At 47.6% G+C, this 234,464-nt stretch overlaps 5 protein-coding genes, 2 long non-coding RNA genes, 3 other non-coding genes and 1 pseudogene across 13 annotated transcripts; 4 read left to right on the forward strand and 7 right to left on the reverse strand.

Annotated features, from left to right (window-relative positions):
- Positions 1 to 9,158: 9,158 nt before the first annotated feature.
- Matn2 (matrilin 2) lies at positions 9,159 to 133,405 on the forward strand. Of its 3 annotated transcripts, none has more exons than XM_005072655.4 (19): positions 9,160 to 9,390; positions 24,588 to 24,749; positions 59,297 to 59,866; positions 70,598 to 70,720; positions 90,000 to 90,122; positions 98,688 to 98,810; positions 105,261 to 105,383; positions 109,133 to 109,255; positions 112,891 to 113,013; positions 113,267 to 113,389; positions 120,938 to 121,060; positions 122,480 to 122,602; positions 125,041 to 125,163; positions 127,096 to 127,509; positions 128,371 to 128,523; positions 129,523 to 129,594; positions 129,892 to 130,026; positions 130,346 to 130,444; positions 131,783 to 133,405. In XM_005072655.4, exons 2-19 carry the CDS (start codon positions 24,611 to 24,613, stop codon positions 131,836 to 131,838), a joined length of 2,868 nt encoding a protein of 955 aa, XP_005072712.1. In that variant the 5' UTR covers positions 9,160 to 9,390; positions 24,588 to 24,610; the 3' UTR covers positions 131,839 to 133,405. The 3 variants fall into 3 exon arrangements, with proteins under 3 accessions (XP_012970784.1, XP_005072712.1, XP_012970783.1); XM_013115329.3 differs by having other exon boundaries at positions 129,949 to 130,026; XM_013115330.3 differs by lacking the exon at positions 125,041 to 125,163 and having other exon boundaries at positions 9,159 to 9,390.
- On the reverse strand, positions 54,165 to 57,830 carry LOC121133608. Its single transcript, XR_005870496.1, has 2 exons — positions 57,746 to 57,830; positions 54,165 to 54,453 (listed from the first exon to the last, which is right to left on the reverse strand). It is a non-coding gene; the product is annotated as an uncharacterized LOC121133608 (long non-coding RNA).
- Positions 60,833 to 83,990, reverse strand: LOC121133607. The gene is made up of 5 exons (XR_005870495.1): positions 83,385 to 83,990; positions 82,203 to 82,414; positions 81,520 to 81,619; positions 62,399 to 62,595; positions 60,833 to 61,539 (listed from the first exon to the last, which is right to left on the reverse strand). It is a non-coding gene; the product is annotated as an uncharacterized LOC121133607 (long non-coding RNA).
- Trnan-guu lies at positions 86,447 to 86,519 on the reverse strand. Its single transcript has one exon. It is a non-coding gene; the product is annotated as a tRNA-Asn (tRNA).
- Positions 87,539 to 87,688, forward strand: LOC121133758 (annotated as a pseudogene).
- Position 133,406: 1 nt separating the features above from the next.
- On the reverse strand, positions 133,407 to 133,532 carry LOC121133755. Its single transcript, XR_005870732.1, has one exon. It is a non-coding gene; the product is annotated as a small nucleolar RNA SNORA28 (small nucleolar RNA).
- A 1,141-nt stretch (positions 133,533 to 134,673) lies between these two features.
- Positions 134,674 to 137,880, reverse strand: Rpl30 (ribosomal protein L30). The gene is made up of 5 exons (XM_005072654.4): positions 137,775 to 137,880; positions 137,601 to 137,656; positions 137,221 to 137,366; positions 135,467 to 135,597; positions 134,674 to 134,784 (listed from the first exon to the last, which is right to left on the reverse strand). The coding sequence occupies exons 2-5, from the start codon at positions 137,619 to 137,621 to the stop codon at positions 134,735 to 134,737; spliced, it is 348 nt and encodes a 115-aa protein (XP_005072711.1). The 5' UTR covers positions 137,622 to 137,656; positions 137,775 to 137,880; the 3' UTR covers positions 134,674 to 134,734.
- LOC121133754 lies at positions 134,984 to 135,115 on the reverse strand. The gene has a single exon (XR_005870731.1). It is a non-coding gene; the product is annotated as a small nucleolar RNA SNORA72 (small nucleolar RNA).
- Positions 137,881 to 144,005: 6,125 nt separating the features above from the next.
- Erich5 (glutamate rich 5) lies at positions 144,006 to 164,329 on the forward strand. Its single transcript, XM_040730505.1, has 3 exons — positions 144,006 to 144,759; positions 160,130 to 161,407; positions 162,510 to 164,329. The coding sequence occupies exons 1-3, from the start codon at positions 144,699 to 144,701 to the stop codon at positions 162,647 to 162,649; spliced, it is 1,479 nt and encodes a 492-aa protein (XP_040586439.1). The 5' UTR covers positions 144,006 to 144,698; the 3' UTR covers positions 162,650 to 164,329.
- Positions 164,330 to 164,912: 583 nt separating this feature from the next.
- On the reverse strand, positions 164,913 to 178,687 carry Rida (reactive intermediate imine deaminase A homolog). Of its 2 annotated transcripts, XM_040730371.1 has the most exons (6): positions 178,492 to 178,678; positions 170,749 to 170,854; positions 168,173 to 168,227; positions 167,577 to 167,645; positions 166,636 to 166,691; positions 164,913 to 165,437 (listed from the first exon to the last, which is right to left on the reverse strand). In XM_040730371.1, the coding sequence occupies exons 1-6, from the start codon at positions 178,554 to 178,556 to the stop codon at positions 165,375 to 165,377; spliced, it is 414 nt and encodes a 137-aa protein (XP_040586305.1). In that variant the 5' UTR covers positions 178,557 to 178,678; the 3' UTR covers positions 164,913 to 165,374. The 2 variants fall into 2 exon arrangements, with proteins under 2 accessions (XP_040586305.1, XP_040586306.1); XM_040730372.1 differs by lacking the exons at positions 164,913 to 165,437; positions 166,636 to 166,691 and adding an exon at positions 166,727 to 166,839 and having other exon boundaries at positions 167,579 to 167,645; positions 178,492 to 178,687.
- Positions 178,688 to 178,742: 55 nt separating this feature from the next.
- Positions 178,743 to 204,039, forward strand: Pop1 (POP1 homolog, ribonuclease P/MRP subunit). Its single transcript, XM_005072653.4, has 16 exons — positions 178,743 to 178,872; positions 181,925 to 182,068; positions 184,419 to 184,586; positions 185,988 to 186,163; positions 187,943 to 188,191; positions 189,162 to 189,249; positions 190,201 to 190,388; positions 191,759 to 192,015; positions 192,694 to 192,787; positions 193,762 to 193,873; positions 194,630 to 194,749; positions 198,177 to 198,292; positions 198,820 to 199,011; positions 200,099 to 200,253; positions 202,195 to 202,524; positions 203,191 to 204,039. Exons 2-16 carry the CDS (start codon positions 181,927 to 181,929, stop codon positions 203,822 to 203,824), a joined length of 3,021 nt encoding a protein of 1,006 aa, XP_005072710.1. The 5' UTR covers positions 178,743 to 178,872; positions 181,925 to 181,926; the 3' UTR covers positions 203,825 to 204,039.
- Positions 204,040 to 234,464: the final 30,425 nt, after the last annotated feature.

The raw sequence follows: 234,464 nt of genomic DNA on the forward strand, positions 1-234,464 counted from the left end.
AGCCCTTGAGTTTAGTTTATCCCTTTCAGCCATACCTAGATGCTCCCTGTCCTGTGATCGCTGCATGGGAATCCTTCAGGTTTCTCATCTTTAATTAAGGTTGCAACTTCAAACCCAGCCTCTCAAAGTTCACAAATGGGGCTGAGCTTGAGGCAGTCCATGCAGGAGGGAACCTTAAGCCCTGTGCTAGGCTAACAGGGAAGGAGTAATTTAACCCGTTTTTGCTGAGTGGTGGTTTGCCCACAGATTTCATTAGAACCAGCTGCTCAGACTGCTGGAGGGAGGATGGGCAGTCAGGGAGAGAGGCCGATGGATCCCCCACCTCCTGCTCTTTCTCCCTCCTTAAAAGCTGCAGCCCCTTCCCAGGGTCTGCCCATGCCCTTCCCTTGCCCATAGTCCCCAAGAAGACAAACATTAACTCTCACTTTAAAGAAAATGCTCTCATCTCCAGCACTGGTTTAGTTTCTCTTAGCAAAACCTCATCCTGTGACATGTTTCTCCACCCTTAATAACAATAGTCCTTAATAATCCTCTCAGTAGAGAGTCTTCAAGGCTGCTGCCATTAAAGTAGCTTTCTTCATAGAGAGATACTGCATTTGAAATACTCACCATTGGGGCTGGGTGGCGGGGTGGGGAGGGATCCTGCTGTGCAGACCGAGCTTCACGATAGAGGAAAGCTAATGAGACTGAAAACATTTCCTTTTTTAATTTATTTTTTTAAAAGATGTGTTACTTGTTTGCAGCCAGTGTAAAAGCTGACTTAAGTACTGCATTGTCATGCTGCAGGCCCATAAGCTAGGCCCTGGTTCTGGAGGGGAGAAGGCAGATGTCTTTGCCAAGGCCTTGGAAGAGCCGTTCTTGCAGGAGAACTTGACAGCCTAGGCAAAGTCATTTCAGGGCTCCCTGCCTCCAGCCCTAACAACAACCGAAAATAGTGCCGGCGGCAGCGGCTGTGTGCGACGGGTCTTGGCAGCTCCTACACATGTGTTCTACAAGGGAAGGAAAAGGCAGACTGCAGGGATGTCTCCACACCCATGGAATTCGCTTCAAGTGTTTCTGCACAGTGGCCAAGTTCTCTGCTAAACGGCTCACAGTGTATGGACGCCGGCCAGATCGACACCGGCCACCTCCCCCAGCAGCCCATGCCTGCTCCCTGCACCAAGACAATGCCTTAGCCGCCTAGAACGTGGGTGCTACCTCAAAGTGAAGCTTTGAGCCCTCTAGGCCCAGTAGAGGACCCGGATTAGCAAAAACAGCTGCTGCCTTGGGGCAAAGGGTTTGGCTTAGAACAGCACAGTGGACTCACTTGTTTTATCCTATCCAATACGTCCTTGTGGTTTACAGGAGAGTCATTAGCGGTATAGTTCTTGCCTTAGCACAGGAATCTCTCAGCATAACAGACTGAGATCATCAACTGCCGAAAGGTTTGCTTTGGCTCTTTGTTTTGGGGTTTTCCCGTACATTATCATTTGGGCCTGTGGCAAAGCAACACAATCTTACCTTATCGTGAGGAGAAAGAGGCTGGGGTCCCACCATCCCTTTTCAAGGGCACGAGGCGACCCAACACCCTCCAGCTAGAGTTAGTTTTCTTCAGCATTACTTTTTAAGACTCAAGTATCAAGGGCATCAGGGAACATAGCATACTTGTGGATTCTGTTGCATTTGAAATTTTCCGTTTTGTTTATCCGGGACAGGGTTTCTCTGTGTAGCCTGCATTTGAAAATTTTATTGTGTATGTAGCTGGAGAGATGGTTCAGAGCTTAAGAGCAGATACTGATCTTGCAGAGGGTGTGAGTTCAAATCCCAGCACCCACGTCAGGCCACTCAGGAGTGCCTGTAACTCCAGCTCCGGGAAATCCTCCACCCATGAACTCCTCATGTATCCAAAATAATGTGCATATACAGGACCATAGTTAAAAATTAAATCTTTAAAACACACGCTCGCTGCAATGCATGGGCGGAGGTCAGAGGGTAACTTTTGTGAATCACTTCTTTCGCCATATGGGTCTAGGGGTTGGACTTGGGTGATGATGGCAATGACCTATACCTACTGAGCCATCTTGTTGGCCCTGGAATTTCGTAAAATTAAATAGAAAAGCCAATAACTCATTTGTTGGGTCTCACCCTGAAAGTGGTTTCCTTTTTGAAGTCTCAGGAAGCAGTAACCCACGATGCATTTGTTCTGTGGTGCCCGTAACACACCCAGCAACATTCCCCCCCCCCCCCCCCCCCGAAAGCACATGGTACATTCTGGTCATCGCTGATTTTCTTGTCTGTGAGTCCCCCAGTTGGGTATGTGTTGCTCCTTTTTTTTTTTTCTCTCAGTGCCCGGCACACATCTGGCAAATAGAAGCCCCTCAAAAAGTATTTACTAGAATGAAAATAAACACATGAGAAAAAAATTAAAGCCAGCTGTAATCCCCCCCTGGTAATCACAGATTCTTAATTCAGCAGAGCTTGAATGCCACAGAGAAAAGTTATCACAGAGGAGCCCATGGGGGTGGGGCGGGGTGGGGCGGGGTGGGGTGGGGCGGGGTGGGGTGAGGATGCATTCTGCTCTTAACCTCTGAGCCATCTTTCCAGCCCGCCTATGGAGCACACTAAGGCAGACCCACTGAAGTCACAACTGGAGGAATGTTTACTATGTGTGCATGCGTGTGCGCGCGTACATGTGTGCGCATGGGCACGAAGACGTGTGTGTGTGTGTGTGCGAGTGTGCATGTGTGCTTGCATGCATGAGGGTGCGTGTGTGTGCACATGCGTGTGCATGGGCGTGCATTGTGCATGTGTGTGTATAGGAGAGTGTGTGTATGTGTGTGTTGACTTTTAGAAGAGAATCAAAGGTCATAGGAAAAGGACATCAACCCACTAATTAAAGGATTGATCGCTGAAGAAAGGTCAAAGGTCAAAGGTGAGAGCCTTGCTAATACTCTGCTTAAATTTGAGATTAAAAAAAAAAACCAACTCAGCTCTTACTATTCTTGCGATGTGTCCCTTTCATGTGAACTTAATTTGTGTGGATTTAACTTGTGAATCCCTGAATGGGGAACTTGTAGATGAGTCTTCGTTGTCTCCGGGATTTTCTCCCTTTCCCTGTCGCTGTATCAATAAAGCAGTGGGTGACAAAATCTGAACCCTGAGACCTTAGGTGTCTAGAGGGAATCTGAAAGAGAGTGTGCAGCTCAAATGCAGTTTTTACACACTTACTGAAGTCCCCGAGCGACTGGGCTAAATAGTCTCTGTCCTTCATACTTTGAGATCACCTCCACGGAATTCCAGAAGGCAGGCCATGGGAATTTCTCCATGTCAGGCCCCTGTGTTCTTGTACAGAAATCTCCACCAGCAGATAATCTGGGGTAGAGCATTTGTCTAGTTCACAAGGCTCCAAGTTCGATACCTAGGCACTGCTTGAGTCATTGATTTTTGTATCCCGAAGACTCCCCCAACTCTCATGTTCATCCTTATGGTTCTGTAGACTGTGCCTTGGCGTGTTTCTATGTAGCAGGCTCTCAGCAAATGGGTCTGACTTTGCTTTTGTCATTCCACCTGGATGCCTTTTGTTTTCTGATAGAATAGTGAATGATAATGATGAGTTAGGGAACTTCCTCCCTTCCTTCCTTCCTTCCTTCCTTCCTTCCTTCCTTCCTTCCTTCCTTCCTCTCCTTTTTAAAGATGTATTTATTATGTATACACTGTTCTGCCTGCACACCAGAAGAGGGCGCCAGATCTCATTACAGATGGTTGTGAGCCACCATGTGGTTGCTGGGAATTGAACTCAGGACCTCTGGAAGAGCAGCCAGTGCTCTTAACCTCTGAGCTATCTTTCCAGCCCCCAGGAAGTTCCTCTGTATTTCTCCTTTGTGGGGTATCTTTTCTTGGGGTTTTATAATTTGTTAGATATGTTTTCTGCTTCTGTGGAGAAGATTGTGTGGGGCTTTGTCCTTTAGCCTGTCGGTATGTTACATTATATTTAAACATTGTCCTGACAATCTTTCTACCCCTATGAAGCAGTATTGCTTCACTAAGCCTGATTGGGAAGGCTGAGCTCTTGTAGCAGGTTTGCTCTAAGAAAAACCAAACAACCAACCAAACACAAAAACTCATCTGGGGCTGGAGAGAGAGTTCAGCAGTTAAGAGCACTGGCTGCTCTTGCAGGAGACTAGAATTCCATTGAATCCACATGATGGCTCATAACCATATAACTCCAGTTCCAGGAGAGCCAACACACCCTCTTCTGGTCTCAAAAGGCATCAGGCATGCATGCAGATATGTATATAGGGGTGTGTGTGTGTGTGTAGGCAAAACACTCATGCACATGAAATAAATGAATCTTTTTTTTTTAGAAGTCATTGTATTTTTTTTTAGTATTTTATTTATTTATTTATTTATTATGTATACAGTCCTCTGCCTGCAGAGGGCACCAGATCTTATTACAGATGGTTGTGAGCCACCATGTGGTTGCTGGGAATTGAACTCAGGACCTCTGGAAGAACAGTCAGTGCTCTTAACCGCTGAGCCATCTCCCCAGCCCGAAATAAATGAATCTTAAAAAAAAAAAACACCCTTTCAACTCTTCCAGAATTTGATTTTATTGCATCTTCTTCCACTGTTTTTTTTGGAGACTTCACCATCAATGAAATGGTCCACTTTATTGCACGGCAGATGTTTTTTCCATCTGGTGATGTACGTGAGGTTCTTGGCAGGTAATCACATTATTCTTTCCATTAACTATTTGTATTGTTTCTCCTTCTGTTGGACTCTGGTACTAGCCGTGTCACTGTTGGCTTTCATGGGCAAGGGAGGATGTGGGAAAGTCTTCGCAGCTGCTATTTTGTTATTCTCCGGCCTCTCCTTGCTAAGCTCTGCCAGGGCTGGGTGGTGTGTGTGTGTGTGTGTGTGTGTGTGTGTGATAGGACAGATGGATATAGTCACTGCCCAAGTATCTCACAAGCTGATTTTAACAGCAGGCAGCCAGTGCATAGACTCAGTAATGTCTTTGAGGGAAGATAGATATAGACCACTTGGTGCCCGTTCTTTGGAGGTTTTGGATGGGAAGACCGTAATGTGTTTCCAGGTGATGGTTCTACACAGGTCAAGGTCCAATTGCTTACAGACTCCCCTGCACTCTCTTGTCTCATTCTACTCTTCGTTTCCACGGATACCACAAGCTCTGAACTCCCGGGTTAAAGCTGAGAAGTCCCCGCCAAGCGTGGCGTAGGGCAAGTTTTGTAAAGAAGTGAAAAGCTTGCCTTCATCCTCAGGACCTGGGTTCGCTCAGGACTCCACAAAAGCATCTGAATCTGCGGAAGCTAGAGAGATGACTCAGAGCTTAAGGTTCCATACTGCTCTTGCAGAGCACCGGAGTTTGGTTTCCCAGTACCCACGCTGTAGAGCTCACAGCTGTCTGTAACTTCAGCTCCAAGAATTCAATTCCCTCTTCTGGCCTCCTGATGCTGCACTTGTGCAAAAACCCATACCGCACTCACATATATAATATATATAATTAAAAATTAAAATTAGCCGGGCATTGGTGGCACACGCCTTTAATCCCAGCACTCAGGAGGCAGAGGCAGGGGGAATCTCTGTGAGTTCGAGACCAGCCTGGTCTACCAAGTGAGTTCCAGGACAGCCTCCAAAACAATACAGAGAAATCGTGTCTCAAAAAACATAACAAAAAATAAAATAAAATTCAATCCTTAAAAAAAATCCCCAAACCAAAACATTGGAATCCATAGGTTGGGGACACGGCTCAGTTGGCCAAGTGCCTGCCTTGCAAGCATGCATGAGGAACTGAGTCAGATCCTCAAAACTCAGATCAACAACAACAAAAAACCCAGGCATGGTGATAAGTGCTTGTATTCCCAAGCCCCGGGGAAGCAGGAGACAGCGGATCCCTGGAACTAGCAGGCTGGCCAGGCTAGCCTGAGCAATGTGAGACCCTATCTAAGTGAGTTCTCAGTCATCAAGAGACCCTGTGTGGGAAACCAAGGCAATCAACTTCTGAGCAATGCAATCCCCGTAAATGTGAGACCCTGTCTAAGTGAGTTCCCAGTCATCAAGAGACCCTGTCTAAGTGAGTTCCCAGTCATCAAGAGACCCTGTCTAAGTGAGTTCCCAGTCATCAAGAGACCCTGTCTAAGTGAGCTCCCAGTCATCAAGAGACCCTGTCTAAGTGAGTTCCCAGTCATCAAGAGACCCTGTCTAAGTGAGCTCCCAGTCATCAAGAGACCCTGTCTGGGAAACCAACGCAATCAACCTCTGAGCAATGACAGTCAGGGTTGTCCTCTGGCTCTCCACAGGCATAACCATGCATTAAACACGCCCCACCACACACACACACACACACACACACACACACACACACACACACACACCTTGAGGAACAATCTACATTTGAGCCCTTCATAAGTTTGAGGCCTATCTGAGATGACACACTCCCTCCAACTCCAAATAGACCCTGTGCTAGTTTGCTTTCTATTTCTGGGATTAAAAAAACAAACAAAAAAAAAACAAAAAAACCACTGATCAAAAGTAACTTCAGGAAGAAAGAGTCTATTTGGCGTATATAACCTTGGTTCCAGTCCATTGAGGGAAGTCAAGATGGAAACCTGGAGACAGGAACTGAAGCAGAGAGCATGCAGGAGTGCCAATTACTAGATTTCTCCATGGCTTGTTTCTTTTATTTACTTGTTTTCATTTTTTTTCTTCAGGATAGGGTCTCTCTGTGTATCCCTGACTGTCCTGGAACCTGCTCTCTGTAGACGAGGCTGTCCTCAAACTCAAGAGACCCGCCTGTCTCTGCCTCCCAAGTGCTAGAACTAAAGATGGGTACCAGTAAGCCCCAGTCAGCTTGCTTTTAAAAATAAAACCCAGGACTCGCTGCCCAGGAGTAGTACCACCCACAGTAGGCTGAACTCTCCCATATCAATCATTAAACAAGAAAAACAAAATCCCCCCACGAGTTTGCCTACAAGCCAGTCTCATGGAGGCATCTTCTCAGTTCCTTCTTCCCAGACGAATCTCGCTTCTATCAAGTTGACAAAACAACTAATGAGCTCTCCAGACCCTCGTCAGAGACTGATCTAACAAGTCATCTCTCAAGCCCCCAGATCCTACTGCCTTCAAGTCTTGTTTCTCGTGTGGGGCCCCATGTAAGTTAGAAATCTTAGCCCAGGCTTCTTCTGAATGCGGCTTCCGGTGCATCCGCAGTGGAGCCTCATGCAGGAAGGGCGGGTTTGGGCTTTTCCTCCAACAGCCTTTCTCATCAACTTGCCCTGCATCCCTGCACTGGAGGTACCAGAGAGGTAAACCATTGCTCTGAGTATGTATTTCAGGACACTGAACTTGCATTCCAGTCACCACTTTTATTTATTGATTGATAGACCTGAATTGCGTCCCTCGAGGTGGAGAACCATTCGTCTGACCCCTTTGCCTTGTTTGCCCTCAGCCCTACTCCACCCAGAGGTTTCCGATTCCGAAGAATTCCCATGGAACTCCCCAGAGGGTGGGAAACACCCATTCTTGCTGGCACAAACCAGATAATGGGGATCGTTATTAAGCCAGAGCTTCCTTAAAAATCGGAAGGGTTTCCAGATAGCTATTGTTTCCCTGGTAAATCCCTCAATCCTACGGGTGTCTTGGAGCAGAGACACACATTTTTAAAACACAAGTTTCCACAATTTGTCACTTTCCCAGCCCCTCAGTGGTTTCCACTGGCTTTAACTCAGGGTGAACTTTCCTCAGTGGGATCCGAGACCAAACATTTCCTGAAGACTTTGCTCCGTTTTCTGATCTCAGTCTTCTTCCTCCCAAAGACGGAAAGGAAAACATTTTTTAACTGGTGCAGACTGCGAGCAGCATCCTGTGGGCCAAACGTTCAGGTGAGGAACACAGAAGGGTTACTCCCTGCTTGTTTCTTGGCCGGAAGGCCAGAGTGTGTTAACCCTTTGTTTGTTTCTGTTGCTTTGCTTTTGACTGCCTCACCGTGGCACCCTAGCAGGCCTGGAATCACCATGGAGACCACACTGCCCTCATACTCACAGAGATCCACTTGCCTTTATCTCCTGGGCTCTGGGACTGAAGGTGTGCACCGCCACCAGGGACTGTGGATGGTATTTTTAACTACCCACCCCTGGAACTTTGGGAAGGAATAGGCCTTGTGCGTGACACTTAACTTGTATTCTAGGGACCCCCTCTCATCGAATAGCAATTGATGGGTACTAAGAAAACACAGGCAAAAGCAGACACACACACACACACACACACACACACACACACACACACACACACACACACACCCGGAGGACTTCAAAGTAGTTAGCTGGTGATTCTCCCTGGTGTTTTGCTAAAAACCGGGATGGGGTTTAGCAGTTGGGTGATAAAATTCGGGGGTTTTATTGGGAGATGTCCGGGCCTACTGTAGAGTCCTGTCCTCCCAGATGTAGTAGAGAGGGTGTGTGTGTGGGGGGGGGGTCAGCTTGGTTCCCTGCTACTGATCAGGCCCGCTTTCTGTGTCCCTCCAAGGAGGGCCGCTCTATCAGGTGAGGTTTCCCTCCCTTAACAAAGTTACAGAAATCTTGCCCATAATTTCGTTAAGTCTTGCCTGAACTAGACTTTGCTCCTTCAGGGGAGGAATCTCGATTCTTCATCTTGGCATCCTCTTCTCCTTCCCCACCCCAGGGGCTGGTCCAAGGCCAGTGGATACTGTTAATATGGATTGGCGCTGGTGGGGCGGTCCTAAACTGCCCAGACAAGCTCCTGGCGCTTGTCACAAGTCGTCTTCAGTTCTCACCATTTCCCATCATCGTGGTCGATGGATGCCCCCTGCAGAAAATAGCCCCCCGATTCAGGTTATAGGACTCCCGCTATGCCTCCTGTTACCAGGAACCCCCGCCACCCCCGACCAACGAACGAGCTCCTAAAGCCTCCGGTTACTCCTATCTCTGGGGACTCATCCATCCCACTCTGGCTGGGGACGCATAGGGAGAGTGAGGTTGGCAGTAGGCAGGGAGCTCAGCCACGGTTCCGGGCTGGGGGCTGTCTGCAGGGTTGGGCAGCTCTGGCCGCCGCCTCTCCCCGCCTTCCCCATCCCCAAAGAGGACACCCCCTCCTTCCGCCCGCCCGCTCCCCACCCCCGCGCGGTACCGCCTCCCCGCGCCGCCCTCGCCCAGAGCCTCGCAGGCAGCCAGCAAGCGCGGGGAGCGCTCTGGGATGGGACTTGAAGGCGGCGGCTCAGGACACGGCGTTGGCGCGGGCTTCTTCGTCGCGTCTCGGGAGCGGTGCTCCAGGGGCGCTGCGGTCCTCGGCGGGGCGAGGCGGCGAACGACCGAGACAGACCCGTGCGACTGCGCCCCTGCCTCGCTTTCCCGGTGCCGGCGGCGGTGGCTGCAGGTGAGCGCGGCGCGCCGCCCCGGGCGCGGACAGACCGACCCACCGACCGACAGACGCGCACGGCGCAATCGGGGAGCCGCTGTCCACTGGGGAGAGTGGGAGAGGGAGGTGACGCTGCCGGGTCCCCCTTCGGCAGGGAGAAGTCCCGCCACGCCGGGCCAGGCGCGGGCGCACGGCGCCGCAGCGGCCCCTGAGTGCCCCGCGAGGGCGCTGTGCCCCGCCACAGGGACACCCAGACACGCTCGCTCCACACCCACTAGGGAATGGGGACTTGTTGAACGGTATTGTGGTCCTATCCATCAGGTAGAAAATGACTCGGTTTCCCCTGTAGACTGGAGTCCCCAGGCCAGGGTCGTCTGGATTTCCTTTGCGTTCTCTGTAACTGCTCCGACTTCCTTGCAATGCGGGAAGAGGGCATTTTGTGGTAGTTGCTGGAAACCCGGAGCGCAGTTTGGGGAGAGGGCAGAAAAACATGGAAACAACCCCAGGTTAGATCTCCAGGAGTAGGTGTATTGGAAGATCCTCAGCTCTGGGACATGCTTCCACCACCCTGAACAAACCCAATTACTAGTCAACAGTGATAACGATGGCACTCCCACAATGCGTGTGCAGAATACACATCTCCTTGGCCTTTGAGGGATGGACAAGGAAGAGGCTGCTGAGCCCCGATGAAGAACAGATACTTGGGAGCCAGTCCGCCGCGTTCAAACCCCAGCTGCCAGGTTTAAAGGCTGGAGTACTTGGGGAGAACCAACAACGGTTTACCTCCGTTTCCTCATCCATCTGGAGGGGATTAAACGAGATTTGACAGAAGTCCAGGGAGTAGTTCTAGAAGTCTCCTTCGGTTAGTGATCTCCACCACCCACCCACCTTTCTGGAAAAATGTAAAGAGTCCACATGGACACTGAATTCACCCCCTCCCCGCCCCCATTCTAGGGGAAAGCCTCTTGAGGGATGCATGAATATGACAGGTAGTTTGTACGTGTAAATGGTGTTTTTGTGCCCAAGTCTATTTCAGGACCATTCCCTTTGTCTGCTTTCAAAGGGATAGTTTCACAAAGCCAGTCAAGACCCCGAGGTGGGTTTGTGTCCTGGGAGGCTTCCCCTATGCCTCTGAAGTTCATTCTCTTAGAAACCTCGCTGAAGGCTAATGCCTGCAGATTTTCATCTTCTGTTTCTCCCTGTTCCTATTTTTATTCCAGTTGATAGAATTTAGCCTCAAGCCTCCAAACCACCAGCCAGCTCTTTTTCTATAAATCAGGGTTCTGGAGATCCTGGCTCCTGAGTACAGACCCAGGCAATCAGAAGCCAACAGGCCAGAGGTACCATAGCATAATTGAAGTCTGAAATACCTTTGGGCAACTGGCAGGCTCTAAACTCCTACTAGCTGAGACTATCCATCCATCTCTGACAGCAGAAGGCTAGGTGAAAACTGGGCATGGTGATGTATGCTATAATCCCAGAACTTGAAATGTAGAGAGGCCAGGGGATCAGAAGTTCAAGGTCATCTTGGTTAAATAATGAGTCCAAAGCCAACCTGGACTACAATGAGACCCTTTCTCAAAAAAGAGGAGGTGGAGGAGGAAGAGGAAGAAGAAAGACAGACAGACAGACAGAGAGAAAGAAAAGAAAGAAAGAATTGAAATGAGGCTTAAGATTTTAGGACAGGCAATGAGATGTTGCTCCTTGAAAGACAGGGAAGGGACATCAACTACTGTAGAGTCTGGGGGGGGGGAAATCAGTTTGCCTAGAAGCAATTTTCATCGGCAACTAAGAGAAGGCACAGGGAGATATGGGGGTGGCGAAGGAGAGACGGAGAGAGGGCATCTCTCAGGGAAAGCTGGCCCAGTGAGCTGTGACTAAGGAGAGCTGGGATTGGTAGAGCTCTGTGGAGAAGCAGGAACAGCCAGGGCAGCAAACACCTCTCTAGGAATCCCCCCAGGATTTGCTTTCCTGGTTCTGTACCATGCACAGCCTCCTTTCCTGGGAGCCCCAGTTCTCTGGGGGGAAAGCTCAGCGGGACTCCCCTCCCTGTTTAATGTGAACATGGGGTGATGCCCAAGACTATGGGGATGGCTGGTCCCCCAGAGAGTTGTGCACTGTGGTGTTGCTAGGAAACAGTGCTGGATGCTCTTGCAAGAGTCCGGTGAGCCCCTTGGAGCTCCAGCCTATGAGGTCACCTTTGAATTCTGCAGTACAGTTCAGCAGCCAGACAGTCACCACAGCCTGAAGGTGGCTTAGTGGCGGGGCTGGGCTAAGCCCTCTGCCATGCATGTTCAGTAGTGAAAATGACAGTGGCCTGGACAGATGAGGGGAACTACTGTTCTTGACATCTGAAGGGGTTGGGTTCCATTGCCAGAGCCTCACACGGGAAAGGACTTTTAAAGGTGACGCGGGCCCTGTGCCTCAGTTCCCTCGTCTGTAAATCAAAGAGTAGCATTGTTGGGAAAAGCTAGTGCACAGGGAATGCTTAACACTGAGGCTAACCCTGAGCGGAAATGCCTGGTACTCACTGTCTATATTTGTCAACACCTTGTCCTCGGTTAGACCACTCATCAAACAGGAGATATACTTCCGTGGGTTATGTCGTAGGTTCCGAGGGTCAAACGTAGTTAATGTGAGTTTGTCCGGTACCCTAGGTTGCTGAGTGAGTTGGTTGAAACTGAAAATTTCACAAAACAGCTGTGTGTGTGTGTGTGTGTGTGTGTGTGTGTGTAGTCAGTGACTAAGCAGGTTTGAAGTTCTAAGACCGCTGGCAGAGGGAGTCACTGTCTACCTGTGGATGTGCCTACCAGACTCACTGATTGCCACTTAAGGTTGTTGGAGTTCCTCCCAAGGCTGCTATAGCACAGTCACCGCAGATGTAACGGCTTCATGCTAATTCATTATCTTGCGGCCCCGGAGCTCAGAAGTGGAAATGGATCTCAAAGGGGCTACATGGAAATGCCAGCCGGGCACCTTCTTCATGTTGGTTCCAGGGGAACATGGCCCCTCCTGTAGTTTGGCTTCTAGGACTGACTGCATGTTTTGGCTCCTGGTCTCTCCTCCATTTTCAAAGGCAGGAGTAACATCTTCCAGTCTCTCTGTCCTGTTTCCCTCTCTGTCTCTCTCACCTCCCCAGTTGGTCTAACCCCTACCTGCCCTCCCTTCCTGCTGCCCTTCTCCCATAACTGTCTCTCAGATTCTTGTAATTACATTTGAGCCCAAGAGAAAACTGAAGGAGATGAGCTCACTTCGCCATCTCAAGACCTTGAATCATCCATTCCAGCTAAGTGAGCCCTGGGCTTCTTAAACTCAGACTAGAAATAGCTTTTGTATGTTCTCTATTCTTTGACTAACCACAATTTTTGTTATTTATTTGTTTGTTTTTTGAGACAGGGTTGCCCTGTGTAGACTTGACTATTCTGGAACTCACTCTGTAGACCAGGCTGGCCTTGAACTCACAGAGATCCACCTGCCTCTGCCTCTCCAGTGCTGGGATCAAAGGCGCGCACCACCACCGCCTGGCTCAAATATTAGTTTCTGGAAGTAAACCTTTTATGATGTGTACATGTATAAAGTGCTCAAATCCAGGGTGCTCCTGCATGAGGACATGTGTATAAAACAACAATCTAATTTATCCACAGAATAACCGCAGCACCCAGACCCCCTCATACCCACGTTTGTGTGCCAATCGTTCTGTGTAACCACCATACTGATGTCTAGGACTATAGATTAGCTTTATATTTTTTCGTTTGTTTGTTTGCTTTTTGTTTTTCAAGACAGGGTTTATCTGTGGCTTTGGAGGCAGGCCTGGAACTAGCTCTTGTAGACCAGGATGGTCTCAAACTCAGAGATCCGCCTGCCTCTGCCTCCTGAGTGCTTGGATTAAAGGCGTGTGCCACCACCACCCAGATAGCTTTGTGTTTTATCTTGTTCATTATTAGTAACTTACCATGCTTGCTGTATATTATGTTATACACTAAGTAGTGAGTCCTTCCTACTACTACAGACTATTCCACCATGTTACATTTTATCTGCTCAGCTGTTAAGGGCTGTGTAAGTTATCCCCACTGACATTTTATTTTCAAAGGGTGATAACCTACCCGGTACCTCAGCTGTCCTAAACTCCATTCAAGCGAGAATGAAGACACCGAGTGGAGTTACGGGTCTGCCGTGGAAGGTTAATGCTGAAGTACGCACACATGCTGGTAGTGTCCGTGGGGAGTTGCAACGCAGGGCCAGGTTATAGGGTTTTAAATGCAGAGCAGAGAAGTCTAGATTTGCTTCTTTGGGATGTGAGAGCCGCTTTTGTCGCGCAGGGGTGTGGTAAGGCTGATACTATATCGGCAAGATGGAAGCTAGCACTCCTGCCAGAGGGGGATTGATTTGCAAACAATCCATTCATTAGGATTAGGTTCAGCTGCAAAATGCAGAAAGGGCCAAAATAGCAGGTGTTTGGTGATTTTTTTTGTTTTGTTTTTTCCCTGTTGTTGTTTTGAGGTCTTTCAAGACAGGGTTTCTCTGTGTCTTGGCTGTCCTGGAACTCACTCAATGGACCAGGCTGGTCTCAAGCTCATGGAGTTATATCTGTCCCTGCTTCCTGAGTCCTGGGATTAAAGGCTTGTTCTACCATGCCTGGCTAAAATAGCAGGCATTTAAAAGAGGAAGATTACTTGTGTCTTGGGTGTCTGGGGGCCGGGAGTCCCAAGCGGTTGTGGGGTCAGGGACCTACCTTCCTTGTTTCTTTTGCTGGGTATGACTTCCAGTCCTGTGGAGCCTTAGAGCTCAAGATAATTGTTCAGTCCCCAAAGGGGATGCTCTCACTAGGAGTTGAGAAAGCACGCACAGGAAGCACGCCATGCTCAGATCCCAGGTGTCAGGTGTGCCTCTGACCCTCTGAAGTGCGCTTAGGGACCAGGCAGAGCAAAGGCAGAATCAGGGTCACCACTCTGGCACCTCATGTGGCTACTTGGAAAGTGGGGGTTCTGCAAGCAGGGAGGTGGGGTGCAAAAGGAACTGGGATTGACTGGCAATGTCTGCCGAGGCCTTTACAGTTTCATTGTGACTGCGTGTCAGACCTGTGTCTGTTGGGGACAGACAGGAAGACATAGGCATAGAGACAAACTCCGGGCAGAAACCCAGACTCTGCCTGAGACTGAAGAAGGGAGAGACAGTGGACACATTAGTTACCATGTGTATCCAAATGCCATGATGGTTTACCCCAAATGTGATTGCTTGCAAGAGAAGGAGTAGACTTACACGTGAGTCCTTGAAGGGAGTTTTGTCAACTATTTTGAGCCAAGTATTGTTCAGGGAAGGTGTGTTCAGGTTAAACCCAATTGTGGTCGTTTTGGGTGCATATAGAAATCAACTGTGAGAAAAAAAAATCAACTGTAAAAATGCCAAAAATTTCCACTTAGAATTCAGTAATTAGTCTTGAGTATGTAACACCATGATGACTGGAGCTGAATAACGCCAATGGGCAATCCTGCCAGCATAAGTTCTGGGCACTAAACTTGGGTCCTCTGGAACATCAATCAGCAAGTGCGCTTAACTCCTGAGCTATCACTCGGTCCCTTAAGGGTGATTTTAAAAGAGCGACACACAATGTGTAGCTTCCTTGTCTAGAGTATGAATTCAGAACATACTGAGAATGTGATGGCCTTTATGGTCTATAAATTAGAGCTGTTGGCCTGGGATAACATTTCTAGTGACGTATAATGTACGCATTCAAAACTGGCTGTGTCCCAAACAGCCCAGAAATGGAGATGGAGAGAGCTTCAGAAGGCGTCTTTAGTGAACATGTCATCTGTGTGAAAGAGTCACGTAGCAATCGGAAACATCGTTTCATGAAACAGAGAACTTTGTTTCAAAGAATATTTTTTTGTCAGCTGGGCGGTGGTGGCAGATGCCTTTAATCCCAGCGCTCAGGAGGCAGAAGCAGGAGGATCTCTGAGTTTGAGGTTAGTCTGGTCTACAGAGTGAGTTCTAGGTCAGCCAGGACTACAAACAAACAAACAAACAAACAAGCAAACAAAGAATATTTTTCATCAAAAAGGACTATTTTACAACTTTAAAATGTTTCTAATATGGCTCTGTGACAACTGACATGTTACTCTAGGAATTTTGCTAGTTCATCTTTCGTCTTTAAAAAGTGTATGTTTAGGCTGGTCAGGAAATTGCACCCAAGTAAAGATAAATGGCCTGAAGTGTAGACTGTGCGACTCCATGGACCGCAGCTTCCACCACAAGATTCTCCTTTTGTTGTTGTCCCTTTTTGTTTCTGTTCTGTTTGGTTTGGTTTGGTATTTTTTGGTTTTTCTTTTAATTCGGGAGGGTTGCAAAGGCAGATTTGAAGGGAGAGGGAGCTAAGTGGGGGTTGGAATGCATGATGTGGAATCCACAAAGACTCAATAAAAGTAAAAATATTTTTAATAAAAAAAGAAATTACATACTAGGGGCTGGAGAGACGGCTCAGTGGTTAAGAGAGCTTGTTCCTGCAGAAGAGTGCAGTTCCCAGGACCCACGTGGCAGCACACAGCCACTTGTGACTCTAGTTCCATAGGATCCGACGCCCTCTACTGACTCCCGAGGGCTCGATGGGAGCAAAACATTCATAAACATAAAATACAATAAATAAATCTGAGTTTTAAAACTTCATTTCAAAATGAAATTTCATGTGGGGTTCCCTGCCATTAGGAAAATGAGAACCTTCTAGTAGAGCTGCCCACATTTGGGCAAACACAATGAGTAAAAGACACGGGCTGGAGCAACCAGTGTGCTTTGACACTTATTGATCTTTTATCGGCTAGGCACTTATCCGACACGTTGATTATCTAAAGACTTATTTACAGAACTTGCAGCCCAGCATTTGGGGGGCAACGGGTGACAGGGTGTCATCCCCGAAAGACAGCTCGTGTCTAGGAAGGAAGAGATTCATCGTAGCAAGAAGAACGAATGAAGTGCTTTAGACCCCAGTTGGGAGCTCGGGGTAAATGTGAAGACGTCCGTATTGGAGAGACGGCCCAGTGGCCAGTCATGGAGGGGTATGAATGTCACATATGTTCAGCGAGGCCATCGACAGACCTCAAATGAACGCAGGAGCCGCACGGAGGACATCACAGCAGCGTCTGTGAGGGTCCAGGCGCCTAAGGTCTGGGCTGCAAAAAAATGGCTGCAGCCACGGAAGCAGCGAGGAGACGGGAAGGAGGCAGAGAACGGAAAAGGGAGCTTGTGCGTTCTCGAACGCAGTCAGGATGCCGAGGGCAGGTGGCAACTGGTTTGCAGTTACTGGTCTCGGTGTGGACAGCTAGGCCAAGGGGTGGCCTTGGCTTTGAAAGGCTCAAGGGGGAAATGAGCTCGTGTCTGGACAAGCGGAGTCGGATGGAAGTCACAGACAGTCATATCAGGTCATAAGAGCCAGGCTCTAAAATTCCGAGTTGCCCTTGTATCCCAAGCAGGGCATGGCAGTTCTGAAAATGTGTGGGAGGAAGAGAGGAGAGGCCTGACTATGACATTGATTCTCAGCCTGGTCTGGTTATCTGTGAAGGCAGAGTCACGCGTCCATGTGTGCGCTGACAGACATCTGTGAGGCATGCACCTGCTGACGTGACGTCTCTCTCTGACTGCCTGAGAGGTGGCAGGGGCAGAGTGTTCATGGTGTTACCAGCTAATTAGTTCTGAGTCCGAGGAGGGTGTGTGGTGCTCCATCCACAGAGGTGACGTCTTACCCGCTTTGCAGGGTGATGGCGGGGAGCAAATGAAATGATAGTTTGCAAAATGCCTGGTTTCCCCGTCTGGCCTGTCGTAGGCATGACATAAACTCTAGTGTCCTTCCCACTTTTTCCCTTAGTTACCTTAGAAAATTTCTTTTTTTTTTTTTTTTGGTTTTACGAGACAGGGTTTCTCTGTATTGTTTTGGAGGCTGTCGGTCCAGCCCAGCCTCGAATTCACAGAGATCCGCCTGCCTCTGCCTCCCGAGTGCTGGAATTAAAGGCGTGCGCCACCACCGCCTGGCTGTTACCTTAGAAAATTTATTGTTTGTGTTTGTGTGAGTGTGTGTATGTATTTGTGTTTTATGTACATGTATATGTATGTATTTGTGTGTATGTGTCTATGTATGTGTATTTGTGTATATATGTATATATATATGTATTTGTGTGTTATGTAGTTGTGTGTATGTATTTGTGTGTCTGCATGTATTTGTATATGTATGTATTTGTGTGTTATGTAGTTGTGCATTTGTATGTATGTATGCATGTATGTATTTGTGTGTCTGCATGTATTTGTGTATATGTATGTGTATTTGTGTATGTCTGATTGTGTGTATGTATGTGTGTGTATGTATTTGTGTGCATGTATGTGTGTGTGCATCTGATTGTATGTGTGTATGTATGTGTGTGTATTTGTGTGTGCGTCTGATTGTATGTGTGTATGCGTGTATACATGTATGTGTGTATGTATGTGTGTGTATTTGTGTGTGCGTCTGATTGTATGTGTGTATGCATGTATACATGCATGTATGTATGTGTGTGTATGTGTGTGTAATGTGTGTATACATGCATGTATGTATGTGTGTGTATGTGTATATGTAATGTGTGTATGTGTGTATACATGCATGTATGTATGTGTGTATGTGTGCATGTAATGTGTGTATGTGTGTATACATGCATGTGTGTATGTGTGTATGTAGGTGTGTGTATGCGTGTATACATGCATGTATGTATGTGTGTGTATGTGTGTATGTATGTGTGTATGTGTGTAGGTGTGTGTATGCGTGTATACATGCATGTATGCATGTGTGTGTATGCATGTATACATGCATGTATGTATGTGTGTGTAGGTATGTGTGTAGGTGTGTGTATGCGTGTATACATGCATGTATGTATGTGTGTGTATGTGTGTATGTATGTGTGTATGTGTGTATGTAGGTGTGTGTATGCGTGTATACATGCATGTATGCATGTGTGTGTATGTGTATGTATGTGTGTATGCATGTATACATGCATGTATGTATGTGTGTGTAGGTATGTGTGTAGGTGTGTGTATGCGTGTATACATGCATGTATGTATGTGTGTATGTGTGTATGTGTGTGTATGCGTGTATACATGCATGTATGTATGTGTGTGTAGGTGTGTGTATGCGTGTATACATGCATGTATGTATGTGTGTGTAGGTGTGTGTATGCGTGTATACATGCATGCATGTATATGTGTGTATGTAGGTGTGTATGTACGTAAGCACATATGTTGGGGGTGAGAGAACAACTTGTGGGAAATGGTTCCCTTCTACCACATGGCCTTGGGGGTAGAACTTAGATTGTAAGGTTGGCAGCAAGTGGCCTTTACCCACTGAGCCAGCCCCCAGCCCCCCACTTTCTTATGTGAATGGGGATGAGCATTGCCTGTAGATGTCTTCAGTGTAGCAGGATTCTCGTGCAGGGGGGGGTTGGGGGGGCTTCTTTAGGTAGAGACACGACTTTCACGTCATGCCTCTTACTGACCGCTAGTTAAAGCCCAGGGGATTATGACCCACTCCCGACTCCGGAGGGATCCTGCTTTCCCAGCCAGTCAGAACAGTGATGTTCCCAAGAACCAGGGCAGCCTCCTCTCTCTGCCCCAGCCTCCAAACTGCATGAAAGAACCCATTGTCTCGCAGAAAGAAGGAAAAATGGCTAAAACAAAAGTCAAAGCGCTTGTCTCATTTAAAACACTCTTTCTGTGCTCCCCGGGGGTGTCACTGCCCACCCCAGACCCCACGGACCTCTGTTTCCCACACAAGCGTCTCCTCATTTGCTCAGAGTTGAAAGGACTGTCCTCAAGAGCCGTTTCATTTTCCATCCAGAGATGACGCGTGGTCTCCAGATGCCAGCAGCTGTAAATGCCAAACCCAGAAGCCACCACTGACCCGAGGACACGCATCAGCTTATTATGTAAAAAATCTGTATTGTCTGATACTAATGATGCCATTATTATGTATTTATACGAATCCTTTATGGTTTTATTAGCATATGTAAATGATATGTAGCAATGGGTTCACTGGGACTTTTTATTCACGTATCCAATGCACTTGGACTACATTTGCTCCCGTGACGACTTTCTCTCCCCTCCCACTAGTCCTTTTCTTCCTAGCTAATACCTTTTCTACTCGAGTGTCTGAAATCTTTAGTGGGGCTCACTTGGAGATGGAGGGTAACCTTGTAGAGTTGGTTCTTCCCAACCAGCCAACTATCTCCAGGCTTCAGAAGCAAGCACTTGCGTTTCCTGAGCCATCTCACTGGCCTTTGTGTCTTTGTGTGTGCCTGTCTGTCTGTCTGTCTGTCTGTCTGTCTGTCTGTCTGTCTGTCTGTCTGTGTGTCTGTCTGTCCCTCTCCCCCCCCCTGTTGTGTTGTGTGTCTGATATTTACAGGAACATGTGTTAGGATAAATCTCGAGGGTGGACCTTGAGTGGGGAACCTTGGCGGATTCCACGTTGGGTGAAGTTGACCAAGGAGGAGGGACAAAGGCGCCAGGCAGGCAGAGCTTAAGTGAGAAGTTTTGTTAGAAGGGGCGGAGGGAGGTAAAGAGACACAGAGCCAGAGAGAGGACAGAAGACAAGAGGGAGACAGGGAAAGTCCTGTCTGCCCCAGGGGAACATGGGGGAAGAGAGAGGGAAAGAGAGGAGCAGGGAAAAGAGAGAGCAAAAAGAAAGCCTAAGTGGTTGGGGGTCTGACTTTTAAAGGGGTCCTTTGCACCTGCGTGCAGACTACACAGTCATGGAACCCTGGGCTGACCAGGGTACTGCCCGAGCGCACTCTGCCGGGTGACAGGGGCAAGCCAGCATAATGCCTGAGTCCTTACACAACATGGGAAGCTTACAATGACTGCACCACCGGAGGCAACCATTAGCTGCCTAGACATCCTCAGGGAGAGACAGGACCTGGGAGCTTGTCTCCCCTCCATGGGGGGATATTGACAGGCCCACCCAAACCTGTGCAGGTCTTGTGTTAAGTAACTGCAGGTGCTGAGAGTTCACGCCTGCCACAGCCTCACCATGCCCGGAAGACAGCGTTCCACGACGTTCCGCCCCTTCCTCCAGCTCTTTGATGCCGTCCCTTTATTTTTTTTTAATGGATTTTTGAAGTTTAACTTACAATGCAATTCGTTAATCTTAAAGGGTAAAATTTGATAAATGTCAACAAGTACATCGCTCCACCATAAGCATAATGTAAACACATCCAGAACCTCCTCGGTTTTCCTTTGGCCCCTCCACAGCTGGTTTCCTTTCCTTGCCACAAGCCCCTGGAATAAACTGATCTGCTTCCTGCCATGTAGTATTTTTTTTGCCTTTTGTTGAATTTCGTATAATCAGAAGAATTCAGAACACAGTGGTTTTGTGTCTGGTTGCTTCCATTTGGTGTGAGATCACTCCTCTAATAGCTCTCTGGAAGTCCATTGTGTGGATGTGTGGTAATTTGTTTCTCATTCATCAGCTGATAGTCATAGGGGTGTTTCGGGTGTTCAGCTTGTAGAAATACAGTCTCTGTAAGCATCCGAGACACAGTTACTGTGTGGTTGCATGATCTTGTGTGACAAGGATCCGGGCTGATAGAGGACAATGCGTTTGATTTTCCTGCCGTTGAGGGGTTTCCCAGGGTGTGGGGGTCCCCTCAAGTCGTGGGTGAATAGAGACCTTGTGATGTATTTTTGCGAGGGGTAACTTTGCAAGAAACTGTCAAACTGTATCCCAAAGTGACACATTGTTGCATTTTTTTTTTTTAACAACAAAGCATGAGGGTTCCATCGTGGAAGGGAGAGGCTCTTTCCTGTGGAAGAACATTTCTCGAACTCTCAGCATTTCCATTCTTGGTCTTAATTTCCCAGTTGCCTATTGTTCTTTGTCTAGGGTTTAGGCCCCATGAGCATTTCCCATTCCGTGTTAGCATGTCCACTGGGGGTGGGTGGCATTAAGGTTTTGTTTAGGCAGCCTTGAGATTTCATGGGTGTTACCTCTCTAACATTTCTAGGAGTCACAACCTCACCGTAAATTTCTTGTCTTTCTGGCCTTTACTGTCTTTTCACCCCATCTTCCACAGTGACTCCTGAGCCTGCTGTGCAAAAAAAAAAAATGTGTTATACATGAGCCAGCTGGGATCGGACACCACACATCTCTTGATCTCTTAGTTGTGGTTTTTTTCTCTAATGACCTCTGTTGCAAAGAGATGTTTCTTTGATAAGGAGTGAGAACTATACTTATCTGTGGATATAAAGATAAAAATTTAGAATGTAATTGGGAATTGTGCCGGTTTAGGAAAATTGTGTTTAAACCATTTTTAATCTTAGAGCAGCACCCAGCATGGAGGTGCATGCCTTTAATCCAAGCATTTGAGAGGCAGAGGTAGGAGGATATCTTTGTGAGTTGGAGGCCGGTCAGAGTTATATAGGAGACCCTGTCTCAATAAATTCTAGCTAGGCATTGGTGGCGCACACCTTTAATCCTAGCACTCAGAAGGCAGAGGCAGGAGGATCTCTGTGAGTTCGAGGCCAGCCTGGTCTAGAGAGTGAGTACTAGGACAGGCTCCAAAGCTACAGAGAAACCCTGTCTAGAAAGAAATAATCTAAAAATCATGGTGCAACATGTGTATATAATTGGCTCAAATGCTCAATGATAAGAATAGCAACAGCGCATGCCTTTAATCCCAGCACTCGGGAGGCAGAGGCAGGCTGATCTCTGTGAGTTCAAGACCGGGCTGGACCGACAGCCTCCAAGACAATACAGCGAATCCCTGTCTCATAAAACCAAAAAAAAAAAAAAAGCAACAGAACAGCTGCTGGGGGTGGCTCAGTGGGTAAAGGGGCTTGCCCTGAGCCTGATAACCTGAATTCAGCTCATATATTCATTTGTGGAACAAAACAGATTGAACCGGAGGACATCCTACTACTTGAAACAAGTCAGACACATAAAGATAAAATAATAGCCAGTCGCTTATAGATAGCACCACACATTTAAAGTGTTGTATCAAATTGTGTGATGATTATCAAGAAGTTATGGAAGCAGGCAATAGATTTTAAGGTTAAGTAAAGAGGAAAGGGCTGGAGAGATGGCTCTGCAGTTAAGAGCTCTGGCGGAGGACCAGGGTTCAGTTCCCAGCACCCACATGGAGACTTACAGCTCAGTGCCACAGGATCTGCTGCCCTCTTCTGAACTCTAAAGGTATTGCAGTCATGTGGTGCACAGACATACATGCAGGCAAAACACCCGTGCACACAAAGTAATTCTTAAAAAAGAAAAAAGTAAGAGGAGCGAGATAGTTTAAGTTTTCTTATTTTTCCTTTTCAGAAGGGATCTCAGGGTTAAACTATTTAAATGGGGGAGACAGACAAGTGACCGGTCATAAATGAAGCCTGATGAGTCACAAGATTTAGGCAGATTACTTTTTTTAATTACTAAGCGAGAATCCAATCACTTAGTATTTTCCAGGTCTTTAGCCCAGTGCCTGGCACATAGTAAACACTGAATAGACAGTGTCTATTTTTTAAAAAGATTTACTTAGCCGGGCGTTGGTGGCCCACGCCTTTAATCCCAGCACTTGGGAGGCAGAAGCAGGCGGATCACTGTGAGTTCGAGACCAGCCTGGTCTACCGAGCAAGTTCCAGGACAGCCTCCAAAGCCACAGGGAAACCCTGTCTCGAAAAAAAAAAAACCAAAAAAATAAAAAATTAAAAGATTTACTTATTCATTATGTATACAGTGTTCTGCCTGCATATATGCCTGCAAGCCAGCAGAGGGCGCCAGATCTCATTATAGATGGTTGTGAGACACCATGTGGTTGCTGGGAATTCAACTCAAGTCCTCTAGAAGAGCAGACAGGGCTCTTAACCACTGAGCCAGTCTCTGGTTTTTTTTTTTTTAAGTATGGTTCTGATGCTAAGTAACAAGTGGGCTGGCCTTAGCGGTTGGCAGGCCTGAGTTCGTCAGCAGGTCAGTTCCTAAAAGCAATTTGAGGAACCATGTCTCAGTTACTCTGGGTTGTGGGAGTTCTTTGTCCTAATTCTTGGAACTGCTCTTTTTTGGGGGACAGTTTGGATTTCTGCTAACTGATGCTATACGTGACCTTGGGGCAAGCTGGTTAACCTCACTGAGCCTTTGGGAATGTAGGGGGAATGTTAGCTAATGAAACAATTATATGTGACTGGTATGGGGACCCAGTCTAGCAGAGTCCCAGCCTTAGTCACTGTGCCATGCTCCTCCTTAATAAGTGTATACAGGTTGGGTGTGGTGGAACGCAAGAAACTGAGGCAGGGGGATGACAAGTTCAAGGCCAACCTGGGCTACTTAGCAATGCTCTGCCAAAATAAAAAAGGATGCAGGAGGCTGGGGATGAGGGTATAATTGCCCCTGTTATAATACCCATGTCAGCGCCACACTGATTTCTACGGTCACTTTGCCTGTTAACTTGTATAATCTGCTATTGATGGGCAGAAAGACCATTATTATTATTATTATTATTATTATTATTATTATTATTATTATTATTGTTATCTTGGTTTTTTGAGACAGGGTTTCTCTGTATTGTCTTGGAGGCTGTCCTGGAACTCACTCTGTAGACCAGGCTGGCCTCGAACTCACAGAGACCCGCCTGCCTCTGCCTCCCGAGTGCTGGGGTTAAAGGCGTGCACCACCAATGCCCGGCTCAGAAAGACCATTATTACCTGGAATCATCAGACGTCCCCTCCTCCTTTTCAAATCTACCCATGACTACTTGATAATAAATTAAGTTGATAAAAGCCTTCAAAGATAGGTTGGTGACCCAAGGCAATGACGGTTTCTGTCAGTTCAAGAGTACTTAGATGCCAGGTGGCGGTGGCGCATGCTTGCAATTCTAGCACTTAGGAGGCAGAGACAGGCAGATCTCTGTGAATTCTAGGCTAGCCTGATCTACAGAGCTAGTGCCAGGACATCCAGGGCTATACAAAGAAATCCTGTCTCAAAAAAAGAAAAAAAAGAAAGAAAAGAAGAAGAAGAAAAGAAAAACCCAAAAAAAACCCACACAAACAAACAAAAAGCAAGCCCCCCCCCCAGTATCCCAGAGGACCTGGGCATCCTCAAGTTTGGAAGGGTTAAACAGACAAGTGGCGTTTGTTTGGGATCTGAAAAATCTGGGCAATGGGGCTGCAGCACCCTGACATGAGGGACATGCAGAGATCTCATGTTTCTTTCTTGTGTTGTATTACAGCCACACCCCTGCTCCCCTTGAATATGGAGAAGATGCTGGTGGCGTGCTTGCTAATGCTTGGGCAGTTCCTTGTTCTGCCGGCTGGAGCCAGGGATCGTCCCCAAACCAGGTTCCCCTCCAGAGGCCGCCATGTCCGGACGCACCCCCAGACTGCACTGCTGGGTGAGCGAGGGGGCACCTGCAGCAGCTCGCAGTGGTGTGGACCCTGGAGCATCCTGGACTAGAGCACCCTGACTGGGGGGACTCTTGCCTCTGGGTCCTCTACTGGCTGTGCTGGGGATGGGGGTGGGGGGGGCTGGGATGGGGGCTGGTGTGGGGTGGGGAGGAGTGCCTCTGGACTGAGGATGGGAAGTATCCAGTTTTTCAGGTTACAGTTAAGCTTCTTCTATTTTAAAGCCTTGGGTTTAATGTGAGCTCATGACTTTGCTCCATTACACAGGGGCAAAGAGTTTTCTTCTGGCCCGGGGTGGTGGCACACGCCTTTCATCCCAGCACCCAGCACTCGGGAGGCAGAGGCAGAGGCAGGCAGATCTCTGTGAGTTCGAGACCAGCCTGGTCTACAAGAGCTAGTTCTGGGACAGCCTCCAAAACTACACAGAGAAGTCCTGTCTCCAAAAACAAAACAAACAAAACAAAACAAAAAACCCAAGAAACAAACAACAACAATAAAAAAAGAGTTTTTCTCTGAAAATGTCCCTGATGGACTTACCTGGACAGGGATGCTATGAGAAAAAAAAAGTGTATTAAACTTGTCTGGATAAGTCCGTCCATATTCCAGCATAGGCGGTATGGGGGAAAAGCAGGCGTGACAGAACGGAAGGAAAGTGGAAGGTCCCGGTTATTTCCATCTAGTGAACATGCTTTCTCCAGAAAGAAAATGTCACAAAACATAGCGGAATACCCACAAACTGTCTGGTTTGACAAGCAGGCTGGCCAACTGTGGTGATATCTTGTTTGTGCTGTAACAAATAAAGCTTGAATGAAGATCAGAGGGCGGAGCCAGGCACTGGTTAACCATAGAGGTCTGGAGGTCTGTGCAGACAGACAGGAAGTGACGTGGCTGGGTGGAGAGAGGAAGTACAAGGTGAGAGGAGACCAGGGCTCGCCCCTTCTTCAGCTGATAAGTTGGCGAGGTAAGAGTTGGTTGTGGCTTACTCCTTTGTCTCTCTGGTCTTTCAGCATTTACCCTGATATCTGGCTCCGGGTTCTTATTATTTTTGATGAATTAGAACCCGTGCAACAGCCAGTGTAGCGAGAACATATTTTGGCGTGGACCTGGATTAAGTCCAGCTGCTAATTTTTGCTGGGTGACTTCTCTGAGGGCTCGGTTTCCTTGTCTGTAAAATGGGCACAGAAACGTTGACCTTGGAGCATTTTCCAGGGAGTCAATGAGGCTGTTTCTGTAAATTCTACATGTACAGTAAACATTGGCTTTAGCATACGTCTGCATGACAGTCTGTGAAGACACTTTATGTTTATGGCTTGTGGGCAGCTGGTAGAGCCTGGGCCCTTTGGACACATACTGTGGTGACCACGAGTTGCAGTCCAGGGACCAAAGGACTGAAAAGCCCTGTTCTGATGGGGTCTTTAGTCTCCCGAGAGACCCGGTGCATACATTGAAAAGAACTGGGAAATGTTTAGCATTGATTCCAGGGTCAAAACAAAAAGCCATTTCAAGATATTTATATGATTAACATGATATGTGTCTAAGTATACATAAATAACTGAATGTATCCTGATGCTTCTTATGTCGCCATCTGTGACTGCACGGTTGGGCTTATTTTACTTTTTTATGATGTTAGGGACGGAACCCTGAGCCTTTCACATACTAGGGACGCATGGCATCATGGGGCAGTGTCAGAAGCCCCACAAAGAGTTTTCATTAAGGCTAGTTTGGGGGATGAACCATCCCCAGCTTGACTGGGAAAGCATAAACCTTCTCTTTTCTTCTCTTGGCTCCAAGTCTGTCTGTCTCTCTGTCTCTCTCTCTCACACTCATCAGTCTCTGAACTGGTAATGCTAAAACTTCTGAGCCAAGAGGTAGACACCTATTTTGCTAAAGGCATTGGTCCCTGTGTGACAGTTTGAATGAGAATGGCCCCATGGGCTCACACGTTTGCTGGTTTGGTTCCCAGTTGGTGAATTGTTTGAGAAGGATCAGAAAGAGTAGGAGGTGTGTCCTTGTTGGAGGGGGTGTGTCCTTGTTGGAGGGGGTGTGTCCTTGTTGGAGGGGGTGTGTCCTTGTTGGAGGAGGTGTGTCCTTGTCGGAGAGATGTGTCCTTGTTGGAGGGGTTGTGGCCTTGTTGGGGAGGTGTGTCCTTAGTGGAGGATGCGTGTCCTTGTTGGAGGGGGTGTGTCCTTGTTGGAGGAGCTGTGGCCTTGCTGGAGAGAATGCGTCCTTGTTGGAGGGGTTGTGGCCTTGTTGGGAGTGTGTGTCTTTATTGGAGGGGGTGTGTTCTTGTTGGAGGGGGTGTGTCCTTTTTGGAGAGAATGTATCCTTGCTGGAGGGGTTGTGGCCTTGTGGAGGGGTGTCCTTATTGGAGGAGGCGTGTCCTGTTGGAGGGGGTGTGTCACTGGGGGGTGGGCTCTGAGGTTTCAAAAGCCCACTCAATTCCCAGTCAACTCTTTCTCTGCCTCTCACTGTGGAATCGCATGTACGCTCTCAGCTACTGCTCCAGTGCCGTCTTGTCTATTATGCTCCCTACCATGATGACCATGGACTAATCCTCTGAAACTGTGAGCCCCAGTTAAATGCTTTCTTTTATAAGAGTTGCCCTGAAGCTGGGCGGGGGTGGTGCACGCCTTTAATCCCAGCACTCGGGAGGCAGAGGCAGGCGGATCTCTGTGAGTTCGAGGCCAGGCTGGACCGACAGCCTCCAAAACAATACAGAGAAACCCTGTCTCGTAAAAAACAAAAAAACAAAACAAAAAAAGAGTTGCCCTGGTCGTAGTGTCTCTTCACAGCAACGGAACAATGACCAAGACATCCCCCAACCAGTGCCACGCTCATTTTCCTGGGGACAGAGCACACCTCCAACTTGGGCCTGGAAGTCAGTCGCACGCTGTGTGTAGTTGCTTTTCTGAGCCTTGCACACTGATGTTCCCAGAGATGCAGAAAGGCAGCTGCTCACACAGGAGGTTAGCCACGAGACTGCAAAGCAAACTCTGCCGCTCTATCCGGTGTTCCGGATCACAGTCTGCTTTGGGTAGCACTTTGAAGGGAGCCAGGGTGGAGAGGCCACACTTGTTGGCTGGCCTTAGCCCGGTTGTGTGACCTTTCCTTCATCCTCACAGTAGGGTATCTTGTTTTGTATGTGTGTTTGTTATTCTTTCCATGTTCAGAGCTCTGTTCAGGCCACAGTGCCTTCCTGAAACAAGTTACTTTGGCCACATTTGTGGTGTCTCTCAGCATGATGTATTCCCTGGTTGTTTGCTTACAAGAGTTTCTCTGTAAGAAACAAAATTGTCTCTTAGGTTATTTTATTTGTTTATTTATAGGTAGCTCTCTCTGGTCTGGAACTCTCTATGTAGATCAGGCTGGCCTCAAACTTTAGAGACCTTGTCTGTGTCTACTTCCTGAAGACTGGGACTGAAGGCATGTGCCACCATGCCCAGCCTACTTAGGTTAAGCTTCCCCCCCCGAACTGTTTAGGCTTATTATTATTATTTGTTTTTTCAAAACAGGGTTTCTCCGTGTGACCCTATCTGTTTCTGGAACTTACTCTGGTAGACAAGGCTGACCTTGGACTCACAGAGATCTGCCTGTGCTGAGATTAAAGGCACATGCCATCATGCCCTGCCCCCCCCCCAAATATAGGAATCCTCCTCGACTCCTAGTCCCACCTATCTTGCTTCCCTATTGGCCAACAGTGTTTTATTTATCAACCAATAAATAGGACAACATATACACAGAAGGATTTCTCCCATCAACTGTCCTGTTGGGGGTGGTGTGTGTGTGTGTGTGTGTGTGTGTGTGTGTGTGTGTGTGTGTGTGTGTTGTGGGGAGGGTACTATTTCCAGGGCAACCAGCACAGCATGGCAGCCTTTGTAGAAACCCTCAGTGTTGTGGCTTAACTGCTCACATATTCTCCATGTCTTCGTTCCTGAGGGGGCGTGCAAAGCAGTCTCTTCACGGTCTTTTCCTGTGGATATGCAGTGGCCAGCTTGCTTCCCTAGTTCTGTCTCTCTCAGGGTGTTGTGGAAGGAAGGGTTCACTCCTTCCTACATGTTCCAGCCTCGCCCACTTTGCTTCTACTAACTGACCTTGACATCTTTCCCTTTCCCAGCATTCCACGCAGAATTCATGGGTTTGTCTCGCAAAGGGCGACTTGAGGCAGTGTGGCAATAGACTCAAGAAATGAGTGGACCGGGCATTGTGGGAGCAGAACCCACTAATCTTCCCACGCAGTGTCAGGGAAAGTTTCAGAGGCGTTCAAGGGTAAAAGGCAACAGAATTTAGGAACGCTTCTTTATAAATGTTGTTTTGCTACTTGAAATAAAGCTAGTGAATGTAGGAAATCTGTATTAGTCAGTGTTCTCTAGAGTAGCGTAGCTTATAGAAGGACTCTCTCTATAGAGAGAGAGTCTATAAAGAGTATTTATTAGGATGACTTGCAGGCTGTGGTCCAGCTAATCCAGAAAGCGCTGACTGTGAACAAAAAGTCAAAGAATCTAGTAGTTGTGCAGTCCACAGGCCAGATGTCTTAGCTGGTCTTCCGTATACACCGGAACCCTGAAGGAGTGGGCTGTAATGCCAGTGATGGAATGGATTTGCCAGCAAGGTGAGAGTAGGCTGGCAAAAAGCCAAGACTTCCTTCTTCTATGTCCTTATATGGCTTCCAGCAGAAGGTGTGGCAGATTAAAAGTGTGTTTTCCCTCCTCAAGACCCAGATTAAAGACATGTTTTTTTTCCCAGCCCAAAAGATCTGGATTGGGGCTGGAGAGATGGCTCAGTGGTTAAGAGCACTGGCTGCTCTTCCAGAGGACACAGGTTCAATTCCCAGCACCCACATGGCAGCTCACAACTGTCTACAACTCGAGTTCCAGGGGATCCGACAACCCTCACATAGACACACATGCAGGCAAAATACCAATGCACATGAAAATAAATCATTTTTAAAAGTTGTATTATAAATATAAAGAAAAAGCCAGGCAGTGGCATCACACACTTTTAGTCCCAGGAGAGACAGGCATATCTCTGTTAGTTTGAGGCCAGCCCGGTCTGCAAAGCAAGTTCCAGGACAGTCAGAGCTGTTACACAGAGAAACACTGTCTTGAAAAATCAAAAACAAAAAACAAAACAAAACACAGGTGTGCACGAACACACGGACACACACACACACACAATGAACAAACAGAGAAACCTCAATCAACTGACCGACCAACCAAACAAACAAACAAAAAGATCTGGATTAAAGCTGTGTCTTCCTACCTCAAAGATCTGGGTTTAGAAGTAGATCCTCCCATTTCAAATTAAGCAAAAACCCCTCACAGGTGTGCCCTCCAATTTTGAATTCTAGTTAGTTCCAGATGTAGTCAAATTGTCAAGCAAGAATAGCTATCACAGGGACTAAGATTCCATCTCTAAACTTTGCTCTTTGGAAATCACAATGTATCACGAAAATGTATTTACTGCGCTTTGCACACACCTTTCATGCTGCCTGACGTTAAAACCGAGGTAGAATTGGTAGCCGAGGAGGTGGCTGAATGAGTACGGGTGCTTGCTCCTCGAGCATCGAGGAGTTAGAATCCCCAGCACCCATTGCAAAACACTGTGTGTGGCCATGCATTTACCTGCAACGTCAGTGTTGTGGGGGCAGAGACTGGAGGATGGGTGGGGTTCGCTGGCTGCCATCCTAGCTCCAGGCTCAGAGAGACCCTCAAAGGCGTAAGGAGGAGAGTGACTGAGCAGGGCCGCCAGCACTCCAGGCCCCGAGTGTGCGTCGCCCGCGTAAAATTGCCATGCCTTTCATTCGGAGACCAGACCCTTGTTGAACTATCTGTGTGATGGGGGGAGGTAGCTGACCTGAGGGAGATGAGAATCCCTCCTCTGTTACCCATGAAGGCTTCACAGTGCTTGGTAATTCCTGACATTTTTAACCACTGGCTTCCGATAAGGAAGTAGGATATCCACAGTCTGGGGGTAGTACCCCCGACTGACATTTGTCGGTGTCCCTGGTGAGGAAAGGAGGCAGGTACCAGCAGTCCTTGACTTCGTTAAAGCTCCCTGTCCTTCGTCCCTTGAAACTACTTCTGGAGGCTACACCTTTTATTTTCACGCTTCGCCAAGACTTCTGTTTTTCATTTTCTTCTACCTGGAATATCTTTCTTCAGCCAAGACCTATTGTGCTGGGTAGCTTTAGGTCACCTTGACACATACTAAAGTCATCAGAGAGGAGGGAATCTCAATTTAAGAAAATGCTTTCGTAAGATCAGGCTGTAGGCAAACCTGTAGGATATTTTCTCAATTAGCGGTCGATGGGGGAGGGCCCAGCCCTTGTGGGTGGTACCATCTTCGGATTTGTGGTCCTGGGTTCTGAAATAAAGTAGGCCAAGCAGGCCACGTGGAGCAAGCCAGTAAGCAGCACCCCTCCGTGGCCTCTGCATCAGCTCCTGCCTCCAGGTTCCTGCCCTGTTCGGGTTTCTGTCCTGACTTCCTTTGACGACGAACAACAAATCAATCTGTAAGTGTTGTGCCCAAATTCTGAACCCCCAAACCACCAAGAGGCCCATTTCGATGCAGAAGCAAAGAGTTTTTTATTGTAGATGTTTAACGAGCTAACCCCATTAGCTCGGGCCCTTCACCCCACCACCACGGCGGATGGCTGGAGAAAAGACCCCAAGCAACCTCGAGGCAGGGACCTTAAAGGGCAGCATAAGGGGAGTGTCTAGGGGATGAAACAGTCTCAGGATTGGTGCACTTCCAGGTTTGGGTGACCCGCCCTGTGTTGATTGGTCAACTGGTTGCTATGGCCCATAGGCTCTCCCAGGGTGGTTGCTATGCTCTGCTAGTCACTGTTGTGCACTGTCCGTAAAGCACGCCCAGAGCCGTAAAGCACAGCCCCGCCAGCTAACTTCTGATTGGTTCCTCACCACGAGGAGGGCATCTGACCTTAGTGACCAGGACAGGAGCGGCAATGTCATGCAAGCCCATGTTAGCCTGTCATGGGTGCTAAAATGGGGGGCTGGTCACTACATAAGCACACCAAATAAAGCCTCCCCCCCCACCCTGCTTACCTGCTTTTGGTCATGGTGTTTCATCGAAGTAATGGAAATCCTAACCTGTTACCAGCTACAGTCAAGTGAAACGCCAATTCCCACCCCTCCCAACCAGGCAAGACCCACCTTCAGTAGGCCACACAGGTTGTGGGTTGCCTGCCAATGCATTCACCCTGACTGTCTCATGTTCTAAGGCCTAGCATTGATTCATAACTCCACCCCACCCCCCCCATAGGCATTCCGGTTATTTTTGTACTTGCTTAATGTTTACCACCAGGCTGTGACTCACCTGGAAAGAGGGCTGAGGGTCGTGCGTGGGTCGCAGCACGTGGAGGGGGGGCTCATTTTCAAACCCCTGAAACGGGGGCGGGGAGACCACTGCTTGTTATGCCAGTCTCGTTGTGTGCCTCTTATCGACGAGGAGGCAGAGTCTCCGCGAGGTTAAGCAATTTATCAAGTTGTCAAAACTTTGCAAAACCACACGGAAACCATGCCCAACCTCGTGAGAGGCGCCCATGGCTTTGTAGCTCGTGTACCCGGAGCAGAGAGAGGCGTCTGACCTATGCTAGGACATGTTGACTTCGGCCTGGGCTGATTCTTCCGTGGGGACTCTTTTTTTTTTTTTTTTTTTTTTTTATGAGACAGGGATTCTCTGTATTGTTTTGGAGGCTGTCGGTCCAGCCCCGCCTCGAACTCACAGAGATCCGCCTGCCTCTGCCTCCTGAGTGCTGGGATTAAAGGCGTGCGCCACCACCGCCCGGCCTGTGGGGACTCTTATGGAGGCCGTGAGGCGTCTATGCACCTGTCTCTGCAGCCACCACGGTCATGCTGAGGTTCCCACTCACCTCTAGCCTTGGTATACAGGTCCTGTACCAAAAAGCAGAGTGTTAATGTCTGATGGCTGACTTTGGCATTTGGATCCATATTTTAACTTGCTTATTTGTTAATTTATTCACTCTTTTTTTTCTATCGGTGGTGCTGATCAGACCCTTGACTTTACACATCCAAGGTTGGTGTTCTGTGTAGACACTGAGTCACATCTCTACTACCGGATGATTCCAGTTTGGTTTTTTTCTTCATTGTCTTGTCTATTCTCTCTCTCCCAACCTTCCTGTCTCTGCCCCTCACTTCCACCCTCTATTCCCCGTGTTGGTGCTGGGGTTACAGATGTGCACACACCACCCCCAGGTTTTTCCATGGGCGCTGAGAATCTTCATTCAAGTTCTCACGCTTGGGCAACAAACGCTCTTAACTGCTGAGCCATCTCCCTGCCCTGATTCCCGTCTTGATTTGACTACTACTTTTTTTTTTAGGTAAATTGTTTTCTTCTCTGAGACTCGGGTTTATTCCTCTCTAGAAGAGAAGGTCTGTAGGTCCCTCAGTTTTTTCCCCCCCTAGGGAATGTGATATCATTAATTCTTTATTTCTACACTCATCTATGGTGTGTGGGGTTTTCTGCTGCCTTTCATTCCCTCCAGGTAAGAGGGAAAAGAAACTACCACAGTCTGGAAGAAGAGGGAGGAGTTTAAGGAAGATAACTTCAGGGATAGGGAGGATGGGCAATAGGACCAGGCATATCGGGATCCCCCTGCCAAGGCTTGTGGGAAAACAGGTTATTTACTCCCACACTCAGAAGGTCCCCTTTAGCTGGTTTTGCAAGCTTAAACCACAGTATTTCTTTTCTTTTTCAAAAAAATTATTCATTTATTTGCATTGATGTTTTGCCTGAATGTGTGAGGTCATCGTATCTCCCAGAACAGGAATTATAGGCAGCCGTGAGCTGCCATGTGGTGCTGGGAATTGAACCCAGGTCCTCTGGAAGAGAAGCCAGTGCTCTCAACCACTGAGCCATCTCTCCAGCCCCCAACTGCTTTGTTTCTGAAGACTCTAGTATAAGAGCCATTACAGAAGCGTAATCTTTGAGGTGGGGGTGGAAATGGGCAAGAAGAAGGCGGCCTTGGGAGAGACTGGGGAGTGTGATTCAGGAAGAGGATTCGAGATGAATGTCAATCCACAGGAAAAACTGCAGCTGGAAAATTAACTAACCTCAGGCCGGGTCCACGCTAGCATTTTCCTACCCAGGGAGAAGCTGGCAGAGGTAGGGCCCATGCCTGTGTGGAGAGCCAGTCTCTTCCGGTGCCAACACAGTGGAGAATATCTCTCCAGGATATGCCTTGGCTGGAATGTGTCTTCATCATTAGAACTGATCATAAAAATGAAGGTTAAAGTACAGTGCTTACGAGATTGTTTTAAACATAGAAAAGATTTTTGAAGTAAAATCCTCCCCCGTTGTTCAAATGCATACCCAGCAGAATCAGTGGAATTGTGAAGCCAAGAGAGGAAATCACAGCTTCTCTGTACAGGAATGCTGTTCTTTATCAAACACCCTTTTCATGCCTGACTAACACGTCAACCAACCTCTGCTATCATTCGTTTTTAATAAACTGCATACTATGAATGCCTCTCTCCTATCTTGTGATTAACGCTTGGGGAGCCCCAGGAGAGTGCAGTATCTGGTTTCTGATCAGCCGCAGATGTAAAAGCTCTCCTAGCCAACAGATGCGTCGATGTCCCCCTCCTATGCAGTCTGCCTCTTTCCTTCTGTTCCCCATTAAGGTTTTTTTATCTCCCCTCATCTCTCCTCCTCTTTCTGCCTTCTTCAATTCCCAAAAGCTGTATATCCCCACTTTGCCCGTTTTGCGGCCGCGGTGCTTAGGTGTGGTGTGGAGTAGAGTCAGGGTGGGGTCTCTCCGTGGGTGACAAAGCCACTCATCTTTGTTCCTTTCAAGGGCCCATCATGGGCCGGTCACGTCTCTGGCCTCCGTGATGACAACGATGACAGTGATGGCCATGATGGCTGCAGAGGGGCCGTTTGCTTTTTTTATTTCTCCTTCGCTGCCTGCCTGGAATTGTGCTGGGACAGGTCACACCGCTCTTATTTCCGCTTTGCAGGCGAAGGGGCTGAGAGCCCTTGGGAGGTAGAGCATTTCATTCAGACTCCTATAACAACTGCCCGGCGAGGCTGGCATACAGCAGGCTGTACATCCCTAGGAAGGAGTAAATGAAGTCCCCAGGTGGGCAGAGGAGAATCTTGGGAGAGGCCAGCGGGCTTAGGGAGGTTTCCAAAGGCAAGCTGAAAGAACCAAAGGCCTGGGTCTTAGAAACGTGATGGGGGTGGGGTGGGTGTGTGTGTGTGTGACAGAGAGAGAGAATGTGTGCTTAGGTATGTGAGTGTGTGTGCACTTGTGTGTAAGTATGCTTAAGTGCCTATATGCACTCCAGGATATGTGTGGGAGAGAGCGTATGTGTTCTTGAGTGTGCATGTATGAGAGAGCAAGTGTGTGATTGTGAGTGTGCGCGTGAGTGTATGTGTGTGTGTGTGTGTGTGTAAGTGGAGGCCAGAATTCAATACTGGGTAGCTTTCTCAATCACTATGGATCCACCTCACTTTTTTGGAGACAGGGTCTGACTTGGTCAGTGATGAAAACACCACAACCAAAGAGCAACTTGTGGGGAGGAAAGGATCTATTTCAGCTCACATTTCCACGTTACAGTTCATTGTCAAAGGCAGTCAGGGCAGGAACCAAAAGCACCCTGGGACCACCTGCCCAGGACTGGCGCCACCCACAACAGGCTGGACCCTCCCACAAGAATCACCAATTAAGAACAGGGTTGCCTACAGCCTACTCTCACGGAGTTGAACTCTAGCTTGCATCAAGTTGACAAAAAACTACCAGCGCAGGGTCTCTCGCTGAGACACAGCTCGCCCTGCGCAGGGTCTCTCGCTGAGACACAGCTCGCCCACTTGGCTGTCCTGACTTATTAGTAACTGTGCTGTCTGCCCACAGCCCTGGGTCTCAGAAACGCATGCAGCTATACTTGTCTTTTTACGGAGCATCTGGGGACCAGACTCAGGCCCTCATGAGCGCACAGAGAAAGCTCTTACCCACTGAGCACCTTCCACAGTCCCTTGGCTCCTGTCACGTTTTGATACAGGGTTTCACTGTTGAGCCTCTCTGAGGCTGACACTACAGGAGTGTCCAACCATGCTCAGATCTAGTTGCTTTTTTCTTTGCTCGGGCTCATTATTTTTCCTTCCCTTTCCTCTCTCTCTCCCTCCCTCCCTTTTAGCTCTTTCATTCCTTGGTATAACAAGTTAGGATCGTTTGCAAATTGGCGAGATGCTTCTGGTATCTTTCTTCAAGTGGCCATTGGAAATACTAAAAGAATATTTGTTGAAATTGGTGCTGTTTTATGTGCATTGTTGCACACCTGTAATCTGTATCATTTCATTTGTTTCTCATTCACCCCCTGTGGCTCTCAAATCCACGCTGCTCCCCATTACACAAACAATTGGTCTATAAACATCTACTATGTTCTTGACAAGAAATAGTATAGAGACTTGAGTGGTGTGTCAAGTTTGTTGGAGCTTCCAGAAGAAGAGTAGACCACAGACTGGGGGTTTAAAACATCCCAAATGCATTGTCTCATAATTCGGAAGCCTGGAGGTCTGAGGTTAAGTTGTTGGTAGTCTGGTTTCTTCTGAGCTCTCTGACCTGGGCTTGTGGAGAGTTATCTCACTCCTGTGTCTTTACATGGCCTCTTTTCATGTACCTTTCTATAGTTAAATTTCTTCCTTTAAAAACATTAGCAGTCGCATTCAAGACCCCATTTTAAGTTAATAACTGTATCTGTCTGTCTATTATCTATCATCTCTCTATCATCTATCAATTATCTACCTACTTATCATCTATCAATTATCTGTTTATCATCTATCTAACATTATCTAACATAATCTATCTGTTATCTATCACCTCTCTATTATCTATCAATTATCTATCTATCTATCATCCATCTGTCTATCCATCTATCCATCTATCTATCTATCTATCTATCTATCTATCTATCTATCTATCGTGTTTTAAAGAAGTCTCACTTTTTATCCCAGGCTGACCTGGAACTCACTACATTGTCTAGACTGACTTCAAATTTGCGATGGTCCTCTTGCCTCAGCTTCCAGGGTACCAGGGGTGCAAGGATGAACCATCACATCCAGCTATTAATAACTTTTTTTGTTGTTGTTTTCTGAGATAAGACTTCATGCAGCCCAGGCTGGCCTCAAACACTATGTAGCTGAGGATGACCCTGAACTATAATCCCTCTCCTTCTATTCTAGTTCTGGGATTATAGTTGTGAGCTACCACACCTACCTCTTAGTGACCTCTTGAGGCCAATGGCGATGGGACCAAGATCTAACTGTAATGCCTAAACTGACTTTGAGGAGCCCATTCTCTGTGGAGAGACACCTTGTTTAGCCTAAACATGGGGAGGGGGCGCACCTTGGTCCTGCCTCAATGAGGTGAGGGGGCAGACTTGGTTGACATAATAGGGGAGGCCTTACCCTCTCTGAGGAGCGGATGGGAGGTGGGTTGGTGGGAAGAAGGGGAGAGTGAAGAGAGGAGGAAGGGGGAACTAGGATTGGAATGTTTAAAAAGAAAGTAAGTAAATATATACATAGAGGTCTTATTTTCAAATATGGTTAGCTTCTGAAGTATCAGGGGTTAGAATTTCAACATAAACATTCTTTTTGTTTTTTTTTTTTTTTTTTTTTTGGTTTTTGGAGACAGGGTTTCTCTGTGGCTTTGGAGGCTCTCCTGGAACTCGCTCTGTAGACCAGGCTGGCCTCGAACTCAGAGATCCGCCTGCCTCTGCCTCCCGAGTGCTGGGATTAAAGGCGTGCGCCACCAACGCCCGGCTCAACATAAACATTCTTACAGCCTTCAGTGTATCTCCTGGGAAGACACCGTGCTTTCCCACTGTCCTGGTTTGTGTGAAGAAATACAAGTCAGGGAGTCTTCTGACTTCCTGAAGAACTTGCTTTTTCTTTCCGACTCATCCGAGGTGATGGACGGCTTGTGACATCCCTCAACAGTTCAGACTTTAGCAGAGTGGTACCTACCAATGTCCACTTGCAGCTTTGAATCATGAAAGCAGGTCCAACCGCCCATCCCATTGCCCAGCCAACATTCTGGGGCTGCAGATGGGAAGCCAGTATAATGTAACCAGGGGATGAAATCGATTTGAGTTAGTTTTTTTTTCTTCAAAATCCAAAAATGAGAACCTCAAGTTGAGAAAATTCTTCTTTCCATACATCCAAGGGGGCAAGGGAAGATGAAAGGCAGGGCACTGTGTGTATGTTGGCTGCTCACAGTTTGGCTTGGGGGGGAAGGAGGGAGGAGGGAGAAGGTCTCTTAAGCCCAATAGCCAGCAAATGAGTCCAAACTTCAAAGGAGGATCTGGGTGACCAAATACACCAGGAGCTAAAGCTTGAAAAGGGCTGAGGGAAACAAGACAAATGTTGGCTTTGGATAGTTTGGGCCAGTTTGGGTTCAGAGCGAGTAAGAGCCTATGGAAAGGCATGATTTGTGTGGCCCTGGGCCATGAGATGCCAGGGGAAACCCTCCAAATCAGGTTGAACCACAGGGGCTCCATCTAAAAGGGACTGGACCCGGAAAAGGCAGTGGGAACCTGCTATCTGTCTCCAGGTCTTCATTCCCCAGCACCGACTCCAGAGCCGGTACCTTTCTGCTTGAACCACTCAATAAAGAACTACACATTCCAGGACCCCTTAGTCCCAGGGCTGAGCTTGGACCAGTGAAGGATAAAGCATCCTTACATCTTAGAGATGGGGAAGGGTTGGTACTGTTCACCTGTGTGCACCTACAATCAGGTGCACCTAACCTCTTGTCGCTGTACATGATGCTGTCATCTCTAGAGTTCAAGCATGAGAACCCCACAATTCACACACACACACACACACACACACACACACACACACGCACACACACAGGCACACAGATGTATATATGTGTAAACCTCGTGTTTTTGCTATTTTTTTGTTGAGCTACACTCTTAGTTATTCTTGCCTGGCATGGCGTGTGAGCCCTGTGTTGGATATGTCTGATAGATGCTGGTGTTCTGGTGGCTGTCCTATGTGATTGTCCCAGCCTCTTGAAGCAGACTTTTTGTCTTCAAAATGAGGATACCCATCAATTTTATATAGCTTGTTAAGCTATATCAAAAAATCACCTAGTTCTCATATGCTATTATTTTTTGTTGTTTCATTAATTTGCCTGGTTTTTCTTTCATCCACCAAACATATTGAGACCCCATAGTGTTGCAAGCATCATGCTGGATGTAAAGAATGCTTCAGGGTCCTGCCAGAGTCACACCCAGATCACTAACTGTCCTGCTTTACAGTCTGGTAATTCCTCAGCCTCGGGTGCCAAGACTTGAATAGTTTTTTGGGAAAATTTTTCACAGGATCAATAAAAGACATTCTTAACAAGTGATAAATTTACTTATAAAATCGCCTGGGGCTGATGACTTTCTGCTAAGGGATTCACTTGACGACTTACTTAATTTCTTTAAAAACTGTTCATTAATTTGACTTTTGTACTTATTTTGGGGTCTCTTCTGGTAATTGGTGTCTTCCTTAAAAACTACCCCTTCCTTAAAAACTGCCCTGTATTGTCAAGTTTATTGGCATAGACTGCACTTCCCAACACCAAGCCACGTTTTAATAAGTGACTTGGTATCCTTTAATAAAACGTGCCCAGGGTTTTGTTTTCAAAGATCATAGAACTTTTAGCCGACCATTCCGAAGAAACACTGAGATCTTGGGATAGGCTTGTGTCTTAAATACAGGATGTGAGCTCTTGGCTTTCCCTGGGATACTTGACCTTGATGGTGGAGACTTTAAAAAAAAAACAATTTCTTACCTTGCCTCTCTTGTCTCTTTGGCTCATATAATGACCCCAAGTTCTCAGAAGTGCCAGAACTGGGTCACTTATTGAGCCCACAATATGTACCTGCGTTCCAGTGAGGGGGATCATCTGCCTTTCATAGCAAAATTGGGACAGTAGACTTTTCATTGGTGGAGGGTCCAGTCTACTTGGGGACCAGATATGGGGGCGGGGAGGGGCAGCTGCCTGAAGGGTTGTCTGCAATCCCTCACTCCAAGGGATCCTGAGCTTCCTGGGATGCTATCATCCTGTGTGGTAGCGGGGAGTCCCTGGCCCATTTGCCATTATCTTAGTTTCTACACTCTGTCTTACTAAATGTTTTTCCTTCATCTGTTGGCATCTATATTGGTTTGATAATGTGATGGGAATGCATGTCATTAGGTTTCCTGATACCGAACCGATCTTTGTGTTATTGGGGTCAATCTTAGTTGGTCATGATGTGCTTTTTAATAATTGACAACAATTCTTTTTGGAGTTTTAAGCAATCTACATGAGGTAGATCATTTTACAAGTGCATGTTTGTACTTTGACTCATACATGAGATTGGCTAGTTAGGTCATGTAATTTTCTCTCTTTTGTACTATCTGGTTTTGATATCAGATTAGTTAGTTTCATGAAAATACATGTTTTTTTTTAATAGAACATGGATTATTTGTCCCTTTAAAAGTTTGCAAACGTGCACTGGAATTGATGTGTTTTGTACAAAGGATGCCTTTGGAACTAACCCAATTTTATTAAAAACTGTCAGTCTGTGTTTAGTTTTGCAGTTTAGTTTGGAAACTGGTGTATTCCTTAGGAATTGTCACGTTTGTCTACATTCTCAAATGTGTTGCTGCCACTCACACACAGTTCATGGTTCTAAGTTATGTCTTAATAGTCGACACAGAATGCTTCTTTTTTTTTTTTAAGGATCCAGTGTTTTCTTTTCATGGATCATAAGATTTTTTTTCATAAAAATCTAGAGCAACATTGAGACCTGGGGTATGTGTGTGTTGGAAGAGAAGTCACTACCGACTCTCGCATTCCTCTGACTACGCCTGCCGCTTACGAAAGAGCTTTCCAGTTCAAAAGCCCTGCTTGTCTTTTCTTTTTCTTTTTATTTATTTACTTTTTTTGGTTTTTATGAGACAGGGTTTCTCTGTATTGTTTCAGAGGCTGTCGGTCCAGCCCGGCCTCGAACTCACAGAGATCCGCCTGCCTCTGCCTCCGGAGTGCTGGGATTAAAAGTGTGCACCACCAACACCCGGCAGCCCTGCTTGTCTTATCTCTCTTGTCCTCACCGAGTCCTTGAGAGTTAGATTTCACAATGATGCCTAATTTATTGGTAAGAAAATTATGATCTCAGATGTCATCTTAGTTGCTTTCCTATTGCTGTGACAAGACACCGTTGCCAACACTTTTAGACAGGAAACCGTTTAACTTGGCTTGTGGTTTCAAAGGGCTGGAGTTTATGATGGTGGAGCCAGGGCGTGGGGGCGGGAACAGCTGGGAGCTCACTCATCCACACGTAGGAGGGTGGAGACAGCCAACTAGGAATGGTGCAAGTCTTTTGAAACTCCAAAGCCCAACCCCAGTGACACGCCTTCTAAAACTTCCCAAACAGTTCTGCCAGCCGGGGACCAAGTATTTAAATATATGATGTTGTAAGGGTCGTTCACGGCACCCCAGATGTTTAATCACCCATCCTGGACAGATGAAACTGGAAACTACTTCCCGATCATGCCAATTTTAGTTAGAAGAGACCATATTCTAGGCAAAGATTCTTCACCCAAGCCCCTCCTGTGGAGTGGGCCTCAACTCCGATCTGGAAGCAATTGGTTGCAATCTAATAGCTGAATCGTTATTTCACCCACAGGCATGTGTTGCCTGACATGACGATACTGTAGCACGCAGCCAAGCAGGACTTATGAATCCCTCCCCTCCTCGGCCTCCAGGCACTACAAGAGATGTCCAACAGTGGAGGATTTCAAGCTCAGTCCTGATTTATTTCTTTATGTCCCACAACCACAAAGCAACAGGGTCTTAACCATCTGGTCTTAGGTTACAAGCTACAGCAGCAGCAACAGCATTTGTGGTTTGTGGGGAACCTTGGTCCTCTCTGGCCAACACCCCACAGAGAGCTAACTTACGCTGGCACTGGGATAGGCAATAGCATTATAGCTCCCGAGCGTCCTGTTGAATGCCGCTGTTCCCACATCTGTAAAACACTCAAGGGCTAACATTTATATAATCAAACCTTTATGCAACCGTGGGTGGGGTTTCTGGGAGCCCATCACTATGCACTCCAAGTTAAGTGCCAGTTAGCTTGGGCATTTCATGGCTGGGGGATATAAAAACAAAACAAACAAAACTGTTAAGAAGGTCTAACACTGCATGAAAAGACCACACACTCATCTCAGCTGCTTCCTCAAAAGAGAAATGCTGGGTGCCGTGTGGCAGACCCAGCGCACTGTTCCTTAGCTCTCTGTAACACTCAGCCGTTCTCCATGAACTGCTTATGTCCTCATGTTGGGACATGGCTGAGGAGCCACGCATCACCCCAATCTGGCTGAGCAGACAGGGCTGGCTGGTGCTGTTTGGTTCTCCTTAGGGGCATGGGAGTAGGGTTGCGCTCTTGCCTGCTGTACCTATTGCTTGAACTGGCGTCTCAGATCTGACAGGCTCCAGGCTAGCACATCCGGATGCTGAAAGGGCCCAGAGCTGAACAGTCTCCACCCCAATACACTTTCCTACAGGGAAGAAATGTATACAGTTTCCTTTTGGGGGATACCACCTGGGACAGGCTTAGTCTTTTCCTTTTGAATTGTTTTATCACGTAGACTTCTGTTGAATTTCTCCTTGGGCTCTAAACCCTTCCAGAGGCTCAGAGGCATTGAATCTCAGCTCCTGGTCCCTCAGTGAGGACTTCTGCTTCTGTATAGATCTCGCCACATTTGCGTTTGAGCAAAACCTGCTTTGCCCTACTCTTATCTCCTCTGGGTGGCTTTAGCACTCTAAGAAGATTTACATGGAGACGTTTGAATCTGCCTGAGCTCTTCTGTCTCCTAAACATGGTGTTTTCATATTTCAGTAAAGTCACCAAAGCCCAGTTAACTCCTTTCCGAATTCTCCCTTGAATACAGTTCTACCAGGCTCAGTGAACTGGGCATCACATATATCCAGGCCCCAAGTCATACCTGTCCTCCCTCTGTCCCAATCTCTGATAGCCATGGGGCCCCCAGTCCGTGAGGACCAAGTGTTCCTAATAAGGTAAGCCGGTCCATGGGGGATTTATTTCCCATGTATTGATTCACGTTCTGGAGCCTCTGTCACAAGAAGGCCTGGGTCATTCAAAGGTAGTTCAAAGGAAGGATGATTTCACTTGGCTTTTAAAGAATCATGCTAGCTGTGGGATCAAGGTTAGGATGTAGAGAACACAGGGGAGCTCTGGTGAGGAGGTAAGTAGCAGTTGCAGAAAATTAGGGAATCAGTCTGCCTCAAGGTCAAGCAATATAATTTTGGGGCATATACCCAGAGGATGCACACTCACACCACACATGCTCAACTATGTTCATAGCAGCATTATTCATAGTTTCCAGGATCTGGAATCAACCTAGACGACCCTCAGCCGAAGAATAGATTAGGAAAATGTGGTACATTTACATAAAGGAGTGCTACTCAGTGGTTAAAAAAAAAAAGACATTTGAAATTTGCAGGCAAATGGACGGAAGTAGAAAAAGCCATCTACAGTGAGGTAACCCAGACCCAGAAAGACAAATATAATATGTACTCGCTCGTAAGTGGGTATTAGGCATAAGGCAAAGGACAACCAGTCTGCATCTTGTTGCAAATCCTGATGGAGAGGTGTGGTTTGGGGACAGGGGACACGCTAGGAGTCAGGAGGCTGCCCCATCCCGACACGGCATGGCTTCCAGTGGAAGATTAGAAACACTGAAAATCCCCCCTTTTAGCTTTATAATGTACAAGTCCTAAGGGCTTGGTGACTCTGAGTCTTGAAGAAAAAAGACCATTTCAGCTCATTAAACTTGCTGTCTTTTTTATTCACCAGTCCTCGTGTTAATGATCAGCTACAAGAAAGGCTCTTTGAAAAGCAACCCAGAAACCAAAGGCACCAAATCTGTGTGGTGCGGATTCCCAGCGTGTTATTGCTGGCTTCCATGGCAACCCTAACGTTGGGGTTGGGCGGCAGTCTTGGTGGAGTTACCGACAGCAGCTGGAGACAGAGCGTTTTGCTAAAGCGGCATAAGCAATTGCTTGCCTAACAGTTTTCCTTTTGAGTAATTACTGTCCCAGTGTGTTTAGGCAGTTTAAACTGAAGCCAAGTTAAGTAGACTTGGAGGAAACAAAGCAAGATACCGAAGCGGAAAGAAGACAATTTTCAAACAAGTTAGAGAGTGAATACAGAGAGTTAGGGGGCTCACTGTAGAGCGGCGTGGGGGATTGCTGTGCAGATGTGTTAGGTGGCCAGAAGAAGGTTACTTTGTTTCCACGAGGCCTGGGGAGGTTGAGTTCCAACAGTAGTGAGCATGCTCAGTTGTATTTTATTCCACCCCAGCAAACTGGAGCCCTCATCTGTGTGGATGGACAAGCAGAGAAGTAGCTATTGAGAAACCATGAGGGCCATGTCAGGGAAACAGACTGCAAAACAGGTACCAAGCAGAAAGAGATTTCAGCACAGGAAGTTAACTGCTTGCATGGTTGTTAGATAAGAGGGGTGTGGAGTTCACATCACGCGCACACACACACACACACACACACACATCCCTGGACCCTGGATACTACTGTCACCGTCATCTACCGGGATGCTGGTGATCTGACCCTGGATCACGGTGCCCGCCGCTGTGTCTTCTACAGCCTTGAAGGGTGGCAGAGACAACCTCTATCTCGCATCATCCTTCGTGACTGTGTCTAACAGGGGTTTAGCTCGTTCTTATCCACAACTCTGGCTGCAATGGAGTCTGGGAATTGTAGTTTTTCCCCCTTTGGACTTCTGCCATACTTGTGACTGGGGAACGGGCGCGTTGCGCGGGTTGCCGGCATTAAATCAGCATTGCGTTTCAATCTGGAGCCAGGAAGAGGATTGGTTGAACAGGCCTCACAGTCAAAGGAGTTTAAAAGAGTTTCTCTGGGCTTTTTTTTTTCCTGTTAGCTTAGTCATAGAGAGCTGAGAACTTATACCTGGGACACGGCTGAGGACTTAAAAGAAGGAATACATAGGTAGTGGCAGGTTGGGGACAGGCTGGTGAGACCGGGTTGGATGAGACTAAGTATGTGCCTGGAAGGAAGAAAGACAACAAAAACTTTCTATGGCTCTACTTTGGGTCCTTAGTGATGACTGTGTGAGACCCTCCCCACACAGCCCTGTCAGCCCTGCCTCTTCAGAGTCCACATCTCTGTGCTTGGGTACCTCACTCTTGTCTGGCTCTAAGCCTATGCTCATACTGCATGCCCTAAAATGTCCATTCAATCCTCCCGACCTGGCCCACTCACCAGACCATAAAACTGTAATGCAATATCACGTTGTTCAAGAATCCCCCTGCCCCCAACTCTGTATGGTGCTCTCCTCCAGCTGTAGTTGCTCATGGCTTTTGTAAACCTCCCAAAGGCACGCCCTCTCTGTGAGACGTCTTGGTGAGACTGTTATGTGGGGGTCTTTGGAACAAACTGGTTGCTATTGCTGTTTCAGAGTCGCTGTCATAGAACTCAGCCGTACTCCAGGGAAAAGATGCCAAGACCCCATGACGTGAGGCTGGCATCCGGGACCTCCCCCTCCTGGCTCTAAGGGTGTACGTAGCTGCCCTGCCTTCCTGTCCACAGGTCTCTCTGCCCTGCTCCTGGCTTCCATTTGCTGAACCCTCAGAAAGATGAAGCAGCTGCTCGAGTCCTTAAGCCCGAAGCCCCTGTGGGTCGACGCCAGTTTGCTTTGGACGGCTGCCTGTGCTGTTTCATGCTTTACAGGGAGCAGAAGCCACATAGCTGTTTCCCAGAGAGTGCCTCGCATACAGTCTCAGATAGTGTGTGTGCGAGTATGTGCGTGCGTGCATGTGTGCATGTGTGTATTATGTGTGCGAGTACATGTGTGCACGAGTGTGTGCACATGTGTGTGTGCATGTGTTTGTGTGTGGGAGCACATGTGGTGTGTGTGTGCATGTATGTGTGCATGTGTATATGTGCACGTGTGTTTGTGTGCACGTGCGTGTGCATGTGTGTGTGCATGGGTGTATGTGTGTGCATGCATGTTTGCATGAATGTATGTTTGTGTGCATGCATGTGTGTGTTTGTGCATATATGTGTGTGAGTGCATGTGTGCATGCATGCATGTGTATTCATGTGTGTGTGCGTGTATGTATGTGTATGTGCATGTATGTGTACATGTGCTCGTGTACATATGTGTGAATGTGCATATGTGCGTGTGTGAATGTGCATGTGTGTGTGTGTGTGTGTACTGTAAGTGAAGACAGTGCTATTTCTCAATTGGAGGAAGCAAGAAAAATGGCCAGAGTGTCTGATAATAATACTGTTTTTATCTGTTTTTTTAAATTCTGTCAGCTCATATTTTTTAAAGGATCTCAACCCATTGACTATGTAAGGATTTGTTTATACTCTCTTTATCAATTGCGGGAGACTTTGTTTGTGCAGCAAACTCAGAGAGGGTGTGTCCGGCATTTCTTAGTGAGGTTGGAGCAAACTGCTTTACCTTGCAAGGAAATTTCAATTCCCTGGAAACTGTTTTCTCCAGGGCTAAACCAGGACAGCCTTTTCTTTGGCTCTCTTGTAAAGAAACTCATCCAGGGTTCTGGAAACTACAGTTTTTAAACTTCATGTGATGACTCCTTGTAGCTCCTGTAATAGCTACCAGAGGAGACTGGTATGATGTGGCGTTTTTTTTCCCATTTTCTGGCTCCTTGCTGCATATTCCCTGAGGGCCTTAGAGAATTGTGCTCCTGGAGGAATTGATGATGGCAACACTGACATTTGAGCTGGTGTTGACTGGGATCCCTCAGGGGGCCCCTGGCCTTTGACTCTACTTTATTGAGCAGTATTGCTGGCTACCCAAAGATGCCCACTCATTAGATTATTTTTGTTTTGTTTTGTTTTGCTTTTTAAATTTTTTTTTTTTTTGGTTTTTCAAGACAGGGTTTCTCTGTATTGTTTTGGAGGCTGTCCTGGAACTTGCTCTGTAGACCAGGCTGGCCTCGAACTCACAGAGATCCGCCTGCCTCTGCCTCCCGAGTGCTGGGATTAAAGGCATGCGCCCACTCATTAGAGTCCTTGTGAAATAACAGAAAAAGAAACAAGTGTGCTCTGCGGGGAATACTTCTGTGTGTGCCTCCAGGTTGGGGAGAACCCACCCAGAGGGGGGGGTCTCTCTCAGCACATCCGTCTCTCTGTACACACCTTTCTGGGTTAAAGAGAAAACAGAGCAAACCTGGCAGTCGCAAAGCCTCAACTTCCGCCTTTGACTTTCGGTTCCTCTTACAGGTGTTAGACAAAGAGAGCCGGGCGTTGGTGGCGCACGCCTTCAAGCCCAGCACTCAGGAGGCAGAGGCAGGAGGATCTCTGTGAGTTCGAGGCCAGCCTGGTCTACAGAGCGAGTTCCAGGACAGCCTCCAAAGCCACAGAAAAACCCTATCTCCAACCCCACCCGCCCCCCCCCAAAAAAAAGAAAAGAAAAAGACATTTAGGCAGTGTCGGGGTGTTCCTGAAGGAAGCCTTGGTCCACAGTAAGTTCACCGGTGTCCCCTGCTTTTTACCCAGCAAGATACCCTGAGCAGAGACAAGGAAGCTGGAATGTCTGGCAGAAGAGGGAGCCTAGCCACTGAATTTTCCTCCCCTCCAGTCATCTTCCTCTTTTCATTTCTACAGAGCAGTCCACTTAGGCTGTGCAGGAACCAACGGCCCTGAGCACGGTGTCCGTCTTGACTCACGCCATGACTTTTATTCTCAGCGGTGGGCCAGGAGAGATTGCTGTGTGCTTGTGTTGGGCTCGTGAAATACTCCCTGGGTCAGCCAGATGTCAGCTCCGTAGGGACCGCTGTTTGTGATTAGGATGAGGGTCTTGCGGCAAGGCACACACTGTGTGACTTGAGTGGTCCACCCTGGCTTGGTCCGCAGTCTCCGGCCTGCTGGCTTGCCTGTGAGCCTCCTGAGGCCAGGGGCTGTGCCTTAGAATGCCAAGGTCCCCACTGTGTGTAGCCTGGTCCCACAGCCGATTCGCCCCAAATAAGCACACAGAGACATATATTAACTTATAAACTGTTGGTGGACCGCTGGGGCTTCTTATTGCCTAGCTCTCTCATCATTATCAACCCATAGCTACCCATCTATGCATTTCTACATGGCCTTATCTTACCAGAGAACACCCTTTGCGTCCTATCCTCCAGATCTCCTCCTGGAGGCCTCTCTGCCTTCCCCCACCCCCCATTCTCCTAGCCCCGCCTATCTTCCTGCCTCTACTGGCCAATCAGTGTTTTATATTCATCAGCCAATAAGGGAAACATATACACGGAAGGTTGGTCCCCCATCAGCCGTGCCTGATACTTTTTTTTGCCCGCGATGCCTTCGGTTCACTACTCTCTGTGTGTGCATCTGAGCTAGGCCCTCATGAAATGAAGATGAATTCAGTCCAGCTGTGACGTCAAGGTGCTGTCTGTCTGGTTCGTTGGGCTCCTGGGCCAGCAACCATCGTGTCTATGGGGCAACACTGCACCATTAAGTGTCACCCCTTAACTGCCATCACCACCCAGTAGCGAGAGCACTTTGTTTGTTTGTTTGTTTTCTTGCACTGTGTGAAGTTGGGACATTTGAAAGGCGAGTGGCGTCTCGAGTGGCACTTTATCTTCCTGCTCTCCTCCCAGTCTAAGGTCAGTGTGTTATCTGGGGACTGGGAGGGCAAGGTGCCTTGCCCGTGGGACGCTTATCTGTTGAAGGGAAACTACGTGGTAGGCCCCCTACTATTGGAAATGCAGGTAGCGGAGTCAGGCTGGTGGGGTTTGATTCCCTTTCTACCATCTCCCACCGGCCACATTGTGACGAGAGCTTTTCTGTCCTAGCTGTTCCCACGGCCCTTGAGCCCCAAATAAACACGTGCTATATTAGTTATAGAACTGCTGGCCAGTGTCCTGGGCTTCCTATTGGCCAGCTCTGTCTTAATTATTAACCAACCCATCTCTAAAAATCTAAGTATTCCCACTTGGTCTCGGCTTACCGGAGAATGCCCGGACCTGTTACCCCTTCCTGCGCTCCGTGGCGACTCTGACTCCTTGTTTCATAGACCCGCCTATCTTCCTGCCTCATTGGCCGAGCAGTGTTTTATTCATTAGCCAATAATGGGACTTGCTATAGAACATCTAAGTCTTGTCTTCCCCCTTCTCCGTCCCCCACTCCTTCCTCTGTGATAATGGGTCTACCTTCTCTATAGTCTGATTCTATTTTTTTCTTTTTTAATTTAAGTTAGAAACAAGCTTGCTTCACATGTCAATCCCAGCTCCCTCTCCCTCCCCTCCTCCCCCGGCCCCCCCCGCCAGACTCCCCAGCCCCCCACCCAATCCCCACTCCGATCCCCAGGGAGGATGAGGTCCTCCATGGAGGATCTCCAGAGTCTGTCATTTCATCCAGGGCAGGGCCTAGGCCCTCCCCCAAGAGTCCAGGATGAGAGTGCATCTCTCATTGTGGGGTGAGCTGCCAAAGTCCATTTGTACGCCAGGGATAAATACTACCCAAGGCCCCATAGATTGATTATATAGGCTTCCTCACTGACACCCACATTCAGGGAGTCTGGATCAGTCCCATGCTGTCCACCCATCATACATGATTGGAACAATATTTGCACCAGGAGACAAGAGGGAGTCCAGGATACGGGTCGCCATGTTTCCAAGACCACGCCTGGTGGGGAGAGGTTCCTGGGACACAAGCATGGAGTACTTTGCCAACAGCCTTCTTCTAGGCCCTTGGCGGCCAGCCTCTCACACCCACACGTCCCTAGGCCCAAGTACCACCTAGAACAAGTGCATATTCCTCATCTGGAAGAAATCTGACTCATTAAGCTTAGGACTCAGCATTTTGAACACATTTGCCAAAGTGCTTCCTGATGTCATCAGACCACTGCAGGTTCCTGCTATGGCCGTCTCTTGTCATGTCTCTAGATGGGCTTCTCTATTCGTCCAAGCTCGTGGAGGGCTGCATAAACGCCCCTTTCTGCTCCTTACACCTCCGTGGACGCACCAAAGGGAATAAACAAAGATTTAGCTGAGCTGAGAGCCTCCAGGTACCTGGCACTTTGCTGAGTCTCCGGATTCGTAGAACACAGTGCATGTGACTATATAGCTTCATGCATGAAATACGGGGGAGAGGGTGTTCAGCTGGAGGGAAAGGTGTTCAAAATAAGAGACCCCAGGGCTGAGGGCATGTGTATCAGAGGGAGTAGTGTGCAGAGAACCGCAGACAGGCAGCCAGACATCGTGATGTAGAAGACTGAGGACAGGGAGTGATGGGGTAGTTGGGGATACTAACATTCCTGTGCTCAGCCTCTTACAAGTATCAGTGACCTTGGGATGGTGCAAACATCAGTGACCTTGTCATTGACCTTGGGATGGTGGTACAAGCATTAGTGACCTTGTTGCCAGTGACCTTGGGATGATGGTGCAGACATCAGTGACCTTGTTGTCAGTGACCTTGGAATGATGGTGCAGACATTAGTGACCTTAGGACAGTGGCTTTGGTAAACCTCACAGCTGCCAGACCAACTGTTGTGACTGAGATCAATGACAAGTCACAGATGCTCGTCCATGGGAAGTTCTGACATAAAGAGAAGACTGAGGTCCCTTGTGTTAGGAGGGCCATTGATGAGGTGGTTAAGGTACTAAGGTTGGGAGGAGTCTAATTGGTGTTTGATGGTGGATGCCTTCTGTATATATGTTTCTGTTATTGATTGATGAATAAAAACACTGTCTGGTCAATGGGGCAGGAAGACAGGCGGGCCTAAGACGAGGAGAATTCTGGGAAAGGTAGGCAGAGAGAGCCCACCAAAGGCAGTCACCATGTAGTCGTCAAAGGAATAAGAGGTCTCTATTCTCTGATGAGCCAAGACCACATGGAAATAAATAGATTAATAGAAATGGGTTAATTAAGATAGAGCTAGACAATAAGAAGCCCTAGTCATCGGCCAACAGGTTTTATAGTTAATATAGTGTCTCTGTGTGTTCATTTGGGGCTGAAGCGGTAGGACCTGGGTGGGACAAGAAACCTCCAGCAACGGGTGTTGATGGGATTCCTATAGATAAAATTTAGAATTAAAGCCCAGGAGCTGAAGCTCTGAATAGAGGCCATGGTGCACAGGCTTAGATTTTCCTGCCATTCTGTTCCCGATTTTAACCTGTGACCAGCAGTGATCCAGGAGTCTCTCTAGACCCTGGGATTCGAGAGTTGAATTTTGAACCCTTATGCAACGTGTGCAGCACTGACTTCAGTGAGGTTTCATTGGGCTAGTTGTGACTCATTATTCTAGAAATACCTCATGATCTCGCCTCTGTTACTTCATTTACTCATGGTTCCTCCCCATGCTGTGCCTAGAGAGAACCACAGGGCCTGTTTCTCCCCCCTGAATCTGGAGACGTATTTGGAAAGTATTACTGAGGAGGGAAGGGTTTGCCGGTGAGTCCAAGAGGCGTCTTGGAACCAACAGCTGAGAGTGTTGTCCTAAGACATCATAGTCAGTGGTCCGGGCTATTCCCAAGGGTGCGTTTGGAAGATGTGAATGGAAGCCCTGGAAAGCCATCGCTCATTGTCTTCGTACAGTGTCTAATGTGAGGTAATGCAGCAGCTGGCCTCTGACTAACAAGGGAGTTGGAGAAACAAGAGTCTATTAGAGGTCTTCCAGGCCTGGCCATAGTCCAAGGCACTCGAACAAAGTGCCTAAAAAATGTGGAAGGCACTGGGGGCAAGAGCCAGAGATGATCGAAATGGTTTCTGAAAGGATCCTTGTGACCATCTGTAAGGCCTGCGAGTCAGTCACGGTCTCAGGCACATGGGGACAGAACCTCACATGGCACGCAGCATGGGTGGGGAGCATGGCAAGCATTGCTTGCACGGTGGTCTTCACTCTAACCCCCGCCCATTCTCATCTCTTCTGTGTTCTACAGAGAGTCTTGTGAGCTCGTTTTTTCCCCTATGTTTCTCTATAATGTTCTAGCCACATTTTAAATTGTGTCTGGTATTTTTTTTCATTACCCCGAGGTCATTCAGTGCCCCTCTGGTTAACTCTAGTACCAGAGCAGTCGTAGCTGATAGGCTCACCGTCCCCGGCTCCGGCGTGACTCTGGCCATGACACCCATGGGTGAGCTCAGTACTCATGCGCGTGACCCTCCGATGGCTCAGCTATCCTGAGCTCAATCTCCACCCATGCCTCTAGTAACTGCATTCCTGGCCTCAGCTCACACCTACACTTCAGCTCAACAACCCCAAGGTCTTATCTGGACTTTCCATCGGTTGATCTCGCCGTTTCTCTGCCCTTCACCACTTTCCCCATTGGCTGCTTTCCCAGATTTAATACCAGAGGAAACCACTAACTAACTTACTTGTCAGCCTTTGTCCTCTCCTGATCCACACAGTAACACCCCCCCCCCATGCTACATTCAGCTTCTGCCTGACTTCCCCATGTCGGCGGCGGGCGGCGGAGTAGTAGCTGGCTGTTTAAAATCACCCTCTGGTTTCTAACTCGGTCAGAGCCCCCAGAAACTATTACAGTCTTTTCGCTCCTGTCACTAAGACCTTCGGTTCTCTTAGTGCCCGCAAAACCATCCGCTTGTGTGGCGCTTTTCTGGGACCTGATATGGAGCCTCAGGTCTCTTGAGATCTATTCTGTTGACCAAGCTACATCCCACCCATCCCCCTTAGTCCCCACAGTCACCGTAAGACTTCACTGGTCTTATCCTTTAGTCTCCTCTAAGATTTGACACATCGATGAACCCTCCGTAAGCCTCGTCAAGTTACTGCAGATATGAATGAGTATCAGCTTAAAGCCCTGGGCTCCTGCTGTTCTGTTAGGCAAGCATTTGTTTCCATCATTTTGTTAATCTCTCTCTATCTCCCTCCCTCTCTCTCTCTCTCTCTCTCTTTCTCTCCCCCTCCCTTCCTCCCTCCCTCCCCCTCTGTCTGACTCACACACACACAGACACACACACACACACACACACACACACACACACGAGATAGGCAGTTAAGGAGAAAGGACTGGACAGGTTGCAGGTGAGTTTGGGCCTTGGTGCTCAGGCCCTCCTTCCAGGAAAGGAAGGAACTGAGCCCATAGAGCAGGTGCGGTCCTGGTGTACCTTAAGGATTCTGGGGCTGGGAGGTGAAAAGGACGGGCTGAGCTCAGCTTAGCGGTCAGAGTATAAGTCCTCACACTAGCTGAGTCAGACAGAGTCCAGACTTGACTTTGTTGCTTCCTAGGCCGGAAGGAGACTATGAGCAGCTTTCGGACTCTCTGGAGTCATGTCCTCATCTGCAAAGGGGAAAGAGAAACGACGCAGTCCCTAAGGAGACTAGGGAATAAATAGGCCAGCACATGTAAAACATTGCAAACAAGGCCGGACAGCTCAGTATGATCTACAGCTTACTGTGATATTCTCTTTCAATCTCACAATTTTTTTTAAGGTTTTCTTATCCCGTTTTATAGAAGAAAAGACTTAGGGTTAGGCTAGGGAGATGACTCAGCTGGTAAAGAGCTTGTCGTGCAAGCATGAAGACCCAAGTTTATCCCCAAAGGTAGACGTGGTGCCACGCACTTTTAATCCAGTGCTAGGATGGCAGGGACAGGTAGATCTCTGGGCTCACTGGCCAACAAGTCTAGCGCTGGGGTGCAGAGACAGGTAGGTTGCTGGGCTCACTGACCAGCAAGTCCAGCTCTGGGGTGCAGGGACACGTAGATCTCTGGGCTCACTGGCCAACAAGTCTAGAGCTGGGATGGGCGGCAGGGGCAAATAGATTTCTAGGCTCCCTGGCTTACTTGGAGAGAGAGAGAGACCCTGTCTCAAAACATCACAGCACAGACAAACACAAAGGTAGATGGTACTAAGATATGACAGGCAAAGTCTGGCTCCCACACACGCATGCACGCACATGCACAAACGCTCGCACATATTCATACGAGACTGTGGGTCAAAGAACTTACGGAGATGCTCAGAACTATTTGGGCAGAAAATGCCTGAGCTTGGGCTCGTACTGCTGTTTCCCTGAGAATCTGAGTCTCCTCCAGATGAAATTACTCTTATATGGAGACTCACAGCCGCCCTCCCCATTGCAGGCAGACGGCACCAAATGTTTACCATGCTGCAAACTGACCTTAGCCAGAGTCAGACTAGCCACAAAGCTGCAGCCCAAGAAGAGAAGGTAGTTGTGAGATTGTACACTGTCATCCCGCAGGGTAGAAACGTTCTGAAAGTTCTCCTGGCTCAGATTCCCCCCTGGAAGGGCAAGAGACTGTTTCCTCAGTGCCAGGACTCTGAGTCAAGATGACAAGATTGGAAGTGCCGTTGACAGAGTCCAGACCGTTGCTTTATGGCTGGAGGGGATGACATTTTATTATGTGCTCACGAAACCTCATCCAAGTGCGGCTGGATGTCCCGTCATGAGGGGCCAAAGAGGAAGATCACTGTGTGTCTTTCTCCCCGGGCCAAGGAGAAGGGTGTCCTTCCTCAGGACCAGTAGTCAACGCGAGAGGATCCCTCTCGGCCAGCTGCTGTGGAGAAGCGACGGCTTTTACACAGAAAGTGTCTCCGTGTTCTCGGGCCTTTGCAAAGCTCATATTGTCATGTCGGCTGGGTTGAGGATGTTTTAAGGGAACCTTGAAATGGTAGGAAAGGCACCACTGTTATTCCAGCCTGACTAAAGAGTGAGCTGAAAGCCCTCAGAGGGAGGACTGTTTCCATAAGCCTCAGTTTCCCTTCAGTAAGATGGTTCCACTTGGGATTCCTTGGCTTGCGTTTTCTTAGTCTGAAAGCCCGTGAACCACTGAGGGCTCAACCGTGGTGATGCTGCGTATAATGGCAAAGATGTAGGAACCAAAAATTATGTCTCACAAACAGGATCCGCACCTGTTCTAGAAACCCTCTGGTTTTGAGGCTGTCATTGCTTCCTTGCCCTGACTGCCTTGAATCAATCCCTGCCCCCGAAGCCAGCCGCCCTTTCCTCCTGAGAGTCCTCTTAGTTCTACAGATGTTGATGGATTTACACGCTATATTTCCAACCACGGGACTTCCGAGTCCCACCTTGTGGAACTCAGAATGAGGCAGTGAAGTCAGGACTATTCCCAGAGATTCCTTTCCTAGACTGGTCATTCCCAGACCATGATCTCTGGACCAGGAGCATCAAAATCACCATCCAACTTGTTAGAAAGTTTCTCGTATGCCTCTCCAAACTCACTGAGTTGGCAGGACTAGGTCTGCGTGCTCACCAACCTGGGCTTTTAATAAGACATCCTGCAGGGAATTGGGGTGCTTGCTCAAGCCTGAGAACCCCTGAACTAGCCCTCTAGGTACACACTGAACTGGTCTGAGACCTTCAGGGTAGGCTGCTAAGAAGATGATTTCAGCCAGGCGTTGGTGGCGCATGCCTTTAATCCCAGCACTCGGGAGGCAGAGGCAGGCGGATCTCTGTGAGTTCGAGGCCAGCCTGGTCTACAAAGTAAGTTCCAGGACAGCCTCCAAAGCTACAGAGAAACCCTGTCTCGAAAAACCAAAAAAAAAAAAAAAAAAAAAAGAATGATTTCAGCCCAGAGCTACAACTCCCTTGGAACCACAGCTTGGACCACTGTGGATATTTTTTTGTCAAATGTCCCAAGCATTGTGGGAACCACCCGTTTGTTTAGATAGGAACTGATCCAGTTTAGCACACAATTCTGCATGGACCTTCCAGGATTTTCTTCAAACCGTGATGCTTGGTGGGATGTTGATGTCGTGAGTAAGACTCAACAATGAAAATCTCAGTCTGAGCAAAAGCCCTTACTACCAGATGTTTCCAGGAGAAGAGAGCTTTCAGAGATTTAGTCCTCTGTGGAATCTCCTCCCCATGACTCTCTATGGTGAGGTCAAAAGCCAGATTCCCCGATCTCCCCGGCAGGTAGAGACCATGGGACTGTGATCCCAGAAATAAGTTCAGACTTACTTGGAGTGGGAAGGGAGGTGTGGCTTTTGGAGCGGGGTGGGTGGGGTGGGGGTGGGGACTGTCCTGGGCCATCCTGACAGTGTCTGGCTCCAGCCTAATGCTACATCCTGGGCTCGTTCAGGAAGATAAGGAACAAAGGTTGCTCTCATGCAGACTCAGCCTTTGGGTCTCAGAACTTCCTGGGTGTTAGGTCCCCTGCCCTCTTTGGGTGTGTGTGTGTAGATGCCTATGTCTAGTGCCAACTGAACTGCTTATAATCTCTAGCCCACTCTTGCCCAGCCTAGAGCTGTGTGTGAGGGCTGAGGAAGTCAGATGGGCAGGGGAGCACTTACGATGCTTGCACACTCAGTGTGAGGGCTGAGGAGGGAGGGTGGGCAGGGGAGCACCTCCGATGCTTGCACACGCAGCTATTACCTGTTGGCTCCTTGATCACAGCTGCCCTGAGAGGTGGGCATTAGTGTTATTTCTGCGTTTTCTCTTTTTTCTGACTCATGCAAGGCTCACAAACTCTTCAGCACCTCCACTCTCTCATCTCTGCAATGGGTGCAATCCTAGCACTCTCGGCAGCTTGTTCTGAGAGTGAAATTGGGTCGATGATGAAATCACTCCGGAAAAAGAGTCCAGGACATCTTGTGAATGTCAGGTTTCTGTAGCTCTCCTTTCTAGGTCTAAAGGCTGTTTGTGGGACCTCTGTTCGGAGAAGCTCACCTTCTAGGGACCTGGGCTCCCAGTATTTGGCTCAGATGTTATATGGGAATATGTTATATGTGGCTTCCTGCCAGGCTACTGGCATTGGGGGTAACCCTTCTTCTCAGACCGTTGGGACTTGTATGGCTGCAATGAGGGGGTGTGCTTGCCAGCTCTGGGTGACAAGTCACCACCTGGCGAGCTGGCCTGGACAGGATGACTTCACGGGCCTTCCCGCTCCCCGGTTTCACGACTGGCTTCGCCATCTCATTTTTTGGCCTTCTCTCTCAATCTTGCAGCTGTGGTGGTCGGGATTTAGGGCAAGAACTTGGGATCTCTTTTCTAATCCCTTTTGAATCCTGCTTGAGCTGCAAAGTCCAGGAAGGGTAATGGGGAAGGGGGGAGGAAAGGGGAAGGATTACCCGGCCTCAAGGCAGCGTTCTCAGCAGTATATTTTCTTCTGAGCTAAGGAAACAGCTGTAGCTCGTGACTTTGTGAAGAAAGCCTGTGGCTGGGGAGATGGCTCTGTTGGTTGAAAGGCTTGCTGCGGATGCGTGCAAACCTGTTTGGGTTTCCAGCACCCACATAAAAGGCTGGGCATGGCTTCGCATGCCTCCAGCCCTGTGGCAAGGGAGACGGGCGGATCTCTGGCCAGCCAGTCTAGCCAGCTGACGAACAGTCTGTCCAGTTGGTTCAGTGAGAGACCAGCCTCAAAAGTAATGTGGAGAGCAACAGAGAGGGACCGGCCTCTGACCCCCACACTCTCACCCCAAATAGGCAAACCCAAACACATGCACTCTCTCGTAAAATAAAAAATACAGTGATTTGTCTTGACTCAGTGTTTCTGTGGGTCAACGATGCCCTCTTTTGCTGTGAGACACCCAAAGAAGCACAAGGCATTTGTGGTAAAGAGATGTGTGTGTAGGTTGTGTCTCTCTTGTGGCCCCTGACTCTTTGTTCTTTGTTGCTGTTACGTTTTGTTTTATTTTGGTTTTTTGAGACAGGGTTTCTCTGTGTAACAGCTCTGGCTGTCCTAGAACTAACTCTTAAAGACCAGGCTGGTCTCGAACTCACAGAGATCCACCTGCCTCTGCCTCCCGAGTGCTGGGATTAAAGGCGTGCAGAGCTCAGTCACTGCTCCAAGAGCATCGTCCATCTTAATTCCTAGCAAAGGTCTGACCTCCGGACACCGTAGCTGCACCAAGCTTCTATTCCTCTCCTGCTTCACAACAGGGCTTAAATCTAGACACAAATCACATCTTAAACAATAACAGGCTGTCACTCACCTCTCTCAGAAATTCCAACAGTGCATTGGGTCATGTACCGGGAACCTCTGCCAGACTCAAACTCGACTGACCTTCTTTTCCAGGCTGAGGATTTAACGCAGGGTCTCGTGCATGCTAGGCACACGGCCTACCACTCAAGCTATATCCCCAAATTCTGAATCAGTCAATAGCAATCATGCAATTTCTCTACAAGAGATGTTACTTAATATGCTAAGATGCCATGCCATCTCTGACCTGTGTCCAGATTTCTGAGTCTGGATCCAAAGGTCTTTTAGAGTTGGCTTCATTATGTTCCCCACTAATCCCGACCAGCAATGCCCAGTATTCGGATGTGTTGTTACCCGCCACATTCATCCTGGCTAGGGCTTTGTTTGTGAGCCCCTCTCCATGTATCTTTCAAGCCAAACATTCTGTATTCACAAGGCAGCTCGGGTCTCATCTGTCCTCAATCCTTGATACCCTCAGTACATACACACACGTACTCTCTCTCTCTGGTTCTCTTTGGGAGAAAAGGTTGTGTTTATTTTTATTTTATGTGTGTTTTGACTGCATGTAAGCCTGTGTGTGTGTGTGTGTGTGTGTGTGTGTGTGTGTGTGTGTGTGTGTGTGTGTGCATACATTGGCCCTCAGAGGCCAGAAGAGTGTGTCAGGTCTCCTTGGAATTAGAATGACAAACAGTTGTTAGCCACTGTGTGAGTGCTGGGAGTTAAACCCAGCTCTTGTGCAAGAACAGCCAGTATTCCTCACGGCTGAGCCATCTCTCCAGACTCTCGTTAGAAACTCAGTTTAACACGTCTTCATCTTTTGCTGCCCTCCTAGCTCCGTCTTCCAGAACAGATTGCAAGTCGTTTGATATTGGGCCTTTTCAAGCATTTTCCAGTCTTCGCAATGTCCTGTCAAACTTAGGAATCATACTACATATAGTAAAAAAATAAAAATAAATTGACTCTTATAAAGGGTTTGACTGAAACTGCATTGGGTGACTGTAGATTTATCTTGCAAAAAGAAATTCCGTGTGTAGTTAAGGGTCATGATCGTCTAGTGTGCACAGATATACCTGAGAACCTCCCTGGTAAGAATAAAGCTGAATTTTGGAAGTTCTAAAGGTGACCCCGAGCCCCATGATTTTACACAAGGGCCAATCTGCATGGGGTCCTTACCTCTTGTCACTGTTTTCGGTCAGCTTGGCACAAACAAATACATACCTGCGAAAAGAGAAACTCAACTGAGGAATTGTCTCCATCAGATTGGCCTGTGCGGCATGTCTATGGGGACATTTTCTTGAAAGCCGATGAAGTAGGAGGGACCAACCCCCTGTGGGCAGTCCCGGGGATAAGAGAATTAACTGAGGAAACCAGGGGATGCAAGCCAATAGGCAGCATTTCCCCTACAATCTCTGCCTTGGCTTTCCTTGATGCTGAGCTGTAACCTGTAAGCCAAATATCCCCCCACGTTACTTTTGGGCCAGTGTCTTATTACAGCAACAGAAAAGAGAACCTGAACACCTCCCCCTCTGATACTTGTGACCCTCTGCTCTCCCTCCACCCCCAGAGAGCTCCTGTGAGAACAAGCGGGCGGATATGGTGTTCATCATCGACAGCTCCCGAAGCGTCAACACCCACGACTACGCAAAGGTCAAGGAGTTCATCCTGGATATCCTGCAGTTCTTGGACATTGGTCCCGATGTCACCCGGGTAGGCCTGCTCCAGTACGGCAGTACGGTCAAGAACGAGTTCTCCCTGAAGACTTTCAAGAGGAAGTCTGAGGTGGAGAGAGCTGTCAAGAGGATGAGGCATCTGTCCACGGGCACCATGACGGGGCTGGCCATCCAGTACGCCTTCAACATCGCCTTCTCGGAAGGGGAGGGAGCCCGGCCCTTGCAGGAAAATGTCCCGCGGGTCATAATGATTGTGACCGACGGGAGACCTCAGGACTCGGTGGCAGAGGTCGCTGCGAAGGCCCGGGACACGGGCATCCTGATCTTTGCCATCGGCGTGGGTCAGGTGGACCTGAACACGCTAAAGGCCATCGGGAGTGAGCCCCACAAGGACCACGTCTTCCTGGTGGCCAACTTCAGCCAGATTGAGTCTCTGACCTCTGTGTTCCAGAACAAGCTGTGCAGTAAGTCCTGTGCCTCTGCGCCACGTTTTTTTCTTTTTCTTTAAGGCCTCATTCTGTGTTCACGGTCGTGGGCTAAGGGAAATGCACCATTCTTCGGCGGGTACGCTGTGGCCGAAGGGACAGATGTTGAGCACGTAACTACACAAGTACAAAAGTAGCCTCAATTGTGAAGAGTGTAGTGGAGGAAGAATTCAGTGCATGGTGGGATAGAAAAACCCCAGGCCCTAGTCTAGGTCATGGTGTCACAAAGACTTACCTAGAAGAAAGGACATGTGTGCATGTGTGGGCGTGCACGCATGCGTGTATGTGTGTGTATGCACTTGTGTGTGCCTATGTGTGTGGGTGCATGCACATGTGTGTGTACGTGTGTGAGTACGTGCGTGCATGTGTGGGTATGCACACGTGTGTGTATGTGTGGGGGTGTATGCACATATGTGTACTGTGTGCATGTGTATGCATATGTGTGTGGGTGCATGAACATGTATGTGCATGTGTATCTGTGTGTTTGTGTGGGTGCATGCACATGTGTGTGCATGTGTGTGGAGGGTACATGCACATGTGTGTGCATGAACATGTGTGTGCATATGTGTGTGGGGTGTGTGTGTTTGTGCATGAACATGTGTGTGTGTCTGTGTGTTTGTGTGGGTACATGCACATGTGTTGAAGTTGGAGGACTATTTACAGGAGTTGACTCTCTCTCTCTCTACCTTGTGGGTCCCGGGATTTTAAACTCAGATCGTCAGGCTTGGTGACAGGTTCCTTTACTTGACAACCCCAAAGGACATTTAAACACAAAAGGCAGAAAGAGCAAGGCTAGGGTGAAGGATTCTCCCGCACGTTTAGCTGACTCGTGGGCATTCCCGAAATTGGAACGTGTGAGCTGTAGCAGGGATAGGAACAGAAGGCAGAAATCGTAAGAGCTTCCCCGTGGATTGTGCGGTAGACCAAGGAATCTTTGCTGCGCGATGGTGTGAGCGGCAGGTGCTTTATTAGCCAACGGGGAGACAAATGCATTGGAAGAACTGAGAAATTCAAGCTTTGGAATAGGACGAACAGCAAAGCCTTGTGATACAGTGCTTAGAAAAAAGGAAGCAAAACATACTTAAAAACAATGTTAAAACTGTTTCGACATGAAGTCTCAGTAACCCAGACTGGTTTCAAACTCTCTGTGTAGTGGAGATTGGCCTTGAATTTTTTTTTTCTTCTTGCTTATACCTCCCACACACCAGGATTACTGGTATGTGCCAGCAGGATGCCTGGTTTATGTGGGGCCTGGGGATGAAGCCCAGAGCATTGTACACGCTGGACAGGCACTCTCCTGACTGAGCTACATCCCCAGCCCCAGGGTGTATGTTTGATGTGTCTTTAGAAAAAAAAAAGTTCCCCTTGCAAGAACTAACTTCAAAAAGCAAAGACTCCATTTTCTCTTGACTCCAGAGTCAAATGATTTACTTAAGAAATCAATGCTATGAAGGAAAAATAACCTTCTCCTGAGCAATGTCAGTTGGAAACCATTCAGAAGTACCATTTCCCTGGCGCCACAGAGAGTCCGCATTGTTGTGGTGCACTGTGGCCTGCATTGACTGGAAAACTTTAATCAGGAGAACACGCTGCAAACGTTGCAAAGGTTTATGACTTTCAGTGACTTCAGCAGGATTTATGTTCCCCCTTTCCTGGTAATATAAGAAAGAAAGAAAAAAAGAAATTGGTTCTGTAAAGCTTTTGGCAGCTCCTTCTTGTGGACTGGATGGTTTTAATGGGCCAGTGCTTTTACAAGCGCTCTGCCTTCGTCAGCAAATGGAGAGATGGTAGGATAAGACAGAGGAGCCGCTCGGCAGCACCGACGACCCCCGAGCGGCCGAATGTGGACCTGGGCTGGGAGAACCTTTCTCTGTGGGCTTTAAGGCCATTCAGCAAAATTAAAAGGCAGTTTGGACGCGCCCCCTCCCCCCATCATCTTTGTCTAATCTGAAACCCTGAAGAAAACACTGGGTTATCTTGTTCCTTTGCATGGCCTGAGAAATGAGCCCCCTGGGACTCCTCGCATCCGCTTTGTTGAAATACAGCAGCTGAGCTCCGGGCCCTGTACTCCCAGGCTCTGCCGAGAGCGGCTCCATCAGCTATCTTGAAAGGTTGAGGAGACCCCAGAGCCTCTTTATCAACCCTGCTACAGACCACAGTAACGAACGTTCCTTAAGCGCACTTCTCCCTCGTGCCTTCTCATTTGATGCTCATGAAAACCAGGGAGGCAGGAGGGACCGCACCCGCCCTCCCTTCTTAACAGGTTAGCAAGCAGTTAGCTGGCTCAAAGTCCCTGCTCCTTTCGCCCCTTCACAGCCCAGGAATTGTAAATTCCTCTCTTAGGGCGAACCACTTTCTGAGGACAGCTCCCCCCCCCGGCAGGGAAAGAGGCTCAGCTGTCGGTATTCGCCTGATGAGGGTAAAATTGGGAAGGGACACCTGTGTAGGGCCAGGGCAGGAATGGCCGTGTGATGCCAGGTTAGCCCTTTGGGTTCCTTCTGCCTCAGTTACCTCATCTGCAAGACGGGGATTTCACAGGCAGTCGGATGTGGGGCCCCAGTCAACAAGCATGCACTGTTACAATCCCATACACTCTGGATCCACACGTGAGGTGACAGGCTTTCACTGCTGTTCTCAGTCAGACAACGGCTGTGAGCATCTTCAGAACTGCAGACGACATCTCCAGGTCCTGGAAGTCTCCTTTGCTCCTGTAGCATTGAAGGACACCATGATGACCGTAGCTGCTCACGCCCTGTTCCCTACGCTGTTCCGTTTAAACTCTGCCATCAGACAAGTATTCTTGTTATGCCCACTCGCAAAAGGGGAAACCAAGACTGAGAAAAAAAAACAAAAAAAACAGGCGATTCAAATAGCTCCCGAGATTCAGCGCCCAAGTGTTCGCTATCAGTGCAGGAACCCCAGGATGGGTGGGAAAATGCTCTCATATCTACAGTCCCCTGTAGAGCAATGGGGTGGAGAACACGCAGGTTCTTCATACCTAGGAGAGCCATCTGGACCAATGAGCTCATTCCAAAGAGCGCCCGGGTCTCCAGGAAAGCCTTTGAAATGAAGCAATAAGATGAATTGCTAACATTCATCGTTATCAATACTGCTAGAAACGGCGACACGCCCCTGTAGTCCATGCACTCAAGGCTGAGGGAGCAAGGGAACGGCTCAGAGGGTAGACACCTTGACATGGAAGCCCGATACCGTGGGTTCCATCCCCACAACTCCCACCCACAACAGCTGGAGGCAGCGGTGAGATGAGGGGCGGAGACTGGAGAATGGGCAGAAAGTCCCAGGGCCAGCAAGTCGACATAGCAGCACAGCAGGGATAAGCCCGAAGGTGAGAGCCCACGAGTAAAATGTGTCCCTCCACCTGTGTGTGTGTGTTATGTGTGCATGCTGTGTGTGTGTGTGTGTGTGTGTGAGAGAGAGAGAGGGTGAGGGAGACAAAAGAGTGATTGAACAGAGATACACAGAGAGAGAGAGAGAGAGACAGTGACTGAGACAGAGAGAGAGAGAGAGAGAGAAAGAGAGAGAATGAGTGAGCACTCACACGCAGGGAAAATAAAAAGGTAGATAGATAATGTTTTTAAAGGCACTGAAATAGGAGGATCTAGAGTTTGATGTTAGCCCGAGGCTGCATAGCAAGCCCCAGGCCAACCTGAGCTACACACAGCTTCCTCTCAAAGGCGTGTGCCTGAGTGTGGCTATTTGCTTAAAAAAAAAAAAAGCTCTTAGCATATGCAAACTCATTTTATTCGCACACCAAATGCGAGAAGTTAAGTGCTCTTATGGAATCAAAGACAGCTGCCTTGCCCAGAGTCACTCAGCTCTAGGTGGAGCAGTGAAGGGGAACCCGGTTTTATTAAAAAAAAAAAAAATACAAAAGCCAGCCCTGGTTCTTTAGCTGAATTCCCACTAAGGGGCCACGACTCGCAGTCGAAAAGTGGAAATGAACGGCCAGGCTTGGGGAATGGCCGCCACTGTGTGTGCACTGTGAAGGGACTGCTAAGGGTACCCTCTGGCAGGCAGGACTAGACAGAGAGGGGGTCCGAAGGCAGAGGCAGGCTGTGCCCAGGTGTACCCCGGGGTGGGAGCTAACTGTCACACAGTGACATCGCGTAGGCCCTCCTTGAGCCAGACTGTCCCAAGTAAGAACACTGGCCAGCTGTATGGCTATGAACCCGGGCACAGCAGCAGCATTATACCTGTGGGCAGTGACTTCCCACAGTGGCCACAGCGTGGGGGAACTGTGAGATCCTATTCCCAGGCCACCCTGGAGCCCGCCAAAAAGACTGAGAGACGAGAGTCCTGTGAATCAAGGTCCTTTGTACAAGCTGGCCAGACCCCACACGTCCTGGCGTCCGTTTGTGTTGCCCAGGAGCAGAAAACACTGACCAGCTCTCAAGGCTGAAACCCTCAAGTCTGCCTTCTGCAGTTGGGTGACTCGGTGCAACCTGGGCATGGCTTTTAAGGGGATCTCTTGGTTGTTGCTGGAGATTCTTTGTCCCGCCAGGTCCTATCATCCTTCTCAGACCCAAATAAACACATGGATACTATATTAATTATAAAACTGTTGGTCAATGGCTAGGACTCCTTTTTGGCTAGCTCTGTCTTAATTCCTATTAATCTATATATTTCCATGTGCTCTTCGCTTACCGGATAATGCCCAGACCTGTAACTCCTTCGGCGGCTACATGGCGACCATTCTGGCCGACTCCTTCTGCATTCCTTTCCCAAAATTCTCCTCATCTCCTAGTCTGGTAGCCCCGCCTATCTTCCTACCTCTATTGGCCAAATAGTGTTTTATTCATCTACCAATAAGACACATATATACAGAAGGACATCCCCCATTGTAAAGAGAAGCCTTCCTGCCAGCCTGGTTCCAGAGCCGCATCAGTCCCAAATAAACACACAGGAGGCTATATTAATTATGAAGCTGTTGACCGTTTGATTGATTTCTTACTGGCTATGTCTGACTTAAGTATTTACTCCATAATTGTTAATCTAAGTATTTCTCTTACCGGAGAAAAGGGTCTGGACTTCTTACCCCTATGGCAGCTACATGATGACTCCCTGTGTTTCTCCTTCCCAGAATCCTGCTCAACTCCTAGTCCCACCTATCTTACTTCCCTATTGGCCAACAGTGCTTTATTCAACAACCAATAAGAGACAGATTTATAGAAGGGCATCCCCCATCACTTGGTGTCTGTTTTATCAGCCTAGCTGGCGTTTTTGGAACCCAGGGCAAGGCTGTTCCTACCCTAACAACCCCTTCCCACTCAGGCACAACCTAAGGCGCTAATAGTGTTCTGAAGGCAGGTCTGCCCAAAGGCTACACTGCTTTCATCCTGTTGTGAAGGGGGACACAGGCCTGCGTAGTTGCTGACTTACATGCTGGGTAATTGTTCCTGTTGAGACCCCCCCCCCAGTCAGCTATACTGAGCAGAACACTCCCCTAATCATTCACACAGTTAAAAAAATACTTTTCTGAACAAGCTGGGTATGTTGTGTGGTGGTTCAAATCTATCGCCCCAGCACTCAGGTGCCTGAGGCAGAATAGTGACTTCTGGGTCTGTCTGAACTACGTAAACTCTTCTTTTTTTTTTTTTTTTTTTCTTTTTCTTCCTATTTTTCTTTTTTTTTTTTTTTTTTTTTTTTTTTTTCGAGACAGGGTTTCTCTGTGGCTGTGGAGGCTGTCCTGGAACTAGCTCTTGTAGACCAGGCTGGCTTCGAACTCACAGAGATCCGCCTGCCTCTGCCTCCCAAGCACTGGGATTAAAGGCATGTGCAACTCTTTTGATAAGCTGAAATAAACAATCCCTGCCTCAAAATTTTAGCTGTTCATATTTCCTTTCTTTTTTTCCCTTTTCTCTTCTGTTTCTTTGTCTTCTGTCTTTCAGACAGGACCTCACTATAGTAAGTCACATGTCTGCCTGCCTCTGCCTTCCGAATGCTGGGGTTAAAGGCGTGACGCACTATGCCTGACTGGGTTCATATTTTATTATATATATTTTTCCCATGGTCTAGGGATGTGACTCAGGTGATAGAGTAATTTCTTGGTCGTGGGTTACAGCTGCACTATTGCATAAAAACCAGGCCTGGTGGTAGACCCAGGCCTGGCGGTAGACCCTGCAACCCCAGCTCTCCGTAGACAGAGGAGGAAGGATCAGGACGTTCAGTTCAGCTTTGACTATAATTCAGTTTTATACACCACAAAGCAAATAAATAAACACATAAATTTATAAATCTAAGCCAGGTGGTGGTGGTTCACGCCTTCAATCCCAGCACTTGGTAGGTAGAGGCAGGAAGACCTCTGGTCTGTAGAGCAAGTTCCAGGAGAGCCAGGACTGCTACACAGAGAAATCCTGCCTTGAAAAGTCAAAGTAAATAAATAAAAATAAAATAAGAACCCAGTTCTGATACTGATTTAGACTAATGACTTATTCTTTCCTTGGAATAAAAAAAAAACTTGGTCAGGCTTAAACCTGGTACTTTATGAGGAATGACGCTAACTGGCTCATACAGCTCTGAGGCTCAGGGGAGGAGGCAGGGTACCACTTCCCTTTCAACAGCCCAGCACAGGCCTGTCTTAGAGATGAGGATGCACAAGGCCCAGATGCCACTCATCACCCGGCCGTAGGATTCCACAGATGTACAATTTTTACTCTGTCCGGTAAAAATGTTTGGGATTCTTTTGGTTGAGAGTGACGGAAATTCAGCTTGAGTTGGGTCTAGTGGCTAATTTAAGTAAGGAGCCAACCCTGGAGAACAGTTGGGTCTAGTGGCTAATTTAAGTAAGGAGCCAACCCTGGAGAACAGTTGGGTCTAGTGGCTAATTTAAGTAAGGAGCCAACCCTGGAGAACAGTTGCATGCCTTCTAGGGGACATGTTTGAGCGTCCTCAGCACAGCATTGTAAAAAGTGAAAGATTAGAAACTGCCCCCATGTTGACCAACAGGTAAATGTCTTAAGTAAAGTGAGAAATGACCATTGGGCCAATGGATAAAGCAAGCAGAGTTCAGCTACAGCCAGATGATTTGATTGCAATCAAAAAGGTTAAGCTGGAGCTCACACGTAAGATCCGATCTAGGAGAGAGTTGGTTTTCATTGTTCAAGGTGATTTTGCTCTGTGAAGTTACTGTGAACACTGAATTTATGGATATGGAATTATTTCTCTTACACAAAGTACAGTCAGGATCCATTTCAGTCTGCGTCTCCTGGTCAATTGACATTTTTGTCAGCTGGTCAATATATAATCTATTTGGAGACAACAAATTTAATATTATAGTTGACTCACTAACCTTGAGCACATGGCCCACAATGACCCTAACGCATTCTTATTACAGGATATGTGATTGCACTCTGAAGCCTGAGATTGTGTTATTTACATGAAAAACCTGTTTCTAGTTGTGGTGTGGCCCAGCCCTAGCACACACCTTTAGTCCAAGAGTTTTCTGCTTGGATATTGTAAACGGGATTAAATAAAGTCAGCCATACATCAAGAGAAGCAAGCAACCAGTTGACAGGAAGTGAACATAGGATTATTAAGGAAAAAAACCATAGAGAGTAAGGGGGAGTCGGGAGTACGGATAGAGAGACACACAGGAAGTAGAAGGGAGGGACAAACTGAGTTTGAAGAGACTTGTTTTGAGACAGTAGGAGAGAGGAGAAGGTCAGCTGGGTGCTTCCTCTGCCCCTCTGAGCTAGTAGGCTTTCACCCAGCATCTGTCTTCCTGAGTCTTCATCGGTAAAATCGAACTATTGAGATTTTACTAAAAACAACACGTTCTAGATTGAAGCTTATTTTAATATACCCATTTCCCCAAAAGGACGTATCATAGCTTTTTAGTACTCAGTTGGTCATTTCATACAGGAAAATTACCTACAAAACCCACAAAAAATGCAAAAAAGTACAGTGCTTCCTGGACTATGAAAACAATTTGCTATGAAGCGATGCTACCTTCTCCAACCCAGCTGGGGATATCCAGATCGGGGGACACCCCGCTGATGCCTCTCAACAACTCAGTGGATGCCTGCGAAAGTGCTGCGTTAAACTGGGGTTACAAGTACACTCCGGTGGCAGCCGAATTCACAGATAGGGAATCTGTGAATAATGGGGATCTGGTGTGTAAGACCTCTCATTTTAATATCTTTGGGGAAAAAAGAGCACATGTTGGAATCTGTGAAATACAGTGCTCGAGTCAATATAGATAGAATTTGTGATTAATGTTGAGTGAAAACCCAAGTCAGTAGATAGATAAACAGGTATACATGATGTTCCCAAATGTGTCAAATTAAACATCGTGACACCGTGAAGGACAGATCTCTTGGCAGTTAGGGGTACTGCCTGCTCTTTTCCAGAGGACCTTGGTTGAATTCCCAGCACTCCAGGGCATTTCCCAACCATCTGTAACACCAGTTCTAGAGGATGGATACCCTCTTCTGGCCTTCTCAGACATCAGGCCCGCATATAGTGCACAGGCATCCATGCAGGCAAAACACTCCTACACACAGAATAAAAGACAGCAACAAAAATCACCCCGATACTTTTACTTTGCTATGAAATGGGTGGTAGGTATTAAGTATTCGCCAGGCATTGAACACTGTGCTGGCCACTTTGTCAAGTTACTTCAGTTAAAGCCGGGCGTTGGTGGCACATGCCTTTAATCCCAGCACTCGGGAGGCAGAGACTGGTGGATCTCTGTGAGTTGGAGGCCAGGCTGGTCTACAAGAGCTAGTTCCAGGACAGCCTCCAAAACAATACAGAGAAACCCTATCTTGAAAAACAAAAAGACAAAAAAAGTTCAGTTAACCCTCACCAGGCCCTTATAAGGTCGGTGCAGTGTTTATCATCATTTAATATAAAGAGATTAAAATGTTCTCAAGGTTACAAAAAGGTCACCCATTTCACCCTGTAGTAAAAATGGTTGGACTCAGCCTACAACTTCCCTTATGAGGTTGGAACAGTTATGAGGTTGGGACAATATGTTCTAAAGTGTGCTGTTGTAAGAGTCTCGTTCCCCTAGCTCATATATCGTTGTCTTAGGGTTTCTATTAGCTGTGATAAAACACCATGATCAAAAGCAGGTTACAACTCTCAGGTCAAGATTCAACGCTGAGGGAAGTCGGGTCAGGAATCTGGGGACAGGAGCTGAAGCAGGGGTCATGGAGGATGCTGTTTCCTGGCTTGGTCCTCAGGGCTGGCTCTCCTTCCTTCCTTCCTTCCTTCCTTCCTTCCTTCCTTCCTTCCTTCCTTCCTTCCTTCCCTTCTTTCTTTCTTGTTGTTTCAAGACAGGGTTTCTCTGTGTAGCCCTGGCTGTCCTGGAACTCACTCTGTAGGCTGTTCTTGAACTCACAGAAATTAGCCTTCCTCTGCCTCCCAAGTGTTGGGATTAAAGATGTGCACCACCACACCTGACCCAGCTTGTTTTCTTATACCACGACCCACAAAGATGGGCTCTCAGATCACCCACCATAAGAAAATACTCCTCAGGCCAGTCTAGTGGGCACATTTTCTCAGCCACGGTTCCCTCTTCCCAAGTGACTCTAGCTCGTGTCCAGGTAACATGGAACTAGCCAGCATGCTTGACCATGGCATTCCTTACTTAGATGTGAAGAGGAGTGGTCATCAGTAGCTGTGAGGAACTACTACCTACCGGATACACAGACAGGGTCGCTCTTGAATGTCCCCTTTATTGTATTAGCTTCAGGAAGCTATTTTCTCATTTGGACATCTTTTGTTTATGAGAACACTTACATAATGCGTTCTGTTAACACCAATGCTTGTTCATTTTAAATGTGCTCAAGTTGTGCTGAACTGATTAAAGTTATAAACCAAGATGTTTAAAAAAAAAAAGTAGAAATCAAGAATTGCATGAGCTCCAGACAGCTTATGTAAGAATCGGTCTGCCTGAAGCTTAGGTGTTTTCAGAAAACAGATGCAGGAATATTCAATGTTGAGGGGTTTCATAATTTCGGCATTATGAAGCATTTAAATGCATTTTTATCCCAAAATTTTTCACACTTAATGTAGATTTAAAAGTACATCGCTCTTAGGATTTGTCATCTTGGGGGACTGTGGATTCTTTGGCATATCCTTATTGAATCAGTAGCTTTTTCCCCCCAGATCCACTACTGCCTACTCAAGATTCCGCATTGCATTCTGGAGTTAGAATCATTTCTGGTGTTTCTGCCTGTCAAATGGTGTCATTAAGATGAACCTGAAATTTCTGGATTTGCAGGTCCAAAATCAAACAGATATCAGCCATTTCATACGGTCCAGCCTGACGCTGGTCCCCTTTCACCTTGCATGATCCTTTTTGTTTGTTTGTTTTGTTTTGTTTTTCGAGACAGGCTTTTTCTGTGTAGCCCTGGCTGTCCAGCAACTCACACTGTAGCCCAGGCCGGCCTTGAACTCACACAGAGATCCAGCCGCCTCTGCCTCCCGGGTGCTGAGATTAAAAGGCGTGCGCCCCCACCGCCGCCACCGCTGGCCATGGTCCTTTATTTTCTCGTTGACGCTGACGTGGTTAATCTGTCTGGTCAACTTAGGGGGCGGCCCTCCCTGCTGACCGGGAAGGGCAGTTAGCTTCTCCTTGGGTTCAGCCCTCTTCCCCAGAGGCTCCCGCTGCGCGTTTGCTGGATAGAAGGAAGAAGCCAAGGGAAGGGTGTCACCGTTGACTTTCTTTGTCGTCCTTTGCAGCGGTCCACGTGTGCAGTGTCTTGGACCACGGCTGCGCCCACTTCTGCATCAACACACCTGGCTCATACACCTGCAGGTGCAGGCAAGGGTACATCCTCAACGCGGACCAGAAGACTTGCAGAAGTAAGGCCGCTTGGCGGGTGTGTCACTGTTGCTTGTACTTTAGCTGGGTGCCTCTTGCTCACCCACGGTTCCTCTCCCAACCTGCTTGCCACCTCCCGAAAACAGCTTTCGTATTTCCTGGTAGCTCCCCCAACCCTGCCATCACAGGGCCTACGCCTGGTGCATAGCAGGCCACGCCGGGCAGTGTGTGTGTGGAATGTTTGATGGGCATGGTGTCTCAACTCTGTGCTGCTTCTTGGTGGGAGCTACCCATGCGTCTTTCCATCCCAGCTCCATTAGCTGGGTCCCACAGAGCTGTTTTTCCGGCTTTATCCTCTTCCCAAAGCATGGACCTAGCTAGAGTGTGATTAACGTCAGCTTGGAGTGGTTATGCACAATCCATTTTAGAGGGGTGCAGGTTCTGGCTGCTTCCGTGATAGACATTTCCTTGTTATAATTTTTAAAGGGACAAACAAATACAAAGAATTTATATTGGAGCCTGGCGTTGGTGGCGCACGCCTTTAATCCCAGCACTCGGGAGATAGAGGCAGACGGATCTCTGTGAGTTCGAGGCCAGCCTGGTCTACAGAGCGAGTTCCAGGACAGCCCCCAAAGCCACAAAGAGAAACCCTATCTCGAAAAACAAAACAAAACAAAAATTATATTGTTCTTTTTGGCCTGGCTCCCAATACTAGACAATATACTGATATTTAAGCCATCAGGAGGTACTCCAGGTCTTCAAGGACACAACTACACAGCAAGTGTATGCCCATTTATTATTATTATTATTATTGTTGTTGTTGTTGTTGTTCTCCTTATGTTATAAGTGTAGTCATTGCTTTGACCACAAAAACTGGACTAGGCGCGCAAGGCCTGAGAAGACCGTCTGCGGGGAGGCAAACAGCTCCTCTCAGTCTGACGCGTAGTTCATGCGATGCGAAATTGTTGTCATACCACATGGCATGCAAGCCAGCACTAATGGAAAGCAGTCTGCACAAATGGCTGTAATTAGCGCTGCATTTGGAGAGCCAAACCGCAGTTTCCACTTTTCAGTTTCAGCACTGAGTGGTTGACGGAAGGACCTCCCGGTTCCCCGATACTAGGTCCTATCTGCCTGGCTCTCTGTTCTGGGCCCCCAGAGGCAAGAGAGCTTTGTGCCCACAAGCTCCTCTGCGACCCCAGAACTCAGCCGGAGTCGTCTCCGTCTTTGGCTGGAACCTTGGACACTCTCTCAGGTTCCAAAGCTAAACTCAGTCAACAGCAAATGCATTTCCTGACGAGCCAGGGGCGCCTGGGGTCATCTAGAATCATTATGCACCTTGCAGCAAACGACTTGAACATCTCTGGGTCACCCTGTCCTCTTCAGGTTCACTCAACCATCTTGACCACTCTCTTCCTACCCTCCCCTCTTTGAGGAGAGCAAAATATTCTGTGTCCCGTGGCCCACTCTTGGCTGGGATCTGGGAAGCTACGAATGCCCATTTTTCCATGGTGTGGCTTAACCATGCCATAGAAGTCTGACACCAATCGTGGTGGTTTGAAAGAAAAATGGCCCCCAAGGGGAGTGGCACTATTAGGAGGTGTGGCCTTGTTGGAGGAAGTGTGTCACTGTGGGGGCGGACTCTGAGGTCTCTTCTGCTCAAGCTTCCCTCAGTGTGACTTCCTGCTATCTGCAAGATGTAGCACTCTCAGCTCCAGCACCACATCTGTCTGCATGCTGTGTTGTTCCCCGTTGTGAGGATAATGGACTCAGTCTCTGAAACTGTTGAGTGAGCCACCCCAATTAAATGCCTTCTTTATGAGGCATTTATGTGGTCCTGGTGTCTCTTCACAGCAATAAAAACCTTAACTAAGACACCAATAAATAAACAAACAAATAAGTAGAAGTAAAGCTGAAGAGTTCTCCTTCGCCTGGGCCCATTGTAGGTCCTGAGGTCCTCGCCTGAGGGAAGTGTCTAGCCTTAGGGAAACAGGAAGTAGCTGAAGCAGAGCTCTGCGTACGGCTGCAGCACCCAAGAGCTTGAAGCAGGTACTACCTGGGTTTTAAACAGAGGGTTGGTGAGGGAGTGTGGACATCCCAGGTAAAGAAGGGACAGAAACTTCAGGGGTGACTCAGAAATCCAACTCCCAGAGTCCTCAGAGACCCTGCAAGTCCATGGTTTCTCTTTGCTCTGGTTATTTGTTTGGCTTTTCGAGACAGGGTTTTTCTGTTTAACTCTGGCTGCCCTGGAACTCTGTAGTCCAGACTGGCCTTGAACTCAGAGATTCACCTGCCTCTGCCTCCCAAGTGGTGGGATTAAAGGCGTGCACCACCACAGCCTGGCTCTCTTTGGTTTTTTTTGTTTTGTTTTTACAAAATGCTTTATCTACTTTATTTTATGTGTATAGGTGTTTTACCTACATAAACATCAGTGCGCCGTATGCATGACAGTGTCTGTGGAGGCCAGAAGAGGGAGTCAGATCCTGGAGAACTGAAGTTACAGATGGCTTGTGAGCTGCCATGTGGGTTCTGAGGACCAAGCTTGGCTCCTCTGCAAGAGCAACAAGTGCTCTTAATGTCCAGCCATCTCTTCAGCCTCCCCTTCCTCCTCCTCTCCCCAAAAGCTTATTGTTGTTTGTAACTGTAGGCACATCTGTGCCATAGAGGCCAGAGGTATTATTTCCCCTATGAGCCGTAGTTGCAGATGGTTGTGAGCCTCCTGACGAGGGTGCTGGGAACTGGACTCGGATCTCCGGTAACACCAGTACGTGTTCGTAACCTCTAAGTGAGCTCCCCAGCTTCCTTTTTTTTTTTAAACCTGGTTTCACTATGTGAGTGAAGCTAGAGTCCTCCATCCTCCTGCCTGGGTAACGGTCTTGCTCCCATCCCCCTGAATACTGGAATCACAGGTTCGCATCGCTGTATCTGGCTTCAGGTCTACAGCTTCAGAGAGCTTCTTGCTCTACCGCTGTTGCCACCAAGGTCCTAAAACCATGGGCAGGGAGGGCCTGGGGAAAGTGGGGGAACTGGAGAGTGAACTCAGTCTTGTCCTCTGCCCGGGCCGTAGTTGCCCTAAGGCTGTTACCGTCCATCCTTTCTGGCACCAGCGGTAAATGCGCCCACTTGGTCTTGTCTGAAGCACATCCTGCTAGCTCAACTGCCTTTCTGAAATGGGACTTGCGAAACGCAGACCTCAGGTTTCAGCTTGGACCCGGACACTGTCATCTTCTGGCTGTGACTGCCTCAACCGCACCTGCTTGTTTAAACTCCCTGACCCTCAGTTTCCTCACTTACTGAGTGGGACCGATGGTCACAGAGTTAGAACTTAACCTCTTAGATAGGCTGGTGTTAGCCTCTGTGCTTGGTCGGTCTCTGGGATGATGGATGCTGTACCAGGTTAAACCTGAGCACCCAGTGACCCCCTGCTTTTATGCTGCCTCCCTGCGGACCCCAGCACAACTTGCCTGAGGTGAAATGAGACACAGCTGGGTTCCGTTTTTGTTATCCTGCTCTGAATGCAGCTGGATAATCTACCAGTTAAAAAGGAATGTGGATTATGCCTTTTTTCTGATGCACCTCATGTTCTCTAAGAAGTGCTTTCCCCTCACTCTTTCCTGTGCTCACTGGCAGGTCCGACTGTCTGTCTGTCTGTTCACAAGTGTTTGGACATAGAAACATACTAGGTTGCATGCAAAACACTAGACATCAGACAATGATGAAACAAGCAATGCTACTCCTGTTTGGAGCTCTCCCACCCCCTTCTCTAAGTTTTTTGAGACAGAGTTTCTCTGTGTAGCTGACTGTCCTGGAACTCACTCTTGTAGATCAGGCTGGTCTCAAACTCACAGAGATCTGCCTGCCTCTGCCTCCTAAGTGCTGGGCTTAAAGGTGTGTGCCATCAAACACCCAGCTCTTGCCTGTGTTTCTATTTAAGGAAACCTTATTGAGTATATATTGTTGGTTCACCAACATTGAAATTACAGCTGATCACACCATTAGCTATGCCTGATGAGGCTTATCTAGCTAGCGCACTCATTTTTTTCTCCCACGGTGCACGTTGTAACCTCCTTGCACTTAGGAACGCTAGACAGTACTACTTTGGAGAACTGTTTCAAACAGCAAAGTCACCAGGAAAATGCACAAAAAAAAAAATGTGGCACTAGATAGACCGAAAACAAGTTGTGTGTTTACAAGATAAGGGCTGAAATGAGAAGGCAAACAGAGCAGAAGTTCCCTCAGCTGGGAGCAAATGTGTTGGGGGACTTGGTGCTTCCTTATCTTACAATGTGTCTATGAATGGCAGAAAATGACAAATTATTGATTGGGAGATATAAGTCAATTTTTAGCAAGTAAGCAAATTCACAAATATGCAATCTGTGAACAAAGTACAATTGATTAAAACTTTGGAAAAAATAAACAGAATTGTAGGTTTTAGGCTATCTGATTTCAAGACTATTTACAAAGCAGAATATAATCGAAATAATATAATGCAATCAAGATTGCAGGCTACTATTTTTTAAGTTTCACCATGCAACAAAATCTTTGTTTTAAGATAATGTAGTCTTGATATAAATATATACATTTTGGCAATTGGAACAGAATTTACAGTACATAAATAACTCTTGATGCCATATGAAACGAAATGACTTTTTTGAGCAGGGCATGAAAGCAATCCAATGAGGAAAGTATATGCTTTTTAAAAGTTACAGCAAAAATTGGATATATACATGCATGTACTTCTATAATATTTTGCCATTAACACATACCATGTAGACAAGCAATTCAAAGTGGATTTCAAGATAAACATTAGAATAAATACCTTTTTTTTTTTGGCTTTTCAAGACAGGGTTTCTCTGTGGCTTTGGAGGCTGTCCTGGAACTAGCTCTTATAGACCAGGCTGGTCTCGAACTCACAGAGATCCGCCTGCCTCTGCCTCCCGAGTGCTGTAGAATAAATACTTTTAAATATCCAGGTGAAGATACAAGAAAATCTTGGTGATCCCCAGTTTAGAAAGAATTTCTTAAGACATCAAAAGAAAAAGAAATCAATGAGCTATCAAAATTAAAACATCCGATCTTTGAGTTACACTGCTACTAAAAAGAAAAGGCCAACAAGACTAGGAGAAAATATTTTCCAAATGTGTCCACCAAAGGACTTCAGAAATACATAAAGAAGACAAAACAACCCAATAAAAGTAGACAAAAGATCTGATTAGACACCACACCAAAGATGGGTTAGAGCTGGGGGTGTAGCTCAGTGGTAGGATGTTTGTATGATGCGTGTAAGACCCTGGGCCCAATTCCAACACAGAACATAAAATGAAGAAGGCATGGATGGTGAAGAAGCCCATGAAAGAATGTTCATTGCTGGCCTGTAGGAAAATGCAAACTCAGACCGCAGTGAGGTACCACTACATATTCGCTAGGCTGGACACATTTTTTAAAAAAGATCTGATTTTTATATTTATTTGGCGTATGCATGCACCTGGAGACCATAAAAGGGTGTTGGATCCCCTAAAACTGGAGTTATGGACAATTGCAAGCCACCCGACGTGGGTACTGGGAACTGAGCTCAGGTCCCCTTGAAGAACAGCAAACACTCTTAACTGCTGAGCCATCTCTCCAGGCCTAGAATTTGAAGAGTGGCTGACACAGTCAAAACCGGGAGCTATCATACACTGTGTCTTAGTTACTTTCCTATTGCTTTGATAAAACACCACAACCGAGGCAACTTTTATAGAAGAGTTTACTGGGGGATTACAGTTTCAGAGGATAAGTTAGAGTCCATGTGTTGTAACTTAAGAAAAGCAGCTCGTGAAAGATGCCATGATACAGGGTTCGAGCAGAGGTTTTTGTTTTGTTTTGTTTTTAATTAGGGAAAGGGATCATAAAAATGGGAAAGGAGAGAGTGAAGACTGGCCTCTAGAGACAGGAGAAGCAGGCGAGAGGAAAGAGGAGGAGAGAGAGAAGAGTGGGAGGTGGGCAGGGCCTTTTTAAAAGGGAACACAGTGAATGTGCACAGGTGGTGCTCTTAGTGGCTGCAGCTGAGGGCGTGTCCTGTCAGGACCCCTCGGACAGGCCAGTGCAGATGTCTGAATGCTTACACCATGGCCATCGTGTCAGAGCACATGAGAGCAGACAGGCAGGCACGGCAACGGATCATTGGCAGAGACCTTATGCCTTGATCCACAAGCAAGAGTCAGAGAGAGGTAACTGGAGATGGCATGGGTTTTTGAAATCTCAAAGCCAGCTCCCAGTGACATACTTTCTCCAACAAGGCCACACCTCCTAATCCTTCCCAAACAGTTCCACTTCCTGGGGACCTGGGGACCAAGCATTCATATGTGTGTGAATCTACTGGGCGTGGGGGGGAGGCGTTATCCCTCAGACCACCACATACCGCTAGTAAGAGTGTGAAGCCTGGATGTGTACCTAATAGGACCCTACCATTCCACTTTGGTAGTTAACCCAAAGAAGTGAGTCACGTCTAAAGATTTGGACACAAGTGTTCACACCCACTCACACGTCCTCCGTTGAGTGAATGTGCGACACACTGTGCTCAGGCACACGTGGCCATACAGCACAGCGATGAGGAATGAATTCCGCAGCCAGTGTATCTCAGTGTAACCCAGCCACACGAAAGGAACTAGATGTTAAATGGAACACTTGCTGTGTAATTCCATTTCTGTAGAACCTTACTTTTTTTTGGTTGCGAGCCTAGCCTTTAACGGCTGAGCCACCTCTCCAGCCCCATTTCTATAGAATCTTAGAAAATGTCATCCAATCCATACTGACAGAGGGCCACATCAGTAATTGCCCTGAGACCAAGAGGAGGGGGTTACAGGATGAATAAAGAATTGATGATAGGCTGGAGAGATGACTCGACAGTTAAGAGCACTGACTACTCTACCAGAGGACCCAGGTTCAATTCCCAACACCCATGGCTGCTCACAACTGTCTGTAACTCCAGTTCCAGGGGGCCCAACACCCTCACCCAGACACACATGCAAGCAAAACCAATGCATATAAAATTAAAAACAGAAAAAAGAACTGATGATTATGTTTGCCATCCTGATTGTACTGATGACATGTTGGTAGGCCCAGCTTCTCAATGTACACTCCTTATTCTTGTCTTTTTATTGGGATGCGTTCTTCACGTGTAGCCCAGTCTTGTGTCATAGGCACAATTCTTCTGCCTCAGCCCCGCCCCCCAGCTTGAGACTGTGCTGTATGTAATTTGTCAACACCGAATTGCAACACAACAAAGCTAGGTTATAATCACAGCGAGCGTTAAGAAGGTAAGCGGCACTCAGGCAAAAAGCTACGAGAAAATGAGATTATGCAGAGAGTCTCGGACTAGACTGGGTGGCTCACGGGGAAAGGCTTGGTTGAGGTGCCGAGGGATCAGAAGAGGAACATGTGAGCTGGAACACGGAAACTCAAGCAGGGCTCCAGCTGTGTCTCTGATGACTGGAGGAGCGGTACATGCCCGTCAAGGGCAAACTTGCAATTAGTCCTGCATAGTAAAGTCACAGTTGGGTGCGACATTAATGTGTGCTCTGCACTACAAGGCAGGTAATGACGCAAAGATGCCGCTCATTTCCTCTTCCCCCTTTGTGCTCCTTCCTGTGGGCGGGTACTTTCACTGGGCCTTCTCGTGTATACGCGAGGCTTAAGAAACTTATCATTTGTAGCTCTCCTTAATGCCCCCCATGCGGTGCAGGATATGGTTTGATTCCGTGAGCACCACTTAATGCCTGCAGAATGAGCTGGACTGCAGCAACAATTTGTCCCAAGGATGTCTTTATGCCGTAAAGTAGGGTTGGTGGGTGGGTAGTAGTATGGAGGCTGACGGATTTCTCCACAGAGAAACATGGTTTTGAGAACCAAACTGTGGGGTCCGGGAGCTAGGCCACACAAGTGCCTAGAGAAGGAAGATTATCGCTCAAGGGAAAGGCTGGGCCCGGGCATATTTGTTGGTGGTTATTGACCTTAAATATTGAGATAATCCTAGAGGAAGGAGAGGGTGCGTGGAAGGTGAGGGTTGGGGAGGGAATGTTGAAGCAGTTCACGGGCAGGAGAAGGGACAAGGGGTGGGAGAGTGAGCAAGACAGACGATTGTACAGACAGACAACACACACACACAGCAGGGAGGGCAAGCGACCCGGGCATCAACTGCAGAAGCCGAACAGTGACCCAGCTTCCGCTTACAGCTCCCATATGAATACTCAGAACAAGGGCTGGGAAGGGCAAATCCTGCTGCCCAGTTTCCTAACCCTGTCTGCCGAGCCTAGCATTGAGAGACCATGCGTGTGCATCGCCGTCTGCAACTCTGGCTGTCTTGGGCACAGAGCTGAAAACAGAAGAAATCTGGGGCAAAGAAGAAAAAAAGTCCCATGGGAGAACCGAACTGACTAAACACGAAACAACGCTAGTTTTGAAAAGATTCCGGGGGGGGGACGAGCCTGAACCCTGTGCTGCTGCTCTGTGTCACAGTCTCCCACAGGCACCAGACTTGGGCTTCCACAAGTGTGGTTCCCCAGGAGGGCAGCATGGCTGTCTAGGCAGCAGATTGTAGGAAATGCAGGTTCCCTGCCCTGCCTAGACCTGGTAAGTCAGGACCTCCCAGCAGGGCCCACAAACCACCTGTGGATTCTGTGTGTGTGTGTGTGTGTGTGTCTGTGTGTGTGTGTGTGTGTGTGTGAAAACCATGATGATGTGATAACTTTGGAATATTGAAAAGCGCTACTTTCACCAGGCGTTGGTGGCTCAGGCCTTTAATCCCAGCACTCGGGAGGCAGAGGCAGGCGGACCTCTGTGAGTTCGAGGCCAGCCTGGTCTGCAGAGCGAGTTCCAGGACAGCCTCCAAAACAATACAGGGAAACCCTGCCTCAAAAAACCAAAAAAGAAAAGAAAAGCGCTACTGTCACACGATGGAGTATGATTTCATTGATTACTTCATTCACTCCAGGGTCTTTTCTTTAATGTGTACATTTGTGGCCTAAAGCTATGTCTGTGCATGACTTTGTGTCCTTGGTGCCCGTGGAGGCCAGAAGGGAGCTCCAGGTCTCCTGGAACTAGAATTAAAGCTGTTTGTGAGCCACCGTGGGGATGCTGGGTCCTATTCTTAATCGCCGAGCCACCTTTCTAGCCCCTTGGGTTTTAGTATTTCGTTCTGGAGACTTCCCCTTCTCGCTTTCCTTATCCCCAAAGGAACCCAAAATCTTGCAAGTGAATAGGAGACTTGATTCAAAGACTTCTGGGGGAGAAAGAATCAGACCCAGCTGGGGCTTGCTGGAGAGGGCAGCTTTGTTTGCTCTGGGACTTTGGGTTCATTTTGTTTCTTTGAGCAGAGACTGCACAAGGCTGATGACTCACATTTACTGTTGAGTCTTAAAATCCAAACTGCAGCTGTCAAAATAAGATTAGTGCCTTCAGGCACGCCGAAAGAAAGGGGACAGTCCCCAAATTGTGGGCTTGGGTTTGACTTGCCTTTGTAGATCTCTAACCCAGTTGTAAGCTTTTAGGTTAGGCAGGCAGAGACACAACCGCGCCCCCACCCCCCAACCCCCCCACCCCCCGCCATGTTGCCAGAGGATCGAAATCACAGCTATGTTAGCTCTCTCCTCTATCTTGCTGTGGTAAACAGTTTCTGACTTCTTCGTCTTGGGTTAAACACAAGGAGGAACTATTAAAAAAAACAACAACCAGCATGCCTAGTGTAGATGTTCATTCGCTTCAACTCCAAAGGAGAAATTGAGCTGTCACCGGTCACTAGCATGCGCTGTGGCTTGCCTAACGTTCTGAAATGCCCACAAGAGCCGTCTGATTAAGCCCTGGGTGGGGTGAGCCAGGCAACCACAGCCTCAGGCTCCCCTCCTCCAAGGTAAGGAGAGGCACATCCCGAGTTCTCCGGGCTGAGACCCAGAACAAGATCTGGATATGAATGAAGGGAAACGAATCCAGGGTGCATGTGACCCTCCAGGGAGACCGTATGGGTGGATTGCTAGCTCACCCTAGCTAATTGATTTCACCTGTGCTTGCAGCCAGCCACTCCAGTAAAATTCTCCGGGACCGATGAGAGACAAGCAAGTTATGCTGACCGAGGCTGTGTGCTAATAGCTGCCCACTCCCCCACCCCCTACTAACATCCCCCCCCCACCCCACAGAGAGATGAAGCTTGAATCTGGCCTGGTCGTTTATTACAAGCTCAAAAAATGCCAGTGTGGCTGTATCTGACCAATTTAGCAGACCGAACTTAGCCAAAGAGACTTTTAAAATATCTCGTAGATGTAATATCCCTGTCTGAAGTGTCCCCTAAGTACCCAATAAAATGAAACAGTCTTTATGGAATTGCGACTTGGGCAAATCCTGTCTTTAAGGTCATGCCTGTGTCAAGCAGACCTTTCTCCATCCCGCCTCAAGACAGGAAATGAGGACACTGGCGTTCGTTACCACCCACTCCGGGCCACACGCTTCTCCCACACAGTGTCGTTGGGCCCCTCGTCTGTGATATGCTGGTCAGTGTTTAACTGTCTTTCTAGACAGAAAGGCTCTGGCTTGCCATGTCCACCAATGCCCCTAGTGTAAACACTCCCACTGTGGCCATTTCATGCTGCCAGCGTAGCTTCACGGGGATGCTGAGTTGGGAAGAAATGCCCATCACCTGTTCTGGGTGTCCTGACTCCAGCACACCAACGGATTCCGGAGTAGACTCTCAGCTTGTGATGGTTAGGGATTTTTTTTCTTAGTCTGTTGGATTCACTATTGCTTTCCTTAATGCAGTAAAAAAAAATTCCTGAATGAACGAGTAGACCAATTCTGCCATTCACAAACATACCTGGTACCATGCTAGACGGCTGAGCTGTAGTGCGGAGTCAAACGAACAGTCATGAGGACGCGTCTTGCCCTGTGTGACAGGCAGGGTAGGTTCGTGTCACCTACAAATTAAGCATGATATCATTAGCGTGTCGAAAACTGCAGAGGGGAAACTGCCAGGAGGGACTTAGCAAGTGACAGGTGAAGTCGCCTCAGAAAACATTACTTTAAGATGTGTCCCAAAGGAATACATAAGAATTGGGTAGGCAAAAGGCAGGCAAGGAGGGGGTGAGAGCATTTGAGGTTAAAAAAAAGAATGGGGTGTGCAGAAGTCCTGGGGCGGGAGAAAGCTTGATTTGGAAGATAAGGAGGACAGTACAGATAAAGCAGGAACAGTCGAGCAGTTTGAGCTAAGACAGGAGAGGGGCCGGGTAATTGTCTGGTACTCTGTCCCATGTAGGTTTTGGATGTCATGATGGAGAAGCGGGAAGCCATTACGTATGCCGGGCAGACTGTTCTAGGCTAGACTAGACGCCAGCCGGCCAGGTAACGGATTACCTTGGTTGTTGAGTTGATCCTGGCTCCTCTTGGCAGGGGAGGTTAAAGAATAGCAGCAAAGAACACTGTCTTAGGGTTCCGTGGCCGTGAAGAGACACCATGACCACAACTGTTATCAAGGGAAACACGTCATTAGGGCTGGCTTACGGTTTCAGAGGCTTGGTCCATTATCTTCATGGTGGGAAACGTGACAGCATGCATGCAGGCAGAAGGCACTGAGAGTTGGTTTACACCTCCATCCTCGGGCAACAGCAGGCGTCTGTCACTCTCGAGTGTAGCTTGAGCAGAGGAGACCTCAAAGCCCGCCCCCACGGTGACACGCTTCCCCCAACAAGGCCATGCCTCCAAATAGTGCCACTCTGTAAAGAGAAGCATTTTCCTTGTCAGATGCTTTGGTTTTTCCCCACCAGTCGCCTGGGCTCTGCCGCGTTGTAGTCCCCAAATAACACACAGGACGCTGTATTAATTATGAAGCTGTTGGCCATTTGCTTGTTTCTTACTGGCTAGCTCTGACTTAAGTATTTATGCCATAATTGTTAATCTAAGTATTTCTCTTACCGGAGAAAAGGGTCCGGACTTCTTACCCCTATGACAGCTACATGGTGACTCCCTGTGTTTCTCCTTCCCAGAGTCCTCCTGGACTCCTAGTCCCACCCATCTTGCTTTCCTATTGGCCAACAGTGCTTTATTGACATATACACAGGACTTCCCCATCAGCACTCCCTATGGGAACCATTTTCTTTCAAACCACAAGTACCAAAGTGTTGCTTGGATCTGAAGGGCACATAAGAGGCGGGGGGGGCAGGGCACCCACGAATTCCAAGTTTCTGGGACCACCCTCTGCTAATCTGAAAGGGAAATTAAAGATGGCACTCATGGTTTGATCCAAACACCACAAGAACACCCACACTTCTGGGTGTTGGCTCAGCCCCTCTCTGAGTCTACAGCCCAGGTTAAAATAAATTAGGAACACCCAAGAAGCCTGTGTTGTTTGTGTGACACAGATGTAGGATTTGTGTACTTATTTATCCGACAAGTACTTGTTGAGCAACTCCAATGTGTCAGGCACTGTAATGGGTGCAGACAGCTAGACACAGATTCCCTGTGTATCATGACAGTGTTCCTGGTACCCCAAACTAGAAACTGGTACCCACACATCCTGGACCCGAGTGCGTTGTGCTGAGGATGAAGAGAGACACGGAGATGTGGAGAATCTCATTTCCATCTCCCTCACCTTCCCAGGATCTCATTTCTGTTGGATGAAAGGGTTTCGGGGAATTGGGGACATCTTCGTTGGCAGGCGGGGCACATGGAGCTTGGTCTACGTACCTTCGGCCACGAGCGTTTATGAAACACGAGCACGGGGACAATGCAGGAGGCTCTGGGGAATCAGATGGAAGAAACAAGTTCATGCTCCACCGGGTCAGGCAGATGTGTGGCCAGGCTTCCAGCACCGGGAGGAATCGGTGATGGCCGCAGGACCCGGAGGAGGAAGTCTTGGATGAGATGACGCCCGACTGAAATCACAAGCCGTAGCTGGGGCAGACGGACAGGGGAGGCGGAAGGCCGTGCCAGGATAACACGGCCTCTCCCATGCCCCTGAGTCGTTACCTCACCCTCCAGTGAAGTCCATGGGGGTGGGGGGGGATAAAAATTGTTTTTCAAAAGTGTGAGGAATTGTCCAAAAACATCTGTACTCTTTTTCAGATGGAAGGGGTCGCTGCCAGGAAACAAGAAGTCATTCTTCTAGAACCAAGTTTCCATCTATCCCTTTGTCTTTGTTTAATTAGATTAATCCCTCAATGGTCTCCCTTGGGTCAGTACAAATCACCCGTGGCCATAAATCCCGACGTTCTAAAAACAGTATGAAAGAAAAAGTCACACAGAGCCAACTGGCAGCAGGCTCGCTTTCTCGGGACAATTCTTCTTCAAGAATGAAAGCTGTAACCCTTCCTGGTCCTACCACGTCTCTGCAGTCTCGTGTGTCTGGAGAGGAGGCAAGGGTGGCAGCCGTCACTTCTCAGACTCGCTGCAGAGAGAAAGCTGAGCCGTGGGGTCCCAGGTCCTACGAGGAGTCTGAGCAGTGCCTTCCCTCTGAGGACCACGAGGACATTTGTTTTTTGTCCCTGGGGTTCAGTGATTCTCGCCTGCTGCATGCCGGGGTCTTTGAGGATGTTTAGCAAACACTGCTGCCAAAATCCTACCCCTGGCAAATCTAGTTTAATGGAAGGGGTGTATCTTGGCATCCGGAGAGGATATGGGGGCCATATGTGTGCCAGAGGCTAAGGTGGTGTTCCACCAAACAGTCCACCTTCTTTTCCTTTCCTCTCCTTCCCTTTCCTTCCCTTTCCTTCCCTCCCCTCTCCTCCTCCTCCCCTTTCCCTTAACTTCCTTTCCTTTTTCCTTCTCTTCCTTTCCTCTTCCCCCGCCCCCCCAGTCTCACTGGGACCTGGAACTTAACAGTAAGGCTCCCCAGTGCTGGGATCACAAGCACCATGTGCCTGGTTTTTTACATTCCTTGGCATTGAATTCTGGTCCTCCAGCTTGCCCAGCAGGCACGCTACCCTCTGAGCATCCTAGAGGTCCAACATCAGTGTGTTTATGGAAGGGCTCCAGAAAGTTCTAGTAGGCAGCTGTGTTAAGACTCTTCTGCTTCGGTAGACAGGGCCACACAGTAATTCCTTGGACTTTGCAGAGTCCTGGCCTGACCAGGAAGAAATCGGCATTACCTCTCCGTCTGCGCGGTCTGTCCTACAGGGGGAAGGTCTTCTGGTGGAAAAGCAAACCTTACACAGTGCCTCCAGGACTTGCTGCTCCATTGCTGTCTGTGAACCAGGCTGACCTGTGCTGGGATTTGGCTTCGAAATGCTACTTTTCAAAAGCTTCTTTTGTGTCAGGAGGTGATGGCAGCACACCTTTAATCCCAGCACTCGGGAGGCAGAGGCAGGCGGATCTCTGTGAGTTCAAGGCCAGCACGGTCTACAGAGTGAGTTCCAGGACAGCCGGAGCTGTTACGTAGAGAAACCCTGTCTTGGGTGTAGTGAGGGGAGGTGTTCTTTAGTAAGAGACTAATTTTCCTCCTGTTATAATAAAAGCTCTTCTTAAGAGTTTTGAAGACATGCAACTGTACGTAAATGAATATGAATATGAAAGCCCTCAATCCCACCCCTTCTAGCTCTTCAGGGTTTCTAATGGCCCACAGGGGGCCAGGCGACACTTGGAGTAGAGGGAGGGGCTACAGATACTCTTGCTGCCCTGCAGAGATGGCTTAGGAACAGTCGTAGCCAGTGAGCTGGGACCCCAGCAGCTGCAGGACTTGGTGCACAGTGCTGGCCACCTACAAAAAGGGACTTAGGGTCTAGTAAGGAAGCCCATGACTGCCTCACTGCATGAACACGTATGACCGCTGATATCATGATACATGCCAGGAAGGAAGAGAACAGGTGTGTACTGACTGACAGCCAGCGAGCAAGGCCAAAGGCTCTGAGCACGTCAGTCAATCTCCTCACAGCAAGAGGCAAATTTCCCATGGGTCCACAGGCCCGTCAAAGCCCGGCCACATCACGGTTCTCAGTCAAAGCAACAGTTTTCGTTGAGCAGTGCTGGAAGTCGGGTGAGGTCCCCAGAGCTGGGAATATCTGTGACAGATGCCGCCAGACATATCACTTGCAAAAGCACAAAGCACGGTTTGGATGGAGTCATGGGTCTCTCCCTTGAGGGTGGCCCTGCCGTCTGTTGAACGGAGTTCGACTCCTCAGGCTAGTGGAGGGCCCTCAGCCATCTGGTGTCTGCCATCTTTCCCGCCCCGTCTGCCACTTTCCAGGGAATTCCCAGAGCAGAACCCGACTGCCGAGTCCGTCTTCCGTATCGGCATGTCCCCTCAGCCTCCGTTCTCCTTAGACCTGAGCATTTTAATATGTGACAGTCTGGGTTTTCCGTTTATTTACTTTATTTAGTTTGGTTTTCACAAGATAGGGTTCCTCAGTGTCACAGTCCTGGCTGTTGTGGAACTTTCTTTGTAGACCAGGCTGGCCTCGAACTCAACAGAGATCCACCTGCCTCTGCTTCCCCAGTGCTGGGACCAAAGGTGTGCGCCCTTGCTGCCACCACCCAGCTCTGTAGTGGCATCTTGCCTTGCCAGTGACCTTGTAGTAGTGGCCACACCCTTTGGGCGTGGTTTTAGGTACAGATGTGACCCCTTAAGGGGAGGAGCTGGTGTGAGCTGCTTTAAGTTGTGGGGAGCATTGGAAGGGCAGAGACTGCATCTTCTGGAGCAGGAAGACCATGGGCGGTTATTTACTCTTATCTGTGTAAGTCCCTCCCTTAAAAAACACCTACTTATCATTTATCTCGGGTCTGGCGAACTCATTTAAACCCCTGCCTGCAATTGGCACCCAGCGTGGGGCTCGAACCCACGACCCTGAGATTAACAGTCTCCTGCTCTACCGACCGAGCTAGCCTGGTCACTGGCAGGGCAAGATGCCACTACACAGCTCTAATTTATATTTTTTAAGCTCAGGCTGGAGAGATGGCTCCCTGGTAAAGAATACTGGCTGCTCTTCCAGAGTGTCTGGGTTTAGCTTCGTGACAGCTCACAAGGGTTGTAACCCCAGTTCCTGAGGATGCCTTCTTCTGTCCTCCTGGGGCACTCCATTGTCATGGATACGGTGCGCAGACACACAAGCAGGCAAGCATCCATACCCATAAAAGTAAAAAGTAAAAGAAAGTGCTCTATTTACTTAATAGAGATGCTGAGTCAGGTCAGGTTTTATCTCTTCATCAATGTATTGTGTTTATCTAAAAGGACAATACAAAATTCAAAGACCAAGTAGGTGATGTTACTTGTGTGTGTGTGTGCCTGCAGATGTGTGTACATGTCTGCAGAGGTCAGAGGACCCCTCCCTTGTTATTCTTCAGGCACCGTGCACCTTTTGCTCAAGGCACTGTCTATTTAGTAATATATACATGGGTTTTTTTTTTTTTTTTTACGAGACACCGCCTACCTCTGCCTCCCGGGTTCTGGGATTAAAGGCATGCGCCACCACCGCCCGGCTATACATGGGTTTTTGTGGGTGGTTTTTTTTTTTTTTCAGACAGAGTTTCTTTGTGTAACAGCTCTGGCTGTCCCAGGAACTCACAAGAGATCTTTCCTGCCTCTGCCTCCCAAGTGCTGGGACTGATAGGATTAAAGGCACGTGCAATCACCACCGGGCAATGAAAGCCATTTTAGCAAGAGATAATGATGAGGCTGGGGAGGCAGCCGAGCCACTAACAGTGTCCCGCAGAGGACCCGAGTCCAGTTCCCAGCACCATGTCGGGCGCCTCACAATGTGATGTCAACTCCGGAGGATTGAAACCCCCGACTCTCTGTGGGCAGCTGTGCTTGTGGGCACATAGAAACAGGCACTCATGGTGAAAAATAAAATCAAGCTTTGTTTAAGCGATGCAGACATTTTATTTTTTTCTCCTAATTATGAATGAGAATACTTACCTGGCAGGAGAGATACCGTGATGATGAAGGTGGTTTTCCCACGGTAAGGCTTATCCATTGCACTCTGGATGAGCCAGACCCCTACAGTTTCCCCTCAATTGCATAATTTGTGGCAGTGGGGGACTGCATTTGTGGTCCCCTCTTTAAAAAAAAAAAGTATAGCCAGGCATTGGTGGCTCATGACTTTAATCCTAGCACTCGGGAAGCAGAGGCAGGTGGATCTCTGTGAGTTCAAGGTCAGCCTGGTCTACAGAGTGAGTTCCAGGACAGCCTCCAAAACAATACAGAGAAACCCTGTCTCAAAAAAAAAAAAAAAGAGTATAAATGAGAGTCAGGGACTGACAGAGCTTTCTGGATAACTGAGCTTTATCACACTTTTTAACCAAAGGAACTTCTCTTTAGTGTATGCAGTCCCCTTTAATGCTTTCTGGCTTTCTCTGTTTTGTTTTGTTTTGTTTTTTTAATGGCGGGACTGTGGGTAGAGGTAGTCATTTCACGGCAGTGGCTGAGCACTCTCCTTGCCAGGAAACAGCACCATCATGTCTGCCCCTTAGTGCCAAGGAGAGGCTGAGTCAGTGGTGGGCTGAAGGTGCCTTTAACCTTTCCATCCTCTCCATACTCCTATGCCCAGGGCAGGAGACACGCCCATGCACTGTGGTGTGTCAGTGATTAGCTAGCTCAGCACTTTGTGGATGTGTGGTGGTGACTAGTTGACTCAAACGAGACCGTGAATAGTCAGTCACTCCTCCGTCACTCCCTGAAATCTCCCTTAGCTCCTCTCGTGGTTGCTTTTGCTTGACTTCCCCGTTTTCCTCTCCTGTTACGGGGATCAATGTGTAGAGTCAGTGCATGGAGAACTTTCCAGACCTCTCCTGTAGTCAGAACAAGTAGAGGAAAGGTTGATGGGACCTGGGGATGGAGGTTGTGCTTGGAACTTGCCATGAGGACTTAGTCAGTGACCTAGTGCTGTGAAGTGACATCATGACCACGGCAAATCTTTTCTTCTTCTTCTTCTTCTTCTTCTTCTTCTTCTTCTTCTTCTTCTTCTTCTTCTTCTTCTTCTTCTTCTTCTTCTTCTTCTTCTTCTTCTTCTTCTTCTCCTTCTCCTTCTCCTTCTCCTTCTCCTTCTCCTTCTCCTTCTGCTTCTCCTTGTTCTTCTTCTTGTTCTTCTTCTTCCTCTTCCTCTTCTTCTTCTTCCTCGTTCCTCCTACCTCCTCCTTCTTCTTCTTTGTTTATCTGTGTAGCTTCTCAACCTCACAGAGATCTGTCTTCCGAGCGCTGGGATGAAAGGGGTGTGCAACTCTTACAAAAGACATCATTCAACTGGAGCTGGCTTGCAGGTTATAGGTTTAGCCCATTATCACCATGGTCGGCAGCATGTCAGCATGCTGCTGGAGGAACTGAGATTTCTACATCTTGATTGGCACACAGCAGGAAGAGAAAGAGAGCGCACTGGGCCTGTCTTGAGCATTTGAAACCCCAAAGCTTACCCCCTGTGACACATGTCCTCCAGCAAGGCCACACCTCCTAATAGTGCCATCCCCTGTGACCAAGCATTCGAATCCGTGGGCCTATGAGGGCCATTCTTTTTATTTTATCTTTTTTTTTGGCTATCGAGACAGGGTTTCTCTGTGGCTTTGGAGGCTGTCCTAGTTCTCACTCTGTAGACCAGGCTGGTCTCAAATTCACAGAGATCCACCTGCCTCTGCCTCCCGAGTGCCAGTATTAAAGGCGTGCACCACCACCGCTTGGCTTTGAGGGCCGTTCTTATCCAAACCACCACCACTCCCTGTTTCCAGCAGAGTGGTGACTCTGTAGCTCCCTTGGCTGCCTTAATCAGCATGATGTTAAAGGCTACACAAAGCAAAGTCATCTCCTGTAACTGATGATGCTGCGTTTGCCCTAAGGCTGGGAATGATGCTTATGGGAGCTTGTAGACGCTCTTGCTCACAACTCGGCTCTCATGAGCCCTCAAAATACGCTCAAAGCGGAAAATACGACGTTGATATTAACTAAAATTATTTACAGAATTTCTATATAATTCCAACTTTGAAGATAATCTCATCAGCAGGGCTGCAGTGGCGCACGCCTTTAATCCCAGCACTCGGGAGGCAGATCTCTGTGAGTTCGAGCCCAGCCTGGTCTACAGAGTGAGTTCCAGGACAGCCAGGGCTACACAGAGAAACCCTGTCTTGAAAAACCAAAAGCAAGGAATGTTTTTGTGTACACTAAAATGTATACGGTGTCAGCAGTGGCCGCTCAGTGTGGTAAGACTGCAGGTGGATTTTCCTCTTAGGTGATTTGCCCCACGGTTCTCTACGATGAGGATATATTAAAACGTGCGGCGTTATTCAAGGTGACCGCAGTGAGCGCTATAGAGTTGATTTGCTGTGGGCCCGGCCAAACACTTCTCTTTCAATGCTTGTGTGCTAATGGTGCGATTTTTGCCTCAGTCCAGGACCTGTGTGCCACAGAGGACCACGGCTGTGAGCAGCTATGTGTGAACGTCCCGGGTTCCTTCGTCTGCCAGTGCTACGGTGGCTACACCCTCGCCAAGGATGGGAAGCAATGTGCAGGTGGGTGTCTCTTCAGCCCTGCGTGCCGAGGAAGGGCGCATACGTCTATAGGAAGGAGAGCAGCAGAGCGCAACAACATGTACAAAACCCGGAACAGTCCCTTTGGGTTCTGACGAAGTAGTCGCTTCTTCCGTCTAGCTTTTAGGTAGAATTCGAGCATTAGAGACTTCGTTTTTGCTTGAGGTCAGTATTTGCTCATTCTAGATCCTCTGCACGAAGCTTGTGCTTATGCTGCTCTGTGTAAATATATAATTGCCTGTTTACCTCACGGCTTGGAACGGACTGGGCTGTGGGAGACTCCCTTTGTACACTCGTAAAAATTCGTCACTCGAATTGGTTTGGTGAAACACTGACTGGCTGATAGGCAGGCAAAAAGAATAGGCTAGACAGATAAACTGAGGATGCTGGGAGGAGGAAGGTTGGCGTCGGAGGAGACACCAGAAGATGCAGATGAAGCAAAGATGTGTGGAAAACGAGGTAACAAGCCACAAGCCACTTGGCAAAGCGTAGATAAGAAATATGGGTTAATTTAAATGTTAAAGAGTTAGGCGGCAACAAGCCTGAGCTGTTGTCCCGAGCATTTATAATTAATGGTAAGCCTCTGTATTGGTTATTTAGAGACTGGTGGCTAGGACAGGAACTTCCACCAACAGGGCAGGGTGGATTTGGAGCATAGTCTGGGGACCTAACTATACAGCTCATGTGTTGCATATGAGATTTACTTGGTGATGGGTAGAGGTGTTGTGTAGTACCTCAAAGACGCCGGTGGCCTTATCCTTCATTTTGGACCTGCAATTCAGTGAAAGGCCCAACTGTATGCATTGACATCATAGTCAGAGGAAACAAAAAGCCTCAAACACAAGAGTCAGAAAAGGGATTCCTACAAGGTGCTTAAAACTGCAAGCACAGATTCACAGTTAAACACTCTCCGGACTCGGCCACTCCACACTGAGTGATCTGCTGAGAGACGGGTGTAGTTTTCCTTAGCCCTAGCAGAGCAGGCCAGTAAACCCCAACATGTGTGCAGCACTGAAGGCTGGGTTTAAGTGAGTCCACCAGACCCAAGATAAATGACAATTAGGTATTTATTAAGGAAGCCCTTACACAGATAAGAGTAAATAACCCAATGCGGTCTTCCTGCTCCAGAAGATGCGGTCTCTGTCCGTAGGACCCTCTCTGTAGCCCAAGAGAGCCCCTCCTCTCCCCTCCTCTACCTTATAATGGGTCAAATCTGCACCTGAAACCACGCCCAAAGGGTGTGGCCACCAACACAAGATGGGTGGGAAGGCAAGAGGCCAGTACACAGCACCTTCCTGATTAGCTGTAATTCCCTTGCCTGACCTCGCTCATCGTTAGATTTGAAAAAAAATACCCTCATCAGAGATCAGCAAACAGAATCGGTTTATTGAGCCTTAGGGCTATTTATTTGGCATGGGGGGTTGTTAATTTACTGGTGGTGGCCATTGACAGAGTGGCGGGGTATTCTGTAGGCCCCTCATCAGAAAGGAAGCCATTTCACCACCAATTCTTATTATTTGCTTTATTAGTTTTTATTGGACGACTCATATTTAAAGGAAGAGAAAGCCACTGCTAATGATTCGTTACATTTCTACCATACTCTCCCTAAAAATGTCCACTACGAAACATTTGTCCACGTTGATCGAGAATAAGTTATGCTGTTTAGTTTTGTCACTGTTTTTTTTATCCCTTCCTGTTGTTAAATAAGTAGGAACTTTGTGAATTGAAAAATTAAAGATAGAAAAAAAGGAGGAGGGTCTAGGCCCTGCCCTGGATGAAATGACAGACTATGGACTATGGGGAGGGGGTGTTGGGGGCATGGTGGGAGGGCGTGGGAGGAGGGGAGGGAAAGGGAGAGGGACCTGGGATTGACATGTGAAGCAACCTTGTTTCTAATTTAAATTTTAAAAATAATAAGGAAAAAGGTAGAAAAGGTGGGGATCGGAGCCCTTGTGAGGGAGGACAGGGAACAAGTGTCGAGGAGTCTGGAACACGGTTCTGACTGACTGAGTCGAGGAGGAAATGGAAGAAACTACGAGCTTATGGAGTCGCAGGGCATAGACGAGCAGGAGGCCAGCTCATGGGAGGTTGGGAAACTCGAGGGTAGTGGGGGACCCAGTCCTCTCTGTATTACCAAATGATTGCCTAATTGTCCCAGTGTGGCAGAGAATCTTTGTGTCTCTGGGGATTCTGCTGTGAGATTGAAATTCCACGTTTGCTGAAGAGCAGAAAGAGTGAGCGAGAGAGAACTTGTTGCGGTTGCCGGCAGAAGTGCTGGGCCGTATTCATCCGGACGGGTGTCTTCCCTGCTGACGCTTACAAGCGTGTACGAAAACGTCTTGGGCTGGAGAGATGGCCCAGCCGTTAAAGGGCTAGGCTCACAACCGAAATGCCAAGAATGTCTTGGCTGTTATTAGGCGGTCAAGCAGGGGAATGGTAAGCCAAGAGGAACTGTGTATCCTGATGTGACCCAGCATTGCCATCTTCACAGCTCTCCTGGACAGCCACCGACCGAGCCTCTGTGGGAAGCGGATGTGAGATGAGCCCCCGGTAGAGCTCTGTGGCCAGTAGCCTCAGTTAGGGAGTCAAATCTCTCAACCGTCACGACGTGCCACGGTCTGTGTTGAGAGAGCAGTGAATCGTAGGGCCCCTGGGGGAGGACAGAGGGAGAGAAGAGAGACACCCGAGGAGCTAGGCTAGAAGATCTGTACATAGAAGGAAGAGTAGCCGTTGGACAGATGAGCAACCAAGAGCCCACGTGACGGGCAGTGGGGGTTTGGAGGTGGAACCGTGTTTTCAGTATCGAAGCTACACAAGCAGCCTAACAAAGGCACTAGTCTCAAAGACGAAGACTCCAGGGGCTACAGAATATCCCAAAAACAGAACAAAGAAGTCGCCTCGTGATGTCTTAAGTAAGATCATAATTTCGTGTTGGGCTGCTTCATGGCTATCCTGGGTTGGACACAACTGAAATCTCATGACGTTGAGCTTCTTTTATTTTTTGGAGGGGTGGGTGGGGGTTCCGAGACAGGGTTTCTCTGTGGCTTTGGAGGCCGTCCTGGAGCTCTTGTAGACCAGACTGGTCTCGAACTCAGAGATCCGCCTGCCTCTGCCTCCCGAGTGCCGGGATTAAAGGCGTGCACCACCAACGCCGGCTATCAGGGATCATTTCTGTAGGAAGCTGAGCTTCTGAGACTGAGGAGAATGTTACAGTGTTGGAAGAGAGATGAGAATGGATTCAAGGAAAGACAGCCTGGAGTTTTAAGCAATGCAAGGTTGGAATTATGAGACAAGGCAAGGACATGTCAGAGAGAGAGAACAGGAAACAGCCCAGGGCAGGAGAGAAACTTCAAAAGCCAACAATGCAGGCAGGAAGCGACATGTTTTCCCCTCATTCCTTTTAATGTCCATTTAGGGTTTTTTTTGTTGTTGTTGTTCTATGTGTCTTCACTTGTTTTGAAGACATCCGGACCTTCAAGCCTGACATCCCAACTCCCGGTGAAACACGTCTTTATTTCATGTAAAGCTCTGAGCTTTGGTTTCCTCGTCCACAGTGAGGAGTCATAACACCTACCGCATAGGTTTGAGAGGATTAATTAAGTACCGTTCCCGGCATGCACTAGTCACGATGGCCATCATTTCCTGCCCGTTGATGAGGAGTTGAGTGAGCCGTGGATGGAGGACTGAGCCTTTAATCTCAGCCACATACAGGACGCAGGAAGAACCAAGGGCAAGAAAAATTATCTACCAACGATAGGCTAAGGCTGTGGGGGCGGGGGAGAGAATGTGCTCGTGAGGAACTGTAGACCGTGACGGAGAGGGAATCTTCAGTCGTGTCCTGTTGTTATGACAAAGCATCATGGCGAATGCCCATCTTACTTAGTCTTTGTCTCTGGGGACGGCTGGGTGTTTTTTTCACACGCCGGGCAGAGCCCGGATATGGCAAGGTTCACTCGTGACTCTGGACTTTAGCCCTCTGCCTGGACGAGACATGATAGCCAGGAGTGGCTGTGATCGTTCCGTCTGTGGAGGAGCACATCGAGACTCCGGGCAGAGAGGACGGAAGGGATTTTGTGGCCGTAGGTGAGGATCTAGAACAGTGGAGAGGTGTTGGGGGAAGTCCTGTGCATTTGTCAATAAAGTACTGTTGAGCCTATAGGGAACCAAGATAGGAGGGACTAGGAGTCCAGGAGAACTCTGGGAAGGAGAAACACAGGGAGTTCGAGATGTAACGCCATGAGGTAGGAGCCCGGAACTATTCTCCGGTAAGAGACATACTTAGATTAACAATTATGAGGTAATTACTTAAGTCAGAGCTAGCCAGTAAGAAACAAGCAAGGCCAACAGCTTCATAATTAATACAGCCTCCTGTGTGTTTATTTGGGACTGATGGGGCTCTAGAACCAGGCTGGTGGGAAGGCTACTCTCAAAGAAAAAGCTTCTCTTAACAGAGAGGCTGCCGGCTTGGAGAGGAGCTGCATGCATCTGCCCCCAGCCTTGGTCTTCCTTTACACAAATACAGTTTTGCAACTAAGGAAGTTATGTAACAGATCTAACATATTTAGCGACGGATGCCAGAGCTGAGTGGACTAGATAGACCTCCCAGGACCTTAAAACTCTTTGAGGGTCACATGACTGAAAATGGGTTTCTTCACATCCAACTGCTGAGTGGTGGCCTGAGCTGCCATCCCTAAGTGGCTTGGCAGTGAGTGAATGGATAGCATTGAAACCTTGAGGTTTTTATAGACTGGGGTCTTAGGAACCTACAGTCACTGAGTCCTGTCTTAGTGCATACACAGAATAAAGCAGCATGAGAATCAAGGCCTGGGAGAAGCTCATCTGTGAAAGTGTCCTGTGGTTGGCTAAGGGATGGAAAATACACACTGAGCTGGGATATCCTCCACTACACACTGAGCTGGGATATCCCACACTGCACATTGAGCCGGGATATCCTACACTACATACTGAGCTGGGATATCCTTTGCTACACATTGAGCTGCGATATCCCACACTACACATTGAGCTGGGATATCCTACACTACACACTGAGCTGGGATATCCTACACTACATACTGAGCTGGGATATCCTCCACTACACATTGAGCCAGGATATCCTACACTACATACTGAGCTGGGATATCCTCCACTACACATTGAACTGGGATTTCCCACACTACACTTTGAGCCAGGATATCCTACACTATACACTGAGTGGGGATATCCTATGCTACACATTGAGCTGGGTAGGCATGGTGGCACACTCTTGTAATCTAAGCACTCAAGAAGCATTGCTATGGGTTCCAGGCCAGGCGAGTCTACGTTCTGAGACTCTATTCCTGCCTTAAACCCTAGCCTAGTCTATGTTCTGAGACTCTATCCCTGCCATAAAACCCCAAAACAACAACTCCATCTCAAACATCTACATATATACAAATGTATCTAAATTGTTTTTGTTTAAAAACAAGTGTGCGTTTAATGATAGCTATATTTACTAATACTTTCAAAATGTTAAGTAGGCTTATTTGGAAAAAATATGATATTTAAAATCTTGGTTGTATAATTAATTCCCGTGACATATTGTCTGATTTTTCAGTTTGGAATTCTTTAAGTTGGCACAGGATTTGAAAAATTCTGAAAAATCATCTGGGGTCAGAATCCTTGTTGATGTTACAGGGAAAAAAATGTTCCTATCTTTTATATTTATAACAGCGTAAAATTGCTGTTCTCATAGCAATTTTGATCGGCTCATAACCTCAAGACTCTCTAAAGCTGTTGGCTTAATTTTTATGGCATGTGCAGTATGTTCTTGCTTTTTAACAGAGGCTTTTAAAATTTAGCATGCATCAGAATCCCCTAGGGGCTTGTTAACACAGATTCGAGGTTCCCATACCCAGAGTTTCTGATTCCACTTGTCTAGGGCAGGTCCTGAGAACTACTATTAAGGGCAAGTTTGCAAATGATTGTTGATGTAAGCAGTTCACAGACCACACCCTGACAACCACGCATGCCTTATAGACATGCCACATGGTCTGTAGAAGAACAAAGGTGTTCAAGAGCACAAGCGTTCCAGTGCAGTTACTTTATAAGCATACATCAGGGTAAGATATATACAGATAGTCTAATATGCAGCGGCTCCAACTGCCTCTGCCAAATGAAATCCCAGAAGTCTTAGCAGAAAGGAAAGCATTGATTTGTCAAGAATTGGTTATGAACACTCAGGGAAAGGAGTTTATCTGTCTATCTATCTATCTATCTATCTATCTATCATCTATATACATATATCATCTATCTATCATCTATCTATGTATATATCATCTATCTATCTATCCATCATCTATCTATATATCATCTAGTCCTATCACTTGAATGCAGAAAGAATTTTCATTTCTCGTTTTGGAACTCTGCTTTAGCAAAAAGGCTACAATCACTAGACATATACAGTTTGGAGTGTATGCAGTGTGTGTGTGTGTGTGTGTGTGTGTGTGTGTGTGTGCGATGAGTATATGAAGTTTATGTATATGCAGTGAGTGTGTGTATGCAGTGTATATGCAGTGTGTGTGTATGCAGTGAGTGTGTGTAGGCAGTGTGTATGTGGTGTGTGTGCAGTGTGTGTATGTAGTGAGTGTGTGTTTGCAGTGAGTGTGTGTATACAGTGTGTATGTATGCAGTATGTGTGTGTTTGTAGTGTGTATGCAGTGAGTGTGTATATGCAGTATGTGTGTATACAGTGTGTGTGTATGTGTATGTATGCAATATGTGTGTGCGTACAGTGTGTATGTGTGTGTATGCAGTGTGTATGTGTGTGTATGCAGTGTGTGATTGTATGCATTATGTGTGTGTGCAGTGTGTGTGCATGCAGTGTATGTGTGCATGCAGTATGTATGTGTGTGTATGCAATGTGTATATGTGTATGCAGTGTGTGTGTGTATGCAGTGTGTATGTGTGTGTATGCAGTGTGTGTGTGTGCTGCAGCAGTCCTGTGCAGCACTCCCATCTTCCCTTCTGTGAGGCAAGCTCTCTGCACACTCCAGCTAGCTGACCTCTGAGCCTCCTGCCATAGCAGCGCTGGGGTTGCAGATGTGATCCACCGTGTCCACCTTTCTTTCCATGTAGGCTCCAGGGGGTGACCCAGAGCTCTATGCCTGGCTGTATCTTTGCCTCCTGAGCCACGTTCCTGCCGTGTTCATCAGCCACACTGCTTACGGCTGACCGTAGTGTCTTCATCTTAGCTTCCTTACCTCTGTAAGCCACGGACTCCAATTCTGAGGTCGAGAGTGCTTTATGTCCTTGAAACCCACATGTCTCTTTGGACCACACCACTCTCGTCTCTACCTCCCTCCCTGCTCTGCACTGGCCCAGGGCATCTTCTCACCTCCTGGTCCTATATTTACCCTCTTCCCCTGGGATGCTCACTCCTGAGTGCCCTTGGGGCGGGTACCTCACTCAGGAATGCCAGCCACCTATGTGGAGAATCCTTTTGTGACCACCTCTGCCACCCAGTGTCCTTCCCTAATGGGTCCTATTCACTCTTGTTTCCTCCAGAACATTCTCCATTTCCTAATGGGTTGTGTTATTCGATGCCTTCTGTCTGTTACCACCTCCACCACCACCGAGGCTAACGCCTACAGACTGGGTGGGGTCTCATTTGCCATTTACTCCGTCTCTAGCATCTAAAACGGGGCCTGATACGTAGTAAATGCTCAGTGGATTTTTATGGGACTGATGAGGACTTATGCTGACATGTTGTTTGTGCTGTCTTACTGCGTTGGGTCTTCATCTGTTTGTTGTTTGTTCTTATGGTGTTGGTCTTAAAAGCCTCTTGAATACAAGACAAGTGTGCTGTCATTGAGCGACACCCACACCTGCCATTAGGTTTGACCTCATCTCTGTTTCCCCTAGTTCAGGAGGTATATATGTGCCTTGCTGTTACTGGAGTTTTCTTTCCCGCCAGGTCCTGCTGCCACTTTAGCCCCAAATAAACACGCAAAGACTTATGTTAATTATAAAATTGTTGGCCAATGGCTAGTGGTTCTTATTGACTAGCTCTGTCTTAATTATTAATCCATTTCTATAAATCTATGTATTTTTATGTGGTCTTGGTTTATCAGAGAATGCCTGGACCTGTTACTCCTTTGTCGGTTACATGGCATCCTTTCATGGGCTCTCTCTACCTACCTTTCCCAGAATTCTCCTCATCTCCTAGTCACGCCTATCTTCCTGCCTCTATTGGCCAAACTGTTTTATTCATCAACCAATAAGAGAAACATATACAGAAGGACATCCCCCATCACCTTGTGATAATTTTTATTTGCATTTCTCTGACTTTTAAATGTAATTGCCCATATAGTTTTTATCTTCTGGAATGAAAACCTAATATAAAAAAATCTTGATTTTTTTTGGAGGGGGATCTTGGGGAATGTTTGTTAATCCATGCCCTTTGCTGGGGAAGACAATATTAATTCTAATTATATTTGTTATAGGTATTCTGACATTCCGCTGTCCACTTCTCTGCACTTCTAATATGTAAATGTATGTTGTTCTCTGCAGCCGTGGACTTCTGCGCCTCAGAAAATCATGGATGTGAGCACGAGTGTGTAAACGCTGAAGGTTCCTACCTGTGCCAGTGCCGTGAGGGATTTGCTCTTAACCCAGATAAGAAAACATGCACAAGTAAGTTATACACACACACACACACACACACACACACAGAGTACAACTGCTGTGGGCACTGTGGACATAGAACTCTCCCTAGTATAGACTACCACATGCTAAGTCATGGGGTTCCGCCCTTATTCTTCCTCCATTAAGCCTTTCTAAATCGTCCTAAGACTGTGGCTTACTTGGTTTCAATGTCTCCCCAGTCAAAATATCTGAAGGCGTCTTTTGTTGGAGGCTCCGTGCAGGCGTGCTCTTCCTGCGTGTGCTTAGCGGGCTAACAATCAAATCCCGCATCCGTCCCCCATGCTACCTCAGCTTGGCTGTGCCTCTCGTTATAACAGGGCCTGGAGCGTATGTTCACCGAAGCTTTGTGGCTTGTGGGCTCCAGCTCTGACTCCACATGACGACCAGAGAGAATCACTGAGCCAGAAGGAACAGAATGTGGTTTCTTGGGGTGGTGGGGTGGGGAAGAGGTGAACTGCCCAAGTTTTCTTTAGTCTGTTTAGTTCTATTTGATTTTTAGCTATGTGCGTAAGTGTTGAAATCAATTTAAATTCCTAAATTGCAACACAATGCCTACAAACTAAAGATGAGCACCAGTTTTATAAAAAAGATGCCAGAATTATTCCTCTAAATATAAAGGGGCAAGAGGACACTCTGGGGCTTCTGTGGGGAGTTTATTATCCTTCAATACAGTAGACATGTCACTTAAGAGATGCCTGCCTCTGAAGTATTAGGGCCCAGTGATATTTTAATGATCAGAATAAAATAAGGGCTGGGCATTGGTGATACACGCCTTCAATCCCAGCACTGCGGAGGCAGAGGCAGGAGGATCTCTGTGAATTTGAAGCCAGCCTGGTTTACAAAACAAGTTCCAGGACAGCCAGAGCTGTTATACAGAGAAACCCTGTCTGGAAAAAACAAAAACAAAACAAAAAATAGAATAAGGCATCGAAGCAATGTGTATCAAAAAATAGGATTTTAATTGATAAAAACTTTGTGTACCTTCCACCTTCCAAAGGTCCATCCAGTGTGTACTCCTGTGGATGTTTTCAAAAGCCTCCCTCTGATTTCCTTTTCTTTAATCTTTTAACACCAGTAGCTTAAAACCCCAGAGGCAGGGACATGCTACCTCCAAACTACTGGAGCCCCAACCATGAGCCATTAGAGATGAAGGAGGCAAAGTCTTGAATGCAGACAGACCTTGGCAGGATTTTAAAGTGAGCAGTCATTCACCACACGCAGCAGGGGAGCCGGGGAATACTAAAAGAAGGAAACAGTGTTACAACAAGACCAAAAGGGCACTTAGAGCTCCATGCCCACTACATAGCTAAATGCACAGTTCTTTATTGATGCTAAAAGAAGGAAACAGTGTTACAATAAGACCAGAAGGGCGTTTAGACCTCCGTGCCCACTACATGTACAGTTCTTTATTTCCTTCTGGGGGGAATGTGAGGTTGAGTAGGAGCAGTTCTCAGCGAGATGCTGTCCATCTATTCCCACCCAAGAGACCACACATTCTGAACAAAGGTCAGGCTGTCACTGTGGCCGGGAGCTGTGGCTGCTGGGCCAATGGTGAGTCACCACCCCCCATCAAAGCCCGACCCTGTGCTCCTGCTTCCCATCACAGCATTTCTGCCTTTTCTCTGGGTGATCTTGGGCAAACCTCAACTGCAGCAGGGGGTGATTGATAGTCACCGGATGGTAATTCACACCGTTGCCTTGAAGACTAAATGAGATGGTTTGTAGAAATGATTGGTCAAATTGCCAGGTTCTAATTAAGGTTTTGTTTGTTTTTCCAGATAGGGTTTCTCTGTGTAGCCCTGGCTGCCCTGGAACTCACTCTGTAGACCAGGCTCGCCTCGAACTCACAGAGATCCTCCTGCCTCTGCCTCCTGAGTGCTGGGATTAAAGACATGCGCTGCCGATGCTGCCACCCCCAGCTAATGAAAGATGATACTGGGGCCTGGGGAGGTGACTCAATTGCTAAAGGTGTGACTGCCGTGCCAGCAATGAGGCTCGACTCTCTGGTACCCCTGTGGAAAAGGGCACACATTGAGCAGGTGGAAGCAGGAGCCTCCCTGAGGCTCGCCTTCCAACCATTCTAGATAAATGGGTGAACTCCAGGTTCAGAGAGAGAGAGAGAGAGAGAGAGAGAGAGAGAGAGAGAGAGAGACCCTGACTCAAAAGAATCGGATGGACAGCAAGTGAAGAAGACACACGGTGTTGACCTCTGACCTCCACACACTCGAGTACACGCACATTCATATACACCCGTACGCCTGCGCACACATGAACACATACACACAAACACAAAGATAATACCGGCCTCAAAGAATTTCAGCATTAATGGGCATGTCTTGACTAAACGTAGAGGTACATACAAACTCAAGACGACTATTGGAATTGGAAGGGACACAAGTAATGCCACACTGAGCAGCTGAGTCACACACAGCCCAGGATGAACGTAACCCAGGGCCTACAGTGGGACTAGGGTGGAGGAAAGCACTGCCCGATGGTCAAGGGAACGGGGAAAATGCATCTGTCTACTCTCAGAGCTTCCTCCCTGGAAGAGTCCTGACTCTCACTCCCACGCTGATCTCCAGAACGGCACCATCTCCCCCAAAACCGCCTCAGCGTGTCCCCTTATGACTAGATCCTATCCCAAAGCCGAGAGTGGTGCAGACGAGGGGGTCCAAGCTTTGCCCATCAGATCCTGAGGTAGGAACTGGGAGAGGTCTGGCTGGGAGTCAGGGCTTCTTACAGCTGGGAGGTCTCACCAGCCAGGCTGGGAGCCAGCAGCCCAGCTATCTTCAGGCCATGTTGGAGGCAAGAGCGTGAGGCCGGCCAGCCCAGTGCGTGGGCAGAGAGGAATGCTGGGAAAGTTGTGAGGTCCAGGCCAGCAGCATTAGGGTGGATGCCCCCCTAGAAAGGCCACCCTTCCCACCATCCCAGGGTGCTAACAGGAGCCAGATGGAAAAGCCTGGTAATACTTAGAAAGTGACGAGGGAAGTAAGGAGAAAACCCGCTTGTACACCCGAGTGTCCTGTCTACAGCAGGACAGGCACGGGTTGAGAAGCAGCCAGTGGCAAGGACAGAGACGTGGGGGACAAACCCAGCAGCAGCCAGGCAGCCAGCCACCTTGTTGGTGACTCTTGAGGTGTCACAGCCCCAGCCACCTGGCCAAGAACTCTCATGCTGGAAGAAAAAAAAATCCAGTTCTTAAGCACTTTCAAAAGATTAGTAAAATAATAATAATAATAATAAAATCAGTTCTTTACCTTTCAATCCCTATATTTTATTTTTTAAGATATTTGTTGGGGGATATTCTATACACAAGTGAGCGCAAATGCCCACAGAGTCCAATAGGTGGTGCTGGAGTCCATGGAACTGGGATTATAGGGGTTTGTGAACCACTACGTGTAGGTGCTGGGAACCAAACTTGGGTCCTCTGCAAGAGCTATATGCACTCTTTTTTTAATTTTTACTCATTTATTTTGCATTGTTGTTTTGCCTGTGTAGAAGTGTCAGGTCCCCTGGAACTAATTACAGATAGTTAATGAGCTGCTATGTGGGTGCTGGGAATTGAACCCATGTACTCTGGAAGAGCAATCGGTGCTTTCAACCACTGAGCCATCTCTCCAGCCCTGCTATATGCACTCTTAAGTGCTGAGTCAGCTCTCTAAATAAAGCATACTTAAAAATCAGAGCCAACGAGTGACTGTACCTGTGTTGTCTGTAGAAAGTACTCTAGTCAAGGTAATACACCAGGCATGACTAATGTGTGATTGGGTCAAAATGTGCCATGTCCTGAACAAGTAATGTAGTTCAACAGAGATTAGTGGCATCCAGAAGCCACAGCGGAGTGTGGCCATACACACCTGTAACCCCACCCCTGGGGAGGCACTGCAGGTATAAGGCCAACCTGGTCTATGAGGCAAATTTCAAGCCATCCAGGCTCTATAGCAAGACGTGGTCTCTGGTGTCGCATGCCTTTAATCCCAGTACACAGGAGGCAGAGGCATAGGGATCTCTGAATTCAAACCCAGCCTAGCTTACAGAGCAAATTCCAGGACAGCCAGGGATACACAGGGAAACCCTGTCTTGAAAAATAAAAAACAAAAAACAATCACTTCTGGCTAAGATCAAGTATAAAGAACAAAATCATAGACGCACCCCCTTTTAAGAACAATCCTTTCCTAAATCAGCTGAACACATCCCAGTGGGGAGAAACCCCCATTTGCAAACACATTGGCTGGGATTTATTTTTATTATTATTATTATTATTATTATTATTATTATTATTATTGCTGTAACTACATATATATATACATACATACACACACAATCAAATTTGTCAGTGTGGGGCTGGAGAGGTGACTCAGGAATTAGGAGCATTGGCCAGAGGACACCCGTTTGATTCCCAGCACCCACATGGTGACTCACAACCATCTGTAGCTGCAATTCGAGGGCATCCAACACCACCTTCTAGACTCCTAGGGCACCAGGCTTGCACATGGCGCGCAGACACGCATACACGCAAAATACCCATGAGTTATTACTCTACTGGGAGCAGAAGCCATAATCATTTATGCATCCAGCCAGATTTACTCAGTACCTGTCATATGCTAGGTACAGTTGTACACAGGGCTTATATCTCAGTCCTTACAGGACTTACTTTGTGTTGGCGCATGGTAAGAGAAAAAGAGAAGAAAAAAAAAGCCCAGCTCTGGCTATGTATGGTATTCTTAGCCATGTTCACCCATTATTTCCTTTTCAGATCTCTGAATACCTCCTACACTGTTCTCTCTTCTATGTCGTTTGTTATTTTCCATGGCAACTGGTTTTGTAATCGTGAATGGATATAATTATTTTTATAACAAAAGTAAGAGATGAGTTTACTGTAGGCAACCCATTCTTACAGAAATGAAGTTGCATAAAATAAAATCATCTGTACTCCATTGGGCCAGAGACAAGTATGGCTAATCCCAGTTCATTTCATTTCCTTCCCAGACTTTAAATTTTAAAAAGTATTATGACATACATTTATTTATTTATTATGTATGCAGTGTTCAGTCTGCATGTACACCGGCAGGCCAGAAGAGGGCGCCGGATCTCATTACAGATGGTTGTGAGCCACCGTGAGGTTGCTGGGGATTGAACTCAGGACCTCTGGAAGAACAGCCGGTGCTCTTAACCGATGAGTCATCTCTCCAGGCCATGTTTAGGGTTTTTTGGTTTTGTTTTGTTTTGTTTTTAAGTGTGTGTGTGTGTGTGTGTGTGTGTGTGTGTGTGTGTGTGTGTAGATATTTGCGTGCCATGGTAAATATGTGGAGATCCAGGACAACTTTAGAGTGTCTAGCTGTTCTGGAGCTCACTTTGTAGATTAGAAGTTTTCTCCTTCTACTATGTGGGTTCCAAGGACCCAACTTAGGTCATCAGGCGTGTCCAGCCATCTTGCTGGTCTTGGTTATCAGGCGTGTCCAGCCATCTTGCTGATCTTGGCACATGTGTGGAGGTCAGGGGACAACTTTATTAGGTTTGTTTCTCTTTCCACCTTTTCTTGGTGTCTTAGTTACCGTTCTGTAGCTGTGAAGAGACACCACGAGACCGAGGCAGCTGTCATAAAATAAAGTATTTAGCTGGGGGTTTGCTTACAGTTTCAGAGGATTAGTTCATTAGCATTAGTTCATTAGTTCATATGACAGGGAGCATAGTGGTTGCTGGAGAAGGCGCTGAGAGCATTTTTACATCATGATCCTAGGGCAGCGGGCAAAGACAGGCAAAGACGCTGGGCCTGCCGTGGGCTTTTGAAACCTCAAAGAGCATGTCCCAGTGACACATTCCCTCCAACAAGGCCACACCTCCTCCAAAAAGGCCACACCCCTACCAACATGGCCACACCTCAACAAGGTCACACCTCCTCCAACAAGGACATACCTCTTCCAACAAGGACACACCTCCTCCAACAAGGACACACCTCCTCCAACAAGGACACACCTCCTCCAACAAGGACACACCCCTCCAACAAAAACATACCTCTTCCAACAAGGACATACCTCTTCCAACAAGGACACACCCCTCCAACAATGCTACACCTCCTCCAACAAGGCCACACCTCCTTCAGGTAGTGGTGGTGGTGGTGGCAGCAGCGCAAGCCTTTAATCCCAGCACTCAGGAGGCAGAGGCAGGCGGATCTCTGTGAGTTCGAGGTCAGCCTGGTCTACAGAGGGAGTTCCAGGACAGCTAGAGCTACACAGAGAAACCCTATCTCGAGAAAACAATAGCAAACAATAAAAGACCTCTAGACATGGAAATGCTTTTTTGAAGAGCGCTCCACAGGGCCTAGATCTCGAGGCATGTGTTTTACACACTTGGGAGAAATGGGAACTGAGAAGCCTGGTTTCCATGGCTAGCCGTGTTGACTTATTCATGATTCCTAGGACTGTGTTTCCCTTCCAGAGATAGACCACTGCGCCTTATCTAATCATGGGTGTCAGCATGAGTGTGTTAATGGCCTGACGTCCGCTTTCTGCCGCTGCCTGAAAGGCTTCATGCTGAACCCAGACGGGAAAACCTGCCGAAGTAAGTGGCCCCAGCCCACTCCGCCGGTGTTCCTTTCCGCCGAAATGCTGTGTTTGCGATGGGCACTTGTTTTTACTAACATCCTTCTGCTCTCGTGTTCCTGTGGTCCCTAGAATCTATTGTGGGATGTTTTCCTAGAGACTGAATAGACCGGCTCTGGTCCTGTGATTTGTTTAGCGACTCAGCCCCTTCTGAAGCATCTCCTTGAAGTGTGCACCCCAGTTCCATGTCCCCACGGAGTATTTATGGAACCTTGAGGGAGAAGAAAAGGCCGGGCACAGAGATGGGACATTAGAGGAGCTGGTTTCTTCAAGCCTTACCAGATGGGACACTTGATGGCTGCTAAGAGTGGGGACATTAAGATTCTGTCCTTCTTGATGGGAAGGAAGAAGGAGAGCAATGCCCTAGGCACTGCAGCAGCACTCAGGGGGGCAGAGCATCAGCAGGACGGGATGAGGAAGTACGGGTGACTCGTGTCTGTCACCTGAAATACGGAGGGGACAGCCAGCAACTAGAGCGCCTACTCCAAAGCAGACCTCTAGGCCAGATCACCAGTATCTGCACACACACACACACACACACACACACACACACACACACACACACACACACATATGTACATACATTCCTACATACTAACATACACACACATGCATACATGCATACTTACATACACACATATATACATACATTCCTACATACTCACATACACATACATACATGCATACATACATGCATACACACATACATACATGCATACATACATACATGCATACTCACATATACACACATACATACATGCATACATACATACATTTTACATACTCACATACACACATACATACATACATTCCTACATACTCACATACACATACATACATGCATACATACATACATGCATACACACATACATACATGCATACATACATACATGCATACTCACATATACACACATACACACATGCATACACACATACATACATTTTTACATACTCACATACACACATACATACATACATTCCTACATACTCACATACACACAGATATATACATGCATACTCACATATACACATACATATATACATTCTTACATACATACATATATACATTCTTACATTCATACATATCTGCACACATACATACAACATACATACATACATTCCTACATACTCACATACACATACATACATGCATACATACATACATGCATACTCACATACACACATACATACAGACATTGTTACATACTCACACACATACATATATACGTTCTTACATTCATACATATCTGCACACACATACATACAATATACATACATTCTTACATTCATACATACCCGCACACACACATGCATACATACACTTATATACATACATACACACAAATATCACATATATACATTCTTACAAACCTACACACACATACATACCTACACACATACATGCCCATATAAACACACACACATACATACATGCATTCTTACACACACACTTGCACACACACACAGACAAACCAGACTGTCCCCGAAGGATACCAGACTGGAAGAAGGGCTACCAGCTGCTCGCCTTTGGCTCAGGGTGGGCTGAGTGCAGGCTTGGCGGCACGGATCCTGTGCGAACGAGCGAGCGAGTGGGAGAGTTGCTCTGAGACACATCACCCTGGAGAAGTCACAGTGTAACTGGATCTGCTTGGTCTCCCTCCACACCCCGCTGGGGACACGCTTGAAGGAGAGAGGCCTCTACAGCAGACGCTGCACACATCCCCCGAGGGATGGGAGGGGGTGGAGTCTGTTGAGTGGACAGGGATTGAGAGGGCAGCTCCAGGACCCCAAACTGGCCCAAAGACGGACGGCTTGGTCGGCCGCGGCTCCTGCCAGCATCCCTCACACTCGCCCGCGCGTGTCTGATGGTGACACAGCTCCATTTCCTCTGCACCCAGGGGCCCTGCTTTTTTTTTTTTTTTTAATCCAGGAAAACCAGAACTTTTCCTAAGAACTGGTGTCCTCGTCTCTCAATCGTCCCTCCTCGTCATTACGTTTTCCGTTGTCTTTGCTGTGAGCCCAGGCCGGGACCTCTGAGGTCAGCCTGTCGGAGCTGCCCTGGCTTAATGCTTGCACTCAGTCCTGCCTTGTGTCAGGCAGCTGGGAGTGGAAGGCAACGCCGCGTTCTCTAGAGAATTACACGGCAGAGAGAGAAGCAGAGCAATTGGCTTAAAATAAAAAATCTGAGGTCTGTAATTAGGAATCTAAGATCTCTTGAGTGCTCTGAGTCTTACGGACACTGGGCCATTTGCATGTGACGGGAGGCTACTTTCAAATCTAATTAAAAACAATCTGTTTCCAAAGAATTCGGTATCATCCGATTAAACAGGGAAAAGTAGTTCAGGGCAGCGTCATACTGAAGGAAAGTCCTCAGCCAGGACTCCTTCCTCCTCCTGGACGGTGAGTGGCCCTCATTGATTTCAGACACTAATCACTAGTCAGGTGATGCAAAGCCTGGACCCTCAGCAGAAGCTGAGGTTGAATGGATTGCAGATGTGACCCAGGGCTTGGAGTCTGAGATTCCAGACTCTGGTACTCAGGCTAGGGCTCATTGTAACTGAAACAGCATCCTTAAAAGCCGGTGTGAACTTCTGTTACCATAGCTAATCACTAAGAGTTACATGTCATAAGAGATCAAGGGAAATTATTGTTTTTGGACAAACATAACACAGTCTACAAACACCGGCACAGGACTTTGTCCTCCAGAATGTTTGATGAATGTTTCTCAATTATCTTTTCAAAAATTAATAATGTCAACAGATCAGTGTGTCCTATGAGGCTGATGGACCAGGTATAGGAAATGGAAAAGTATAACAGGCAGTATTCTGTGATCAGGAAGGACTTCGGTAAGAATTTATCTGTCATATATGTATATATTTATACATTCGTATGTGATATATGTATGTACATATATATATTATATAACTAAATGTGTATATACATATAATTAAAGAATGATTTAAAAACCTTCAAAAAAAAAAGCCAGCGTGAATTCTCTAATTGGTCTGAGCTATGAGTCACAAGGTCTTTTCTAAGCATTGCCATTCACATCAGCTGTGTCACTTTGGACTAGATACTTTCACCGCCCTGGACCCCGATTTCCTAAATGAAGAGTTTGGACTCTCTCTGCATCAACATTTTTAACCTTTCCCGTTTTTCTGGAGTTTCTTCTCTGGGCCACTCATATCATAACTTGATATGTGGGGTTGCTCATCATTGGTGTTTTCAGCCTGGACCTTCTCAGACTGAAATTCTCTCCAACTCTTGTATGAGTTGACATGCATAAAGGACATTTATTATCTCGTGGTTCTGACGTCTGACTTTGGCATTGCCAGGCCCTACCAGATGAAGTCACATCCGTACCTGGCCCGTTCACGCCGCTCATGGGTTTATGGCATAACCCGGCAGTGAAGAGCGTAGAAGGCATCAATAATAACCTCACTTCATTCCTTGGCACTCAGTCACATCCTTGCTGTCTAATGTTCCCGATCCCTCCCTGTCGTGTCTCCAAAGCACAAACCCCTGAAGGAGGGTGGGGTGCTCAAATTTGCATCCACACATCTAACTTAGGGCCTGGCCCGTGGTTGGTAAATGAATGGATGAATCGTAATTCCTGCCAGCTCTCTCCGTGGGGGGCTGGGAGAACCCTGGAGTCGTCCCTAACGGCCTCCCGGAGTCTGAAGGAAGATCTTCACTTTCTCCCCTCAGGGATCAACTACTGTGCCCTGAACAAACCAGGCTGTGAGCATGAGTGTGTCAACACGGAAGAGAGCCACTATTGCCGCTGCCGTCGGGGCTACGCTCTGGACCCCAATGGCAAGACCTGCAGCCGTGAGTGTGCTCCGGGGGTTGGGTGCTGAGGGGACACGGTCCGTGCGCAGTTCTTTGGACCCATCGGCAGCCATGCCTTTCTATAGCTTCGGGGTTTCCTGCGTTTCATAGGTCATCCAATGGTACTGTTAGTACTACCCACTGCAAAGACTGAGATGTAATAATTAAGAGACTGCATATGGGCGGGAATTCAAACCCAAGCTCTGGTGCACTCTACATGTGTGACCTCGGACAGGTTATTCTCCAAGCTTTGATTGACTGGCTGTTTTGTTTTTTAAAGTGAGGATGTTAATGGCATTGATTCCCCAGGTGGTTATGGGGAATAAATGAGGCCGTGTCAGTCTCTTGGCCCAGTGCCTGGTTTGCGGTAAACATACAACTAGAGATAAAAGACAGTAGTGCCCATAACCAAGCCTGTGAGGTTGGGACAAGAGGCCAGAAGGGGTGGACCTTGGGAAACTTTGGGTTATTCAGGCTGATGTGAGGCAGAAGTAAACACCATGGGACTTTTGCAAAGCCTTTACTTTGGCCGGGTAGTGGTGGCGCATGCCTTTAGTTCCAGCACTCAGGAGGCATAGACAGGTGGGTCTCTGTGAGTTTGAGGCCAGCCTGGTCTACAGAGCAAGTTCCAGGACAGCCTCCAAAGCTACAGAGGAACCCTGTCTCGAACTTTAAAAGAAAAAAAAAGGCTTTATTTTCTTGTATCCGAATCACAACAAAGCTTGGTGACATAAACTCATGGAAACTTCTAGGATGGGCCCATAACTATTTTTATTTTTTTTGAGGCATATCCTCCACAGGCCCAAGGCAGCAGGATAGGACTATGTGGGGGCTGTGGTGGATCCTAGGGCCCTGGCACACTAAGTGCTGGGGTTAGTGACGCTGCCCTACACAGAAGGGTCCCTTTGTGTGGCCTTGTACCTAGTAGGCTGCTGCATCTGCTTTGGCTCTGCAGACAGAAGTAGCTTGTGGGGTGGGAACAGTGTGGCTGTTGGACAACACCTGGGCCCTTGACTGCCAGAAGGGCAAGCTTCACAGCGTAAATATGAGATACAGAGCCCACTTGGGGACCCTCATCCCCCTCCGTCTTCCGGGGGAAACGAAATGCCTTGATTTGTCTTTCTACGCGTGACCCTGACTCTCCCTGGTGGTGGTTTTCTGTCGGCTTAGGAGCTGCACCAGAATCTACTGATATCTTTGCACGCTGCAGCCCGAAGTCAGCGTCCCACCACTCAGACCGTGTCTTGGTGGGATTTCCAGTCCCGCTGGCACTGGTGGGCTGTGGTGGTGGCCACCATATGTAGGTTTTTTTTTTTAACTAAGTCTCTATCGTTCTATTTACCAATAAAGACTCGGGAGTCAGATGTTGGGGTGAAAGCCTGCTAGATCAGAGAAGCCAAGAGAAGCTTCTCTTCACTTGTCCCAAACCGAGAGAGAGAGAGAGAGAGAGAGAGAGAGAGAGAGAGAGAGAGAGAGAGAGAGAGAGAAGAGAGAGACCACGAATCTCTAAGTCCCTCCCTACTCCTCCCTGTGCATCTCTCTATCTAAATTTCTGGGTTCTCCATACTCTCTATGGCTAATTCTTGTCAACTAGCCACTGGCTCTGCCCTCCCCACCCAAAGTTAATTTTACTCACACAGTCTTGGAGTTTCACAGTGCAATCAAATATCTCGCAACACCTCGGGCTGTCTAGAAGAGCTCAGACATGAGTCTGGAAGAGATGGGGGCAGGCGGGGTACTTCCTCTGGAAGATTTGCCAACTTTTAGAAAGTCTAAACCAATCTTTTTCTGTCCAGAAGTCCCCAGGGAAATCTGTGGGGTTCTTAGCCACAGGCGCTATGACAGCCAGCCCTCCTGAGGTGCTGACTCTGTGTGGGCACAGTTGTGAGCACCTTCAACATCCTAACACCCTAGCTCTCACGCGCCTCCCGACAGTTCTGCCTGGTAAGTGGCAGAATCGGGATGCGAACGTGGGCCTTGTGCCCCCTGAGATGCTGCAGCTGTTTCTGTAGGTGTGTCTGCCTGCCAGTGGATTGTTCCAGAAGCTGCTGGTCTTCAGACACGCAGGAGCAAAAGGGGCTTACTTCAGAGGGCCATCATTGAAGCCTTCCGTGTCTGACGGAGGGTGCACTTTCTCCATTCAGTGAATCTGGGCGGCAGCCCAGGGGGCTCTCTGTGGGAGCTGTCCACCACAGCTGTGCGTTTCCTAGCCCTCAGCATTCCCTGCCCAAGGACCAGCTGTGTGTGGTGTTTGGGTGCCAGAAGGGACCACACAGGCAGCCAGGCTTTTGTTTCTTGTGTTTTGTTTTGTTTCCTGAGTCTGGACATCCTGATTAAGAGAATAGTTTTTAAAAAGTAACTTTTTAAAATTTTTCAAATAAAAACAAATTACGCAATAATTCTGAGCACTGCTCAGTAATAGGAAGAACCATTCCTTAAGCAGTCACTGTGTGCCAGCCACTGTTTGGAGAGCTTTAGATCTGTTTCCTCTAACTTTCGCTACATTACCACCAGGAAGGGACCACCAGGTGTCTTGGGGAGAGAAACCCCATTGGTTAAGTGTTTGCTTTGCAAGCCCTGAGTCTTCAGTTCTACATCCAGAACCCAGGTAGAACACCAGGCATGGCAGTGTGCGCTGGTATGTAATCTCAGCATCCCGCAGGGGGACATAGAATGGCCCCTGTTAGCCAGCCAAGCCTAACTGCTGTGCTCCAAGCCAGTGAGAGAGATCCTGTCTGAAGGAGGTGGACTACGCCTCCTGAGAATGACCAAGTGGTCCTCTGGCCTCCACAAACGCGCTCACAAACATGCACGTGTATCCCATGAGTGCATGGAAGAGGGGAGCATAAACAGGAAGAAGAAAGGGGACCGCCATCGTCCCCAGATCGGGAGGTGACAGCACAGAGAGTTCAAGTCCCTCCAGCGCCCACAGCAAGGACGTGGGAATCGCTGCTGTCCGAGTTTGCTTCCTGTTGCTCTGATCAACGCCACAACCAAAAGCAACCTGGGGAGAAAAGGGTTATTTCAGCCTATGCTTCCGTGTCACCGTTTATGACTGAGGGAAGTCAGGGCGGGGACTGTGGCAGAGACCACGGAGGAACGGTGTTTACTGGCTTGCATCCAGGTTTCTTGTTTCATGCTTGTTTCCTTTTTTTTTTTTTTTTTTTTTTTTTTTGGTTTTTCGAGACACGGTTTCTCTGTATTGTTTTGGAGGCTGTCCTGGAACTCGCTCTGTAGACCAGGCTGGCCTCGAACTCACAGAGATCTGCCTGCCTCTGCCTCCCAAGTGCTGGGATTAAAGGCGTGTGCCACCAATTCCAGGCTCATGCTTGTTTTCTTATCCCAATCGGATTCCACCTTCCCTGGATGAACGCTATTCACCATGGGCTGTTACCAGTCAACAACCAAGGGCCAGTTTGATGGGGGCGGTTCCTCCCCTGAGGTCTCCTCCTCCTCTAAGTTTTGTATCAAGTCCCCTGAAGCTGGCTATGACAAGGAGCAAGCCCCGTAGCTCAAGGCAGAGTGGAACCTACCCTGTGGCTGCTGTTGCTGTTGCTGCCGCAGGGAAGGCTTTTGTGAGCAGTCTGTCTGGTGGTCAGTCCCTTTATGTTTTCCTGCGTTTGTGACCGATGCAGGGGTGGACCACTGTGCCCAGCAGGACCATGGCTGCGAGCAGCTGTGCCTGAACACGGACGAATCCTTCGTCTGCCAGTGCTCGGAGGGCTTCCTCATCAACGATGACCTCAAGACCTGTTCTAGTGAGTCTCCCTCCCATCTCTCTACTGGGGAAGGGTTTGCAACAGGAGTGAAGTAAGTGTACAGACAATGCAGAGATCAGCATATCCCCCTCTGCCCTCCTGGGAGATTTTGGGGAAGCCTGCCTGGGACCCAGGCTTTCAATGGCAATAAGCATGAACCATTACTTAATTTCCATTGAAGCCCAGAAGCCTTGTGGACAGAGTCCGCCTCCCCCTTCCCTGGGGGGAATCTCACTTGGCTTTGGTTTTACAGGGGTGGATTACTGCTTGCTGAGCGACCACGGTTGTGAATACTCCTGTGTCAACACAGACAGATCCTTTGCCTGTCGGTGTCCTGAGGGTCACGTGCTCCGCGGCGACGGGAAGACCTGTGCAAGTGAGTCTCGTCACATTTGAGATCCTGGGACTGACGGGACTCAGCACCGGCCCTTGTAGGTGCTAGTGTGCATCCTGAGTGTCCTCTCTGGGCCTTGATTGGGTCCCCTGGTGATACGTGTGCCCACATCTCAAAGCCATTGGAGCCTCTGCCCCAAACTTCGATCCTGTGCTCCTGCAAATGGCTTTGCTGTCTGCACACCCTGCCTCGCCACCATAATGATACAGAGGCCCTTGTTCTTGGCGTGCTGGGTTGTGGTCTGTCCGTACTGAAATTTATGTTCAAAATCGGTTGCCACTGTGAAACCTGTGAGACATGAAACTTTTCCAAGGCAAGTATGTTGGTGGGGAGGGTCAATGCCCTTCTTGGAGAGGTGGACTGTAGAGAATGGGTTGTGGGTACGTCCCTGCATCTCCAACTCTTTTGTATATAATTCCTCACCTTTGGGCTTCCCCACCATAAGCAAAATGAAGGCCCAACTGCTTAAGTTTCTATTCCTGCTGATCTTTCTATCCAGGTATTGTGACGTGACGACAGAGTGCAGACTAATATAAGCAGGTAGTAATAAATTAGCTAGACCCGGTGGAATAGTAGATGGTGTTTATTTGGGGAAAGAACTTACACAAAAAACAAATGACTGACTGTCGCGGCGTTCCTGCTCCAAGGATGCAGGACCCTTCCTCCCAGATGTTCTCTGAGCCTCAAAGGGGCCTTCTGAGCCTTTCCCTTTAACTGGTCACATCCACACCTGTAACCACACCCAAAAGGCGTGGTCACTGCTACAGGTACAAAGGCGAATATATATCTATACAGACTGAGACACGATCTCAGCTCTACCCACTGGCCAGTCAGGCCTATGACCAGCCCTGTGGTTGCGTGCCAGGCGCCGAACACTGTGCTAAACACATGCTGTCACACCCCAGGGACAGTTGGGATAACTGCAGCTCAGACTCACACAAAAGAGTACGAGGGGGCCCTCTACTGAGTAGGGACTGGCTCTCTGTGAGTCTCCAGTTAGTTCTGAAAGGGAGACATCTGAGAAATCCTTAGTTTCTTTGTCTTTCCTGTCACCTCTCAGCACAAGGCCAGGTCAGCAGTGATATTGTCTAGGCATCTGTTTCCTTGTAGCTATTCAAAAACAACAACAATAACCAAAAGAAAAGATTCCAGGCTCCCTTGTCTCTCCCATTCAAGAAAGCCATGGTGCTTTCTGCCCTGGGTTCCCGTTTCCAAGTGGACCAAGAACACAGTTTGAGACAAAGTGTCAAAATGGCACTGCTGTCTTTCTGGTTATAGGACCAAGTTCCTCGGCCGCCGATACAACCAACCCTAGGTACACAGCCCTGACGAATCCGTCCTTTTCTGTTTCGTCAGTTCTCACGGGCAGATGAGCTGCCCGCCCAGCTGTGCAGCAATTTAGCCGTGCTTCTTGTGAGAAAATATTTCCCCAGTTTGGGATGGATTCTTGGATCTTGGCAAGTAGGCTGTCCATGCTGCAGCTTGCTCGTGGATCCCTGCCCAGCTGCTCGCAGAGCGACACTGCATGCAGCCAGCTCTAGTAGGGCCTGGGCATGGGGAGGGGGAGCGGGGTGGGAGGGTGTGGAAAAGGGTGGGTAAATTAAATACCATCTTATAGTTGCCTGCCTGCCTGCCAAAGCCAGATTCGAGGGGATTATGGGTGTAATTCTCCGTCGCCTTAGATTACTCACAACGCCCCCTCTTTGTTCTCTTCACTCCGGTAATCAAAAGCTGAGTGGGAGATGACTGTGGGACCTCTAAAAACCTTCTCACAGACTCCGAACTGCTTGCAGACCCTTCTCTCATTCTCCTGCCCCACCCTCTTTGCCTCCATCGACGTTAAACGTCGCCTGTTTTCTCATTGAAAGTGTCTTTGTAACTAAAGGCATGGCGTCATCTATACATGAGTGAAAGTCCAGCAACCGCAAGTGAGCTTTATGTCTGGTTGGGTGGTTATGAGGACGCGTGAGGTAATCACATGGGTTAGCACTGAACAATACAGGACAGACACAGGGTACCCGCCAGAGCCGTTCCCCTAACTGAAGACTTTCTGTCTGCTCTCCAGTGATTCAGTCCAGCTGCTGCATCCTGTAATCGCAGCCTGGGTTTTCTCTGTGGTCACAACTAACAGCAGTTGGGATGAGTGTGTTCCCCTGCCTCGTGCCAGATGACGCACCGCCAGATAAAATGACTGTACCTTTTCAGTAAAGCCTGGTGACAGGGATGGGGTTAAGCTGGGGTCTGCCAGACCTTCATCAAAAGATGAGGGCTTCCTTGGCTTGTGCAATGCAAGATCAACACAGGACCAGACAAGACTCCCACTATACATGGAGTACACGGCCCACTGCCTGCAAGTCCTTGGGAGTCAAAGGTCAGAGGAGGCCAGATCTTACCTGGAGTCAGAACTCGAAGGGCCCAGCCTGGTGAAGTAAAATGGATGGGTTAGCGAATGAACTGAGGCCAGCTAGCTATCCTTTGGCTCCATGACCCCTAGTGCAGGCCCCACCCCACTCCCAGAAAAGAATTTTCCAATGACAATCCTTGGTGTGGCAGTGTGGGAGAGCCTTCCCCGTGTCTTCCTCACAGCCTCCTGTGCTTCAGCTAAAGTAGTCCCTGAGCAAATGCTACTCTGAAAATGGAGGCTTCTGTTCTGCTGGGTCCCACCACCTTCAGCCCCAAATAAGCACACAGAGACTTATTAATTATAAAATTATTGGTCCATGGCTATGGCTTCTTATTGGCTAGCTCTGTCTTAATTACTAACCCATAACTAAACATCGTTGGTGGTACATGCCTTTAATCCCAGCCCTTGGGAGGCAGAGGCAGGAGGATCTCTGTGAGTTCAAGGCCAGCCTAGTCTACAGAGTGAGTTCCAGGACAGCTGGAGATACAGAGAAACCCTGCCTTGAAAAACAAAAAACAAAAAAACGAAGAGTGATTATTAATAACCACACGGCACAGTTAATATTAGGCTCTCTTGAAATCTCCTCTGCCAACACCATTAACAAAACTCTTCAATTTAGCCCCAGGCAGATTTTTTTAAGACAAACACTAAAAGCAGCCACAATATCACAAGAATAGTTTCTAGGCCACTTACTAAAATTCTTCCCTGTGAATCCTCATGAACCAGGCCGTCATAATTTACATTGCTGTCAGCACCACTGTCTTCTAGGCTCCCACTAATATGCCCCACTAGCCCTGCTTAAAGCATTCGACTGCTTTCCTGATCCAGAGTCCCAAAGTTCACATTCTGTCACCAAGCAGCATGGACAAGCCTGTCACAGCAATACCCCGCTCCTGGTTACTGTCTAAGTCACTGTCCTATTGCTGTGAAGAGACACCATGACTAAGGCAGCTCTTATAAAAGAAAGCATTTAACCAGGGGCTTGCTTACAGTGTCTGAGATTTAGTCCATTGTTGTCATCACGGCAGAGAGCACGGCAGCATGAGAGCTACATAGCAACCCAGAGCTACATGCCAACTCTGGGCCTGCCAGTGGCTTTGGAAGCCTCAGAGCCCGCCACCAATAACACACATCCTCCAACAAGGCCACACTTCCTAATCCTTTCAAATAGCGCCACCCCGTGGTGACTAGGCATTCAAACGTGTGAGCCTATGAGGGCCGTTCTTACTCAAACCTCCACATTTACATAGGGAAGTTCTTTGTTCTTTTTACAGCTGTGTAACGTTCCATTGCATTTTGCCTGTCCTCTGTTTCAAAATACTTCGATTGACTCCTGCTTTTCACCCTTACAAGCAGTGACAGTCAATAACTTGGAAGTACATTCCTTTACACCGCTTGAGGGCACCCGCGGAAGGGAGTCCCAAAGTGAAGCCACTGGGTGAAAGGTGTTGTGTTCTGTAGCGTTGTAGACACTGCCAGACACTCTTCCGTAGGCAAGCATGCCCTTTAGTACCATTGGCTTTGGAGGCCTGTCTGAAATGCCTTGAGCAGTCCTATGAGAAGTCACCCACTCTTCTGTGGATCAGATGCCCCGAAGGCATGAGCGGAGGGAAAGATGAGCCTGAAAACTCTTCCCTTACTTTAAAGCATCCGCAGTTCCAGGAGAACTGAGGAGCTGGCCTGGAGGCGCTGGCGCGGCACAAAGCCAAGGCTGAGCACATAACCCTGTGGGCATGGGCTTCTCCATGACTGCGCTCTGATAAAGAGCACCTGGCAATGCCGGACGTGGGTGACACACGGCTTTAATCCCAGCACTCGGGAGGCAGAGGCAGGCGGATCTCTGTGAGTTCGAGGCCAGCCTGGTCTACAGAGCGAGTTCCAGGACAGCCTCCAAAACAATACAGAGAAAATCTGTCTCAAAAAAAAAAAAAAAAAAAAAGCACCTGACAGATGCAAGCTTGGGCCACTGGGGCTTGGGAAGCTGGGGCTCAGTAGTCTGTGTCTCCATTGAGGACGCCCCTGTGGCCTTCAAGAGGACCAGCCTGAGCTGTGGCTAGTGAATCAGGGCTGGGTGGGGAGTCACCGTCTAAAAGAGTGTGCTTGGACAGTTCGCTCTGGATCAGGGCTTGGAGTGAGAGAGCTTTTGCTGTTTTACTACCTTGGAAAATGGGGTGGGGTGCTCTTCTAAATGCGTGATGGAGGGGGACAGAAGTTGCCCTCCGTGCCAGCCAGCTGTCGGCACTATGCATCACTTCGTGGTACCTTTCACTGTCAGAGGAGCAACTCCAGCCACAGGGAAATGCTCTGCATTCGTAATGAGCCCAGAATGTGCCCAGAGAAGTAAGTCACACTTAAGAGAAAACCGGAGTACCCAACCCTACTTAGGGTCTCCGTTACAGTTAAAATTCCAGTTAACATCATTTTCCCATCCTTCGAAGCTTCTGGCAGTGTTCCTGCCCAAAGAAATGCAAAACTCCCCCCTCTTGTCTGAAAGCTTAGCAGATGGTGATGCCGTGTGTAGTTGGGGGGGGGGGAGTCACGAGCTTCATTATAAAAAAGATAAAACTTTTTTCATCCGGTTCTTCCACCACTTATTGGCAAGTGGCCTTGGTAAGCTGTAATTAATTGGTCTTCCTCAGCCTTAATTTCTCCTGGTGGTAAATGAGAGTTTCACTGGTGTCGTTGCTCGATGCAGCTGCGGGGTGATGAAACTTGATCTGCCAAACTCAGCAAACCCATGTGGAGTTTATTAGGAAAGGGAGAGAAGGGACGGGTAGGTGTTGGCCAACTGGGAACAGAGATGGAAGGGGGAAGGAAAGAGAAAAGAGGTAAAGAGACACACACAGAGAGAGAGAGAGGACAGGAGAGACGAGGGAGACAGGAAAAGCCCTGTCTGCTCCAGGGGAAGAGCAGGAAAGAGAAGAGAGCAGGAAGAGATGAGCAGGCAAAAAGACCGTTAAGCGGGCGGAGTTCTGTCTTTTAAAGAGGTCCTTTGCACCTGAGTGCAGACTCCATGGAACCCTGGGCTGACCAGGCTACTGCCTGAGTGCCATTCTGCCAGGTGACAGCATAACACCTGAATCCTTACAACTGGCTCCCTTAAGTAGCCTACAGGGTAGTTCTTAGGATCCCCCCACTTCATTGAGAAATGCTGCAATAATACTTAACAAAAACAAAATAAAGGTAGATGTTTCTTCCTGAGTATAATCTCTGCCATGTGCCTTTAACCACTTCCATATACAGCCTTTGCTGAAATCCTGTTCATTTTCTAAAGGGCTGGACTAGCCTTCAGTTAACTGTATGGTTGTCATAAAATGTCACTCACTGCCTGCCCCCTCCACACCCCCCCCCCACGGTCCTCGATTTCAAGCTTTGAATCATCAGCCTGGTTTTCACAAGCACACAAACCTTCTAGTCCCCAGAAAGCCACCCAGCCCTAACAATGCCTTCCTTCGGTAGCTCAGTCCAGTGACTTTCCAGTCATGCTTGACTCTTCCGCCCTAGTCACGTGAAGGTGGACTCTTTGCTTCATTGTTGGAAAGAACCGGAGTTGACACAAAGTTACCCATTAGATGAGCTTTATCAGGAGAGAGAACCTCATGGCCACTGCAGCTGTAGGAGGAGAGCCTTAGTGGGTGGGGAAGCCAATGAGAACCAAGGGCGGCCGGGCGTTGGTGGCGCACGCCTTTAATCCCAGCACTCGGGAGGTAGAGGCAGGCGGATCTCTGTGAGTTCGAGACCAGCCTGGACTACCAAGAGAATTCCAGGACAGCCTCCAAAGCCACAGAGAAACCCTGTCTCGAAAAACCAAAAAAAAAAAAAAAAAAAAAAAAAAAAAGAAAGAAAGAAACAAGGGCACTCTGATTCTTAGAGGTGGCCATGGCGTACCTCCCTGCCAAGCGACTGGGTGTGGCTCTGACAAAAGAAGTTACTGTTCAAGGATTGTCTGTGGTCTAGGAACCAGGGTGGCTGGGCTTGCTCATAGCTGTGAGAAAAGGGGAGAAGCACTGGGGAGGCAGGCTTCGGGGAGGGGTGGCCTGTTTCTGGAATGGGGGAAAAAGGCAGCTAGAAGGTCTGTGACCTAACATCGGTCCACCAGCAAATCGTACAGGCTCTACCTTCAAAACATAGCCAATCCAACCACATTGTCAGCAGTGTTCTGGGCCGGCAGGATGGTGGCAGTAGGCTGTATCCATCCCCCGTATCTCTTCTCTACGCTCACTCCGTTCTGTACTTTCAAACTGCAGCTAGACTGGGGGATTCTTCCGGTCAAAGCATCCTGTGACTGACCTTCTCCCTCAGACATGCCCCTGCCCGTGTGCTCCTATGCCTACCGTGCCCTGCCTCCTCCTACCACGATGGGCTCCATGTGCCTTTCCTGCAACGTGATGAACATGTTCTCCAGTCTTTCTTGCCCAGACACCAGCACAAGCTTCCTCTCCATCTCCAGGGTCCTGCTCCTCCTTATCAGACACCAACCCAGCAGCCACTCTCTGTCATCTCTTGTCCTCTATTTCTCCAAGGCACTTCCTTCCCCACTGAGAAGGCATGCTTGCCTATTGCTTGTCTTCCGTACCCTCATGTGCTCCTGACACCCGTTGCTGAATGCAAAGTTCCATGGAAGGAAACAAAAACTTTTTTTTTCCTGATTGTTCTGTCCTTCGTGGCTAAAACAATGCCTCGCCTACAGCAAGAACTCAAAGCAAATTTGCTGACCAGCTAGGTGTGTTCACATTTACCTTAGCCCCCAGAAAGCTAAAGCAGCTTGGGCTACATAGAGATATCCTGCCTCAAAACAACAAAGTTTTGCTGCCTTTGAGTAAATGGAGGAATCAGTTAAGTGTCCTATATGCATATGCAGAGCCATAGAAAAGTTGGTATTAGACTTATTTTCCCATAGTCATAGATATTTATATCTCCTTTTCCCTTTTTTCCTGTGGAGCTGCCTGTTTGATGTATGTGCTTTGCATAAAGAATTTTTGCTCGTAGAAAACTTTCCATCATCCCGAAATGAACTGTGTGGGGAAAGACACAATTTCAACTTAGGATGTCTGCAATGTCTCCCATGAATGAACAAGTCACTAATCCGTTAATCATTTTTCTTCTGTTTCTGTAATTTTCATCAGAACTGGACTCTTGTGCTTTGGGGGACCACGGTTGCGAACACTCATGTGTAAGCAGTGAAGACTCATTCGTGTGTCAGTGTTTTGAGGGATACATCCTCCGTGACGATGGGAAGACTTGCAGAAGTGAGTTTGCTACAGAGCTAGCTCATAAGGCCATGCCTGAGAGCTGCCTTGTCAATTTTGGTGTGAGACAATTATTCTCAACAGTCAACAGCACACAATCATATGTCATGTGGTGTCCGGGTGGGATCCTGGGACAGAAAAGGGGATGCTGTGTGAAAATGAAGTCACTATATACAACAATACACTTCAGTAAATAATATCCTGTCAGGCCAGGTGTGGTGTTCCATGTTGTGGTTTCCATTACTTGGAAGGCAGAGAGAGGTAGATGATCTCTGTGGATTTAAACCCAGTCTGGTCGGTATAGCAAGTTCTAGGCCAGCCCTACATAGTGAGACCTTCTAACCATGACAAAAATACACTACACTTGGCCTACTGGTATACCCCTACAATCCTGGCTACTTAGAAGGCTGAGGCAGGAGCATGGCAAATTCACAGATTTCCTTGGCTGTAGGCCATACTGACACTGCCTCACGGTAAAATGAAGAAATAGAATGGAGGGCTAGAGAGATGGCTCAGTGATTAACAACACATACTGCTCTTCCAGAAGACAGGAGTTCAGTTCCCAGCACCCATGTCGAGCGGCTCACAGGCTCCTGTAACTCCAGCTCCAGGGGATCTGACACCCTCTCCTGGCCTCTGCTGGCAACTATACTCATGTGCATACACCCATACATACATGGGCGCATAAATAAAAATTAAAAATAAATAAATAAATGAGCTGGGGACGTAGCTTAGTGGTCGAGCACCTGCCAAGCACGTGCAAGGTTCTGGGTTCAGTTCCCAGCACCCCAATAATAACAATAGCAGCAGTCAGAGAGGACTGGGCAAGTCTGGGTGAATGGCCCTCAACTATCAGTCAGTCCTCTTTTTCTCAGACTTCTCAAAGCCTTTCCCAAAAAAGCTATGAATAAAAGATGAGGGTCTGAAATCATTACTCTTGTTTTCAGATAGGAAAGATTCCAAGAGGCTTACCCAGTTTTCCTGAATCATAGATGATGCCAGGGACAAAGGCAAGATTAGATTCCAGCATTGCTGCTGGTCTAAAAAGATTAGACGCCAGCGCTGCTCATGCTGCTGCTGGTCTAAACCGCAGCCTTCTACTCTATAACCACACCAGTAGCATCTCCACTTGTCAGCAGAGGCCACGTCTGCGGACGGCTGAGGCTGGACTGCATCCCTGACAGTGAAGTCATGCTGGCGAGGGGTGGTGGCAGTGTCGGTGAGAAAGTCTGAGGGTCTAGCCCAACCCTAGAGCCACCGAACGTCACAACATCACTCTCCCCTCCCCCACCCCGGTTTCATCTCCCTACTCTGGTACCACTCGAGTCCCGAAAGCCAAGATGGATGGATCTTCCAGGGGGGAATCCATGTTGATTTCCCGTCGACGCGGCCGTTTTAACCTCTGTACTCTCTCCTCAGGGAAAGACGTCTGCCAGGCTGTAGACCACGGCTGTGAGCACCTTTGCATCAACAGTGGCGAGTCGTACATCTGCAAGTGTCCGGAGGGATTCAGGCTGGCTGAGGATGGGAAGCGCTGTAGAAGTAAGTTAGCCCACAGTCTCCCTTTGTAGGGTTTCCTAACCGGGTTGCAAACTCAGATTCCAACTTTCAGTGCTCTGAGAGAAGCCTTTTCTTTGCCAGCAGCTTGGTTCTCCCCACCCCCCCACCAGTCGCCTGGGCTCTGCCACGTTGTAGTCCCCAAATAACACACAAGACGCTGTATTAATTATGAAGCTGTTGGCCTTGCTTGTTTCTTACTGGCTATCTCTGACTTAAGTATTTACTCCATAATTGTTAATCTAAGTATTGCTCTTACCGGAGAACGGATCCAGACTTCTTACCCTTATGGCGGTTACATCGTGACTCTCTGTGTTTCTCCTACCCAGAGTCCTCCTGGATTCCTAGTCCCACCTTTCTTGCTTCCCTATTGGCCAACAGTGCTTTATTGACATATACACAGGACTTTCCCAACAGACAGTGTCTCCAAAGGGGTCCAGTCAGTTGACCGTGGGTTCTTCAGGACTGTCTCAGTGGCGGTCCTAGGTCGTCAAGCTCTTCACTTCTGTTGTCTCTCAGCCCTCGACCTTCTGTATGGTGGTTGGGTACCCGGCAAGTTGGTGCGCAGAACTAGAATAGTTGGTAGCAATGGACTACCAGAACCAAAAAGATAATTTCCGTGCTTTTGCTTCTTGGTGGAGCATATGTGTAAGGTGAAGGGTAGGAGAGGGGCTGGAGGGCGGCTCTGTGGGGTTCTCAGTGTTAGGGGGGACCTCAGAGATGGCATGGTTGGTCAAGTGCTTGCTGTGTAAGCTTGAGGGCTTGAGTTCGATCCCCAGTGTAAAAGCAAGCATGGTGGAGCACACCTGTAATCTTAGCGCCGGGAGGGAGACACAGGAGGGTCCCAGAGACTTGTTGGATTGGTCAGCTTCAGGTTCAGTAAGAGACCTTGTCTCAAAAAATAAAGTGGATAGTGACTGAGGAAGACACTCAACATTGACCTTTGGCCTCTACAAGCAAGAAAGCATGTGCACACACACATGCATGGATGCATACACACACACACACACAGATGCATGTTAGGATTCTCCAGAAAAATAGATAATAGCGTCTATGTGCTGGAGATACATGTTAGGGTTAAAGGAAGAAAGAGAGAGAGAAAGAAAGAGAAATTGACTTTAAGGGGTTGTGGGGGCTGGTGAGGAGGATGTCTGTTAGGAAGACCAGCAACCCAGTAGAACTGGTGTTGTAAGTGAAGAGCATCTTCCCTTCCTCTGGGAATCTTCGCCTTTTACTCTTAAAGTCTTCAAATGACTGGACAAGGCCCACACACACTACAGAGGGTAGTCTGCTTTACCCAGATTCTACTGATTTAAATGTTTACATAAAAGTAGCCATCACACCACCCAAGAGCAAGTCAGTGAGGTGGGATCAGAATACAGGCATAGACTTTCTCCCCATTCTAGATGGTAGTCCTCTTTAGGGCTTGGGGGTTGCTAATATCTACTTGGTTTTGACACTGCTGTAGTGTGCTTTCTTGGTTAAGCAAAGTAGATTAATTTGCTTTTGAGGTTTCCTTTGTGGGCAGTCTTGTCACAGACTCCCTTGAGATCGGGGGCATCCCACATGTAGACCAAGTTGAGTAGGAGTAACTCATCAGGCATTCTTCTCCAGGGGGCACAGCTTGTACCTCGTGAGAGGCTCTGTGACATGAGCATATGTTGTAGGCGGGGCCTGACTCCCAGCCTCACTGGGCTGTCTGGACTTCTAGCTGCACACTGCTATCTATGCATCTTTCACGGAGACCACGTGTCTGCCTGGGCCATAATTTTCTATTCAGCCAGCATGTGTTTTGGTCGATACATTGAATGGTTGTGTAAAAGGCATACTTCTAGCTTTGCAATTTGATTCCCAAATTAAACCTCACAATTTCCCACTTCCTGAGAGATCCATAGTTACAGATTCCAATCTCTGTAAGGTTTCTCCTTTTAAAGGGAAGACTGGGGGGGAAGTATGCCTCAACTGGGCTATCCTCTGGCTGGCCAGCCTTGTACAATTCAGTCAGACTCACGGCATCCACCACTTTGTATACTACCTGTGTATACCCACCCCGTGCCCCCAGGGTGTTGTGAGGACTAAAGGGTCATAACCACTTCAAGGAGTTCAAATTACGTCACCTGTGAGAAATGCTCTTTAGACAACCAACGTGGGGTATTTGGGACCTCTACTGAAAAATCGGAAGCTAAAGACTATCTAGTCATTCAAAATCTGAATGATGATCCACCGGAGCCAGTAAGAGCAAGAGTTCTGAGAGGAGTTGCTCCTTGATCCTGGCCTGTCCTGGCAGGGACTGCAAAGATGGTCATTTTAGCAAAGCTGGGTTCTTTAACGTGGATCACTCCCTCAGCCTCCCCTGGCACGACTGTTCACACTGGCTTATTTCCACGACGATGGGTTGTTCACCTCCCCGCATTTTCCCCCAGGGAAGGATGCCTGCAAGTCCACCCACCACGGCTGTGAACACATATGCGTGAACAACGGCGATTTTTATACGTGCCGGTGCTCAGAGGGGTTTGTCCTGGCTGAGGATGGGAGGCGTTGCAAGAGTGAGTGACTGAACCGGCTCTCTGCTTCCGCTCGCTTGCCTTAGGAGCGATTCCTTTGGGACCGTTTTTCAGGCAGGAGGCCCCCTCAGCCCTGCTTCTCCCATAAACACAGATGTGTAGACCGACAGAAAACAGGGCTAAGCTCAGCAACAGCAGCCAGCAGAACAACTTTGCTTTCGTGGACAGCAAATGACAATGGCTGGCTCTGTTCTGTAAGCAAAGGGGGATACAGAAGGGGGAGCGGCTGGTACATTACTCCGGCAGCCCTGACATCTGCTGGAGAGTCACATGCATGACACCTGGGCCTTCTTAATTCCTTTCCACGAATCAATAGATTGAATAATGAGGACAAGCGCTTAATGAAAAGACAAGAAGCCGGCTCCCAATGACCACACACGTGTGCACACTCACATTAGCGTTTTCTACTAGCCAGGCACAGGAGTATTTTTGCATATGTATGTCTTTACTTGCCTTATTGTTGTACTTCACTTTAAAAGATTAGACAGCTGCTTGATGTATAAAAGAGAATATTATAATAACATACTGTAGACTGTTTGAAATGAGATCATTCATTTGGGATTGTTACAGTTCCCTTATGCAGCCGTACATAACAATGTCTCTTGGCATTCAAATTGCCTGTGGATTTGCGTAATTTTGTTCTCTTTATACTGTCAACCGTCTAAGTTGCCCAAAAAGCTTTGGTATGGGTAAAGAATTCAGTGATCATACTTTTTTTTTAAGTCTTAATAGGTCAGGAGGGTACTTATCAGTGTGCTGTCTAATGGATACCACAGTGCTTTAATTCTGTCAGTAACAATGTATTGAATACCTTTTGTGTGCCAAACATTATGGGCACAAACATAAATGACACACAGTATCTACTGAAGGACAATCCAGACTAGGGGAGAAAGACTCAGTGTTAAATAATTGTCCCCCCATGGATACAGCATAGAGAGCATGGAACTTAGCAACTTGGTGTCAGACATTTTATGCCAGTTATTACCACAGTCCTGCCGTGTCCACTGCCTTGCACAAGGCAGATATGCAGTGAACGGATTTTGATTGAATAAGTCAACGTGTTGGGGGCATTTATTCAGAGAGTAGCTGGCGCAAGCTGGGCTACCCTGGAAGTTTCTTGGGAGAAGAAATGGCTGAGGAGAAATTAAGCATCTCCTCTACTGCCCGTCGAGATACTGCATATCATCTACCTGCCTCCCACAACAAAGCAAAAAGAACTAACTGCCTTGGTAGATAGTCTAACCCAGTGGTTCTCAACCTGCGGGTAGGGAGCCCTTTAGGGGGTCAACCCATCTTTTCACATGGTTTGCCTAAGACCATCGGAAAACACAGGCATTCATTTACAATTCCTAAGTTATGAAATAGCAACAAAAACAGTTTTACGGTTGGGGGTCACCACAGCGGGAGGAACTGTATTAAAGGGCCGCATCGTTAGGAAGGATGGGGAACCACTGCTCTAACTAATCCTTTGCCATACTGTCTGCACAGTTCCCCCAAGGCCTGGCCTCCAGCAATTGGCATGTGGTTGCCTTTACAATGTGTGGACACTGTGTAGCTTACATAGTAGGGAAATTACCAGTGTTGTTAACAGACGGCTCAGACATAAACTTGTTACCTGGAAATAATCGTTACGTGTGGTATTCCACACTTGTCTGTCCTGTGTGCTAGCTGAAGCTTTTTTTTTTATGTACTCTTGTATGTACGTGATCACTAACTTTTTTTTTTTTTTTTTTTTTGGTTTTTCGAGACAGGGTTTCTCTGTGGCTTTGGAGGCTGTCCTTGAACTCGCTCTGTAGACCAGGCTGGCCTCGAACTCACAGAGATCCGCCTGCCTCTGCCTCCCAAGTGCTGGGATTAAAGGCGTGCGCCACCAACGCCTGGCGATCGCTAACTTTTTAACCGTGTCTCCCGTAGGGTGCACTGAAGGCCCAATCGACCTAGTCTTTGTGATTGACGGATCCAAGAGCCTCGGGGAAGACAATTTCGAGATCGTGAAGCATTTCGTCGCTGGGATCATCGATTCCTTGGTGGTTTCCCCGAAAGCTGCTCGGGTGGGGCTGCTGCAGTATTCCACACAGGTCCACACCGAGTTTTCCCTGAGGGACTTCAGCTCAGCCAAGGACATGAAGAAAGCCGTGGCCCACATGAAGTACATGGGCAAAGGCTCTATGACTGGGCTGGCCCTGAAACACATGTTTGAGAGAAGTTTCACCCAAGTAGAAGGGGCCAGGCCCCTCTCCACACGGGTGCCCAGAGTAGCCATCGTGTTCACCGACGGGCGGGCTCAGGATGATGTCTCCGAGTGGGCCAGCAAAGCCAAGGCCACTGGTAATAGGGGGAGGGGTCGCGGTTTACATTATTCAGAATTCCGGTCTTTAAATTCATAGCTGACCTTAGGCGGCAGGGTGTTTGGTTCCAGAAAGACGTTCTGACAACTGCGTTTAAAAATTCACCTTGGCTACACTGCCACCTAGAGGCCATAGCGGAGCCCTGGGGATGCTAAATAAAATGCCCCTCACAGGCTGAGTAATCGGATTTACTGCTCAGTGTGTGGCCTCCAGGAGAATCAACTCGGCTCCTGCTGTTTAACTACAACATACAGCTGGCCCAACGCCATGGCATCTTCCCTCCAGAGTCACCTGAAGATTTTTTTTTAATGGATTTACTGACACGAATACACTTAAAACAAAAAACAATGTTAAATTGCTTGTTTAACTTTCAAATGAGGAAATTTGATTTAAGTTCTCCTTTCCTTTTGAGAAGAAACCATCCAAGCACTCAGAAGGCTGAGGCAGGGGATTTACAAGTTCCAGCCCAGCCTTGGCTATATGGAAAAATCCTGTCTTTTATAAGGTCGTAATTTGACCTGCTTAGAATTTTCCCAGAAAACCTCTCATTTTAGTAAGCTGTGAGAAGACACGTTTTCCTACTATCCAGAAGATAATTCAGGAGAAAGCTGCACATTGCTCGGTTACCTGACCTCTCTAGGGCTTATCAATAGTCTTTTACTCTCTTACAGATGCCACATGTCTTAGGATCTTTTGTTCATAGGTCTGAAATAGAAATGCTGATAAATATAAATGTTGATACTTCAAATCCCATCACTTAATATCTGACTTTGGTTGGGCATAGCACCATGCCCGGACCCTGGGAATGCAACTGCATCTCACCCTAACCTCTGTTGCCTAGGTATCACTATGTATGCTGTTGGTGTCGGGAAAGCCATTGAGGAGGAGCTCCAGGAGATCGCGTCTGAGCCCGCTGACAAGCATCTCTTCTATGCAGAAGACTTCAGCACGATGGACAAGATAAGCGGAAAGCTGAAACAAGGCATCTGTGAAGGTATTGCAGAATGTGTCTGGGGGCAGACCTTAGCCATGGGGCAGCATGAACCAGGAAACCCTCAAACCGTTTCTTTGGTGCTCAGAAAATGTCTCCCAGCCAACAAGACAAGCGGCACCTGGAGACACGTCAGACAGAATGGGAGAGGTGGAGACAAATGTCATCAGTGCTGTGTCTTGAGCACTTGCGCTGTGCCAAAAAGCATGCCAAGTGTTTTAATATGCTTCTTTCTTTCTTTTGGTCTACAAGAACTAGGTCTTATAGATCAGGCTGATCTTGAACTCAGAGATCCACCTGCCTCTGACTTCCGAGTGCTGGGATTAAAGGCATGCACCACCACCGCCCAGCTTTAATATGCCATTTTAAAAAATTTTTTATCATGTATGCCATGTTCTGCCTCCATGTATACCTGCAGGCCAGAAGAGAGCACCAGATCTCATTATGGATAGTTGTAACCATGTGGTTGCTGGGGATTGAAGTCAGGACCTGTGGAAGAGCTGCCCACATTCTTAACCACTGAGCCATCTCTCCAGTCCCTAATTCTTAATCCTCACCAAACCTAGAGATGTGATCGCTCTTAAGCCATCACTAGAGGAACCAGAAGTAGTACAGGAAATTTGTGGAAGGGTATCATCTACCCTTGCACGCTCACTGGACACCCACAGAATGCCCTTCAAGAGGGGGAGGGGGACCCTTCCAGATTCCCAAGAGGGGAGCATGCTTTGCTTTTGGCTCTGTCTTTCCCAGTGAAATGACACAGGCAGTGAGTGCTCCAGGGATTGCACTGGATCTCTCAACAACTTTTTCCCTGCCTTACCTTCTTGACATGACACTGGGGAGCACCCCTTAGGTGTAATTTAAGTTCTCTTCAGGGACAGAAGTGCTCTACCATGGTCATAAATCATCACATAATCACTGTCGTTACCAAAGGATGCTGGGTTCCAACAGTGTCCTAAGGAGCACATGGGAACCTCCTTTTGGTCATTTCTTCCCACTCAGCTCTAGAAGACTCTGATGGAAGACAGGATTCCCCTGCAGAGGAACCGTCAAAGCAGACCCACCACCCAACAGGTGAGCTTCCAAAGGCAGCGTGCTCAGCCTTCACTGGAGCCTTCTGCCTCAACCTCCCTGAGGATGCAAGTTGTAAAATGGCCATAGATTTAGATGTCAGCCAAGGCCCTTTTCCTGACAGACAGTAAGGATTTATTCTGTCTGCCAATATGGTAGCTGCCACTTTTCCTGATGGCTTATGTCTCAAAGCAAAACTCTGCACACAAAGGGAATTCCAAATGCCTTTGCCTCAGCTGGCGGCTGCTTTAGACCGCAGTAGTGTGAGGCACATTTGAATTGGGTTTTCTCTCTTTACAGAATCTGAGCCAGTCACCATAAATATCCGAGACCTACTTTCCTGTTCTAATTTTGCAGTGCAACACAGATACCTGTTTGAAGAAGACAAACTTGCACGATCTACACAAAAGCTTTTCCACTCAACAAAATCCTCAGGTAATTCCAAGTGAAGTATCACCACTGGATAAGCTCCAGGTTGCCAACATAGTTGGCTTACAGTAGGAAAGAGGTGTAAATATCTAAAAACTAAGGAAGCAGTAGTAGTCCTGACCCCGTTTCCACAATGAAAGCCCCTTCCAGTGTTTGCAGCCAACACAGCCCTTTCCCAGCATTTACGTCCCTGGATCTGGATGCATGGGAAGGCTCAACATTTCTTTCATTGTGGTTTCCTGTGCACTGACTCAGTCCTGTCCTGTTACTATGTGTCTGGGAAGTGTGGAAGGCAGAGGTGAACTCTCTCCATCTGCTTTCTCAGGAAGCCCTTTGGAAGAAAGCCAGGACCAATGCAAATGTGAAAACCTAATCATGTTCCAGAACCTTGCAAACGAGGAAGTAAGAAAACTGACCCAGCGCCATATCCTTTTTCTGTGGGATGCTCTGTGTGCAATGCAAGCAGTGGCAACCTTACAGGTCACCGTGGGTTTCAACAGCACAGCCAGCAACAGTGAACCAGGGAAGGGCTTTTTATTAAAGGCAGCCTGGTAGCTGTTTGAGAGTTGGGAGTCCAAGCTTAGCGGCCATGGTCTCACACTTGGCTGACATCTGCTGGCTAACATCGGAAGTAGCATTGCGGCCAATCAAGCAGTATATACACACCAGGAATGAAGTGCCTCAGAGAAGCACGTCTTGGCAAAGTGCCTTGTAGAATGGAGAGGTCTAGCCTGATCTCTAACCCTCAACCCTAACCACACAGAAGCTGCATGTGCGCAGACTTTGAAGGACTGGGTGTCTCTCTTTCCTTTTTGGCAGCCGAGATCCCTTGTATCAGCACTTTAAGAGATGAAAAATCTACCAAAGGGACAGGGTCCGGTGGCTCACTTAAATGGGATGACAGTGACGGGCGCTGTTACACGCTGCTGGCTGCCCTGAACTGAAGCCTACAGCAAGCTTATTAAAGCTGGCTGATACAGACCAGTGAGCAACTAGTCCCGAGACACTCCTGTGCCACAGGCTAAGAGCAGCATATGGCAATTCTCCCTGTAAGGGGCAGGGGATTATTTCTTCCTGACAGGAGTCAAAACTGAGAAGACCGGGTTGTCATCCTGCCATGCGGGCAGGTAGCAGGAATTAAGGAACTTACAGAAGATACTTTACAGCTTCTTCCTGTCCCGAAACTGCATGTGAAGGAGCATTAAGTGAAAATTCAAGGCCACGCGCTCCTTAGCTTTTGAACCCCACTCCCGTGCCTCTTCTGACTTCCCTTCACTCTGTAAGGCACAATCCTTTCACTGTCTTTACATCTCCCAGATTACCAGCTATGCCTCCCAGAGAAGCACTATGCTGTAGTTGGAAAAGCCAAACTCAAACTGAAATAATCTGGCTTTGGCAATGAGTTTCACATGAAAAAATATACACATGTGTATATATTTATATAGTCGTTATTTTATTTTTTTGGTTTTACGAGACAGGGTTTTCTGTATTGTTTTGGAGGTTGTCGGTCCAGCCCGGCCTCAAACTCACAGAGATCCACCTGCCTCTGCCTTCCAAGTGCCGGGATTAAAGGTGTGGCCACCACCGCCCGGTTTATATATAGTCTTAATGGCATGTTAAACAAATTGCTATAAATGTACAAGGCTTTTTCAAAATATGGGACAATTCGCTTTTAATCCCATAGCCTTTTTAATAAGTTTTAGTAATCAAGTTGTAAGCTAAAACAGACATCCAGACTACTTTTCCTTAATTTGAGATTTACTAGAAGAAATGACGCAAAGAATGGAAGCCTTGGAAAACCGCCTACGGTACAGATGAAGACTAGAAATGCTTTTGTGTTTGTACACCATTATGAAAAGGATTTTAAAGAGTGGAGTCGCAACACTCACACCAGAGGTAAATCTGTAAAGTGAAACCCAACCAGCTACAGAAGACACTGGATTGCTGTACAAGAAATGCAGACACTAGTAGACGCTAAGGTGTCTAGATTTCTCATTGGGGGTGGGGGATCCTCCTGAATCCTAGTCAACCACGAGAATGAGCTGTGCAGTGAAATCTCATTTGACAAGTCTCAATTCTGCACAAAACTGACTCAGCAAATTGCTATTTTTTTGTATTGGAATTTACTTTGATGCATATGGACATGGGTAAATTATGGGACCTATGCTCTGTTCAATTTTTATACATTAAAATCCACCTCTCCAGAAAACATTGAATAAAACTCCTAGTTTAAATGTATACATGGGAGCTGGAGACGGCTCAGTGGTTGAGAGCATTGGCTGCTCTTCCAGAGGTCCCGAGTTCAATTCCCAGCAACCACGCGGTGGCTCCCAACCATCTGTAATGAGATCTGGTGCCCTCTTCCAGTGTGCAAGCATACATGCAGAGCATTGTATACATAATAGATCTTCAATAAATAAATGCATACATGATAAAGAGCTAATATTAACCAGAAAGGGAAAAAAACAGGTTAACATACTTGCCAGCTTGGTACAACCAGTCTGACTAGCGATGGTTACCAAAGTTTTACAGATGGTCTGGGTTCAGTTATCCAGCAACCACATGGTAGCTCATGACTATCTAGTAAGTGGTTGCTGGGAACGCTACGCCCTCTACTGGTTACACTGAGTAAAGAATGAAATCTGTCTTCACACTCTGGGAGACAGCAAATGCTAAATGTACAACACGGAAGTTACTATTTGGACAAAATGTAAAAGTTTTAGCCTAGATATTCACAAACACAATGGGGAACTGTCTTAGCACCAGGAAATACTCAAAAATTTTTAATGTTGCATAAAATGCTGAGTCCTTGGTTCTCTAGGACCATGGTGAGAGGCAGATGTGACTAATGCCATTTTTTTTTTTTTGTTTTTCGAGACAGGGTTTCTCTGTGGCTTTGGAGGCTGTCCTCGCTTGGTAGTCGAGGCTGGTCTCGAACTCACGGAGATCCGCCTGCCTCTGCCTCCCGAGTGCTGGGATTAAAGGCGTGCCTCACCAACGCCCGGCCTAATGCCATTTTTTAAAAAGGCTCCACCTTGTCCTCATCAAATACAGGCAAGCCCAGAATGGGGGCAGGAACCTTCTGCCACAATGGGCCAAAGCACAGGCAAGTCCCAACGATGAACCAGAGCGCCTTTCCATGAAGCAGGACTATCTGCCACATTATACAACTAACTCCATTCACGACTAGCCTAAAGTTTGTTTCTTAGTTCTGTAATTGCAATTCTGTTTCTGTGTGGCTTTAGAGGCTGTCCTGAGCTCTGCAGACCAGGCTGGTCTCGAACTCAAGAGATCCATCTGCTTCTGCCTTCCGGAGTGCTGGGGTTAATAAAGGTGTGCGCCACCACCTACGCCCGGCTGTAATTGCAAATCTTTATCTCTTAAATATTGTTTGAGTCTATATAACGGCTTGTCTCATGGGAAGAGAACACCGGAATAGGTTAGACTCTCTTGCTATAGCAAGCTCAAATTGTGTCAGGTAAGTTTGGTTCACCTGCCACAGAGTGTTGCTTGCAATTTTTTACACACTCAACGCCCCACTTCTTTGGCACGGGTCTCCACACCTAGCAGAAGTCTACTTGGCTAGAATTCCCTGCCACCCCTCATGAGAGCAACTCAACTGAAACCTTGCTTTCATTATAATTAGAAAAGAACATCTTAGAATGCCAACTTTTACCATCCCTGATTTGGGTCCTTTTCCTCCCCATAGCAAAACAATGGCACTTCATCATAGCCACCCCACAGAAACACACCCTAGAAGGTATGTTTTCTATCACCTAGCTTTAAATTGTCTTCATTCAAACCCTTCTTGCAGACACGATGACTAGAGAAATGTATAAATTAAAAGCCAAGTTATCATGTACCATACTATCACTCACTACCTACAAAGCCCTACAAACCACACACAAAATAGTTCTAAATGCCTGTAGCAAAGTCACTGCATACAGACCTCAGAGACAGTACGTCAGTATTTGTGTTTTGAAATTCAGTTCACCATACATTAAGGAATTAAATAGGAATGAGTTTAGAGGAAAAATCATTCAAAATTACTCAAAAAGCATAAGTCCTCGGCAGGTTACACACACACAAGCTTTAACTCAAACACACAGTGCAAATACCAAGTCTGGAATCACAAGCCTGTCCTTACATGGGCTGGGAATAGCACTTTCTCCAACATCCATGTGAGACCATGGATATGCAGGGTAGCCAGCCTGCAATTCTATCACTCAGGAGACACCCATGAGATCTGGAGAGGAAGCTGGCTACACTAGCTGGAATTGCCAAATTCTAGGCTTAAATGAGAGACCATGCTTCAGCATGTAAAGCTGTGAAGGAAAACACCCATCACCCTCTAGTCTAAACACACCCACCCACAGAAAATACCAAGTAACACGGCCTTCTGAATAGGTGTGTATTATAAGAACACAAATGTGCATTTCAACACTGGGATCCCAAACGCTAAAGCACCTCTGGTCCCATACACTTTGCAGTGATATGGTGTACTACCTTTAACAAAGCAAAGCCCCACAAAAAACAAGTGACTGTAACTTCACCTAAATCTGACCGCCAGAAATTGTGGTTTCAATGGCTCTAATCTCACTTTCAAGTATAAATGAACCAAGATCTAGGAAGAAAACCCAAATGGACACAATGTTTGTTTTTTTTTTAAAAGAGAGCTTGGGTGGTTTTATTAAAGGCAGGCTTTTCTGGTTTACTACTTCTCACCAGTCTGTTCTGGCATGCTTCTAATAATATCAGAGTCACCTGGAAAATAAAAACCACAGTTTTACAATTCATGCAATGGCAGCTGGTAGTCACACAACTTCCCTAGAGTGGCTACACACACGTTCTTTAGCCAATTATTACAGTGGATGCTATCACTCCTAAGACCAATTAAAAACCACCAAAGAACCTCAGCCATCCTACGAACACACAGAACAATATAACAAACAAGTCAGACCGGGCTTGTCACCAGCATTTAGAAAGCCAGACCTAGGTAAAGAACCAGGCCTGGGGACACATGCATGGTCTTACTATAGCGAATGTCTAGCCTGCCCTGATTATCACAGAATCAGAACAGCGAGAATATTCGCAGTGTTCTACAAGGCGACTAAAGCTCTCAACCCAAGAATGTGCATTTATAGGCACTCATCCCAAGTTGTTTATTCCCAAGCAACAAAGATTACTTATTTCACCTATTCCCACCCACTAACAAACAATATTAAGTGCCTTATTAAATGAAATTCGTATACTTAAGTTGAACTTTTCTTATTTACAGCAAAGCCAATTTACAATATACTGGCATGCACCCTCAATTCTCTACACAATAAAAGTATGGCATCTCTTTCACTATTAAAATTCTAATGGTCTAAACTCAGACACCAATGCCACTGCCTGGTGGGAGGCACCGACGTTAGGAAGACACTGCGCGGTTTAAAAGGCATACCTGGGTCAATGATAGCCAGTGTGCACACTCTGTAGTATTTCCCACACGCTGTGCCCAGCTCGATGTTATTGCCACTGTAGTGATGGACACCAGTCTTAGCCAACATGGCATAGTACTCGATTTCAGATTTCCTTTGGGAACAACAAGAAACCAAATAAAATCAAGATACTGACAGACTTTTACCACAAACTGATTAAGTCTTTCAACAATAGCCAAACGTCCAAGAGTAGCCTGCAAATTACCTACTGAACACCCACTTTGTTCAGGTGGCATTCAGTTCTAAGTGTATTGTATTCAGGCTTCAGATTACTAAATGAGTTTAAAATGGGTAAGGGTGCTTAAAGCCTAAAGAGTTAATCTGATTTAGTAGAAAAGGGTGTGACAGACATGAGGAAGTCAACCTTGGATAGCAACCTGGATAACAAAAGCTAGGTACTGCTTACAAGTCCCAAGTTCAGCTCCCAGGGCTCACAGCTCATGACCACCTCACAACTCCAGTTCTGACACCCACTCCTGGATTCCCAAGGTCACAAGCACTCAGTCTTTGTCTCTCACACACACACAGAGAGAGAGGGAGAGAAACGATGGCTAAGAGTGAAGGGTAGGAAACCTTAAAAAAAACAATTTAAGCTATCTTGACTATCCACTAACACCCTGAAGACTACACAAGGACATTGGCACTACCACTTAAAGAGTAAACAGAGTAAACACTTCAGTGCCAACTCAACGGACACGAATGGATTTGAAGTCCCACACACCAACAGTGCCACAAGGACCTTATGAGAAACGGGGCCTGAACCACATCCTGGACCCACTGAGCCTGAGCTTGCATTTCACAAAGGATGCCTGTCCTGTTACTATAAAGGGCAGGTTAGAAAAAAATAAACAAGAAACCCCCCCCACCCACACAAACTTTGAAAGGATTAAAGTGAGGACCAAACACTGCGAATCCGGCCACTAAGAACAGGCACCCGACACTAGGTCAACTGCCACAGGAAAAGCAAGGGGCTTACACTATCTAAAGTTCTAGTTTACTCAAGTTAAAGCAGTCAATCAAGAATAAACATAGGGCCGGGCATTGGCAGCACACGCCTTTAATCCCAGCACTAGGGAGGGAGGCAGAGGCAGGCGGATCTCTGTGAGAGTTCGAGGCCAGCCTGGTCTAAAGAGCTAGCTCCAGGACAGCCAGAGCTACACAGAGGAAAAGAACCCGTCTCCGGAAAAAAACAAAAACAAGAATAAACACGTGTTCAGGAAGCAGGACGCACGACACTGCCACCTCCATAAACCAGGCGTGACTTTTCTAGACTACAACAGGCACGTGCGATAGAGCTTAATGCTCCAAACTTAGAATGAAGATGGGTCCAAAAAAAAAAAAAACAAAAAACAGGGAGGGGAAGAGAGCGCAGGAAAGACACATGATATCTTCCCCCACCCGTGGCTTCCCTGAGCGTGCGTCGTTTGAGTCCCTCCTGTCACCATGCGGCAGTGCCCCACAGGGACGCTCCAAGAAGAACACGAGAGAGAGGTCTAGAGAGGTCTCCTCTGAACCAGAATTTACCCCCTTCCCCTCAGTGGAGACAGCTCTTCTGGTGTCCCCTGCAGGGTGTAGACTGATTCAGATGTATACACTGGTTCTCTGTGTGTGTGTCTCTCTCTCACACACACACACCAAGGTGCAAACACCAGCGAGCACCCACCCTCACCTCACGGTCCTCCGCCCACACTCGGGTTCCCTCGCCTCCCTCCCTCACCTCAAGGCCGGGCAGTTGTTGGCGAGGATGACCAGCTTGGCTTTGCCCTGCCGGATCATCTTGAGCGTCTGCTTGTAGCCCAGCACGTACTTGCCGCTCTTCATCACCAGCTGGAGCCTCGAGTTGATGGACTCCAGGGACTTCTTCTACAAACGCCGAGCCAACGGGAGAGAGGGGGCCTGAGAACCGTGGTGCAGAACCCAATCCCGGCACCCCGGGGCGTCTGCAACTTGAGTCCCAGCACGGGTGGTGGTGACTCTGCAACCCCGGGACCCCGCATGGGGCTCCCATCTACCCAACCCCGGGCCCACGTCCGCCCCGTCCGTCCATCCATCCGTCCACGCGAAGCTGCTTCCGGGCCCCGGCCGGCTCTCACTCACCGTCTTCTTTGCGGCCACCATCTTTCCTGCCTCCGGTGCGGCGCGGGCCCCCAAACCTAGCACACGGGAGAGGGCAGACAGAGGGTGAGCATCCGGAACCACCGAGTCGAAGGCCAGCGGGGCGCCCCGAGCCCGATCCTCCCCCACCCCACGCCCCGGCCCGAGCTCCCTCACCAAGCGCAGCCGCCAAGATGGCCGGGCAGCGAGAAAGGAAGGAGCGCGCAGCACGCCAGGCTCTTCTACCACACCCGGAGCACGCTGGGACCGGAAGCGGAAGTGGGCGCCGGTCGCCCGGCGGAAGGGAACCTGGTTAGGAGCGGACCGCTTAGCTCGGTGGCTGCAAGCGGGTCGCCGCCACCGGAAAGGAACCTGGTCGGAAGCGGACCGCCGCCACCTGTTGTTGCTATGGGGACCGCTGAACTCGGCGGCTGGAAGCGGATCGCCACCGGAAGGGAACCTGGTTAGCAGCGGACCGGTTAGCTCGGTGGCTGGAAGCGGATCGCCGCCACCGGAAGGGACCTGGTTAGGAACGGACCGCCGCCCCCGGCTGTTGTTGCTATGGGGACCGGTGAGCTCCCTGGGGAAAGCCGATCGCCACCGGAAGGGACCTGGTTAGGAGCGGACCGCCGCCGTGTGTTGCTACTGGGACTGTTTGGTTCCGTGGCCCGGACCGCGGAAGAACGGAAGTCGGGCGAGCCCCGGGAGGATTCCACCCGGACGCCGCTCTCCCTGCCTCCGCCACCCGCCGCCGCCGATGGACCGTAGGAGACTTCCTCCTAGAGCCTCTGCTGCCCAGGGACCGCAAGCGACAAACCCCAAGCCCGGCGAGGGGTCTCGGCGGGTCACTGCGCTTTCCCGCCGAGCGGATGCGCGCAGCACGGAGACCCACGTGGCGGGAGGGGAGGGAGAGCCTCCTGCTGCCGCCGCGCGAGCTCCGATCTGCACCCCTGGCGCGCGCTTCTGTGTTCGAAAGTAGAGAAGTAGCCGTACTTTAAAGTTTTTAATATAAAATATATATTTATATGCTTTTTGAAAATATATAAATCATAAATTTAAATATATATACTTTTTAATCCTTTAGCTGTGAAGCGTGGACAGTCGTATAAATGAGATATTCAAGGGAGGGGGGGAAAGAAGACAGAAAACCCTTTCGCTACTCTACTAGAACCAACAAACCCGGGGCTTTTGAGAGCGTTCATCCGGGAAAGGTGTGAGGACCCTAGTTCTACGCCTCAGCCTCCCCCGTTCCCATCCCTTCCAAGAAGTGTGGCATACGTGTGCAGGCTGGTAATTCCATTGCCGGAGCATAGACAGATCCCCGAGGCCAGGTGGCCAGCCAACCGAGCCTCGCCTGTAAGCCCCAGTAAGAAAGAGACCCTGTGAGAAAATAAGGTGGACAACCACCAAGGAAGCCCACCAGAAATCGGCCCAACAGCGCAAGCTTCCGCACTAGCAAAAAAAGCACACACTCCCAGCACCTGGGAGGCATAGGCAGGCGGATCTCTGAGTTCGAGGCCAGCCTGGTCTACAGAGCGAGTTCCAGGACAGCCTCCAAAACAATACAGAGATACCCTGTCTCGAAAAAAACAAACGAGCAAACAAAAAAGCACACACACAAATTACCAAAGCCATAGAGAAACCCTGTATGTATGTTGTATTACTTTGCCCTGGAGGTTGGGAGACGGAAGAACATTCACTCCCCACCCCTGTAATAATTTGTTTCTTTGTTTTTTGACACAGGGTTTCTCGGTGTAACAGCCCTGGCTGTCTTGGAACTTTGTAGGCCAGGCTGAAATCTAATGTACAGAGATCCTCCTGCCTCTGTCTGGGATTAAAGGCTTGCATCACCCTGACATAAAAATAATTTCAAGGGCTGGAGAGATGGCTCAGAGGTTAAGTGCACTGGCTGCTCTTCCAGAGGTCCCGAGTTCAATTCCCAGCAACTGCATGGTGGCTGACAATCATCTGCAATGAGATCTGGTGCCCTCTTTTGGCCTGCAGGGATACATGCAGGCAGAATGCTGTACACATAATAAATAAATTAAAAAAATAATAATAGTAATTTCAAACATTTCTACAAGGCCATACAGTCATAGTGGCCTATGCCTTTAATCCCAGGAGAGGCAGACAATCTCTGTAAATTGATCTTAAATTTAAAAAAAAAGCTGGAAATTATAAGTTACCTAACCACCATCTCTCTCTCTATATATATATGTATATATATATATATATATATATATATCACACACACACTATGAGATAGTAACCTTGTTATTCTAAAGTTTTTACAGCTAATGTACTGCAGAAATAGGAACAGAACCAGGCCTTTAAATTAGCTAATTCTACAATTAAAACTTATTCAACTCTTGTGGCCCATTTTAACATGGATTTGAACAAACAGTAGTGTTAGATTACCATACTATTTGCTTTAACATTTAGGCATAAATTACTTAAGGTTATGCAAATCCAGATACCTGCCTTCCATTATTCTAGTTCTGTAAACATACCAATCTTGAAATGAACCTGAAAACTAACCAATAGCTCCTCTGAAAATTCAATGAAATAAGCCTAGATTAGAGTTGTGCCGTTACGGGTTAAAAGTACCCCACCCCTTTTTTAATCCCCCTCTTTTCTTTGATGACCTGTTTGGCTTGTGGTTGTCTTGGTATTATGGAAAGGCGTGGCGGCTCAGGAACACCTTGCACTGCCGTTCTCAGGTACGGTGTGGGACTGTTGAGGTCCTCCCGTTCACATTAGACATTCAGTTGTGCATGTGCCTCCCACCTTTCCCCGTTCTGAAATAAATATTCTTAGGAGAGACTTGATGACAATGAGCCATACTCAAAACTGATGTGCCAAGACACGGTATGAGTCTAACCTGCTGTATGGAGAAAATGTTAAGGACGCTGTGTCCTCATCCCAAATGATACCCTGTACCAGTTACGTACTCATCCCAAACGACACCATGTATCAATCATGCACTGGTCCTAAATGATGTAGTACACGGGGGTCCTTTGTATTACATACCTTTAAGGCACTTTCAAGAATTGCTGAGGTTGGGGGCAGGAGAGACGGCTCAGAGGTTAAGAGCACTGGCTGCTCTTCCAGAGGTCCTGAGTTCAACTCTCAGTAACCACATGGAGGCTCACAGCCATCTGTAATGAGATCTGGTACCCTCCTCTGGCCTTCAGGCATATATGCAGACAGGGTTTCTCAGCTACGGAGCAGCAGGTCATGGAACTCACTGTGTAGTCCAGGCTGACCTTGAACTACCAGATCCCTCTGCCTGCTGGGATTAAAGGTGTGCACTACCACCTCCCAGCCATATTAATCTTTTTTATAGAGGATAAAACTTGAAAGAAAGTGGTTAAATAATTTTTCAAGTGCTAAGTAAGACCAAATGTGGTCTCCCATGCCTGTGATCCCAGCAATCAGGATGTGAAGATAGGAGAATTAGGAGTTCAAGGCTATCCTTGTGTGCATAGAAAATTCAGGACCAGCCTGGGCTACCTAAAACCATGTGTCAAAAAAAGTCAGGATTGAAATATTAACTGAAATTTGAGGGCAGGGACAAATAAAGCCTTTAAAAGGAGAGTGAAAGCAAAACCAAAAGAATGGATAATGACAAGTGTAGTTTGCTTCAAAACAGTTTTCATGAGAGAAGACTAGGCTGGCTTTGAACTCACAGAGATCCACCTGCCTCTGCCTCTGAGTGTTGGGATTAAACCACACCAGCTCTGTTTTTTTTTTTAAGGACATTTGTTTTTACTGTGTAAACCTCATTGCCACTGGACTATTTTATAGCATGCATGCATTAATAATTATCACATGAAACGTTCCTTTTAAGTAATAAACCATTCTTGTTTAGTATTGTATTTTCAAACTGTTATCTTGTAAGATGTCAGTTGTGTAACAAGGACCCAGACTTAGCAGGCTCCTAGACCTTAGCAGGACTGACTCCATGATTGAAGTGCCATTCAGGCGGTAAAACTAAGAAGACTAAAGGCGGAGCAGGTGATTGTTGAGGTCGGCCGGGAAGAGGCAGGCTTTGTGCAGTGCAGACTCGTGTTAAGACAAGAGGAAGAAGCTCAGTGAAGGAGAAAAGCAGTCAATTTTTCAGCTCCACAAATGGACAGGCTAGTCAAGATACCCTATGTAAGACTAGTCCTGGGAGAAACAGCACGTGTAAAGCAAACTGCAAAGCATAGGGCAGGACCTCAGTCTTACCTTGGGCAGGTATCTTTTTTTGTTTGTTTGTTTGCTTTGTTTTTCTGAGACAGGGTTTCTCTGTATTGTTTTGTAACAGTTGCTGTGGCTGTGGTGTCTCTTCGCAGCATTAGAAACCCTAAGAAAGACACCTGACCACTGAGTGCCTTCTCTGAAGATAAATAGGAGATGCGAAGGTCAGTTAACAAATTATCCCTAGCCGGGCAGTGGTGGCGCACGCCTTTAGTCCCAGCACTCGGGAGGCAGAGGCAGGCGGATCTCTGTGAGTTCCAGGACAGGCTGGAGCGACAGCCTCCAAAACAATACAGAGAAACCCTGTCTCATAAAAACAAACAAACAAACAAACAAACAAAAAAACCAAATTATCCCTGAGGGTGCTTCAGGTAATTCCTAAAACTGGTTGATGAGGAAAATGGAGAAGTTCACTAAATCCTAGTTTAGCATAAAATGTAGAGTCTAGGGAGTTTATTTTTTATTTTCTTGGTTTTTCAAGACAGGGTTTCTCCTTATTGTTTTAGAAGTCAATCAGTAGACCAGGCTGGTCTCGAACTCACTGAAATCCACCTGCCTCTGCCTCCCAAGTACTGGGATTAAAGGCGTGCACCACCAAAGCCTGGCTGAGTTAGGGAGTTTAAAGTCACATATTTGCTTTTAGTTAATATGTAAATTAAATCTTACTGAGAAAAAGGCTTTTTTTTAAAGCCTTCACTAGGAAAATTTAAAGTGGCATTTATTTATTCATTTATTTATCATTTGGTTTTTTTGGGCAGAGTTTCTCTGTGTAGCTCTGACTATCCTGGAACCGGTTCTGTAGACCAGGCTGGACTCAAACTCAGAGATTAGCCTGTCTCTCCCTCCCTAGTACTGGGATTCAAGGTATGTACCACCACCTCCTGGCTCATGACTTTTATTTTTAAAAGCTTGAGAATGAAAAAGGCTTCTATGCCACGAACCATGTCCCTGCATCCAAATTGATATGAAGAAGATGGCCCTCCTAATGAGACTGTTTCTACAGACAGGATTTTTAGATGTTATTTAATGTCAAGTGAAGTCAGAATGACAGGTCCCCAAACCAACCGTTCTGCAGTCTCATAAAAGGGAGTATTGAGACATAGACATGTAGAAGATATGTGGAAAGGAAAGCCATCTACTACTCAAGGAGAGGGCCTGAGAAGAAGCCAGCCTGTGGCTGGCATCTTGATCTAAAGTCTAGAACTGTGAGCAAATAAGTTTCTGTTGCTCAAGGAACTCAGTCTATCAAGTTTTGTTATAGCAGCCCCAGCAAACCAACACAGATGCTAATGAGACACATTGAGTAATGTAAGAGTTTGTGGGTACCTACTTGTGTAAACCACTAAGCGGGGGTAAAGATGAATGCCATTAACAAAGGTAGAAGGAATAGTATAAGTAGAAGTTCACTGTTCAATAATAGTAATAATTGGTCCATATAAGAGATAATAGGTTAAAAGTAGTTACAATAGTTTAATGGGAAACAGGGTATTACTTAACCTAAAGAATAAAATAGTGACACTACAGGGGAGAAACCCAGTGAATACTACTTTAATTTCACAATATCAGGACACTCTGGTATGGGTGACTCCTTAAGAATGAATGGGCATCACAGCTGACAAAACTACATCACGTGGAAACAATCTTGAACAAATCGAACAAAACCAAATCAAGAAATGTTGACTAAAACTAATAGCCTGTTTTTGTTTTTGAAACAGGTGTTCTCTGTGTAGTCCTGGATGTCCTAGAATTAGCTCTGTAGATCAGGCTGGGCTCGAACTCAGAGATCCACCTGCCTGCCTCTGCCTCCCGATTGCTGGTATTGAAGGAGTGCACCACCACCACCCGGCTAACTAGCCTGTTCTTAATATTAAGGCCCTCGAACAACCCAGGTTAGGCTCCCAGCTCCCACGTAGAGGCTCATAATCATCTCTTAACTCCAATTCCAGAGGATCCGACACCCTCTTCTGGTCTTTGTGGGCTCAAGTCACCCAGGTGGTGCACAGGCCACAGAGACACATAAAATGCAAATTAATGAATGGCCCACACCTTTAATTTCAGCACTCAGGAAGCAGAGGCAGACGGATCTCTGTGAGTTCGAGGTCAGCCTGGTCTACAGAGTGAGTTCCAGCACAGCCAGGACTATGTAGGGAGCCTGTCTCAAATAAGAAACAAATTAAAAATAATTATTTCTTAATTAATTAAAAAAGACAATGTAAGATTAGGGGAACCGCCCCAGATCGAAGCAAACCACAAAGAGACGCAGGGCACCAAAGCGATGGGTTTAAATGAGTTGCGAATGGGTCAAGAGACTGAAACTGAGGTCAGGTCTAACAGTCTGGTGTCCGTTGTTGAACTTCCTTGCGGTAACTATGTTGGAGTTATGTAAGAGGATAAGACTGTCATCACACATCTAGTCTACCAATCAATAGCCTCTGGCTGCCCCCGCCGCCACCCCTCCCCGGCTATTTAGGACGATTATTCACATCATCCCCTCTCTTCTCTCATCTCCGGCCCGAGCCTTTTCCCCATTTCCCTTCCCTGCACCCTCCGCCTCCCGTCCAGCTGGTTCCTTGGTTTGAGTTGTCCCTGCGCTCTCTTGCCAGCTGGTCGTCCAGTCGTCTGGCACTCTGCCCTCTCTGGTGCTCTCCACCTGTGCGTTTCTCGCTCGCTGCCTCTCCAGGTGAGCACGGTGTACCCTGCAGGACCCCCCGCTGCGCGTGTGCGCTTTGAACTCTTGCAAGATCGCACAACAGTTGGGAGAAACTTCAGCTGCTTGGGTCCGCGACGAGCATCGCATCCTAGCCCCGCGACCGACCGACACTCGCGTGAGGCTGGGCCAGGTGACCGCACTTTTGCGCGATGGGCTGCTCCAGCAGCGCCCTCAACAAGGCGGGCGACAACGGCAGGTTCCGCAGCGGAGGTGAGCCAGGGTCCCCACACTGCATCCACTCCGGCGGCGGGGAGGGGCGGGTGGAGGACGCTGAGTGCTGTCTGCCCCCGAGATCCAGAGGGTGCAGCCCTGGGGGCAAGGTCCTTTCCGGAGGGAGGAGAGCACCGGGACTGAAGTGTCCATCGCGGTGCGCCTGCCCGCTGCAGGACGCAGGGGACAAGAGCTGGGTGCTGCCTTACCCGGTAGGAACAAGGAGGGTTCTTGGCGCTAAATCACTAACCGGGCTAGCTGCGACTTTCGTCCGCCATGTAAATGAGAAATGTCCCATTGAAAGTTCTAGTCTGCTCTCCTGTGGACGGTTCCGCATCGCCGGATGACAAAATGCGGAGAACACACTCTCCCATACACTAGGTTCCTCCAGAGGTTTTCAAGAGGACACACACACACACACACACACACACACACACACAAGTCCCCGACTTCTGTATTCTCGAGGCATATGTGCGTGATGAAAAGCAGTCATCGCTCACTGTTGTAGAGAAATCCTGCCAGCACGTTTTAATCATCTACTTAACTTTACTGCACGCAGACGCTCGTGTAACTCGCGGAAGCTGAGACTGGAGTATAAGCACCTGAGACATGTTATTAAGAGCATTCTGACAGTGATAAATGCTGTAGAAAAACAGACATAGATATATGAACTCGACAGTGAGTGGGTTTCACACTTCTTGGATTATAAATTGCTAGCATTTTTTTTTTTTTTTTGGTTTTTCGAGACAGGGTTTCTCTGTGGCTTTGGAGGCTGTCCTGGAACTCACTTTGTAGACCAGGCTGGCCTCGAACTCACAGAGATCCACCTGCCTCTGCCTCCCGAGTGCTGGGATTAAAGGCGTGCGCCACCAACGCCCGGCAATTGCTAGCATTTTTTAGGAGGATTCTTCAGGCAGTTTGTAGCCTTCATCAAGGCTCACTTTAAGGGGAATTTTATCTTCTAATTCCCTTTTTTTTTTCCGGCGTTAGCATCCCGCAGTGATTGTTGATTTTTGTTCTGTTTTGTGGCACAGACCACAAGATTATCACGCAAGCTGCATCAGAGCTCAGCCAGTACGTCTTCCTCAGAAACACGTTGCTGTTGTTTTTGTGCTGTGTGACCATCGAGATTCCCACCTTCCGTAGATGGGCAAACAGAGAGGAAGTAGACAAAACTTAAAACCGTATGTGCAAACAATTCAAATACCTTGTCAACTGACAATGTAAAGACACCGAAAATTTATTCCTAATGCACAGTGCTTGCCGATCTTTTTCCCAAAAGAGTTCAGATCCGGGGGCTGGAGAGACGGCTCAGAGGTTAAGAGCACTGGGGGGGTCCTGAGTTCAATTCCCAGCAACCACATGGTGGTTCACAACCATCTGTAATGAGATCGGATACCCTCTTCTGGCCATGCAGACAGAGCAGTGATAAAAAAAAGATGCATAAATAAATTTTTAAAAGTTCAAAAAATTAAAAGAAAAACAGAGTTCAGATCCCTCAGACCTCAACAGGCCCCACTGATGCCAATGCACTTAGAAATTGTTTTCATGGTTTGTGTCTCATTTTATAATGCCAGAATGATTTTTTTTGCACTTGTTTCATAGTAATTCCTCACCGGTATCCACATGAGAAACACAAGAAAAGCTGATACTCTCAGGAGATAACGTTATCACAGCTTCTCTCATCCACTCTCAGCAGTGGCTTGGGTTAAAAAGCAGAACACTTTGTGGGTGTAGATCAGTGAGCAGGTGGGCAGTGTGCCCGAGGCCCTGGGCTCAATGTCCAGCACGAGCGTGGGTACACACACACACACACACACACACAGACACACACAGATACAGATAGAGACACAAACACAAACACACACACAGACACACACACAGATACAGATAGAGACACATACACAAACACACAGACACACAGAGACACACACAGATACAGATAAAGACACACATACAAACACAGACATACGCATAAATAAATACAGACACACAGGCAGACAAACACAGACACATACAGATACAGACACACACACTAACATAGACACACACACAGACACACACACACACACACACCAGGAATGTAACTCAAGGAGTGCAAATGTATCTAATTAATGGGATGGGGGCTTTACTTCTCTCATTTAGAAGACATTTGATCACTGTATTAACAATTCATATAAGTTAAACTCTCCCTTTTTCAACCCTTGCTTGTTGTAAGTTTTCATGAGTGTGGTTCTGGAAGAAACATTAAATGCTTGCCAACAAGTTGGACTGTGTAGAAAATTGATTAGTACGTGGCATAAATTGCTCAAAACGTATACCGAATCGACCAACAGGTGTATTGCCTCTGAGACTCCATGGGATAATACACTCGTAACTGAATGCTATTGTACGGTCGACTCTTCAACTCTGTGATCTTGGCAGCCTTATAAATAATTCATTCCTCTCTGTACAGCTTAAAATCTCTTTAGATCCTAGATACAACCCAAGCTAGTGTCTTGTGCTTTTAGATAAAAAACGGTCCAAGTTTACTAAATGCCCGTCACATGCAATCATGAACCGTGGGCTATGCTCCAGCGCCTAACAGTGTTTGGTATGTGATAGGCTCTTGGTGGAAAATGAAGTCAAGGAAGAAGCTTCAGACGGGTGAACTGTTCCCATTGGCAAAAGCGCAGGGCTGTACCGGGACTGGCAGTTATTCTAGAATGGCAGGGGACTATGAAAGACCACCAAGATCTCACCTCCTCCTCTCTGTCCCTAAGCTATCATGTCAGAGACTTTGCACAATCCCAACCTGGTTCCACTTATGAGAGTACTCTTTTTTTTTTTTTTTTTTTTTGGTTTTCTGAGACAGGGTTTCTTTGTGTAGCTTCAGAGGCTGTCCTGGAACTTGCTCTGTAAACCAGGCTGGCCTCGAACTCACAGAGATCCTCCTGCCTCTGCCTCCCGAGTGCTGGGATTAAAGGCGTGTGCCACCAATGCCAAGTTATGAGAGTACTCTTAATTCAGATCCCAAAACATTATTTGGGGGTGACTATACACACACACACACACACACACACACACACACACACACACGGTCTCACTATAGAGCCCTGTCTGGCCTGGAACTCAGGAGATCCGCCTGCTCCATCACCAGGCCCAGCTTCAGATCTCCCAGATCGTATTCATGCTGTACCTTTGGCTTCTACTGTGGAATGATGCTGCCCTACTTAAGGCCCCCACTGCTTGATAAGTAAGCATCATCATGCCCGACAGGAGCTCGGGAAGGGAAGGGTTTATTTCGGCTAACAACTCTTAGATCACAGCTCATCACTGAGGGAAGTCTGGGTGGAACTCGAGGGCAGGAACTGAGACAGAAACCATGGGAGGGACAATGCTCACTGGCTTGCTCCCCGTGGCTCGTTCAGCCTGTTTTATTATACAACCCAGGATCACCTGCCCAGGGATAGCACTGCCCACAGTGAGCTGGTGCTGCCTGTATTGGCAATGAAGGAAATGTCCCACAGGCCAATCTGTGACTGCATTTTCTCAATTGAGGTTCCCTCCCCCCCCCAAATGACTCTAGCTTGTGTCAAGTTGACAAAGCAAAAACAAAACCCAAAAAACCCTAACCAGGACAAACTTCTAGGAACAGACTGTCAAAGCAGTATTTTTTTCCCATACTGCAATTAAACAACAGCAACAACAACAATAAAAAAAAATTGAACAGATTGCTTTATTTGCAGCTTATTTGGGAGGTGTTTAATTTTTTATTTTATTTTATTTTGGCTTTTCGAGACAGGGTTTCTCTGTATTGTTTTAGAGGCTGTCCTGGAACTCACTCTGTAGACCAGGCTGGTCTTGAACTCACAGAAATCTGCCTCTCGAGTGCTGGGATTAAAGGCGTGCGCCACCAATGCCCGGCTGGTGTTTAATTTTTTAGAATTTATTTGTTTTGCTTTGTATGTATGAGTGTATGTGTGTGCACCGTGTGCATGCAATGCCCAAGAGGTCGGAAGAGAACCCTGGAGCCCCAAGCACTATCTGTAACAGTTAGTTATGAGCCACCGTGTTGGGGCTGGGAATGGGACTCTGGTCGGTCATCAGTAAGAGCAGCCAGTGCTCTAAATCCTTCCCCACCCTGGGAGGTGTCTTAAAGGCACCACATTTGACAATATAGGAAGCATCATCCAATTCTGACCAAGATCTCCTAAGTGCTCAGCTTGCAAGCAGTTTTCTGCTCGGGGACCCCTGAGCCTCCTGCACAGACGTCTCGATCACAGACATGATGAATTCGTTGAGCTTCACCTCTGATTTCTTGTTGAACACCACAAGTGATGCATCTCGTCCCTTCATACTGCCTAGGAGCCTGAGACCCCTGTGAGAGATGAGAGTAGCACGTTGGTCATGAGTGGCAGGGGTAGAGGGAGGAGGAATGGGAGAATGGAGGCCAAAGGGAACAGAGCTTCAGTCATGGAGGATGAATAAAAACCAGAGATATAGCCGGGCGATGGTAGCGCACGCCTTTAATCCCAGCACTCGGGAGGCAGAGGCAGGCAGATCTCTGTGAGTTCGAGACCAGCCTGGACTACCAAATGAGTTCCAGGACAGCCTCCAAAGCCACAGAGAAACCCTGTCTCGAAAAAAACCAAAAAAAAAAAAAAAAAAAAAAAAAAGCATCATGGAGCTGGTGTCCCATAAGCCTGTGTGCCGTCCTAGAACCCATGGGAAGGCAGAGGAGAGTGCTGAGCCACCGAGACAGAGTTGTTCTCTGACCTCTGTACACGTACGTGCAGCAAACACCCCCATCATACACACACACACACTAATAATAATAATAAATTAAAATCAAGAAACCCCCATCACGAGCCAGACAAGGCACCATATGCCTTTAAGACCAGCAGGGGCAGGCAGATCTCTGAGTTCAAGGCTATCCTGGTCTACAGAGAGTTCCAGGACAGTCAGGGCTACACAGAGAAACCCCCTGTTGCTGCCTCCTAAGTACTGGGATCAAAGTCTGGGGAGGGGGAGGGGACATCACCTCCCGCCCAGCAGCATTTACGTTTTTACTCACAGCCCTAAAAAATGTGAGGATAAAAAGTGGGAGGAGAGAGGCCTTTATTTTGGGAAGAAAGGATAAATAGGTTGGCGTTCGAATTTCTTACTTTTTGTGGGAGCAAATTGCAAGCATTACAGCCGTTTCTGGTCTAATGGAATCTGAACGGAAAGCCTGTATCCGCGGCCTTGGCAGTAATGTCTCCAAAGTCCTCTTCCCCTATTCTACACTGGCCTTGCTGACACGCGAATCATGATTGCTCATTCTTCGCTGATATAAACGCCAGGATTCTCCATCCTTAGGTGCTTAGAGTTTAAGGCCAGTGCGAACGAAATAAGTAATTATCGATGAATTCATTGCTGGGTTAATGTATACATTTGCAATGGCAGCTACAGTCCTCATCTGTTTGTTCTAGCCTGAATTTCTTTTTCTTTTTTTCTTTTTTTTGGTGGGGGGGGGGCAATGGGTGGGTTCGAGACAGGGTTTCTCTGTGGCTTTGGAGTCTGTCCGGGAACTAACTCTTGTAGACCAGGCTGGTCTCGAACTCATATTACAGAATCCGCCTGCCTCTGCCTCCCGAGTGCTAGGGTTAAAGGCATGGGCTACCACTGCCCGGTTCTAGCCTGGATTTCACTAGCTGTTTGGAGCCTCTTTCCTAGGCAATCAGGGAATTTTGCGTTTCACATGGTCAGAGAATGCTTCAACCAATGTTTTCACGGAGTGACAATTCAATCTTAATCAGATTATTGTTGCGTTGTAATTGAAGAGCATCGCTAGAATTAACACTGACTTGTATAGTGTTTTTCCTTCATACAGATATTCCTATGAGGGGGATTTTTTTTTTCGTGTGCTAGAAGTCTCTGGGTTGAGTTTTGAATGCTCAGAATGTCTTTGGCACAGGCCTAGGTATCACATACGTCCACTTTAGATAGGGGATGCAGATGTGTGACTCAAAACGTGAAGATTTTTGAAAAGGGTGTGTATGAAAACGATTGTGCTCTCCACTCGGCACTGTCTCTGTAGTTGCCAATGTAAGGACTCAGGCATCATGCTGGCCCTCCCCTATCACCTGGCAGAGTGCATTCAGGCAGTGCCCTGGTCAACCCAGATGCACAGGACCCCTTTAAAAGGAAGACCCCCCCCCACTTACTCTTTCTAGCTGTTCCCCTGGGGGCAGACAGGGCTTTCTCTTCTGTCCTCTCTCTGTCTCTGTGTCTCTTTACCTCTTTTCTCTTTCCTTCCCCCTCCCTCCCCTTTCTAATAAAACTTCTCACTAAGCTCTGTCTGCCTGGAGTGTTTGTCCCTAGGTCACCCTCGCCTGCCATGGAATCTGCCAAGGTCCCCCACGAACTTTATCATAGCAGCCAGCATTTACTAGTTTGGATGTTTTCTTGATGGCACGTTTTATTTTGTTCTAAGCTCTTGCTCTGTAGCTCACTGCAAAGGCCACGGTGCCCTCCAACCTGTGGCCGATCTCCTGTCTCAGAGCTCCTGAGACTACAGACATGCCATCCCTCCCTACACAGGCAGGATTTTGTTTTTGTTTTTTGTTTTTTTGTTGTTCTTGTTCATTTGTTTTCGATTGCTTACTTGTTTTCTTATATCCCCCCCTTTGAGTTTTGTTTTTGGTACTTTTTCCTTTTACTAAAAATGATTTTTTATCGCATATTATATATCCTGATTATGGTTTCCCCTCCCCCTACTCCTCCGAGTTCCTCCCCAACATCCCCCGCCCAGTCTGGATCCACCCCGTTTCTGTCTCTTGTTGGAAAACGAGCAGGATTATAAGGGGTGGTAATAAAATAAAATATATCGTAATAAGATGAAACAAAAACTAACACATCAGAATAGGACAAAACAGAAGGGTAGAGCGCCCAAGGAAAGCCACGAGAAACAGACGCAGATGCAGAGACCCACTCCGGTGTTCGCACGCTCAGGGATCCCGTAAAAACACCAAGCTGGGCCAGGCGTTGGTAGCACATGCCTTTAATCCCAGGACTCGGGAGGCAGAGGCAGGCGGATCTCTGCGAGTTCGAGACCAACCTGGTCTACAGAGCGAGTTCCAGGACAGCCTCCAAAATAATACAGAGAAACCCTGCCTCGAAAAACCAAAAATAAAAAACCAAAAAAACACCAAGCTGGATGCCATAATATCTATGCAACGGGTCTGCAGGGTAAAAAGAGAGGGGAAATTACAAATAAAGAAATAAGACAAAGTCAAAAGGGAAAAGTCCTGACATATCTCCTACATGACTCGATGAGACAAGGAACCTCCAAAGATGACACAGCCAAGTTCGTTTCTGTTGGCCATCTACTCGCCAGCAAGTGGCCTACCCTTAAGAGCAGTTAGTTTCTTCATTTTTCATATTCAGGTGGTTATTAATTGGTGATTGCATCCTGGTTGGGGGTTGGGGCTTCTATCTACTTCTTTCAGCTCTGGGACCCCATCTGGTGCAAGACCGTTCAAGCCCTCATTTTTTTCCCCTGTGTTTTGAGGCAGGATCACACTGTGTAAGCCAGGCTGGTGATCCCCCTGCCTCAGCATCCTGGATTCTGGGATTCTAAATGTGTGCCACCACCCTCAGCTGAGATTTTTTTTAAAGATGCATTGCAAATATTATTTCCCTGTCTTTGTTTGTAAAACATAAAGTACCCACTGTTCTGTGTCTCTCCCTAGCCCAACACTATGGAGGCATTGTTCTCCTTCCTCTACCTGCAAAACAGTCTGTTGTATGACTTATTTGACCAGTCCCCTACGGAGGGACATTGGATCTGCCTCCAGTCTCTTCCTGTTGTAAACAAGGCTGTGGCGGCGAATTCCTTTGTGCAGACATCATTTTGAACGTGTGCGGGCATATCTGCAGAGAATTCTTAGAAGTGGCATTGCCAGGTCAAAGGGGGTTGGGCGTTTTTTAAACTCGGATAGAAGACTGCCTGAGCGCCTCCACGACAGTAGCATGCGTTTGCAGCCTCCACGTTAAATGGCTCACAGAGCAATGCTTTCAGACATTCAGATGGCCGCATCAAAACACAAGGGGAGAAGGCAAGACGCAGGGAAAGGGGAAACGGCTTGATTACAGCTTCATTTTGTGCTCCCCGTCGTTGCCCTTCGTGGCCTTAAAGCAAACCTGAGTGAAGCGATGTGGGGATGGGCAACTGGCCAGAGTATTGGCGGTATTAAGTGACTGAGCTTAAAGCCCGCGTGTGACCCCAAAGCTCCCACTTGGCCCTCAGCCCCCACGACAAACGTCTAGCTCCAGCCCTGCAGGAAATCTGTATCTGACCATAGCAAGAGCTTCTGCGTATAAAAGGTGGAGTCAGTAACTATTGAGAGCGAACAGAGAATAAACGGGTTGCCAGGGATTTGTGAAGAGTATCCAGAAAAGCAGGAGAAATGAGGGTCCAAGAAACAACAGATTTTTTTTAAAGTAGTGCAGGCCACACTAGGCTGGGGGAGGGATGAGAGTCTCTGGGGCTTGTAGGGAAAGCAAACAGTAAAACAGAGCTTGGTTGCATGGTATGAAGCCAACCAAGCTCCGAAAGCCTGGCTCATCCAAGCTGGTGGGCGGTCTCACACCATCCAGTTTGAAAGAATATCACAACCCCTGGGAGGTTCCCTCAGGGCCTTTCAAATAGTTTTTTGTTTGTTTGTTTGTTTGTTTTGGTTTCTTTTCGAGACAGGGTTTGTATTGTTTTGGAGGCTGTCCTGGAACTCGCTCTGTAGACCAGGCTGGCCTCGAACTCACAGAGATCCGCCTGCCTCTGCCTCCCGAGTGCTGCGATTAAAGGCGTGTGCCACCAACGCCCGGTGGAGAATGTAGGTTTTGGGGGCTAGAGAGGTAGCTCAGTGGTTGAAAGCATGTACTGCCCATGCAGAGGATCTGAATTCAGTCCCCAGAACCTCTGTGGGGAGGCTTATTCCTGTAACTCCAGCTCCAGGTGATCCGACGCCCTTCCTAGTGTCTCTGGCCATGCACACACATATGTCTGTGCTCATCCCCGCCACACACATATGATAGATATGTAAGTTTTAAATTAGAGACTGGAGAGGTGGCTCAGCAATTAAGAGCATCAGCGGTTCTTCCAGAGGACTCAAATTCAATTCCCAACATCCACATGGTGGCCCACAACCTTGACTCCGGTTCCGGAGGTCCAGAGGCTTCTTCATGTCTCTAAAGGCATTGCAATCATGGACACACACAGACACACACTAAAAATAATAAAAACAGCCAGGCGTTGGTGGCGAGCGCCTTTAATCCCAGCCCTCAGGAGGCAGAGGCAGGCGGATCTCTGTGAGTTTGAGGCCAGCCTGGTCTGCAGAGCGAGTTCCAGGACAGCCTCCAAAACAATACAGAGAAACCCTGTCTCGAAAAATCAAAAAAAATAAAAATAAAAACAAATATTTAGAAAATTTTAAAAATGAATCTTAGAAAATAAAAAGAATATGGGTAAACTGGGCCTACATAATGGTGCAGACCTTTAATCCCAGCACTTGGGAGGTAGAGGCAGGTGGATCTCTGCATTCAAGGTCAGCCTGAGTTTCAGGCCAGCCAGGGCTGCATAGAAAGACCCTGTCTCAACAAAACAAAACAAAACAAAACGAGGGTCCTACCAGGTGTGGTGGCCCGTATCTGTAATGCCAACACTAGAAAAGATATAGTAAAAGAATAATAGCCCCTATTTCAAAAAAGTGAAAAGAAAGAATGTGGGTCTATCGATGGATGTCTGGGCTCAGATCCTGGTTTAAGCTTATTTATTAATTGTGCTACTTTGAATCAGTTACTCTTTCTATGATTCATCTGTAAAGCTGGGTTAACAGTGATGTCTGTTTCACAGAGTGGTTCTGAGGAATCAACAAGCTAACATATATAGTGCATCTAGATAGGGCTTAACTACTGCCCACAAGGATGGCACACTTGACTGCAGCAAAATGCAGCCTGATACTTGTTTTCTAAGAAAAGTTTCAGTGGAACACAGACAATTACTATGCAGTTTCTCTGACTGCTTCCTCAGTACAGCAAGATAAGAAAGCTTGTTCCTTAAATCTCTACATTAAGTTTGCCTTTAAATTCTATTGCATTAGCTGGGTGGTGGAATTGCACACCTTTTAACCCCAGCACTCGGGAGGTAGTAACAGGTGGATCTCTGTGAGTTTGAGGCCAGCCTAGCCTACAAAGCAAATTCCAGGTCAGTCAGAGCTGTTGCACAGAGACACCTTGTCTTGAAAAACAAACAGGGGTTGGAGAGATGGCTCAGAGGTTAAGAGTACTGACTGCTCTTCTAGAGGTCCTGAGTTCAATTCCCAGCAACCACACGGTGGCTCATAGCCACCTGTAATGAGATCTGGTGCCCTCTTCTGGTATGTAGGCAGAACACTGTATATGTAATAAAATAAATCTTAAAAAAAGAAAAACAAACAAAAACCCAAGTTATTTCATTTACTTTATGATGATCAAATGGAATTTTAACAGAAATTTGGGTAGTTAGAAAACATCGATTTTTAAATTTAACCTCTTACAGGTCTTTTTAGTTAATTTGTAGTTCAATTACATGAAATATTGTTGAAGGTCGCCTCTGCTCTAAATGAGGACCCCGTTAATATCTACCGGTAGATAGACAGAATCACACTTTTGGGGTTGGAGTTAGAGTCATGGTAGTAGGACAATGAATCCACACACTGTGCTGGGCGGTGGATAAAACCACCGTCCAGGATGACTCCCTGGCGCTCTCGGATGGAGAATAGAACTCGGAAGAAAGCAAGGAGATGAAACTAGTAAGCCAGAACCCTCTGTTGGGCAGCCTCATGTTGTTGCACCACTGTTTTCCAAAGCTGTCTAGCAGTGGATTTTTTTGTTGTTGTTGTTGTTTTTGTTTGTTTTTTGAGACAGGGTTTCTCTGTATTGTTTTGGAGGCTGTCCTGGAACTCGCTCTGTAGACCAGGCCGGCCTCGAACTCACAGAGATCCGCCTGCCTCTGCCTCCTGAGTGCTGGGATTAAAGGCGTGCGCCACCAACGCCCGGCTAGCAGTGGATTTTAGTGGCCGTGCTTAAGAGATAGATGAGGGTGCCGTGGACTTCTCAGTTCAAGAATTAAAGTCAAAGATCAAAGACCCTAGAGCCTCCGCAGTAGCAGCACAGAGCACGCCTGGAGCACTTTCCCCGGGGACACTGTAGAACAGCCGCAAAGATTAGCCGAGGCCCTCGGGATCCTGAGTGGCATGGCAAAGAACATACTGGCCTGAGTGTTTCTCCTCGCCGGGTAGAAACTTCTCATTTCCGATCAGGGCAACGAGCTGGCTCGAAAAGTTTGCACCGTAATGTGGATTTCAGGTCGTGTTAGCTCTGGTTCCACTCCTCCCAGTAACGCGGGGCCTGGAATTTTAGTTTCTTTTGTGTGCCTGGCTCGCAGCAAGGGTTTCTGCTGGCTCAGCTGTCGCAACAAATTCATCCATTTATAGCAGAGTCAGAGATGATTAGTATCAAAGGATTAAGCGCAGAGCGGGGTAAAGATTTGATGAAACATGGCTCAGAGAACAGACACATCCTTAAAACGGTTTTGGGTGGAACCAATGCATCTGCCCTCATTATTACCTAACGGTGCGGACTCGGCAACAGGCCGTCGTCTCCCGTTTGTGGACCAAACAAAAAAAGCATCTCACCGCCTGCAAGTTTGGGGGCTGGAGGGCATGTTCCACCTTATCTGCTCTGAGGAGGGGGTCCATGGGTGTAGGCTTGGGTGCCAGGAACTGTAGAAGTACCAAGTTGTAGTTGGTGACGAAGGAGGTGTCGTTTGAACTTTGCTGCAGACAATAATCCCTAAGGTGGCAGGGAAGAGCCCTTGTGACCTGCTGTAAGAATCCCTGTGCCCCAGTCCAGAGCCTGCCCATAACGACACTGGTGAATGCTCGATGGAAAATGGAATTGAAGCCAGAAGTGGAACGAAACATCTTTTTATTTTTAAGATCATTTTTATTATTTCCAGTGTGTGTGACTGTGTGTGTGTGTATGCACACATGGGTGTGTGACTGTGTCTATGCACACATGGGTGTATGACTGTGTGTGTGCACACATGGGTGTGTGACTGTGTGTGTATGCACACATGGGGGTGTAACTGTGTGTGTGCACACATGGGTGTGTGACTGTGTGTGTATGCACACATGGGGGTGTAACTGTGTGTGTGCACACATGGGTGTGTGACTGTGTATGTATGCACACATGGGTGTAGGTGTCTGCAGAGGCCAGAGGTGTCTGATCTGCTAAAGCTGGAGTGATAGGCGGTTTGTGAGATGCCTGATGTGGGCACTGGGAATCAAACTCTTGAAGAGTAGCTCATGCTGTCAACCTTGGAGCCATCTCTACAACACGGCAACTCTGTCTTTCTTTCTTTCCTTCTTTCTTTCTTTCTTTCTTTCTTTCTTTTTTTGTATAAAAGTTACCAGTGGCACTTTTTGAAGTCAGTCAAGTCTGGCCGTGGTTCCGTTATCCATCACTGATGCTTTGGAGCCCACCATGAGGAGGACACGCTCTGGCAGGTCAGCATTGACAACTCACAGGGTTTAGGGCCTGTGCACCAAAGCACTCTCATGCTGCAGCTCATTCTTTCTGTTGCTGTCAGATAACAAATTTATCTAATAAAAAAGCCACACTTACATTTTAAACTCATTAGGCTCTTTGGGAGATGTATGCTGATTTAATTCAGATATTGTCCAGATTACCTAACCCCCCCCACCTTCTACAGTGGGGTATCAGGCATGCTCCTGTTAATCCTATTTAGGAAACTGAGTCTAGTCTTACACATTTAACTTCTTATTAAATGTATTTGCTGTTTAAAAAAAATCTATATAAGCCAGGCGGTGGTGGTACACGCCTTTAATCCCAGAGGTGGATCTCTGTGACTTCAAGGCCAGCCTGGTCTACAGAGCTAGTTCTAGGACAACCAGGGCTACACAGAGAAACCCTGTCTTGAAAAACCAAACCAAAACAAAACAAAATTCTATGCACAAAACTGTGCCTGTGTTTTGGGGTGTGTCAACACCTACCCTCCCAGCTTTATGCTTTGGAAGGGTGACACCTTGAGACATGCACCCAGCAGGCCCAGGTGGGTGGACATGGCTTGCTTCCTATCACTGACAGTACTGGTAACTATAGTAACTCTTTCAACAGGAAATGTCCCTGGGCAAACATCTGTGGTTAATACAGTAATGTGCTTCCTTGTTAACTCTGAAGGCAGTTACTACCAGGACAGCTTGAGTGGGAGCAGAGGGAGCTTCTTTATTGTGATGGATGGATTTGATGGATTTCCCTCTGGTATCAAGAAAGCACTTTTTTTTTTCGAGACAGGGTTTCTCTGTATTATTTTGGAAGCTATCCTGGAACTCGCTCTGTAGACCAGGCTGGCGTCGAACTCACAGAGATCCGCCTGCCTCTGCCTCCCGAGTGTTGGGGATAAAGGCGTGTGCCACCACCTACGCCCCAGCTAGGAAAGCGCTTTTGCTATGCTGCCTTTCTTGCTGGTGATTTGATGTAGAGAGACTGCTATCATTCTGGTCATGCGAGCCCTTAACAGTGACAGCCTGTACCTGGCCACTCCGAAAATCATTGCTGGGTTTTCATTTTTCATCCCTAGGACCTTCCTGTAAGAGTCACACTCCATCTGTAGAACAAGGAGAGGCATCTGCTCTGTCTCTGCCCCTTCTCTTACACGCACACATACACACACACACACCTATACCTCTCTTCTTTTTGTCTTTATGTCAAAACTGCCCTTTTCCAGACATAGGCAACATGCATCTCTAGTCAAGGTCTTGCTGCCTTCCAGACTCTGTGTCTCCGTGCACAAATGCACAGCCTAACCCGGCCTCAGATGAAACCATGCAGCTGTCTGTCTGTCTGCCTATCTGTCTCTCTCTGTCTGTCTGTCTCTCTCTCTCTCTCAAAACCCAAACCCTTAGCCATGTTTTCCGTCCCCAGGACCCCGCACGACTAACCAGTGGCACCGAGACGCTCCCTTTTGCCCCGTGACGGCATCCAGCTTTTATCTCTCCTGCCTGGGGTCCTAGCTGACTGAACTAAGCCCCTAGCCCTAAGAACGAGGTGTCTCAAAATCGATATCCGGTCACGGTTTTTCACATTATTTTTTTATGTTGAAATGAGCAGATCGGGGAAATGTCTTGATGTGATGATGCTCCATCCTGCCCGTGTCTACTGTGGTATTTCGGGCAAGCTTTGCACGTGTCTGCCCCGACAGATGCGCCCGTGGGAATTAGCAATCCCAGATCATGACTGTTTCTGTTTCTCCAAATGGGATTCTCCTCTCCTGTCCCAGGCCCAGGCCTTGGCCTCAAACATTGTTTTTAGTTCTTCAACCGCAGACCTTGCTCTAACACCCGCCATTTGCTCCCCCTGGTTTGACCCGGCAGACATGAACACGCTCCGCCGTTTGTCCTCACGGGTTCTGTCACTGGTCGGCACGGGGGCTTCACAGTCTTATTCTTTCATGGGGCAGAGTCTCACCCAGTGGGTTTAGTTTTAGACTTTTGAATTGCTTTCTGGCTTCTGCTGTTTTAAACGGCATTTGAATGATGCCCTGAGTCACTCGCTAAAGGATTTTGGATAAATTTCCACTAATATGAGGACTGGGTCACATAGTAGGAGTACTGAGTCGCATAGTAGGACTACTGGGTCACACAGTAGGAGTACTTGGTCACATAGTGGGAGTACGGTATCACATACTAGGAGTACTGGGTCACATAGTGGGAGTACTGGATCACACAGTAGGAGTACTGGGTCACACAGTAGGATTTATTGGGTCACATAGTAGGAGTACTGGGTCGCACAGTAGGAGTACTGTTCAGTCCCTGAGATCTCTGTATTCATGTCACACGCCTCGTCCCCTGGTCCCCTAAGGAGACAGAAATCTCAGATTGAGTCGCCGCTGCGCTGCTCTTCCCCGGTGTCCGACCTTCTCTGCTGTGTGGTTTTTCCTGTGTGTGCGGCCTCTCTGAGTCTCACAGCTCCGGGACCGCCCGGGTCCCCAGACAGGAGAAGGGGTGCGAACAGGAGATGCGGAGCCACTGTGCTAAATCGGAACGTGGGACACATGGGGACGCTCGGGAGAGCGCTGGGTCAGGGGACCCTGATGTCTCCTGCGAGGTGTTTGGGTTGACGGTGTCAGATTTGGAGCGGGGAGCGTGGTTGCACAACCAAATCTACCGGATGGCAGCGAACTTTCTCAGAGGTAGCTGAACAGAAACCCCGTTCTCTTTTTTTTTTTACTCACTTTGGTTTTTGTTTTTTGTTTTTTTTGTTTTTCCCAACTAAATGCTCAAAAAAGTACCTTCGGACGAGGAGAATGCCTCCACCGGAGGACAAAGCGAGTTCTGCGTGGCCCAGCCCGCACCCGCAAGAGAAGATGCTGCCTTTCGCAGCGGTGCACAAAGGACCGGCTCTGCCCCGTTGGAGAAGCCCAAGGCTTCGGTGGTGCCGACGGCGGCCAACGGGGTTAAATCCTGCCACCGCCCGTCTCTGGCAAAGGATGAGCCCCCCAGAAAGGAGGCCGTGGACCAGCTGGGACTCGCAGGGGGCACTGAGCCTGCAGTGCGAGGGGGAGAACAGGAGGCGCCTTCGCCGGGAGGCAAAGAGCAGGATGCTGCGCCGGGAGCACAGGAAACCGAGAAAGATGCGCAAACGAGCCCAGGGGCGCAGTGGTTAAGAGGAAACGTGGAGACCGGGCCTCCGAGGACATCGGGAGAGAGAGGGGAGTCCCCCGGAGCAGGGGATGGGGACACTGAGATTCTGCAGACTGCAGCAGGGACGAAGCTTCTGGACACAGCCGGGGATGCTGCTCTGCTTCTGGGGACAGCCAAGGAGCTGCCACCCGAGGAAGCGGCGACAGGAAGGGCCCCACAGCCCCCGACTGCAGCAGCAGGAGGGGTGGGGGACTACGGGGACACTGAGATTCTGCAGACTGCAGGAGGGACAAAGCCTCTAGAGACCGCAGGGGATGCTCCTCTGCCTCTGGGGACAGCCAAGGAGCTGCCACCTGCAGAAGCAGAGGGGACAAGGGACGCACAACCCCCGACTGCAGCAGCAGAAGAGGTGGGGGACCATGGGGACACTGAGATTCTGCAGACTGCAGCAGGGACGAAGCCTCTGGACACAGCCGGGGATGCTGCTCTGCCTCTGGGGACAGCCAAGGAGCTGCCACCCGAAGAAGCAGAGGCGACGGGAATGGACGCACAGCCCCCGACTGTAGAAGCAGGTCCCGGAGAGAACCGCGCTCCCGAAGCAGCCGAAGGGGGTCAGCCTGCAGAGAGCGGTAGCGGGGAAGAGCAGCAGGGGCAGGGACCCCGGGAAACAGCGCGCAAAGGCGAGCTTCGGCCCCGACTTCTGGAAATCGGTCTCCAAGAGGATGAGACCCCGCGCATCACGCCAGACGATGGAAGCCAAATCGTGAACGCTCCTGAAACGAACGAGCCACACTGTGAGACTCCCGACGATGGGACCAGAGCCGCCCGTGGATCTCAGCCTGAAGCGATGGTTGGAAGCGGGGAGCAGCTGGGGATGGCCGGAGAAATTGATGCAGCCGATAAGGAGGAGCAACACGTTGAAGGTAAAAAAGGAGGCTAGCTCAGAGCCTGACTGCTTTGGGAAGGCTCCGAGGGGATGGAGGACAGCTCTGGGGGCCAGAGAGACTGAAGAAGTCTCTCTCTTGGGTGGTTGAAGTTCGCTTTGACCCAAAAGCCAGAGACTTTTCCATTTAGGAAACTCGTTTCCTCAAACCTCACTTCAGCTCCCCTCGAATCATTTACAATGGCTACGTCAAAATTTTAAACATTTTATTTTATTATTATTACCTCTGCCTGGATGTCCGTGCGGGTGTGTGCAGGTGTGCACCTGTGTGCCGGCCAGAGGTCAGCTCCACCTTCTGCTTGAGGCAGAATCTCTCCATCTGTAGCGTATTGATTCAGTTCTAACTAACTGAACGATGGCTCTGCCTGGTTCATGAGCTCCAGGGAATCTTCCCGTCTTCCCTGCATTACACGTGCGCTCTGTTGTACCCAGCTTCTTACGTAGGCGCTGGGGATTTGAACTCATGTCTTCACGCTTGTGGAATGGGGGTTACTCTTATCCACTGAGGAATGTGAAGAAGCACCGGGACCAAAAAGCAAGTTGGGGAGGAAAGGGTTGATTTGGTTTACAAGTCCATTACCGGAGCCCCTTCCTAAAAGAAGTCAGGACAGGAACTCAGACAGGACAGGAAACCTGAAGGCAGGAGTTGAAACAGAGAGGCCCCCCCTTTTTTTTTTTTTTTCGAGACAAGGTTTCTCTGTATTGTCTTGGAGGCTGTCCTGGAACTCACTCTGTAGACCAGGCTGGCCTGGAACTCACAGAGATCCGCCTGCCTCTGCCTCCCGAGTGCTGGGATTAAAGGCGTGCGCCACCAACGCCCGGCTCAGAGAGGCCCCTTCTATGGATGCTGCTTACTGGCCTGCTTCCCATGGCTCGCTCAACCTGCCAGCTTATAAAACCCAGGACCACCAGCCCACAGGTAGCACCACCCACAATGGGCCCTCTGCCACCAATCACTGATTACGAAAATGCCCTACAGGCTTGCCCACTTCCTCAAGCGAGGATCCCTCCTCTGAGATAATGGTAGCTCAGTCCAGGCAGGACAGTCGTCTCTTACTGTCTCCCTTCACTGCCTTTTCCAGGCGAGACTGGAGAAAAGATGGACACAGAGATGAAAAACAAGAAAGAAAGCCAAGCCAAAGAGAAGGAAACGGGAGAAGCCGTGGATCTTGGAGCCGCAGGGGACAGCGACAGGAGGGATGGTGGGCACAGCCTGTTATAGCCAAGGGCGGGACAATCCCAGGCTATGGGGGGGAGGGGGCATGGGTGCTGTCTTTCTGTGGCTACACGGTTTATATTACAAGGGGAGTGAGGCTGGAATCTAGAGAATAAATACTGGTTTTTGATTGTGTTACGCCATAAAAGTGCTAGACAGGTTTTTTTGTTGTTAGGTACTTAGGACAATTATGCATTCAAAGTGACAATAGCCAGGACCCATTAAGAACTGTAAGATCATTTAAGAAAGCAAAGGTGGTTTTCTTCCTTGGGGCCGTGGGTCCATTCAGGATGAAATGAGGGGACGGGGCTGGAGGAAGAATTAGCAAAATGTAAGGAACTCATGATAGCAGAGTTAGGTAGTTATAATAATGATGGAAAAAGAATGAATACCCCCTCCCCCCAGAACACAGGATGAACTACAACTAATATTTCTGTCCTGTGATAGGAGTTATATCTGTATCTGCTGCCGGGGTGCTAGCCAAAGGTTCCACATTTTGTTGCAGTGAAAGGGGTCCACATTTTCCATGTGCCATTTTGAATCGGCTGCTGGTTTTATACTTGAGGTGTTTCGGTTTGGTGATTTTAATTTTTTTGTTGCTGTTGTTGTTATACTTACTAACAGTAAAATAATTTTTAGTTAGTTGACTTTTAATGCATTCCCGAGGCAATGACAGACAAAACGAACCCAGCAAGGATGAAAGTCCTAGCTTGAGGGCTGTGGCGAGAGACAGCTTAGCAGCTGAAGTCTTTGCAGCCAAGCAGAAGAATGGGAATTGGAGTCTCAGAAACAGGTCTGGGTGGGCGTGGTGGAAGCTGCCCCTTAAATCTAGCCCAGGAGGCAGAGACAGGATCCTCAGAGCAGGCTGGCTCCTGAGATAACCTTACTGCCAAGCTGTGGGTTTGACTGAAGGAAGCTGCTTTAAAGAATAAGGTGAAGTCGGGATTGAGGGATGATTCTGAGATCAACTTTGTCCCTCTACACACACACACATGCACACGTATTTCTTCACACATATGTGAGCATGTATGCACGCACACCACACACACACACACAGAGCACCCATGACATGTATTTCTCCACATATGTGAGCATACATGCACACACCACACACACATACACACGCACGCACACAAGGATTTAAATGAATTTACAATGTATCACAGAAAGTCATTTTTCCAGAGTCCTTCCAGAGCGAGCAAGGGACTTGGGTGATGATTGTGTGTGAATCTCACTACAGAGGTTAATTTGTTCTTTGTTAAGTGCTCTGTGTTGATGGAAAATCAAGGTAACAGATACGGCAATAGGCTTTAATTCCAGCACTCGGGAGGCAGAGGCAGGTGGATCTCAGTGAGCTGGAGGCCAGCCTGGTCTACAAAGTGAGATCTCGGTCAGCCAAGGCTACACAGCAAGACCCTGTTTCAAAAACAACAACAAAAATAAAAAGGATATGGTAACAGTAAAGAAATATGAGTGACTTGTTTTTTAAGTATCTTGTAGTGTGTTTAACTTTTATTTGTTTATTTTGAGACAGGGTCTCATGTACCCCAGGGTGGTGTCCTGGAACTCACTATGAAGCCAAAGATGACCTTGAACTTCTAATCCTCCTGCCTCCACTCCTGAGTGCTCATTCTAGGCATGCGCCTGGTTTATTATAACCAACATTGCCATTCTTCTTGACATTTAATAAAATATAGTGATTCTCCTTTGGTCCAAAAAGTCCAGACCTGGCCCCGGACAAGTCAGTTAACATGGGTGCCACATCTCATTTCATTTCCAGATCTTTCATCTAGAAGACTGGTTTGCAATTAGTGACCTAAATGTGAGCAGGGGGTAGGGAGGATGCCGCACATGTGACCTTCACGGGGACCAGAGAGACTAGCCACGGGAGGTAAGAAGGCAAATGGCTCAGCGTGACTCAGCAGCCACTGCTGGTTCAAACTTAGGAAGTCTGACCCCACATAGTTTACCTCAGGCATATTCACACACAGCAGAATTTACTGAAAATTATTCTGCTGCTGATTGACTCAATCCCCCGTGCACAAGAAAGCACACATAAATCTCTTTGAGGAACAGAATAAGCTAAATACAGATTAGACAGGACTACGTCGAAACTCTTTGAAACGTCCATAAAAATACTGATTTAGTTAATGTTCCATTGCTGTGAAGAGACACCATGGCCGTGGCTGGGACTAAACGCATGCGCCACCACCCGTCGTTGGTATAATTAAAGTATCAAAAAAAATTAGAGACCACCATCACACCAAGGGAAAGTTACACATCTATTTTTATTTCCATTAGAAAAATATTATCTGTATAAGATTGTGGTTCACTTTATTCTCCCGTACTATTCAAGTTAGATTTGGTTTCCTGTATCTAACACGAGAAATAGATACTTCACATGAACAGATTAGCATAATTTAAGTAATTAGGTGTGCTCTTTGCTGTTTGTCGTTAACAACAGCTCATCTTTCCCTCTCCTGCTGCTCATCTGAGCGGTCGGCTGAGCCTTCCCTGACTCAGAGACGTGAGTGTATGTGAATACAGTCACAGCATCCACCAGGGTACCCAGTCACATCCCGCTCATGTCAAGTCTCCCTACGTAAGGTCATTCCCACGATAAACTCAGCCACTTGGTCACGCTTACACTTCCCAGCATCATTTGTAAAAATTAAGGTGTGAAAGACATCCCAAAACCAAAAAACCCCAGAATCGACGTCAGCATGGCCACTTATAGTCCCGCGGTGGTGAAGGGCCCCAGTACAGCGATTGCTTCGATTTCAATTCGACTTCCCTGCACGGAAAACAAAAAGGTCACTGTCTTTATCATTTATCATTTAGTACAAACTAAAAAGTTTAGAAAAAACATATGAGATTAATAGCAACATAGCTTTTTTTTAAATTATTAATCTCTTTGCAGAAAGCAAAGAACAGAGAAAAATCCATCAAGAACCTGCAACGGGACACACCAGGCACACTCATATACATTAGCTCATCTGACACCCACAGCAGCCCCGGAAGTAAAACAAGGCACCAACCTCAGATGGATGGGCTGGTACAAATTGTCCCAGGTCGTGAAGATAAACAGCGGATGACCGAGCCCATATCTTTTGATTCTAAGTTTAAAGCTCTTTCACCTACACCCAATGACCCTTCCCAGTAACTACTAATTAAAACAACAGACGACACCGTCTTTACAGGAAGTTACAGGAAGTGAGTAGGACCTGTGGCTTTGCTGCAGGCGTACAATACGGGCAGGAGGCTTAGGGAAAGAGGCCCTGGTGAGGGGACACCAGAACCGCAGTGGTGGCACAAGCGTCGTTCCAGTGAGAAGCCTGGACTATTATATGAGAGCCAAGCGCATCTTTCTTTGTTAGGGTAAATAGTAGTAATAACGCCACGATTCTCTGGCCAATACTCTAAAATAAGTAGAAACTGGCAAGAGTATGAGTCTCACTCACACCTTGCTGGTATTCAGAGTTTCCTTCGGGGAGAGCAAAGGCCGCCCTGAGGTCTCCACGGAATTCTACCCTGCGCTCCATTTACAGAAGTCCTTACTTAGGGGAGGGAGGGCACTCAGACATTTAGACAGAGGACTGGTGTGAAGTCAGACAGTAGGGTGGCACACAGGAGCAGGCCCGGCAATCCACCACTCCTCCAGGGGAAGGCTTTCACTGCAGAACCAAAACCTCGGCACTTAGCACAAACTCCATTCCCTGAGTAGCATTACGGCACAACCACTGTTTTCTCATATAAGGCTTTTCTTATCATTTAAATCTTTGGACCGTGTCATGCCCATGTGGTACTTTGTAAGATTTCTTGGGTTTTCTTGTTTTGTTTTGTTTTTCTAGGTACATAGCGGTCATCCGGATTTTACCTTTAGACTTTGCATTTCTGAGAAATGGGAACTGTACTATATTTAAGCGTCCGTCCTTTCAGAGTGGCAGGTTCTGCGTGCCCATGCATGCTTGGCCGTCTTACTGCGTACTTACTCTGGGCAGAGCGGCGACCTGGTAAGCGGCCCTGGCAGGGAGGTTACTCTTGAAATCTGAGTGTAGAACAATGTCAGGTTAGTCTCGGGAAGAGAAGAGAGAGCCTGGTGACTGACTCAGGGCCTGGCTGGTTCCCAGATACAAGCGACACTCCAGGATGTCCTGCCACATGAGTTTATGACACTTAGTACTTTCCTAAGTACTCTGCAAAACAATGAAAGGCACAATCTGGCATTTTCGTCTTGTAATGGCGAGAACGGGTTTGGGAATGAAAAGGATCCCGATCGAACAGTTATCAAAATTAGGGAAGGGTTCCTTATCTTCAGCAAGGACTTTCCCATATCTTTGGCTTTCTCTGGTCATTTCTTCTGCAGAGAATAATGATAATGACATTTTTTCCCACACTGCACCTTTATCTCATCCTACCAGGAGCCAGGGACCCGCTTTTCCCACTATGACAATGACAGTGACGGCAGCATTTGCTCTGCCCCTCATTTACCTATTCCAACAGCCTCCTAAGGTAGCAGAACACTGTCCTCTCTTTACATACTAAGGAACCAGAGTATGAAAATGTTAAGTAACCACCTGCTGATTCTGAGAGAGACAGAACACAGCAGCTAGACCATATCCATAGCAAGTGTTAAGTCTTTATGTCCAGAAAAAAATTTTAGGGGAGAGCTTAAAAAGCCAAAGGAACAAATAATAAAAATAGGCTTTAGGAAAATGAACTTGTAGGGTTTACGTATCTTATACTTTTAGGGACCGTGATGGAAATATATGAGATCTTTCCCACGAGGGCATACTGTATGTTTCCAAGCACAACATGGACTGTGTCAGGACGAAACAGCATTTTAACATCTCTGTCACTTTTACTTGACAATGATACTCGCTGACATTAGCAGATTTCTTTCCCATTAAAAGTAGGAAGACAAATGACTCACACATTTTGTAGATCTCATTGACAGTGCCAAAGTCATTTATGTCAGCCAGCAAAACCGTTGTCTTCACCACTAGAAGATGCAAGTTTTCATTCATCAGACTCAAAACAAGGCTTCGAAAAAAACAGTGTATGATGTTATGACAACCTTGATGAAAACGGGACTCAAATGGGACTCAAGAAGTCGAACGAGACAGTGTCGTTTCCCAGACCATTAAAATCACACCCTTAGGCCGGACGTTGGTGGCGCACGCCTTTAATCCCAGCATTGGGGAGGCAGAGGCAGGCGGATCTCTGTGAGTTCAAGGCCAGCCTGGTCTACGGAACGAGTTCCAGGACAGCCTCCAAAACAGTACAGAGAAACCCAGTCTCGGAAACCCCCCCCCAAAAAAACCACACCCTTTGGCAACGAAGACGTGGAATGACGTGTTGTTGGGTATCACACGTCCCTCCCAAAGACGGAGTTAATACCAAACACACATTGACAGTGTCGGGGGTGTGTGGCTAGATGGTGGAATGCTGGCCTCACACGCACGAGGCCCTGAGTTGGATCCTGAGCACTGCAGATAACACAAGCAACAACCAGACCCAGTTGCTCACCATTAGTGAAGTCGCAGCCTGCAGCTTTCAGAATTTCACCCAGGTTTGTAAGAGCCTGTGAATCAAGTCAAGAGAGGTCAGGGATGCGGGTGCTAGAGAATTACTCTAATTGATGTTCCTACGCGGTCACATATGTAGTGGTTTTCCTCTAGTGGACTGAATCTGAGGGGCTGGAAGTGGGTGCTACAAACCAAACTTGGGTCCCCTGCAAGAGAAACAGGCTGCTCTTCAACCCTGAGCCATCTCTCCAGCCCCTTAATGTTTGGATAAAGCAAACAATTAAAAATCTATTAACACACATACACACACACACACACACACACATCACACAGGGAAAAGGTCTCCCTCATCCCTTCTCGCTCACTCTCCAGAAAAAGCCACAATGTCAAGTTTGGCATATAGGGTTAGAGAGATGGCTCAGTGGTTAAGAGCACTGGTTGCTCTTTCAGAGGACCCAGGTTCAATTCCCAGAACCCACAGGACATTTTCCAACTATCTGTAACTCCAGTTCTGGTGGATCAGGTGCCCTCTTTTGGTCTAGGTAAGCGTCAGGTACACACCAGGCAGACATGCAGACAAAACACCCATATGCATAAGACAGAAGAAACCACATTTCTCATGTACCCTTCTAGAAACAGTGATGCTTATACTAGCATAACCATGTTATTTTTTGGACAGAACTCAGGCTGGCCTCAAACATACCATGCAGCTGAGGAGGGTCTTGCATTCTTTTTGTGTTTTTTTTTAAATATAAATTCGTTGCATAGATCTAGAGTATAGGTCATAGATCTATATCCCAGCTCCTTAAAGACAGATATTTAGGTTGTATTCTATCTTGGGTCTTACAAATGACTCTGTAAGTTCATTAAGTTACAATTTAAGTCTATTAATGGATGAGAATAGAATTTCTCGTGTGTGTGTGTGTGTGTGTGTGTGTGTGTGTGTGTGTGTGTGAGAGAGAGAGAGAGAGAGACAGAGACAGAGAAAAGAGAGAGAGAGAGAGAGAGAGAGAGAGAGAGACAGAGAGAGAGAGAGGCTAGAGATTGAACTCAGGACTTTCTGTCTGCTGGACCTGTATTCCAAGCCCCCACTCCTTTTTCTTTCAACCGTATTTCATACAATTGCTGGTGCTTTTCTCTTACTAACAAATGCTGACCTTTTCACTGCTGTGCTGGTGACGTACTTTGGGGAGAGAAGGGAGGTCAATGGCCCTGAAAGTAAACTTTCCAGTCCATCAGGACCCATTAGCACACTGGTGACCTGGGGACGACTCCTGCTCTTCTCTGTTGCTGAACCATGGGAAAGGGGCCGGAGCGACAGCCTCATGGTTAAGAGAACTGGGCAGAGGACTGAGGGCTGGATTCCCAGTGCCGCAGAGCGGCTCCTGACAGCCTGGGACCCCAGGGACTCCAACAGGCACACATGTGGTATACATGCATGCGTGCAGGCAAAATATGCATACACGTTGTGCTAGTTTGAATGAAAAAGACCCTACAGACTCATAGGAACTGGTACTATGGTGGTGGGGGAAGTCCTCCTGTGTATATGTTAACAAAGCACTATTGGCCAATAGGGAAGCAAGACAGGTGGGACTAGGAGTCGAGGAGGATTCTGGGAAACAGAGGCACAGCCAGTCACGATACAGGACGTGGGAGAAGTAACATGCCTGGGCCCTTCTTCCGGTAAGAATAGACCACATGGAAGTACTTAGATTAGCAAGTATGGGTTAAATACTTAGGTCAGAGCTAGCCAGTAAGAAACCAAGCAAACGGCCAACTACTTATAATTAATATAGCGTCCTGTGTGTTATTTGGGGGCTGAGACAGCAGCGGGACCCAAGCGGTTGGCGGGAAGACTACACGTAACACTATGGGAGATGTGTCCTTGTCAGAGTAGGTGTGGTATTGCTGGAGGACATGTGTCACTGGAGACACGCTTTGAGGTCTCAGAAGTTCAAGCAAAAAAGCCCAACTAACACAGAAGTTGGTATCTATCACAGCAATACCCACAGTGTGGTGGTTTGAATAGGAATGGCCCCCTTAGACTCAAGTGTTTGAATGCTTGGCCTATAGGGAGTGGCACTGTTAGGTGTGGCCTTGGAGTAGGTACAGTCTTGTAGGAAGTGCATCACTGTGGGAAGTGGGCTTTGAGGTCTCGTATGCTCAAGCTACATCCAGTGTGGGACACAGTTCACTTCCTGTTGCCTGTGGATCAAGATGTAGACCTTTCAGCTACTGCTCCAGGACCATGTCTGCCTGCATGCCACCATGCTTCTGGCCATGATGATGATGATGGTCTGAACTCCCAAAACTGTAAGCCACCCCAATTAAATGCTTTCCTTGATAAGAGCTGCCATGGTCATGCTGTCTCTTCACAGCAATAAAGCCTTAAGACATATATTTATACATAAATAAATAAATCTAAAGTTAGGTTTTTAAAAACCTTAAATCATGCAGTGGGCAGCAGAAAGCACATTTATCTGTTGATGTCTAGCAAACTAGTCAGAGTCATGGATTATCAATACTGCTCAGTATACAAAGTGGTAGAAAGAGCCTCTAGTGTGGGGATGACTTTACCTGTTTAGCTTCTTCTACGACTCCTCCTGGCACAAGCTGTCCACTGGAGGGATCCAAGCCAACCTGTCCGGAAACGTAAACGGTCCTGTCCACTAGCACAGCTTGGCTGAAACGAACAAAAGTCGATGTATACGTAAAAAACAGATGACGTGAAAGTCAATACTAAAATAGTAATTTAATAGGATTCAAGAGTCCAAGTCGCAAGATAAAAAAGAAAACAGCTGGTAAATTTGACTTTTGTAAATCAAAATTTTGTTTATTGACCGCCATATTTAAGAATGTAAAAAAGTCGGAGGGTGGGAGAGGATATTTACAACATATATCTAACAAAGCACTTGCACCCGGGGGTATATGAAGAACTTGTAACTAAATAATATTACAACCTGAAAAAATATAGGCGATTGATTCTGGTGGTATAAACAACTAACTAACTAACTAACTAACTAACTAACTAACTAACTAAATAAATAAGGCATACAAACAACTAAAGAGTACAAACGAAGACACCACTGACATCACAGCAGCTTTCTTTCTTCCTCTCTGTCTCTCTTTCTTTAAATATGTATTTATTATATATACAGTGTTCTGCCTGCATGTACACCTTAATGCCAGAAGAGGGCGCCAGACCTCATTATAGATGGTTGTAAATCACCATGTGGTTGCTGGGAATTGAACTCAGGACCTTTGAAAGGGTAGGCAGTGCTCTTAACCACTGAACCATCTCTCCATCCCTGGGCCAGTTCTTAAAATTTCAACATATACTCAACACAATGCCCAGTATTATCCCGTCCCTCAGGCAACTATGAAAACGAGAGTGAAAACACATCCAAAACTTTACACGAATGTTTGGAAACAACCTTCCAATAAACAAACAACAACAACAACAACAAAAAAAAAGCACTGCTAGACCCAATGGATGACTACACACTGTTCGATGAATTCCAGCAGACAAACTGTTAGGCACCCTTAGGAAAAGGTGCCCAGCGGGAGAAAGGTTAATTACTGCTCGTTGTACGGCTGCAGATGCATTTTGCACAGGGCTTACTGTGAACTTCTCTATGCACATTCTTCATTAATTTTTAGCAGCTACAGCATATAGAGATATGATTATAGAGATATACTTTAATCACTTTATATTCTATTGTTGTTCCATATGAGATTACACTGAAACCAACTCCCAATCCTCCACATCTCTGTCTGTCTCCACCACTAGATCATAGGGATCTCCTCCTTAAAACAGTGTCTTTTTTTTTTTTTTTGAGACAAGGTTTCTTTGTAGCCTTGGCTGTCCTCGAACTCACAGAGATCCACCTGCCTCCGCCTCCCAAGAGCTGGCATTACAGTCACACACCACCACCCCGGGACCTATAAGGAACTTTCTGTTTGTTTTCTTTTTTTTTTTTTTTTTTTTTTTTTTTTGGTTTTTCGAGACAGGGTTTCTCTGTGGCTTTGGAGGCTGTCCTGGAACTCACTCTGTAGACCAGGCTGGCCTCGAACTCACAGAGATCCGCCTGCCTCTGCCTCCCGAGTGCTGGGATTAAAGGCGTGCGCCACCAACGCCCGGCCTCTGTTTGTTTTCTTGAGACAGGATCCTACTGTGCAGCCCTGGCTTTCTTGGAACTGAGTACATAGACCAGGCTGGCCTTGAACTCACAGAGTCTGCCTCCTTCTGCCTTCCAGAGTGCTGGGATTAAAGGAGTGTGCCACTCTGCCTCGTTCTAAGGCATGTCCTATTTAGCGCCTGCCTCCCAGAGTGTGTTAGGCTGTAAACTCTGCAGACCTGCAGGCCTGGGTGATCTGAGTCTCTGCACATGGCGCTCACGCTGTGTCTGCTGCTGTGCTTGCTCTCGGCACCAGCAATCCTGGCTGTGGAAGCTGTGTCTCTGCAGGACCTCCAAGGGCTGCGTTGGTCTGACGGCCAACGCAGAGGCACAGAGTTCCTTTGGACTCCTGGCTGTCTCTCACCTGCACCCTTCCGGCAGATAACTAATGAGCTGGTTAACGTGTGGGTTTTTCTCAGGTTGAACAGTACCATCGGTTAACCATTAACCGACCCTCGCAGAATCGGGCCATCTACAGTAGGCCCTTCACAAAAATATCTTCAGTTCTCCAGACGCCCGAAAGAGTTCAAACTCAAATGCGTTCATCGGTGATCAAACAAACGCTTTATGACAGTGAAAAGAAATCATTTGCTCAGAATGCTGAGACTATTTGAGTTATGTGAAACACCTCTCGAAGATTTAAAGAGGTTTGGTCACCAAAAAAAAAAACCAATCGGCTACTTGACACTTTCTGGGCCTAAGAATCCATCCAGTTGTCAGGTTCCAGGAATTATTTTGCAATGTTTAATTTTCAGAGTTTATTTTGGGGCTGGAGAGTTGGCTCAGTTGTTAAGACTTGTGGCTCTGGCAGAGGACCCAGGTTCGATTCCAGGCACCTACAAGGTAGCTCACAACTGCCTCTAACTCCAGTCCTAGGAGATATGGCGCCCTCTTCTGGCCTTTTCAGGTATGCAGCGTGCAGACATACATGCAAACAAAACCTTCACACATTAAACAATGAAATAAATCATTTTTGCAAACAGACTTTATCTTTACTAAGATGTATATGTGCTTGTGTGAGTGTATGCCACATTGTGCGTGCGTGGGTGCCCGGAAGCCAGAAGAGGGCATCAGGTTCCCTGGAACTGGAGTTACAGGTGGTTGGGAACTACCTGATGTGGGAATAGGGAACTAAACTTGGTGCGTGCGTGCGTGCGTGCGTGCAAATGGAGTACACTGCAGGGGTGGGGGTGGGGGTGTGAGTTCCATGTAGGTTCCGGGATCAAAGTCAGTCACTGGGTTTGTAGCACTGATGCCTCTGCCTGCTGAACCATGTCACCTGCGGAGGCTCCAGACATTTAAAATAGCATTTTATTCTACTTCCTGGCTGGACATACACTGGGGCATGATGGTCCAAACCTATACTCCTTGTACTCAGGAGGATCACCAGGTGTGAGGCTAGCCTGGAATGCGTGGTGAGTTCTAGGCTGGATGGGACTATAGAGTGAGATCATCTGAAACACAGAGGGGGAGAGAGGGGGGAAGAGAGGGAGGGAGAAGGAAGGAGAGAGAGAGGGAGAGGGAGGGAGAGGAAGGGAGGGAAGGAGGGAGGGAGAGAAGGAGAGAGACAGAGGGGGGAGGGAGAGAGATAGAGGGGGATATATATATATATATATATATATATATATATATATATATATAGAGAGAGAGAGAGAGAGAGAGAGAGAGAGAGAGAGAGAGAGAGAAACACCTACAATGAACCAAACCAATCCCCAAATCAAGGGAAGTAAAACTCTCAAAAACATTCCAATACAGCAGTGCTCACAAAACGGAGAGCCATGCAATAGCACGGATGTTGCAATCCCTCTAGACTCTGTCCTCTGTATCCTAAAATGTGCTGAGCCGGCAAGCTAATCAGTCAGGGGCAACACCCCATCCATCCCAATGCTGAGGACTGAAAAGCTCAGCACATTAGAATTCTCCCTGCAGAGGACCTAGAATCTCACAGAGCGTACTCACCACAAACCTCCCGCACAAAAGCCTTTATTTCCAAACGCCCAGGGCGCATCTTCCTCCCTTTCATCAGGACACAGAGCGGAAAGTGCGGACACCATGAAGCCAGCTGATGGTTTTTCTCCCTCCAGACTGGCATAGACTCTTGGTGATTCTCTTCCCTCCACTGCAGCCTGACAGAGCAGTTACCTCACCAATCCCAAGTTAATCAGAAATATTATATTATGTTTTCTTGTCTCTCTCTTGTATGTAATACAGTGTGTGTGGGGGTGTGTGTGTGTATACATGTTCTTGAGTTTTGGTATGTATGTGCCCATGGAGACCAGATGTTGACATAGGGAGTCTTGGGCAATCTCTCTTTACTTTATATATATATTATATAAATATATAATATTAAGGCAGGGTCTCTCAGTGGAACCTAGACTTGTTGATTTGACTAGTCAATCTTGGCATTTTTTTCTTTTTTGGTTTTTCGAGACAGGGTTTCTCTGTGGCTTTGCAGGCTGCCCTGGAACTTGCTCTGTAGACCAGGCTGGTCTCAAACTCACAGAGATCCACCTGCCTCTGCCTCCCGAGTGCTGGGATTAAAGGCATGCGTCACCACCGCCTGGCCTAAAGTTCAATTCTTTTTTTTTTTTTATTATTATTTTTTTTTATTTTCCATTTTAAATTTAGATAAGAAACAAGGTTGCTTCACAAGTCAGTTCGAGGTCCCTCTCCCTTTCCCTCCTAAAGTTCAATTCTTAATGCCAACTTTTTAATGTTTTCCCCAGAAGTTCAGCCACAGGCAGTGACCCATATTAAAAGAATTCCTTTTTTGCCGGGCGTTGGTGGCGCACGCCTTTAATCCCAGCACTCGGGAGGCAGAGGCAGGCGGATCTCTGTGAGTTCGAGGCCAGCCTGGTCTACAGAGTGAGTTCCAGGACAGCCTCCAAAGCCACAGAGAAACCCTGTCTCAAAAAAAAAAAAAAAAAAAAGAATTCCTTTTTTATTTTTCTTTAGTTGTCTTTCAATCCTTCTAAGCTGGGGACAACAAATGAAATTGTTCAGAATCAGCCCTGGAGTCTATGACAGCACTTCCAAACTGTATTACACCATACCACTTAAGGGGGGGGGGTCCTGGCAAATTATTCAGCTTGGCATACGTCAGCTCTTACGTCTGAAGCATGGAGTCTTTAATAGTAACTGTGCACTGTTAGTGCCCAGGAAGCATCAGCAGGAATTGCAACTGTGGTTCTGACCCTTCTTACTGCATTAAGGATTGATAAAACTATTTTCAGGAAAAAAAAAAACTTTCAGAAACAACCCCTTATAAAACATACTGTGGGAATTAAATCCAGGGCTTCACACACACTCAGCGAGCTCTTTCTCTGAGCTATATCCACCCTGGGCAGAAACATATGGGAAAATTATTATCATTTATGTGCATGTGTGTGTGTACACCACCCATGTGCACACACCCATGAAGCCTACAAAACGGTGTTGGATCCCCAGGGCTGCAGTTACAGATGGTTGTGAACTGATCTATGTGGGTGCTGGGAACCAAACTTTGGTCCCTGGCAGAGCCCTTAACTGCTGAGTCATCTCTCCAGCCCCAGCCAGAAACACTTTTAACAAAAGAGAGCAGACCCAAAGCTTTGAGCCAACTGTACTATGTAAATAGAATTCTGGAGTTTTTTTTTTAAATAATTACTTTCTGTTGCATTGCTCCTATTTAGAATATTCTAATCAAGTTTCCTTTAAAAAAACAAACAAACATTTATTATGTATACAGTGTTCTGCCTGAATGTATGACTGCAGGCCAGAAGAGGGCGCCAGATATCATTACAGATGGCTGTGAGCCACCACCAAGAGCACCTTTGGAAAAGCAGTCGGTGCTCTTAACCTCTGAGCCGTCTCAGAGGTTTAAGTTTCCTTTTAAAATTAATTTAAGTGAATGGGCGTTGGTGGTGCACGCCTTTAATTCCAGCACTCGGGAGACAGAGGCAGGAGGATCTCTGTGAGTTCGAGGCCAGCCTGATCTACAGAGCGAGTGAAAGGGAGTCATTTCAAAGAAAATACGTACGAAGTTATAAAACACCGGGTACACAGTTTGGGAGAAGGAAAAAAAAAAGCAGTTCAATTGCAAATGCAAAACTATCCCCTCCTCCACCCCCCAACTGTACATCCTGTATTCTGCCTCAGTGCCCTGGCTTAAGCTAGCTCCTCTGATAGCAATGCAAGTCCTTAACAAGTCATCTTTGAAGAGTCAGACTTCACAACACCGCCAGAGACGGCAAGTGCAACCTTTAAAATTTAACCTGACTACCTCTCACAAGGAGCTTTCTAAGTCTCTTTTTTTCTTTTTCTTTCTCTGCTCCAAATTAGGATCAGTTTTCCTCCCTTTCATACAGTTTCTCATGCCGCCGAGTTTCATTTCCAGCCCTATTTATTATAACAATTCCTGTGTTATTTCTCTCGATAGTGGGGTATTCCGGCAGCTAGGGTTTGGGCTCAAACCAAGATGTCACCTGCAGACTCTACGACCTTGAAACTGCTGACCTGAGCCTCTCTTGTCCTTTTGACTACAAAGGGAGAGAAGGTGGTGGCCGGTTGCCATGGTGCCTGCCGTACGTGTAACATCCACCGAACTAACACTTTTTTTTTTTTGAGATATAGGTGAAGGCCTTTCACAGTGGGTTACTTCATACACATTTCTGTCTCGGTCAAGTACTTGGCATCTACGCTTCCCCAACGTTGCAGCCATAGAAAATCTTCAGCTCTGACAGTGGAGAGACACTGCGTCAGAAACTACTTTGTCATAAAGGGAAATTGGCTCTAGACACACTTCAGAGAAGGCTTAGAAAGAGATTATCGAGGAGAAAGTTTGCAGGCACACATAAGACACGATCCAGGGATCTTTTTTTTTTTTTAAAGCGGAGGCATTTTGAGAAAATAAGATTTTCCGTTAGGAGCGCTGGTCCCCATCTCAGTGCTAAGAACGCTGAAACACGAGACTTGCAGGCCCCAGATGAGACTGAGCTACATCCATAGAGACCCTGTCCTTCACAACCCCCCAGAAAACCAATCGAAGAGAGAGTAGTAAGCACCATTTCTAATGAAAAGCACTTCTGGCAAGTGAAAATAAATGTCAAAGTGATTTTTTTCTTCTGTCCAGTACACGTATGTTTAGTTACAGCATATACGGCGATCTCCAAAAATCACTTTGCATTTGGCATGAGTGACAAACATGGTCAGGCCACTCATAAACATCAGCCTACACGCTGTAAAAACCAAGGACTTGGATAGACGTGCAGAGATTTGCTGGGCATCGCTGTGGATCAGGTGTCCACAGGAGGGGGGGGGAAGCATATGTGCTGATGGTTTTTTACTCTTGTGAAATAAGAAAGAGTCAGGTCAAGCTTCATGCTGGTTTGTAAAAAAAGAAGCCTGTCACAGCAGACCACATGGTGTCTGGTTCTTTTTGGAGGGCAGGTAAACAGGTAAACCCTAAATAAGTGGGTGTAAGGGGCGGTGGTGGCACACACCTTTAATCCCAGCACTCTGGAGGCAGAGGCAGATGGAGCTTTGTGAGTTCGAGACCAGCCTGGTCTACAAGAGCTAGTGCCAGGACAGACTCTAAAGTCACAGAGAAACCCTGTCTCGAAAAACAAAACAAAACAAAAAGGCGGGGGGAATGAGTTCACTGGAACGAAAGCTAATTTGGGGGTGGATGTAAATAATGCGAGAGCAGAAAGTGGTGATGGCCAGACAACTTTCCAGCAGGGTAAAAGCCGCTGAATTGTATCCACCGAAGGAATGAGTATATCTCAATAAAGTTGTGTAAAACAAACAACAAAGCCAGAAGCCACAAGGGCGAAGGCCGAGGGGGTGGGGGTGTGGGTGTGGGGTAGGGGTGGGTGATGCCCCTGCTAATCAGAGAAGGCGAGCGTGGGGGCGAGCTTGGCTCCAGGGCCAGGCAGCTCCAGATAGAGGGCAAAGTCCCGGGAGTGTGCGAGCATCCGGTCACACGAAGGCTCCCCCTTGTTCCCTGGGGTGGGGGGATCTGGGCGCAAGGTCCCCTTTCTGGCCTCAGTTTCCCCGCGCGCTACAAGGGGGTGGGTCCCGAGAGACCCTCTTCTCGCTCACACCCGCAGAGGCCCGGCTCACACACCCGCTGCTCCATGGGTGCGAGCAGGAGAAGCCTCACCTGTAGGCACCGATGGCCGCCGGGGCTTTGGTGGTGCTGATCACCTTTCTGATCACGGACGACATGTCGATCCTCTCACGAAGACCCTCTCAGGGAGAAGACTCCGCAACCGCCGCCGCCACTCCGGTCACTCCTCTCCGAAGACAAACCCCTAAGGTGCTAGGGTTTTTGCGCCTGAGGCCCCGCCCCCGGGGGGACGGACTCGCAGGGCATGATGGGAATTGTAGTTCCCGCGCGACTCCGGGGCACGTGGAGGAAGCGGCGGCGGAGTGGGCGCATGCGCTCTCGGCTCGCCCGCAGGCTCGCTGGCTTTCTGGCTCTCTGAGCCGCTGCGGTGGGAGCGTTCGGACGCGCGCGGAGCCTCGGAGCCCCGTCTGGCAGGTTGGTGGTGAGGCCTCACCCGGGGTTCCGTCGGCTCGCGGGGGCCGCGCGCCTGCAGGTGCGGGGTCGGGGTCTGTCTCCTCTCGCCCGGGCTCCGTGCTGCCCGGACGCCGCCCCCCCCTCCCCCGCTTGCACGCTCGGCTCGCCCTGGCCCTGCGGGGCAGACCCCGCCCTGGGAATGCGCTCGCATCGCTTTCCCGGGTCTCCCTGAAGGACCTGGGTGGGTCACTGGGGTGTGTGGGGACCATGCGGAGGTGTAGTCTGCCTTCTTGTCACCCCCTCTCTCTGCAAGGTCCCCCCTCGCGATCTGAGCCACCGGGGACTGGGGGTCTGGTTGTGGCCCGAGGCGGGTGAGTGAGGGCCTCTCTCCGGTTTTACGGGTCGTGCATGGCAGCGCCTGTGTTGGTTCGGAAGTCCTCGTTTCAGAGCGTCGTCTGGCGTGGTTGTGGAAAGAAAAACAATACATACAGAAATGCACATGGTTTCAATTACCATAACCTTCCAGGTCTTTATGTCAGCGTGGCAGAGGGGCGTTGTTGAAAGTTAGGTCTTCTCTGCTCAGCCGTGCCATGAGTTTTTATCCCCATTAAAAACAAACAAACAACAAAAAAACCCCAGGTGTTTTCAGATCTGGGAACTACCGAGGTTTTTTTTTTTTTTTTTTTTTTTTTTTTTGTCGTCCTTCGTGGGTTTCACGTCAAGTCAAAACCGCCTGTTGGTTCTTTACACGTTAAAGATGCTAAGCTAGCTAGAGCCTCAGCTCGGCTCGGCTCAGCGGCCTGCGTGAAAATATCAGTGCTTTTTTGGAATCAGATGTTCTAATTTTAATCTACTCTGGTGCCTCTTATGTCATCCAAGAGCAGAGATAAAATGTTAAAAGGTAAAATGTTACAGTAATCTGATTCTAGCGACCTTGTCTCCCATCACTTCACGCATTGTTAGCGTTTGTGGGTAGTCTGATTATTTGGCGATGCGAAGTTTGCCAGTTGGGGGAGTTCCACGAAGAGATTTTTCTGTTGGCTTGTGTTTTTGAGACAGGGTCGAGACGTGTGAAGCCCTTGGCTGGCCTGGTACATGCTGTGCAAGCTCAGATTGACCTCTAGCCACCCGAGTACTGGGTTTATAAAAGCACACAGCAGCAGCACACCTTGCTAAGAAACGTACGGCTTGTGGTACAAATAAAGCCTGTCTCGGGGTCAGAGAATGGGAGCTTGCAACTAGCTAACCATAGAGGTCTGGAGGTCTGCACAGACAGATAGCGAGTGATGTAGCCTCGGAGAAACAGGAAATTGCTGTCTTCTCTGCGGAGATGCTTTAAGGAGGTAAAGTGTGGCTGTGGCTGGCTCCTTCTCTCTGATCCCTCAGCGTTTCCCTCGTTTATCTGGCTCAGGCCTTTTATTACCTAGACCAATTAAGAACTCCTTTCACAACAATTGAGTGGGAAATACGTAAATTTTTTTTTTGTCCTTTTAGTTTCCCTGGTTTTCATGTTATGAAGCATTTGACAGCTACAGAGGAATTACTCTGAGGTTACTGCTTTCTGGTTTGGATAAAGACAGATGTTTCAAAGTGTATGTAGCCGGGCGTTGGTGGCACACGCCTTTAATCCCAGCACTTGGGAGGCAGAGGCAGGCGGATCTCTGTGAGTTCGAGGCCAGCCTGGTCTACAAAGTGAGTTCCAGGACAGCCTCTAAAGCCACAGAGAAACCCTGTCTCGAAAAACCAAAAAAAAAAAAAAAGTGTATGTAAAATTAGACCTTTAGAAGATTTTTTAAAAATAGTTTCTGCTTGGAAGCCAGATCACACTGATCAAAAAAAAAAACAGACTTAATAACAATAATAATAATAAAAAGAGAGCTCCTTTCACAACTTCTTTTTTTCCCTTTTTTTGGGGGGGGGTGCACATCTTTAATCCTGGCACCTGGGAAGCAGAGGCAGGCAGATCTCTGTAGGTTCGAGGCCAGTCTGGTTTACACAGAGAGACCCTGTCTCAGCCCTCTCGCCAACAGAACAGTTTTTAAGAAACCCAACTTGGAAAATCCCAGCTGCAGTGCAGCTGTGACACACATAGAAACCAAATCCCACACCTTTCTGTCTTCTGCATTCTTATCCAGTACTTAGGACAACCACGAGGTGGGTGCTTGTCTCTGTTTCACAGAGAGAAGCCAAGGCCCAGGGAGACAGTCCCAGCTCATGCTTTGGCAGTCAGTGGGCAAGCAGGGGTTGGGACACAGGTGCTACCAACACTAGATCCCGTTACCTTGGTTGAAGGATTCCATCGTTAGCATGCTGTCACTGCGGTGCTGGTCATTATACCTCTGTCTCTCTCTCGGTCCATGGGAGAGACGGATCTAGGACCTCTGCCTCATGTGTGTAAAGTTGGAGGATACAGAGGGATCTGGGGCCTCTGCTTCATGTGCGTAAAGGTCGTACTTTCTATTGGGATGAGTTTGGGGGTATGGCTATCATTCATGACTTCACTGGAATTTCTCTTTTTTGGAACACCTGGTATAGATTAGTATGGAAACATTTTGGTGTCAACCAGATTTTGAGTTACGTAAATATTTATTGAGTTTATTATTTTTTACCTTTGTTATTTATTTGTGTGGGTTCTTGGGGGAGTATGCCACAGTGGGCATGTAGTGGTCAGAGGACAACTTGGAGTGGGCCCTCTCTTTGCACTGTGTAGGTCTCAGGGACTGAACGCAGGCAGCCGGGTTTGTCGGCGAGTGCCTTCACCCGCCGAGCTATGTTTGTCGGCGAGTGCCTTCACCCGCCGAGCTATGTTTGTCGGCGAGTGCCTTCACCGCTGAGCTATGTTTGTCGGCGAGTGCCTTCACCGCTGAGCTATCCTTTTGTTGTTGTGTTTTGAAGTATGGTCTCAGCTAGCCCAGGCTGCTCTTGTGCTGTGTAGCTAAGGAAAACCTTGAACACTTGAGCCTCCTGCCTCTGCCTCCCAGATGCTGATGTGAGCAACCGTGCCTGGCAGTTCCTTATTTTTGAAATGAAGAGTTTTTCTCCCCCTCGATTAAGTGAATTGCTTTCCTTCCAGAAATGTCTAATGCAAAAGAAAGAAAACATGCTAAGAAAATGAGAAACCAGCCCACGAATGTGACCTTAGCCTCTGGCTTTGGGGCCGACAGAGGTGGAATGCATCATTTTGGAGGAGGGAGGCCTTCCCAATCTCAGAAACAAGGTAAGATGCACACACTGCTCTCTCCACTTCAGTTCAGGTTAAATCGCTTTGGCCAGCTTTGTTTCCTAACCGTCATCTCGGAAGCGAACGGTTTAAATTGATTTAAAGAGATACAGAAAACTCTTGCTATCAGAGTTTATGCTTGCGAATCTGCCTTCTGGTTAAAGTTTGCCTGTGACCCCATGTTAACACTTAAGAGAGCCGTGAGTCATCCCTGGGTGTGTGGAGAGCGGAGGAGCCTCAGCTGCCCCAAGTGTCAGCTCCCAGCTCCTGCTTTCCTCTTCAGACATCATCAGAGATGAAGACTCTAGAGTAGTGTAGGGGTCGTCACTTAACACTTTTGAATCTCTCTCTCTCTCTCTCTCTCTCTCTCTCTCTCTCTCTCTCTCTCTCTCTCTCTCTCTCCCTCCCTCCCTCCCTCCCTCCCGAATAAAGACAATAGAATCAACACCAGTATGAATCGTTTCTAGACTTTAAAATTACAGCCTGGTAAGATGCTGAGTGAGGGGCTTTGTTGAGATAGATACCTCAGAGGTTAAGAGCTCTGGCTGCTCTTCCAGAGGACCTGAGTTCAATTCCCGGCAACCACAATGGTGGCTCACAGACATCTGTCATGAGATCTGGCGCCCTCTTCTGGCTTGCAAGCATACGTGCAGACAGAATACTGTATATGTAATAAATAAATTTTATAAAAATTTTATGCTGAGTGAGTCATGTGCTTAGTGGGTCGGGTGTTTAGTGAGTCATGTGCTCAGTGGGTCAGGTTCTCAGTGGGAGATGCCCAGACCACCCAAGCCTGACTACCTGGGCTCCAATTCCCTAAACCCCAGGTGGAAAGAGAGAACTGGCTTTTGAAAGTTGCCCTCTGACCTTCAGTCACGTGCCATGTTGGAGTCATTGTGATAACGACATATAAAATTATAATCTGTATGAGATTAGGCTTTCTCTTCCACTCGTGTGTGTGTGTGTGTGTGTGTGTGTGTGTGTGAGAGAGAGAGAGAGAGAGAGACAGACAGACAGACAGACGGATGGACGGACAGACAGACGAGGGAAGAAAAAGGAGGAGGGAGGAGAGATAACTCTCTCGGTTTGCTGTTCACCCAGTGCTCTCTTGACTTCCAACAGACGTGCTGCTGTAGCAGGACCATGTGTATTTTAGAGCGGATGTGTTTGAGTTATACTTCTGAGTTTCCTGAGAGAGATGTAGTCAGTGTATCACCATTTAACCAATGTGGTAGTCTCGGGCCCTTGTGAAATGGTAGGGTAGAGGTGTTCACGGGACAGCAGTAGCGAATCCTAGTTCCGAAAGCTCTCGTTTAGGGAGCAGAGAGCTTTGGGTCTGATCGAGTAAACGTTAGATTTGAATTCTCTCTCTCTTTCTTTTTTAAGGTTTATTTGTTATGTGTACAGCGTTCTGTCTCCATGTCTGCCTGCACACTGAAAGATGGCACCAGATCTCATTACAGATGGTTGTGAGCCACCATGTGGTTGCTGGGAATTGAACTCAGGTCCTCTGGAAGAGCAGCCAGTGGTCTTAACCTCTGAGCCATCTCTCCAGACCCTAGATTTAAATTCTTAAGCTCTAGATTTAGATCTAGAAATAGGGGACTACAACTTTGACATGTGGTACACCCTTCTTAAATCTTATCCCATTTAAATCTCACCCTAACAAACATTTTAATGTGTGGCTTAATAATCCACATCCCAATGGAATAAACAGGAACTCTGTAAAATTCTCCCGTTTGCGAACGTTTATACCATAGCAATTATAGGGCTTAGATTAATAATTCATGTTACACTGGAAATCTCAAAGGGGAAAATTTCCTTGTTTCTGTTAACATGTCACATCAATGTGATTACCGTCGTACATGTCAGCATGTCACACTGACACGATTACCTGTTGTCCCTGTTAATGTGTCACACTGACATGGCTGTCTGTGGTGCTTCCTACTCACTTGGTGGCCTTGGGTTTGTCCTTGTGAAAGTCACTTTCCTACCTAAGATTTTTCTTTAAAAACAGGTAGTGGGGCCTATGAGATGACCCAGAGGGTAAAAGCGTTTGATAGGTGAGCCTGGAGACCTGAGTTCAGTCCTTAGAACCTGTGCTTGCACACAGTCTCACACACACACACACACACATACATACATACACACACACACACACACACACACACACACACACACACACACACACACACACGAGAGAGAGAGGGGGGGAGGGAGAGAGAGAGAGCAAGTAATGAAAACTGTAGGGTGGTTGTGGGGTTAGCAAGTTGATTCTCTCCTGTAACCCTGTCTCTGGTGTGTGTGGGTGACGTTTCTTTTTGTTTTGTCTTTGAAAATGTCCTAGAGCTTCATTCTGGAACCTCACAGCAGTGGCAAGTCAAGACGGGCCCCCACGTGCTTCCCGAGTCTGACGTGAACGAACAGTCTTCCTCCAAAACCATGTTCAAGAAAAAGGGAGGCTGGAAGGCGGGTCCTGAGGGCGCGTCCCAGGAGATCCCCAAGTATATAACGGGTAGGTGCTCCGGAGGAAGCTAGGTTTCTAGTGTCAGCACGGGGGCTGCCTCCCATGTCTCTCTGTTCTAACCGCCGCTCACCTCTAGCCTGGACTTTGACCATTGTATCCTTAAGCTGGTGGCTCTCCCTTCTTCAGATCCTCTGAGTCGTCTTATAAATCTATTCGTAAGCCGTTCCCCTAACTTCCATCTCCCCCGACCAAAGCACTGCACACTCTTCAGTATGGTGCTCTGCGTTTGTGTAGAAACAGAGTCTTAAAGCCTGGAGTCCCATGTATCACCCCCATCCCACTTTCCCCTGAACTCTGTTCCGTCAACCTAAGTTAGATGCTCCAGTGTCTCCATTCCTTCTTAGGTTAATCTGCTTCTTTCTCTAGACCAGGTTTACAGAAATAGATACAGAGAGAGAAGCTGGAGACCTATTCTGTTTTTCAGTGAGGAAAACCAATAATTATTATTATAAGCTTTGAAAAAGCAGAAAACCCCCTTGTAATTTTTTTCCCTTTGTTGTTTTCATTTGTGAATGTTGTGATTAAGAACAGTTATGATTAGGGCAGGGGGTGGCTAAGTGTAAACACAGAACCTGAGTCTGAATCTCTAGTGCTCGTGTGGAAAGCTGGGCATGGTTGACCTGGGAACTTGCTGGCCGGCCGGTCTACCCAGCCAGTGAGCTTACAGTTCCGGCTGGAGACCCAGTCCCAGGGGGATGAGTTAGAGAATGAGAGGGACACACAGACACACGTCTTCCTCTGGCCTCTGCATGTGTGAGTCCGGGTGCATGTAGCCACAATGCGTCATGTGCACACGGCACGATGCAGAGTTAAAGAGACTGGGAAACGCTGGTTGTGATTATATTACGTGACTGTGTATTGTGATCTCTCTTCTTCAAAACCCCTAAAGTTGGCTAACCTTTTTTACTGAATAGAACAGTTAGGAAGCTAGGAATTTTTCCTAACTAGAAAATGGAATTCTTTTAGAACACCCCCCCCCCCCCCAAGAAAAAGATGAAAAGTCAGGCAGTGGTGGCACATGTCTTTAATCTCAGCACTCAGGGTGTAGGGGTTGAAGGGGTGGGGGGGGAGTAGGGGGTGGGATGGAGGGAGCAGAGGCAGGCGGATCTCTGTGAGTTCTAGGCCAGCCTGGTCTACAGAGTGAGTTCCAGGACAGGCTCTAAAGCTACGGAGAAACCCTGTCTGGAAAAACCGGAAAAAAACAAACAAAAAACCAAAACAAAACAAATTGTAAATTTTTTTTGAAGAATCTTCTTGAGGGACTAGGACACAGAAATGACCAGTATTGGAGCTTACCTCACAGGAGTCACAGTGTCTGATCCTGCTGAAACCCAGCAGGGAGACTGCTGACTCAGGGCTCTCTGCTAGTGACCTTCCATTTCTTCACAGCTTCTACGTTTGCTCAGGCACGAGCGGCTGAGATCAGTGCTATGTTAAAAGCCGTGGCCCAGAAGTCGTCGAATTCCCTGGTTTTCCAGACTCTTCCACGGCACATGCGGCGAAGAGCCATGAGCCACAACGTCAAACGCCTCCCTAGACGGTTGCAGGAGATGGCCAAAAAAGAGGTAGGCGTTTCATTTAGTGTTAACATTTAGGTTAGTGGTTCCTAGAAGTATTAGCAAGTGTGACCTGAAAGGATTTTAACGAAATGAGCATACTACTGTGATATTCTTTCTTTTCTTTGCGTGAGCGTTTTTAGTTTGATTGTGATCTAGCCCAGTCTACCTTCTCTAGCTACTTTAGCAGGTAGTTAGATATTGTAGCTGCTTTTAGTAGTTCTTTCATCCCAGCACTCAGGAAGCAGAGGCAGGTGAAGCTCTCAGTTTGAGACCAGCCTGGTCTACAGGGTGAGCTTCCAGGACAGCCAGGACAACATAGTGAGACCCCATCTTACTCCAAAACACAGAATTTAAAATACAGCATTTGGAACGCCTCCCTCCCTCCCTCCCTCCCTCCCTCCCTCCCTCCCTCCCTCCCTCCCTCCCTCCCTCCCTCCCCCCTCTCTCCCCTCCTCCTTTACAGCCCTAGTGCTGGGCTTACAGGGCCATCGTACTGAGAGAAACCTCCTCTTGCTTAGGGTGTGGGATCAGTTAATGAATCTGAGGGCCAGTGAGATGGCTCACCTACTAAAGGCTCATGCTGTCAAGACCCACAATCTGAGTTTGTTCCCCGGGTCCACATGGTGGGAAAGAAAAAATGACTCCCTTAGGTTGTCTCATCTGACCTCTACATGTGAGCCATAGCCCTGCTGTGTGTGTATGAACACGCAAACACACGCAGTAAAATTCAGAAATAATTCTGATTTCTCCCAGCGGATACTTATTTTAGACCCTGTGTTTTTAGAGTCTGGCCGGCTCAGAGTTGGCAGGCTGGAAGACAGTGGCATCACTGCTTAGCGTTTGCTGTCTGGCTTTTTTAAAGTTGGGAGCCTGAACTTGGTTTCAATTTCTGTACAAATCTAGTTATGTTTGGGCTCTACTCTAAAACCGGTTGAGCTACCTGTGTCTTTGCTATGTGGATCAAAATGTGTTTATCAGCTGCCCGCCGTGTGCTGGCGCTAGGCTGGGTGCGGGTTAGAGTTCAGCAAGTTGGAACCCTTGTCTTACAAGGGGCCTTCAAATTTATAGAGTTTGTTTTCAAAGAAGGTTAGCTTTAATAATGGAAGAGATTTAAGTGTGGAAACTAACCAGCAATTCTGTACCTTCTCGATTGAATGTGGGTTTGTTTCTTAGCAAAATGTAGCCTAAATGGAGCGAATGATTTGGTGTTTTGGTGTTCCTGTTTCTCTGTTTCTGATCTTAAGTGAAGGTTAAAAAGTAGCTAGTGTTTGACTCATCTTGCTCTCTGCTGGTAGCCACAGGAAGCTTATATTACTACGCTGAACTTTTTTCTTGTTTACATTTGTTTGCTTTGTTCTATGTGTATGAATGTTTCCCTGCATGTATATATGTATGTGGGCTGTGTACACACCTGGAACCCAGGCAACCAGAAAAGGGCACCCGAATTTATTATGGATGGTTGTGAGCCACCATGTGGGTGCTGGGAATTGAACCTGGGTCTTTTGCAAGAACATGTGCTGTAAACCCCCGAGCCATCTCTCCAGCCCTGTGTGTTGATATTTTATAAGTATTGTTTCTTCAGGAAAGATGGGGCTTGCCCCGTGAGCAGGCGTTAGAATGCTGCTCCCTTTTTCTAGCCTCTGAAGTCTTCACACTTGTCATTGTCTCCCTCTCTGATCAACGTCGGAGGAGACCCCAAGCTAACCAGTCTTATGAATTCCTGGTGTTCAGCCGTGCTCTCAGGTGCTTACACACCAGGGTCAGCCTTTCTTCTTTGCACCGTAGGCAGAGAAAGCCGCTCACCAGAAGAAAGAACACTCAAAGAATAAATGCCACAAAGCCCGGAGGTGTCATGTCAACCGGACGCTGGAATTCAACCGCAGACAGAAGAAGAATATATGGCTGGAGACTCACATCTGGCACGCCAAACGGTTCCACATGGCGAAGAAGTGGGGTTACTGCCTCGGGGAGAGGCCCACGGCCAAGAGCCACCGGGCCTGCTACCGCGCCATGACCCATCTCTGCCTCCTACAGGTGCTCACTTGTGGAATTGTCTGGTGTGGTAAGGTCTTCTCTCTGAGGAGGGGGACACTGCTGGATGCTGGAGATGGAGCAGGGTTAGCGGGAGAGAGACGTCTGACAATTGTACCCACGTGTATGGGCGGAAGGGATATGTGCCAGCCTTGTGTGTTTTTGAGACAGGGTCTCACTAGTCGGTGCTGGACTAGAAGAGCCTGCATCCAGCCGTCTTTCAGTGTTTTAGGTGGTTCACTCTTCACTCGGTCCTTACAACAGCAGAATGAGGTCGGAAATTTTTGTTTTCCAGGTGACGAGAAGAAGTTACAGACATCTGGGTAACTCGCCTGTCACCGTGCAGCTCCTGAGCTTGGAGTCAGGCAGGCTGCAGGTTTTGAGTTGTTGAAAAGCTGGCTTTGGGTGATCGGTTTTGTGTCTGACAACAGGTGTTAGATCAGATCCCCTCTGGAGCTGGACTTACGTAGTTGTGAACCACCCAGAATAGGTGCTGGGACTTAAACTTGGGTCCCCTGCAAGAGCATTGCAAACTCTTTTTTTTTTATTTTTTTATTTTTTTATGAGACAGGGTTTCTCTGTATTGTTTTGGAGGCTGTCGGTCCAGCCCGGCCTCGGACTCACGGAGATCCGCCTGCCTCTGCCTCCCGAGTGCTGGGATTAAAGGTGTGCGCCACCACCACCCAGTGAGCATTGCAAACTCTTAACCTCCGTGTCCCTCAGCAGGTTTCTGATACGGCATTGGCTTCTTAGCTTTTATTTTTTGTAAATACGTATTTATTATGTACGCTGCAGGCCAGAAGAGGGCACCGGATCTCACTACAGATGGTTGTGAGCCACCCTATGGTTGCTGGGAATTCAACCCTGATCCTCTGGTGCCCTTAACCTCTGAGCCATCTCTCCAGCACAGCATTTTTTTGAAAAACTATATAACGGATCATAACATATATAATTACTTTTCTCCTTTGTTCAGGACTTGTCATATTACTGTTGTTTGGAGTTGAAAGGCAAAGAGGAAGAAATACTGAAGGCTCTTTCTCAGATGTGTAGCACAGACACAGGTAATCTCTTCCAAAGCCAGATTCTGCTTTAATCATTGTGTATTTATGAACTGGTTGAATGAATGTCTACTATAAGCATTTTACAGTTTTAGTATGAGGATGTATGAGATATTCTTATTCACAGTGAGTATGTTAATGTAAGAAGTGCTGAGTTGATATTTAAATCTTTGTTTTTTAATTTATTTTTTACATTTTAACCCCAGTTCCCATTCCCTCCTCTCCTCCCACTCCTCTCCCCCTTCCTCCTATCTGCTCCTTGGAGAGGGTGAGGCCTCCCCTAGGAAGTCTACTAAGTCTGTCCCATCATCTCATTGAGGCAGGACCAAGGCACCTCTCCACCCGACACCCCTGTGTCTAGGCTGGGCAAGGTGCCTCTCCATATAGAATGGGCTCCACTAAGTCAGTTTGTGCATTAGAGTTAGATCCTGGACCCACTGCCAGTGGCCTCATATATTGTCCCAGCCACACCACTGTCACCTATATTAAGGGAGTCTAGTTCAGTCTTATGCAGGTTCCCCATTTGTCAGACCTGAGTCAGTGATCTCTCACTAGCTCGGGTCAGCTGATGCTGTGGGTTTCCCCATCACGGTCTTGACTCCTTTGTTCCTATTATCGCTCCTCCCTCACTTCGATTTTATTCCAGGAGCTTGATCCATTGGTTGTTGTGGGTTTCTGCATCTGCTTCTGTTTCCGGAAGAGGATTCTAGCTGATAACTTAAATCTTTAATGACATTCTTATGTGTAAAGTAAGCCATTATTCTGTGAAGTAAGCTCAGGTAGAAACAACTTGAAACTCACTAAATCATCCATTTAACAACTCATTTTGAGAACTTACTGTGTGCCGCAGCTTAAAAGAACCAAAGCTGCGTCTCTCATGGAGACACGGGTCGACAGTGTGGCTCTCGGTGTGCGAACATTGAAGTCTCAGTGTCTTGTTTGTGTGTGTTCCAGGGCTGACTTTTGCTGCAGTTCACTGCTTGTCTGGGAAGCGGCAAGGGAGTGTCATGCTTTACCGGGCGAATAGGTATCCCAGAGAAATGCTTGGGCCCGTTACGTTCATTTGGAAGTCTAAGACGACCCCCGGGGACACTTCTGAGGATAGGCAGTTGTGGATCTGGCTTCATCCAACGCTTAAGCTGGTACGCCGTTCTGTTTCATTCTGCTTACTAACTACACAGTGCGCGGGTACACCGTTCTGTTTCATTCTGCTTACTAACTACACGGTGCGCGGGTTACACCGTTCTGTTTCATTCTGCTTACTAACTACACAGTGCGCGGGTACACCGTTCTGTTTCATTCTGCTTACTAACTACACAGTGCGCGGGTACACCGTTCTGTTGCATCCACTTATTTTTACACAGTGCGGGTACACGTGTGGAGGTCTTGTGGAAATCCACTCTTTCCTTCCCTCCACCACGAGGGTACCAGGGATCAAACTCATGTCATCAGACTTGGTGACAATCCCATTTACCTCCCGAGCCATCTCAACTGCTTACTGTCACGTTCTTCATTACCATTGGGAGATAATAGTTTAGAAATTTCAGTGGCATGAAAGTTGGCTGAGCTGGGCGTTGGTGGCACACGCCCTTAATCCCCAGCACTTGGGAAGCAGAGGCAGGTGGATCTCTACCAAGCAAGTTCCAGGGCAGGCTTCAAAATAATACAAAGAAACCCTGTCTCGATAAAACAAAAAAACAAAAACAAAAAGTTTGGCTGACAGACTGGCATCATGACACTTTTTTTTTTGGTTTTTCAAGACAGGGTAGCTTTGGAGGCTGTCCTGAAACTAGATCTTATAGACTAAGCTGGTCTCAAACTCACAGAGATCCACCTGCCTCTGCCTCCTAAGCACTGGGCTTAAAGGTGTGCACCACCACTGCCCAGTGATAAGACACTTTTTTAATATATCAATTAAAATTTTGTTTCCTTCCTTCAATTTTTTTTTTTGAAACAGGATCTGTGTAACCCTTGTGGTCCTGGGTTTGCTATGTAGACTAAACTGACCTCAAAATCACAGAGATCAGCCTGGTTCTGTCTCCCAAGCTCTGGGATTAAAGCCATGTGCCACCATACCTGACTGATACTTCTTTATTAAAAATTTTTTTTTATCTAAGAGTACTGAACAAAGAATGGATATATTTACCTTGAACATGATGATCTGATAAATATATACACATTGTTTAATGGTTGCCACAATGAAGACACCTATCTCTGTCGATTTGTAACACTGCATTTAATTCAGACATGTTTATTAAGGATGTATTTGTTCCTATCTTATGTGTGTGGGTGTTTTGCTTGCGTGTGTATCTGTGCATCATGCGTGTCCCTGGTGCCCATGGAGTCTGGAAGAGATTGTCTAGTTGCCTGGAACTGGAGTAACAAACAGTTTAGTGTAGGTGAGACTTAACCCGGGGTCTTCTGCAAGAGCAGCTGGTGGGCTTAACCACTGAGAGGTGCCTCCCCAACCCTCTGTTTAAATTTCAAAGCCAATGTTTAACCACTTCCTCAGGCTGTCCTGGAGGAAATGAAAACGACGTGCCAGTGTTCAGAACCCGTCAAGTCAAGTGTCTGTGTTCCTGACCCACTCCCGACACCAGCCCAAGAGGAAAATCAGCCTGAACTAGCTGATGACAAAATTGGCAAGAAAAGAAAACGGGAAGATGGTGAAGAAGGTGCTAAACGGACTAAGAAAATTATTGGTGATGGGACTAGAGACCCGTGTCAGCCACGTTCATGGCTCTCTCCTGCTACAGGGGTTGTCATCAGGTAGGAGCTGAGTTCTCTGTGGGACCCTGGGTATTGAGTGAAGATCTCACTCCCCCTTTTACTCCTTTCGGCTTTTCATGGCACGGTTTTTCTCTGTAGCCCTGGCTGTACTTGGAACTCACTGTGTAGACCAGGTTGGCCTCAAACTCAGATCTGCCTGCCTCTGCCTCCTGAGTGCTGGGATTAAAGGCGTGTTATGTGTGGCTATGACTTGTCCTGTGTGCTACCATGTCTGCTATGATTTGTCCTATTTTTGCCAGTGGTATAGATGAAGTGTGACCCTAATTGTTCTTAACAATGAAAACCCGGAGTCAGATATTAGAGGGAAAGCTAGAAGATCAGAGAAGCAGAGCAGCCAGCCACTAGAAGGACTTCTTAGAAGGACTTCTTACCGCTTGGAATCCTCTGACCGAAAGGGCCAGATTCTGTCGCTGCAACGCCTCAGAGTTAATGGGGCCGATCCTGTCTCTACCTCCCTAGTGCTGCCATTAAAGGCGTATGCCTCCCATGCTGGGATCAAAGGTGTGAGCCACCACTGCCTGGCCTCCATGGTTAACTAGCGGCCAGCTCTGCCCTCTCATCTCCAGGCATGCTTTATCTGTCAGAACGCAAACAACATATCACACAACATGTAGGCATCGCCTGTGATGGAAGTTGTGTTTAACGGTCTTTCCTCAGTGATCTGACGATGGAGATGAACAGGTTCCGGCTGATTGGTCCCCTTTCCCACTGTGTCCTGACCTCGGCACTGAGGGCTGCTCCTCTACACACAGTGAGTAAATGTGACCGTCATGCTAGACCAGGCAGATTTGTGCCCAGTTCCCTTGACTCACACTTTCAGCCCGTTGAACATTCTCTTGTGCTACTCTTGGTTGGGCTAAAAGTTCCTCGTCCGTCCAGTTTCAGCCTGTCTCGTCCAGTCTGTGTTCCTCTGGAACCCTCACCCCCTGTTGTTCTGTAGTACCCTGGGCGTTTCCTCAGCTCACTGGTCCAGTCTTGTCCTTGTATCTGTGTCTCTTATTGGCCTCTGATGCCTGATGGCAGGCAGGCCCCGTCCTGCCCTCTACTGTCTGCAGCGCTAGGCATAGTGCCCGGCACACAGACAGGCCCACCATGTGCCTTAGGTGGAGTAAAGATGGGAACTCGGGTTTGGTTCCAGAGCCGTGCTGCCTGTGTTCTGTGAGGTGAGTGGCACCTGCCTCACAGGTTACCCCTTTAGGGGCCGGGGCCTCTTTCAGCACAACCATGGCTCTCAGTCGTCATGTCTGACCCGCATCTAGAACTTGAGACACTTTGGAAACCTTGCTAAAGCCCAGTCTTGCCAAGACGTGAAGTGTGAGCATCTTACCCATTGTTGTTAATAATAGTGTGTACTTGAGGCTTTTCACTGGTTTGCTGATAAACGATCATTTTTATTGCTTAGCAATGATGGTGGCGAGAGCGGGAGAGGGCCAGTGTCTCTGTTGGAGTCGTGCACAGGAGTGCGGCAGTGCTTAGCTAAGTCTTCGAAAAGCATGGCTGTGTTTCCGTGTATGTGAAATCTCTAACTAGAGTGTTTAGTCTGGTAGTAATTGTTGTCTTAAGGACAGTTAGGTCTTCACTGCCGCTCCTTGTGAAACAGTTAATCCTCACACCCAGAAACAAAGGGGGTAGAGCCGATCGATCGTGTTACAACCGTGCTACAATGTAGCGATTATTAGGCCTGGCTCATCATTCTTCTGCTGAGATGGAGTTCTTGTTTCCCAGGAGGAAGAGGATGCAGAGGAGACGCCCCATCACTGGTGGAGGGACACTTGCAGGAGCTCCGATGGAGTCATCCTTCATCAGAGACAAGAAGCAGTGTTTCAGTTGCTGGGAGGTAGGGTAGGGTCTCTGGTTGTGCTGGGGAGGAAGGGGAGTGAGGAGAGCAGGTGGCTGGGGGGGAAGGGAGTGACGACAGCAGGTGGCTGGGGAGGAGGGGAGTGAGGAGAGCAGGTGGCTGGGCAGGGCTGGGCGCGGCAGCCTGCACTTGGCCCCGAATGAGTGTTGTTCCTCGAGCTTTTTATTTGTTGTGCTATGACTAGAGAAGCAAGTAAGAGGCCCAGAATCTAAAATAAAAGCATTGTGCTCGTTTATGAAATAAAAGGTCATTCCTATTCTGAATAACTAGCATTCTGAAGTTATAAGTGGCCAAGCAGATACTAACTTACTGCCCCTTGTATGCATATAGCTCATGTGTTCATGTAGGATGACAATTTTTATGTCCTTTAAGTTTTATTTTGCAAGAAACTTTAAAGTGTTGATATATTTCCCAAGTGTATTAGTGGGGAAAAGGTGATATGTATTTTAAAATAGTTATCCTGAGAAAATAGTTTCATTGGAAAAATCTGAAAGATTTCAAACTACAACATACTGCATTAATATGTATTGTGACTTTTTTTTATTTAAAACATTTTTATTACATTTATTATTTGTGTGTGGAGCTCAGTTCTCTCCCTTTTCACTCAGGGAGTAGACTTAGATCTTCACGGTTGGCAGCAAGTACCTTTACTCCCTAAGCCTTACTGCCTGCCCTGTGGGAGCCTTTCTGTAAGCTTGCTTTGTATACATTCCTCCCTTTTCTGTTTTGTTGAAGGGATATCGTCACCAGCGGAAATCCCTGCAGGTTCTGTTCTGGGATTGACGGTTAGGGATCCAAGAGTAAATTTGCCCCCACAGCGGTCCAGAGCTTTGCCACATCTGGAAAGATACCAAGGTAAAGTGCTTGCCACACTCCTTGTTGGGCTGTCAGGTCCCATGAGCGATTTTGTCTCTGCCGCTGGTGTATGTAAGAGGGCGTGGTGCGGGAGTGTCCTTTAGGGAGGCGCAAACCACACAGCTAACCGTTCTCTAAAGTGTGTCCCTCTTATTCTCCCAAACGCCTGGAGCTTCAGAATTTAACTGTGAGGAAGGGATGTGCACCCGCAGCTGGTCTTGTGCTCTTTGGAAGCCTCTGTCTGACCATACAGATGATCCAGGTTCGAATCCTGGCAAGGCCATCCCAGGTGCTGAAGTATCAGACCATGTGGTTTTGACAGAGTAGAGGGGCTCAGGAGAGCGACCTGGCTGGGAAGGTGGGATTTGCTGCAGTTGTGAGGATGTCACCTTGAACTCACTGTCATTCAAGACACCATGACCTGGGAGAGTAAGTTAGACTGGCCTGTGGAGTTTGGGAGAAGGGCATTTACGTGTTTGTTACAACGACGTGACAATTCTGTCTCTAACCTCTCTGCATGTAGTTAGCTAGCTTACTAGGGACCAATAAATGGCCCTGTCAGAGCTCCACGTAACAGGTGGCGGAGTGGACCTGAAGACGCGCAGGTAAGTTAGTCACGTGGAGCCTCAGCAGACGCCGTTGCTGCTGCTGTGTGGGTTAATGCGTTCAGTCTAGTGAAACCAAGGAACATGGAGGGTCTCCTGGGGATTACGTGTGCAGCTGTCATCACCTCAAGGCCACGGGTGAACTCTACATCCCTGTGGCTTTTGGAGGGGCAGTTCTAACATCCTTTCTAACAGGTTTATCGTGAATCGGTTAAAGGAAGGTTAAAGTCTGTTGTGAAAAACACTCAGTTTCCACTGTAAAATCCACCGTTGTGTTAGGCGGTGTTGTGGATTTCATTATTTTGTTGTTGTTGTTTGTTTTTTTCAGACAGGGTCTCCCTGGGTACCCCTGGCTGGCCTGTAACCCCCTATGTAGAGCAGGCTGACCTTGAACTCCCGGAGCTCCATCTACCTCTGCCTCCTGAGTGCTTAGAAACGGTTCTAAGTACTGTAATTCCTTTGAGGATATATTTTATTTGATGTTGAGCTACATAAGGAAGAGTATACTTTTGGGTTGGGGCTGTAGCTCAGTAGAATGGTTGCCTACCATGCCTAGTCCAGTCCCTAGTTGTTTTGAGGTAAGGACGACTTATGTAGCCTGGAACATGCTATCTAGCCCAGGCTGGCCTTGAACCACGTCAGTATACACACGTTTTACGTGAATTAGTTGAATTAGTCTTCCATCGGTGTTTCTAGTATCTTATCTAGGCGAAGGGTAGAGTCCACTTGGGTGGGCTGGGTCAATTAAAAGATCAGTCTGTAGAAGCAGCTGAGTTCCTTGACCTAGTCCAGTCTGTCTGTATCTGAAGTTGTTCAAACACTGCTAGCCCGGAGAGATGAGTTTGCCTGCTTTGGGCAGCAAGCTCCTTGTTTTCTTGTATAAACCGTATCTTAAGCAGTTTAAAGGAAAAGGTTCCTTGGAGCCTGACTGTGTTCTCATGCTTTGAAGAGGTTTGCCTCTTAAGAGTTAATTATTGAGCCGGGTGTTGGTGGTGCACGCCTTTAATCCCAGCACTCGGGAGGCAGGTGAATCTCTGTGAGTTCAAGACCATCCTGGTCTACAGAGCAGGCTCCAGGACAGGCTCTAAAACAATACAGAGAAACCCTGTCTTGAAAAACCAAAACAAACAAACAAACAAACAAACAAAAAAACCCAGGGCAGTTTACTGTGTGAGTGAGTGGTCTTTGAGGTGAGTTTTTAAAACACTGGTCTGAGGCTGGAGGTGTAGCTCGGGGATAGAGCTCTTGCCTAACGTCACACGGCCCTGGGTTCAATCCCAGCACCGGGAAAGTGTGCCGAACCCCTCAAGCCACATTTGTGCTGTGTGATCTGCCTCGTTTGCCGTCTTTAGCGGTCGCTGATGCGCTCTGATAGACGGTTTGAACTGGTCCTTGCCAGGGAAGAGCTTGCTTTGGCCATGACAGCAGGAAGTGTGTGTGTGGCACAGGGCAGTGAACGTGCTAAGTGTGCATGTTGTAAGCATGTACTCACTCTGGTTTCCCTGCACTCACTGGCTAGCAGCAAAGAAACCAAAACAGAGAGGGAAGACGGAAAATAATGAGCTGCATTGTATGTGTCTAGGCTCGTTTAGAAGATTTCTCTTGAGATAGGCAGTGTGTCCTTGCCATACCAGGGCAGCAGTGGGCTTTAGGAGCTCATTTCCCACAACTTCCTGCTTCTGGGAAGAAAAGACTGGAAGCTGTCCCATCCCTAACACAGCGAGCTGAAGGATGCAGCTTCCTTCCCTGCTAACCCTCAGGTTTTCACTGTGTCTGCGGTTTTGCCTTCTCCGCACGGTTGGACTCAAACGCGGGTAGCCTTCTCAGATCAACTCTTTCCCTTAGTGAGGTGCACCTAAGATCTCCCGTCTTCCCGTGACTTTGTGGCGCATTCCTTTTAGTCCCTCACCAGAATGTTTGAAGATGAGCTGGTGCTTTCCTGGGAGTTCTCTGTTTTGTCTGCAACTCAGCCTGACAAACCCCTCAGTTCCGCCCATCGGGCCTGTGGTGAGCTCCACAGGGCAGCATTCTGTGTCGGCCGGGGCTGCTGGTCCTACCCTGGCATCGTGGCCACCCCTGGCACTCCGCACGGCACCTTAGAGCTCGCTGCTCTGTCTCCAAGAGGAAGAGCAGTTTATAGACGCCAGTGCAGCTGTCTGCAGCTTTCTTCTCCGTTCTCTTCATCGTTTTAATTTGTTTCCCCCTGAAATCTGTCACGCCGTTACTTTAGTCACATCCAACTTATTTTTCCCCCAGCCAGCAGACCCACACAGGTATGTGCTTTTGAGTGAGTTTCTGTGTTGGTGTTTTGGAACAGTTACACCCCCCCCCTGTTTTTTAAATTCTTCAGTGTAACAAAATTAGGTTTGAAGGACTTTGTCATGTTTAAGTGACGGTGTGTGGAAGTGTCGTGTCTATAAGTGTGCATCACTGAAAACCCTCATTATTCTAAACGCAGTGTGGCTTGCTCAAGAAACAGTACGGTTCACAAACACTGCTCCCTTTAAAGGAATGACCAGCTCAGTAAAAGTTCTAAAGAGACCCAGGGTAAAGGGTAACAGAAGGTATCTTCTAGAACTTTCAATATCTTAAATCCAAGGGGCAACTTACAATTACTAGCATTATAATTACTGTGCACAAAAGTAATCAAAGAAAAGTGTTGTTGTTTCATGGACTAGGAAACCAAATGTAAGAATAACTTAGTTTTTTGTCTTCTAGTTCAGCAAATGCCTGTGAAATACTTCCCCGTAAGCACAGTCTTCCAGCATTGGAGATTGATGGGATGAAAGTGTGGTTTGAAGGCTGTTTCTTTTCCCTCTTAGATAATGAGCAAGTTAGACAGCTGCTTCAGGAGGGTGTGCCCTTGGAGTGTGCGCATAGCTTTATCTGGAACGGCGATATCTGTAGGAGTGTCACAGAGAATAAAATCTCTGATCAGGTAACTAATGTACCAGGACTGCCGGTAAGCTCGTGAATGACAGGGGACAGTCACCGCTCTAGAGACCCTACAAAACCATTTTATGTTTCACAGAGTCCCATGCCCCCGTCCCTCCCTCAGACAGGGTTTCTCTGGGTAACAGTCCTAGCTGACCTAGAACTCACTCTGTAGACCAGGCTGGTCTTGAACTCCCAGAGATCCGCCTGCCCCTTGACTCCCAGGTGCTAGGTTTAATTAAAGTCATGCACCACCACTGCCTGACTTACTTTCCCTTTTAAAAGAACATATTTATTTATCACATATACAGTGTTCTGCCTACATGCCAGAAGAGGGCACCAGATTGAATTGTAGATAGTTGTGAGCCACCATGTGTGGTTGCTGGGAGTTGAACTTGGGACCCCTGGAAGAGCAGGCAGTGCTCTTAACCTCTAAGCCATCTCTCCAGCCCCCAACATTCAACTTTTAAATCTTCTTCTAAGATGCACAAGACAATGGCTGTTTGTATCGACTTGTTTTCTCCCCTTTAGGCTTTAAACCGGATGAGAAGTGAATTGCTGGTACCAGGGTCACAGCTTGTTTTAGGGCCTCGTGAATCCAAGATCCCTATCCTTTTGATCCAGCAGCCAGGAAAAGTGACCGGAGAAGATCGCCTGGGCTGGGGAAGTGGCTGGGACGTCCTCCTTCCCAAGGGTTGGGGCATGGCTTTTTGGATCCCTTTTGTAAGTTACCTTTCGATTTCAGTCACTGCTTGTGATATTTAAAACACAGTGGTCAGCATCTTAACTGTATAGCTACTCTGAGATATTTACACGCTTGCATTTTAACTGTATAGCTACTCTGAGATATTTATACGCTTGCTTTATGTGTTGCTTATTCTCCTGTCTACCTATGCCCACCTGAGTTCAAGGCCAGCCTGGTCTTCAGAGTGAGTTCCAGGACAGTCAGGGCAACCTCTTCCCCAAAAACAACTTGGATAAATTTGTGAGCTCGGCTTTTACAGAAGTATAGAGCACACTGTTTTGGTTTTTAAATGCCAACTATGAGCATATACTGTTAATATTTAACTGTAGCCAACATTTTTATTAAACTCCGTGTTGTATTTTCTGGTTTAAGCATTATTTTGCTAGAGATGGTAAGAGACATGCCAGTGTCAGGCTGCTGGGTTCACACAGGTAGCTAATTTTTGATAGTTACGCCTAGTGCAAGGAGCGGTCTGTTAATCATTTAGGAAGTGGTTCTTTTTTTTTAATAGGGATTTTTTTTAACCTGTTTGTCATTTTCTTCAGTCCTGAGACTTGACCTGAAGGTCTCAGGCAGGCTAGGAAGCACTCTGTCAGTTAGGTTCATTCTCAGACACTTAGAAAAGATAAGGTCCTCACATACCGAGGGGCTGTGTACCCTTTGCCTGCCGTCCCCCTTAGGAAGTCACCAGTACCGCCTCTCCTAAAGTAACACTGTTAATGATGTCAGTGTTTGTCACCTCCATGCTATTGTCACGCCTTTACCAAATGCTTGTTTCTCTACAAGGTACATGTTTTTACTCTGTCTGCCTTACTGTATATACGCTTCTGCAGCTTGTTGTATCCACTGGGTATTGCGGTTGTTTTCCCGTGTTGATTGGCAGTCCGTTCACTCATGTAAACTGCTGTGTGGTGTTTGGTTGCAGGGCTATCCTAACGTGCGTTTACCAGTTATCCTCCTGATGGGTTCTTAGACTGTTTCTCATTTCTCCTATGCAGACAGTGAAACAATTTCTTGCTTCAAGTTAGTAAATAAACTGACGGGGCCTCTTGACATTTCTCTTAGATCTACCGGGGTGCACGAGTCGGGGGTTTAAAAGAGGCTACGGTGCATTCTCAGTACAGAAGGTCACCTAACATCCCCGGCGATTTCCCAGACTGCCTTGCTGGGGTTCGGTTTGCTGAAGATCAAGCTAAAGATCTTCTGGAAAAGTACAAAAGGTAAGGAACATCCCCCTCCAGGGACAGGAAGCGACTGCTCGAGTCGCCTAGTGGCTTGGGGATCACTGCAGTCACTAAGAGATGGCTAAGAGGATAATGCCAGGAGCTCCTCTTGTGGCCCTTTGAGTCCCATCGGGTACAGCCCTTCTCCTGGTTGCTTTCTGATCTGAATGATGGACGGACATCAGCATGGCAGACACCTTGCTAATAGATCTCACCTCCACTTGTGGAAATTGTGCTTTAAAAAACTGATTTCAGAATAGTACTGATTGCTCTTTTCCTGTCCTGTCGCTTGGGAAACCTCAGAATCCCTGTATACATCTTTTGCTGTGTATTTGTGTGAATCACTCATTCATCCAACACATTTACTTCAAGCCTGCTATTGGACCCAGCACCACTATAGACACCATGGCTCTCGCGGGCACAGACAGAGTAGACTTGAGTCTGTCACTCACTTTATTCTCTTTATGAATAACCAGTGTTATCTGTTTGATAATTTCATACATTGTATTCGCTGCCGCCTCCTTCCCAGATCCTCCTCCTGTTTTACTGCCCTTTCTCCTTTGTTTGTTTTTGACTCACTGAATTTAAGCAGGGTCATCTGTGTGAGCATGGGCTGTTAACTGACAGTAGCTCCTCCAGAGAGCCTGGTGAGCCCCTCCCATATCGCTGCTGGAGTTCTGACAAGCTAGGGTTTGCAGGTCTTGTGTAGGTAGCCTCTGTGTCCTATGACTGGCGTGGCTAGGCCGTGTCCAGAAGACAGTACTGCGTGGTACTCACCCCTTCCTTCGGTTCCGTGTCTTTCTGCACCACTGTTCCCTGGTCCTCGGAGGGGATGATGTAGACGTCCTGTTTATGGCCAGTGGTACTTGCTCTCTGTACTTTGTCAAGTTCCACTGCGTTAATTGCCCCCCCCCCCCTGCAGAAAGCGGCTCCTCTGATGGTGGCTAAGAGTAGCGCTAGTCTGTAAGAATAAACTAAATATCAAGGAGGCGGTTTGAGCACAGCGGTCAAGTGTCAGTTATTTACGTTACAGCTCATGACAGTTGTGAAGTAGTCTTGAGAATAACTTTGTGATGCTCGTGTCCCCACAGCATGATTCAAGGGGTGAGAAGCCTTAGGGAGGTGGAGAACCATTGACTTGGCGGAGCATCAATAGTTCGAGTCTTCCCAAGGGCCTGTGGTTTACCGTGAAGCTCCTCCCCCACTTCTGAAGTGGCGTGTCCCTGCCGCCCTCTAGAAACACAGCATCCTGTCCTTTTCCTGTGCGTCCTTCCGGATGCAGTCTGTACACATCGTCTGTCTTCTTACTCACTTTCAGCTTAGTAGTTAGGTCAGCAGTGAGGGAGAAGCCTTGTAAATTTCCGGGGATAGCATCGCCCAGCCCCAGGGGCACCATGTATGTGGAGTACTCAGGACAGGCATTGCAGGACTGCGTTTGGTTTTTAGAGGCCACACCCATTTGTAGATGAGTTACCTATTTAAAAAAACCCAAAGATCTGGGCACGGTGGTGCACACCGTTGAACCCAGCACAGGGGAGGCAGAGGCAGGTGGATCTCAGAGTTTGGAGCCAGGCAGGTCAGGACTACATAGAGAGACCTTGTTTCTAAAACATACATGTATGCTCTCACGCGCACACAAACACACAGCAACAACAAAACCAAAAAAAGACCAAAGAAAACAAAAGGACCTGGGCAGTGGTGGCTAGGAGGCAGGGGGATCTCTGTGAGTTCCAGGACAGCCAGGGCTACCCAGAGAAACCCCTGTCTCAAAAAAAAGAAAAAGAAAGGGCTACCCAGAGAAACCCCCCCCTCAAAGAAAAAGAGGAGCTTCAGAAGCAGGATTGTGTGTGTGTGGTTACTGTTTGGAGGTGTGTTTTAATGGTCATGGCTGTTTTAATTCTCTACAACTGTTTAAAATTGATTTCTGTCTTTCATTAGACGGCCTCCCGCCAAAAGGCCCAACTACGTTAAGCTTGGCACACTAGCACCTTTCTGCTGTCCCTGGGAGCAGCTGACTCAGGACTGGGAGTCCAGGGTTCAGGCCGCAGTGCCTGGTGCCCAGGACGACCCAAGACGACTCCCAGGAGTGCCTTGTGTCCCCGAAGAGATCTGTCAGCCATCTAACGAGGCAGGTACATCCGAAAACCAACCCATGAAGCCAGAAGTCACCGGCTGTGAGGCACAGGCCAGGACTGACACAGTCCTGGGCCAGGGTGCCAGGGAGAGCCATGTTGCCGCCGCCGCTGGTAGCCAGCTCTGTGTTCTCCGGTAAGTGTAGGCACACTGCAAATGCGCGTTGTCTGTGTTGAACGAGCTCTGGGTGTGAAAGTTACGCTCGCCTATGGGCGACTTTCTAAAAAGCGAGCGGCTTCTTTGAAATGGGAAACAGTTAAGTATTTGATTTGAGACGTGGGACTAACGGATGAGACAGGATTGGAGATACTGTCCTTAAACCGAGGGACCCTGATTGGCGACAAGCCTCTGTTCGGAGTTAGCCGCTCCAGTTGGTGGGAATCGGGTGGCCCTGGGGTGGGCCGTCAGCCATTCGTTGTGTCCTGGCGATGCCGCAGCTCCCGTGTGCAGCGAGCTTGACGCTCCTGGGGACTTGGTTCCTTCCGCTTTTTGCCATTCCATAATGTACTCCCATTCACATCATTTATCTTTAAGAATTTTACACCCTTCCTTCTCTTCAAACTCTCATCCTCTCGCTTTGATTATAACCCTGAGGTTTTTCCTATTTTTCTATAAACTTTTTTTCCTGTTCCGATTCTAAAATCTTTATTTTTTTCAGTTTGGTGCCTTTTTTGTTTTTCCTTTTTTTCCTTTTTTTTTCAGAATGGTGGGTACATGAAAAGGAGAACGTTAGTTATAAACATAATCGTATGCTTTAAACGGTTTTTAATTATAATTTTTTATGTCTCTTATGCCGTGTAGGAATAGGAAATTACTGAGGCAGCTCTCTGCTTGGTGTGGGCCGGGTTCTAAGGCCAGGCGGGCTCCCTGCGGAGGCCAGCAAGAATTAACCAGAAAGGCCTGCTTGTCCATTCTGGACGGTTTCCCCAGAGCCCTGGTGTGGGTCAGCCTGTCCCTGCTCAGGAAGGGCAGCCCCGAGCCTCGCACCATGATCTGCGTCCCATCCGAGGAGGACCTGCTCCAGCTCAGTCAGGACCAGTGTTACCGCGGACCCCGGGAATCTAAACACAGCGACCCATTTAAGAGCCTGATTCTGAAGCAGAAGGAAAAGAAGAAGCGGCGGAACCGAGAACGCGACGCCCCCGGGAGCCCGGCCGGAGCGGCTCCTGCAACCGGACCGGAAGCTCCGACCAAGGGGCTGTGGTCAGGGCCCCTCCCAGGACTAACTTCACACTGCTCCCGGCTGCTCCTGGGCTTCGTCACGCAGGGAGACTTCTCCTTGGCCGTCGGCGGTGGGGAAGCCCTGGGGTTTGTTAGCCTGACGGGCTTGCTGGAAATGCTGTCGAGCCAGCCGGCAGCCACAAGGGGCCTGGTGCTGCTGCGGCCTCCCGCCTCTCTGCAGTACCGGTTTGCCAGACTCGCCGTTGAGGTGTGAATTCGGGATCACAGCTATTTTTGTCAAGTCCCACAGAGCGTGCTTGGCCGCCTTTGTCATCTGTCTTAGACTACAATGTGAAACTGCTTAGAAACAGGAATTAAAATTATATAATGGTGTGGGTGATGATCTCTCCACCTTATCCTAATAACCCGAGCGTCTCCGTCTTTTCCTGTCCTGGGAATAAATGTAGTCTGCTTGTTTAACATGTTAAACATCATGCTTCTTTCTCTTAATAACATATCATTAAATCCCACGTGATCTAACCACGTTTTATGACTAGCAAGTATAATAGCATTTATGATTAAAAATACCTCTCTGCCTTGTCCATCTTCAACTTCCAAAAGCCCATATAGAAGCTCCTATTGCAGGATCAAGGGTACTAGCAGCAATTTTACTAAAATTAGGGAGTTAGGGAATAATGGGAGTATCTGTTATCCTAGACCCTATAACAAAAACTTCAGCCTATCCATTTATCCTGCTGACACTATGAGGTATAATTATAACTAGTTCAATCTGCTTACGACAAACAGACCTAACATCATTAATTGCTTACTCCTCAGTAAGTCATATAGCACTGGTTATGGCAGCTATCATAATTTAAACCCCAGGAGGCTTTACAGAAGCATCAACACTAACAATCGCACATGGTCTTACATCATCACTATTATTCTGCCTAGCCAATACTAATTATGAACAAATCCACAGCTGAACTATAATCATAGCTCGGGGTCTTCAAATAGTACCTCCTCTAATAGCTGTATTGATTTCTAGGCTGTCTAATAAATCTAGCTCTCCCTCCCTCAGTTAATCTGATCGGAGAACTACTAATTATAATTACATTATTCTCCTGATCAAATACTGCTAACTCATGCTTCCATATGTAAAAATGTGGCTTTCTTACTTTTATAGGATAGTAGTAATCCGTTGGTCTTAGGAACCAAAAACTTGGTGCAACTTCAAATAAAAGTAATTAACAATTAACATCCTTAACTGTTCTCATCTTTTTTCTATTAACTCTACCAATTACATTAACCATCACCTACAAAATCCCTAATTTCCCTCTCTACGTTACTTCATCAATTAAGTATTAATTTATCCTAAGCCTTACTCCCCATACTTTTTTACTGTAATGCTGAACTTCTAATTACCAATTGACATTGAATCACGATCAACAAATTATCCTTTTTTTTTTTTTTTGGTTTTATGAGACAGGGTTTCTCTGCATTGTTTTTGAGGCTGTCAGTCCAGCCTGGCCTCGAATTCACAGAGATCTGCCTGCCTCTGCCTCACAAATTATCAATCTTAAATTTGATTTTTTTTTTCTGTATTCTTACTGGAAGCCCTTTTTGTTACTTGGTCTATTATAGAGTTCTCATGATATATATATATATATCACACTCTGACCCTAATCTAAATAGATTCATCAAATATCTACTTATTTTCTATTACTATAGTTATTACTTCAGCTAATAATATATTTCAATTGTTTATCAGCTGGGCAGGGGTAGTAATTATATGCTTTCTTATAACTGGTAGATGGTCAGATGCTAATACAGTAGCCTTACAAGCAATTTTATATAACCTCATCGGTGACATTGGATTTATCGTTAGAATAGCCCGATTATGCCTCAGCACTAATTCATGAGAATTTCAACAAATTTTCAAAACAAATAATCAAAACATTGTTCCTCTCCTAGGACTTCTAATTGCAGCAACAGGAAAACCAGCACTATGTGGCCTCCACCCATGACTTCCCTCAGCCATAGAAGGCCCTAGCCCAGTTTCATTCCTCCCTCACTCGAGTACCATAGTGGTTGCAGGAATCTTCCTGCTAATTCGATTCCACTCGTTAATCTTCAACAGCAGCCTAGCCCCAACTATCGTACTATGTCTATGTCCAATTACCACTTTGTTCACAGCAATCTCTGCCCTGACCCAAAATGACATCAAAAAACCTGTAGCTTTCTCCACATCCAGTCAACTAGGACTAATGATAGTCACACTAGGAATTAACCAACCCTACCTAACCTTCCGACATACCTGTACTCATGCATTCAGGCTGTATGACTCAAATGCTCTGAATCAATTATTCACAGCCTAAATGATGAACAAGATATTGGAAAGATAGGCGGGATTGTCAAAACTCCTACCATTCACATCATCATGCCTTACTATTGGCAGCTTAGCCCTCACCGGAATAACCTTTCTGACTGACTTTGACTCAAAAGACCCAATCACCTGCTGCAAATACATGTTATACCAGCGCCTGAGCCCCCTTCTAATTACATTAGTAACCGCTCACAGCTGATTACAGTTTACAGATTATCATCATCGCCTTAATAATGAAACTCGTTTACCCCCACTAACTTTTAAAAGAAAATGACCCAAAACTTACAAAGCCAATTAAACGACTAGCCCTAGGAAGTGTCTTTGCCGGCTTTATCATCTCTCATACCTTCCCTATCACATTCACCCAAGTAATAACCATACCATGGTATCTGAAAACCACAGCAATCCTGGTGGCTCTCACAGGCTTTGCTATTGCTTTAGAATTAAATAATTTAACTTATAATCTAGACTTAAACAAACCCTCATCATCTAATTCATTCTCCACATCATTAGGGTACTTTCCATTAACCGTCTGTCGACTAGTTACTAAAAAATAGCAAGACTCTTTAACACAGCCCTAAACACCCTTGATATTACATGACTTGAAAGAGTCATCTCAAAAATTATTTCTACCATAAGCTTTTTTTTTTTTTTTTTTTTTTTGAGACAGGGTTTCTCTGTATTGTTTTGGAGGCTGTCCTGGAACTCGCTCGGTAGACCAGGCTGACCTCAAACTCACAGAGATCCACCTGCCTCTGCCTCCCGAGTGCTGGGATTAAAGGCGTGTGCCGCTGACGCCCGGCTCTACCATAAACTCTTAACTTCCCAAGCCCTTAGTAACCAGAAGGCTTAAATTTTACTTCTTATCCTTTTTAATTACATTAATATCAATCCCAATTCTCCTAATTAATTTCCTGGGCAATCTCAATAATAATAAAAATTCCTATAAACAGGGTTCAACCAGAGACCACCATTAATCATGCAGAAAAACTATACAGTGCTGCTACCCCAGCTCCTTCTCCTATTAAACCTAATTCATCTCCATTATAAATAACTGAACCACCTATATTATTAAATTCTAATACCATTTCTACCTCCTCATAATATTTAGTTACAAACGCCATTCCCAAGTCTACTACCAATTTCCAAAAACCAATCAACTTGACACTCAAGTTTCAGGGTATTCCTCTGATGACATAGCAGTTGTATAACCCAAAACAAACATCCCCCAAATAAATTAAAAATACTGTTAACCCTAAAAAGGACCCCCCACATCTCAACACTGCTAAACAATCCACACACCTGCTAGTGATTACACACACCACCATAGAAAACAAAGGCTTTAGTGATGTGCCCAAGCAACCTACTGAAACTAATGAGCTTAAAATGTAAATATATACTGTCATACTTTCTACATAGATTATACCTATGACTATGACATTGGTACGACCTTAGTACAATGAATCTGAGGAGGGTTTTCAGTAGATAAAGCCATCCTAACTCACTTCTTTGCAATTCACTTTATTCTACCTCTTATTATCACTCTAGTTGTAGTCCACCTTTTATTTCTTCACTCAATAGGATCTACTAACCCATCAGGTCTAAATTCAAATGCAGACAAAATCCCCTTTCACCCATACTATACAATTAAAGATCTCCTTGGAGTCTTTCTTCTCTTAATTGCTCTAATAATTTTAGTATTGCTTTTCCTAGATACTCTGGGAGACCCAGATAATTACACTCCTGCAAATCCATGTAATACCCCTTCACACATTAAACTGGAATGATATTTCCTATTTGCTTATGCTATCCCACAATCTATTCCCAATAAATTAGGAGGTGTACTAGCCCTAATCCTCTTTAGTTTAATCCTAGCCATCCTACCTCTCCTCCACACATCAAAACACTATGCAATAATCTTCTGTCCATTTACCCAAATATATTGAGTCATAGTAATTGCCCTCTCTATATTACTTGTCAATTAAGTATTAATTTATCCTAAGCCTTATTCCCCATGCATACTTTTTTACTCTAATGCCGAACTTCTAATTACCAATTGACATTGAATCACTATCAACACAAATTATCAATCTTAAATTTGACAAAGGTTATTTTATACATAATATCAACCAACAAATCTGTGAGGGGAGACAAGTCATAACAAGGTAAGCATACTGGAAAGTGTGCTTGGATTAATCACAGCGTAGCTTAGGCTATACAAAACATCTGGTCTACACCCAGAAGACTCTACAACCAATGGACGCTGTGAATTAACTCTACCCTGACACTCTAAAAGTTAAACTATTTAAATATATAAATTAAAACATTTAAACCAAAAGAAGCATTGGTGAAAGAAACTTTTCTAAGGAGCTGTAGAGACAGTACTGCAAGGAAAAGATGAGAGACACGTTAAAAATACAAAAAAGCAAAGATTAGACCTTGTGTCTTTTGCATAATGAACTAAGTAGAAAACCTCTAAGAGAACTTTAGCTAGAAACCCCCAAACCAAACAAGCTAACTAAAAGCGATTTTATGAATGAACCCGTCCATGTAGCAAAATAGTGGGAAGACTTCTAGGTAGAGGTAAAGGACTAACGAGCTTGGTGATAGCCGGTTACCCAACAAAGAATTTCAGTTCAACTTTAAGCTTACCATAAGAAATTATAATCTAAAATGTAAACTTAAAATATAGTCTAAAGAGAACATGGAGAGGGGTGGGGCGGGGGAGTGGGAGCTGGGAAGAAGAGAGGGGGAGAAGAGGAAGAGAGAGTAGGTCATGGGGGAACAGGAAGGTTGAGTGGGGGGGGTAGAATAGGGGGAAGAGGGAATCATAGGTTAGAAGACAGATCTGACACCAGTGAGACCTCTAGTGATCTAAAGGGATGACACCAACTGGCAAGCTAAACAATAGTGGAGAGACCACCTCGAATGCCCATTCCTGATAATGAACTTGATTTCTATAACCATCCTGGAGCCTTCATCCAGTGACTGATGGAAGCAGAGGCAAACACCCACAGTTAAACACTGAACTGAACCCAAGGAACCCAGTGACAGAGAGCGAGGAGCGATGAGCAAATTGGCAAAGAATGGGCTGGCAAAACCAGCAGAGACAGCTGATCTGAACAGGGGAGAGCTCTTGGACCCCAGACCGACAGCTGGGAGGCCAGTATGGGACTGATCCAGACCCCCTGAGTGTGAGAGTCAGTGAGGAGGCCTGGGCAACCTATGAAGCCCTGGGCAGTGGATCAGTGTTTTTCCCTGGCATACAAACGGACTTCGTGTGTCCATAACACAGAGGGATGCTCTCTCAGCCTGGACTCTTAGGGGAGTGCCTGGACCTTGCCCTGAGTGAAATGACAGACTCTAGATATCCCCTATGTGGAAGGAATTGGCAACAGGGTGGGAGGATGGGGGGGATGGTGGGGGGTGCGGGAGGAGGGGAGGGAGAGGGAACTGGGATTGACATGTGAAGCAAGCTATTTAAAATTAAAATAATAAAAAATATAGCCTAAAGAGGGACAGCACTTTCGGAATGGAAATAACCTTAAATAGTGAGTAAACCATAAAAATAAAGTACAGTTGACTTAAAAGCAGCCACCAATAAAGCAAGTGTTCAAGCTCAACACCCAAAACATTATCAATACCTAAAATCATAGTCATTTCCTATAATTATAATTTGGTTAATCTATTTATATATAGATGAAATGCTGTTAGCATGAGTAACAAGAATTTTATCCTTCCACGTACTAGCCTATAACAACTCAGATAACCATTGTTAGTTAGCATTCATGCAAGTATATACCCTCTATTAAACCTACTTTCCACATAATGTTACTCCAGCACAGGTGTGATTAAAGGAAAGATGAAAATAAGAGGAACTCGACAAACACGAACCCGTCCTGTTTACCAAAAACATCACCTCAGGCATTACAAGTATTAGAGGCAATGCCTGCCAAGTGTCTGAGTTAACGGCCACCCTATCCTGACCGTGCAAAGGCAGCATAATCACCTGTTCCTTAATTAGGGACTAGAATGAACGACTAAATGAGGATTCAACCGTCTCTTATTTCTAATCAGTGAAATTGACCTTCCTGTGAAGAGGTAGGAATTCAACAAGAAGATGAGAAGACCCTACAGAGCTTTAATCTCATAGCTTAATCTTTTAAATACATTACTTATTGACCCTAACAATATAAACTATATATCTTGGTGGGGGTGACCTCGGAGAATAAAAAAAAAAAAACAACTCTGAATGATTACAGCTCAGACCCACAAGTTAAAACACCCAAAATCTTATTGACCCAAAACATTTTTGATCAATGGGCCAGGTTACCCTAGGGATGACAGCGCAATCCTATTCAAGAGTTCATATCAACAATTGTGGTTTACGAACTCGATGTTGGATCAGGACATCACCATGTTGCAGCAGTTATTAAAGGTTCGTTTGTTCAGTGATTAAGGTCCTACGTGATCTGATCTGAGTTCAGACTGGAGTAATCCAGGTCTGTTTCTAACTCTTAACGATTTCTCCCAGTATGAAAGGACAAGAGAAATAGAGCCCCCTTAACATAAGCGCCACAAACCAATTAATGAAATCATCTTAATATAGTAAGTTCGTACAAAACCACCCTACACAAGGGTTTATTAGGGTGGCAGAGCTCGGAAATTGCGTGAGACTTCAAACCTTGTTCTCAGAGATTCAAATCCTCTCTCTAATAGTGCATCTAGTCAACATCTTTATACTTCTTATTCCTATTTTAATCGCCATAGCATTCCTAACACTAGTTGAACGAAAAATCCTAGGCTAATCACAACTACGGAAAGGCCCTAACGTTGCAGGATCATATGGAATTCTTCAACCATTCGTTGATGCAGTAAAACTTGTTTACCAAAGAACGGTTACACCCACCAGCCACCTCAACATCCCTATTTATTATTTCCCCTACACGGATCACTCACACTAGCATTCAGCCTGTAAATTCCACTAATGATGCCCCACCCACTAACACAAATATAGGAATTTTATTTATTTTAGCTATCTCAAGTTTACTCAATTTTATGATCAGGTTGAGCATCGAACTCAAAATATTCCGTAATTTGAGCCCTGCCAGCAGGGCAATCTCGTATGGAGTAACCATAGCAATTATTCTACTCTAAGTTCTTATAAATGGCTCATTTTCACAGCTGACCTGAACAAGGGGGGGGGGAGCTCATGGACTCCACACTGATGGCTAAGAGGCCAGCATTGGGACTGATCCAGATCCCCTGAACCTGGGTGTCAGTGAGGAGGCCTAGGCAATCTATGGGACCTTCGGTAGTAGATCAATATTTATCCCTGGCATACAAATGGACTTTGGGAGCCCATCCCACATGAAGGGATGCTCTCTCAGCCTGGACACATGGGGGAGGGCCTAGGCCCTACCCTGGATGATACGACAGACTCTGGAGATCCCCCTATGGAGGGCCTCACCCTCCCTGGGGAGCGGTGGGGGTGGGTTGGAGTTGAGGGGGTTGCTGGGGGGCAGGGGAGGAAGGAAGGGAGCTGGGATTGACTTGTTTCTAATTTAAATTAAAAAAAAGGTTAATGGCTCATTTTCACTTCAATTTCTCATTACCACACAAGAACCAACATGATTACTAATAATATCATGGCCATTAGCCATAATGCGATTTATCTCTACTTTTGCAGAAACAAATGAAGCCCCATTTGATGTAGCAGAAGGTGAATCAGAATGAGTGTCTGGGCTTCAACATAGCATATGTTGCTGGGCCACTTGCACTATTTTTTATAGCTGAACATATCAATATCATTTTAATAAATGCCTTATCAACTATTGGGTTTTCCGGCCCACTACAAGACCCACACAACCCAGAAATTCATACTATTAACTTCATAATTAAAACACTAAATTTTTTTTTTGGTGTTTCGAGACAGGGTTTCTCTGTATTGTTTTGGAGACTGTCCTGGAACTCACTCTGTAGACCAGGCTGGCCTCGAACTCACAGAGATCGGCATGCCTCTGCCTCCCGAGTGCTGGGATTAAAGGCGCTTGCCACCAACGCCCGGCTAAAACACGAATTCATTAGTTCTATGAATTCAAGCATCTTACCATCGATTTCGAGATGATCAACTCATACACCTCCTACGAAAAAGCTTTTTACCCCTAACACTAGCCCTATGTATAAGACATATTTCCATCCCCATTTTTATTTTTTTGGTAAGCATTCCGCCTTACACTTAGAAATAAGTCTGATAGAAGAGTTACTTTGATAGAGTAAACAGATATATATTAGGATTCAAAAGTCTATGTACTATGTCCTACACTAGTTAGGTCAGCTAACTAAGCTATCGGGCCCACACCCTGAAAATGTTGGTTTAAACCCCTCTCGTACTGATTAAACCCCCATTACCTTATTTATCATTTACATTTTTCAGGTCCAACAGTCGCTCTATTCAGCACCAGCTTCTTTCTTTTATGAATTGGTTTAGAAATGAATCCATTGGCTATTACTCCACTTATAGCTAACAAACCTGACCCCTGATCTACAAAAGCAGCAACAAAATATTTCATCACTCAAGCAGCAGCTTCTGTAATCTTTCTACTTTCCCATTATTCTAAACTTCAGTCAACCTAGGCACAGGAATAATTCCACCCCAAACTCACAGCCTAATCACCACACTAATATTTATCTCATTAGCAATTAAACTAGGCTTATCACCATTTCACTCTTGGTTACCAGAAGTAACTCAAGGAATCCCGCTAAATATAGGCCACCTTCTACTTACGAGACAAAAACCTAGCCCTGATCTCAATCCTTTTTCAAATCCATGAGTTTATTAACCCAGATATATTAATTGCATCAGCCTCTTTAAGTGTTTGGGCAGATCGGATGGGACAGGTATTCTGGCACTCAGGAGTCACAAAATACTGAGTGCTACAGCTTGGATGGAAAGATATCCTGGAACTCTGGAGCCAAGGACTACCACAGGTCACATTAAACGTAGCAGCTTACAGCCTTGCTTCAGGGAAAGGCTTCCCCAGCATATGGGCTCTGCTCCTGCAGGAAAGGGTTTTCTGGGAGAAGTTGCTACACTTCAGCTCTGCTCCCGGGAGAGTGCCAGGGGAAGGTTTCCCTGGCAAAAGTGTTAGGAGCAATGTTACAGCCTTGCTCCCTCTGCTCTGCCCAGGGTCGAAGCAAAAGAAGGTTTTCACCCAAAGCTCGTTCCAGAGGCTTATTGGGAGGGAGGAATCCAGGAGAGTGGCTGCCCCAGCCAGGGTAGGAGGTAACTAGACAGCCACAAACTGAACAGACACAGGGATTCTTGGGGTGGGGGAAGGCAGTTTTTCCAGGGTGGGTATTGGTCAGATTTCAATTCCTGATCTTGGGATGGCTAGATTTCCTCTTGCTTGGGGATTGGTTAGTTTTCTGCACAGGCTTAAGGTCAGATTTGGCTCTGGTTTCAGAGCCAAAGTGTGTTTCTTGCACTGGTCCTTTTTAGTCTTTTGGCTCTAGTTTTAGGACCAGGGTGTATCTCTTTCGCTGACTCTGATTCCGGGGACAAAGTGTGTTCCTTTGGCACTGGTTTCAGGGTCGGGGTGCATTTCTTTGGTTCCGGTTGCAGGGCCGAAGTGTGTTTCTTTGGCTGGCTCCTTTTTCCTTACAGCCTCTATCTCAGTTCTTTAAAATGTCACGCGATGTGATGGTGAGTGTTAATTTCAAGATCTGGTCAGTTTTGGAGACGAGCGTGCCCTGAGAAGGATTGCCTAGGTTAGCCTCCTGTGGGGGGTGGGGTCATCTGGGTCGGATTAACTGCTATAGGAAAACTTGCCCGCCGTGGGTGGCACCATGGCCCCCGGTGGGATCCTGGACCGTGTAAAAAGGAGAATGTATCTCAGCCACAGCACGCAGTCATCATTCTTCCTGATTGTGGAGGGGGCGCGGTTAGACGCCTCGAGCTCCTGTTGCTTTGACTTCCCCAACACCGGAGGGTACCCCTGAGCTGTGGGCCAGATAAACCCTTTCTCCTTTAGGTTGCTTTTGTCCGGCTGCAGTTTCAACAGGAAGAGAGACTGTGAATGCCAGTCGGCTCTTTTCGTCTTAGAGAGGGGACGCAATGGCAGCAGCAACAAATACCTTTTGGTGGTGTGTGAAGGGACCAGACCCTCGCCCCGCCCCCTGCTTTAGCAGCCGTAACAGGCTGCAGAGAAGACCCAGCAATACGTGCTGAGCTTTCTGACCTTGCCAGACCTGTCCTAGTCACGAGGAGCTCAGATACCCTCCATGTGGCAAGGAACCCAACAAAAGTTAGCTGGTGGACTCTTCAGGGTAACAGATGTACAGAGCATAGCAACCGCCCTGGGAAGGCCTATAGGTCATAGCAACCAGTTGACCAATCAACACAGGTCAAGACGCCCAAGCCTGGAAGTGCACCAATCCTGAGACTGTTGCGGACCCCTAGACACTCCCCTTGTTCCACCGCAATAAATACCCTGCCCCACAGTCCCTCCGGTCCTTCTCAGAGGAACCGAGTAAATACAGTTAACTCGTTAATAAAAGACGCTTTGCTTTTGCATCGGATAGGGTCTCTGGGCTATTTTGGGGTTCAGAATTTGGGCGCAACAGTTTAAAACAGGGTCTTCCTGTGTAGCCCCGGCTGACCTGCTGCTTGCTATGGAGCCCCAGCGTTGCAGCAAATTTCCTTGCCTCAGCCACGCATGGCTGTGTCTGGCAGGATTTTTTCTTCTCCCAGGCTGGCCTCAAACTCTGGCCTCCCGAGAATCTTGATTTCTTGTACTGCCGCACCTGGTTAACAACAACACGATTCAAACCATGCTGACTTTCACCACCTAGATGAGAGCTACAGTTAGCTTCCTGTAGTTATTCATTTAGACGATGAGAGACAGAGGAATGGGCATCTTTTAAGGAAGAAAAAAAGAGTAGGGCTGATAATCGGTTCAACAAAAAACCTATGCCCACATGGTAGAAAGAGAGAATTGACTCTCAGATGTTGTCTTTTGCCTTCCAGACTTTCACACACACGCACACGCACACGCACACACACACACGCACGCACTGTCAGTTACAGGTGCCAAAACAGCAACTTACCTCCAGTTCTGGGCAGGTCTCCCTAGAAGGAACCATGGGGTGTTGTTTCATTTCTGGCTTGTTGCTGCATGAGAGATAGCTCAGAAAATCCATCTCCTGCTGGGCTCAATGAAGCCTGAGTGTCTGTTAACAGCTCTCAGCAGCCTGATCGTGAAATGTTCCACCTGGGGCCTGAGGGCGGGCTCTTCAGACCCTCTGACTTTAGAAGACAACGCTGGCTTCCTCCACGCTAAGAAACTCTCACCAGCTGTGGACATCTAAGTAGGGGCTTAATGAGAGCATTGTGGCGCAGAGTGCGGCTTGTACCCGGGGCAAAACTTAGTCTTAAAAACAAAACCAACCAACCAACCACTCTTGTGACTCCACCGTTCCAGGGCACCAAGGGCTTTGTTTGGGTGCTCACAGCTTTGGCTGTATACCGAGTCACCTGGAAAACTTTGAAAGCACGGTGTCCACTTCTAGGTGTAAATGGCGTTCTTAATTGGTCTAGATGGTAAAAATGCCGGAGTCAGATACAGAGGGAAATGCTGAGAGATCAGAGAGAAGGAGCAAGCCACAGCTACACCTTACCTCCTAAGCGTCTCAGCAGAGAAAAAAATGATTTCCTGTTTCTCTCTGCTTATATCCTGTTTCTGCCCATCTACATCACTTCCTGTTTGTCTGTAAAAACCTCCAGACCTCTATGGTTAGCTAGTGGCAAGTTTCTGCCCATCTATGTTACTTCCTGTCTGTCTGTACAGACCTCCAGACCTCTATGGTTAGCTAGTGGCTAGCTCCATTCTCTGGCCTTCAGACAGACTTTATTTGTGCAAGAAAGGAATCCCCCTTTTTTGTCTAAAAATTTAAAAGGTTATAACAATATGAGAAAAACTATACACAATAAGTACAGTAACTATATAAATATATACATGTCAGTAAGTACATTAACGATGTCTAGTCCAAAAGCATATGACAAATTCTGAGAAAATAGCCCATTATCCTTTCTTGATGAGTCCAAAGTCTTGTACCTAATTTACTTTCTATCCTAGTTTGAACATCAAATTATCTTTTAATGTCTTTTAAATTTATTATGCTTAATATGTCTATAGTGAGTTTCTTCAGTGATTCTGGTAAACAGGGAAAACTATAACTATACTATCTAGTCTTCAACTCCCTCAGAGACCCAAGAAGGAAATAATATTAACTGAGTAAACAGGAAGTGCGAGCAAGAGACTTCCAAAGAATGTGAGAAATGACAGAAACAGCTGGCTGTGGGGACAGTCATCCGAAGTTCCTCTGTAACGCTGGGGCATCCATCTTCATTCCATAGGCCACAGTGTGTCTGCCCGACTTCTCTGCGAAAAAGGAAACTTTAAACTGTCCCACCTACGTTGGCAGTCTGTCGGTCATGTTTCTCTGTGTCCTGCAGAATGGTCTGGCAGACTCTTTCATGAGTTAAGAACCCAACCAACCAAAGACCAGCCTGGCTCATCGCTCTAGTGACTCCACCATCGCAGAGAGAGCACCAAGAGCTTTGTTTCGGGGCTCACAGCTTTGGGTGTGTACCGACTCACCTGGAAAACTTTGAAAGCACTGTGTCCATTTCTAGGCGTGCAAATTTAATTGATCAGGGCTACGGCCTGGACCGGTGCTTCTCAGCCTGTGGGTTGAAATCCCTTTGAGATCACATATCAGAAATCCTGCTTCTTGAGTTCTTGTAAATTTTAGAGATCAGCCCTCTGTCAGATGTGGGGTTAGTGAATATCTTTTCCTATTCTGTGGGCTGCCGTTTTTTGTCTTGTTGACTGTGTCCTTTACCTTACAGAAGCTTCTCAGTTTCAGGAGGTCCCATGTATTAATTGTTGACCTCAGTGTCTGTGCTACCGGTGTTATGTTCAGGAAGCGGTCTCCTGTACCAATTCGTTCAAGGGTGCCTCCCATTTTCTCTTCTAAGAGGTTCAGTGTGGCTGGATTTATGTTGAGGTCTTTGATCCATTTGACTTAAGTTTTGTCCATGGCAATAGACGTGGATCGATCTGCATTCTTCTACATGCCAGAATCCAGTTATGCCAGCACCATTTGTTGAAGATGCTTTCTTTTTTCCATCGGAAGACTGATGAGCATAGGGGTCAAGACTGGGCTTGTTTCACCCACAGACTAAGCTGACCTGAATAAGGGGTAGCTCTTGGACCCCAGACTGATGGCTGGGAGGCCAGCATGGGACTGATCCAGATCTCCTGAACGTGGGTGTCAGTGAGGAGGCCTCAGCAATCTATGGGGCCTTGGGTAGTAGATCAGTATTTACCCCTGGCATACAAATGGTCTTTGGGTGCCCATCCCACAATGAGAGATGCTCTCTCAGCCTGGACTTTTGAGGGAAGGCCTAGGCCCTGCCCTGGATGAAATGACAGACTATGGACACTCCCCATGGAAGGCCTCACCCTCCCTGGTGAAAGGAGTGGGGGCTGGGGGATGGGGAGGTTGGTAGGAGGGCATGGGAGGAGGGGAGGGAGAGGGAGCTGGGATTGACATGTGAAGCAACCTTGTTTCTAATTTAAATTTAAAAATAAAAAATAAAGAAATTCTGCCCATCAGATACTTACATTACGATTCACAACTGTAGCAAAATTACAGTTATGAAATAGCAATGGAATAATTTTATGGTTGAGATGGGGTCACCAAAACATGAGGGACTGTGTTAAAGGTCACAGCAGTAGGGAATGTTGAGAACCACTGGTGTGGACTTAGGGACCCCTATGAGGCTCTGGGTTAAAAGACCACTGCTCTGACCTTTGAAAGGAGGTTCTGACACAATTTGCCAGAGATGCGCTTGTCGGTTAAGAGTGAAGCTGTCACCCGGATTCCCGAGTGAGAGATCCTGTCGGGGCCCCCGCAAGTGGCCAGACGCAATCCAAAGCGTTTCCAATCTCTCCCTGCACCCTTTCAAAGAGCTGAAACGTAACCAGAGCCCGTCCTAGAGGACCCTCTCGCCCCCATCTTCGCATCTGCCTGCTTGCCTTTAAGGACAGTCTCCTAGCTTCAGCCCGGTCTCATCTCGGTCCCCTGGGCCTTGCTCACGGCGTTCCGGACAAACTGGGCTTTCCGCTGCTTCCGCGGCCGCTTGAGACCTTGACCCCTGAAGACTTTGCACCAGCTCCGCTTTCACAGAACATTCTCACCCAACGCCACCCCACCCTTCTGGGCTTGACTGTCATGGCCTTATCCGCCGCTCCGCTTAAGTCACGTTCCTTTATAGACAGGGGTAGTGCACGCGTCCAGTGCCAGCACTTGGGACGTTGGGGCCAGAGGATGAATGAAGGGGTCAAGATTTGCCCGAGCTCCTTAGTGAGACCCTGTCTCAAAACACAAAACCGAACCAGAGCCGCTCCTCTGTCTACATCACCCTCCGGCCCACGGTAATGTTGTTTCCGGGTGACATCGCACTGTGCAATAATTAATGATTCCTTTGTGTACTTGTCTGACTCTTACACATCAGCCTCAGGAAGGCGAGGCAACGTCTTTTTATTAATATTTAAGCCCAGCTTCTGTCTAATACAGTTTTGTCGAATTGAAACATTAAATGAGTGTTTAAAGTATTTCAACTTGGAGGCCAGGTAAAAGTTGTAATGAACACATGAGCCACTAGGTGGCGACAAGACATCACGAGTAAGCATAGGCTGTGTGTGTGTGTGTGTGTTTTTTCTCAAATCCAATTCTGTTGTGTAATATCCTGTGGCTAGGAGCATTTATGAGGCTTAGATCAATCAGTACTCCTCTTTTTGGGGAGTAGAACAATTTGAGCAAAATTCTAATTGACAAGGCCTTGCTGTTTATTTGGTGTGTATTTGTGGTGTGGTGTGTGTGTGTGTGTGTGTGTGTGTGTGTGTGTGTGTGTGTGTGTGTGACTCACAGGGGCTGGCACAAGGGAGAACCCTCTGGGGCTTCCTTTCTTGTACGCCACGATTCAGTCTTCCCTGCTCGGGGAAACTGCGAACCTCCTTTCCATTAAAAGCAAGCCTGGGACTGCTTTTTTCAGGAAGCGACTAATGCAACAGGAGTGTAGAGACGGAAGCATGAACCTTGGAGAGGGATTCGAAAGCTGTGTATACCCGACTGTGTATAATGAGTTTACTAGCCACGGAAGCAGTGGCAGTGGTGGAGGCTCCTTCCCTCCAGGGACGCTCTGAGGGGGCCGGTGCACCTCCATACAGTTTGCATGAACCCCATAAGAGAAACCTTCATTGACCCACTTCCCTCCCTTCTCAGCCTAGGGTTGCCCCAGGGAGTGTTCATTTTCTGGCCCCCAGCATCCAGTTTCCCTGGAAGGCCAAAAGGAAGCCCCCAGGGCCGGTTTCACCTGTTCCCAAGATATTAGTAGGAAAAGCTGACCAAAAGTGGGCCAGGAAAACATAAGACAGGGCCCTCCCTCCAGGTCAGGGTGACTGTGTCCTCTTGTAACTTTTGTAGAGCTATTCCAGTGTGCCTGTGTATGTGTGTGTGTGTGTGTAAGAGAGAGAGAGAGAGAGAGAGAGAGAGAGAGAGAGAGAGAGAGAGAGAGAGAGAGAGAGAGAGAGAGAGAAAGAGCGCATGTGTGCGCGAGAGCGCGTGCATTGATGTATACTGGTGTATGTCTTGGTGTGTGAGTGTGTGCTGGTGTATGTGTCTTGGTGGTGAGTGCATGTGTCTGTATGCACTGGTGTTATCTTGGTGGTGAGCATGAGTGTGTGTGTGTGTGTGTGTGTGTGTGTGTGTGTCAGTGTATGTGAGGGAGTTCCTGATGTATACTCTGGAACAGGCAGCTGGCATGTAAACGCTGATGTCAACCTGGCCTGATGAGGAGCTGTGCCCCTCAGTTGTCCAGACCCATACTTCCCATTGTATACTCACATTGTCACCTGGTCCGGAAGTGACGAGTGGAGTTACCCTGCTGGCCTCGGGCTGGCTGCTCTTCACTCGTTCTTGCCCAGCTCGCTTGCATTCTCCTCTCTCTCTACTCTGGGCTTTAAAAAAATCTGTCTCTAAGCAAGAAGGCAGATATGGGAGAACAGTTTGATTGGCGTGTGTTCCCGGGACCAGCAGCCTCAGCAACGGGAACCCGAGAATCTCAGGTGCCGTGGGGAGACCCGGAGGAGACTCAGCATCTGAATAGGCACTGAACGTTCCCATGGGTAGGAATGTTCCAGGCTGTCCACAGGATCCCAGGTGTCCAAACATTGCTATCATACCACCCGGCAATCACCAGAGCTCTGGGTGCTGGCCAAAGGCACACATTTCTCAGCATTGGCCCCCAGAGTGTGCAGCTGCGCCAGGTCTGTGGGTGGCCTGCGGTCCGTGGTTTCATTAGCTCCCAGGGTGATTTTGTGGGTTGCTTTCAGAATCACTAGGTAGACTGTCTCCTGAGTGACTTCTACTTCTGAGATTCTGATACTTTTGCCATTGACTGCTTTAAAAGTCATTTTTTTTCACACTGTTGGGGTGTTAGGAATCAAGGCAAGATATTTCTTTTTTCACACAGAGGCTGAGATTCTGAACCAATGTGTACCTTCCAGCCCCTCCCCCACAGCCCCCTCACCCCACAGTGAACTGCTGTGGATGTTACTTTAAGATGTGTTAGATTTGGCCAGGCGTTGGTGGTTGGTGGCACACGCCTTTAATCCCAGCACTTGGAAGGCAGAGGCAGGCGGATCTCTGTGAGTTCGAGGCCAGCCTGGTGTACAGAAAGAGTTCCATGACAGCCTCCAAAACAATACAGAGAAACCCTGTATGGAACCCCCCCAAAAAAGTGTTACATTTGTTTGTGCTGGGGAGCATTTGTTTCAATGATGCAAAGATGCCCTGCATTCTTTTATGTTGCATTTGTTGAACTCTGTGAAGCTGGGTTACTTTGTCTGTCTAAAACACCTGATTGGTCTAATAAAGAGCTGAACGGCCAATAGTGAGGCAGGAGAGAGGACAGGCGGGGTTGAGAGGCAGAGAATAAATAGCAAGAGAAATCTGGGTGGAGAAGATCAGGAAACAAGCAAAGGAGGAGAGGAGGCCGCCAGGGGCCAGTCACCCGTCTACACAGCCAGACATGGAGTAAGAAGGAAAGAAAGAGTATACAGAGAAAGGTAAAATCCCAGAGGCAAAAGACAGATGGGATAACTTAAGGAAAACTGACTAGAAATCCTTCAAACTAAGGCTGGGCATTCATAAGTAAGAATAAGATTCCAAGAGACTTATTTGGGGAGCCAAAGAGAAAAAACAAAACAAAACAATCAAGAGAAAAAAAAAACAACAAAAAGCTACAGTAAGCTCTGGGTCTCCACGCTGACTGTTGAAGATTCCAGTCTTTCCCCAGCATCTTTCAGACGTTACTAAGTCACGTAGCTTACTCCCATGGCTCCCACACTGGAACCCAACTGAGTAAGTTCTGGCGGACTGGAATGGCCAGACTCTTAGGTGTTAGGTGACCCAGGGCTCAGCTGCAGGGTCTAGACTCTTTGTGTTGCTATTGAGCGAAATGTGAGTGTTCACAGTGCCTGGTCATCCAATGCTAGAGTCACTCACATCAGCCACCTGTGGCCATGTCCCCAGAAGCCTGTGTGTCCACTAAGAGCTTCAGTTGCCGGTCCTGGGAGTCTTGACTGAGCATCTGTGGAGGTTTGGGTCCTGATGACAGGGCAAACCCTGGGGTGAGACAGCAACTGGCCAGGGGTGTAGATCACTTAAGGGAGAGGGGGAGACAGGCCTCCGGGGCACCCTGCCAGACCTTCCAAACCAGAACAAAGATTGCCTGAAGAAGAAGACAGTCCTGCCCTGGAGCCCTCAGACCTCATTCTCCCAAGCTTCCCTGAGCCCACTCCAGGCAGGTCTGTTTTTGAAAGGGGGAAAGGTAAGAGTCACTTCTCACCCTGGGAAGAGTTTGGTCCCTGACAGGCTAGCCACACGTGGGGCCAACCAGTTTTGGGGTCTGGAGTTTTACTTTCCCGGGGTCAGCTCCATCTGCCTGGCTCTGCTCACCCACCATCCCCACCCATCCAGAGGCTGGGAAGGAGGTGGCTGCGATCAGAACTACCTCCCCAGTCCCGGGTGGAATTCAGGCACTTTTTGTCAGTCAGGCGGGAGCATCCACCAAACTGAGGTGACCACAGACAGAACAAGAGACCCCACACCCAGCATGAGATCTTTTTCATGTAGCCCCCCTGGGGGACCTCATCTCCTCTCACCCTCAGCAGGGGAAACAAAAACACCAGCTTGGCATGTGGACTAGATTGTGGGACTCGGGGCGACCTCATTCAGTCACTATACTGTCAAAAGTGAGGCACTGCACGTGTGATATCCCCCTAGGGCTTCCTGTGCCTTGCCCCATTTAGTACCATGATCCCTGTTTCCCTTTTATAGACGAGGAAACCAACGGAGGGTGATGATCACAGACCGGCAGACAACTCAGGCTGGCCCAGGGCACACAGGTGGTGAGCTTGTCCCCTCTGAAAGGTTCAGGCATTGCGCTGGCCTGCCCTGTTACCTGGCAGGATGCACTCAGGCAGCACTCAGGCCAGCCCAGGGTTCTGTGAGAGCCACGCAGATGCAAAGGACCCCTTTAAAGGACTGACCCCTGCCCGCTTACGCTCTCTTATCTTACTCATCTCTCTCCATGTCATCCTCTTACTCCCCTCTTCCTCTTTTACGTTCTCTCTTGCTTCTCTCTGTCTCTCGTATCTTATCCTCTCTCTCTCTCTCTCTCTCTCTCTCTCTCTCTCTCTCTCTCTCTCTCTCTCTCTCTCTCTCTCTCTCTCAGCTCTGTACGGGTTGGTTATCCCTCACCCTCCTGTCCTTCCCTGACCACCAATAAAGCTCCACATGGGATGGTTGAGTCACGGTTTGTGTCTTGTTACCGGGTAAACCTAGGCATTTTAACAACACCCTCTACCAGTCTTTGCACACCAGAGACATGTCGGCGGTTCTGTGTCTGGTACCCAGGGCTCAGATGCACGTGTGGGTCAGACACGCCCCTAAGCAGCTCGAGCTTTGGTGCCCTGTGAAGGCTGTTAAGGAGTTTGGCACTCAGGCCGCCAGTGAAATCTGGTCTCATTCATCCTGGAGTTTTTCTGGAAAGATGGGCCCCGGAGTCCTGATAGATTTATTTTCTTTGCTTTCGTTTTTTTTTTTCCCCTCCCAGATATGCCGGTGATATTTATGACCCCAGAAACACCCACATCATTTATCTTGCTCTTGCTAGGCCCCGGGGATTACATCAGCCGAAAGCAAGACAATGACACACAGCCACCCGCTACCCCGAGGGGAAGTAGGGAGCCTCATGCCATTCCCTCTCTGAACCCAGGACACCCTAGAGCTGTAGCTTCTGCTCATGCCCTGCCCAGCGTGGGTCTTCCAGGCCAAAGCTCATCAGAGTCTTCTAATCTCACCCATAAATCACTGGCCTGGCTCCCAGGCCTTTGTGGACACTGTTACTCACTTCCAGCGGGGATTAGGGGTACCTCTCCTGCTCACTGGATGGAACCCAGTTATTCTTTCCATCTGTCAACTTCCCCCTCCCCTCCCCCGACACCCGCCCACCCCCCCCAGGGCAGAGCTCTGGTTTCTCTGTGGGCCAGGTGACCCTCTCTCTCCCCCAGACAGCTAAGGAGCGTCTGATTGTGGGATGACAAGTCGGGAGGCCTGGGCAGGGGTTTGCCGACTCTCCTTTGTCTCACTTGGTCACGGAAGAAGCTGCGTCCTGGACGGTGGACAGCGTGTGTCCAGTGTCCAAGTCAATGACATAGCTTTGTGTGTAAGAGCTGGGGCCAGAACCTGGGTATTCTGTCACACTGGGTACTCTTTAGACCACGGTTTGGGAAGAACACCTTTTCCTCCCAAATAAGGATTCCACACCTGTGGGGGAATCGAGCCGTTTGCTATGCTGGACCTAGGTCTCCCTTTCTTGATGTTTCCAAATTTCTCCCAGAGGGTCTTCTCTCCAGGGACAGATTTTTCAAGGGCCTGCTTGGGATGCCGGCAAGATCCAGAAAGACGGGCTTCAAGTCCTGTTATTCCCTGACTGACGGACCTTGGGGGAGGTGACCGACACGCTCTGTCCCTCAGAGTTCTTGCCAGCACAGAGGGGTGGGTGGAGGGAGGACGCTAATGTCCCCTCATCCGCTCACAGCAAGACTGAGATGGAAAAGCAGAAACTTGTGTTTATGTTTGCTGAGTGCTTGCGTGTGCCTCTGCCAGCGAGTTTAGCTTGCTTTATATGAGCTATTTATTTTAATCCCCATAGCAATTCTGTAAGCCGTATAATCTCCTTTGTTTGATCTTGAGTGCAAAAGATGTTCCACAAGGGAAAGCTCACTGAAACAAGGTAATTGTTTGGGGCAGCAAGAGAGTGGCACCCACCATCTGTCTGTCTGTCCATCATCCTAGCCAACACGGTCTCTGGCAAAGGTTTGTCACATCTTGACATTTTCCCTTCCTCTCTCTCTCTCAGATGTGACCTCTCGTTAACTATCTGTTGGCAAATAGAGGCTTATGGCACAAAGGCTAAAACAGATAGTTATTCTGAGATGTTATCAATGTAGGAGTTGGGGTTGCACAGGGCCTTTTGGTGAGGGCTTGGGAACATGAAGTTCCCAGATACGGCCATAGGGTGGCAGTGTGGACCAATGATAACATTTCCAGAGGTTCAGGCCAGGGCAACAGCCCTAGAAATAGAAATAAGGAGGTTGCTGGCAGCCCTGGAGACATGTTCCCTGGCGCCTTTAGGGGAAGTAAGTGGTCAGGAGGTATGTCTCTTTAGATTCAACCTGTGTTTGTGTGGAGTTTCAACTGCAGACCAGGGCCTACATTCAGGGAACCAGGAGCTCCCTGTCCTCATGGGGAGGGAGGGCTCCTTCCAAAGTGAGGAAGAAAGTAGGACATTATGCTAGAGCTATAAAAATAAATCGGAATTTGAATTTGCTCCACTAAGATCAAAGGAGACTCCTGTCTTCCCCTAGCTGCTCTCCCATACGTGTTCCCCAAAGCAAAGTAGACTCAGAGAATTCGACCTTCAGGAATGTTCTAAAGACCACGGCGGACCATCCCATCAATGCTAGGCATATCCCATCATTCCCAGCCAACCCACCTCATCTGGGCCAGCCCTGACTCAGATAACCTGGGGAGGGTTCTCTCTTCCTCTCAGTGACGCCCGGTCTCTGCTTTCCCATCAGCGTCCTCCAGCTTGCCCCGCCTTCCTGACTGTGGCCTCTGGTCGCCCGTGCAGTTACCGTGTTACACAGAACGTGCCGCTTTGCACAAGTGCCCCACTGGGCTGAAATGTCCCCGAGGGCAGAGTCCCCGTGTCAGGCAAGTGGGGCATCCCCTAGGCACCTACCTGTTCAGTTTAGCTGAGTTACTGGAGGGAAAATGGACGCGTGCCATCTTCAGCAGTTATTAGCTAATTCACGCCTAGTGGCGACTCTGTATTATAGGCGTTATTTTACAGACGTGGCGATGATAGACATGTAGATGCAGGACAGACAGACAGACCAGAGGGTCTCAGTGGCCTGACCGTATCTGTAGTTGCTGGACAGCCATCTCCGATCTTGGTACTATATCCTCTAGGACACGCCTTTCCGAGGCTCCTCTGGCTGCCAGGACAGAATCCCACAAGCGGGTGGCAGTCAACTTAACGGGAACTCATTTCTCATCATTCTAGAGGCTGGGAGGCCGAAGATCAAGGTGCTAGCAGACTTGGTTCCTGGTGAGAACCCTCTTCCTCCCTCCTTTCATGTCCCCCGCCCAGATTAAAGCTATATTATGTCCCGTTTTGAAGGAAACGGGAAAGAACACTAGTGCAATGTGCACTAGAATGTTCTGCACTCTCTCTCTCTCTCTCTCTCTCTCTCTCTCTCTCTCTCTCTCTCTCTCTCTCTCCCTCCCTCCCTCCCTCCCTCATAGGTTTCCTGTCCTTGGGACTTTACCTGAACCTGATTGCTATGACCTCACTTCTCAGTGCTACTACATGGAGTGTGCCAGTGTGTGTGTGTGTGTGTGTGTGTGTGAGAGAGAGAGAGAGAGAGAGAGAGAGAGAGAGAGAGAGAGAGAGAGCTCAGATCTCACAAACAAGTAGTCAATAGCAGCCTCCACTTCCAAGGTGTGTTTTCAGGCACGCTGCACAGATCCAGAGGTAATTCATCTCTTTTGCAATGAAGCCATCCAAACTAGCCACACTGGTCTCAGCAAGCCAGGCCAAGAGAAGAGGCATGTGCACCAGAGGGCCCTAGCGAACGGCATCGCGACCTCACGGTCTGCATGCATGCACAGGGGTGGGCACACCTACTAATCATGCTCCATTGCACGTATACATATTCAACATCCTTCACAGAAACACAGATTACTCCCCCCCCAACAACATCCTGCACTGAAAAAAGAGACGCGAGTGAATTAATTGTACTAGGAAATGGAAAATCCTGTTGCGCGTGAGGACTTTCTACCGCTTAGCGAAGTATCCATCCTTCCTAGGACCCGGGGAGAGGCCATCTGGGCAGAAAAGATGCAGAGCAGTAGGCGAGGCAGGGATGGAAATGCCCTCACTGCTTCTGAAGACCAGAGAGTTCTGGAGACAGGTGGTTGCAGGGAGCAGTAGGACAGCATCTCTGCAAGGTGTAGGTCCCCCCCTTCTTCCAAGGAGCTTGTGTACTTATTGAGGTCCAGTGCTGGGGACTCCATGTAGGTCCCCTGCCATGAAGAGCAACATGGCTCTAGAGAGCTTGTGTCAAGATGTTCTGGGCATTATGGAGACTGGAGTTGGAACTAATAAGGCATGGAGGCTGGTCTTCTGGGATGTATAGTTTCAGGCCAATCTGGGCTACATAGCAAGATGAAAATAAACGAATAGCCCGTATCAAACAAAACCAAATGGTGGAAAATAACCCAGCCCCTGGCATCTACGGTGCAGGAAGCCAGCTGCCACGCGCGGGCACACGTCTCCTGTGGAGAAGTCCGAGTGGAGGGGTACAGAGACCAACAGCCTGCAACACCACCAACTTGTCAGTCATTTAAGGGAAGCCACCTTGAAAGGGGACTCTGCAAACCCCTCTTGTGTGTGCAAGTTTGCATGGGAGCCGGAGGACAATCTGGGGGGCCATTTGTTGGGTGTCATCCAACTTTCTCTATTTTATACATTCACATATATGGAGCCTGGGGGCGGGGGAGCAGATTCAAGTTGTGAAACTAGAAATCTGGCCACAAGAGGGGAAAAGTGGGCTCTAAGAGGACAGGGTGACAAAATACACCCTACATGGAAGACACAAAGGACTACAGGTGACTGAGGGATGCTGGAGGACCCCAGCTGGTTATCCAGCGCTAAGCGATCCGCTCTGAAATTATATATACACACAAGTAAATGTATAACGTGAGTGAGGACATGACCACTCCAAGGTGTGGTTGAGGGGAAGTTTTTAATTGTAGATATGAGGGAGGCATCTGGGAGAGGTCAGAGCAGAGAGAGAGAGAGAGAGAGAGAGAGAGAGAGAGAGAGAGAGAGAGAGAGAGAGAGAACGTAGTTGACTAAACACGGCTAGCAGGTTGGATTGGACCGTGAGAGGAGGTGGGGGAGTGTAAATGGAGTTTTTAATTGGTCTAGATAATAAAGACCTGGAGTCAGATACACAGGCAAACGCTGAGAGATCAGAGAGAAGGAGCAAGCCACAGCACACCTTACCTCCTGAGTGTCTCAGCAGAGAAGAGAGCGATTTCCTGTTTCTCCCTGCTTATATCCTGTTTCTGCCCAGATACGCCACTTCCTGTCTGTTTGTCCAGCCCTCCAGATCTCTATGGTTAGCTAGTGGCAGGATCCATTCTCTGACCCCCAGACAGGCTTTTTTTTGTGCAAGAAAGATATCGTCACAGGGGAGGACTGAGTGAGGAGGACCAGAAGAGGGAGAGGAATAAGAAAGCTCAGGGCCAGAAACGGCAGGGTTACATGGGAATGAGAAGCCAGGGGAGGGAATCCCGTGAGCTGAAGCAGTTTGGGGATGGAGAGGGATGGTGAGAGCCAGGATGCCAGCACGGACTCTGTACCAGGTGTCTTAACAGGTGTTTGCAATACCGAGACAGCCCAGAGGCCAGCAGCTGGTTTGGTGTGCTAATAGGCACCATGGAGAAACCATTTGTCCCTTCTGGCGGATAAGGAAATGGCTCTTTTGGTAGATGGAGATGGTGCACATTTATTGAGAATTTGGGGAAGTGGAGTTCCCTTTGGACCTGACATGCCAGCCTTTTTGTTGACGATAAGGGTCAGCACAGTCTCTCATGTAACTGCCTCTTAGCGGAAATTGGCCCTGGTGGGGCAGGGTCTCTCAAACGGTCTGGGTTCTAGGGGTGGAACACGAGTCTTCCTATTCAGTTGTCAGGTGTTTACTAAGAGAGCTATCTTCCCCAGCCCTCCCTCCAGCCTGCAACATTGTTAAATTCAGCCCTATAACTTCACAAGGCACCCAGATCCAGAACTGCCCAGGCAGACTGTACCTCGATTTCTGACCCACAGAAACGATACCGGCTAATTATGGCCATTTTCAGGTCTACATTTTGGGGGTGATCTGTTATGTGCAGCTTTAGTTAACTGACACAGGCAGGGGACTCAAGTGGCGGAGTTGTAAGGCCCACCCCGAGAGCACCACAGGGTCTGAGTGTGTTAAAATGCCCGTGGTTTGGGCTCTGTGCTGCTTCCAGGCCCTCTCCGTTGGCAGCGCTGGCACTGGCTCCCCATTCCCCATGCCTGGGTGTCACCAGCACCAGACACTGTTAGCACAGCAGTTCTGCTGGCTTTCAGTGTCCTCTGGTTCTCAGGCCCAGCTGGTTTGGGTCGGGACCAGATAGATGGTTTTCCTCCTGAGTCTTGGCAGAGGCTCCATCACTACTATGGTTATTTTGGGGGAAAAGGACCAAGCGACGTAGACTTTTCTTCTTGGGGTCTGGAAGGAAGAGATGAACGTGTTGGCCACGCCTGCCCGCGGGGTGCCCTCAGCCCTTCCTTTCCCAGCTCACATATGTTCCGTCCCGGTTGGGGTTGCAGGTGACACGAACCAGGGCCACTTGGAGCCACTCATCGTGGCGCCGCTGGCTCCCCTAGTGGGAGCACCCATGGAAAGCTCTGGGTGACCTTCAGGAACTCTGTGCCTAAGTGCGCCGCCGCTTATGGGACCCAGGTCACCCATCTCCCCCACTGAACACATCCTTCCCATCTATCTGGTAATCGCTCTCGGAAGCCAGGGCCTTCCAGACTCACTTTCTCCAGTCTTTGGCTCAGCATGAGCTCCGCCCATCTTATCAGATGCAGAAAGGTCTGGATTCCTGTGGGGGCTGTCATCACCACCAGCAGGACTGGCTGAATTTTCTGGACATTCACATTTGGATACTGGCATAGCTGCCTATTTTTTTGGGGGTGGGTGGGTCCCACCCTGTCTCAGCTCCTCTGGTCACACTCCCTGTCCCCATCCTAGGCCTGCTGCCCCTCAAGCCTCTCGAGTGAGATTCTGTTCTCCTAGTCTTTACCTGCTTCTGTGGTCTCTGCAGGGTCATTGCCCCATGACCCTTTTTTTGGATCTTCAACTCGGTGTCACCGTTCATAGCAGCCACTTTTGAAAGCAGCCCGATGAAGCACCCAACTTCTGATGTCTCGGACACATTAAGAATGTTGACTCAGCCGGGTGTTGGTGGCACACGCCTTTAACCCCAGCACTTGGGAGGCAGAGGCAGGAGGATCTCTGTGAGTTCGAGACCAGCTTGGTCTATAGAGCGAGTTCCAGGGCAGGCTCCAAAACAATACAGAGAAACCCTGTCTTGAAAACCGGGTTAAAAAAAAAAAAAAGAATTTTGACTCTGTGTTCATGATTTGCATGCTCATGTCTGGTGACACGGGGTGCCGACGCCCCTTTTGCTAAGCCATTTTCAGGCTGGACTTGCCGTCCTGCTGCAGGGGTATGGAATCCGTTATTTACTACCCTGCAGAACTCAACAGAGATAAATCCTCCAACGCCCCAGCCCTCCCTCTCCAGGCACCCTGTGACTCAGCAGCCCCGTGCTGCAGAACATGAGGCCCCTTCCGCCTCTGATAGTTGCTCTCTCCAGCGATGATGAACCTTTATTGCAGTGATGGTCAGGGCTGGTCCTGGGATGGTGGTGTTATTAAAAACAGATTTTTGTAATGCTCTAAGCAGTCAGTCTTCCTGGCCAGTGATGGTTCATCATAGTCATAAAGCTAAGCGGGATCATGGGGGTGGGGGAGGGTGGGGAGTTGTCATCTAATCTCTGCTTTTAGGCATAGCCACACCTACGTCATTCCAGAGAGATGGGATTATTATTATTATTTTATTTGCTATTTCTTAAGGACTTTCAGAGGGCTGGAGCTCAGAGTTCAGCCTCCTTCAGAAATTACCTCTAGGGTTATAATGTTTCCTTGGCTATGCCTGGTGTGTGTGTGTGTGTGTGTGTGTGTGTGTGTGTGTGTGTGTGTGTGTGTGTGAAGTGCACACTTTAGGGTTTCCATAGTGCCTCTGTCTACCCCAACATGTCCCCCCCCAGGTGACATTTTCAGGCACAGGGCAGAGACAACAGCCTCAGAAGGGTGTTCCAGCAGCAGGGTAGTGGGGGGTTCCCTAGCTCAGTGTCTACCTCTCTTCTTGCTATGCGATCTAAGTTGAGGCTGTTTCCTCATTGGGCCTTAGTTTCCTTGGCTGTGAAGGGGAAACAAGAACCATGGCTTTGCAGTTTTGTGGCACTCATAAGGCGGTATACCATGCGGCTCGTCCATTGTAGGAGCTCTAACTGTGCCAGCGATCGCTGGGAATAGAGAAAGACCAGAGAGTGGGAGGCGCCAGGAACATTATGTCTCAAGAGTCTCCTGAGAGCAGATTGTGTGGTCTCTGTGGGCATTGGTAGACAGGGTGAATCACCAGGGTAGCCCCTCTGCACACTGTGTGAGGCCCCTGGGGATCTCAAGGTCACTTCAACTGGTGGGGTACTCCATCCTACAGTCATTTGTACTCAGGATACTCAGCTGCCAGGTGTTCCTGGACTCTGGCTGTGGAGGACATGGGCACGTGTCCCCAAGTTCTGTGGGATGCAATATATGTTGCCCGACTTGATGAAAAGAAACCTGTTGCCGGGCGGTGGTGGTGCACACCTTTAATCCCAGCACTCGGGAGGCAGAGGCAGGCAGATGGCTATGAGTTCGAGGCCGGGCTGGACCGACAGCCTCCAAAACAATACAGAGAAACCCTGTCTCCTCATAAAACCAAAAAAAAAAAAAAAAAAAAAAAGCAACCTGTCCCTGGGCTGCTGGTTTCCATGGTAGCAGAGAGAAGAGGAGCCAAGCAACCAGGAATTATGCTTAAGGAAAAAAAAAAGGCAAGATTTGGTGACGGGGGAAGCTACGTGTACACAGATTTCAGAGACATACTTATGTAATAAATGTTTACCAGTATATCATGGTTTCTCGTGCTTCATGGGTATTACTTTTTTTTCTAAGTATATGGTGACCCTGTATGACCTCACACCTTAGCAATGTTTTCCGTACTTTATCCATTACGATGACCTCCCAAAATCAGTTATCTTTGGTACTGTTACTATTGTAACTGTTTTGGGGTGTCACCACAATGTTGCCATATTGGTCGAGCTTGAATCTGTACATGCCGTGTGGTCCTTCGTCAGCCCCACTGAGTGGCTATTCTCCCCATCCTTCTCCCTCTACTGCTTTCCCGCCCACCCTGAGATACAACAACGATGAAACCAGTGCAATTAAACCACCTACAGAAAGCATGCAAGGGTTTCACAGAGATAGGAAGAGGGAGGCATGGAGAATGCATAGGTAGACTCTCAATACACGGCCAGCCAGCCATCTTGGTAGCACAAAGTGAAAGTCATTGGAGGAAACTGAAAGTGGATGCACTCATGACAACATTCCTTCCGGCCAACAGCAAGGTCCTGGTGTCTTCTGCACAGAAGTACGGAAGCTGCTGAGGCCAGCAGAAGTTGGCTCATCGAGAACCTAAGGAAAGCAGCTTGTCTCCACAGCATGAATGGAGCAAGGGGAGTAGCATGAGTCCACGGAGGAGCTGGATCCAAGTCCAGAAGGCAGCTATGCTAAGCAGTAGTATAAACAGCTCTTTTCCTGGAAAGGGGATGCCATCGGGGCTCTTGGAGGCTGAGAAGAGAGAGAAGTCATTGCTTGGCTTCGAGGCTTCAAAGGATAGGCTGATGGACAGGCTGACTCTTCTGGTGGGGATGGTGCAGCTAGTGACTTTAAGTGGAAGCCAATGCTCACTTGCCGTTCCAAAAATTCTGGGGTCCTAAATCCCAGCCCCTCTGCCTGGGCCCTATAAACTGAACAACAAAGCTTGGATGACAGCACATCTGTTTACAACATGGCTCTCTGAATAGTTTAAGCCCACTGTTGAGAACTACTGCTCAGAGCAAATGGGTTCTTTTGAAAATGTTACCACTCCTTGGCAGAGTCCCCGGTCACCCAAGAGCTCTGATGGAGGTGTAAGAGACTAACATCGCTCTTATGCATCTGACATGGCATTCATTTTACAGCCTATGGGTTGGAATATTGAACTTTCAAGTCTTATTATATAAAGTATTGTTATTATTAAAATTTTATTATTAGCTCCATGAATCAGGATCTAGACCTGATCATAGGAAATGGAAAATGAAGTGTTTCCCATTCTAGATGTCATTAAGAATGCTTGTGGGATTATATGAGCATGAGGACCTGAGTTTGAATCCCAAAGTCCATGTAAAAGCTGGGCATGGTGGTACATATTTATAATCCAAGCACTGTGAGGGTGGAGACAGGCTGATCCTGGGGATTCACACTTCACTGGCTCACCCATTCTGCAGCCGCCCAGTCTTTGGCATTGCCACCCTGACTAGCCAGCAGCATTTACATGGAGGCAAGACCTCCTATCATCAAAAAGATATCAGCTCTGTCCACATAGGCTCAGGATGCTGTATGCATTTTTAGCAACAAAGTAGCATTAGCATCTTTAATTTTATTTGTGTGTGTGAGTGTGTGCGTGTGTTCTGTATGTGTATGTGTGTCCTTAGAAGCCAGAGGAGGGTGTCAGATTCCTTGGAACTGGGGTTACAAACTATTATAAATTGTCTGACACATCTGCTGGGAGCTGACCTCGAGTGCTCTGGAAGAACAAGTGCTCTTAACTGCTGAGCCCTCTGGCTAGTTCTGCAACAAAGTATTTCTAAAGTATACTATCTGTTGCAATTTCCACGTGGCAGAGCTTGGGTGGAGGGTTTTTTTTTTATTGGGGGAAAGTGAAGGGGGGGAAAGGGGGGAAGGGAGGCGGGAGACAGGCCTCTGGGGACAGGAGCTGCAGAAGAGAAGAGAGAGGCAGAGAGAGAAAGGGAGGGAGGGAAAGAGGAGAGAGAGAAAGAGAGAAAAATAGGAGGTGGGCAGGGCCCTTTTAAAAAGGGAACACAGTGAATGTGCACAGGTGGTGCTCTTGGTGGCTACAGCTGAGGGCATGTCCTCTCAGAACCCCAAGGACAGGCCTGAACAAATGCCTGAATACAAACACTATCTTTAAAGGTACTATACTGCAGATGTAATAAACTAAGGTATAGTGCAAATACAATTTTTACATGCATTGGGAAATTTTTAAAAATGTGAATCATTCCTTTTATTGTCATATGTGCATTGTTGCCACAGTCTGGAACTGAGCCTGCAACATGTCTGAACATCTTCCGACTACCGGGCACGAGGACATACCAGCGAGTGCAACAGTCAAGATCACTGATCTGAAGACATTGATCCAATTGGCAGGCGGGGATAGGTGGAGAGGTAGAAAAACGGACAGAATGCAGAGCAAATACACAAATTACCAAACTGGGGGTACCTGGAATGAGTATGGCTTGGGTTGGAGTGTTGGGAAACTCAAAGTCAGCGGGGGAAGACTGTAGGATTAGACCTAGAAAGGGACCTTGTGAAGACAAATTGTTGCCCGGGCCTGGTTTCTGGCGACACTGTGGCTACATTGTGATGGCACAGTTGCCACTGTAACTGCATGTTCAGTGTTACCACTGCTGGAAACTAATGGAAACTTAGAACTGCCCCTGCGCTCTGACTTCAGTGTTGGGAATGTAGTGTCAACTGTCTCAGGTTGGGAAGAAGGGAAGCCATGTTTTCAGCTCGCACAGTGGGAGAGTGTAGGGGACTTTTGTCTCCCAGGAAGCGTGCCCTAGAGAGACCCCCCTAAACACTGCACCCGGGCATAACTGCTGAATGCCCAAGGAGACATAAGCCCTTGTATTAATTTGCTAAACCTACTTGTGACAAATTATGTCACTTAAAAACAGACGTTTATCACCTCATGTTTTGGAGCCTAGAAGCTTGAAGTGAGAGTGGCATCGGGGCTCCCCCGCAGAGGGTGGCATCGGGGCTCCTCTGCAGAGGGTGGAG

This window comes from Mesocricetus auratus, unplaced genomic scaffold, assembly GCF_017639785.1.
Source record: "Mesocricetus auratus isolate SY011 unplaced genomic scaffold, BCM_Maur_2.0 Super-Scaffold_100023, whole genome shotgun sequence".
Classification (NCBI taxonomy): domain Eukaryota; kingdom Metazoa; phylum Chordata; class Mammalia; order Rodentia; family Cricetidae; genus Mesocricetus; species Mesocricetus auratus.

Bases quoted from the DNA above. Each gene is read 5' to 3' on its own strand.
- Matn2 (XM_005072655.4), top strand. From the start codon at position 24,611: ATGGAGAAGATGCTGGTGGCGTGCTTGCTAATGCTTGGGCAGTTCCTT. The intron at 122,603-125,040 runs GTAAGTTAGCCC...ATTTTCCCCCAG, and splicing joins GGATGGGAAGCGCTGTAGAA to GGAAGGATGCCTGCAAGTCC. The intron at 127,510-128,370 runs GTAATAGGGGGA...TCTGTTGCCTAG, and splicing joins CAGCAAAGCCAAGGCCACTG to GTATCACTATGTATGCTGTT.
- Rpl30 (XM_005072654.4), bottom strand. From the start codon at position 137,621: ATGGTGGCCGCAAAGAAGACG. The intron at 135,598-137,220 runs GTGAGGGAGGGA...TTGTTCCCAAAG, and splicing joins AACAACTGCCCGGCCTTGAG to GAAATCTGAAATCGAGTACT. The intron at 134,785-135,466 runs GTATGCCTTTTA...TTTATTTTCCAG, and splicing joins ACTGGCTATCATTGACCCAG to GTGACTCTGATATTATTAGA.
- Erich5 (XM_040730505.1), top strand. From the start codon at position 144,699: ATGGGCTGCTCCAGCAGCGCCCTCAACAAGGCGGGCGACAACGGCAGG. The intron at 144,760-160,129 runs GTGAGCCAGGGT...TGCTCAAAAAAG, and splicing joins CGGCAGGTTCCGCAGCGGAG to TACCTTCGGACGAGGAGAAT. The intron at 161,408-162,509 runs GTAAAAAAGGAG...TGCCTTTTCCAG, and splicing joins GGAGGAGCAACACGTTGAAG to GCGAGACTGGAGAAAAGATG.
- Rida (XM_040730371.1), bottom strand. From the start codon at position 178,556: ATGTCGTCCGTGATCAGAAAGGTGATCAGCACCACCAAAGCCCCGGCG. The intron at 170,855-178,491 runs GTGAGGCTTCTC...TGTTCGTTTCAG, and splicing joins GCGGCCATCGGTGCCTACAG to CCAAGCTGTGCTAGTGGACA. The intron at 168,228-170,748 runs GTAAAGTCATCC...CTTGATTCACAG, and splicing joins TCGTAGAAGAAGCTAAACAG to GCTCTTACAAACCTGGGTGA.
- Pop1 (XM_005072653.4), top strand. From the start codon at position 181,927: ATGTCTAATGCAAAAGAAAGAAAACATGCTAAGAAAATGAGAAACCAG. The intron at 182,069-184,418 runs GTAAGATGCACA...AAAATGTCCTAG, and splicing joins TTCCCAATCTCAGAAACAAG to AGCTTCATTCTGGAACCTCA. The intron at 189,250-190,200 runs GTAATCTCTTCC...TGTGTGTTCCAG, and splicing joins GATGTGTAGCACAGACACAG to GGCTGACTTTTGCTGCAGTT.